This window comes from Peromyscus maniculatus, chromosome 13 (genome assembly GCF_049852395.1).
Source record: "Peromyscus maniculatus bairdii isolate BWxNUB_F1_BW_parent chromosome 13, HU_Pman_BW_mat_3.1, whole genome shotgun sequence".
Classification (NCBI taxonomy): Eukaryota; Metazoa; Chordata; class Mammalia; order Rodentia; family Cricetidae; genus Peromyscus; species Peromyscus maniculatus.
In genome coordinates this window covers 27139503-27412157 of record NC_134864.1, presented here as the reverse complement: position 1 = coordinate 27412157, position 272655 = coordinate 27139503, and the positions used below count along the sequence as shown (strand labels likewise).

The 272655-nt window shown below is 42.6% G+C and overlaps 1 protein-coding gene and 2 long non-coding RNA genes across 52 annotated transcripts; 2 read left to right on the top strand and 1 right to left on the bottom strand.

Annotated features, from left to right (window-relative positions):
• Window positions 1-30377: 30377 nt before the first annotated feature.
• Epb41l3 (erythrocyte membrane protein band 4.1 like 3) lies at window positions 30378-261840 on the bottom strand. Of its 50 annotated transcripts, none has more exons than XM_076549840.1 (25): window positions 261525-261799; window positions 118751-118920; window positions 114498-114695; window positions 82191-82295; window positions 81278-81320; window positions 77278-77353; window positions 74623-74841; window positions 73876-73963; window positions 69060-69212; window positions 64469-64566; window positions 63092-63267; window positions 59403-59623; window positions 55631-56182; window positions 50895-50948; window positions 47376-47411; window positions 47126-47191; window positions 46457-46648; window positions 40042-40116; window positions 37207-37329; window positions 36202-36576; window positions 35106-35237; window positions 33754-33852; window positions 33243-33323; window positions 32853-32969; window positions 30378-31497 (listed from the first exon to the last, which is right to left on the bottom strand). In XM_076549840.1, exons 3-24 carry the CDS (start codon window positions 114549-114551, stop codon window positions 32859-32861), a joined length of 3129 nt encoding a protein of 1042 aa, XP_076405955.1. In that variant the 5' UTR covers window positions 114552-114695; window positions 118751-118920; window positions 261525-261799; the 3' UTR covers window positions 30378-31497; window positions 32853-32858. The 50 variants fall into 50 exon arrangements, with proteins under 50 accessions (XP_076405955.1, XP_076405951.1, XP_076405949.1 ...); XM_076549836.1 differs by lacking the exon at window positions 261525-261799 and adding an exon at window positions 241331-241470 and having other exon boundaries at window positions 118751-118953; XM_076549834.1 differs by lacking the exon at window positions 261525-261799 and adding an exon at window positions 173384-173605 and having other exon boundaries at window positions 118751-118953.
• On the top strand, window positions 170836-206080 carry LOC121822013 (uncharacterized). The gene is made up of 5 exons (XR_006062927.2): window positions 170836-171150; window positions 197416-197581; window positions 201634-201848; window positions 202997-203129; window positions 205814-206080. It is a non-coding gene; the product is annotated as an uncharacterized LOC121822013 (long non-coding RNA).
• On the top strand, window positions 235769-248695 carry LOC143268292 (uncharacterized). The gene is made up of 3 exons (XR_013044033.1): window positions 235769-235895; window positions 241881-241974; window positions 248559-248695. It is a non-coding gene; the product is annotated as an uncharacterized LOC143268292 (long non-coding RNA).
• Window positions 261841-272655: the final 10815 nt, after the last annotated feature.

Here is a 272655-nt window from a genome sequence, read left to right as displayed (position 1 = left end):
AACAGAGTGGGAGCTATGGTTCCCTGACTCAGCTCAACATCATTAAAAAAATCTGACTGAAAAACCACTAATCTAGAAAAATGTCAAAATTCAAAATTTCAAGTATGGTTTCTATTGATTACACATTATTTTGTGCCACAATAATGTTTAAAATGAATGACTGTTAACTGTCATAAATGAAGGCTGACCACACTAGACACTGGATACAGGTATCTCTCAGTAGGCTAAGATGGGAAAGATATGACCGCTAGTCCAAAAATGTATTTGCTTATTTAATTTTTTGGTACAGGGCCTTACTATATAGTTCTACTTGGCCTGGACTTACTCTGTCAATACAGTTAGGCTCAAACCCACAAAATCACCTGTGACCATATCCCAAGCTCCAGTATTAACAGCATGCGGCACCACAATGGGCCTAAGGAGTTTTTCATCTCAGGAGACAAGGTAAAATGGGCATGAAGAAGGGATTTGCAATGCCTGATGTGTGGAGATGGAGGTGGATGATAACCCCTAAAGACTTCACAGTGAACAAAAACATGAAGATAGAAATGGTGGGAAAATGTAAATCAGACACTGAAATAGAAAATGCAGTGTTGAAAGGGGATTTAGAATTTACTTATTCTGTCTCTTTGCTATAAATACATAAGTTGGTGCCTTTACAATTTGCTACTGGTCCAGCATCTCAGAATTCATGGTGGAGCCAGGACCAGTGCCAAGGGGATGGAAAGCCATGGTGTACCATGCTCCACACAGAGGCTTCCTCTGTTCTTCTTACTTACCCTTCAACACAGCCCCCATTCACAGGTAAGGAAGCTCAAGTTCTAGGTCCAGGAAGGAAGAGCGATTTGTTGAGGTAAAGTAGATTGTCTACTGTGGTGATATTTTGTTTGTGCTCTAACAAATAAAGCTTGCCTGAAGATCACAGGGTGGAGCTAGCCATTAGCTAACCTAGAGGTCTGGAAGTCTGTATAGAGAGACAAGAAGTGATATGGCTGGGTGGAGATAGCAGCTTGGCCCTTTTCGGTCTGAGCAGTTGTGGAGGTAAGAGGTGACTTTGGATGTTCTTTACTTCTCTGATCTTTCAGCATTTACCCCATATCTGACTCCGGGTTTTTATTAAGACCAATTAGAGTTTGTGCTACAGTTTTTTTTTTTTTTTTTTTTTTTTTTTTTTTTTTTTTTTTTTTTGGTTTTTCGAGACAGGGTTTCTCTGTGTAGCTTTGCGCCTTTCCTGGAGCTCACTTGGTAGCCCAGGCTGGCCTCGAACTCACAGAGATCCGCCTGGCTCTGCCTCCCGAGTGCTGGGATTAAAGGCGTGCGCCACCGACGCCCGGCTTGTGCTACAGTTTTTATTAAGACCAATTAGAATTTGCGCTACAGTCTATGAAATGAGAGTGGATCAAAGTCAGGCAGAGCTCCAAAGCTTAGCGCTTTGCATTATGCAACAAGCTACGGATTTCAACAATTCCTGATCTGGTTTTTTTTTCCATTCAAACACCTTGCCTTACAACAATTTATAAAATACTAGATGAAAACAAGACAGTATTTTGCAATGTAAATGTAAAACTCCTTGGAGGAAAACAGAATTAAAATTGTAATTGTGCCTTTAGGCCTTACATTCTTTCAACAGAATGTACTATTCATAGATCATCTGAATAACACAAGAATATTCATAGAAATATTGAAATTAAATTACCATTTCTATTGTTAAAATAATCATCACAGATATGGATATGGTTTATTTGTCTTTCAAATTTTAGAGGAAGAAAAATGAAAAGAAAATTATTGTCTTACATTTGGAGTAGCTTTGATACTGAGATCATTCACATACTTATTTTACATGCTTATCGATGGACTTAACTTTCAGAATAGTTGAGTATCTCAAGTTAAAGAGTAAGGTATTGCAAATGGTTAAAGAGTTATATAATCGCATTGCCACAAACTTCAGCATGGGAAGACCTTACATTTTATATAGATCAAGAAATCTAAATTGTTCACCAAATACTGTCACTATAGTGTATGATGATATCTCTTGAAACATGAAGAATTACATAAGACAGATAAAATATTCAAACTTAATTTGAACAGTAAGTTTATGGATCATTGTCCTAAGAGGAAAAGATTATAGAAATTAAAATTACAAATAGCTTAACTAAAGAGATAAGTTAAACACCCACAGACACACAACCAATTAGTGGGACTTTTCACAGGGATAAATTCCTAGGCTCTAGGTTGCTTTTGCAATCTCTCATAAGGAAATTGTCACCTCCTTTCACAGTATTAAAGCAAAGAGCATCTATATTTGGCATTGGTGGTAGATGCTCATACGATGACACAAATATTTGCTGAGATCAGTGAAGTAAGCACCTAATAGGGCAATTAATGATTTTAATAACACGAAGATGTCCAAGAAGCAAAGAAAGTACTTGAGAACAACTGTCTTAAGACACATTTAATTTTTTGAAAGAATCACATTATTTCTCTCTCTCTCTCTCTCTCTCTCTCTCTCTCTCTCTCTCTCTCTCTCTCTCTTTCTCTCTCTCTCTCTCTCTGTATTCACATGCCCGCACATGGACAATGTTAAGCATGTGGAGGTCAGAAGACAACTTGCACAAACCAGTTCTCACCTTACCCCCACGGGTATTCTGGGGATTGAACTCAGATTGTCAGGCAACAATCTCCTTTGTGTGCTGAGCCATCTCACCCACCCAGTGCATGCTTTAGGACAGAGCAGCCTGAAGAGCTCCAGTGGCTATTGAACAGGACTAGATGTATCCAGGTTGCTGTTACTGAAACAAATGATAGAGAAAATCAACCTAAATGGACGAAAGGTTTATTTTAGCTCACAGCTTTGGAGGTTTCACTCCGTGACTAACTGATACACACTGCCTCGGGGCTGGGGCACAACACACTAAGTACATCAGGCGGGAGTGGAGAGCAGAGGCGGCACATTTGCCTTACGTCTGAGTACAGAAGTGTAAGAGATTATAGTGTCCCATAACCCTCCTAGGTGTGCTTGCCATGACCTGAACCTCCCCCTAGACCCTAGTTATCAAACATAGGCCCCCACCTTCTGGTATTGCCAAACTAAGCTTCTAAATGTTGGCTTCTAATGAGGGTGGTCAGCATCCAAGTTCCAAACTAAGCTCCATCACTGAGATCTCATGCAGCACTTGGAGAACCCATGTCTTCACTCTTCAGGTATAAACCATGGCAGGCTATAAAACATATGCCAGAGGGTTTTAGAAAACTATTGAAAAATAATTAAATATAAGGAATATCTGTTGCTGTTGTTCTGTTCCTTGAGTATATTTGAAGATTTTTTCAATTCATTCAAGTGTCTCATTTAAGCAGCTTAAAATAGGTTGCCTGGATGACGCATCCTGTATTGTTCAGAAGTGATGAATAAAAATACAAGAACAGCTTACTTTAAAATAGTCTCTTTTAAGACAATTTCATGAAAATCCATTAGGATTGTGTAGGTAGATGTACTAATTGCCCATTAAATGCCATAAAAGTATTTTTTGGCTAAATTTTCTCATTGTATGGATACCTGTAGTCTAGTCTACTACTTGTTATTTTAAAACTTTAAAGTTCCTGTCACTTTGTAAGAATGTGAAGTGAAACACGTACAATAACTTGACAGGCAAGTCATTAAATATAATGTCAGACACAACAATAAGAGCCTCTAAAAATAACTGCTTGTTCAAACTTTGCAGGCTGCTGAGAATTTGCAGTTAGCTCTAGAGTGGAAAATGTTTTATGATCATTTTTTTTTGGATTTAGTTTTCAAAAAGCAACCATGTTCTGGAATAACAAGATGTATTAAATAACAAGCTTTAAGCCCTTCTCTCCTATCATTATGTGTGTGTTACAAACAGAATATTTGCATCTCCTCCAAAACATCTTGAAATGTTTGAAATCTTTAGCTCCACGCTGATGGTCTAAAGAGTCCTTAAAAACAATTGTGTGTGTGTGTGTGTGTGTGTGTGTGTGTGTGTGTGTGTGTGTGTAGGCACACTCATGCCACAGTGTGCAGATAGAGATCAAAGCACAACTTCCAGGGGTCTCTTCTCTCCTGCCATTGTGCAATCTGTGGACGGACTCAGGTCATCAGGTTCCTGGGGAGATTTTGCCCAGCTGAGCCATCTCAGCATGACAAGGGAGCCTCATGACCATGATCTTGGCTCTAGAGCTGACTGCCCTTCATTCCTTCTACTAACTGATGTCACAAGAAAAGAATAAGAAAAGACAAAAATCATCTACAAAGCCAGGAAATTGGCTCTTACTGAAAACTGGATCTACCTATACCTTAACCTTGGATTTCCTAGGCTCCAAAACTTCTCTTGTTTATTAGCCACCAAGTCAGTGGTGTTTGCTTTCAGCAACTTGAATGAGCTAAGCCATGAACATGTATAATTCACAACTTTTTTTAAACAAAAACACCTGAACAATTATGCCCACTTTTTTTCTTTTAATTACCAAATAAGCTGATCTATATGCCTCAGGGAGAGTAAAAAATGAAATATAGATCATATTTTATTGTATGTTTTTATAATGTTTTCATATACTGACATAATTATTAACTTTAGAGAACAGCAATATCCATCAAGTTATATTTACTTTACAATTCATGAGAATATTAATGTGGAATATGCAAATATCTAAATATTGGTTTTTATAATTCCAACATCAATGTATCAAGAATCCACAACTTTTGGAAAAGTATGGGCAAACATGCTGCTTTTGCTACTTATTAGATTTACCCAATGGTATCTTTATAGACTTCTCTCCAGTGATTGGAAAGAACCTGAATCAAATATTGAAATAAAGTCACAAGTTTTAGCCTCATTTTTTTTTCATTGTAGGATGTCAATGTAATCTTGGATATCAATGAACAGTGTTCATAGTCACTGCAGCAGAACTGCTAGTCGACTTTTCACATCTCTTAGAATGAAAACCAGGGTCAATAAAGCATCTGTGGTTTGCACTTACAGTATGGGCTTATTGTACTCCATATAGATCCAGTTCCCTGTACTGAATCACACACATCGTTCCTACATTTAGGTCTAATTGAATAACAGACGGAAAACCCATAGAAGTAAATAATTGGAGAAAACTTATATTCCAAGTCCCTTGGTTCTGGCTAGATTTCATGCAAGGAAGAAACCAATTTGAGCCATCTGTGTAAACTTTCCACAGCAGGGGAGCCTGAATTCTGCAAATATTTTTTTTTTTGAGCTAAGAGTAGTAGAGCTCAGGAAGTTAGAAACAGATCTACGATCATCTCGGATAGTAAAGAGAATATACGGATGCTTTGAATGTACTGTTGCACATCTGACACTAGCAGCATGCCAAGGGGAACTTGGTTTGAGGGTTCACTATGAGCACTTGGCCCTGGAGTCTGGGCTAAACCTCAAAGAAAGACAAATCTCACCTGTTGAGGAAAATAGGACAGAAACTTCAGGCCATGGAGTTGTTGCATGGCACCCAGTATTTAGAGATCAACAAATTACTTAACTACACCATCACACATAGGCAAAGCATTGGATCAAGGCCAAGCCTTGCTATTCAGAATCATGGACATAGGCATAGGGTTAGGGTTAGTAGAAATTTCATGTCAACCTGGAGATCAGCACATGCCCAGGGACAAGGCCACAGCAGTGCCTGTGTGTCTTATGTACTTGAAGGGTCACTGATGTAGGATCCAAGAAACTCTTCTAATTTCAACCCCACTGAGGTTCAGGTCAAGGATTTTTGACCACTTTGACTCAGATCCCCTGAGAAACAAACCACAAGCTAGAAATGAGGCTCTGGTGGGCCCATGCACACCCACCATTATGTCTGGGGAAGCTGTGGAACAGAGTGTTGCTGTGGGATGGTCTGTATGTCAAATTGCTCTGATTGGTCAATAAATAAAACACTGGTTGGCCAGTGGCCAGGCAGGAAGTAGGTGGAACAAGGAGAGAGGAGAATTCTGGGAAGCAGAAGGCTGAGGCAGAGAGACACTGCAGCCGCCGCCATGACCAGCAGCATGTGAAGATGCCGGTAAGCCACCAGCCACGTGGCAAGGTATAGATTTATGGAAATGGATTAATTTAAGCTATAAGAACAGTTAGCAAGAAGCCTGCCACGGCCATACAGTTTGTATGCAATATAAGTCTCTGTGTTTACTTGGTTGGGTCTGAGCGGCTGTGGGACTGGCGGGTGGCAAAGATTTGTGCTGACTGTGGGCAAGGCAGGAAAACTCTAGCTACAAATGGCGCCCAACGTGTTGGCAAGAGTTTCCACCTAAAACCTGAGAAAAGATTCTAAAATGGAACTAAAAACAGCTTCCTAATTGTCTCTCTCAAATGAGCAGCAGCTGCCGGTTTGAGCTACTGGCGGGTTCCTGGCGTGTGCGCTCGATCTGCAGTATGGCGGGAATGAGGCCTCTGCAAGTGGCACATTAAGCTGCATGGTGGATTTAGCCTTTGCTAGTACAAAAAAAGAGGTTTCTGGGCTACACGCTGCTTGGATAAAAGCATAGACCCACGATGGCTCCCAGAGCTGGCGGAAAACGTACCACTGCCATGTTGGGAAGCTGAAGTGGGAGGAGCCAGCAGCCACAGCGCTGTTTCAGGCTTAGAAGGCTGCAGTTTAAAGCAATAGGCTCAAGGTAATATAAAACATAAGCCACATAAAGATGGCTACCACACAGAGAATCTGGATTATGTTCTCTTTGATATTTGTAACTGAAGAGAAACATTTGATTGCAAAAGCTGTTTAGTTATGCCAAAATGTGTATTTTAAAGGTACCTTAACTTCAAAATTTGGATGTAAGGATATGTTGCTTTGGAAAGGAGGCTCTGCTTTTGTTTCCACAGAAAGCCAGAGGCTATGGATTTGTTCGAGATTAAGATACATCAGGTTTGACCAGCCAAGACCACCTGAAAGGTCTCCGATGACACCATGGCCCAGATGATCCAACATCCAGAATCGTTTCAAGGCAACTGGCTCAGACGATATGGTCTCACGGACTACTCCATGATCCTAAAATTTTCTTTGTGTCCCCATAAGATACAGCGCCCCCCTCCAGCAGGAAGTAGTTGAGAGAAGCTACGCCCAAATTCCCAAATATACCAAGTTGGCTTTGGAGATATGCAAAAGTTAAAACCTTCCTTTTTAAAAAAAGAAAAGGGGAAGTGCTGTGGGATGGTCTGTATGTCAAATTGCTCTGATTGGTCAATAAATAAAACACTGGTTGGCCAGTGGCCAGGCAGGAAGTAGGTGGAACAAGGAGAGAGGAGAATTCTGGGAAGCAGAAGGCTGAGGCAGAGAGACACTGCAGCCGCCGCCATGACCAGCAGCATGTGAAGATGCCGGTAAGCCACCAGCCACGTGGCAAGGTATAGATTTATGGAAATGGATTAATTTAAGCTATAAGAACAGTTAGCAAGAAGCCTGCCACGGCCATACAGTTTGTATGCAATATAAGTCTCTGTGTTTACTTGGTTGGGTCTGAGCGGCTGTGGGACTGGCGGGTGACAAAGATTTGTGCTGACTGTGGGCAAGGCAGGAAAACTCTAGCTACAGAGTGTCCTAACTCCCTCTGGTGGGCTCCAGAGGATGATGCTTAGTTTATCATTTCCAGCCCAAATTCTAGCAGAGCCCTCCCAGTCTTCTTACCATTTCAGGGCAGAGAGAGTCAGCCTCTAAAACACAAAGCTTACAGTTGTCCATTGCTCCTCTGCGACCAGCCATGCGTTGACCCCCAGTCTCACTAAGAAGCCCTTCAGTGGCCTGCAAAGCTTTGCCTCAGCCTCTTCCCTCACTTCTCCAATCTCATATTGCACCGTCACTCACTGTGGTGATTCTGTTGAACGCGTGATTTTTTTTGCACAGACTGTTCGGTCACACTACTACCTTGGATTATGGACAGGTTTTTTTTACTTCTGCCTGAAATGATCTTCCACACAGCCATCCAACTTATCTCTCCATCTTTTCCAGGTCTTTCTTGGTGAGGTTTTTGTTAATAAGACTAATCAAAACTGGCCAGCATTGCTTACTGGTTTTAACTGGTGCTATGTTTTTATAAAGGTCACTTGATATGATACACTAAATATCTTACTTATATTTACTATTTGTCTGTCCTGAGTGGGATGCAAATTACATATGGACAGAGATTCTTCACTGTTCCCCTGTTAGGGGTGCATTCACTAGGAAGTAGGATAGAACTTAAAAATTAATAAACAACAATCTAAAAATAAATAATAAAACATTATGAACAACTTAGTGAATATATCTTGAAGGAGTTGCTATACATAGTTCAAGTGAATTAAAAAATGAACATCATCTAAAGCATCTAAGAAATATAGTTACCATATGAGTTATTAACGGATTGAAACATATGAGCTTCCTACAAATCTTGAATGACTTTAGAATCATTGGTCTGTAAGTTTTATTAGGTAGCTGCTTAAAGTGGAAGCTTTTCATTAGTGGCAATGATCCGAATTTGAAGAAGTCTTCATTGAAAGTTCTCACTTACAAGAACTTTGGAACCTTTTCAGGTACAAACAGCAGGTATTTAAAATATGTGTGTACAGAAAGAATATGGTCAGTATTATCACCAACATTTGAAAAGATACTTTTAAAATATTCACTTTGATTATAGGTTCATATGTGTCTACTTTGGGGCATGTGTACATGAGTGAGTACAGGTGGTCCTGGAGGCTAGAAGAGGGCATTGGATTCCTTGGAGCTGGAGTTACAGGTAGTGTGAGCTGCCTGATATGGGTGCTGGACACTGAACTCGTGTCTCTTCAAGAACAGTGTGGGCTTTTAACCACTGATTCATTTCTCCAGGCCCTATTCGGAAATACTTGATTTCAAAATATTATTTAAAGTTAGAATTATCTCCCTGACATAACATCTTTATATTTTATCATCATCATTATATAAAAAAGGAATAATTTTATTTAAAAAGCCAGCATTATCTTAATATGTTCTATTCTACTCCCCTTTGCCATGCAAAATACTAGTATATTATGTGTACTATTAAGTAAAAAACATTAGAAAGTGGTATAACAGAGTATTTGTGCTAAGTAAATATCTCAAAGTATGAATATGGGCAATTCATGGAGGGGCAGCGTGGTGAGTGGTTTTTAACTGTCAACTAGACACAATCTAGAAACACCTGACAATGGGGTTTCTCAATGAAGGCTTGCCTAGATTTGGTTCTTTTGTGGGGCATTTCTGAGAGGGATTATCTGGAAATGTAGTCACCTGGGTTGCACAGACTCACCTTTTGTGAGCAGCATCACTCCCTGGGCAGGAGGTCCTGTATGGTACAAGAGCAGATATTGCAAGCTGAGCATCTACATACATGTATCAATCCATTTCAAGTTGCTGCCTTCCTGACTTCCCTGCAATGAAGGACTTAACCTAGGACCATCAGCCAATGAAACCCATTCTCTCTAAAGTTGCCCTTTGCTGGGGATTTTTTCACAGTGGCAGGAAATAAAACTGACCAGTTGGGTCTGCAGTCTAGGTTATGGGGTGAATGGAGAGTCTGTGAGTGGCTTTGAGCTCACAGTGAAGAAGTTGGACTTGGTAGCGATACAGTAAGCTGTAGAAAATGTGATTTGCAAAACAACAAACCACAGTTAAGGCTTTTCCAAAGCCAAGAGATAGGTCCACATCATTGTTACAGCAATTATTTGCATAAAATGTGACTTTCTATATATTACCTCTTCAGATTTTAGTTTCTAACCTGCCTATACCATTTTCTTTGAAAAAAAAAAAAACCAAAAACCAATGTGGCGATATATTGTGTACCCTAATAAACTTTGCCTGAAGATCAGAGAACAGAACAAGCCACTAGATTAAACATAGAGGCCAGACAGTGGTGGCATGCACCTTTAATCCCACTACTTGGGAGTCCCACGCCTTTAATCCCAGCACTTGAGATCTCATGCTTTTGCTAGAGAAGCATACGTGCCTTTAATCCCAGGAAGTGATGGCTGGGTGGAGGAAGGTATATAAGGTGTGAGGAGACAGGGACAAGAGGCTTTTCAGCAGAAGCATCCCTTTCAGCTAGAGGAGCTTTCGGCAGGAGCTCTTTCAGGCTGAGGAGTTGGTGAGGGAAGAGGTGGTGGCTGTGGCTTGCTCTGCTTCTCTGATCTTCCAGCTTTCACCCCAATATCTGGTTCCCTTTTTTTTAAATTTTTTATTAAATGACCATTTAGCAATTCGTGTTACAAACCAACTTGATAGAGGCATCCAAGACATGGATCTGATGTTTCAACGGGATAGAGCAGCCATGTGGCTTTGTACACTGTACAGGCACAGGACAAGTGTAAAGTCCAGTGGTTAGAACCTTGAAGCCCACCCGTGTCCTTCAAGCTATTGTCAGAGTTGGGGGGGGGCACAGGTGGTGTAGTGGTCCAGAACTACCTTTTAAAAATGGGCCAGTAGCTGAGGCTACTGTAAAAGCTACCTGAAAACCATAGGTAGCAATCTGGAAGTCTGGGCTGGTAGAGAGTCCAGACATGGTTGGAAGTGACGCAGTACCCTCACATTTAATAGGAGGCAGTTAACTTACCTGCCCCCGGTCCTCAAGTGCCACTTACTAGTTGGCTGAACAGTATTCAAGGGCAAGGCCTTTGAAATTCAAGCAGGTAACACAAACCAAAATAAATCCGAACCTTCCAACAAAACTGTCGAAAGCAGAGTCAAATGTTCCTTAGAATACCACAGTGTCTTAGAGCAGGGCTTCAAATACACTGAACTGTGATGTGTGATACAAATCTGGAAACATTTAAATTTAGAACAAGTGTGATCTGTGTGAGGGCTAAACCTGGGGTAGCAAGAAAAGAAACCTGCCTGGGGAGGAGGTAAATCCAGTCTAGCATTCCAAAATGGAATTTCACTATTGCTTGGATTCTTAACATATACAAGATCATAGATCCTTAAATACAATCATTTGTTAAGTTAGTACTTAGGATCTTGTTTGGACATGGGTATAAACTCCCAGTGTGTGAAAAAGAATCAAGATGATCAGTAGCTAATTATCCAGTTATGTGTTTGAAATGAAGATGGTAAAGGGACTATTAATCTTAATAAAACAAAATAATCAACCTCAAAAGTATCTTGAGTGGGCTATTCTATCACCCCCTATCTCATTTCCAGACCAGCCAGATAAGCCTTTTCCTCAGCCTGAATCTGCTGGCTGGCACCCTCTTCTTGCTCTTCAGGGTGGGTGGGTTTCATACCCCTAGGCAACAGTGTAGGAAAAAGTGTTTCCACTTTAAATTAATTTAATATGCAAATCCAGTGCTGCTTCCTTGGAGCTAATGTCCAGCGTATTTTGCCAGTATGACAGGAAGTCATTCATTTTATCACCACAGTAGGGGCTCCAGAAGATATTTGCTGCGTGCATGCCAAAGCCTGCCTGGTGTGCAAGACCAGAAGCTGTATTTCTGGCAACAGAATGGGCTGAAGTCTTGAAAAGTGAACGTCATTCTTATCATTTAATCGTTTAAAAAAAAAATGAGGCAAGTTGTGCCTGTTTCAACATTTCGTTTCAAAAGCCGGAGGGTTGTTTAGCCTTTGTTACCTTGCTGCTCTTCAAAGTTCCAGGTAAGCTCTGCCTTTTCGCCATTCCATTTTCATAAACACGTCCACAGTCTCGCCCAGCTGTGTGGGATCCTGGCACCCAGCTAGAACCTACGATGAAAGGGCAGGATCCAGGAGGCTTATGACAGAGTCCAGGTGGTGAAGAATGCCCTTTCGGAAGCAAGAGGCCATTTAGCGATGACAGCTTACATGATGAGTGCAGAGTTCTAACAACTGAACTGTGGTCCAGGCTGCCACTGGGGCGGGAACAGTGAGTTGCGTGGAGGCACACGGGCCTGCTTGAAGTTGTATGGGGAATACTTATCCATGGAAAATGTCCCTTCACATACATACATATCACACAAACAATTTCATCTATTCTTTAGCTCTGTGTAGGTCATGTTTAGATAACCAGGTTGTTCATCATTTTTTTCCCCCACAAGTCTTTAGTTCAAAGTTTAGAAAGTTTGAACTGCAGATATTTTTGTCCTGAGAAACCAAAATTACCTAAAGTTTCTTGGGTCACTAAGTGACCTAATAAACCCCTCTTAACCGATAGGAGAACACAGTGGTGCCAAGGACTAGCGGTGATATAAGCCCTTACCATCATATAGAACAAAAAACTTATATATGAAAAGCTTCGGTTGAGAAATCCCAGTACCCCTGTGTTCACACAGAAGGGCGGGAGTATCCTAATACACAAGCTGGATAAAGATCCTGGATCTTCACTGCAGGGCAAAGCCGGAAGACAAGGAATGGGGTCAGCACTCAGTGCCCCCAGGCTCCGAGACTAAGAGATTCCCAGTCAACGTGCGGTGTTGACTTAGGGATGCAAGAGGAAGAGGCAGCACAGATCCTGATGTTGCCGTCCCTGGGCAAAGGCAGAATTTACAGAGGGTGAATGTCACAATGAGAAATGAGTAATAGCTCGCATTGTGCCTGGCACTATTCAAATCACTCTACACTTAATTAGTTCTCCCAGCATATGAAATTGCTACTTGTGTAGCTCAGGACTGGTCACATGTTGTCATTCTGACATAGGTCAAACTATTACTTTATGAATTTTCTTAGCATAACAGACTTGAAAGAAGATATTAAACTACTCATTTGACATCACAAAGCTAATGAATGGCTTATGGTGCCAACTGTTCTTGTGGGAATCAATGGCACTCTCAAATGGGAGGGTTGAGGACACTGAATGAGAAACTGCTTAGGGGAAATCAACAAGTAGATCAATAATGATGTGGGAACTCCCCAGACAACCCAACCCAGAGACTGGTGCTGGAACCTGGGGACAGTAGGAGCTATGGGCTTGGGGGTGTTGAATGAAGTATAAACTTTAGAGATGCATGGGAGGGAAGGAGCTTACATGTCACCACTATGCATGGCTTTGGAAAAGACTCTAGCATTTTTCTTTTTCCATATCCCAAAGGGCTGAAGTCAGGTGCTCACTCTTTTTAATATATAGTGCTTGTCAAAAATTCTGCAGGAGTCATTCCGGGCACAGCAGGCATTTCACGGGCTAGTGTGGTAGAATGACAGCTAGGCATTAGTCACAAGTTCTTAAATAACAGCCATTTATATTGCCGATCCTTAATTACCCAGTACCCTGCAGACCAGGAGGCTCGACTAGGTTTCTGTCTTCCTTTCTTCTCTCATTGGCCACCAATTTATCCTTAACAAAAACAAAACGACAGCAAAACAAGCCCATACCAGGTTTCTCCTTTTTGATGAGTATTTATTCACAATAAAATAATGGGTTTCTTGATGGCATTGTACATGTATTTAGTCACAGTTGACCTCATGACCCTCTTTTGTCTCTCTCAAACTGTGTGTTCCTTTCTTCCCAAATGGTCCCTCTTTGGCCTTGACTCCCTTTTCTAAAAGAAAGTTTAGATTCTACATATGTGAGAAAACAAGCTATTTGTCCTTCTGGTCTGACGTTATCTTGCTTAAAGTGGTGCTCTCTGCCAGTTCCATCCATTTTCTGGAAGATGATGTCATTTGCTTCTTCTTTATGGCTAATGAACGTCCTTGTATATATAGGGTGCATTATCTTCTTTTATTCACCCACAGCAGGTGCTCATGCTGATTCCATCACTAGACTATTATGGAGAGTGTCACAGATAAAATGGGGGCACGTGTGTCTCTATTTACGCTGAATTTCTTTACTTCAAATACTTATTTGATTATTTTTAAATGCGTGTGTATCTGTGTAGCTATGTGTACATGAGTATGGGAGCCCTAAGAGGCCAGAGGTGTTGAGTCCCCTTGGAACAGAGTTGCAGGTGACTGTGGTACTCCTAGCCCGAGATGGGTGCTGGAAATCAAACTTGTGTTTTGTCAAAGAGCAGTATTTTCTTTAATCACTGAGCCGCCTCTCGAGGACCTATTGTCAGATTTTTACAAAGTCATCTACACTCAGCATTGCAGTTTCTTGGTGAATTTCTGGGCTTTTCTATTAGAGCTCAATTCTTCTACCAGTTCTCTGCCACATGCTTGTCTGGATGATTTTTGGTGCTGCTTTGATGTATGGCTTATCACGATTGCTTCCACAGCTTTCATCTGTCATGGACTTCACTCTTCCTGGGATTACTGCCAGGGAAGTCCAGGTATAAACCTGCCTGTGCTTTCTGGCCCCTTGTTGCCAATTGCTCCTAGATTCCAGCATACTCCTTCATTCACTGCCTACCAAGCCCTGAAACATATTCTCTCTCTCTCCCTCTCTCTCTCTCTCTCTCTCTCTCTCTCTCTCTCTCTCTCTCTCTCTCTCTCTCTCTCAATGATTAGAAGCAACATGAGGAATTACTTCTTTATGGAAGGGCAGGTTCCTCCTCTCTGCTTCTCAAACCTTGGATGTCCAAGGTCATTCAGACCTAAGGATAAGGTTTCATCTGCTTCAAAATGTGAGAAAATATCTGCAGCATCAGTGATGGCCAAGCTTGGTCATGACCCTAGATGTTCCTGAGTTTCTTGGGAGGCAGGGGAGATGAGGTCATAGTATAGGATCTGTTCATCAGGGAACATCCTTTCTATTACTAAGTTCTATGACTGCAGGTCAGATACTGGAAGGAATGTAAAAGTTCACATAGCTGATGTTTATAGATAGACTGCATTTCATATTACACCTTGATGAGAAAGTCACATGACCCACAGGCAGATCCCAGGATATAATCCCACACAGTCACTTCTAATACTGTGTGCTGGGGACAGTCTTCTCCATCCACAACACTGACCTGTGAGGGGAGAATTGATGTGAAGGCTCTGGCATTTGGAGAGCCTGGAAGGAGTTTTGAGTCATGACAGAATATGTTGCAGTACCAACATTCTATGTACCACTTAGCATTGGCATTCTTTAAACATAAAATATTCAAAATAAACTAATCAGATCATCCAAGCACTTCTGGTGATGGCCAGTTTTTGATTTAACTTCATTCTTACTTCTATTTTCCCAAAGAGCTTGCTTTTATAATCCTCTTACACTTAAGACATAGCTCTTCTGTGTTTAAACATTGTCATGGACATGATGTAAACCTAGAAAGGCAAACCTAGGAAAAGCTTATTGGTAAGAACCCTTGTCCATCTCCAAACCTTCTTGAAGGGTATCTTTTTTTATTTTATTTTACAATACCATTCAGTTCTGCATATCAGCCACGGGTTTCCCTATTCTCCCCCCTCCCACCCTTTCCCCTTACCCCCAGCCCACCCCCCATTCCACCTCCTCCAGGGCAAATCCTCACCCGAGGACTGCGATCAGCCTGGTAGACTCAGTCCAGGCAGGTCCAGTCCCTTCCTCCCAGATTGAGCCAAGTGTTCCTGCATAAGCTCCAGGTTTCAAACAGCCAACTCATGCAATGAGCACAGGACTTGGTCCCACTGCCTAGTTGCCTCCCAAACTGATCAAGCCAGTCAACTGTCTCACCTATTCAGAGGGCCTGATCCAGCTGGGGGCCCCTCAGCCTTTGATTCATAGTTCATGTGTTTCCATTCATTTGGCTATTTTTTTCAATAATTGAGTAAAACTGAAATTTATTATAAGCCACAGTTGTCCTAGGGACCTCCATGCTATATATATAGCCTCCATGGTTCTATGGGTTGTGGTCTGATTGTTCTTTATTTTATATCTAGAATCCACTTATGAGTGAGTACATACCATGACTGTCTTTCTGGGTCTGGGTTACCTCACTCAGGATGATTTTTTCTAGTTCCATCCATTTGCCTGCAAATTTCATGCTTCTTGAAGGGTATCTTAACTCATGCACCAAAGATGATGTTTGTTTTACATTTTGTTTTTGTTTTAAGATCACTAGAGAGGAGATTGCCAGTACCTCCATCACCTGTTCTGTAGAGGAACAGAACTGGTAGAATGAATATATAGAGAGGGGATTTAATAGAGTGGCTTACAGGCTGTGGCCTAGTCAACAATGGCTGTCTCCTGATGGGAAGTCCAAGAATCCAGTAGTTGTTCAGTCCATTAGGCTGGCTGTCTCAGCTGGTCTTCAGTATTCACCAGAATCCTGAAGAAGTAGGCTCTAATACCAGTGAGGGAATGACCTTGCCAGTGAGAGTGAGGGCAAACAGGCAAGCAGCAAAAGCTGCCTCTTTCCCTTTCCATTATATAAGCTGCCAGGAGAAGGTGTGGCCCAGATTTAAGGTGGGTCTTCCAACCTCAACAGATCCAATCAAGAAAGATCTCTCACAGGTGTAACCAGTCGCTTGGAATTTAGTTCATGTTAGATGTCAAGCTGACAAGCAAGAATGTTGGCCTTGCTGTAGGTGGGAGCTGTAAGCAGAAGTTGTAATCACCACCCCTGGGCATTATTTGGGCATTCACACTGGCGCTCCTACCCTTGAGGCATTTCCCACGCAGCTCCACTTGTCTTCACTTCGTGCTCATTTAGGTTACTGTTCTCAGTTACTGAGACAGACCCATAAGTAGCTCTTTGAAAATCTGAAGGAGCTAGACCCACACCCTACTCCCCCCCCCCATCACAGCCCCTGGAATCTAGTGAACAGTACATATCCTTTCAAGGTCATTGTCTACCACACTGTGTGGTTTGGACATCCCTGTTCTTGATGTTTTGGTTTTAAGCTTATCATTTAACAGCTGAGTTGTCTCTCCAGCATAAATGCCCCTTCTCAAACTCCTGAAGATGATGCTCACATGAGTAGACAATGCCATTATCACAGGAAAAGGGAGATGTCCTTTCTAGCATGTGCACTGTCTTGCCCTTCTCACATCCACCACGGGATGAGGCAGCATGTAGGTTCCTAGCAGATGCCCATTCCATGTTGGCGTAGTGGACTTCTCAGAATCTGGAATCACAAACAGGTGACCTTCAGTTGGTAGAGCTTAGCCAGCCTTGAGCGTTCTACTACAGCAACACAGAAACTATAAAATGGTCTTCCTCCTTTGAACTTTTAATATTCAAGGACTATGTCTGCTACTAAATTGTATTATATGTTGAGGTTTTTGTCTACTCACATACCTCTTCATTAACATATTTATGAGAGCCATAATTGGTTCTTGCGCACTGGCTCTTTGAAGAACCAGCACTGAAGGTCTGTTTCTGGTGATAACAATAAATGAGTAGTGAGAACGTCTTGGGTTTCATTATAGTGTTTTGAATACTTATTGGTGCGTCCTTGGAAACTCCTGCTTTCTGTCACTTTGGTTATTTTTGTAATGTTTACAAGATGATGCCTTCTCATCCCTGGGAGGTACAATTTCTTTTACAGAAACCATCACTTCTATTCCAACTGCTGGGGCTCCTGCTGCTGAGGTTCCACTACAGTGCCATCCACATCTCCTGTGGTGTTCTAGACGTCACCCCATTTAATCCCCAGGATTCCCAAGGCGTAGGGTGTCAACAAGCTTGTGCTTAACGCCATTCCTCACGGTGACTTCAGATCATTGTCTGCATACATCTCTACAGCAATGTAGATGTGGCGGATTTGATTCCCTTTTGCAGAAGATGAAGACCACAGCAAGTCAAGAGAGGCTGCCACTCAGATCTCAGTGTAAGTCAGTGATTTCCAGGATGTGAGAACTTGCTAGAAAGCCTCATTCTTGGAAGTGAAGCCCAGGATTGTAACAACCCCTCCCAGTGCTTCTGATACATGCTCAAGCCTGACAACCACTTCACTCAGATGACCTGTGGACTTAAAAATAAGAGTAAAACCCGATTCCTACCACAGACTGATTAGTTTAGACTCTCAGGATTGAAGATGCACTTTCAGAATTATTGAAAACATTTTTAGGTGATGCTCATGTGAAGCTAGGATTCAGACACATTTCTATGGATGGTTCAGTCTCTCTGCAGTCTTCTTCCTTCTCAGTGCTTTCAAGCATCTCCAGAAAAGGCAGCAGATGGGCACTAGCCAGGCACACAAAGACTCCACGGAAGTTTGGAACAGAGTTCAATGCTCATTTTCACATGAACTCTGTCAGTGAAAACATAAACCCCAATGTAGAAGAGCATAACCACAGACATGTGGATACCTGTCTAGAAACACTCTTCTCAACAGTGATGTAGTGGGCATGGGAACGTGCAGACTTAGGTTTTGGGATTCAATGCATACTTAACTGCATTCTCAATAGGCTCTGGGATATTCATGTCAGGCTCACTATTTCATTGACAAAATTAAATTATCACCATAGAAAGGCATAAATAAGAGCAACAGAACTGTGCTGTTTTCTGGGATATTTTTATTCTTTTTTAAAAAATAAAGTGTGCTGGATGTCTCTACAAATTTGTTCAAATGACTACAGATCCCAGAAAAGCTGTTGCTACTAAAAATTGCTGCAGAATATATTGCTATTTTTGGTATATTTATGTAATATATATTACATATATATATATATGTGTGTGTGTGTGTGTGTGTGTATAATTTTTTCAAAACAAACTATTTTGTCAGTTTTGGAGAAAAGAATCCTAATTTTCTGTGTTGAGTTGACATTACAGAAATTAACAGCCACATTGGTCTAGAAATATTGAACTTATTTTGTTTTCAATAGTACAAGGGTTATACACTATATTAAATATGTAAGGTCTTATTTACATGGTTCTGATTCCCAAAACTAATGAAGATGTTTCCTAAATGTACAAAAAGAAGAACAAAAAATATACATAAAAGTAATTATACATTTCTTACTTGTCCCTGTAAGAGATAAAAATTGACTTCCATACTGGGAGGGATCTTAGATATGATCACTCCGGTCACCCAAATTCTAGTACATGATGGCAATTTTCAGCTTCTGAATGGGATGTCTCCATTCACAGGGTTATTTTCTCAAATAAAGGTGACTGGCCAGTGCTGACATAAACTATCTTGAGTCCTCATTATGGATTAGCTAATGAGCAAGACTGAGAATAAAAATAATACCAGTGCATCAAACAGTCCTTATACACTTTACAAATAACTCCCTCATACATTCTTGTCTGGTCACCCACTTCCTCACACAGACAAAGGGCTCTCTGTTGTGGGATGTTTGTGCACTGTGTGAAGACGTAATGCTGTGATTGGTATAATAAAGAGCTGAATGGCCAATGGCTAGGAAGGAGAGAATAGGTAGGACTTCCATACACAGACAGACCATGGTCAAGAAGTCAGAGTTGCCAGCCAGAGGCAGAGAAAACAGGATGAGTGTGGTGGTATTGTGTTCCCCAAAATATTGTGTACCTTAATAAACTTATCTGGGGTCAGAGAACAGACAAGCCACTAGTTAGGCAGTGATAGCACACGCCTTTAATCCTAGCATTCCAGAGATAGAAATCCCTCTGGATCTCTGTGAGTTCAAGGCCACGTTGGAAATAGCCAAGCATGGTGACACACGCCTTTAATCCCAGAAAGCCAGCCTTTAATCCCAGGGAGTGGTGGTAGAAAGCAGAAAGATATATAAGGCGTGAGGACCAGAAACTAGAAGCATTTGGCTGGTTAAGCATTTGGCTGGTTAAGCATTTTGGCTTTTGAGCAGTAATTCAGCTGAGACCCATTCTGGATGAGGACTCAGAAGCCTCCAGTCTGAGGAGACAAGACCAGTTGAGGATCCGGCGAGGTGAGATAGCTGTGGCTTGTTCTGTCTCTCTGATCTACCAGCATTGACCCCGATAACTGGCCTCAGGTTTGATTTTATTATTAAGAACTTTTAAGATTCCTGCTACAGATGAGCTCTACAGAGATGAGCTAATGCCACGTGACAAAATGTAGTTTAATATAAATGGGTTAAGTTATAAGAGCTAGCTGAGAACAAGCCTAAGCTATGGCTGAGCTTTCATAATTACTTATAAGTCTCCATGTCAATATTTGGGAGCTGGAGGTACAGAGAAAGACTCATTACAGTTCTCATCACGACCCCTTTATGGCCCTGGTTCTCTAGTTAGCACCAAGTGAAGTGGTGAGGAACAGCTCAGCAGAGGTTATAAGGTGACTGGGCATAAGAGGTTAGACACACAGATGCTGACTTGGGGACTTTACATTGTAATTCTGGCCAAGCTTTCGTAAACAGAGATAGGGCAGGAGACAGACAGCTTTATGTAGGGGAAAATAACAGTTAAGCAGAACCCAGAGAGGCTTATCTTTCAATTATCAGGTGGTGATACTTAAAATTACTTTTATGGCACACTAAATAACATCACTATAAAGCAAATGTAGGCCTAAACTGCTAATGTACATCTAAGGAGGACATTATTCATCTGTAAAGACCCAGAATCTAGTGTTGCTGTAAATAACTTCATTATCTACAATAGGAGCTCATCTATCACCATTTTAATTAGAAGGTGACTAAGGCAGTCAGTGTTTAACAAAGGCATTTGTAACATTCAATGAAGGTAATATGGCCTTGGAGTTCAAGGAAAAACATTTTCCAAGTTTTTCCTCATTGACATATCCTTCATGCTTCATTATTATCAGTTTCGATATAAAATTACTGGCATTATTTCTTCAATTGCTTTTCTAAACAGTAAAATAACAGTGATGGGAATTTTGGAAAACTAGGAAGGGACAGAGAAGAAAAATTCAGTCGATGCTTCCCCGTTTTGATCTCCCAGACATTCTTTGCATAGACAAGCATTTTCATCTAATTAGCAATACAGGTTATTCAGGCTTGTTTCACATATTACATTAGGTTCATGTTCCTCACTTGGGTTGGTATTTTATAATTTTTGATGGTTATTTAGTGTTTTACCCATGTAAATATAACACAGACTTTCCTCTTTGCAGGGTATTTAGGCTGCTTAATATTTTTTTTTTTTTTAAAAAACTCATATTATAATGACTGCTGAGTCAGTCATCCATCCTTACACACCAGCTCCTGGCTACATCTTCTTTAAAGGACAATTCCCAGGGGTGGATGTGCTAGGTCTCAAGCTCTGATATTCACATCTACACGTCCAAGGGTGGATGTGCTAGGTCTCAAGCTCTGATATTCACATCTACACGTCTGCATCAGTACCAATCCAGACAACCTGCCAACTACACTCTCACCAGCAGTATACTTCAAGGGCTTCTACCTTGCTCCTTGCTAATGTTTAGAAAGCTGTTTCAGCCAGTTCAATTGTTGGAGGATCACACTGCACCCATGTGTGTATTTCTTGCTATGGCTCATCTTTAAGAATAGTTAAGAAGGAGAATGGGTGGATCTGGAGCTCAGTCAACAAGGATTCTGGCTGTTGTTCAATGTTTGGGGGTGTTTTAGAAATTCCTTAAGGTGACAATACAAGAAGCTGATCAGTCTCTTATGGGTTTCATTTATCTCAAAGAAACTTCAAAGGTTTCATAGTCTCTCTCTGTGGGGATTCATATGTGCAGATGTGTATACACTTATAAGCCCATTTCCATTCTATTTTCAGATTCTAAATTAATATTTCCATAGGATAAAGTTGATTTCAAAGAACCACCCTTGTGACCTGCTTGAACATGATCACCCTAGAAGGTCCGTTGAGTATGAAATTTCTCTGGTTTTTATTGTCATGAGAATGTTGCAGGCAGGGTCTCCTCCCTATGGTATTCTTTTCTATGAGTTTAGCGGCTATCATAGAAACTGCAGCTGTGATGGTTTGGATGAGAACCATCCCTCCATAGTCTCGGGCATTTGAAATGCTCCATCCCCATTTGGTGGTTTTGTTTGGGGAGGCTTAGGAGATGTTGGAGAAAGTATGTCACTGGAGACAGGTTTTGAGAGGTGAAAGGCCTGCACCATTTTAAGTTTACTCTCTCTGCCTTGTGCTTGCTGTTTGAGATGTGAGCACTCAGCTTGCTGCTCTGGCCACCATGCCTGCCTGCTGCCATGCTTCCCCACCTTGCAGGTGATCGGCCCCTGTCCCTCTGGAACCGTCAGCCCAAATAAACCCTCCTTTCTATGAGGAGCATAGGTCATGGTGTTTTATCACAGCATAGACAAGTAATGAATCCAGGAGCTCAAAGAAACTAGGGAGCCTTTCTTCTTCATTGTACAATGGGAAAGTTGAAACAGAAGTGAAGTCAGCTACTTGTTCAAAATGACAAATCTAATCAGTACTGCTTTTTGGCTTCTCCAGTATTTGCTTTCTAATCTGATGTCTTTTAATTTAGCCACTTATTTCTTCTCATCAAAGAAAAGATGGTGTTAAAATATGTGTCCTTGAAACTATACATAGGACAGTGTAAGATGTGTACATAGAGGTGAAAGCACAGTGGTATGGTTTGAATGTGGAAGTCTTCTCCCAGACTCTGCTGTTTAAAGTCTATTCCCTGAAGATGAGATTACTTTGCAAGATTGAAGAACATGGGGCCTAGCTGGCAGACAGAGCCACCAGGGTAGAGAGTGAGGGTGCTAGCTTGGCCGCATCTCATCCTCAAGCTCTCTGCTTCCTAGTCAGCTGCCAAGATGAGGGAGCTTTGTGAGCCACTTGTAACTCTCAGGTGGAAATGTCTGCTGCTTGTCAGATAAACCCATTGCCATGTAGACAGAAGGACCAGAATTCAGCTCTTCAAACCCCATATAATATCTGGGTGTGTATGGCAACCCACCTGTAATCCCAGCACACAGAAAGCAGAGACAGAATCCCTCGTGCATACTGGCTATTCCAGATGAGTGGAAATGACGAACTCTGGGTTCAGCCAGAGACCTTGCTTCAATAGATGGAGGAAGACATTTTGGGCCTCTACATGCATGTGCACATGCATGCACTTCCAACCTTACACACATATGCACCTACCCATGTAGTTCCACACACACATAAGCATACATGCATGCATGCATGCATGCACATACACACAGGTGAAAAGAAAAATAAGATGGCATTGTAGGAAGTAGGAGAATAAATAGAAACTTGAGAGATAATGTGATAGGGATGACTCAAATTCAAGAGTTTATAATTAAACCTCGAGGATGACTGAGAAGGTCCCATTAAAGATCTTTTGGTTGTCTCACAATGGTGCTTTTAAAATTGATTAATGATCACTCTAAATAACTGAGTTGGTGACATGGTGGTGGTGGATGCGAAGGCTCTAGAGACTTGTGAACATCTGATGCAATAGTCCAGGTGAGAGGAGATGTGGGTTGACAGTAGAGTAGGAAAGAACAATCAGATTCAGTGGACCTTAAACTAAATGGAATAGAGGCACCAAAAATAACTTCAAGGTTACCATCCTGTGTGTTCTCTCATCTCTACTGTCTCCAGACTGAAGGTCGGATGTGCTTTGAGAAGATATTTTGAGTTGTTCAGACTTCCACTGTTTACCAAAGGAACATCTTCTGAATCCTACAATTTAGCAGTCTCTCACGGGACAGTGCCAGTTCTGAGACCTCTTTCAAACACACATGAAGTTTTTAACACTGTGATTATCAGACTCAAGCATGAAGTCAACCAAAGTGAGGCTGGTCGCCAAATGTGTAATGATCCTCTGTTTGGTTAGGGAGCTAAAAGCAACATGTCACTCTTAATGGCAGATCTTCAGGAGGAAGCCATGCCTTGCTGAGGAGTGCCTCCATTTTAAGGAGTGGCCCATGGATGACGGATGCAGAGCTAAAGAAGGCTCTGCAGGAGGAGGTGTTACCATCAGGAACTTCTCCTCCAGGGGAAATACTTCCTGTTTCAAAACTGTTACCAGCCCCACAAACAATTTGGGCTTCAGAGAAAAATCCAGAAAAAAAACTGATGTTTCAAACTAGGCAAAGAAACAGTTAGCAATGTATTCAGTCATATGTACACAGATTGAACACCACTCTAATAGGAACTGTGATTGGTGGACTACTATCTGTGGCTCATGACATGCAGAAGATATTCTACCAAAGAATCTACAGATAAGCACAAATTATAACCATTGTATTTTTTTTATTTTACAGTGTTGGTTCCAGATGTGTAAAAGTCCATTTGTAAAAATTATACATCCAGATGTGATGTGAATTTATAATATCAGCACTTGGGAGGCCAAAGCAAGACAATGGGGAGATTGAGGTTGGACAGGCTATGCATTAAGTTCTTGTCTCAAGAAAATAAGAATGATGATGCTGTTTGGGGGACATGAAACAAGGAAAGCTGATAGGAAAGTTTGAGGGGAGATCTAAAGTGAAATCAAGGGCTAAGTGAACAGATGAAGATAGTTTCATTATTTAAATAGGGCTGCAGCAGGGATAGAGATCAGAGAGTGAGTGGTATAGTATTCGATATGTGAATAGAATAGCCTGTGTACAGCTTTAGGTCTGCTGGAAGGCACTATGCATGCTACCAGATGTGAAAAGTCACCATTAATCTTACTTAGTTGTGAACCCCCTGAGCTACAGTAATGATGGACCAGACTTGCTCACTGGTGAAAAAGTGGCATGAACATCATGGGAGTAAGCAGCTACTTCCTGATTAAAGTCTGTTCATCAAGATGAAAGCCATATTTGGCATCAATTTTGGGCAAAGAACCAACGGTTAGATAGGCCCTAGGGAGAAACAACTATTATTTTGTTAAATGGACTTTGTATTAAACTAGCTCCTAATGATTTATTGTTGTATCCATAGATTATGGCATCATTCAACCCTCATCAAATAAGCTTCTATTTGCAGTAGATGGTGATTACCCCAGAGACCCATGGATGGGAAAGGTGCAGAGAGTAAAAGACTTCAGAATGCTCATCCCTAAATGGACGTGTATACCTTCTCCTGTCCTTCCAAGGCCAGGGATAGTTGTGAAAGGCTCTAAGAGCCAGAGGCAGTAGATGACTACAGGAAAATGTTACCTTCTGGAGATAACAATGCAGCTGCCCATATGAAGTCATGGCAACTATGACGGCATACACAAGACCTGTGCAAGCCCAAACCATATGAAAGGCCAGCATGGAGAAGGGAGGTGGGCATGAAGTCCCATCCCTAGCCTAGGAGCTATTAGCAATTTATATCAGTTTTCACTAAGAGTGTAGCCACTACAGCACTTTTTGGTTTTGATAGATTTTTACAAAAGGTCACAAAGTTGGAAGAGGGGGTAGATCTGGGAAGAGCTGTGGGAGGGGATGGATATGATGAAAGCACATTGTATGAGAATTCCTAAGAAGCAATAAAAAAGGAATTCAGTGAAAAGCTGCATACACATTGCACAAGAGTGATAGATTTTTGCATCTTAAAAGATTGCAAGATGGAGTGTAGGGAGCTGGAGAACATGTGAGGCTTAATTATGGGAACACTAGGCCATGGGATACTAGAATAGTCAAGGTATGGAGCCATAGTTAGAGTTAATATGTCAAAGAAATGCCTTTGGCAAGCTAAGGAAATCACGTGAGATGGGTGAGAAAAGTCTCCTAAGCTCATAGCTTACACAATGGGATGAGTAAGACACCATACAAATGATCTGTGTTTGTTTATCTGCTTCTATGTTAGGCTTATTACACATTTGATCTCTTGTCATCAAATTAGATTCTCTGTAGTGTTTGTCATAATTTTGATATGAAATGTCCCCTAATGGTTCATGTATTCAAGACTTAGTCTTGAATTCAATCTTTACAGGTCAAGTTTTTTTTTTTTTTGGATTTTCGAGACAGGGTTTCTCTGCGTAGCTTTGCGCCTTTCCTGGAGCTCACTTGGTAGCCCAGGCTGGCCTCGAACTCACAGAGATCCGCCTGGCTCTGCCTCCCGAGTGCTGGGATTAAAGGCGTGCGCCACCACCGCCCGGCTTTTTATTTTTTATTTTTTTTTATTTTTATTTTTTACAGGTCAAGTTTTAAAAAGTGATTAGGGCTTTGACCTAATCAATGGATTAATCTGTTGATGGGTTTATAATTCACGAGACTTGGGGGTTATGGAAACTGTGGGATACTGAAAAACACAATCTGCTGGGGTCATGTCGCTCAAGGGTATGTCTTATCCTGGGCCTCTTGCCTCTTTTTGTTTTCTGTCTGTCATGAGGTAAGTGATACCATCTGTCAAATGCCCCTGCTGAGGTCATATCCTCTTTCACCACAGCTTCATGGCAATGTACTAGCTAAGACCAAAAGCCAAAATTTGTCTTCATTTCAACCGTTTATCTGAGGTCTTTTGTCACAGTGATGAAAGGTGACTAATGTCTGTGTGGTTAGTTTTGTGGCATTAAAGGATCCTCGAGGCAACAATGGCAGGATGGCTGAAAAAGGACAAGAAACCATGAGGGATAGATTTCTTCTGCTCTCATCCCCGTTTATGGGGCTGAGTGTGTGTGTACATAAATGCGTGTGCAATAACCACACTCATGGAGGATCATCGGCTCTTTCATCACTCCTGCTAAATCACAGAGCTCCTATAAGATATTGTCTGTCAAACCCAATGTCATTTCTGAGATCACAATTTTATGCACACCAATGACTTGTCATAAAAGTATATTTTAAAAAATGGAACAGTCCAGTTTTACTTTCCAAATAAATACCTACTAAAGTACAAGGTCATCTCTACACCAAACCAAGGTCAACACTTATATTGGTAAAGGTAGTGAGAAAGCATATAATTGAAGGTATATTATATATATATATATATATAACCCTGGTGAGTTAGAAATAATTTTGGATTTAAGTTCTAGACTCTCTTTTGTTACTCAAAAATACAGCTACATTTGACATTGACTTACCATAGCTATAGAAATGCTAGGGAGAAGTTGATATATAACAAAGGCAGTGGACTGCAATAATTATTTTAAAAAGGAGCCAAAGGGTGCATGATCTCAGTGACCCTCAGTACACGACATAGGGGCTCTGAAATTTGAAAGGCATGCAGATGAGAAAGGAAGAGTAAGTTCTTACGGGAACGTGAAAGGACCTGTGATGCCCAAAGCAGCTGTGGTGTCCCCATTCCTCTCCCTGTAGCAGGCTATCTCAGCATCTCTGGGGTCCTGTCTGTTCATCCCAGTGCAAGGAGGGATCAAGATTTCTCCACATAGCCAGGTACCCAGGATGAACCATGGATGGGAAGCAGTATTTTTTTTAAAGATTTACTTTTATTTTATATGTATTGTTTTTTTTTTTTGCCTGAGTGTATTCAAGTGTATCATGTGTGTGCAGTGTCCATGGGGGCCAGAAGAAGGTATTGGATCCTCTGGAACTGGAGTTAAAGACTGTTGTGAGCTTCCAGTGAACCCAGGTCCTTTAGAAGAGCAATTAGTGCTCTTAGACCCTGAGCCACTGTGGAAGCAGGAGTATTTTACTTGAAGGATTTTTCATTGCATCTAGCAATTCACTCAGTGTGTCTAGAGAAAATACATAGGGTTTTTAAGAGCTGTTAAGACAACAGCTAGGGTTTTTGTAGACATCTGTCACTGTAAAAACATGTGTCACCCTGCTACACATGCCACACTGTTCTTGTCTTTGCAAGATTTTCCCTGCTTATTCAAAAGAACTGTACATTCTGGTTTACTTGCCACCCTGGAGTTGAATCTGAGAGCACAGAGAAGCACACTCCTCAGTGAGGCAAACCACTCTCAGAAATGGAATTGTTTTAGTCTATGAAAGTGTGTCTGAGGTCATTTTCATAGCACTGTAGTGATATTAACCCCTTCAAGGTTACTTAAGTCTTTCATGTGGATAAGCCTGTTTTATACATTAGTGAAACCTAGCTTTGAAACTATTGGATCAGGGAATGCTTAGTAGTGGCTAATGAGTCACTGAATCAAAAATTAAAATTTGCAGAGACTGTGAGCAGGGGCCATGCCTTGTATCTTAATTAGAAGCTGCCATGACAGTGGGAAGCCACAGCCTTGGTTGGGCTGCATCGTGCAAGACAGTGCTGTAACAGACTCATCCCTAATGACACTGAATCACTAAAACACACCTGCTAGAGTTTCTTCCTGGTTCACAGCTTTGAGGAAGCAAAGAAGAGCCCTATACCATGAAAACAACCAAGAGTGAGTAGAAGAATTATAAGTATATCCTTCTTCAGAGAGTTTGGAAGTACAGAATTCCCCAAATGAATAAGACTCCAAGACACAGCAGACACCCTGGCTGCAGTGACATTAAATGAGACAAACAAAAACAACACACACACACACACACACACACACACACACACACACACACACACTCCTGACCCATAGAAACCACAGGGTGTTCTACCTCTAGCTGCTAATTTTATAGTAATTAGCATATAAAATAATTAAAAAGTATGGTTTTAGTGCTAACAAGGAAGTATTTCTATCACAAATACCTAAATATATAGGAGAGACTTTGGAACCTATTTATTACTGGTGGAAGCTGGGGGAAGTGTGAAGAGCATTGTGGAGAAGGAAAAACAACGCTGAAAATATGACTCTCTTGACAGTGCATGTCATTGCTAGGTGAGAAATATGGAGGTATTAGGAACACCTAGTTAAGAACACCCATCGTAAGCAGAACTTGGATTCCAACTAAGCAGGCTGTCTCAGGACACCATATACCATTTCTGTATGTTAAATAAGTATTAACTTTTGAATGTACCTTAGAAAGTTCTTTAGGTTTATGATATGAACATCTTGCCTGCATGTGTGTCTGTGCATCATGTGTGGGCCTAGTGCCCAGAGGTCAGAAGAGAGCACCACATCCCTTCACACTGGCATTACAGATGGCTGTGAGCTACCAGCTGGGTGCTGGGAACCAGACGTGGGTCCTCTACAAGAGCAACAAGTGCTTTGAATTGCTGAACCATCTCTTCATCCCTTGAACACATGTTTTATTACTCACAGACACAGTTAAAATGATGCTTAATGATGAGCTGATACTTTCAGAGACAAATGACAGGACTTAATTTTCTAAGCATTTCTAATGTTTTTGTTTGTTTGTTTGTTTGTTTTGGTGTCATGTGTGTGTCCTTCTGGGTGTGTTTGAGTTTATGTGTCCATATGTGCAATGTGGTGGCTACAAGGTAACCTCGGATGTTATTCCTCAGGAGCCCTCTGCCTTGACTTTTCAGACAGGGTCTCTCATTGGCATGGAGCTCATTGATTAGGCCAGTCTGGCTGGCCAGTAAACAACAATCCCAGTCTCCACCTCCCCAGCAATGGAATCACAAGCACACATTGCCACACTGGATTTTTAAAAAGAATTTATTTTTATGTGTATCAGAGTTTGCCTGTATGTATGTGTGTATACTATGTGCATGCCTGGTGCCTGCAGAGGCCAGAAGAGCATTTTGGGGTCCCTGGAACTACAGTGACAACTGGTTGTAAGCTGCCATGTGGGTGCTAGGAACCAAACCTGGGTCCTCTGCAAGAGCAGAAAGTGCTCTTAAACTTTGAGCCGTCTCTCCAGCCCTGCCCCCCACCCCGACTTTTTTAAGATGGGTTCTGGTGTCCGAATTCATTTCTTACACTTGTATGGCAGGCACTTTACCCATTTAGCTATAAATCTCCAGCTCCATTTTTTTTTTTAAGTCAGAAAGCTAGGTAAATCATGACATGGAAGATGTCAATAAAAGCAGGCATTACTTTGGATTTTAGCTTTCTTCCCACCATGTGAGGAATGTGATATGACTGAGCAGCTGGAAGAGGTCACATTCTCTCTTGTAACACCCACTTTCTCATTTATGTGGAGCTGATATATTAAAAGAATAGTGTTTTCTACTTTTTTCCATGTAACATTTTTATTGATTCTTTGGGAATTTCACATCATACACCCCAATCACACTCATTCCCCAGCCTTTCCATGTCTGCCCCTGGCCTTGTGACCATCCCCAACAAAAGAAGAAACAACAACAAAACAACAAAGAACCCAAGTCCAATTTGTGTATCTACATACTCACTGGAACATGGCCAAACTCTCGGGGGCCTGCCCTTAAAGTAGAACTGAGTCCCTCCTCTTCCGCACCCACCCCAGAAGCCATCAATTGTGGAGAGCTACACGTCAGCATCCTTTTTAAGAGTTCTCTTCTATGGCTTCCTGTCTAGATGGTTACTTTCTTTTTTTTTTTTTTTTTTTGGGTGGGATGTAGGGGTAGGGGTTGTCACAGAAGTTTTCCATGTCCCTCTTTCTCAACTGCGTGCCTGCCATTATTGATATAACAGCCAAAGTAGCTTTCTTAAGAGCAATGATTCTTGGCTACACTAAAAGTACTCAGAAACATAAAGTCCCATTCCTCATAAAACGGAAAACGAGAGTCTTTAATGCCCTTTTGAAACCACGGTCAGTAGCTGAATATTTACATAAATGTATTTGCTGTCGCCCTCAACCCCTCCTAGGCCTGTGTATTCTAGGCTGAATATGTGGATCTCTAACCTTGCCTAGAAAGACTGTCTCTCTCTATTCCAGCTAGATGAAGCCTTTGGTGCAATGCGAATGGGAACTCTGGGCTAAACCACACAAGACTGAAATCATGCCACATGGAAGATTAGAGCTTTCAATGCATTTGCCATTTTTATTTCGCGAGGCGGTGACATCATTCACGACGGGCTGTGATGCAGTTGACAGTGTAATGGAGAATATATCTTTCTGGAGGCTCTTTATAACTACACACTAAACAGTTTAATTACAGTGGAAATTCTGTACAATTTAAGGCTTGGCTCTGAACTAGATTGTAAATATGGACCAGATTGGTAAATAAAACACCTTTTCGTTCAAGTAAAAGAAGAAAAAAAATAATCCATGAACAAAATACAAGGAAAAGAAAAACAACAAAGCAAAAGTAACCCAACAGGTATTCCTGGAGTGAATTCTTATAATATTGTAAACTAACAAAAATACAGGTTTTCTTCCCCAAACAATGATAATTTACATATTGAGGGTTTGCTTAGGTAATTCTGGGAATCTTTCTGGATTGAACGCAGACCAGAGCGAATGACTAGGAAGAAATTACATCAATGTGCTAAAATCAGTTCTACCTTATAACAAATTAGAGACACAAAGCAAGATTGTAAGCATTAAATATTTCTAGAGGGTCAGAGAGTCATTACTGCTTATGGGTGAGAATAATAAAGCCAGATTAGACAAGGACAAGATTCAAGTTGTTCACTGAATAAAATTGGTTATTGGCACATCTAATCTGGGGTAAATCTGACACACCGGACCTAGACGGCTGATAGCGTTTTAGGGTCATTATTTGTAAACAGAGAATTTGTCACCTATGAAACTGCGATTTTGTTGAGACTTTAATAATAAACTATGAAAGGCATGAGTTGTTGATGTGTTACATGAGATCACGGTTTACACTGTTGGTTATGAACGTGCAGGTAGAGTTGAAAACAGATATTTTGGTGAAAATTAAAAGTGCGGTTCTTTTGTGATTTTTATCATTGCTTCATGCAGTATCATCAGTTTAGTGATGCTGACTCAGATTGCTTTATGATGGGAAGATCTCTCTGCCAGTGTCTTTCATTAATGGTCAAGGTCAGTTCTCCTGGAATTTTCCACGGACAGATGCAAGTCAGTTGGGTTAGAAGAGGGAACTCCACATAGGCTCCGGTTTTCCTAACGGTTTATATGACTGGGTTCATGTGCAAGCTAAGTTATTCCTGTGGGAGAAAAGATTGTGTTAGTTTCTCATTTGAAAACATCCGAGTCATTACAGAAAGTCCCGTGGAAGTGAAAATGCTCAGTCCGACAGGAAGCTGTTATATTACAGCATAAAATTATGTCACCCAAGTGGCCAAAGCCCATTGGAGAAAAAAAAAAAAAAAAACTTTTCTCGTTTTCACTTTTTTCCCCATCTTTCAAGAATCCTATTAATTTGAATCTGAGTGAGTTTAGCATTTTCTTTTCTTATTTTATTTATTTATTTATTTATTTATTTATTTATTTATTTATTTATTTATTTATTTTGTTTGGTTTTTCGAGACAGGGTTTCTCTGTGTAGTTTTGGTGCCTGTCCTGGATCTCGCTCTGTAGACCAGGCTGGCCTTGAACTCACAGAGATCCATCTGCCTCTGCCTCCCAAGTGCTGGGATCAAAGGCGTGTGCCACCACTGCCGGCTCTTTTCTTATTAAAAAAAAAAAGAGGTATTATTCATTAACCTAAATGCTTCAGAAACAGATCTAGACAACCTCTTTTCAATGTCTCATTCTAGAAGTACATGCATCAGTAGCTGCGAGGGCACTCAGCATTTACAGTCCACCTAGGGATGCGCACGGCCACCTGAGTTCTCACATGGCAGGTCAGTATACATGACAAGGCTGTGCACACACAGAGGGCAGAGTCTGCTCATGATGCTAGTCACACAGATCGGCAAGGCATGCACTTTCAGGAGGAAAACAGGACCACAAATCTGCATTTCTGCCTCCACTGGGGGTAAAATAGTATACGATGGGGCAAGCCACTCACAGAATACAGGAAATGTAAGGCATTCAAAAGGAAAGTTAGTGCTCAGTTTCAAACTAGATCAGTCTGAAGCATAGACATTTGTCTTGGAAGAGTGCACTTCCAAGGATGATGCTGTCACCCAAAGCGTGAAGGGGTACGGCTAGTTTTTCTATGAGTGGGAACACAAATTCAGCTTCTCAGGAGAACCTGCTGCTTCAGTTTTTAATTAGGCCACCCGGCAACTGAAATCAAATTTGGTAATTCAAATTTGGGTAATGAGAAGAATGCAAAGCCAAGGCGAAAAGAGCAGCAGTGAGACCCGGCAAGCAAGGACCTTGCTTTCCCTTCCCCTCTAGCTGGCGTGGGTGCGAACACAGCTCTGAAGATGGAATCTCCACAGCAGAGGCACCCTGGTACCCACACACAGTTCTCCATCTCCTCGCTAGCCAGCCCCACAAACGCCAGCGAGAGAACAAAGGAGGGGGGGGGGATGGGGCGAAGGATGGGAGGGAGGTGCCCCATGCCACATGCCAGCCGAGGCAAGCCTAGAGAATCAGCGTCACCTCTTACCTCTGGTCAATCCTCTCCATCTTCTGGTGTGATTTCTGTCTCTTTATGGACCACTACTTTGGTCACTGACATGTCGGGGTGCTGCTCTTTGGCCTCTTTAATTGCCTGAGCCAGCGCCTATCCCCAGGAAACCACAGAAGGGTAAAAACAAAAAGGAGGTGGGACATGCATGAGCAGTAGCAAGGTGTAGACTTATGAGCTAAATCTATACTCACAATTAACAATGAGGTACAATGATTACAGAAGGATTCAAAAATCATATACTGGAAAGTTAACTCAGACACTATTTTAGAATACACGCTGAACTAGAAGATCAGCACTGGGAACCGAAAGGCCACTGTGTTCACATTTACTTCTCCGTCAGAGCATTTACTATCTCAAGCATACTACCTGGTCATGGTCAATGTCAGCATCTCCTGTGATGACTATTCGCTTCTCAATTCTTGTCTCCGAAATGCCTCCTTTCACAGTCTAAAAGGAAACGGAAAGGCCTCTGTGAGTTACTCACTGGGGTAATGGCAGAAGGTGGTGGAAGTGTGAGGTGCCACTGTTGTTCACTCTCGCGGGACTGAACTAGCAGTCTGCCACAGGCATTCAACATGTTGACTTTCAAAAGTAGAGTTCTTTGGGTTTAGTAGGCCCAGTTTCTATGAGATCTACTCTATGCCCACCATGGGGTGAGCATCAAGGATACCAGAAGGAATCCTCTGTAGAAACTGGCATAGGATGATAAGTTCATGGTAGAGACAGACGTTTCAAAGCTGACTTTTAATACAGCTAGCTCGACATCTGATAGGCAAGTAATGGATTCCTTGTGCAGCCCAATCTGTCAGAGGTTTTGACGGCCAATGCCTTTCTCCATCTATCCAGAATAATGCCTGTCGGTGTTTGCTCCACTTACTTTGGTGATGTGTGTGGTGGTGGTGGTACTTGTGGTTTCAGATGTGATCGTCTGTGCACTCATTAGCACACCTGGCTCCAGATCTGCCCCAGGATCAACCTAAGCAGGGACAGGGACACACACAGTACATGGTGTGGTTACACTTACTCTTCATAGGACTGTTTCATTCTTCAATGCAGTACAGTGACCGAGTGAACACAGCTCTCCCCATATGAAGATCCAATCAACCCCAGGCAGAAAATAATCAGAAACCATTTGCAACCAGATGGAATGTGTCCAGATATTGGCTAAACATCAGAATATAATAACCACCAACATAGTCTTTACCTTGCTCAAGGTAGCGTAAGTCATCTAGAGATTACCTAAACTATACCTGAGGATGTCCAAATGTGTTGCTAGAGTTATCTCCAGTCCTTCCTGGGCTAGCAGCCACTCAAACTCAAATAAACACAGACGCTTATATTATTTAAAATGTTTGGCCTAATGGCTCAGGCTTCTTGCTATCTAGTTCTTATATCTTAACCCATTTCTATAAATCTATACCTTGCCACGTGGCTTGTGGCTTACCAGTACTTTATATCCTGCTCCTCATGGTGGTGGCTGGCTGCGTCTCCTCACTCAGCTTTCCATTTCCCCGCCTTCTCCTCTCTCTTTGTCCAGCCTATACTTCCTGCCTGGCTACTGGCCAATCAGCACTTTATTTATTAATCAATCAGAGCAACACATTCAGAGCATACAGGTCATCCCACAGCACATATGTTATGAGGGAATGTTATACTATTCTAACCAAGGGATTGGAGCATCTGCAGATGTATGCATCCATGGGAAACCCAGAACCCACTTCCTCAGAAGGAAGGAACAATCGCTTCCCACAATCATAGCCCCATTCAGGTAGAACGTGGGAGCTCTAGGAGTGAACTCTAGGCAAAGCTGCAGGCAAGGAATGTTAACAAACTGAGATCTTAGAAATGTGACTGGTGGGTGGCCCACTCATCTTTCTTGTCCATAGCTGCACACCCAGGGTTCTGAGACTTTTCTATGCCAAGGTTATCTAAAGCCTTGGTTAAGTCACTGTGGTGCACACCTTTAATCCCAGCACTCGGGAGGCAGAGCCAGGTGGATCTCTGTGAGTTCGAGACCAGCCTGGTCTACAGAGCGAGATCCAGGACAGGCACCAAAACTACACAGAGAAACCCTGTCTCAAAAAAACAAACAAACAAAAAGCCACAGTACTGCACTGTTCTCTGTCAAGAGACGGTTTAGATGCAGGGACCTCTCAGCCTCTTGGACTGGTACCGTGAAGTTACATGTGAAGGCATGACCCTGTAGAGTTGCCAGGCCTCCGGTCTTACCTGTGATGACTCGTATGTGATGGTTTTTGTTTCTGTGTGTACTACTGGCACTTCCTTGGTAGAGATTTCTAGCTTTACTCCTCCTGGAGAAACACTGCCCACACTCATGCTTTCCATCTTCACCGTGGAGGACTGTGCCAGTGGAAAGCAAGGGGGAAGGGGTTATTCTCGAGGTGTGCACACAGTTTGAACTCCTCTCTCTTCCTGGTGTCTTTGGTGCTTTTGTTCATGGCCAAAGTTTCCGTATTAAATGAGGAGGTAAGACAGGGATCACAGCACACCATAAATTCTCATCAGCCTCCCCAAATCACACCGTGTTGTTGGCATAGGATGTTCGAGGCAACAGAAACATTTTAGGAGAAATTAAAAGCAATCTGCTCCTCCTTCTCAATCTCATATGCAAATTCTGATAGAGTTAAGCCTCTAAACAAGCTTTTAAATTAGTAATGAGGGAAGATGAGGCCAAGTACCAAGTCCTCAGTCACCACCCACCAATGTGTGGAGGATCTCAGTAAAAGGTGATAAAGAAGAAAGTTTTGCAAGTTGGAGGAAAGCTTTCTGGTCCTTCTGGAAAAGTCCATGGATCAGAAATAAACATCAAGTTTTCTTTTAAAAATCTTCACTTCATTGTTATTGGTGGTGTTGGTGTGGTGTGGTGTGTGTGTGTGTGTGTGTGTGTGTGTGTGTGTGTGTGTGTGTATGTAGGTCAGAGGACAGCTTTTAGAACTTGGTTCTCCCCTTCCACTGTGGGTTCCCGGGATTGAACTCAGGTCACCAGGCTTGGGTGACAAGCACTTGTTAGCCACCGAGCCATCTTTGTGGCCTTCAGATTTTCTAATATCTAATCATTGGTTCCCCATGTTTCCTGTCAGTTTTAATTTCAATGACAGAAACCACTACTTGGAACAATACAGCATCAATACTTATGAGTTTTTATGCTTCTATGTGACCCCACATCTGGATAAAAGCATGGAGGCCCTTCACTGCCGTGCAAAGTCAAGGAGCAGAGAGGAAAACCAAAGGCCCTTGCACGCTGAGGTATCAAACCAAGTGTAGCTCTAGTTTCCACCTGAGAGTTACAGTAACTGCTGTTTACCTCAAAATGAGATTTCTGTTCCAAAGCCTCAGAAGGGTGCATGGCCACCACCTGCTCTTCCCCCTGGGAGACAGGGGCTGGCTGTTCCTGCTCGGGGACAGACTTGTCCGCCTGCTCTCCTCTTTCTTCCTTCGCTGCTTCGGTCACAGAAGAGGCCTCCTTCCCTTTCACGCTGTGAGGATCTGCAGGTGTGGACTCCGCTGCGTCCACACCATCCCCCTCCGTGTGAGAAGCGTCCCCACTCCCACACACACTCATGACACGCCTCTCCTCCACCAACACCGTCTCCTGCAGCACCTTCTCAGTGCCGAGGGGCTGCGAGGGGAGGGTCGATTCCACCTCGGTTTCGATGGACTCCGTCTTCGTTTCCAGTTTCTGTTAGGGGAAGAGCACAGTGTCGGTGGCGTGACCCTCCATAAAACAAAACCGACAAAACCCCCAAAGCTGCTGCTCACTAGGATGTCCAAAGCCGGCATCAAGAGCTCATATGCACAAACACTGATGGAAATAAAAGTTAGCTTTCATTTCTCCTACCAGCTCTGAGGTGTGCCTTTCAACACCACACACACACACACACACACACACACACACACACACACACACACACACACGGACCTGCACAGCTTTCTCAGAGCATTGGCAAAAGAAACAGAAAGCAATAAAATACTCAAGCGGAGGAAAGGAGAATGGAAGTTTCACAGTCACACTGGCTCTTAGACCCAACGGATGAGACAAAATGTATCTAAAGGTTAAATGCTATTAAAATTTCCTAACACAACTGCTCTTGAGTACAGGATGCACATTCCTGAAGTGGGATGGGAGGTATACGACAGACGCATGCAGCAACAGTAGCACAAAGGACCATCACTGGGGACATCTTTTGAGATGCAGGAAGGCAAGGTCACTGGGATGCAACACACAGACACACACCTGCCACTGATTCACAAAGCAAAGCAAATGGGGCACATTCAGAAACACCAAGGAGGGGGAGGAGGAAACGGCCACCTGCACCCAGCTCTGGGTAGTAGATGAAACCCCTCCTATGAACTCGGTGGGTTTTCGTGCAGACTCTAACAGACTGAGGATCTCCGAGCCGTCCATGAGCTTCTCCCCAGAAGACTGTTTAGTCTGAGTGAACAGAGAAATGAGAGTCAAGAGCGAGAGAGAGCGAGACGCCTCTGACACACGGGTTTGCAGCTTGCTAGACAAAACTGGAGGCAGAGGGGGGAAAAAAGGAAGGAGGAATGGAGGAGTCCACGTACAGAGCTTGGAAACAGAAAAGAATGGGGCATAACATAGCAAACTAGGTGACGGTGAGCCCTCGTGTGCTAAAGCAGAGAGTTACTACGTTCAAGGTGGCGCCGATTTAAGCAGGTCATTTTTCCAACCACTGCCAACCCACCCCCTCCCGCTTAATTGCAAGCCACAGCAGCGTTATCACGGATCTTGGGAACAGGCAGCTAGAAATAAAAAAAAGGAAAAGTATTTTAATGCTGACGTTTTAGACTGCAGTATTGATTTAATCATGGAAAAATAAAAAAGCCGGGTTGGCTGCTCTCAACATAAAGTCAAGCGAAACGGGAAAAGGTTCAGGGTGGAAGGGCGCCGTTTGAAAAACTGGCATGCTGGAATCTTAAGCTGTGACCGAATGAGAGCCACTGGTTACCACCACTTGGGATGCGGATGACTCAGTGACGTAGTGAGCAGTGGCCACAGTAAAGGCTGGCTCCTGGGAGTAGCGCCACTCAGACAGGCTCTTCCTGCGTGGGCCAAAGGGCCCCACCTTCAACACCTCACATTCGGGCACCTGCTGCGGTTTGCTGAACCGGGGGTGAGCAGGCACATTCTCTCCCAGCTTTGGAGCCTTCTGGGCATCATCTTCCTCAGGGCTTTGCCGCCGAGATTCAGCTTCCTTGATGGGCGCCAGGGATTCTGACAACCTCCGCTTCGGGGTCTGGACCTCGGGTCCTCTTCTGGATTTCTCATCAGCCAGGGATTCCAGGACCTCGTATTCCACCAGCAGGGGACCGACCTTCAGGGCTTCGGCGGCAGCGGTGGCGCCTCTCTCCATCTTCTGCAGGGCTTCCAGTGAGGAGGGCTGGGCGGCTCTCTCGCCCTCTTTCGCTTTCCCAGTCATGGAAACAATTCTTCCAGAGACGGTGTCGTAGGATTTCCCTAGTGTGTACATCTTCTGCTTGTTCTCTTCTTGAAGCTGCATTTCTCTGGCCAAGTCATCGAAGCCATGCATGTCAATCATGCTAGATTTCAGTAAGTCGGCTGGGATCTCACCAGTTTTACTGCTCACGGTAACCACCTTGTAAGTCACAATCTTTTTTGAATCACCATCAACTACCTCAGTGGGTATTTTGTCTACAATAACCCAATCCTCTGTGCCCTATATTCAAAATATAAAAGCTAAATTAGAAAAGCTGATAGTGTCTTGTTTATAAAAGAATCCTTTACAAAAAAAAAAAAATATCAGGGCATAAGCTACACTCCAGCATGAGATAGGGCTCAAGCAAAGGGTGGCTGCCATCATTTAAGAATTATGGCTGGAGTCCCCTCTTACCTAAAGTCTATTAACTTCAACCCAGAATACATTCTGTGTGTGTGTATGGGGGGGGGGGGCGGTGGCGTTGCAATTTCACGTTTCTTTAAATAGGAACATATCTTGGCAATGAATTTTATAAGGAATCTATTTGACCTTATGGTCGGCAGCTGGTTGTTTTTTAACTTAAGATTTGGATGGTATAACTGAACTATTCAGCTTTATACATGTAGGCACAAAAGACAGTTTTCCCTGTTTGCTGTTACAGAGTGCTTCCCATAGCGGCATTTCCACAAGGAAGTGGAAGGTGTTCTCCAAGTTTCTGTAAATACCATTTCCCATGTGTGCAAATTTATTTCCTTATCTAGGGACGTCCATTCATGACTATACTTAGTATCAATGCATACTGGGTGCACCTGTAGCCAAGGTGCTGTGATGGAATTTCCCCTGATGGGACACTACTGATTGGATCCTTTTATAAATAAGACTTAGTGGTCTGTAGAGTGTTCTCATCTTAACTAGGAACTGCAGTTTGATGTCTCAGTAATTTCTCTCCCACTTTCTTTAGTGTTAGTTCCAACAAGGCAAACAGATAGTAAGAAACCTTGGCCTACAGGAGAGCTAACAGGATGATATGGGTAACTGCTAACCAGCCTACCAGGTTACAGAAGGAGGCAAGGTCAAACCAAAGGTCAAACCAGAGCAGGCAAGCATTTTGTGCTAGGGTGCTGTTTTCTATTTATTGTAGCCTGAAAACCTGAATCTAGATACATGCTTGTGTGAAGCAAAATAATTGCAGGTTGATCTACATGCTGGCATCGGACTACAAGAAACAAATTGAAAAAAATAACCTCTAGGGTCGATGGGACAGTTTTCTGAAAAATTATTTGATGAGAAGTGGCCACAGAATCAGCAGAGACGCCTTCCCGCATTTTCTTAATCACACTTGGCTAGTAAGAAAACCAAGATAAGTTCAGAGCATTCAGAAACCAGTCAAAGTCATTTAATATAGTAGCAGTGTATAGATAAAAACAGATGGGGGGGGGCAGTTTCAGAAGATTATCACAAGTAGAAACAAAGCTTCAATGGTAATTTTTATCATGTAGAAGTCCTGAGGAATATGTAATTGATCACGAACATACTAAGAAAATTCCTTTTCCCAAAGTCTAAGCCAATTAACATACCCACCTTAGCTTTAAACAAGAAAAACTAAAGAGGTAACAACCAGACACCTCAGTGACACTGAAGAAGACTGATTCCTTTACGCAAGTACGTTGTGTTTGCTTTTTTACCTGAGACTCAAGGAATGGTGGACTTCCTTGCTGTAAAAATACAACTTTCTCAGAAATCTCTCTCTCTTCTTTGGTCTGTTTGAATAAAGGGGGTTGGAGAAGAGGGAGCAGACATTTTCCAGAAAGATGAGTTAGGAAGCCAGCACTGCATCGTATATGTATTCATAGTCATTCATGTTTCTCTTGAAGAATTACTCATCTGGAAAGTGATCTAGAACCATTTCCAGTTTTAATAGTCATCTCCAAATGGACAACATTATTTCCTGAAATGGATGCTCACACAACTCAGATATTTTACATTTCCACAAACACAGAGCACATGGCGGGGCAGCGGGGCGGGGGGGGGGGGGGTAGGGAGGGTTGTTCGGTATTTCACTGGGTTTCTCTCATGGCCCTAATAGTAAGGACTAAAACAAAAAATGTGAAGAAAATAGTTTTAAACGTAACAGGAGAGACACTTGCTTCTGCTTCTAACAAATATCCCACCATATCCTCATGTACGTGATAGGAGGTAGCGAAGAAATGTGCACATGGCTGGTGCATTAGTCACCTGTCCTGGTTATACCTTTAATGTCCCCTTGATACAACCTGGAGTCACTTGAGAAGGAAAACCTCAGTGGCCGAATTCCCCAGACCAGACTGGCCTGTGGGCATCTCTGTGGGGGTTCATTTTGATTGTTCTTTGTGTAGGTGGTATCATGCCCAAGGAAGATGATGCTGGGCTGCACAAGCAAGCTGCCTAAGCAGGAGCCTGCCGGTGAGTCAGCAGCAGGCAACATTATCCAAGGGATTCTACTTCAGGTTCCTGCCTGAATTCCTTCCTTCAAGGATGGACTGTGAACTGGAACTGTAAGCCCATTTGCTTCCCTAAATTGCTTTTGGTCAGATTGTTTTTTAAATCACCGTAGAGAAAGCAAAATGGAACACCATTCACTTGCACAAACCCAGCCATTTCTGAATAGATGTCTTTGTTGGCCTCTAAGCAAACAAAAGTCAAACTTTAGTTGAACTTTTATAATACGGTGAATAATTTTTTTAAAGTTAATTTCAAATGGTCTGAGTGGAAACTTTAGATCAAACTGTAATTTTCTTTAATGTATAGAATCAAGCAACATTGATTTCATCCTTTGAGGTGGGAAGCAGCTCTTGAGTTTTAAAGCATCCCTTTGTTATTTCCTTTAGTATTAAATAGACCTAATTCAAATGGTAAGCCCACTGTTACCTAGGCCTGTCTCTGCATAGTGTACAACTCCATACAGTAAGGATAGAAAGAATAGTTTTGAAATTAATCCAAAAACGACCAAGCTCTGTTTGAGGGACCCCTGGCAGTGGGATCAGGATCCATCCCTGGTGCATGAGCTGGCTTTTTGGAGCGCACTACTTATGGCGGGACACCTTGCACAGCCTTGATGCAGGGGGGAGGGGCTTGGACCTGCCTCAACTGAATGTACCAGGCTCTGCTGACTCCCCATGGGAGCCCTTATTCTTTTAGAGGAGGGGATGAGGGGTGGGGCAGAGGAGGGGAGACTGGGGGGTGGAAGGGGGAGTGGGAGGAAGGATGAGAGGGGGATCTGTGGTTGGTATATAAAATGAATAAAAAGATAAAAAATAAATAAAATGACCAAGCAAAATTCAAAGCTTCTGGAAGAATGGAATTCTTTAAGTGAATCGTATTATTATAAACAATATACTTTTATGAAAACTCCTTAGAGTTTAGGCCACATTCAGAACCATGTGTCAATAACAGAAACAGCTAACAGAGTGGGATACGGTCTACTCCCAACCTAACAGTGCCTCTACTAATGAAGTAACTATTTGCCTACTAGTCATTTAGTAAGAACTGCATTGAAATGACTGTAGGGGAACATCTGGAACATTTTGTGGGACCTATTGTAAATTGTGACAATACTATTCTCAGATGATTCTTTCAAACGAGAGGTAAGTAACCCGTTTATATAGGAGAAACACAATTCTTATCCTGTTGCAACTCTGGAGGAGGACACTGCAAAAGGTAAAATTTACTATGAGCAATTATTAAATGCAGATTAAAAACAAATACTTTCAGTAACAACTTCTTTTTCAAACAGAAGTGAGGAACAGGAAGGGAAGTTCACAATCAGAGGTGCTCTTCCAGAATAAGGCTGTCAGACCTCTAATTATGACCATCGAGATAAACGTTATTCCAAAGATAAGAGCTAGGGAAAAAGCCAGGCATTGAAACAGTGGGTTTCAGGAAACTTCCTGGCCTAAAAAAACTTTAATTTTTAAAACAAGTGCCTGTTAATGGAAACACCAACAGGCCACATTTAGAACTGTGTTCCAGCAACAGAAACAGCTAACATAGAGGGATAGGTATAAAGTTAAAGTATATTCATGGTCTACCTCCCAACCCAACCAGTGCCTCTACTAAGGAAGTGATAAATTGATAAGGAAGCGATAAGCTACCGATAAACTGAAGCCTCTACACCAGTTCCTCTATTACAGCTAAGAATACAGTCAAGTGTATATGTCAACCATTTTATTTAGTTATTAAACATTACTCTGCAATATACTTGGGATGCAGAATCCTATTCAGGGATACAAAATTCCTAATACTAATTCTCTCTTGGATTATTAAGGCTTTCTAATAATAAATGTTAGAGAACAGGTAAATTTGAAGACAAATATAAATATAAAAAGTCATAAATAATGGGAATCAACTATAGTCAGTGTCTATCTCAAAGTTCTACTATATTAGATGCACTATACCTATTAGGCTCACTATATTATATAGTGAATATACCTGTGAATTTACAGCTCACTTGCAAAAGAGGATAATATTGGTATCACACAGGCATTAATACTGCTTTTTGATTGGGATTTGGAAAATTTTGGTATCCAAGTAACCACTAAAGAACACAGCTCTAAAATGTGCTGGCCTATGTGCCATGTGCAAGGCCATTTTGGGAACTGTTTGTGCTCATTGTCTCAGAGAACATGTCTCTTCCACATGAACTGATCTGTTTGTTAATGTGAACAAGGACTTGAGTTTATCCACTGCTTTGAGGGTGCCTCTGCTATTTACTCAAACATTTGAAACTTGAAGTCACTGGCAATCAAAGTCTAACTTTATGTACAGTGAACACATGAAATTCTCAGAATATAATCATTATTAGTTCACTATACATTTTTTCAGCTTTAGCATTTTTTTTAAATTGGTCATTAATGGTAGTATTTTACAGAAGTAACACAGTATTCAACCATTATAGATAAAAAGATGATAAAATTAAAAATCTGAAGTCATTAGATTTTTTTTTCAAAATATTTTCTCACTGAAATTCATTAAAAAAAAAAAAAAAGAAACCAACTAAGTTGGGGTCATAAGTGTGAGGTCATTGAATCTAAGTATCTTCCTGATTCTGACACAGAATAGTATTATTTTATTTGTGATGTGAATTTGAAAAATAAGTTAAATATTTCTATGTAGACACAGCTGGGATTCTTTCTACACTGGATAATTAAAGTGGCCATATCAAATAACAGATACCAAGCAACTGATATTCTTTGAAAAATGTCTCCTATCTAAAATAAAACTGATTGTTTATGGGTCTGTAAACCAATATGCTTTGTACATTCCTAGCCTGGAGGCTAAAGAGATTGTCTGCTTTTCATAAAGCCGGAAAGAAAAGCCAAGGTCTAAATGTAGAGACTGGAGTTGATTTAGACAATAAGAATGTTTTCTTTGGTCTTCTGGCTATCTATAGGGCTGCCAGCTGGACTATAAACTTGGATGTCACTGACAACTGTCTCATTCTGAAGAACACAAGGGAATGTGGAGTTCGCTCTGCTTGGCCCAGCTATCGAGAGAAGCACAGGGCTTGAAGCATGTGAGAACAGCTCTCATCCTTCAGGACCTGAATTACCTAGCTTTTCTAGAACTCCTCTGCTGTCCAGCATCCATCATTCTCGACTTCACTATACCCAGACAAGGGCCTCCTGGGATTTCATGTGTGGACGATAGTGATGGGAACATGGTGTTCCTGCGGAGATGTGACAGCAGCCACCACGCCAGCTTTGCACTTCCTTTTCAAGTCTGTGGACCCAAGTGGCACTGCCCTTTAGCTACAAAGGCATGTTTCTATTTGGGTATGTTGAAAAGGGCCTTTCTTGGCTGTCTCCACTGCTTGCACTGACACAGAGAAGGCACAACCATCCAGGGAACACTCAGGGTTAGTCAAAGTACCAAGTCCTTCAATTATTAAGTCAACATCATTCCCTAAGATTGAGGAGTACAATGTTTCAATCAGTCATTTATGGCTTTGACTTTCAAAGTCTTCATGTTTATTAATATCTCTTATTACCCAAATTCTGATTCAGAAAGGCTATCATCTACCATTTCCTTCAGTATCAGCATGGAGAGAGATGCTGGGATTCTTTTTGTTTGTTTACCTTATTTTGTTTTTACTTTGTTTTGCTTTGGTGGCTATTTGTTCTGTGTATTTATAACGTAAGCCAGTATCTAACATCTTTAGAGCCAGAACATTGTTTCCAAATGAGATAACAGAAATAAAACAATCCAGATTCGAAAACTGCAATAAAATCTCTGACATCATAATGAGCAAGTGACATTTTAAAAAAAGTGTGTGTGTGTGTGTATGCATATGTTCATGTGTGTGTGCACATGTGTATAGATGTGTGAGTGAGGGCATACATGTGCCACAGCATGCATGTGGAGGTCGGAGGACAAGCTTGGGTTTTAGTTCTCATGTTCTGCCATGTTTGAGGCAAGGTTTCTTGCTGTTCACTGCTGCACATGCCAGCTTGGGTGGCCCAGGAGCTCCGGGGGACTCCCTTGTCTCTGCCTCTTTTTGCTGCAGGCATGCTGGGACAGCAGAGGTCCACGGCCACATCTGGCTTTAGGGTGTGCTGGGGGGACTCTTCAAACTTCTGTCCTCATATTACAACATCAAATGCTTGATTCACCATTTCCTCCATCTACAGGTATTAGTCTTAATCATGCAAAGACTACAATGACGACACCAGGCTGAACATTAAATTTTGTCCCCTGATACTTAAGCAATTTGAGTGGAACTGGTTTTTAACAGTCCAGAGAGACTTTGGTAACAATACTTCTAATTTATTCTGCCTAAAAAGAACTTTTTCAAAGTAGCTCAGATGGGTATCCAGCTCTCCCCTTTTCAGTTGGGATGGAGTTTAGTTTGTTGGGAATGAAGTGATAATGAGATACTGGCACTTCTGATAAACAGCTTTCAAAGGAGTATGAACAATGGGTGTAATTTGATTCTTATTTTCTCTGCAAGTGCTTCAGCATTGTGTATATACTACTGTTTAAAGGCTTTCTCTCCCACCACAGTTGGAGATTTCATGTTCTATTCTGTCCCAGCTTCTTGGGCAAATATCTCACAATAAAAGGATCTTGATAAGGGGGCTAATCAATACAGGGCTCTACAGACGCAATTTCCCAAAACGATTTATTTTGAAAGAGAGAGATAGCAGGATGCTCTCTAATGGATGATCAAATGGCCATTACAGCCACAAAGTGAGAGCCCTGGAGTGACAGAGCTGAGCCCCCACTGTCACGTAAAAGTCAGTTTCCTTATATGGAAAAGTCTTACTGAAAAAAGGACTTCTGTCATTTGCTTTTCCCATGTTAAAACAACAGCAGCAACAAAAACCAAGAAAACCCACTGATTCAGAATTATATAAAATAACCAGTTCTAATTAAAATAAAAAACATTAAATTAAATAAAAGCCCAGTATTATATGCCAGAGTAATTATCTGTTCTGAAATGCTATCAACTTCTAACACCCTGTTAAGCAGCAGACAATGTTATCAGGCCTCATTTTCCAATTAGTGAGAAGAATAAACCAGTTTTTAAGGGTATTTCTCAATGCAGGAGAATAAAGTGTGTTTACAGAAAGCATCAGTTCACTAAGAGATCATCAACTTCTCCCAGGTATACAACTGACATTAAAGGTAAGACTCAGGCAATGGGCACTGGAGTCTCCCTGTTCTTGCCTGGTCATGGTCATTCTTGTCTGGTCATGGTCATTCTTGCCTGGTCATGGTCAGTCTTGCCTGGTCATGGTCAGTCTTGCCTGGTCATGGTCATTCTTGCCTAGTCATGGTCATTCTTGCCTAGTCATGGTCATTCTTGCCTGGCCATGGTCAGTCTTGCCTGGCCATGGTTATTCTTGCCTGGTCATGGTCATTCTTGCCTGGTCATGGTCATTCTTAGCACAATCTGATGCTGAGACTCATTCTTCATCCACCTGCTCTGTTTACCTAGCAGATATCTTGGGAGCACTTAGTACCTCATTCCAGGTCTGACTACATCCCTTTTCCAGTCCCAGACCCTGTGGAGAAGTGATACCATCTGGGCAGAAGACAATTAGCCCATGCCCAAATACTGACCTCCTCAGGTACAAGTGGCTCAATCATGGGAGCATCCTCCTGCCTGGCAGCCAGTCGCACAGGGGACGTGGAAAGCCTCTTTTCCCACTCGTTTGTTAAGGCAGTTTCCGTAGAGGTTTCTAAGAAGGTTCTCTTTAGCTCGCTAATGTTGGTTTGGTGTTTCATCAGTTCATCTTGAGTTTTCTCTAGCTCCTATGGCCAGAGCAAGAAGATTCCAACAGTCAAACTTTTGCAATGACTTTCTACACTCCCCCTCTCCTTTTAAAAATATACCAAACACATTTGTAGTCAAAAGGAAACTGAATTTGGGTCAGGGTTCAAGACACTACCACAAACGCTCTAATGAAAATGTAGGATTTCCAGGAAAAGGGAGAGAAAAATAATTTAGTTTCACACAGCATACAAATAATAATAATAAAAAAAAGGTTAAAGGTAAATTCTAAGGAGTGAAGTTTACATGTAACCAGAGGATTAAAACAAATACACACACAGGAAAAGGGATCTATGTCTAGGAGAGAATACGGAATCAGAGTTAAGTCGAGACATCATCCGCAGTCACTAACAGTTGAGCTGTACACAGTTCATGCATCATGGTTCAAGTCCACAGGTATGCCATGGAAGGATCAAACACATACACACAAGCATGCACTGGTGCATACCAATACCAACCTCTAACATAAGATTACTATGTTTGACATACACATTTTCACCCTTTATTCGCTTAATCAGACTAGTCTGAAAAAAGTGGAGAAGAGAGGGAACGGTAAGGGACACGGTAGTCAAGGGGACAAATGCCAGTCTACACGCCGTTGGCATGGTAACCGAGAGGGAACATGCAGAAAAACGTCTGAACATGGCAGACACACAATGACGTCTCACACGCTGGTCTGGGGGTTTTGTTGTATCTTTAATTTTCTACCTGTGCCTTCAGCTCTGCATCTTCCTCCTGGTCCGACTGCCAGCATCAAGAAAGAGTAGGAGATAAAGACGACTTACCAAGCAATTTACTCTAAGAATGAAGAAGACCTGTGGTCTACGCATACTCGCTGGTGGTGAGCACCATGGTGCTCTCGCATTCGGATGCAATGCCTTCTTAGACACAAAGCACCACTCTCTCACACAAAGGATGAAGCTTCGTAAGAACAAAGCAGCCATGGATTCTTTGCGCAGCGGTTCTCTGGCATCTTAACAGGCAGATGCACGTGCTTTGAGAAGGGGGCAGCGGGGGGGTTGGCAGATTGTCCTCACTGAACATTAGCAGAGGTTTTAGAGTCTGGAAGTTGGGGAATCAGTTCACAGCTCCTAAGAACGGCTATCATTATGGGAAAATGACAGCCCCTCTATATGCCAGACCTCACAATGATTATATGTCAGCTCTTGTAACTTACAGTTTGTAGACCACAGAACTGCAGCTCAGAGAGCTTAATATGTAGCCTCCTGCATTTTAAAACCATGTGGAGCCTTGAATTCCTTGTACTTAACACTTTGTTTTATAATTACTATTTTTTAAAATTTTTGTGTATGAGTGTTTGGCCTGCATGGATGTCTGTGCTGCTCTTGTGGGCCTCATGCCTGTAGAGGCTAGAGGAGGTGTTGGATCCTCTAGAACTGCAGTCTCAGATGGTCATGAGCTGTCCTGTGGGTGCTGGGAATCAACACTGAGTCTTCTGGAAGAGCAGCCAGCACTCTTAACCAGTGAGCCCTCTCTCTGGCCTCCACTTTGTTGTTGAGATAAGGGCACCCACTTCAGTTTCTACAGCGCTGGGATTACAGGTATGAACCACCACACCCAGCTGAACCTCCATGGTTAGAACAAGTTTTAGAGGAGAACAGACTGATGCACAGGAAAAGGAAGGAAGTATAAATAAGATCAATTACCATCAACAAAACTACTATATCTTTCTTTAAAACAAAACAGGGTAACTTTTTTTTTTTAATTAAAAAGATACCCATTAAAAATATCTCACTGGCAATTCATTGTTCTTTCTTTTCCAGTTTGAAGGGCCTAGCTTATTCTTGGCCTACCATCGAGTATCAGTAACTGCGCAAGTGGGTCACGGCCCATGGGCCAGCACGGTAAGGTGTTTCTCACCACAGCTCTCTGACCAAGCAGAACCTGGTCTTCAGGTCCTTGTGAGACCCAGAGTCAAATGACAGCTGAGAACAAGGTCATGCTCAAGCAAGTAGCTAAGCAGAGCATTCACACACACACACACACACACACACACACACACACACACACACACACATTCTCAGCTTTCCAAGTATTGGGATTACAGGTATGGACAGTCATGTCTTAGCTAGTTTCAGATTTCTTATCAGTCTGTGGGGACCAAGGTGCTTTCCCTGCATATCCCTGAAGTGCAGTAATGCCGGGGACATGAAGGGAAGGGAATGTGTACACAAGGGCAACAGGACACCCACCCACTGGTGACATGCTGGTTCTTATGTACGTGATGGGTCACAGCTCTTTAGTTCATTTTTAGTTTTCACAGTGTACAAGATTATATAGGGGTACTCGCTTGCTTTAATGCTATGTAACAAATTTAAAAAGTGCTAGAGAGATTTAAGGCATTATTATTGAAATACTGCTCATGTTTACTAGAGATCAGGTTTGGGTATGATCTACTGAATGCACTAGCCTGTGGCTACTTACAACTGCATGCTATCTACTGAATGTACTGGTCTGTGGCTACTTACAACTGCATGCTATCTACTGAATGTACTAGTCTGTGGCTACTTAAAACTATCTCTTACAATTCAAGGTGCAGTTTTGTTTGGCAAAGAAAATGATTAACCTGTTCACTTAGCCATGGCAGCTGAAGAAAATCTGGAAGATGCCGTCATGCTATTATCTTCTACTTTAAAATGCCATGATTTCCAAGCCACAGCACTAGAAAGGGAGAACTCTTATAAAATACCAAAGACATCTTTCAGTTAAGTGATATATGGATATTACTTACAGCATTTTTAGTTCTTCCCAAAAACTCAACTACAAAATATGGTTACTATTCAATTACGTAAAAAACAACACATGACCTAAAGTAAACTTGGTCACAAAGCAAAACTTAAATTCTAGCATTGTGAGAAATGAGCATCTTGATTTCCATCACTATATAACTACTGCTACTACAGTGTTTAAAAAAAACATTGAAATATCTTTTAAACCACATGTCTGTGTGTGTGAGGGTATGCACACATGAGCACAGGTGCCTGTAGAGGCCACAAGCGTCGGATTCCACCAGAGCTGCCTGATGTGGGTGCTAGGATACAGTCTTAACTGCTGGACCATCACTCCAGTCCCACCTCTATAGTATTTTAATTGCTACTAATAGGGCAGGTTTTAAGAAAGACAAGACACAGACACACAGACACACACAGACACACACAGACACACATTTAATATATCTTAAAGACTTAATTCAGGAGAAGGAATAGGGCACTGTTTGATTGCATTTTTTTTTTTTTAAATTTGTCAATTTCTTTAGAGAATTCATTTCCTGAGAGTGACTTGTATTATAGCCTGGGGCTCAGAAAAAAAGTGTTAAGAAGTATTACTTTAATAAGTATTAGTTTGTCATGGGGGGGTGGTTTACAAATATATCTGTATCTAGCCAATAAGCTAATTCAATTATCCACGAGCCGTCTTCCTCCCTTGTCATGGCTAGCATATATAATCAGCCTCCATCCCAAACAGACGAATCACCCCCCTCCTCCACCTCCCCTGGCTGTTGGAGTGGTTGCACTTTACCCTGAAGCATCGCCCCTAATGAGGCAGCAGGTAACTACTAGGGACCTGCCCCACCCTCTCCTGGGTATGGCCCAGACCCGGACCCCTTAAGATCTGGGAAGAGTACCTGCTTGCTCCTTTTTTGCTACCTCAGTCTTGGATGCTGGTGCTGTGGATCAAGGCAGAACTCTTCTGAGCACTGCCTTGGACTGCGCCCCACCCTTCCTGGATTCCCTGACCAACTCAATTATTCTTGTTGTGAGTTCAATCCTGAATAAATTCCTTTGACCTTCGATAGACTCCATGGAATTATCCCATTGCCTGGCCCTCTTTCGTCCTTAAGGTACTGTCAGTTAGGTAACTGTTTCTCAAAATGCAATCCTCAGATCAAGAGCCCAGTCATTTGGGAACTGGTTAGAACTATCCATCCCGTTTCCTCAGCCCTTCAGAACCAGAAACACGAGGGGGAGACTATTCGGCTCCCTCTGACCTAAGTCGGAGTTTGAGAATCACTGGCTTAGGCAAAAACAGAAGAATCAATCAATTAGTCAATCAATCAATCAATCAATCAATCAATCAATCAATCAGTTTTGGTTGAAAGTTGGCAATTCCTTCCAGTTCAGAATCAAATACAGAGAAACCTTGCACTCAGAGTCACCCACAATGCACCGCTGCTCGCAAACTCCCACGCTCGGTCTCCATCCTTACCTCGGTGGCGCTGGTCTCCCCATCAGCAGCCGTGTCTGTCCGTTCACTGTCAGTCTGTGGATCACAGAGGTAATCAGATCCCAGGAGGAAGCAGAGACAGAAAACAAACCCATCTGGTCAAACAGGGCACACACCGGTGGAACCATTCACTTTCCCCGCCCCACTCTGGGGTCTATGGCATCCGACCTTCCCATCCTTCCCATGGGAGTATGGGTATGAGCAAAGCAAAGAGGAGGCAGAGCTTGGGGTCTTCAGGAGAGCCCCTCCGAGGTCAAGACCCGAGGCACACACACACTCAGTGGGCCGCCCTGACCGGTCTGCGTTTACAGTTCAGAACATCAATTTGTCACCCCCTCCCCCTCTCCACTGATGCCCCTAAAAGCCCTCCTAAAAATGCTGAACACACATCAAATGGAGGTTAATTTGTACGTATTTTACTCTAGTAATGCCACATTAGAAAAGCAAATGAATTTAGATGTATGCTAATAGCTACCATAACAGTCACTGGACTTTCAGCCCCTCATTTATACCATCGGATCATTTCCACCCACTATGACCACCAGGCTGTCTGCATTACCAGTTAATGATTAGAGCACACACTGGTGATTCACAGGCATCTATTTTATATATATATATATATAAAAACCCATCATTTTCAAATAGCATTGCTAATGGGTAACAGCTCTGTTTTTCACTTTGCCCCACTCTCCAATATAAAGTCAAGTATGCATTTAGACATCTCATTGCAAAAGTCCCATTCAAATGATGCAGATGATAGTAATAGTAATCGAAAAAATAGAGAGAGAAAGAGACATCTACTTTGAGACAAATCAAACAAAGCACAGCATTTGGCAGAACTAGGATTTTTTTTGGGGGGGGGTGGGAGAATGATAAGAGCCCATTTCAGGGTTCACTTTTAATGTCTATGTGTTTTAATGTGTTGGGAGGGTTTATGGTTTAAGACAAAAACTATGTATTGATGAGGAGCCATCAATACAAACTGACTTTTCACCCATAAATTCCAACCAATTATTAGTACATCGCCCTCAGCCAGAGCCTTGTGAGTATTATTTTGGAAGCGAGCATCTGAGGGAGAAGCTGTAGAGCTGTGGCTCTAAGCACAACTACGATGCATTCGGGATGTTAGAAATGGCGGCCAGGACGGTGTTTTGACACTATCCCAAAACTTTGACCTATTCCTAAAATAAAAGCAGTTGAATTGCACACGTGGCAGATATGCTTGAGAATGGAGGAAAAAAGTTCAATAGATTTTTTTCATGACCTGAAAAATCACTTCACTTTAAAAAGTGGGGCAGGGGTGTCTACGAGTTCTCTTTTAGGAGTAAGGCATGGCTATCATAATTGTATGGCCTCAACAACTGACAGCGGGGGGGGGGGGGGGGGGGGGGGGGAGGGGAGGGAACGGGGGAGGAGGGTGGTTAGGATGAGTACAAAAGACAGAGTAACTTGAAGATGTTTTAGGCCTTCAAGAAAATAAGAGCCACACATTTGGGTATCTTAATTAGCTGTGTCAAAACACATCTAATGTTGCTGAGGAAATTCTCTTCTGACTTTAGGAAGTCACCTTACAATTCTAAAATTTACTTCATGAACTTTCCAACATCTTAGAGTTCAGCTGTAGGTAAGAGTAAGGGGTCCCGATGTCAGATTAAATATGTTCAAGTCTTTGCTTTTCAAATCCTTGCTTTTCAAAACATTACACCTATTTCAGAGTTTAACCCATTTTCTTCTTGGAAAATGGAGATAACAGCCATATCTCTATTGTCTAAGGGATGGCCAACACGTTATGGAATTCCTGCCACACAGAACTACAAGCTGCCAATGATAACTGAGATGTTGTTGGTCGTATCTAAACTCCCTCAGAACCTGAGTGCAGAACAAGTGCCTGTAATGAGGCATGAGGACCAAAAAAAAAAAAAAAGGTAGAATGGTCAATGTGATCAGATCCTATATTTAAAACACTCATCTATGGACTCCTAGGAAATTGCTGCTTTACAGTCTAATCTACCAACAAAAAATTAATAATGGAATAAAGCAGTCTTGGTAGCAGCTGTTGCTTATACTGTATATTATTAGGAATATATAATATAATATATAATATGTACCTGCGACTATAGAAAACAGTGAAAGGCCAGCATATCATGAATTATTATATAATACTATCTTTCTACACTTTAAAGAAATGAAGCAGTTGACAGATGCATTTGTCTTACATATTTGAATAAATCTCTTTTCTTTGTGTTATAAAAAAATTACTCAGGAATTCACATGTAATGACATCCTATGCCATGGTAAACTAAATTTCTCTTAGTGCTTTGTGGAAGGTGGTCCGATAGTCTGCCTCTTGCCTGGCCATTCTGAAAGCACAAGAGAGAGGCTGCTGGGCCAAGTGCTTTAGGGGTTGAAATGATGAAGTGTTTGTATGCTGGGTTTCGATTTTGAGAAAGGCAGTAACGGATGGACTCTCTACAACACAAGGACAATGCAAAAAGGGTCACTGTCAGTGATTTTGCCAAACAAAAGTGGCAGAGACAAACTGCCTTTTAAGAAGTCACCCAGTTTAGCTGCCAGGGCACTTGAGGCCTATAGAATAAAATAAGCCTTGTAAGTAAATGAGATTTTAAGAAACGTGATGACCCAAATATATGAGTTTTTTAGCCTAAGCTGAAGTAGAGCGTGCGGCTCTTAACACCTGGGGTTAGGAGCCAACATTGAACAGATGGCCAAATCCAAAGCCTGGTGGCAGGAGCGTTATGATGGGCCAGGGGAGGCTGGACCAGAGGGACCTCTGCAGTGGCCAGTGCTGACTCACTGTCCAAGTCTGCAATACATAAGACAGCGAGGTCCGGGATGCTCCCATTCCGGCATCCACTATCTTAACACAGGGGCTGCTGTGATTTGCTTTGCTGATGTAATGCAGACATGCCCGAGTTTAACATTAGTTCTCATGCACCGACTCCAACAAGATGTAAACCCTGGATTAGGCACAATATCTGTGTGGTTAGCACTAGAATCGTTCAAACGGTAATTCAGAATTTAGAGAAGAGGAAACCAGGAATCTTTTTTTTTTTGGGGGGGGGGGAGGGCGGTGGGAATTCATGTGAGCATGAGGACGGATTCCTCTGCTGAAGGAAGAGTGAGTTTCTCTAGAAACCTACCAATGGTCTCTCAATAATGCTCTATTCCTGACTGCAGCACGCTCGAGCCCTGCCCCACCTGATAATGTCACAAACTGAGAAAGTTATACCAAAACCCCGAGATCTAAAGTGGTTCCCAAAGTCTGTTGCGGCAGAAACATCATTATCTCTTAATGCGGACACAGCAAGAACCCGGAAAAGGACACTTAGGCAGTACTGAATGGAAAACCCTGGGCTCCCCTTTAAAGCACCTTGGAGACCATTCACATTTCCCCCATCGCTGCTCAGGAACAGCCAGAGTGCCACTAAATATAGGCACTGGCACATTTTAGCAGCGCCATACACTAATGGGGGCAGGTCAAATTATGACTTTCCAACTAGGCGTGGAACCGAACAGACATTCTTTTCTTTTTTCTTTCTTTCTTTTTTGAACAGTGCTGCTTTGACTGTGTTTTCTTCTAATGCGAGGAGTCCTGGGTTTATCTGCTGTCACGTAAAGTGCTTGCTTTGTGGGAAGAGGCAAGCTTGGGGCTCCTAGGGAGAGGTGCAGGAGAGTGAAGACATGACAGCCGGCGCCCCTGGGGGTCAGCCTTTCTTCTCTTCCTTGCGCTCTGACTGAAGTCCTTAAAAAAGGGGAGCTGCTGTGCTGTTCCCGCAGCCATGGGGCCCGCAGGGAGGAGAGCGATTCAGAGGGAAAGCTGCTAATTACATCACTCACCTAGTGGCTGGGGTGAGGGAGATGGACAGGCTAGAAGGTCAGGTTCTCTCACTTTACAAGAATACCTGCCCAAGGGCAAGAGAGGTTAAGCCAATTCCCCGGCTGTACCACACTGCAGAATGTGGACACTGGGGTCTTAGGCTGCTGTATGATACATACACAAGTATGGCCAGCGTAAGAGAGGGGAAAAAAAATCTCAAATAAATGTTGTCCTGACATTTTTTGGATGCCACAGCGCTACGTATTTGGTTCTTTCTGGTCCTACTTCTGGCTGTACCCATGAGTGGTGTCACGTGAGGACTATAAACTGTTGCAGGTATTCCTTCTGTCAACAATGAGAACTTACATCTAACAGGGGCGTGGAAGCATCTTGCATCCTAGGGGGATGAGAAACGGGAAATTTGGGAAAGCTACTTGGACACGATGTTATTTAACCTTTAGCACGCTCACTTGGTCACTCCAACTGTATCTGTATTTTATTTAAGTTGCAAGCTACTTATTTGTGTTATATGAGATATAACTTACTAGGTGATAACTGAGCAGAATCTGTAAGTAAGACAACGGCCTTTCCATAGCTAATGAGTTGCTTGAAATTGAGTTCTGGCTGAGTCCTTAGCCCGTGCAGAACTCAGTGGGTAGCAGAATGATGACGGTTGGCTATAGACTGCTACATCCACATGGTGTTGTGCCTAACCCTGGGGCCTGGCTTGGACTCCCCAACACAAAAACCCTCAACAGAGTGGCACAGACAATAAATGAGGCTCTGAAAGTAGGACCACTATCGCGGCAGCCAGCTAACACTGGATCGGACTGAAGCACGGAACACGCAGGGAAAGTGTGTTCTATGCTGAGGTACACACCTCTTCCTCTGAACTGTCACTCGGGTCATTGTCTAGGGAGGCGCTCAAGGAGGCCGCCTTGGGCTCCAGGTAGCAGAGGCACAGAGCCAGAGGGAAGGAGAGAGTGAGGGCGTATGGCACTGAGAAGGAGGCAGACAGCAGGAAGAAGAAGATGAAGAGGAAGCAGGGGAGGAGGGAGGGTGAACGGATGGGCAGGAAGTGCTGCCAGCTCTGGGGCAGGAGGTTGGTTTCAGACAGGTTGGGGAAGGAGAGGTACCCGTCATCGTCGAGGAGGGAGGGGAATGACTCAGGGAGCTGTAAGGAGAAGGAGAACAGTGTGGCTCCTTTTCGAGTCTGCTGCCTATAACTAAATGCCACATCTTGGTCCCCCAAGTAAGCCATCCCCTGGCCATCAGACTCCAAGGCTGGCTCAGCTTTAGGCAGCACAGAACCTGTCAAGGGGTTTTCATTCTCCTTACACCTCCTGCGGAGCTCTGGGGGAGATGGAGGGTCAAGATGGGCTGATGGGGGTGACGACGACGAGGGGCATGAGTCAGTGCCATGCCCAGGTGACTGGATGTGAAAGAGACAGAGGAAGACAGGAAGCGGTAAACATGGATGCAAAAGGACAAAAAGAAAAAGCTCAATTAGTCAACTTTCTCATGGGCATCAACATGAAATTCGCAAAACAAGAGTTTTAAAGTAGTCATGCCGCATGGCAGCGACGCTGAGGAGGACTCTGGCTGTCCCCATAGACCTCCATACACAGGCTGAGATGTTGTCAAAAGTCAGAACAGCCGTCGCTGTGAAGAATCCCACAGAAACGCGTCCAAGAGCAAACAACTCTAATAAATGAAAACCAAGACTTTCAACGCCACCCTCTTGGTCTCCAGGTAACAGCACATCTGCTCCACAGCCCAGCTGGACTCAACATGGAAATGAAATACAATTCGAATTCTGATTGGGTTCAAAAAAATTTCCAGTCACCTTCCTTTGCTTGGTGAGCCAATTATATCCCAAACTGGTGGGTATCCTAATCAGGAAGTTTCTGGCCCCGCTCTGTCTAAGGGGAGCGGCAGTGAGCATTTCAGGATCTCTGGTTCCCACAGAGAAGAGAAGTTCCTCTGATTCATCTATGTGCATTTTTTGGCTTCTTTATCTAGGTGGCTAAACAGGACTTCAGCTCTTACCAGTGGTTTAAGGAAGCAAACAAGCAATACAAATAAATAAATAAAATAAAATAAAGAGGTTTTCCTGGAACATGGTTTCTATGTGTTTGGTTTCTGCTACATATGGTCCACAAATAATGGAAAGATGCAATTTCTCAGCCTCCTGATTTCTCCAAACATAAAGGGTATGTTTACAACTGAGGTCTGAACCTTTCATACAGTTGATAAAGCATGCATTCCCACCGAAGTCCTCCCTATGAGCTCTTGCTTTTGTGAGATTTGGAGAATCGACTCCATTTTCTGGGATGCTGGCAGTCTCAATGGCCAAAGCCAGAAGCAAGAAATCCCTGAACAGGCTGGGGCAAAGCACTGGGGCTCATATACCATGATAAGTTCAAGGCCAGGGCATGTGGAGTTTGAGATAGCCTTCTTCAGCGGCTCCCCCTGCTCTCTCTGTGTGTGTGTGTGTGTGTGTGTGTGTGTGTGTGTGTGTGTGTGTGTCTGTGTGTGTGTGTCTGTGCGTGCGCGCTTGTGTGTTACCTAGCAGCTTGAGAGCATGAAAATTACTCAGCCTACTTGGTGGTGGTTATCCAATCTTAGAGAGAAGTGATAAAAATAGCAACCAAGGGGAAGAAAATGCACAGATAAAATCACATTTGAGGCATGAGGGATGGATAGAGACAATGTCCAGGTAAAAGTTTATCTGGATAGGTCAGCCTTTGAAATGTCCCTCTGATACTCACGTTCGACATTATACATTGTATTCTAAACAGGGATCTGCACACATCTCATTCAGCCAAGGATAATGCACACATGACAAGCGGCCCACTCTCCCTAGGCAGTGAGACATTGTCACAGCAACATGACCCTCCCCAGGCAGCCTGGGAAACAGTCTTTAAACATTATTTCCAGCAGTGCGTTTTCATTTGGGTTCAAAATCAAGCATCCTCTAATGTAGCTTTTTGAAGATGGGAAAGAATAAGATTATGGTTTTATCTTCTGTGCCGTGTATTAAAGTGCTTTCAGAAAGACAGCTTTGTGGTGGAGAAATAAAGACAGCCAGTACCCGTCAGTCCTAGATCTCAGCTATAGCCTTCTGGAAGACTCTGCTGAAAGGTCGTCTTCCGGGGGACTGGGGTTATGAAGGTATCCCCAGGACAACAATGGCACAGAGCGAGATGGATGGGTGCTGCTTCTTTCTACATGTAAAGGTCACAGGATGGCTTTTCAAAAAACAAAATAAAAAAAGGAAACCTGGACCTACTTTGGAAGCAAACAAACCCCCCCCCCCTTTCTTTTTGTCTGCCGTCTAAGCACACTTCACAGCCATGAGCATCATTGGTAGGCATTGGTCATCTCAGGAAAACCTGGAACAACCAGGGGTAAGAAGCATCCATGTTTGCATTCCAGGTGGATTATCTCCTCTCCTCCCCACCATGTCCCAGTTATGAGATCTGACATGGGTTTAAGTGATGAGAAGAATGTAAAAGCCAAATTTAGAACCAAGCACATTTGGACAGAGGAAGTGATCCGAAGGCCCTGGCCATCATTTCTGACTCTGTGCTGATTTTTGTGTTTGGAAAACAAAGAAACCATCCCTAAAAGGAAGAGCAGAATGACAGACTGGGTAATCTGAAATATTTCATCTAATATAGAAAGTGTTTATTTACTCTGTTTAGGTTTTTGAGGTGCTGGGTATTAAACTAAGGGTCTACACACGCTAAGCCTTGTTCTCAGAAGTAGAAGCAGACATCACTTCTCTGATGAGCTACCTGCTTACGAGGCTGTCGAACTTTTATGGGAAGAAGCCCCGTGCGGTCCCACACCCTGTTTTTTTCAAGAACATTTCTATGCAACAGTGCACCAGGGAACGAAACGCACTTGCAGTTCAGGGTAACCCAGAGGCTGTAAGATGGCTCATTCCCCATGCCCCCTCTCTGTGCGCCCTGTCCATTACAGGGGGCTCTCAGTTCCCATCATTGCTATGCACGAGCCTCCCAGATATGCTCAGTTTTAAACTGCTTTGCTGGGAAGTTGCTATAATATTGGACCACTGGAAATCAATCTGAAACTGAAAACTAAAATTTGGGGGAAGTGACGTCATAACGTGCAATGAATGAAAATTGCTATTGTGTCAAATTCGCTTTTCTCTTTCATTGTGACAGGTCACTTCTGGGCAGATCAGATTGTAGTTAGAAGACTAAGAGGTCAGACGTAAACACTGGTTATGGTCACTCAGTGCACATGTCTAAGAAAAACTACCTACCATTATAGGTAAGAGAACAGGGCCAGAAACGGACAATAGTTTTAGCAATAGTAGTAAAATGTGAGTCCAAACAGAATAAAAGTACTGCACCATCCAAAATACTTTTAAAGAGATCCATCCAGAACAGCTGTTGAAAGTCTTGTAAAACACACTCCTTGTTAAAATTTCCCAAAAGGTTAAGAAAACAACTTTAAGAGAATATGCTGAAATAATAATAACAACGTAAAACCCGACATGACTCTGACCAGTGCTGGAGCCTGAATGCTCCTCCACCTTGAGCCCCCCTGTCTACCATCCCAGAACCATGGAGCTATGAGAAAAGGCCGGGGCAGCTCTAGGAGGCAGCCGGGAGCTGTACCTTTCCCTCATGCCGGAGGGCTGTGACGGGGGTGGCTTCCTCGGCCTTCCTCCTCCTGTCCTCCTCCTCACCATGCTCCTCTTCAGCCTTTTTCTCTGGAGTCACAGTGGTGATCAAGTTGGTCTGAGAGATGCCCTTTGTTGTGGCGTACTGGCCTGTGCCAACCTCTGCAGCGGACATAGAATCCTTCATGTATATTTCATGGTTTTCATTCACTGATGCTAAAAGCAAATGCAATCGGGGGAAAATAAAATCCCAAAGAGTTAAGTCAGAAGACGGAACGACAAATGCCACACTGTGCCTTTACTAGGAGAAAAAACACCAGTATCAAATATTGGGCTGGTTTGCGCAAGGCAAAGGAGAGCTGAGGGAATTGCATCCAAGCACTACCTTTCTGCATCACCTGGACCAGTGCTTTAAAAATGATTTAAATGTCCATGTCTTGAACCCTAGAATAAGGCTTAGCATTCTCATACTCTCTGGTGAGGGTAGGGAGGAGCTAGAGGAGAGGAGAGTGGTTTTACCCCCAAGAGCACTGGCTGGGCACTCAAACCAGATTCATCCTAAGTTCAACAATTTGCAGCAGTATTTCCAGCAAATACTCTAACCACTTGACTTTGAGCATATCCACGGGAGAGTCACTCATCAAAGGAGCAATGGATTATTTCTATTATTTTCCATTGTTGAAAAGTTCACCCCCCCCTTACAATACAAAAGCCTAAAGCACAGGAATAAAATGTAATAATTTTGGAAGAGATTATAAAATTTAGAAGGGCATTCCTCTCAGTTGACATAAGGAAATGTTTTAATTTCCATTGCATTTGAAAGAGACTGTCACAAGGATATGTAAACACATTCATTCTCATCTCTGCTGTTTGGGGAAAACAAGACAAATGTTTCTAGCAAGCAAAACCCATGCAGAGGCCGAACATGTGAGCACAGGGATGTGAGCATCAGGCCCTCATCCCAGCTAAACCCATGCAGAGGCGGAACATGTGAGCACAGGGATGTGAGCATCAGGCCCTCATCCCAGCTAAACCCATGCAGAGGCGGAACATGTGAGCACAGGGATGTGAGGTTCACCTCCTCATCCCAGCTATTGTCTTAGTAAAAGATGCTTCATTCAGTTTTAGTGCTTAATTCAGATCAATTTTAAATTTTGCTAGCCAATTTTTTCGGGCTTAGATATTATAAAAACACACTGAAATTTATACACACTTCTTTTCAAATACCCCACAGTTGATCACAGACAAAGATATGGCCTGAATTCATATTTTAGGTCCTTTAAAACACCAACGAAAATAAAACAAAAAAAAGATTCTAAATGAAATCCTTCACTAAGATATTCTCTGCCTCTTTATGCTGATGAAAAGCTCACATGAGACACAGTTTATTATTATTATTATTATTATTTTTAGCAGCCGGTGATGCTGTTATTTACAGGCTGCTGTCTTGTGAAAAAGCAGTTTAATGTTCCAACATGCAGACATGGCACCCGGCTCCGCAGCAGAAAACACACTAGAATTGGCAGGGCAACAAAGAGCGAGACAACACATACTAACATCACTTTCGGCCAGAAAGGAAGAGACAGCGTGGTATTAGTACATTGATCTCACAATTGTCTTCTGTTTGTTCAACAGTCATTTTCACACAAAGACCACGAGGAAAGCAACCTGACAACAACTGTATTCTCTCGGGTGCATGTCACTGAACAAAGTAGGTGGTATTTAGCAGAAAGAAAGGCAGGATTCTACAGAAGTTCCTCAAATATTGACTTAGAGAACACACAAATTGTTAGCACAGTCTCTAAAGAGCAGAAAGAAAAGCTCTGGCTGTAACACAGAGATCTTCATGTCTTAATCCAACTGCAAATGGTCTTGGGTCTAGAAATATCGGAAGATTCAGAACAGCAGCATTCTCTCTCGACATCTATTATGGATGGTTCCAGCACATCTCTGAATACTTAATCTGTAGATGCTCAAGTCCCTTACAGAGAATGACACTCTTTTTACATACAATCTGTGCACACTTGGATCTAGTGTTTAAACTATCTCTACTGTTTTTAATACCCACCACTATGTGAATAATATGTAAGTAGCTATCACATTGTATTAGAGAATGATAAAAGAAAACAGTTTTTGTGCAATCAGTATAGATGTGATTGTTTTTTAAGGGGAAGAAATACTGGGGGTGTTGCTGTTATCTATCAGCTGTCTGTCTGTCTATCATCATCTATCAGCTGGGGACAGAACTGAACCTAGGGTCCTGGGCCTACTTAGCAAGTTAAATCCCCACCCACCCTGGAGTCTCTCATATTTTCAACCCACATGGTCAATTTACGTTTGGTTGACCATAGAGTCAGAACCTTCGAATATGAAGGCTGATTGTAATTAATGTTCTGGCCAGCCTACAAAGCCTCTAAGAATGATTATCAGCATAGTTATAGTGGCAATTTTATCAACACCAAGAATGCTTCCCATACATCATCTTTACTCTCCATAACAACCCTGTTGAAGGAGGTCTTATGTCCATTTTCACATGACTAAAACCGAGGGCCACACAGCCTGGGCATTAGTGTGCATTTTCCCATGTGTCTTGAGGAGTATTGTTTCTATACCTGTAGCAATATATACAGCACAGCACCCACAGTACAAGCATGGCTGCTTCTTAATCAGGGGATGTGGGGAATGGATTGAGGGGAGCTGAGACCCAATAAGGAGTGGTTGAAAAAAACAGGTGGGTAAAGAGGGCTCCAGGCAATCTAATTTTTCCCTTTTCATTTAGGTTTACCTATTAAAATTGTGCACACCTTTCAGAATTGTCTCATTCTTTATTCATTCAGGATGAGTCTTCCATGCATCAGCCAATCCAGGGCCAGGTGCTGAATTAGATGCCCACAACCAGGTCCTAAGTGCCATTATTGCTGGCATGATCTGGAGCAAAAAGCATAGCTCTCTGCTGTGAAGGATAATGTCACAAACTGTAGACAACACCACCCCTCCTGAAAACTCAAGGTTAAGCTCACCCTTAGGTGAGCTGATGGGTCATCTGGGGCTACACCTGTTTGGCCAGATAGTAGACAGGGGCAGTCACTACAGCCATGCTTTCTCCCACTTATCACAAGCTGACTAATAATTTTCATTCTCTCTAATTTTTTTTTTTTTTTTTTTTTTGGTTTTTCGAGACAGGGTTTCTCTGTGTAGCTTTGCACCTTTCCTGGGACTCACTTGGTAGCCCAGGCTGGCCTTGAACTCACAGAGATCCGCCTGGCTCTGCCTCCCGAGTGCTGGGATTAAAGGCGTGCGCCACCACCGCCCGGCTAATTCTCTCTAATTTTTAAAAAGAGATGTATTTTTAACTTATAGTTTTCTTCCTGTTAATCCTTAAAAACCTGCCTGGAAGAAAACTAAACCCTAGGGTGTGTAAGTTCTGTATTTAGAATGAAGACATCTTCCCCAAAGTCCAGACTGCTAAAGACAAGATCCTTATCCCCCAAGTACTGACATACCCCAACATGAACTCACAGTAAAACAGACTGACACAGATAGTTTTTGGAGATGAGAATGTTCAAAACCTGCCATTCAGCTGCTCAGATCCACATGACGTCACTTCTCAGAGTTTACCCAAAGCTCACGGTCATTTCACATGCCCTGCCGTCGAGTTATGGAGAGCCAGTTAGCAATGCCTACCTCCGTCCAAGCTGCGAGACATGGTGTAACGTTTGCTGGATGAGCGTTCGAAGTAAGGCGCCGGGCGGTCTATCAACGCACTGGCTCTTCTCGTTTGTGCCTGAGTTCTGCCGCTGTAACGGAACTTGGAGCCCAAGGTCAGGAATTTCTTTGGAGGTGCTTCTGGTAGCAATAGTCTAAAGGCATTAAGAAAACACCAAAAAAAGCTAAGTCACACCCAGGTGGTGTTTAAAGCCGATTGCTTTGCTTTCTGTGCTAAAAGTTCAATACACGTGTGAGTAAATGAATCTGAGTTTCATTTTTCAATTTTAGGAAACACAATGTGTATTAAGTAGGGATGTTATACAGAAGTTGAAGAAAAATGGAGGGTTGGGCAGAAGAGAGAGAGAGGAATACTCAGGGCATATAGCTTGATGGTAGAATGCTTGCCTAGCATGCCAAGGCCTTGGGTTCTATCATTAGCACTACAAAAAAAAAAAAAAAAAAAAAAGATACAAGAAATATTAAGTTGGGTATGTAGGTACATGCCAGCAATCTTAGCATTTGTGATCAGAAGTTCAAGGTCATCCTTAGCTACATAGTGAGTTAAAGGTCAACTGGGACTATAAGAGATCTTGTTTCCAAAACACACACACACACACACACACACACACACACACACACACGAACACACAGACACAAGGAACAGATAGGATACTTGAAAACTATGAAATAAAATGATGAAAACACATGATAATAAAAACAGGTCAAGAGTGGATAATACAAGATACATTAAAGAAAATTCTTGAGATTTAGTCAGATGTCCTTTGAGGGTTTCTATCAAGGAGCGTGGCGTGAGCTGGATATGGGAGCATAGGCCTAGGATCCCAGCTCTCAGGAGAGTGAGGGAGGTGGATTGGGAGCCTCAGGACAGCTTGCACTGTATAGTGAGGCTGTGTCTTAAAACAGAAACGAAGGGGGATGCCACACAAGCATGAGAACCTGAGTTCGGGTCCCCAGCACCCACTTAAACCTGGGCAGGGTAGATCCTGTAACACAAGCATGTCTATAGGGACATGGGCGTGCAGACAGGGGGTCCAGCCTGGTGTAGGCAGCAGTGAACCACAGACCCTGTCTTAAACACAGTGGGAGGCGAGGACGGACACCCAAGGATGTCCTTTGACCTCTATGTGTACGGTGACATGCATGCACCTGTGTTGTAGACCCCACCCCCACAGAGGAAAGACAGAGGGACAAAGAGGAGAAAGAGTGATCATTGTGATTACAGGAACAGAAAGGGTCCACGATGTTTTCCTCTACAACTTTTTCCTCCCTAGTACAAGTGGCCCCAACTGTTCAAAATTTTGTTAGGAAGAAACCCAAATATTCACTCCCTACCTGAAAAATGTGTGGTGCTCCACACACACTTTCCAGAGGCGCTTGGCAGCTCGGTGGTTCGGCAATTTGAACCCAATGGTGCTTTCGAACTGTTCGAACTAAGAGTTTAAAAAACACAGGAATGATTAAAGTTCGGTTCGGTATTTTATAAATAAAATCTCTGCCGATAATTTACAGACTTACAGCCCATCCTAATTCTTTTTGTTACTTACTGAGTCGGCTGCTATGTGCAGAATTCACACCAGGAATCCACCCACTTTTAAACAATCTTTTCATCTATCACCTTAAAACGCCTGAAGTGTGGTTGACTGTCAACATTCTGTGCAAACATCCATTTTACAAAATCTAGACTCAAATCAGGAAGACACACGGATTCCCTCCAGAGATCGATTCATCTTGATCTCACTAAGTTTTGTTTGCAGGTTTTGTCAGTGGTGGGACGGCTTGAATTAAAATGCTCAGAAATTAACACAGATGTAAAAATAATCTACTGCAGACATAGGAATAACATTTCCTCCTAGTACCTACTTGGAAATATGTATCCTTTCTCCAGAGTCGATGATTTGATATTGCTGCGGTTCCCCGTCTGTTTTATAGTACTGACTGCTAACATCTCTCTATATCATACACCACAGACTGGCAGAGCACATGTTCATATTTCCCAACTTGTTGAGAATCTTCAGATGATCCTCTGTCGGTCCTTTAAATATCTGTCCTGCTGTATCATGCTTTACCCATCATTACAGCTCCACAGCCAGCTTCCGGTGTATGCAGGCATCGTACCTCAGGCCAGCAGAGGGCCCCCTTACACATAAAGGCTTAATCCAAAGAGCATAGAACTGGACTGTTGATATCAACAGCCAACGTAATTCATGTGGCAAAGCGCCAAGGTGAGGGAATCCCATAAGCATGCACGTGAGATATGATTCCCACCGACCTCTTTTTCCTGTTTGCCGAAGCAATTGGGGGAACTGGGAAAAAAGTCAGAAGTTGCCTTCCTGGGTTTCATACTTGCTTCGGCCATTCCTGCAGCAGTAGTTGGAAAAACTGCTGTGGTCCGAAGGTCCCAGTAAGTACTGTGGCTGTTGACTAAATACTTTTAGTCCTGAATCTAACATCTCAGAGCAGGACACCTGTGCCCAGGCCAGGGGCTGTCGAGTCAGCTCATTCTCTGTACAAGATGCAGGGAGGAATTTCTCTCCTCTTGCTTAAAAATTTCCAATTTTTTACGGTCATATAATAATTGCACCTATTTCTGGAGTGTATCATGGAATTTCAAAGAACACACAAGGTGATGACCAGATCAGGGACGTTGGGCCTATGTGCCACCTCAAAGGTGTGCATGACTTAATGCTGGGAATATTCCAAATCATCCCTACTAAGTGTTTTAAAGATTCATTGTCAACTCTATTCACCAACCGAGCTGCAGAGCACTGGACACTCCTCCTCCTACCAAGGGCAGCCTTACCCGGTAGCCATCTTCTTTCCAATCCAGTTCCCCCTTCCAGCCTCTGAAAAGCCTCACTCCTCTCTCCACTTCTAGCTGCTCATTAGTGGGGACAGATCAGCTTTCTGCTGCCCTTAGCACAGGATGAGAGGCCCCCCAGTCTACCAATGTTCTCCCTGCTCTGGTTAGTACCTGCAGAGCTTACCTGCCACCGACAACTTTTAACTCAAATATGAGTATGAGGGATACAAGTTCCTTTGCACCTGTTTCTGCCAGGACCAAACCCTTACGCGCCCCTCTTCTGAACTTTACAACAAGGAACTGTCCTCTGCCACCTCTGATAGCTCACTAGCACTCACCTTAATGCACCATGGCAGGTGCTCTGTGGGAGCCCACAAAAGCTTCCTAGTGAGATCTGAGCTTGCTTTATACAGCAGGGCTGCAGCAGGGGAGGGCTTGACCATGTTGGTTACCAGGTGTTTGGAAGGGTCTGCACTTGGCTGTGCTAAGGGGAGGTCTTTTGTGCCACCCCTTGGCATTTCTATAAATGGCCCTTTAGAAGAGACAGAAGGGGCTGGTGGGTTTTGACCCAGGCCCTCCTGAGGCTACCCTGTGTTTCTAATGGTCTCTCTCCTCTATAGTTCTATCTACATATTTCTCACTTCTCCCCACTCAAGGGTACCCTGGGGGAAAAAGTAGGGGCTGCCCCCCTCCACAGTGCTCCCCATGCTTCCCGTCTCTTACATGTTCACAACACACTTTTCCTTGGTCCATATTCTGCATGCCCTCTGTGTAGCCCACAACACAGTTAGTGGATCACTTTCTGGAGAGACTCGTGTCACGTGGCACTTAGTCCCTAATGTCCGTGGCTGTCTGTCTGCTTCCCCTTACATTGCTCTTTTGCCTGCCCCTCTCTTGAACTGATGTTATTAGGGCCTCCTTTTGAACCCTTTCTGGTCTTTGGGAAATCTATGCCATGCCTAAGGCCTTTAATAGGTTGTATACAGCTGGTGACTATTTATTGTCTACTGTGCAAAAACTAATCCTTAAAGTCTGACTTTTACCCCAACAAGCCTACCAAGTGATTGAGTCATTTTGATACTTTTTAAAAGACCTTTATTTCATGATGTCTCTGACTTTATTTCCCCTTTATGATTCTTAAAGTTTAATGCTAAAAAATGTCAAACTCTTAATAATTTTAACCAAGAGAAACTGAAGAGCAGGGAGTGGATCTGTGTTAAAAACAATTTCAATCTTGATTATTTTCTGAAAATTTCCCCTAACCTTCCCCTCACATTCAAAATCAGTTTCACTCATGGGAACAGAAACTTCTCTTTGGGAAGTAAGAGGAAACGTCTCCCTTTTCTCCATCCCTACTCTGCTCCAAAACTTACCAGTTCTGCCCAGAACCTTCCCACAAACGTGTTCCCTCCATTCTCTTCTCACAGCCCCTGAGCCACTTGGGTCCTATCACACTGCCACACTGTGTAGCTGGATTTCATTATGAAATTTATGAATGCAAAGTATTTATCCTGTGTGTTATGTCTTTATTTAAACCTTTCACGGACCACAGCGGTCTGTTAGTTCACGTCACCAGCTCTCCCTTCTGACATCTCCCAGCACTGCTCACACCACATCTACAGGAGACCATCTCGTGTGTAACACACTGCTCACACCACATCTACAGGAGACCATCTCGTGTGTAACACACTGCTCACACCACATCTACAGGACACCATCTCGTGGGTAACACACTGCTCACACCACATCTACAGGACACCATCTCGTGTGTAACACGCTGTTCACACCACATCTATAGGACACCATCTTGTGTGTAACACGGTATTACAGCTTCAGGTGCTCACTGTTTCTCTGCTTAATGGAAAACAAATGGAAATTGCCTGAAGAGAAAGAGCAGGTAATATTTATCTACTTCTAATGCTCAACCTACTGTCTGAGAAGAAACACATTCACTGAAGTTTTCATTGCATTTAAATGAATGTACGTGTTGTGTTTACTGTGTAATCTTTAAGAACAATATTTTAAAATACTACAATTTCAGGTATAATCATGTGAAATACTTATTATGTCATTATAGATAATTATGGTTTTATATTTACATTAAATGCAATTATTGCCCTATATTTTTATTTTTTAAACTTTTTAAAAATTTATTTCCTATGAATGAGTGTTTTGTCTGCATGTGTGTATGTGCACCATTTTCATGACTGGCACCTGGGGAGACTTCTGGAAGATGGTATCATATTCTCTGGAACTGGAGTTACAGATGTTTGTGAGCCACCATATGGGTGCTGGTAATCGAATCTGGGTCCTCTACACAAGCAACAAGTGCGCTTGACCACACAACCATTTCTCCAGCCTTATATTTTAATTTTTCTAAATGATTTTCCGCCCAGAAACTCCAGTGGAGAGGTAAAATCTTAAGAGAGACAACTCTTGTATTATGCCAGGAACTTTAGAAACATAAATGAACAGGGATCTTTGGGTTCTGACAGCCTTTAATATACTAACCACACCCATTAGAAATTTTAGGTATTTATTAATTTTCTCCTAAGTGAGTGTCAGGGGGCAGGCATTTATAGCTTACTATGTACAAATCAACAAGGAGGATGTAAGTCCACTGTGTAGACTGTTGCTTAAAGAGTATTAACAATTCTTATCATTAGTTTCTCTAATTTAAAGGAAAACTACATTCAGAACTCTGCTCCAATGTTTCTTGTACCTTAAAGCATGTTATCTTGAAGGTACTGACTTGAGGGAGCAGCCAGATTTATAGGAGAACAAAATGAGGAGTGGGGTTGTGAAAGGACACAGGAAAACAGGTCCTCACCACAACTTGGAGTATTAAAAAAGGAGGCAGAAATCTTGATGTTACATTAAAATATGATTTTAAAAGTTCTTTCAGTTAATGTATGCAGTTGGTTAAAAAAATCTGAATAACCTAAGAAGAAGGTAACATTTTGTTACTAATTACTGGAGGAACCTACAACAAATTCTCAGAGGCATTTAGACATAATTTGCCACATCCCATGATTCTTGGAACTCACAAACACATCATTTATATTTCTGCTTGCACTAGGGACCTTTCTTCTCAAAGCCTATGAAAATAAGGGGTGTACTTACCTCTCCTGGCCGGATTTTAATGTAAAAGTTGTTCCGTTTATACGAAATTTTTAGGACCTTGGGCCAAGCAAATCTGTTTATTCGAAGCCGGTCACGGTATATCAACAGACCACTTGCACAGACTCCTAACATAATTTCTACTCCTTCTGAATCCTGGAAGAAACAATGGAGCAGTATTTCACTTATTTCCATTTTCTGCAGGTACAAGATTTAGGACTCCGTGACAGAAGTTATAATTGACTAATTTAAATATGAAAAATACTGCTGTGATTTTTTTTTAAACACCACTACTACATAATAGCATTTTAATGATGGTATTTTTCACTATGGAGGGCTGCTGAAGTTAAATCAGTTCTCCCGAGTATATGAGACTTATAACACTAATACTGCACACAGAGTTTAACACACACACACACACACACACACACACACACACACACACGGGTGTGCACACACATGTACAGTCTTCACCATGAAATTCTGAGGCATGGAGTCACCCAGCACCCAGGTTTAAGAGGTGTCATTGTGATGTCCGTCTGTCCCCTTTGAATGTTTTATTCACCGAAATCTGTACGATGGACATCTGTGGTGGCTTTGAAGGAAAAGAGACTGGACGGCATCAGAATGTATGTGAGGTGCACAGGAACATCACAAGCAGGTCCCGCCCAGGAAGTGACGAGTAGGACTCTGTCTGGTAGGTGGCTTGGGCCTGCCAGCTTGGAGTCACTGTGTAGCACCAGAGAAGTGGAGAGGGGACAATAAAATAACCACACAGGGGAACCTCATTCTCTTGTGTGGAGGGAGCTCTCTATGACCTCACCACGAGCAAATGAGCTGGATGTTTCCAGAGTAAAAAACCTTTGACTTGAAAACATTAAATTTTGAAAAAGACAAACAATAGTTTAAAGTAAAATATTTTTACTTCCAAACATACTCTATTCGATACGAAGTTATTGCATGAGGTGAAATGATTTGAAGTCGGGATTTTATATTATAATAAAATGAGGGAAAAACCCCTACTGGTGGGGACTTTAGTTTGAAGGGACAACTTAAGAACTTATAATCTGATGCCCCCAAAGTCACTGGTATTGATCTTTGAGAACCAGCCAGTGTGTTCCTATGGCCACTCGGCGGGGACTGCCTTGGAGCATACATAGATAGGCCAGCAGGAGGCTGCTTCAACAGCTGCTCGTTGAGTCACTTTCTTTGGATATAAACAATTTTACAGCTTTGTCCAAAGAAGAAAAGGATATTAAAACCATTTTCACTATTACCTGCTGTGGGATGTTCTGTATGCTCTAAATGTGTTGCTCTGATTGGTTGATAAATAAAGTGCTGATTGGCCAGTAGCCAGGTAGGAAGAAGAGGCAGGACAAAGAGGGAGGAGAATTCTGGGAGGTGAAAGGTGGAGGCAGGGAGATGCTGCCAGCTGCCGTGATGAGAAGCAACATGTTAAGACACCGGTAAGCCACGAGCCACGTGGCAACTTATAGATTGATAGAAATGGGTTAATTTAAGATATAAGAACAGCTAGCAAGAAGCCTGAGCCATTAGGCCATACAGTTTGTAAATAATATAAGTCTCTGTGTGTTTACTTGGGCCTGAGGGCTGCAGCAGCTGGGCAGAAACAGGATAACTTTAGCAACAATTATCTATATTCTCAATACCTATTATGTCATTGAATATAAAGAAAAAAGTGCCCTTCACAGAGAAGGGAAGGCCCATCCCTCCTCTTCCTGCGCATTGACTACATGTGGCTCCCTAACCCACCCTCATCACCTCCACATCTGTTAGCCAGGCGGTGTTGAGACTAAGTCTCCCTTCAGCTCCCTTTCCCTGGAGACCTAGCTGGCTAGAACTGCACCGAGTTTCGCCTCTGTAAATGGCCCAGCACAGGGTCTGTCCAGCAAGTAATCAAAGTCAGTATGTGTGTTGAAAGCAAAGGTCAGTGAAAAATGAAAAAGTATGTAGCTCACTAACTACAACAACAAAAGATATTCCTGTATCAAAATTTCTGCCACAGCCACAGATCGAGATAATCTCAAGGACCCTTGATATTAAAGCTTCCATTGTCCTCCTTAGGGTATTTCTCTATGACGGCCTTCACATGCCTCCTCTTCTGGCATGGTAGACAGACCTGGGGTGCGTTCGCCTGTCCTGATGAGGGCCAAGAGTTCTGTTATTGCTTTAATTCCTTTTAATTCATGTATTTATGCTTTCTTGCAGCATCGAGGATTTAACCTGGGGCTTCGCTCTACCATCAAACTACAGGCTCCTGAGATCTTGTTATGGAGCTCTGGTGGCCTCAAACTCTCAATCTTCCTGCCTTTGATGCTGGACTGACTGCTCAGGTGACATATATCACCACACATAGCCCTTCTCTCCATTCAGGGTCACTATTAAACTATACTGTCCTTCAATGTTTTGTACATAGGACATCTGATAGGAATACACACACACACACACACACACACACACACACACACACACACACACCTTATAATCTTACATCCAATAAAGAACTTTGACAAAACCTAGTAAGATGGACATTGACAAACAACTACATACAGATTTCCTAAGGGAAAACAAATTATTCAGGATAGGTTTCCCAAACATAAGATCACCATCAAATACGGGTATTTATTCTTTATGATGAGCTCTGGAGTCCAAGATTGCAATCTAGGATATTTAAGGGGATTTTAAGCTCAAAGACACTCAGGCCATCCACACAAGAGAAGCATGTCATTGATGACCAGAAATTAGCACTAATTTAATTCAGTCAATTTCCTTCTTGAAATGATGGAGCACGTCTTCATGGGAAGATGAAGTCTATAACCGAGTCATTTGTTATACTTAATATCCAGATAAAATCCTATAACAGGCTGCATTCTACTTCCGTAATTCATTATTTTTAATTGGCGTAATTTCAAATCATATTATTAAATAAAAAGCAGCCATCTATTTAAGTTCAGTAGTCACCGTGCGAGAGTTAAGCAGCTTGGTTTTTCCGGGTAGCAACGATACATCCTGAGTCGCACTTCCCCAAAGGATGCACTAATCTTTATTTCTGGGTAGCAAATGAATCACAGTGGGTGACATTACACAAAAGTCAGGCCACATTCACTCAGATTATCTTTTCATGTTCATTTCTTCACCTTTTAGCCAAATAGAGAAAACCTGAAGAGGATTTACAATACAATCTCACTGTAAGTCCTTAGTTTTATTTTGAAACCATTACACAAAGGTTTATCTGGCATAACATTGAAAAAGATGAGTGAAACAGGAACCTACTGCTGTGACCACACACAAATGTCAAGGAGGTTGGCTTTTAATATATTGGCATACCCCTGGCGGGAGTCCCGCCCATACTCATAGACATCTTACTAGTACATGTGACTTAGAAGGGCTTGTCCTCTGTAATGCTCAGGGTGATCCAAAGACACCACCAATCAAACCACATAGACATCACCCATCCAATCCAGATGTCTGCCAGTTTCCTGTTCAATCTCACTATAGATTTGCCTTGCTCCCCCAAAGTCAACTCAAATGCTCCCCCACTTATCAACAGGCCTTAAACAGAGAGCCCAGACTTCCTTCTTTTTGTTTATCAGGGTGTTGAGATGTTTCCTTGAACTTGGCCAGCTGGAATCCCATTATCTCTAGGCCTCAGAATGGGCTTTGAAAGAGACTTTCTTCCTTGGAAGCCTGCAATCACACATTCTTTGGAATTCCAGACTATGAAATTGGGGATATCTATCAGAGGTCGAATCCTTGTTCCTATACGGGACTGATATTATCTTGTCAGCATCAGCCACAAGAAATGACTCATGATCTTTAAGGACTGACCTTTTGAACAAGGCTCAAATACAAGATTCCATCGCTAGAGTCCCAACAGATTTCCCATATTTTGTTGATAAATGTTTCAAGTGCTTCCCTGTATTTTAACAGTATGTTTGCTCACAGCTGTCTAAATAGTAGACATGTAGTCATGGACTCATCGTCTCAATGCTGAGAAGGAAATTCTAGAAATAGCATGACATGGAGTCAAAACTACTCTATCTCCTATCACCATCAAAACCCTCCTGTTTAATCTCAACTTCTTCCTTCCTAAGATGCATCTCAAACACTGCGTCCATTACGAGTCAGTAAGGCAATCCTTGCCCTGAATGGTTGCTCTTAGCTGCTGTATTTTTAATGAAATCTTATTTCAAAGCACTGGTTATATATGTCAGAGATTAAACCTTAGATAAAGGATTCTTTACATTTAACACAAACTCACTGATGCTCAGTGGGGCTTTAAAGTGAGCTAAAACAGTACGTGACATATAGCAGATGTAACACTTGGTGTCGGACAATTGGCCAAGTTCAGATAGACAAACAGAAAAAGACAAGAGCAGGACTGTCCAGAGGAAGAGAGGAGGTTATGTTCAGGGAAAGGGCAGAAGCAGGGTACTAGGGGCACAAGGGGCTTGTGTCAGTACCGAGTGGGAGATACATTTGTGTCAAGGAAGGCAGGGTGAGCTAGGGCTCCTAGGTCAGGGTTGAGTTTACTGTGGAATCAACAGGCAACAGAAAGCAGGAATGCAAGTCTGAGCCATGAAGGGTACCTACCTCCCTGCAAAGACGAGTACTATTTGTTTTTAATATGGAACAGGGTTTCAAAGGCACACTGGTTTGAAGCATAGAAGTACTCATTTACATGAAATGAAGTACAAATTCCAGCTTGTGGCAATAACAAAGCAAAGTAGTCAAGGGTTTGAAGATGCACACCTTGGCATGATGTACATCAAGTAGACGAGGGTGTGAAAACGCATACCTTGGCATGATGTAAATCTACCCCGTACATGGAGAGTTTTTTGGCATTTTCCAAGAAATGCATCTCTGCTTCCGCTGGCGTCATTCCTCTGATTAGAGAAAAGCAAGTGTTAAACTTTTCCAATCAATTAGAATTGAAAATGGAAAGCAGCTAGCCAGGTCTGCTCCTGCATGCCGGTCAGCTGCTTTCTTTCCCCTTATCTCGTAGGGTTTCATTCCTTCCCATTGTGTAAGAAAGTCTTCACTGGGAAACGAGCAGATACAGGTTTGAGCATCCCTAATTCAAAAATTCCAGAGCTGAAATGCCCCAAAAACCGCATCTTTTAAAGCATCGATACAATGCTCAAGGCATTCTAAAAATATTGTATAACGTCACCTGGAAGTCATGCACATCAGGGGGTTTATGAAACATAAATGAAATTTCCTATTTAGATTCTCAGCTTCATCCCAAACAGATGTTGCTACATTATATAACTATCCAATAGTCTGAAAACCTCTGACACCTGAAACACGTCTGCTCCCAAGCACGGCGGGTAAGAGTGTCTTAGTATCTCCACAGGAAAACAATCATGAGGCAGACAGCTTTGTAGGGACACCCACAAAAGGGTGTCTGAATGCTCTGAGAGGAAATTTACCTAAACCACCATTTTAACCATGTACGGCCTCTGCCCCACCCTCAGCCCCCCTGGCACCAGAGCTGGGCTGGAGACCCTGACGGAATGCATGCACACCGGCTTTCCACACCAACCTGTGGCTCTTGTGCAGCTCGACCACTTTATCCTCCAGTTCTTTTGTGTGGTTTGGTGCAAAGCGGAACTCACTGATGTAGTCATTCCCACACTCGTCCGGATCGTAGTCCCCGAGTTCTGACTGCACCGTGTAGGAGCCCAGCAGGGCAAGAGTTACGAAGGAACAGGGCAGCCTTCCGGAGACGATGTCATCTCGCAGCTGTAAGCAGAGGTAGTACCTTCCAGGGGCCGAAAGGACAAAGAGAAAGCTGGCATTAGCATGCAGTAACAGGAGATGGAAGGGGGCAGGACAGCGTGAACATGGTCTAAAAACATTACATTCATGCATGAGATTCTGAGGAATTAAAAAAAAGAGAGAGAGAGCATTTAGTATTCATAAACAATTTCTCCCAGGCCAGTAACCTCTCTAAGGACACATTTGCATACTGTTATAAGGACCTCAACTATAATCAGTCTATAGAAGAAGAAATTACAGGGCGACAAATAGTATTTAGGGAACCTAGAAGAAGGAACTGTTCACAGTAAAACAAGGCCCTATCAATCAAGCGCAGAGCGAGACATTGAAAGAGGTGTTTTCCTAGTATTTCATACCCTCACAATCAGCTGGGGTGACCTGTCACATACAAGGATGTTCTTATGTAAAACTGCCAGACCCCACACAGTCTTCAGGGAGGGCTCAATCTAAGATCTAGATGTTAGGTCTTGCCATATGACCAAGCTGACCTCAGATAACCCAAAAGCTGTCCTTTCTCTAGGCTCCGTGGCTGCGTTTCTAAGGACAAATAATTTCTACTCTTTTAACTCGTGTGTGTGTGTGTGTGTGTGTGTGTGTGTGTGTGTGTGTGTGTGTGATATCTTCCTGGAATTTAGCTGATACAAATTCTATAAAAATCTCCTACTTTAAAATATGGGACTCCTGTCATTATAGGTGAATAGTTTTAAATGGGAGATATATAAAAATATTTTTCACATAATTCTGCCATGACATCATAAAATAGTTACATTAGCAATTGCTCTATCTTCTGTTTGAGATTCATAGATTAAAAATAAAATAAAATAAAAAAGAATTAAATAAGGATTAACAGATAAACCCCTGAGGGTAAGTGCTGACACCCACAGGTTTTGATGGATGTAGTCAACTACTCTCCCTGTGAGAGAGGAGTCTGCAGGCCTCCGGGAAATAAGCCTGGCCACAGACAGATGAGAAGTCTATGTAATTCACACATTAGAGTTCTTACATACCCCACCGGTTCTACAGACACTACACAGTAGACAGGAACTGTGCATGGATTTATGAGTCCAAGCACATTTAGGGTCTATAACCACAAAATTAGTTGTAACTAATTACTTAGTCCTGAGCATAAGTGTCTTTTATATAGACAAAGTATAATTTTTCCCTGACTTATTGCAAATATTAAAAAAAAATTCTCTGGAACTAATCATTAACTCTTCTCAAAGATTTTGGTAAAAGTATTTTTCAATGCAGTAAAGTGGAGGACACTGTTTTAAGTAACTTATTTTCTTTGAAAAAAATCCTTCAAAAAAAAAAAAAAGGTACAAGGCTTACATAGAAAACTCACACACAGGACTAAGTCACTTTGGACATAACCTCACTACCAAACACAGTGAGGGATGGGGCTTCCAAAGCACAAGGCGGGAACATCTACACAGGTATGCGAATGGAGAATGGTGGTCCTGGTTGTTTGTGTCCCAGCTTCTAGCCCTGAATCCAAAAGTGGAAATGCTAGCCCCGCCCAGTGTGATGGGTTGGGAGGCGGGGTCTTTGAGAGAGAGGATCAGATCATGAGTGTAGAGCCTTCATAAATGCAATTAGTGGTTTTAAACAGGCTACAGGGCAACTCTCTGTAATAAGCTGGTAATCTGCAACTCTGAAAGAGACCCTCATCGGAATGCCCACACCAGCGTCCTTGTCTTGAACACCCAGTCTCCACAATGCCTCAAGTGAATTTCTATTTGTAAACCACAGTCTTAGGTATTTGGGGACAGGAGCAAGAACAGACTAAATTACATTGTGTAGTTTTGTCAAGGGAATCCCTTTTTGTGCTCTAAGCTCAACCACCAAACTGGAATATTTGTATGTTAGATCTTTTGCGTAGTATCCTCTTTCCAGAAAACAAATCCATCATTTCCCTTTTTTATGTACACATGAAAGAAAGTAAACTCTTAAATTTATCCATGCTTCCCTCTCTCTCCTCTCTCTCTCTCTCTCTCTCTCTCTCTCTCTCTCTCTCTCTCTCATTATTAAACAGCTATGAAGTATCAGGTTGGCTACATACAGAGCATAAGCATATAAAGATATTTGTTATTAAGTTTTAAAGCAGGATCACTCAGTGTTGCTCTATCATTTATGGCTGAATCCCATCCAGTTTGGCTGTGGTGGATGGGTGACTGTGTCTCAGCTCTGAATGTTTTCCCAGGAGGGTCAGCCTATCACTGAGGATTCAACTGTGTCGAGGTAGCATCTGGCAACTCCTGGCATCTTATGTTTGCACTCATTTAGCTGCCTCTTGCTTGCCATTGGAGAGACGATGACTGTAAGGCGACCAGATGTAGGCATGCTCTTCCCTGGGGCACTCAAGAGATGTGTGGCCCTCCCAATGCGCCTACTGTTCCCATAGCCAACTTTAAAATACCTGGTGATGTCTTCTGATAGCTGGGCAGGGTCTGGTGGGTAAAACTTCACATTAAATGAAAAATGCCAAGCACCACCTGTAGGGATAGGACACATCAGAACAAATCCTTAGGAATCAACTTAGGATCGACTCCAGTCATTAACACCAGACACCTTTGATCACTGTTAACTGGACCCTATAGATAATTTCAAGTCTTGTCCTCAATCAAGTTATTTACTAGCACTTTTTAAAAGCAAGGACATTAACCAAATTTTCTCCTTTTCTAATAATGATCAAGAATAAGCATCTGGCAAAGGGGGAGGGCAGCAAATGACGCGGGGGGGGGGGGGGGTGGCGGCGGCGGCTGTGGTGGTGGTGGTAATCCTGCATCTGATAACTGGAACTGGCTAGATTTACTGCTGCGACTTTCTTGATGGTTCACATGCCAACAGTACAGACAGAACTGCTGTCTCCTAGGTCCTCTCTGCTCTGTTATCGCAGGTTAATTCCCATTATAATAAATGTCAAGGGACTAGTGAACATGTATTTACCTTATGAGAAAGGTTTGAACACTGCTTTCAATATTCTGGTGGCTGCTGAAGATTCCTTTCTTGCTCAGAAAAAGTTCTAGTGCATTGAACAGAGGCCACTCAGTCCCCACCCAGGGTTCACAGGGGTCTTTTTTTCTCTTATATTGTATCATGTTTTGCCCATGTCATCTTTTAAGTTCTCTCCAGCATCGAAAGTGTCAGGCAGATGTTAGCTACTCCATTCTCTGCACTGTCTGTACATGTCTAGCCTTAGAGCATTACCCAGGTTTCCTAAGTGCTATGGTCTGGATTTACTATGTTCCCTAAAAACTCATGTGGAAGGCTTGGTCCTCACCAAGGCTGTGCTCGAGTGGGACCTTTGGGATGTGACTGGATACCGACAGCTCTAATTTCATGAATGGATTAATCCATGTACAGACTCATAGCTTTGTGGGAGTTGAAAGAGGGACACTGTTATAAAGTGAGTACCCCCTCAGTCCTGGCAGCTTTCCAGTGTCACCCTCGCCCTGCCGCAAGGTGCTGCCCAGTCACAGGCCCAAAAAGCATATGAGCCAAGTGACCACAGAACTGTGGGCTAACATAAACCATTTCTCCTTTACATCGACTCTCTTGGGTTATCTTATTACAGTGTGAGATGGTACCTGGCACATCAATCTCCATATTTCAGTAACCGAATGACTGCATCAACACACTTATTTTCTTCTGTACTTTATTATTTTTTTTAAAGACATAGTCTTCTTTTTTCCTATTTACCTTGTTTATTTCTCTTGGCTTGGAAATACAGTGACTTATCAAGTCCTGGGCATTCCTTCTCCTGTGACGCTGTATCGTTTCCTCCTACACTAGAGATTCTTTATTATCACCTCCAAAGCTCCTGGAAAATTCCTCAGATGTTTCCTTCCATTTGTGCCACAGGTCACAAATGTTTCTGTGACCCCCTGAACAGCTCTTATTTGCCCGTCCTCGGCACATCTTCCTCCTCCTCTGACGCCCCCTTTGCCCGTGAAATGACTTTTGGGAACTCCATGTGCTCCACAAGCAAACACTCTGGACAAAGGAGCACCACTGGACACATTCCCAGCTCTGCTCTGGCACAGGTGGCAGTACTGGGCTTTGTTATTTCTACATTTCTATCACCAACGTCACAGCACCACTTACACCTCCTAGTTTATTCTCCAAAACTGCCATCTACCTCACACTGAAGATTCTCCATGCCAAAGAATTAGCACCTAGGCAGCTATCACTAGGTACTTAATGCCATTTTCAAGACATTCAAGATATGAAGGCAATACACGCTTTAAGAATTATAAGCCAGAAATTATCTGTCATTCAAATATATTTTAGTGATCATTTTCCTACTGTTTCAAAAAATGTCTTTTTGTCATTCTACAGTCTTATTTTTTTCTAATGTCCCTATTGATTCTTGTTCAGTTCTTATTACAACAGACCCCTTTCAGTGTCTGCCAATAGTGAGCTGATAACGGGAGCGAGCTTTATAGAAAGCAGTGGAACCCAGACTAATGGATTGCTTAAGGGAAGAAGACTCGATGCACTTTCCTAACTTTCATCTATTCCAGGTGAGCCTTTCAGTGATTTCAATGATGAGTCCTGCAGTAGAAGTAAACCATTTTATAATAAACTCAGAGTGAGAAGTCAAAGTCAGAAACTAACCAGTAGAAAGAATAAGAAATGCATTTCTGTACAAAACCCTCATCCTACAAATCAATTTTGCAAATGACAGTGAGCCTAAATGTACTAGAGCTGTTTTGAAAAACGAAACGTTTCTAAGCTTTATTCCCAGAGATTCGAGTTCCGGAGACTTGGAATATTGTGTTGGACCTTTGGTTTTGGTAAGCACCCTTGTGTTCCTACTATGGGAGGTGTGTGTGTATGTGTATGTGTGTGTGTGTGTGTGTGTGTGTGTGTGTGTGTGTGTGTGTGTGTGTGTATGTGTGTGTGTTGTGTAGTATCATCATGATACTACACCCTTGTGGTCCTACTATGGGAGGTGAATGTGCAGTATCCCCATGATGACCGCCATTACAAAGGGGTCACATTCTTAACTTTTCCTGGAAACACTACCAAGTCTTTCATGGCATTTTCAAACAAGCAGAAATTTTAAGGAGACAATAATAAAATCTACACACCAATCAAGGTCCAAAAGAAAAAGCCAGTGAAATGTGACCTTTTAATGAGACAGTGAAATTTAGAGAGAGGGAGAGCCGGAGGGGGGTTTGGGGGGAAGAAGCAACAAAGAGTCTGGGAAAAGGGGTTTATGCATAAGAGCAGCCAGCCCTGACTCTGCTCAGAGGATGGCCTAGCGGGAAACAGGAAGTCAAACAGCTCCAACACGCTGATGGAAATATTCCTGTACACCCTGCAGTAGTTCAAATTAGAAACTTTTGATGAACAAAAAACTGACTTATGAAAAGTTTCCCATCTTAATCTTCAATGCCTGACAAGTCTTAAAATTCCACAGTGTTTTTATATCATAAATTACTCTATATCATATTCTTCTTATGTATCATAAATTACATTATGAATATACTATTCACATTATGTAATAGAGTGTGAGGTTTTTATGATCTGGGCGGATGTATAAAACACGTGAATAGGGACGCTCTCCTAAGAACAAAACCTCCAGTGTCGGGATTTACATAAATCTGTGACTGTGCTCATCAGCTTGATCCTCATTCTAGAAGGATCTCACTCTACCAGTATGGCATGTACTTGCCTGTAAAGATTATTTAAAAAGTCATTAAACTTAGGAAATTTTCAATAATGCAAATAAGGGAAAAGCGATGTCTCATTTTAATTTGCATCTAATCACTAGATTTAGCAACTTGTTTAATATTATTAGCTAATTATACTCCAGCTTTGTGATATGCTCATGGAATCTTCTTGTCATTCAGGAAACACACACTTTTTTTGTTGTTGATCACGTTCTATCTCTTTGAACTTGTGATCCTCCTGCCTCCGCCTCAAGGCTGGGATTTACAAACGTGCCACCAAGCCTAGTAGACACGGACATCCCATCTTTAGGAAATAAGGAAAAGTTGGCAACCACAGCAAGCAACTGATTTGTTATTCACTTTCAAAACCATCAAATGGTTAACTTTAGTGTGGCCTTTGAACACTGGAAACAATTTTAAATGAATAATTAAGTCTGGAACTTTAAATGATTAAGTGGTGAGTGCAACAAAACTTGATTACATTGCATTTCACATCTGTGTACAGGCAAGGAACAGGTCACCTGTCAAAGTCATTTTAATTTCTGAGCTGTGATGACAAAAACAGGCCTACTGGAGCCAGAGTGATGTGTCAGATCAAATTTCAGCTTACAATCTATCTTCCAGGCATTTCTTCTTCATAGGAGCCACTTCAGTGTGGGTCACCAGTTCACGCAACATCCCGCCCCCCACCCCCCAACACTGTCACCACGCCACATCAGAGAATTCAAAGGAACTTACTTCGAATCTGTTTTTTAATTTCCTTAGCAGGGTCCAACCAATTCTGAAAAAGAAACGACAGTATGAATTTGAATAAAAGAAGAGTAAAATCTAATCTGATGATTGGACACAGACAAGTCCTCTATGTACCAGGAAGGAACAGTCATGGGATGGGCCCTCTCCACTATGGCTCTTCCCACACATCTGGTGGCCTCCTGTCAAGCTTTGTGAGGGCACAAATACTAAATAAGAAGACACATGCATTTACAATTAATGCCTGCTAAAATTCTTCTCCGGGGAAAAGTCAGATGTTTAATGATGAAGTCTGACATTGCCTATCACTTCAGTAGGAATATTCTTGACTTGTGTACAATAAAAATAAGTGGTCTATATGAACATACTTTCACACCTTACGTTTTAGCATCTGCAAATGGAAACAATTCCCTTCTTTTGTGCTTAGCTGTGGGATAAAGCCCTGAACAGGTGCCGTTAGCCTGGTGCAAACATCTAGTAATGTTGACTTAAGCATTGACATTGACTAGCATACTGGACAGCAGATGTTATCCTCATACCTAATTGTTTATGCCCCAGCTGTAATTTCTTCACAGAATTTGGGGGTATGAGTAAGTTTTCCATATAGGAATTGAAATATTTGGTTCTCATGGGCTCAAGAAATTGGTTTAACTATGAGAAAAAGCCCTGTATCAAATGTTTCCTTGGCACTAAATCTCAAGGATGAAAACTGAGACTGACCTACTGTCTCAAAAACATTCAATGATATAGGAAGCTGCCAAGGTTTTCTTCATGAGGGGGAAGGGAGATTAACCACATTTAGGGGCCCAAAGGTGTGTAAGCATGGGGCACGGGGTATACAGAGAGAACGCAATGTGTCTGTTTATTTTCTGGTCACTTCTGTACAGTAATACACAATCACCTTCTGATTCTCAGCGTCTCGGTACGTCAGACCAAAGTAATCTTTTTCGAGCAGGTTCAGATGCTCACACACTTTGTCAAACAGCACTTGTCCTCGGGAGCGCTTCTGTGCAAGACAGGACAGGAAAGCAAGTCAGCAAACCCAGGAGACCGAAATGAAACAGGGCAAAGTGTAGAATGTGGATGGCTGAAACTGGTCACTGAGTGATGGACACAGCGGGGCATGTCTGTAACCCCAGTTGGGGGTCAGATGGAGACAAGGGGATTCCTTGAGCTCTCCATCTGGCAAGCCTAGCCAATCAATGACTTTCAGGTTCTGGGGGAGATGCTGTACAATGGCTCATACTAATCACCATGCAGATAGGATTGAGATCCACCTAGGGCACGAGCTTCTGGTCATTCCCGTGAGGATTTACTGAGATCAAATGGGCCTCTGAGCACACCTGTGAAGGACTGCATGCATTGCAGTCATTGAGGCTGGGGGTTCTAACCTCGGAGTGAAAAGGAAAAGGAAAAGTGACTTTGGCATGAGCATTTGCCACTCTCGGCTTTCCAAGTGTGGATACAAAGCAACCAGCTTCTTTGAGCTCTGGATGCCATGATTTCTCCACCACAATAACCTGTACCCTCAAACTGGGAGCCAAAATGAGTCTCTCTTCCCTTTAAGCTGTCTTTGTCACACAAATGAGACAAATAACTAATATTCCCTGTACCAGAACATAATAAGGTACAAAGCTATGAAGATAGTTGAGGTAGATTTCTGGCCTTGACACCCAGAGCCATGCCTATGTACCTCCACATATGAATGAACACACACACACACACACACACACACACACACACACACACACAAAGTGATTCTCATCCTATAAAAGCCATCACTACAAATGAATGAATATATATATATATATATATATATATATATATATATATATATATATATATATATATATATATATACCAAAATGTCAATAGTGTCACCAGGGAAGGACTGGTGACTGGGGGAATAATTCTTATGTAGAAGAAGCTGGAGAAAGAATGTGATCTTAGTGTCAAACACTCTGTGAGATATAAAGAGCCCAAGGATGGAAGAGAGTATACTGTGGTGATATTTTGTTTGTGCTCTAACAAATAAAGCCTACCTGGAGATCAGAGTGTGGAGCTAGTAGCTAGAGGCCAGGCAGTGGTGGCACACATCTTTAATCTCAGCACTTAGGATCTCATGCCTTTGACCTCACTACTTGGGAGGCACATGCCTTTAATCCTAGCACTTGGGAGGGGGAAACAAGAAGTGATATGGCTGGGTGGAGAGAGGAATATAAAGCAGGAGGAGACAGGAGCTCGGCCCTTTCAGTCTGAGGATTCATAGAGGTAAGAAGTGGCTGTGGCTTGTGCCTTTACTTCTCTGATCTTTCAACGTTTACCCAGATATCTGACTCTGGGATTTTATAAAGACCACTTAAAATTTATGCTGCAGTACACAGCACTTACCATACCATGTTTAGAACATCTGGACTAAGCTCTCTGAATTTTAAGACTCCAAGCCTGTGAAAGACTCAGTAGCCACTAACCCATGTCTTAACACTTCAAACTCTATTCCAATCTTTACTCAAGTCCCATAGGTTATTTTCCTCAGTATTCAAAATCCTCTTAACTACTTTGAGAAGAAATACCCATGAACACAGCAAGACAAATATAACAAAATGTTCATTAAGTTATAAGACTACGGTTAGGTCATAGAAATGTATGGTGTAGATGTACCAGCTGTTTTGAATCCTCAAGCCATCATCTGGAGAAAGGGGAAGAAGTTAATCAACTGGGGAAAATATGCATCAGGTGGATTCACTGTGATAACTTCCCATCAATTTTCATCTAATGCTTCAAAGGCCTTTAAACTCAGCCTTGGAGTCTGCAATGTATTAACTGCCAACAATTAAGCTAAATTACTTCCCTGTTCTGTGGCATTGATATTTCATATGCAATATGTTAAGCACATTTATCTTTGGGATTTAACATATTGACAGTGAGATAAAAATGAAATTGATAAACTACATCCATGACAAAGTAATAAGCATGCAAAGACCTGTGAGTGGAGCATGTTACTATGCCTTTGTAATTATCCTGAAAGGTATTTACTCAGTCCCTCAAAGGCATGAATGTTTGAGGAAAAGGATAAACGTATAATGGGGAAGTACAGTGGATATAATGGCAAGCTACGTAAGCAATGGTGTGTTCCATGAAGTAAGAAAATAAATGACTTTTTACCAAACTGCAACACACGGCTCAGAAAATGTGAGAGAGGGAATGTTGCTTGGTGATTTAAATCTTTTATTTATAAGTCATAGTATTTCTGAATCACGATTGAAACGCCGTGAAGTTTGCACATTAAGATTGGTTCTTCCAATGCCTATGTCCTGCTTAGAGTATAGAACAGAGGTGCAGAGAAGTCGGACGAAAGAATCAGCATTATGATAACTCCTGGCAGCACTTCAGAATCAGAAGAAAAAAAAAAACAAACAAAAAAACTGGGCTGAATCTTCCATATGTTCCTTGCAGCTATGAGCCTTCGCATTGTCTTTGGTAAAATGAGTATGGTATTGCCTACTTCTTTGGGATGACTGACATTAAAATAAATAATTCAAACTTCGCTGAGAAGTCGCACACATGACACATTCCATGAATGTAACCATCATTACAGGGCAGTGCCTGACAATAATGATAAAACATACATGATATAACATATAACCTCTTACTGTGCATGTTTTCTACAGGAGTATATAACACCTGGTAGTTCCAATAAGCAGCATTATTAACATGCCTTGATAGTAAACAGTTATGTGTTTACTATCTAATATACATTGTTTATGTGTACACACAATACCCATAAACGTACATCAGTGACTGTCAAAATTCTTCCTTGGTGAGTAAATAGCAAAACAAAATAAATATAAAATCTTCTGTGTAGGCATAAGTTTCTGTGTCCAGCCAGCAACTCCCAATACCCAGCAGTTGCTTCCCAAATAATTGACTAGGAGACTTAATGTTTCTTGTAAATGCTTGGCTGGTAGCTCAGGCTTATTACTAACTAGCTCTTATGCTTAAATTAACCCATAATTCTTATCTATGTTTAGCCATGTGGCTTGGTACCTTTTCTCAGTGCAACATTCACATGTTTCTCCAAGTCTGGCTGGTGACTCCTGACTCTGCCCTTTCTCTCCCAGCATTCTTAGTTTGGTCACCCCGCCTATACTTCCTGCCTGGCTACTGGCCTATCAGTGTTTTATTAAACCAATTAAAGCAACAAATCTTTACATTGTAGAAGAGCATTATCCCACAGCACTTCTGTTTGGGGTTTTTGATGATTCTGCCTTTTATAAGGCCTGGCCCAACAGACTACAGCCACCCTGCAAATGAGGGGTCCTTTCTGAGTATATCACCCACCAGGGCAATCTCGGCAGTAACCTGGCTTCTAGGGTGTTCTTGCTTTGACCTAACAGGTAACACAGATTAGCTCAAGTGCAGATGGCCTGATTGCCTTCTTCCTTCCCTGGCTGTCATAACTGATTTATATTAATGACTCATAGCTCTCTCCAGAATGCTCTGCCTCTTATTTTAAACATATTTTGCTAATAGTGGTCCTTCCCTCACAGTGATATTTTGTTTCCTGGCCTTAAAAATCTTAAAACCAGGTGCTGAGCATCTGCTATAGACTCTATGGCCTGGAAACAATGACATGCTTCTCTACTAAGTGTCGTCATGGATACTTGATGGTTCTAGATGGTTCAGATACTTGAGTGGTTCTGGAATGTTTGTTATTTCTCCATTTTCTTGTCCTTGGGCAAAAGACTTCATGGCATAAGATGATGATGGGATTCAGGCTGTACCTCACCTCCTGTGGCTGATGGCTAACTACTGGATTTAAAACATTTGGGTCATGGGGCTCTGGCACCTCCACATGTTGATGACAAAGAAGCTGCTAATGAGGAGAGCTGGGGCCTGACTTCAAGCTCGTTTTCTAGGCCAGGACCGCAGCTTCTCTGGAACTCTTCCTGATCTGAAGAACTCTTGATCTTGTTAACTCAAGTTTTTCTGTCTAGCAGATTATTCAACCCGGAGTCAACTCCTTCTACTTATTGACATCTGGGTGGACTTACACACTAGTTACATTTCTGTTGCTGTGATAGACTATCATAATCAATGGTAACTTAAGGAAGTGTTTGTTTTGGCCTATAGATTCAGGGGTGTAGGTGTCCTTAATGTCTGGAGAGGCATAGTGGCGTAAGCAGGAAACTGAGAGATCACATCTCATCTGTACACAGGAAACAGAGAGAGACTAGCGGTGTGGTAAGGCTATACCTTCTCAAAGCCTGCCCCAGTCATATACCTCCTCCAGCAAGGCTTCACAGCCTAAAATTTCCACAATGTCCTCTAAAGCACCAGTAGTTGGGAACAAAGGACCCAAGACTATGCGGGGGTTGGGGTGGGGTGGATTTCTTCTCATTTGAACCATGACTTTTAAATATATAGCTAAAGCTCAATACATGAGGATTTTTAGAGAAGTTACGTTCTATGTTCTAGCTCTCAAAGATATGCTTATCATTAAGTAATTAAATGCAGGTGTTTTGTCATGAGACTGGGGGGTGTGATGCCTAATGTCAACTCGATGGGACTTAGAATCACGTTGGAGACAAATATTGGGACATGTATGTGAGAGCATTTATAGAGAGATTTATAAGAGGAAAGAGAGTTCAGTTTGAACATGGGGGGCATCATTCCATGTCCTAGGGTCCTGGACGGAATAAAATGGAGAAAGAGAGTTGAGTACTAGCATCCATTTCTGCGTGTTGGCTGCAGACTCAGTGTGGCCACTCGGCTTATGTTCTTGCTACCATGCCTCCTTCGGCTCAAACTGTGAACCAAGACACATCCTCCCTTTCCAAGTCCACCTGTTCTCACTTGAGCTGTCACAGCAATGAGAAAACAAATGGATACAGGGTACAAGTAGCTATTTTGGGTCAAATGAGTAAAATTTAAAGAACAATATCTTACAGACAAATGGACGAGTTACCTAACTGGCTAGGATGAAGTTTTGATGCTCATGGTTCCTTGTGAGTTAAGTCAGTTGTGACTCACTCAAGGCATTCCTTGTCCACACACAGAACTCCCCATGATGTCATCAGGGGAAGCAGATGTTGTGTTCTTAGAGGAACATCCTAGTGACCGTGCCTCCCCACAGGACAATTAAATTAAAAATTTAAAGATTCCTAGATGAAAGGTGCATGGTAAGTTAAATCAGATTCCTAATTTAGAAATTCTCAAACATGAGGATTCTAAAGCAATTTTAATTTTCATGAAAAAAAAAAGCACATTGTTTTTTGTTTTTGTTTTTTCAAATTAAGTGTTAGGATTCTGGCCACTCCTCCAGCTATATGACCACACACTCACAGTTCAGTAGTCAAGCAAGGAGCCTTACATCCTATGAAATCCATGCGCACTGTGTGGCTGCAATGCGCGCTGTGTGGTCACGCAATCTGCGCATGCGTGATGTAGCTCCCTAAGCCCACACGCACAGGAGCAGGGGAATCCTTAAAAAGCCGGTCACAGACTCCTCCCCTCTCTTCTGCTCTCTCTTCCTCCCCCATCTCTCTCTCTCCCTCACCTGCCTTTCCAATAGGCCTGGCCACGCTCTCTTCTGCTCTCTTCTGTCCCTCCCCTCTCCCTTCTCATAAAACTCGGCTCTGATAATGGGTTTTGTTGTGCCTTGTGACCTTCCTTCCTCGCACAGTAACGGCACCGCTTATCAAAACCAACACAATATATGTCTGATCGGTTCCTTTAGAGGCTCTTCTATCACTACTCACTGCTACGTTATGAGAAAAACTGACTCACTTCTGCATTTACACTTAAAATGCAACAACATCCCTTCCCAACAAATTTCCTCAAAAAAAAAAAAAAAAAAAAAAAAGAATGTTCTCAAGAAATGATGGATAAAGTAGCTGGATGCTATAGTACAGTGGTACAATTGGTAGCCCTCAAACCCTGGCAAAAGCCCATAAAACACTTGCATTTAAAGCTATTCTTGAAATGTGTGCATGACAGTTACAAATGCTTTACAAATTTTCTGAGTTCTGCTATGTAAGGAGACATTTTTCCTTCCCATACCTAAAATGCAGACTGATTTTACCGGAGTGCTGGAGATGAAACCCAGGGCCCCGTGCATGCTGGGTAACCAGGCCAGTGTTCTATCACTGAGTTACAAGCCCAGCACTTACAAAAAGGCTTCCACCGCAGACCCTGATATTTGACTGACGAATGAGTGCGGGCAGGATAATCAGTGTGATGATCTCTTTTCTAATTGTCCAGGGGCATAAACGTTGTTCCTAGCAGGTGACCGAAATGATTGACAGAACAACCCCACTCCACAGCGAACAAAGAGCAAAGGAGGAGACAGCTCCCCTCGGTGGGCGGTGCCTTCTCGGAAAAGATGATTTCTCTACCTTGGAGCCCCTGGAAATAATTCCTCAATTTGGGCTTGAGATGAAGGGCGCAAAAGTAGTAACACAAAGTTGCGCTTAGGCTCAAAGAGCGAAGGAATCAGTGTGAGTGGGGCTCTTTCCCCAAAAGGCCAAGCGGGAAATTAGAGAAGTCTGTCAAGTCAGATGGCATCATCTGCTTTAGGAGCCGGGCTGCAGTTATACACTGGAAAGTGGCCCAATCCAAGCAGAAAAGAGGAGAACAGTTTCGGCGTGAGAGCATGGGCTGACCAGCAACGCCTAATTCTCAGTGCTGGGACCGGGAGTCGCATTAGGTGTGCATGTCCTCAGAGAGTGTGTTTTTACACTTCTGCACACAACCACACTGAAAGTGAAACACCACCCACCCACCCCCAAATAAAAAACACAGACAAAAACCAAACCAACCACACCTAGAGTGGCTCAGGCACAAGCCACATGTTAATATAAAAGTATTTGGAGCAACAACACTGAAGACATTCAGGGAAATTGATGCTTTTGTGCCCTTTCGTCTACTTGGGAACCAGAAGAAACCTCCGCACCACAGGGCCTCACTCATTCCTCCTCCTTGAACAGATCACCAGTTTCCCTTCTTTGGTGACTGCAGTGCTCATTTTGTGCACTTGTATTTCTGCTGCCCGAGAACGAGAAATAACTCACTCTTCCTACGGCCCCAGCCAGCAAGTTAGCCGCCACTGTGCCCGAGAAGCCTGATGGCTGAATTCGAAGGAAGGATTCCTGCTTGTACTATCTTTGGCTAATCTTATGGCAAAATGTCACCTTTAAAAAAAAACCCCTCCCTCGGTGCTTCCTTTCCTAACTGCATTTTCCTCACTGGGTGCGTCTGTATTTCCCTCATTTGTAAGGGTCAATTGAAACTCCATTTCTAAGGGATTGCATTACTACTTCCCTTGGGCCTAGGAGCTCATGAAGAACTCAATAAACGCCCTGTGCCAGGGCATCAGCTTCTGCCAGACCATCAGCTCTGTTCAGCGCTCTCCCCAGACCTTCCTTTTCTAGCTCTCATCAGAAAGGCATCCTATCAGCGTCTGTTCTGAGAGTGGGGTTGTTTTTCAACTCGTACACGGAAAATATGTAACAAGAGGCTGCAGTCAACGCAGGAACAAACGATGGAGGTATGCGGACAACAGAATCCATCAGGTCTCTAAAAAGAGCTGGAGCCAGAAACCCCGGGAAGCAAGATGTGTCACCAGCTGCCCTAAATGCATCTATGTCACTTTCTGCCTTCTGCCTCATGTGTACATTCAAAGCCACATTCAATCAGCACGGTAGGAAGTCCATTACCCACACCACACTTGCCACAGTCCATTCCCACGAGAGCAGGGCATAATGGGCTTTTCTAGCCTATGCACCAGGCCCCCATGGAATACAGGCTGCATATTCACAGAGGACTGGCATGAGAGGCAGGGATAAAATTTGGGGAGGACACATATGTCCACCTCTAGCCCCTTTCTTTAATTGTATGGGCCATTAGCTTCCCCCACCACCACCACAATATTTCTTTCAATCATGAAGCAATCAATTAATCAATAACCATCTCAACATTTTCTTGCTAGGTGAAGTTAGCTATAACTACCTAGAGTGTTCTGTTAAAATAGAAATATGAAACTATTTCCTGGTCCTGATAAGTTCTTAGGAAAAATAGTTTATATTTGACTTATTTCCATGTCTAAATGAACTGCAATTTAGATTTCACTCAGTATTACTTAAATACCTTCAAGATAGGTGTTTCAAGTTTATTTTTATATTTTACTGTAACATATTCGACAGTCCAAGTCTAGCCTTTGGTTGCAGTTACCTAGCTGTGTGCTATGAAAGAAGTTACCCAATCTCTTCGGGTTTTGCTCTCTCCATTATAAAATGGAAATGTGAGTGGTACTCAACTTGCATGAAATAAGGAAATACATTGAAAAGCATACTGCCTAAATCATGGGAAGCAGAAGGCAGTAAGTATTGGTAAACATTATTAGGTTCCCTTAGATAAGGAGATCAACACAGTTTCTAATCTTAAAAGTCATAGAAACTAAAGTACTATTAAATGTCTTTTTCTTCTGTAACAAATTCACAAAACATTATTCCACTTTTATGAATCACACAGTCATAATCACTGTAGAGGTAAAACGATTAAATTCTTTGTAAAAAACCAGCATTATCATCGGCGACACAAGTTCACATTCAGTTTTTTACCAACACACACAGAATGGTTCTGAATATGCATTGGGTAGACTGGCACATTTTGTTATCTCCTAGGCCAAAACATAAGATGGGCATATATTGTCATGGATACGGCATGCAGCACTGTCAAAATAGGAATGAATGATGCAAACGCATTAGCATCCTCCCTGTGTTTTTGACAAGATTCAAGGCACAGACACTCCAGCACATACATCATCCAAGCCCCCTCTTGCAATTAAGGCCCCCCGGACCTATTTTCTTCTTTGTAAGGTTTTCTTTTTCTTTCATCCATAATTGGTTTCTGCCCTCATTTGTTGCAGCAATTGGAGCCTGTGTTTGAAATCAGACTTTTGTGTTTAGAGTTGAGCACTGTGGTAGATAATAGCTTTTGAGTGGGGCATGCTTCTTCTTGGCCAGCAAGAGCACTTGGCTTTTTTTTTTTTTTTTTTTTTTTTTTTTTACAAAGTCTTTCACAGCACACATGAGATGCAGGGAGGAGACTGCCAGACGATATTTCCTGTTGTTAATCTGCTATGGATTCAGGTCACTATGCCAATGTGTGCAAAATGAATGCAGTAGGGGCAGCCTATGAAAGAGAAATTTGTGAGAGAGATAGAACTGAAACTTGAATCATGTCTGAGGCCCCTAGCAGCTCATTCTGCATAAGGAACTTTGAGGATTTTTGCTTTAAGGTGTAGTTTTCTGATAACCCAAACCGACCAACAAACAGACAAAACCCACACTTACATCCAGATTATAATTTCTAATTCATTAATTTACGTGGCCAAATAAAGAGCCATAAGGAATGGAAATACAGAGAATGAAACATGATTTCTAAGAGTTTAAAGAGTCTATACTTGCCACACGGCCACTCTGATAAGGCACAGAGGACCAAAACAATATGGCAGTGGCATTGATATTGCTTTAAAATTAAATATTAAGTCAACTTGTTTCATGTATTTCCATGAAATCTTTTGACCTATTAACTGGGCAAGGCTGTGAGTCATCAGGAAGAGGAAAAAAATGTCAGGGTCACTATAGAAACTACCCACATACAAGTATCATTACAACATTTATCAGGTGAGTGTCAAATCTGATGTGTAAGATCTGTAATAAAGATGAATAAGCATGACAAATTGGACAGATGAGCACAAATGGAAGAGATGTGACTCAGAGCACTCTGTATTTCATTTAAACATATTTAAAGTGAAAGACGTCATCATTATGAGTACTGTTAGTAGTATACTTAATTCACCCCAAGGTGCCAAGAGCCCTGCACAATCATACCCCCTTGCTCAGGAAACCTAGTTTTTTGATGAATGCTGAATGCAGGTTTTGAAATTTTTACATCAAATCACTGTATAATTAACAGGTCTCCTCTTCTACATCTAACTACAGAGACATTAGAACAGGAACAGCCTGTGTTCACTAGAGCACTACCAGCACGCATCTGGTCCACCATGGAGGTCTCACACCAAGGCCAATGTATCTGCAGCAGGCACATATTTAAATGGACTTCAGCCTAATAGTTCTATATGGAAAATGATCTTATTTGCATCTCTCAGTATACTGTTTGCTTTGAGGTTATCTTGAGCAGTAGAAGAAAAAGATATTATTTCAGCTTCAGTGCCCTCTGAGTGCTTTAGAGATTTAGTGGGATGGAACTACTGAAACCATACCCTATGAACTGCAGTTTGGAGGTCTCGAGCCTCCTTAGGTCTCTCTACAATGGCTTCAACTCAAACTCCTAAGGTGAATTTAAATTCAGGCTCAGGTACTCGAATGGCCCACGTCCTTGCATAGGGAGGGATGATGTTAATGTGTTCTTGTCAAGCCCCCACCTCCCAGGAGAAGATGCCAAAAACATCTGTTAGTTCAATGACACCATTGGGACACACTGCCCAGACACTGTCACTATCTGAATCCTTCTCACCAGTTTCAAGTAGGAGGAACACAGCCTAATGTCACTCTTTTACTATCATAAGGTCAGGACAGACCTACAGACATTGCCGCTCACTTGTGTGCCTCAGGAGGGCAGCTAGGAAAGTGAGCCCAGAACATGTTTTCTGATAATCCTATCAACTTGAACTTGGGGGCGTGTGAGAGGCAGGAAGTTCACATTGGTCTCTGAACCATGCTGCTGTATCTTGTTTTATCCATAATAAAATTCTTATGATTAGTAAATTGTGTGTGTGTGTGTGTGTGTGTGTGTGTGTGTGAGAGAGAGAGAGAGAGAGAGAGAGAGAGAGAGAGAGAGAAAGAGACAGAGATAGAGACAGAGAGGAGAGAGAGACCCTCTAATATCCCAAGAAGCCGTATCTTGGGTATTTCTTGCATATTTCTCTTGTAGAAAAACACACAGGAAGCTTATGATCAGAAGGCTGACCAACACAACTCCCCGATGGAAAGGGAAGCTTCTTGCGTGGCTGTACTCTCAAACTGACACGTCAGTACCAAGTGCTTTTCTGGTTTGACTGGGGAAATATCAATCAGTGCTGATGGCTACTCACAATCCACTCCTAGGTAAGTCCTGGAGGGCTGCCGCAGAAAGTCTGCAATAACTAGCCATGGCATACATGTGCTTCTTCTGAACAACTGAGATGCTCTGTGGCTGGGACACTGAGTGGCAGCTTTCTCACCTGAGCCTGCCGGAGAGAGGGAATTCTGTGAGCTGATCTCCCTTCCAGCTTTACATTCATTCTCTCATTGATGTTGTTTTCTACCTATTTATAACTTTCTCACTATATTTCGTGCACCTATGTGAAATGAAACCTTGAAAAGCCCCATGAGAATAAGGGCGGGAACAGACAAGGCTTCCAAGGTAAACTGTGCCTTTGAACCTGCTCACACCTCCAGCTGTGAGGGTGGGCTTGCTAGGCTCATCTTCCCCATCATGACAAAACCTTACCACTGCACCATTTAGGAAAGCTCTGTAGGCCATGATGATCTGGGCAATATTTCATCTAAAGGGGTAACTGGAGACATTATGGCATTTTTCTTTTGGGGGGTAATTATCTTAAACCACTCAAGCTCTGGCTAATGGCATTTCCCCGAAGAATGTGGTGCCTCTTTGGTGACTGTATTTGCTGTCACCATGGCATTCCATAAGAAATAACAAGTCTCTGCCTGCCTTTCAGGTTTCCAAACATCGTGACAAGAAGACTTTTCTTGTGTGGCTGTACATTTCCTCACCATCACTCATCCCTGAGGAACAGTGAGGGAGCATCAGTCTTTCTGACCAGAAAATGTGACGTCAAGAAAGAATTTCCTTTTGCCCTTACCAAAGAATCTCAAATATGCATACATACCAGTGAGACAGAGTCGCCTGTCACACTGGAAAGATACACCCTCATACGACAAAGGCATTGTGCTTACTGGGAAGAATTCTCCACCCCACCAAATAGAGCAGGCCATGAACTAACACCGACTCTGGCCATTTAGACTTAAATTTGCCATCTGTGGAGGTCGCTCTGTCCTGGGTTACTAAAGATCACAGGCCACACCCACAAAATAGGTCAGTCTTGTAAGAGAAGAAACACAAGGATCATAAATTCAATTTAGCTCAAAGCACAGTATCCATTAATATTTGTCTGACAAGAAAAATCATCAGGTTTCAGGAAGCTAACTTTATTGGCAGAAACGCTTTGTGTTTCAATAAAAATTTCCCACACCAGGAAGTCTGTGATGCCTTGTTAAAAAAACAAAGCAAAACATGGAAGCAGCTTATGATGTGAAGGCTGACCAACATAACTAGCTGAACAGTTGCCTTTCTGCTATGTGAGGAGGAGTGAGACTAGATGCCTGCGTGGGGACCAGAGGATCTCAAAGGAGAGGTGAGGAGGCAAGGGAGACATAAACAACCAACAGAGTATGGTCAGTTTCAATCTGGGGAGACAGGAGAGGCGACACTTATGGAGATTTATTATTTCTAATTTGAAAAAACTCTAGAAGTAGTACCGGAATCGTACCACTTCCCTTATAGCATAATAATGAAACATTAACACAACAACAACAACACAATACTACAGAACACAAGCAGACCTACTAATGCTCTAAGGTGATCAAGGAAATATCTGGACCAGCCACATCCCTAAGCCACAGAATACCATAGTTCTTATCAGCTGATATAACTGAGATGGTCACAAGCAAAAGACAACACAAATCCAAACTGAAGAAATAAAAGAGACTTGGCAATGGATTCAAGGGAGGGCCAAGACCAGCCTGAGAGTATGACAACCCTCCGTTATTTTTCTACAGGCGGCAACTTATCCCATTTCTTGCACCTGACAGAATAAGGCCTTTGGTGGGATTTTTGAAGATGAAACAGGAATGTTTTCCTATGCAGAGTCCATGAAAATTGTTTGAAGGGACCTAATTCCATCAGGGTCACCATGGTAACCTTCCTAGGAAACAGCACACCCGGCTGGTGTGTCAGACCATGGCTAAAAGGAGAAATGGGTTCTGTGTAGAGTGGCGGCCTGAAGAAGAGTGGACTTGCCTGATTGGATGAGTGGGAAGATATGGGTAAGGATCTCCCCACTTCCTTACTTTGAAGGTCAGTATTTCCCAGGCTTAGCTAGCAATGCCCTTTTCTTTCCTTCACTCATGTTTAAATTAATTACAATATAATGGTCCCCAAAACCTTCCTGTCTGGCCTCTTTCCAGACACCCAAGAAAACATCCGTGTGTAGTAAGTTGCTGCTTCTTAGTTGAGATGACTTAAATCTACTAGGTTTGATGTGAGTTCATTTTCTTGCCCCATAGAAAGTTGAAGTGGTTTATATATGCATCTCCACCAAGTCCACATGACGGACACTTACTTCGTAAACTCACGTGTTAATGGCCTGTGGATGTGAGACCCTTGGCAGACAGCTGGGGTCAGATGAGATCAAGTGTGAGGCCTTTATGAGGGGAGGAAGAATGGTGGGAACCGGAATGCCTGCTCTGTCTCATGGCTTTGGCCATGTTAAATGCACTAAGAATGCTTGTGACAGATGCTGACTGTGCTCTCTGGTGTCTCTGCCTCCAGAGTCATAAGTTAAACATCTTTTAACTTAGTCACATAATTACAGAACAGAATACAGACTGAAACAGAAGTTACTATATCCCACCGCCTTATGACTGCCCCACCTGCACAAATCCAGTCACTTTAACTCACTGACTTCCAAGACCACCCTTTGAAATCGATTTTCCCTTCTATACCGGGTGCCCGCTCCCTCCCCTGCCTTGGTTGGCTCCTCAGCCAGCCACGTTCATCTCTTGCCAGGTTCACCGCACTAGAACTAACCAGTCTCCAGGCTTCTCGTCTCTTTCCTTCCAATAACTACTTCGTAAAAGTAAACCTAAAGAGCACAGATGGGTCCACAAACTGCATTCTGTAAAAGCCCTCAAAAGCATGTTTCCCTACTGTGACTGGCAGAATTCTACATGCCCCCTCCCACTCCCTGCCCTCTCTTGGGTACACACCCCCACAATCCCTGAGACTGTCAGTAAAACAAATCCCACTGTGATTCAGTGTGATCTAAGCCGCCGTGGGTACACTCTATGCAATAGGAAAGCAATATACCCATGGCCACAACATGGAACCCCGCTGGCGTACCTACTGCACCTTTCCTTAGGGTCCTCTGGTCTTCCTCTCTGGCTCTTCTCCTCACCCCTAATGATTCACGTGCTTCTCCCTCACATCACCTTATCTGCCCAAGGGACGAAAGCTCTGAGCTGTGTTAAGTAAATATTACGTGCGCAATATGAATTCCATAAACTGGAGGGAAAAGGGCGAAGTGTTGTAATTATATCATAATCTGGAGAAAAAAAAACCCAATATAAAACACACAAATGCTATTTGCCTTGACGCTGCCTCCATCACCGCTGCAGGGGCCGCCAGCACTTTCTGATAATTAATTCCTACCTGCCAAGAGTGACTGGAGACCCATTTGTCATGCTCAACAATCTGAACCACTTCTGAGGAGTCTTTACTCCCATGGAAGTATTTATAGCCAGCTAAAGCCCGTCAGCCCTTTATCGGCACCTAAGCCCAAAACGACACAGAAGAATCCAGGGGGGGCCTCAAAGAGCCTCACCCGCCAAGTTCTCGGACAGCAAAGGACCTGTCCCAACACGAAGCAGAAAGAGACAGGCCGTTTCCATCTTCCTTGTTCCCAGGGGCTTCTATTGTGTTTCTAGTCATTTTATGAAAACCCAGCTTAGCACAGAACTCACGGGACAAGGGGAAGAAAGGGAAGTCTTCGCCTATGCTTGGCATGGACGGGCAGGTAGAGGATGACCTACAATTTCAAAGATACTTGAAATCCCACTGAATAGTGAAGAAGCCTCCCTCAACGCAGTGTTGCTAGGCAAGACACCACATCATACAGCACACTGAAAAGAAAGTCCACTCTACGCCACCTTCAGAGGGTACTAAAGATGAAGGAAAAGCAGGGTGACCCCCTCGCGTCCCTTTTTTAATTGACCACCCTACGTCCTCCGAGGAGTTTCATTAGTGAGACTGAAGAACTGTGGCTCCTCGTTTGCCATAAAATGTGAATCAGCACAGGGAGAGGCGAGCACCATTAGCTGGGACAGAGGATGCGTCATCACGTGCGGAATATATTCAGGCTTGTTCAGCACCCCCTGGTTTCTGATGCAGGGTCCCCTGGAGCCCAGCTTCGTCCTCTGGTCACAGCAGGTTCACCAGGGCATTGTAAGCGGGAGGAGAGTGACCAGTGCTTTCCAGTCAGCTGCTCCATCCTGCCAGCATCTGGTGAGAGGGCACAACATTTTCCTGCACTTCCAGGAAATTGTTGAGCATTCTGAAAGTGCCAAATGAATGATTAGCTGACTGAAAAAAAAAACTGATATTATTAATAGCCAGTTACAAAAATCCTGGAAATGGAAAGTCACATAAAAATTCCTTTTTCTCAAAGGTAAAACACACTGTCCAGTATCTGATACATTATAGTGATAAAAGCAAAGTTTTAGTCAATACGAGGGCAATGACTAGAGTTCTATTTAAAAAAAAAAATCCCACCACATATAAAGAATATTTTATATTCCTCTTCATTCTTAACTAATTTCTAGAGGGATATGCTTTATGCTGTATGGGATGGCAATGTTACAAAGTTCTGGAAGCTTTTGAATATGCAAAGCACTGCAGACATAAAGGCTCTCTGGCATCTGCAGAGCTCTCATTTCTCTGTTTCTTAATATGATCCTGAGTCTCCGTTTTACAGATGGAAGAACTGAGGACTTTGAGGGTTAAGAAACATACAAGTGGTGAAGCCAACACCATGCCACCCTGGTGAATAAGGACAGACAGACTTCTGAAGTCCCTGAGCTCAGCACTGTGTTGGTCTACAGAAAACTTATCCTAGACTGTATAGTGACACACCAGTCTGATTTTACACATCATTCTCTCTACAAAAATTCAGCCCTCCAATTTCTAGGGTATTTATATACTATGAGCTTTAAAAAATGTGTATTTTTAAAAGCCTGGGTATGTGTAACCCTGTTAAGCAAATCCATGGGAGTCTGTTAAAGGGTATCAAGGATATAAAATGGGGACAAATACTCTTGTGGATACAGAACAAAGTAAACAGCTAGTGTCGTCCTCTGTTCTGCCCGGGGATGAATGGAACCAGCCATGTGGTCTCCAACCACCGAGAGAGAGAGAGAGAGAGAGAGAGAGAGAGAGAGAGAGAGAGAGAGAGAGAGAGAGAGAAAGAGAGAACAGCCCCTTCCTCAGTTTTAAGCAGTCTGTACCCAGAAAAAAAACATGCCTCTATTGGGCCAGATACTCCAAGGTCACTGATGGAGTGAATTCCCACAGCACTTCCCCTTTCTGAATAAATAAGGAGGTTCTAAACCTAATATAAAGTTATAAGAACAATTATCAAGTACTGTCTAGAAGAAAGAAGAGGTAATAATATAAAAAAGGAATCCTTATAAAGGGATATATATATATATATATATATATATATATATATATATATATATATAAAGATAGAAAATACACAGAGTCTGAATACTGTATATTATTATGTTGTCTTTGAGATTTTTACCTGCAGAGAGACATTTGAATATGGGAGCTGCTAAGCTAAACTAACATATATATCTTAAAGGCAAATTGACTTTAAAATTTGGGTCTAAGGATATGTTTCTGTGGAAAAGAGGTTCTGTTTTTGTTTCCACAGAAGATGAGAAGCTGTGGATTCCTTTTAGGTTAATATGGTTCCATCAAGAAAGACCCCCTGAGAGGTATCCGGTGGGAACAATGGCCCAGATGATCTAACATCCAGAACAGCTTCAAGGCTACTGGCTGAAATGATGCAGCCTCACAGACTACTACAGCCAAGATTTAACCATAATTCTAAATCTTCTCAGGATCCCCATAAGACTGCCAATGCCCCCAGTCAGCAGAAAATAATATAGTAAGCTATGTCCAAATTCCCAAAATATTGTTTATGAAAAAAGAAAGATTATTAAATCTACTCTAATCCAAAAAACAACTGTTAATCTCAAAATACTTTACATTGGTATGGATTTTGGTTTATTAATAGAAATTTAAGGTCAATTTTGTTACAATGTATATATATTCCTACTCTAAGGTATCATGTTTATGCAATTCATTTAAAATTGTAATATATCATTAAGAAATACAGACTAACAGCCATCTATGGTAGTCAGTCTCATAATCATGTTACTTAGGTTTTCTAGGTATACAGAATTATATTTCAGATAAATAGGTAATCTTCACAAATTCAAAGACCTATATAATATCACATTTAAAATATTTTAAGAACTTAGACTTTTCTGGACAGTGAGACATGTCTGCTCCTGGCAGTGCCAATTACTTCAAAGAGAATGATGGGCATCAAAGAAATCCCATTTGGAGTTTACTTTCTTTATGGCGAAAGTTAGCCACTGGATGGGGGGAAGCCCTTGACTCGACTGCTTGACAGTATGCTGTATAAACTGGACATGCAGGACCCATAAAAAATGACTACCAAATGTTGCCAAAAAAAAAAAAAAAAGGCAAAATGGTCCCTCAAGTTCCTGCTTTACAGAAGAAACTGCCAGACATTCTACAGGACACAGAGGAAAGTGGCTGAAGAACTCTGCCAAAATAGGCAGGACAGTTCTTCAAATTTCCTGCTTTACTGAAAAGTCTGCCAGATACTCTAGGCCTGTAGGCTGAAGATAGATCCCCAAACATCACAGTGGAACTTTGGATGACTGTCCAGGCAGCCAGATGTCTCTGTCATTTCTAGAATTTTGTAAGTTGCTTAAAATGCACTTTCTGTTTACTCAGGTAATATTTTATCCTTCTGGAGTCTTTAATGGAGTTGAAGACTAGATAATTATAATCAAAATTTTCCTTACTTATGATAAAAGATAAGTTAGATATAAAACTTTAGAGTCACAAAAATAGAAGATAGAATATTTTCTTTAATTTTGCTAAATACAAATAGACTAGATATTGTAACTATGATTCTTGCTTGATAACTGTTTTGTTATATATAATTTTACTATGTTAAAATGAAAACCGTCCTTTTTGATTAGACAGAAAAGAGGACGTGTTGTGGGATGGTCTTTCTGTATGCTGTGAATATGCGTTGCTACCACTGTTAATAAAGAACTGCCTTGACCTTTGGCAAGACAGGTTATAGCCAGGTAGGAAATCCAAGCAAAGACACGGGGAGAAAAAAGGAGGAGTTGAAGGAGACAAGGTGAGCCGCGGGGGATGGGAGGGCTGGGGGGTGGGGTGGGGATCAAGATGTAATAGAACACAGGAAAAGCCACAATACACGTGGCAATACATAGATTAGTAGAAATGGGTCAATTTAAGATGTAATATCTAGCTAGCAATAAGTCTGAGCCATAGACCAAACAGTTTGTAATAAATAGTAAGACTCTGAGTGATTATTTTTTATAAAAACGGCTGCTGCCTGGGTGGGACTGGGCGAGACTGAGAAACTTCAGTCAACATAACCCCTTTCAATGAAATGCTAAATTATACCCATTTACTACTGCTGAACAAAGTGAAAGGAAAATTAGAGTTTCATATCCTATCTTAGTGAACTCTAGATGCCTCCAAGCGTGCATCATAAAACAGACAGCAAGTTCCTCTGAATGAGCCTTTAAGAAAACATGAGTTGAAATCAAAGATACCTCCACTGTAGACTACTGGCAATGGTCGAGTGCCTGAGCTGACCCGCTCTGGTGATCACATGGCCGAACACCCTGGCTGTCATGATAGAACTCTCATCTAGTGTCTGATGGAAGTGGATGCAGAGATCCACAGCCGAGCCCCAGGTGGAGCTCCAGGAGTCCAATTGGCGAGAGAGGGGAGGGATTGATTGTATGAGCGAGAGATATTGGGACCATGATGGGAAAAAGCACAGGGACAAATAGCCAAACTAGTAGTAACGCATGAACTGTGAACCAATGGCAGAGAAGGCCCCATGGAACTGTATCAGGCCCTCTGGATAAGTCAGACAGTTGATTAGGTTGAAGTGTATGGGAGGCCTCCAGACAGTGGAGGGACCTGTCCTTGGTGCATGGGCTGGCTTTTTGGAGCCTGGGGCTTATGCTGGGACACTTTGCTCACCCTTGGTGTAGGGAGGAGGGGACTGGACCTGCCTCGGCTGAGTCTACCAGGCTGGGCTGACTCCCCAGGGAAGACCTTGCCTTGGAGGTGGTGGGAATGGGGGGTGGGAAGAGGGAGAACAGGGGAATCTGTGGCTGATATGTGAAATTAAGTTAGTTATAAAATAAAAATATTAAAAAAAAGAAAACACGAGTTTGTTAAGTCAGTTTCACAATTTCAGATGGTTCTCTGTTGGAAAGACCAGCTGCTGTCAGCAGGTCTGGCACAGAAACCTGAGAGGTGACAAGACAGAGATGGGAGACAAAGAAAACCCCTTGTAAGGGACAGGGGAGACAGCCAAGTCAGTCAAGTGTTGGCTTTCAAGTGTGAGGAATACCCACGATCCACTTAGGAAGCTGGGCCTGGTGTTCGATCCAGCAATAAGAAAAAGAGACCTGGGTAGATTCCTGGAAGCTCATGGGTCGGGTGGCCTGGTGCATATGGAGAACTGCCGGGCCAAACAAGACTGACACCTAAACTGCCCTCTGACTTCTGTGTAGGCATACTGAAAACACCCTCCCCTCAACATGAACCCACCCACACCTTCCAAATCAACCCATAAAACAGGAACAGAAGTCCTTGGCAAGAACAATTAGCAGTATTTTTTCTTATGCACCTATCGCCTCAAATCCAAAGGAAGGTTGTCTTCATAGTAAATACACCCTTAGCCTGAAATAGGAGCCCAAACCAAGCAGCTGCTGTAATTTATGATCTGCCAGTAAATACTAGCTAGAGAATATGCATTTACTAACATTAACAAATGAAGATGGAAAAATCTATTAAATTTCCCCGTATAACATTAAACAGGGCCCTTTCCTCTATTTCATTTGTATTTTTTTCCGTTTCCCACTGAATTATTTAATCGAGAACAAACACTGGACTGAGATGTTACCATGGCAGATTTTTCCTTTGTCTCTGCTGTAAACATTAACAAGATCACAGGAATAGTGCAGCCACAAGGTACTCATAAACACCTTTTAACGTCTCCCTTGAATTGGAAAATGTTTCCAAACCAAGAGCCCCATATTCCTTTTGTGATAAAAGCTAAAAGAAAGCATTACCTCTCTCGATCTGCCAGTCAGATGCTGGACTCGAATACAGGCAAGTGAGCCAGATTCAGAAACTAATTACTGCCAATGTGTGCTCCTCATTGAGGCAGAATCATCCAGAGCCTAACATGCCAGGAGCTGGGGGAATCATTCTTTGTAAATATTTTACTAACCGTACAAATGATTCTTCAGTGGTAAACCTACCTGGTCTTCCCTGGATCTACATCTGTATTTTGCTAGATATAAACACACACACACACACACACACACACACACACACACACACACACACACACACACACACACACACAGAGTCTCCTCTCTGTCTCTCTGTCTGTCTCACTGAACCAAATAAAAATAAAAATTTAGAGGCTGAGCTCTGGACCATGTTTTTCTGTGTTTCTAAGAACTTGTGACTCTCCCAGAACTAAGCTATGGTCAAAGAGATCATAGATGCTATATATAAAGTGCATGATTTTGGGACAAGGTTAAAATAATTCTTCTCTGAAGTGGGCTGAAATAATGGAGCGGTGTGAAGCTGAAGCGGCCAACATCCCTCCCAGGTGAGTTCCCATCAGTGCAAAGATTTATCTTCATCTTGTAGCCAATGCCAGGAGGCCCACTTCCTACATTTCCTGAAAGGCCAAGAGCATGTCCACGAAAAGCAAGGCATTGATTTAAATGCTCAGAGGAGATGAGGTATAATTTTCAAAAACTGTAACCTGTCTTCCATGGGGAAATGCCTTAATTATGAAATGAACTGGCAATTGATCAGGAAAATTGAACAGGAAATCACCCTGTGGAGAAATGTTTCTCTCAGGAAGGTCTGATGGGAAATTCTGCCCAAAGACAAAGGCTGAGTGGAGCCCATGCACCAGCTGGAGGGGTTTACCCATTTTATCTCTCAACCATCTTCCTCTTCTCAATCAAAACAGAAGGCACAGTTTCCAAGCTCTGCCCATCACATTCTCAGAGCTCAGAGAGTGGTCTACATTGGAACCAGGCAGTCATTTCAGAAGTGAGCTTTAAGAAATAAAGGGACACTATTCTGTGATGTTACACTCTCGAATGGTTTCAGCTCAGAAATCTCTGAGGTCCTGTACTCCAAGGGGGCTTCAAAGGAATCCTGTCAGCTTCTGGCTCACTCAGAGGAGGGACTTGCCACACATCACATTACATTGTCCATCCACAAGGAGACAAAGAGGAGACAATAAAAAGCAGGAAGGATTTTAGCGGCCTTTCTTCCTTCTTTCAAGCTATGTTTACGATACTTAGAAAAATTGATCAGTTTTGAAGTCACAGAATTTAAATAGAATAAGTGACCAGAAATTGATTTCTTCGTTTATGTGTTATATGTGTGTTCATGTGTATGCAAGTGTGCTTGCATGTGGAGGCCAGACGTTGATGTCCGGTGTCTCCCTTGTCTCCCTCACCTGCTCATCACCTGATTTTCTTGAGACAAGGCCTCTCACTGAACCCAAAGCTCACTGATGCACTAAACTGCCTGGCCAGTGAGCCCCTGGGTGCTTCCATCTTCATGCCCCGCCCCCTGCCCTGAGAGCTAGGGTACACTGCCACATCCAGCTTTTGACATGTGTTCTCGTGATTGAACTCATGCCCTCCTGCTTGCGTGGCAAGTGTTTTACCGACAGAACCATCACCTCGGCCCCGTCCAAATCTGTTTCTTCTTGAGAGACCAGCGGTAAACCATGTAGAAAACACCCCCCTTTCTTTCAAGTACTACTTCCCACGTCTAAGCTGAAGGCAAATTCTACCTTTTGGTTGATTCCTTTTCCTGGTGCAGGGTTTTGGTTGTATTTTTTTGGTGAGGACAAGCCTTTGGGTCAAAGGAGAGGCATGTGGATTCCTGTTCTCTCTACTTTCCAGACCAGGTTTTCTCAAGCACAATATTAACTTTTCTGAGCCAGTTTTCCCAGCAGAGAAACAAGGCAAGGCCAAATGTCCAATGTTCCTTGTAGATAGGATGGTTTGCCTCTACGGTGAAGACAAACTCCATTTCATGCTTGAAACACTGACTCTGCTGTTTTGTAGTGATCAGACCATAACGGGCCCCTAAGAAATGCTTCATATTAAAGCCCTTGTAAAATTAGCGTAACCTTTTAGCATTCATGCACACAATGTGATGGCATATTGACTGCAGGCATTAATACTATTAGAAAAATATATAGTCAGACAAATAGGAAAAACTGCAATATTTGAGTATTTAGAAGATACCAGCATCCACTTTGCACAAATGCATCACTGTGTCCAAGAATAGATGACAATTTAAAAGCGGTGCCTGGAGAGTCACTGAAGAAGACTTTGGAGCTGTAAGTATAGATCTGGTGCTAGGAAGGAGTCCAGGACAGCTGATGGCAGCAGTTGTACTTGTCCTGGGGTCATGGAGCAGATGAACCTCCATGGACGAGAGGCTGTGGCCATCATACAGGGCCTAGCTGCAGCCTACCATATTGGGAAGTCTTTCCTAAACAAAGCAGTGAGCGATGCCTTGGACTAAAGCCCTCCCTGGGACTCAAGCAGGGTTGGGCCTGGATTCATCTTGGAGCTGTGGAATGGGGACAGTAGCTAGCAGTTTCCATGTGGGAGCACTGTGAGTTCTGATCAGGAAGACATGATGAGGCTCTGACTCCTGGGAGTGGGAGGGGGTAGCAGGTATGGTCTCCACTACAGTCTGCCTTGTGATGTGCTGGCCTTATATCTGAAGCTGGAGTCAAGAGTGAGGAGCCCTCTTCTGCACACATGGGTCCAAGGTCACCACGTGTGGCCAAGTCATCATCTCATGGGGACTGTGGTGGTTATGTTACCACTGAAAATGTCTACCAGGCCACACGTGACAGCTCTCAGCTACAAAGGTGGGAAAGACACTGAAGGAAGCAGATTCTGAGCAAGCAAGCTGGATACACAACTCGGAGGAACACCTGACCTTTGGGATCTTCTGTCAAGAATGAAGCCATGCATATGACTCCTGGGGGCGGCCCCAAGAACAACACACCGGACACAGTGCTGTGGGAGGCACAGGGTGGGTCAAGGGTTCTAGGTGGGACCAGGAAAAGCAAACCCAGTGACTGAGAAACACAACGTTAGAGAATTAACATTTGAAAATGAAGGCTGGTGATGCGGGTCAGTCAGGAAAAAGCTGCTGGGAAAGCCAAGAACCAGACTCAGACCCCAAAACTGACGTACAAAAGCTGGGTACAGTGTCGTGCTCCTACAGCACTGTGGATGTGGGGACAGGAAGGTCCCTGGGGCTTGCTGAATGGACAGGTTCGTCAAATTGTCACCCTCCGGGTTCCATGAAAGACCCTGTCTCAAAAACCAAGGTATAGGATAACTAAAGAAGACACCAACTTCTGGCCTACACACATATGCATGTACATGTACAGACGTGTACACATACTCATCTACACATGCACACATATACACATACTCATGCACACATACTCACATGTCCACACACACTCATGTACACATACCTGTACACATACACATGTATACACACATGTATACAAACACACATGTACACGTAGACATGTATACATACTCATGCAAGCAAACCCACACATACACAAACATGCACATACACATGTTAATACCACTTGAGAGCTGGGGTAAATACACAAAGAATTCTTCAGTGAGCTTTCCTTAGCAGTATTTAATGTATTACCCACCACCTAATGACTTAAGCACTCAAGCTCTCAAAACCTACTTGCCTTTCCAAACACAACCTACAGTAGACGACACACCCAGACGGTTTTACAGTTCCCATTCCTCGACATATACCCTCGCCTTTTCAACATTAATATTCTTTAGAGGATTTAACAGGCCATGACTACATTCATGATGGACTATTAAAGTTTATTACTTTTTAAAAGTGAATACCAGAATAGGCTTAACTATTTTAGTAAGAAAGTCTGCCATCACCAAACTTTAATGAGGACAAATCTCAGTGCTGTGGGAAGATCCCCCAGCATCTCTGTCTGGTAGAAAAGACATTGCAAGCTAACCATCCTCATGCACAGTGTTCCTATGGCTGCACAAAGAGCCATCCCACGAGGAAAGAAAGGTCAACTAATGTCCCCCCATTCTCCAGAGTCTGGGAGGGTGACACTCTTCAAGCAGGACAATGCTGCTGCTGGATGGGGACAGTAGGTTAGAGCACGAGAGGGATGTTTGATATGACAAGCCATTCAACTGACAAAAGCAGCATGTTACAGGAGAAGTCAAAATTTACAGTCATACAGAATGAGAATCTCTGATTTATAGGTTTTCTTGAATGAACAATATTTGTGCAGGCTGTGAAAATGTCATATTTCATATTTTATATTTATCTGTTTCTGGTAATTCAAGAAAGGTGAATTGGATCAAGTGATAGATCAAGTTCCGGAATTAGGGTAATTCTGTCATCCTGCCTAGACTTTCAAACTGGTCGAGAAAGTGTTTCTTCACGTAAACCATGGAAGTAGAAAGGTTCAGATATGGAATCATTCCTTCCAACCACATCTCAGAGGTAAATAACATGAAATAGGAGTGGGACTCAGGCAACATGAAATAACCACACAGACCAGTGGGCAACTGCTGAAAGTCCCTTCCTGACCACAGTTAGAAGAGGAGCGAGGAGCACTTGGGACACAGCTTGACAATCTCCCTGGCCCCTGCTTGGCTCCAGATGAGCATCTCCAGATGGTTGAAAGGGACATTGTTGCTCCTACTCAAATGTGGATCCATCATGGAGGGACCTGCATAGACCTGAGTCTGGACAAGTTCTAACTAAACAAGGACTAAGGCTTTTATGATGTTACTGCATCTTTCAAAAGCTACATTTGGTGTATCTCAGTTTGGATCCAATTCTTTGCCCAGTGTGACTAGCCCAAAGATATCTGTTCTTCTGGCATATGAATCTATATATGGATATACCTGAGTTTCATTCTCACTGCCTTCCTCACAATGACTGACAGGATATTTAGGGACTAAGTAAACTGGGAATTCACATGGAGAGAGGAAGCCAGCAGGACCCTTTTAAAAAACCCTTGCAACAGAAACCCTCCAATACAACCTTTCTAATAATGCTTCTAAGCACGTCCATCTGCTGCCCACGAGCTGGATATGTCCCAGGAGAGCTGTAAACGCACCACAAGCCATTTGTATACTACAATATCCTGCCAAAATGTCAGAAGGCTGGACACCTGTGTTAGTCCACCTGCAGGGACCTTAGTGGAATGCAAACTAAACTGCACTATAGAATACTTCAAATATTGCATATTGATCAGCAAGAGACAAAGCTGTCTGCCCCACATAGATGCATCAGGATAGAAATAAGTGAGATGAGCACTGTGTCCTGTGCTGTATGGGAAGGCAGAATTCTGTTTCTCTCTTTCAACAAACGATAACAAACTGGCAATTGGAAGTCATTTGTTTTCTCTAGTAGTCATGAGTATGAGATGAATCATGTTAATAATTTTGTTGGCATATATGGAAATTTGGAGGCATATAAATAAACATTCCCTAAGCATATATCCAGCAATGTTGCCTATATGACCTTTTTTTTATATATATATATTGCAAGTGGTCAAGAAAGAAGTTTGAAAAAAATGACAGAAGCAAAGTCCTCTCCAATGGAAACCACTGCATGCTACAATGATGTAAATCTACTATTAAAAGAAGTTTGAAAGAATATGCCACGTGAGCATGAAAGCATGGGGTATGCTCTGGACATGAGTGTTCAGTCATGGTGTCAGAGAAATGCTTTTTATACTTGCCTTTTCTGGATCTCTGGGTCTCTTCCCAATGCAGTACTGCTGAGCAAGGGAAAATACAACTTCATGGTTTCCAAAGAAAAGAGGTCCAAGCTATTCAAGGCTGTGTGTGTGTGTGTGTGTGTGTGTGTGTGTGTGTGTGTGTGCGCGCGCGTGCGCGCGCATTCATGCTCATATATACACACTTGTCTGTATTGACAGGAGCCTTTTCTAGGTGAGTGAAAAGCCTCATGATTAAGTTGTAGCACAGCTGAGCATTGTGTGAGCCTTAATGACGAATGATGGCATTAAGTTAGCGATGGGAAGAAATGTAATTTTATTAAAGTAAAACCATACTTACTAAGTGCACAAAGGACTTCTGCTCCCTTCTGTCTTCTGCATTCTGCTCTAAATTCTCCTGCAACTACACACACGTGGGGTAATAAGCAGAGAGGGGCACAGCTTCTTCCACTGAGGCTTGTGTGCCTCCCACACCAGCAGGATGGGGTATGGGAGCTGTCTGAGGGAAACGCAGCCTCTCCAGATTCATCTAATTTCTCCCAAGCTCTTTTCAGTTTTAGGGCAGGGTACGGACTACCTACCCCAAGGTTAACATTTAAAACTTTCTCTGTGCTTACTGAAGATGAACTTCCTGTGTCTCTGACCTTAGCTCAGCTTTCTGCACGGAAGTTTCTGAGAACCTTTCAATAGCAACTTCTCTAAGTCCTTGAGAATTTACCTGGTTCCTCTGAATACTCACACTCAATGCATACACATTTATGCAAATTTCTCATTTAATCTCATGAGTAGGGTTTCAGACCACCCTCTGTTCTAAAGTTCTCTGATATATAAGCTCATATCAAAATTCATTTCTCTTAGTATCACTATAAAAGAGTTGCCATAACTTCCATTTCCTAAGGGTAGGATACCTCCCCAAAGTATTTTAAATTATTTGATTTAATATTTCAATATATTTTCCTTTCCTTTCTTTGTGTGTGTTATGCGTAGGAAATAGGAGTACACATGCCACGGGTGTGAGTGTGAAGGTCAGAGGACAATTGGCAATCAATTCTCTACCACATGGGTTCAGGGGACTGAACTCAGGTCATCAGGCTTGGTGGCAGCTGCCAATCCTGCTTAACTATCTCACTGGCCCTCAATAATACACCTTTAGGGCAAATGTTTTCACTCAAATTCAAATATAGGGTAAACTTCCTTAATCTCTTCTGTTTCTATGACAAAATACCCTAGGCTGCATAATTTGCCAAGAACAGAAGTTTATTGGCTGACAGTCCCAGGCACCTGGTGAGACTCTTCTTGCAGCCTTGTAACATGCCAGAGGCCACTATGGTGAGACAGAACATGTGTGCTACTGAGGATCTTGCTCACGCCTCACACAGAAATATTAATGCCATGTGGGCCTTGTCCCCCGTGACTCCATCTAATCTTAATTATTTCCCCAGAGTCCTCACTCCAAATGCTGTTAACACACAAATTTCAGTCCCAAGTTTCCAACACACAAACTTTAGAAAAAACACATTCAAACCATAGAACAATCAACATTTAGAAAGTTTGAGGAAATTTCTTCGGATCACATTTTTGCCAGATAATAGACCCATTGGCCCATCCCAGTCTGGTAACTTCAGAGCACTTCTTACACATGAGCAAGATGGTCCTGGAGACACCATCTGTCCAGGTCTATCTAATAGTTCAATGTCATACTCTAAGATCTTCCACAGCAGTTGCCTGTGATTCCACAAGCAGGCCTGACCGCAACGCTTTCTTTTCAGTTCATCTGAGTTTGTAATCAACTTAAACCCAAACACACTTGTACCCAAATGGTTACCAAGACTGGTGCACCAACCAAGACACTTCTTTTACAGAGTCAGGTTTCATCTCCTTTTGTGCTAACTGTTAAAGTGAGAACACGAGATTCTGACACACGGAACTGCAGTCTGTAAAACTTGTTCTGACTTAAGAAGCTGTGCTTTTGTGACATGATCCAAAACTCTAATGAAATTCAGTTCTGAGGAGACCAGAGCCTTCTGCATCCCTTCCCAGTCTGTTTCCTGGGATGCCCATGGGACCATCCGGCTCCACCCTCCACCCCACAGTTTAGGTCAGACACAGCCAGGACTGTCAAGCAGAGTCTCTCTGAACCCAGAGAGACACCATGCTGATTTACCATCCTTTTTGACTCAATCAAGCAGCAATGAATGAATCTCATGAACTTGACAACATCCTCTCTCCATCTTCCCCAGAAAGAGGTGGGTGGTGGACACATCCTTTCTTATTTATTACCTGTTAGGAAACAAGCAACCACTTTGCTGGTGATAATTTTAGATGAAAAAGGTGTTTAGCAGATGGCTGCATGGAGAACAGATCCACACCAACAGTCCACACAGACTCATCTCCAAACAAATCAACAACCTAAACGTAAGCTCATTCACACTGAATCGGATAGAAGACAAAGTGGAGAACAGCCTTGAACTCCTTGGCACAAGAAAAGACTTTCTGAATGACACCTTCTTAGTGCACAGGCACTAAGAACAACAATTAATAAATGGGACCTCATGAAGCTGAAAAGTTGTATGGCAAAGGACACCATCATTTGGACAAAGTGGCAGCCTACAGAGTGGGAAAAGATCTTCAATGATACATGCGATACAAATTATGTATCTGATGTATCTGAAAGAGGGTTAGTATTGAAACTATATAAAGAGTTAAAACAAATTTAAACATCAAGAAAACAAATATTCCATAGAAATCCCCCAAATATCAAAGGCTATTACCGACACTATTGGTTACTTTCCCCAACTTGACAATAAGGCCCTAGTGCTGAAGATGATGTCATATATCTCACAGAACATGGAGAAGGGAAGCTGGTGCCTAATTAGAGGCATCACTACTACTCACTAGTGTTCATGGTACTGGAAGGTACTCTGCACGCTACCCGAGGAGAAAGGTAATCATCAACCCAGCTACAAACCTCACACAGAACCATATTCCGGGGTAACAGTGGCAGAGGTGTTGGAGGGTTAACCAACCACTTTCAAGTTGGATTTAAGGCTCGTTCCATGAGATAAAACCCATACCTGACACTGCTAAAGTAACCACGACCTGAGACTAGATAGGCCACGGGCCTAGGGGAAAACCTAAAACTATTGTTCTGTTAAAAGAACATTTAAAAATGACTCCTAATGATATACTGCTTATACCGACAGACTGGTGTCTCACTAAGCTGTCATCAGAGAAGCTTCCTGCAGTAGATGGGAACTAATCCCGGGACCTACAATTGGACAATGTGTAGAGTGTGAGAGACTTTGGAGCACTCGATCTCAAATGGCATCAAATCCTTTTCCTCAGAGCTCGGGAATCTATGGGGAGAGGAGGTGAGAACTTCTAAGAGGCGGAGGTGATGAATGATTCCAAGAGAACAGTGTCTTCCAGACACAATAGGATGGAGGTTCAAGCTAGATGTGGTCCCAGCACTGAGAAGGGGAAGCAGGCACAGGGTCCCACCTTTAGCCAAGCAATCATCTGCAATTCATATCTGCTGCCAATGGAAAAAAAGATCAATTTTCTCCAGTGGAGTCTCACTGGGTATAAAAATGACCCTTCAGGGAAGGCCCCATGCCCAGGAGTTATTGCTCAACATAAAACAAACTCAATGGTATTGTTATGGTATTTTTGTAGACTTTTTGTTTGGGCATTTTTCTTTTATCTTATTGATCTTTTGCTTTTTCATTTTTATTTTTGTGGGTAAAGTATTTTGTTGTTTATTTACTTGAGAGAGAGAGAGAGAGAGAGAGAGAGAGAGAGAGAGAGAGAGAGAGAGAGAACGAGAACATATACAAAGTTGGGTAGGTAGAAAGGTGGGGAGGATCTGGGAGGAATTGACAGAAAGTAAAACATGATCAAAATAAAATATATTGTGAGAATTTTTTTTCAATAAAAAGTTTTTAAAATGTATGCTTAAAAATCTTTCCAATTTATAATGTCACGAATGAAAGACCAACATGGAAATGTCACTCAAAATTATCACAGTGATACTAAAGGTAACAATAAATTATCAAGTTAGTTATCAAATAAGGATTCTATACTTAAAATCACAGTGATTATCTATAAGGAACACAAGGCATTAGGCATCAATTAAATTGGCAGAATGATAAATGTTATCTGTCATCCTCAAGGCATTAGGTCTAAACATGAAATTTTTTCCATCTAGAATCTTCCATAGAAAACTGACTGCCATAACTAAAGGATGATAAAGCAACCCATTTATTCCATTATATAAATGCAATTAAAGCTAAGGGCAAAGCTTCTCTTCACACAGCAAATTTTTCCATAAAGTGGATCGTCATAGGAAAAAATATAATCTCTCATGAGACTGTTGAGGCCCTCTAAGCTACATGGCAAAACCCAGCTACAGGCACCCATAATTAACATCTAAATCAGCTACTGCAGGCATTGATTGAAAAAAAACTATTAAAAATCAGAGCTAGCAAAATATAAGAAATAGACCTGTGCTCAGCAGACTCGTAGGGTACCTAATATGTACTGCACCAACCCATCAACTTTTATATAACTAAATTTTATCTCCATCAGCACATGACAGATTAAGTAACTTTATTTAATGTAAGAATTCAATTTCCTATGTTCCTACAATCTGAAATAATTAAGCAATCCATCCCTTACTCCCATCAAGATGACACTAACTCTGAAATGAATTTGAATGTTCTGTTGCAAACAAACAAAAAAAACAAACAAACAAACAAAAAACATTGTGTACAGAAGTGCATTACGTTGTGCAATATTTGTTTAACCATGCAAAGATATGACACATCCATCCATTTAACTATGTAAAGACATGTTGCATTTGTTTATGTTGCAGAATACTTGTTTAACTATGTACGTATATGTTGCATTTGTTTAGTTATATAAAGGTGTGTTGCTGTTTCACCTTGCCTGCCTAAGGTACCTGATTGGTCTAATAAGAAGCTGAATGGCCAGTAGCAAGGGAGGAGGTATAGATGGGACTTCTGGGCATGGAGAGTAAGTAGGAAGAGGAATTTAGACTAAAATTTAGACTGAAAAAAAAAAAAGAGATGCCAGGGGCCAGACAGACAGACACAAGAGGAAGCAGGAAAGTAAGATATACAGAATGTAAGAAAGGTAAAAAGCCCTGAGGCAAAATGTAGATGAATAGGAACAGGATAAATTAAGTTAAAAGAGCTACTGGGACAAGCCTAAGGTAGGACAGAGCATTCATAATTGAGAATAAGTCTCTGTGTCTTTATTTGGAAGCTGGATGGTAGTCCAAAGAAAATGCCAACCACAGCATTATGCAAAATATAACTGGAAGGATAAATGGGTTCCAAGCAGAAGAAAAAGTGATGGGAGCCAGAGAGATGGCTCAGTGGTTAACAATTCTTCCAGGGGATCTGAGTTCAGTTTCCAACACTCACTCCTGCAGCTCACAAGTACTCATACTCCCTGCTCCATGGGATCTGACACCCTCTTCTGGTCTCTTCGGGTACTGCACTCATGTATACATACACTCACACAGATAAACACAAGCATATATAATTTTAAAAATAAAAATCTTTTTAAAAAGAAGAGAGGAAGAGGGGATGGGGCAGACAAATGTGTAATGTGAGAACTACACACACAGCAAAGAGAAGTATAATATTATAATACATGGAGACTCAGAGTCTACCACATATGATTTTTGTCTTTTTAAATAATTACTCAGAAATAAAAGGACATGATCATTTTAAAGTTATCTAACTACTATTATGTAAAGAATTTACACTGGGTGTCTGGACCATAAATTATGCCAACAGAAAAAGTAAAACTGAAGTGTTGTTCATAGCCAGAACATAAACGCAAAGTGCATTTTTAAGTTTATAATGTCTTTGTTTCTGACATGGAAAAACGCTAAGAGAGCCCATCTGTTTTTGTTTTTATATATACTATCACATTTTACTTTTGACTGTAACATTTTTGGACACTGAAAACTTGTAGTAATTTAATCTCCTGTTAGAGTTGAATAACTGCATTTTGAGTCTAGACGAGTAAGTTTCCCGAGTTCCGGGAAATGGCATCTTGTTCCATTTTGTAGCAGTTTCCTGCTTTTAAGTGCACACTTACGTCCACGTCGCAGCTGTATTCTGATCCATCCAGAAGTGTCACTTTGCACTGCATGCTTTTAGGCCTTTTCACGATCTTTAATGGGGACCGTGAGAGTTTGCTGCTGGATGATTTCTGAGAGAGTTTATCGTCTTCAAACTGCTGATACTCAAGTTGTTTTGCAGCTGCGGCAGCGAAGTCCCGGTCCTTGTCGCTGACCTGTGGACACCAACAATGAGCACCTTTCATAACAGACAGGAAATGGAGACTGAGTTGCAGAGATACCGCACAGCTCCAGGGAGACAGGCTGCGGTCCCGTTTCCTAGAGGATGTGAGCTGTCTCAACTAGGATGCTAGGAGTAGATACACAGATTTAAATATTTCTGAAGGCCAGTTACACCTAAATAATCCCACCCACTTACAGGTACCACTAGGGCCCGTTCTCAGCTGACCCAAGACTTAATAGAGAAGAGAATATAATTCAAAGGCATTGGATGGCGAAGGTCTCAAAAACACTAGTTTTCATAACTCATTGGATTCTTCTGCATTAATGGATCTGTTAGATCCATCCCTCCCCCATACACTTACAAGATATAAATGTTAAGGCTTAGAGAGCTGTGTTAATCTTGTCAGTAATTTTACAAGTGCTAAAACACTTGATTCTGCTCTGAATCAGTTCTCTGAAGTCAGCAGTGCTGAAGTTCAACACAATGTAATCCCCTGGGTCTGTTCTCTTCCCGGTAATGAGCTGGTGTGAGGACAGATCAAAAGTGTGTGAAGCTTTAATCTGCTGAATCTCTATAGTCTGTTCTAGGACAGTCTCACAACTGCAGAGAAACATTCTATGGACCATGAACTTCTTCCCTAGCCAGCTCCCCAGCATCTCTGAATACTGCTCCCCAGATGTTTCTCCACCCTTCTTCTATCTGATCACCACAATGGTGGCATGCAAACCTGATTCATGGCTGGATGGTTTGTAACACCAACAATGCACAGAAAAAGACACCAATGTTCAGGGCTGACTCTCAGAATAAACACAGCATTTCTCACACAGATGACCGTCAGCCAGGTACTCAAAGTGCCTGGGATCTTGAGTAGATACAGAATTGATGGTTTATTATTTCAACTTTTACTGCTTTCTACTATTTTATGAGCAGAGTCATTTTAGTGTATTAGTTTTAGACCTTTGGTATAGATTTCTGTTTTCCCTACATTTTCTACCTTGATTTTCATAGACAAGATTAAGAATACAGTCCTTTCTTTTACCAAAACTGTCCATGAATTATAAGCAGTTCTTAACATAAGACAATTTTGACAAATTTCTAAAAAAAAAAAAAACCCAAAACCTAAAGTGGTGAATGTCTGTTTTTCTATGTATGTATTCTAAATCACTGATGCAGGAGGATGACAAGTTGGAGGCCTACCTTAAAACAACTAAATAAACAATGACTGAATGGCCAACTTGAAAAGCCAAGGTAATTGAGAAAGTAAACTTCAACAAGTCAATAAACTAAAAACAAGACAAAACAAAAACCCATTTTGACAACTCACTCCAACAATTTTGACTGTATGAAAGCATCAAAATGATCAATGCAAGAAAGCTATGAAATGTCATTATCTGTCTTTGACATAGTTTAGGGAGAAGTACAGTAATCCTGGAATTATCAACCATGATACATCTTATCATGTGTATAATTTATATACAATCTCAACATACTTAAATTGTTGTCTCCTTACAGGCAAAGCCAATTGATGCTACTTTGAAGTTAAATTTTGCTGGAATCACCATTTTCTATATACCACACAAGATAAGACTTTGTTTTCCCACCACTAAAAGTATCTGTATGAAAATAAACTCTCTAGCTGAGTTAAGCATTGCTCACTTGTCTTGTGCAGATGTTAAGTGACTATCACTCAAGGACAGATCTTTCTGGAACACATAAAAGAGGAATCTACCACTGAGGCTTTTACAAGCCAAGTCTGGAAAAGCAGACCAAGTTTCTCAAATGAACTGCCAATTATAATCATGTGACGCATGGCTGTCAATCATTTTAGCATACCCTCCTCTCCACTCAGTCTTTCCCGTTGCTCTGATGTGTAGGTACTGCAAACTCAGGTATAAATAAATGAGGAGCCACAGGACCAGGAAGGCTTGGAAATTCAAATCCAGCCACATTTAAATAATCATTCTATGACCAAATATACTGAACTTTATTTCTAACATTGTTTCTAGGTGTAAAGCAAAGATCTTGGTACCTTAAGAATGATTCCTTGTTAACATTTTGTGAAGGTGCAATGTGAGGACCAGAGGCCCCTGAAGCAAAGCAATGGTGGCATGAGACAGGATTTACTCAGGTCTCTGCCCTGTGCATCCAGGCACATTTCCCTCTGCAGGTTCAGTATCACATCCCTTGTTGGTTTCAAATATACGACTATGAGAGATAAAGTACAGTCATGGCCCATGTAACACCACAAAAAGCTCATATATGACAGTGGTCGCTTAAGACATAAGCGCTGAATTGGTTGAAAGGGCTCTGAGGGGAGTTGTGCAGGGGAAATAGGGGGCAGTAGTGGATGTTTCTTTGTGCACGTGTATGAAATTCTCAAGAATAAAGAAAAATTAATGTAAACATATAATTCCTGTCGCTTTGTGATACAGTTGCTGTTGTAAATCCAAAACAATAACCCAGCTCATGTGTCTGTAATGATCTGTATTATCAGATACATGAAAGTCCAGCTGGGACACTAATGTACAGCAAATAATACTTAATGATAAGTTATCATATTATTGGTTCACGGATTTACTGTAATACACTTTTAAACAATATTACAGTGTGGCGTTCCTACTCATAAAAATGTTTACTATGGAACACATTACGCTGTTATGACAGAGCCAGTACACACCTCAGGTTTGCCAAGCCTCTTGACCACATCCTTTCCTTCATTTTTTTTTTTTTTTTTTTTTTTTTTTGGTTTTTCGAGACAGGGTTTCTCTATGTAGCTTTGCGCCTTTCCTGGAACTCACTTGGTAGCCCAGGCTGGCCTCGAACTCACAGAGATCCGCCTGCCTCTGCCTCCCAAGTGCTGGGATTAAAGGCGTGCGCCACCACCGCCCGGCCTTTCCTTCATTTTTTAAAGATTTATTTATTTTGTTTTATGTGTGTGAGTGCTTTGCCTGCATGTATGTATGTGCACTACCTGGTACCTGCAGGTCAGAAAAGAAATTATAATCTCCTGGAACTTAAGTTCTGGAGGTTGTGAGCAATGGTACATATTCTGGGAACTGAACCCAGACCTTCTGCAAGAGCAGCCAGTGCTCTTAATTGCCGGGCCATCTGTCCAGTCCCATTCATGCTAGCTAAAAAACAGAACTTGCAAATGCCATGTGACCACAGTAAAATACTCTGCCTCATAAACAAGAGTTCACAATGTCATAGCAACATGTTGTAATGCTGTGGGTTCTGGAGTCTTTCACTCACAGGCTAACTTTATGACCATTCACTAAACATCTTCTAAAATTTCTAACTACGCAAACCCTTCAGAACATGAAGAAGTCAGTCACTTGATTCCTTTACCATGCACAATTTAGCACTCTAAAATATGCAGGGTTTTTTGAAGTTTCAAGACTATACTGATTCATCCTAGTCACCATCATACTTTATTCTTTTGATTTTATTTACATAGTTATACTGACTTATTGATGTTTCTTCATTTTGATCGTAGTGGGGATGGAACCAAACTTCCACAGGCTAGGTGTGCACCCCACCACTGAGCTCCATCTCACAAAGGGCAGAGGTAATTGCTCCTGACATCGCCAACATGCTTAAGGAACAGCAATGAACTTACAAATGTATCTGACGGAGAGAGAGTCCTATCCAAATAAACAGTCACTAAAAGTAGATGGCAATGTTTGGGTCAGAGCAAGAGCTGGGAAAATTAATTCTGCCTTCACGTGTTACAGCTTGAAATAAAAAGAGTTAGAGGCATAACTACAGCTGCCAGCTTACTACCTGCCCATCCCGGTAAACTCAGATCTAGGGAGAATTTCCAGTCTGGAGTTCAGCTGAGTGTTAACCGTTTTAATCAAAGGCAGGATGTACCACTCCAGGCTGAGGAATGTCACTCACTGAAAGCCTTCAACAGCAACACCATTAACCCCTGGGGTGAGAGGGCAAAAGCAGGTGACCTTGATAGTTGCCCTTCGGGCTGAGATGAAGCAGCACTGCTCAGCCAGGTCCCCCGACTGACCCTCCCCAGAGATGCTCCAGGCTCACCTCCCTCTTCACCGGGGTGCTGTGTGCAGCAGCTGCAGGAAACTGCTCAAGTGCTGGCGGCTCCTCGCTGCTTCCACTGGGAGGCTCAGGTCCGGGCTGTGCCCCTGCCTGTCCCTGAGGCCCTGCTGCCTCCTGAGGCTCAGCCTCCTGGTCTGGCTTGGATTCTGAGTCTGATCCCGATTCGGTCGTCATGGTTGATTGTTCTGCAAGCAGAAAGAGAGGCAAGGGCCTGTCACTAGGGTGCGATGATGTTCCAGGAGATCCAGGATGAAAGGGAGGATAGGGGGAGAGCTGTGCCACAGCCAGGCACAGTCCTACACTGCACCCCAGAGAGGCACCGCGTAGAGGTACCACAAAGAGTGGTATTCACAGTGGCTCAAAATGGACACGTAAAACACTGTGAAGCCATTGAGAAAATGTCTTCATAACACTGGGCTGTCGGTAAGTCTGTAGCATATATTCTGAATTAGTGATTGACAGAAGAGGGTGCAGCCCATTGTGGGTGACGCCAACCCTGGGCTGGTGGTCCTGGGTTCTGTAAGAAAGCAGACTGAGCAAGCCATGGTGAGCAAACCAGTAAACAACACCCCTCCTTGGCCTCTGCTTTAGCTCCTGCCTCCAGGTTCCTGCCCTGCTTGGGTTCCTGTCCTGACTTCCTGCAATAATGAACAGTGACTTGGACAGGTAAGCCAAATAAACCCTTTTACCCCCAACTTGCTTTTGGTCATGGTGTTTCATCATAGCAACAGAAACCCTAACTGGGATAAACACAAACTAAAAATTAATCTGTTATGATCAACAGGGTCTCTTCATAATAGATTGCTGTGGATATCACTCTGTGTAAATAAACACTGATTGGCCAGTAGCCAGACAGGAAGTATAGGAGGGACTAACAGAGAGGAGAATTGAGGGAACAGGAAGGCAGGGGGAGAGATTGCTGGAGCCGCCACCAGGACAAGGAAGATGTAAGGTACCAATAAGCCACGAGCCACGTGGCAAAGTATAAATTAATAGAAATGGGCTAAATATAAGAGTAAGAGCTACACAATGATAGGCCTGAGCTAATGGCCAAGCAGTTTAAATAATGTAAGAGTCTGTGTGTTTATTTTATAAGTGGGCTCTGGGACTGGCGAGAATTGGCGGGAGCTGGAGAGAAACTCTCCAGCTACAATAGATCGTGGCTGCAGACGAAATTTCAAAATCATCACACTAATTAGGGTAGCAGATGAGGAGTATGTGCTTGCTGAATCTGTATATTCTAATACCTGTGAAGGACGAGCTGTAAGATTAGATATTCCACTGTCTTCTCAACCTCTAAATGGAGGACTCTCCCACCCCCAAATCTATAGATTCTTCTAGAAACAGTAAATGCCTTTCTTATTTGTTTTCACCTAATTCTGCTATTTCTTTTTGAATTAAAATATGCAAATACACAGAATAATATGCTTCACACCAGCAGCATATTATTATGTGGCTTCAGGGCATCATATGTCCCTGTCTCTGCCTCCCTCCCATGTCTTTCCTGGCTCCTTCCTACTGCCTGTGAACACTGAAAGATGATGCTGTCTCACACCTCACAAAAACTTCAAAAAAAAAAAATCTTCATGAGTAATACGCTGCTATATCCTAAAAACATCTAGGGTCACAAAACCACCACCTAACACAGTGCTAGGCCAGGCTAGCATTTCATGCCTCAGTTTCCACATGTGCCAAATGAGAAGCCCAAACATGTTCAAACCCAAATAATAGACTTCCTCTTGCTCACAGAAATGCCCTATGTCATAAAGCCCATTCTTTCTGTGTCTAGGAGAGATGTTATGCCAAGCAGATTTGACATTTAAGTAATTTGCATAGGAACAGTAAATAGTCTAGAGATAATATGTCTTTTACAATTTCCTTTCACAATTCTAATCATCTGGTTTAAAAAAAAATATTCAGAGCAAAGGGCTAGTGTAATATCTTAAGTGAAGGACGTATGCCCTGGTATGATATGGGATTATGCAACTATGACCAGTGACTCTACAGGAAACCCATCATTTAGTAATTAAACTATTGCCATAAAGGAACATTACAAACACAAATCAGCGCTTTATCCATACTCTTCATGTAGGGTTCCTGCTCTCAGTCACCGGCTAGTTCTTCTGTTGAATAAAAGACATATCAACTTGGCATGTGCTGAGCCACCCTAAGCAATGTAAATTTCAAACCCTGAACAAGACTGTGCGCTACACTGTTATTACACATTAGCTTTTTAAACACATCTTGAAAGCAAACACTGCCTTTCCTTGGCCTGCTTATTCTGGAAGCTGGTATGAGTATGAAGGAATCGTGTGTGTGTGTGTGTGTGTGTGTGTGTGTGTGTGTGTGTGTGTGTGTTGGGGGAGGGTTAGCATTGTGAAATTCAGATTCTGTGATGAATTTCAGGAAAGTGAAAGATAGTTCTAGCAGTGAATTCATCTGAGGACCAAAGGCAAGCCAGTTAATATGGTTTACCAGCAATTACAACACAGGACCACCACCCCCACACACATACCCTGCCTTCTAGCCCCAAGGACTACAACATCTAAGGCAGTGCATCTCAACCTTCCTAATGCTGTGACCCTTTAATACAGCTCCTCATGTTGTAGTGATGCCAAACCATAAAATTATTTCATTGCTACCTTATAATTGTAATTGTCCTACTATTATGAATTGTAATATAAATATCTGATGTGACCCCTCTGGGAGTCACAACCCACAGGTTGAGAACCACCATTCTAAGGTAAACCCCATTTCCTCCTGTCTTCTTTTAGTTCAACTATCATTCTTCCTAGCTTGAGGATGTGAAGAGATGTGAGGACAGGATCAAGTCCGGACAATAAGACAACTGAAAATACATACTAGGCACCATTACTGGGTCCAGGATCTATGGTTGGATAGGTCATGGGCTGTAAAGGAGAACCTAATATTACCATCCTGTTAAGTGGACATAGTAATAAACAGACGGCTAATAACTTATCTTTACACCCGTAGATACTGCATCTACAAGACATCATCCATGAAGTTTCTTTTTGCAGTAGATGGTGATTAACACAGAGACCCACGATTGGCCAAGGGGCAAAAAGTGAGAGAGTTCAGAATGCTCAGCCCTAACTGGGGCATCTACATCACACCTCCTCCTCCCAAGGCTCAGGAACCATTGAGGAAGAGGAGGCAAAAAGACCCTAAGAGCCAGAAGTGGCGAACACTAGAGCAGCTGTACACATGAGCTTACAGCAATTATGACAGCACACACAGAACCTGTGCAAACTCAAGACGGATGGACAAAACCCCCACATGGAGTCAAGAGGTGGGCAGGAAGTCCCACCCATAAATGAGGAGCTTTTGGCCACTGAAAGCTGCTGGAAGAGGAAAACTAGGTGTTCTTGGAGAGTGTGGTCCCTGATAGGTGGTCCATGCTCTGGGGGATGGTCCTGCGCCCAAGTATACGGGTAGCACAAGTTGGATTCAGTAATTTAAATCTTCTTTAAAAAGAGACAATGCTTGGTAGGTAGGGAAGAGACAAGTAGATCTGGGAGGAGCTTGGGTAAAGATGATTGGATATATTGTGTTGAGTTCTCAAAGAACTCATAAAAACATTTTTAAAATGTTATTCGATGCCTAGGCCATCTTTATAAAGACAAGCCAGTTGTCCTAGGCTTCCACCTTGGCTGGAAAATGATAACTAATTACAGTTTCCTTAGACACACGAGGACATCAGAGCTGCCACCTGTTTCTGATTGTTCTATGAGACAGTAATGTCTTCTTAAGCACACACACCTACAGCCAGTGTACTACACAAAAGGCAGATCCAGCTCGCCCCTTCAGCTACTAGCTTGTTTCTCTCTCACTCTCTCTCTTGTCTCCTCTTTTCTCCACTACCACCCCATTCCAGCTGGTGATTCCACCATGGCACTGGTGTGGCTCTTACAGCCAATATAACAGACCATCAGGACATGCCTGTTCCTCATCTGATGACCTGGCAGCCCTGACTCTGAAAGTAGGCATCCTTGTCAACACAACTGTTGGTTTGGGGCTTGGGACACACCATTCATTCTGGCTCTCTTCCTGCCTGGGGCCCCTCCTCTTCTGAGCTGCAAGCTGCTTTTCTAGGCTAGCCCTACATTCAGTCCAATCAGGGAACTCTATTCTGGACCTTCTTCTCCAAGTTTTCTCCATAGTAGGGTTCCCTAGGCTGTAAATATTTCCTGTGTTCTATGTCCCTATCCCCAGCTCAGATCTCTGTTCTGTGCTCAGAGCGGGGATCAAAACCACCCACTTGCCAACATCCTGAAGCCTTTCTTGCTCTCTCTCCCAAAGCTGTTTCTCCATATCCTCCTCTCCCTTGCCTCAGAAATGGCAATGTTGTTTTCTTCAAGTCACGTTTCCAGAAACCTGATATTTCCCTTACCTTATTTATCTAACTTAAAAAATGATAATTCTATTTCCCAAATCCACTTGGAACTGGCTCCCTGCCACTATGTGAGCCCCATGATTTCTCTACTAATTCATTTTTACCCCCAATTCTCTTCCCAGTTCCACTGCTGCTCACCTCTGTCTAATCTTCATAAAACCTAAGTCCAATCTATGACTCACTGGTGGGAACCATTTAATAGCTTCCCAGTGCACACGAGTAAAATCTAAAAAGTTATGACTAGGACCCAACACCCTGCTTGGTGGTCACTGTCAATTCCCTCAAAACACAAAATGGGCTCTCTTTACATATCTAAATCATACCAGTCTTCTAGAAGCCCCAAGGTTTTGGAGACATGGAAGACTTTTTTTTCCTTGCTCTTAAATTGTCAGTTTTCCATTCTTCAAGTGTTGGCAGAAAAGCCCTCCTTGGTCACACAGCTGTTTTATTTGTGTCTTAAGAGTTTCCTCTCTACAATCACCCAATATCGTAGTCATTCTCTGCTCTCTTGAAATTTTATCTATATATCTCACAGTGAGATTCATGTGTAATTATGCTCCAATATCCTCAGCATCAAAATATAGCCAAGCACATGGTACTATAATAATTATTTGCAGAAACTAACTTCTTTTATTCTTATGTATATATACTTAAAGACATAAAACTCTTCCTCTTAAGCAGGTCAAGGTACACAACTGTCTCGCTCATGAAGAGGGCCTAGTCCAGTCCCATGGAGGCTCCACAGCTATTGGTCCACAGTTCATGAGTTCCACCAGTTTGGTTTGGTGGGGGCCCCTGGCAGTGAGATCACGATCTATCCCTGGTGTATGAGCAGGCTTTTTGCAGCCCAGTGCCTATGGTGGGATACCTTACATAGCCTTGGAGCAGGGGGAGGGCTTGGACCTGCCTCAACTGAATGTACCAGGCTTTGCTGACTCCCCATGGAAGTCTTTGCCTTGGAGGAGGTAGGAATGGGGGTTGAGTTGGGGGGAGAACACTGGGGGTAGGAGAACGGAGGAGAGGGGGATCTGTGATTGACATGTAAAATGAATAGAAAATTTCTTAATAATAAAAAAATTAAAAAAAACTCTTCCTCATATTTTTAACCTTTGGGGAAAGTATCTCTAATAATTAGAGATTTTTGTTTTGTTAAGTAAAGAGAACTCAGCTAAGTTTCTGAACTGAAAACCCTGCAAAGTAAAGATTTACACAAAGAATACAAATTACATAAATATGTCTGGGAAATGTGAAAAAAGAAACATTTGTGTTTCCTGTTACCCAGTGAGAAACAAGAGGCTACAGTGAGCACTAAGGCAGCAGCCTACTGGGATGCTATTGATCTCCTCACTATGCTTTTGTCAGTAGAATGAAAAGCTTCCTATAGAATCAAAGGCAAAGGTTTAGCTACTTCACAAGATCTCTATACACAACAAACAAAACATCAGTCACTAAGTCATAAGAATAGAAAAACACAAATGACTATGAGAAGAGGCGTATTTTAACTAAAGCTCTACTTTTTCTATATCAAGGGAGTCCTTACATATAAATCATGTTCATGTTATCAAAATAATTTTGAGTATCACAAAGGCCTTTTTATTATGTTTTATGAATGAATATTATATTCAGGATTCTTTGTTGTGTTATTATGAGTAGCTTAGCAAATGGCAGCTATAACTTAATAATTGGATGTCAACATTGTTACAAAGGACAGGCGAGACGACCCAGCAGGTAAGGGCACTTGCCAACAAGCCAGGGGACCTGAGTTCAACCTTCAAAACCCACAGGGCAGAAGGAAAGGACTGACTCCTTGAAATTGTCTTCTGACCTCTACTTGTGTGCCATCCCGCATGAACACACACTTGCACACATATACATGTACACACACACACACACACACACACACAGAGACACACACACTAAATGTAATAGAAAATTTAAAACAAATAAACTATGAACAATTAAAAATATAGAATATCACTGGGTGGTGATGGTGCATACTTTTAATCCTAGCACTTGGGATCTCTGAGTTTGAGGCCATCCTGGTCTCCAGAGAGAGTTCCAGGACAGCCAGACACACACACACACACACACACACACACACACACAAAAAAAAAAAAAAAAAAAAAAAAAGACACTGTCTGGAAAAACAAAACAAAAACAAAAAGTCTAGAATCTCATTTCAAGCTGTAAACGTTTCAATCTGTTTCTTTTTATAATCTTTATGGATGTAATACATGGAAATAAGTGTCAGCAAATAAGTGTATTATAAGTGTCATGTATGATGTTGCATGGATAACTTATGTGTTTTAGTTGTCTGAGAAGCACAGACTAGAAATAAGTTTCTTCCCTGATGCATGAGGTGAGACAGGTGCAGTGATTGGGGCTCAAGCATGGAAGAGAAGGCAGAGACACAGATCTTCCCACTGGACTCAGCAAATCCGTTCCTTTCATGGATTTCTGTGATCCTTTATGTGATTTCTCCTTGCTCTTTACTGTTTAGTCAACACATTTAAAAAAGTGAACCTGTACCACAGATATCACACATCAATGTAGGATAAACTTGTAGTTAAAAAGTTATCAACTATGGAGACTGAAGCCACAGTGTGAGAAAGTGCTCACTGTGTGAGGAAGCACAATACTTGATCTAGGATCCCAGCATCCACACACACAGTCAGATGTGGTGGGGTGTGTATTATCCCAGTGCTGGGTGGGCAGAGACAGGCAGATCCAGAGCTCACTGGCCAGCCAGTCTAGCAGGTTAAGTGAGAGATCCCATCTTGGAAAATATGGTGGAAAATGAGAGAGAAAGACCCCGAAAGTTGACCTCTGATCCCTAAATGTGTGCACTGTAGCTGTATGTGTGCACAAACACATGTGTGCATGTGCGCACATACAACGTACAAAAACAGAAACTCTTAACTATGCATCAAAACTGGTATCTCTCTAAACATAACATCACTCTCCAGGGTCACTCAACCTGAATTGTAAGAGGAAATGTAAAGAAATATTCCAGGGTTGATGTCAATGTTCTAATTCTAGTTATGAATCTAGTTCTTGCTTTGTCTTTAATTCTAAGACTTGTCTCCAGGGGGCGAGTTTTTATGTCCACTTGACACTGGCTAGAGTCATTTGGGAAGAGGGAACCTCAAATGAGAAGAAGCCCCCATCAGCTTAGCCGGTGCGCAGGCCTTCATTTTCTTGATTAATGATGGATGTGGGGGGAACATGTTCACCATAGGTGGTGCCACCTTGGACTGGTGGGATTGAGGTGTACAAGTAAGCAAGCCGAGCAAGCCACGAAGAGCAAGTCAGTGAGCAGCACCTCTCGTGGCCTCTGCATCAGCTCCTGCCTCCATGCTCCTGCCCTGTGGGAGTCCTTGCCCTGACTTCCTCTGATGATGGATTGTGATGAATGTGGAAGTGTATGTAAAATAAACGCTTTCCGCTTCAAGTTGCTTTCTCACAGCAACAGAAACCCTAAGACAGCCGGCCACGGGCAAGTGAAAGGAAAGTACAAAATGTGTGGATTCTAACAGCCACCCATAAGCTATTTAAATAAAAAATAACTTAGCATAATTTTTTACCTATGAATATCCCATATAACACCTTGTCTATCACCTACTATATGAATGACAGAACTTCATACCTCAAAATAAACGTGCATGCCACCATCCAATCTTTCTTAGGCATGTTACTGTTTCCAGCCCCACACAGGTAATAGAGTGAGTGAAAAACACTGCTGTAATTTGATGACCTTTTATAAAATTGAACTTTCAAGGCTATGAGAGACAGCAAAGCAACAAACCTTTAAAATGTAATGCTCTTAATGCTGGACTCTCACTAGAATCAATATCCAATTTCACCTACATAAAAGGACATAAGTTCATATTACACACACACACACACACACACACACACACACACACACACACACACACACACACAATGAACCCACCCTGTTGGCCTCGATGATTAAATTCAATTCCCTTCCCTACCTATATGCCAATATAACCAAGAAACAAATGTTTTAAATAGCAACCAGAATGAATCAACTAAGGAGAGTTCTTCTACCTCGGTTATTTCACTAAGTTCATACTATTCCTTCACTACTGCACCTCAATATCAAAACATTTCTTTAAATTAGATTTTCATGTTTACCGCTGGTCTGGGTCTTCTTTCTCTTCATCACACCTTGCTTTCTTGGCAGTAACTTACATCACCTTCCCCTTGCAGTAAAGGACTGTGACCACGGAGCTCTATTCACCCAGGCTGAAAAGCCTCAACTGTGGTGTATGAGAAGACAGCAGGACCCTCTCACCTTCCCACTAAACACTTCCTATTTGCTTTTGAACAAATGCTCCAGTGTCAACCAAACAAACCATCAGTACCAAAGAAAAAAATCAACTTGCAACAACTCACAGGAAACCGAAACAATATGCTCTTAGCCTCACAACCCACCCTTCTAAGTAACGCCCACCTCCACTTCCCAGGATGGCCCTGCTACAATTGTTCCTAGGGTCCGAATTCTCTGCTTTTTCTTAGAGCTGAGCTTCTGGGAAGACTCTAGTACTGCACCATATCCTTCTCTTTGCTCAATCTTTACACACTCCCCATTATCCTAGAAAGCTTGCAAAGGTTCCCAGTGACCTTTCAGGAGCCAATAAATCCTAGGTGATACCTAATCTTACAGTGTCCGTGTATGACACTGATGTTTTTCTGTCTTTCTTTTCTGGTTAGTCTGCTTTCAGTTGCCTCTTCCCATCCTCATTTCCATGCCAAGCAGAAATCCGTCTCGCACTTCCCTGTCTTGGAAAGCTTATCCACTTCGATTTCAGATACAAAGACAATTTCAAAATATATGTCCATCCACATGTGTCTTCTCTCTGGATTTCAGATACATCCAGACAGCCGCCATTCTTCCAGCTCTACCTAGATCTCTCATGGGAACCCAAGACCCACCTCTAAGAGGTGACTGCCACCATTCAATCCCCAGTCTGCCCCATGTCAGCCTCACCCACGTCAGCAAGAGGCCTCCACAGGTCTAGCTGTTCACACAGGGTTCACAACACCCCCTTTCTCCTTACCCAGCACTTTAACACAGGCCACACATTGCCTATTGAGTTTGTTTAAAGAAATAGTGGAAGGCAGATAAGGAGTCAAAGGCAGAGACTACCCATCAGGTAAAAGCAGACCAACAATAAAGATCACACATACTTGTGCAAGATCACCAGGTCTGCTGTCCATGGGACAGGAGACGTGTGGGGGGAGGGGTGACTGTTAAGCAAGGAGGGGGAGGTAAGTGAAGAAGGTTTTCTGTTCTCATCCTAAGCCTTCACTTGTTACATGACAAACATGGTGGCATTCATAAGGATCATTAGGATCAAAGGGGCCAGCTGGACTCTGTCACCATTCAGTTCAAAAGCAGACCAAAGAATGATGGCCAGCAGTGGCCTAGTTACTCTTCAAAATGCCCAACAGCCACGTGCAGGGCTGCTCATCAACTATCTTAGAAAATGTTGACAGCACAGAGTTGAAATACTGCTTATTGCTAATAGCAGGTACAATCTACACACACACACACACACACACACACACACACACACACACACACACACACGTACACATATATATGTAAACACAGACACACACACATATGTCCATACTAAGTTTAAATCATATAAGCCAACATCTCAACTCTGATAGCATTGACTAAGGTGTAAAGACAACACAAGAAGAAGAAAGTTGGAATTTTTTTTTTTTTTTTTTTTTTTTTTTTTTTTTTTTGGTTTTTCGAGACAGGGTTTCTCTGTGTAGCTTTGCGCCTTTCCTGGAGCTCACTTGGTAGCCCAGGCTGGCCTCGAACTCACAGAGATCCGCCTGGCTCTGCCTCCCGAGTGCTGGGATTAAAGGCATGCGCCACCAACGCCCGGCGAAAGTTGGAATTTTTATGAAGGAGTTCTAAGTCAAAACTGTGGCCATTGCAAACTTGGGAAGACAGGATCCACCAACAGGGGGATGACTTTTACTACCATGTCACACCTGCAATTCAGTGTTGTGACTTGGAAAGTTAACAAGACCAAATACGTAAGTAAGTAAATAGATACAACAGTCCTCTACTTCAAGAAGACTCACTCTGAGTGGTGACCCCGAGAGGCAAACCAATCCCTGTGTTAGGCTAGAACTCAGCCCAGGAAGGGGGCGATCAGCAGATCTGCGGAGGCAGAAAGCATTTCCACAAGAAACAATACACATTTGATAGAAACACACTCACCTTCAGTCCCTAATTAAGTTACTAATTTTAAGCTTCAGATGTCATTAAAGCCTAAGTCAACTTCAGAAAAATTAAAGAGAAACTGGAGATAAAAATATCAAGGAAGTACTGTAACAGACTGGCACAGTGGTAGAGGAAGAGAGTGCAAAGTAGTCCGGAGACCTGGGTTCTTGACCCACCCATGCCATGAGATCTGTGATCTCTGACAGAATTTGGTTTGACTTGCCGAAACTCCAAAACTCTAGGTTTACTAAGGAACACTGTGGTGGTAACAGCATGAAGTTGGAGGAAGATTTGTTCTGGAAGGGAGGCCAGAAGACATCAACTGACCCTTCTGACTAGGTCTGAGGCACAGTGCTTTCTGGGATAGGTAATCATTAGCACCCTAGCTGCTAAGAAAGCCAGCCTCATTCTACTGCCCAGGTCAGCTGAAGCTTCATTAACTACTGGAGCCCAGTAAGGTTTTATTCAGCTCACTGAAAAAAAAAATGCACTTACTCAGACAACAGGAGAACACTAAAAAACACTTGCACCTAGTAGATTTGAAAACTGGCTCGATTTCTGTATGCTGTTAGCTTTTCAGATTAAAAAGGTTTTAGATCTATGGGTGAGCAGAAAAATTTCCAAATACAGCTTAGAACTCACATTTGGTATACATCTGCATATTTAAAAATATATTGATATGATAATTATATAAGAATAATGTACATCATATCTATCTAGTATTTTTATTTCTAAATAAAATAAATAAAGTGATGCCAGACACTAAAGGGTACAATTCCCTGTCTCTAAAATACTATGGATCTTTCCCTGCTTGTCTTCATAAGTTCCCCAAATACATGTCAATAAAAGATAGTTGGCTTTCCCTCTTGTGAAAGGAAGATTTGAGCCACAAGGGACCTTTAACAGACCTTAGCAACCCTACTGATAGAAGAGACAGGCTCCTGGGGGGGTAGAACTCTCTGGAATCAAGCCTATAGGGGGAATGGCCAGGAAAATGTTGTTCTAGGAGCTTTGCATCCGTGTATTCCATCAAAAGCATGAAGGTCTCCAAGCAGGGACTTTGGACTTGAAAGCTCAGGGAAGGGAAGCTGAGCATCCTTGAGTGTGGCTTGCTATTTCAAAGGAGAATACACATGGCTACACTGACCAATACACTTGCTTTGGGCTGGAGGTGGATCAGTTAAGGTTACAAATACTCGCCTCATCCCTGCTTCACGTATGAATCTATGCCTTCCACGAACATTCCCAGAGCAGCTGTTCTGACTCCTGGGGATGCATCAGATAAAGCTGTATGAGTTCTCTACTCTGACAGAAGCTACCTTCTGTTTGAAGGAGAAAGAGAAAGTGTGTTTAGTCTGCAAGAGGTAGATGTTTGCAAGTCAACCAATTAAAGCAAATGATGGCTACTTTAGGTTGAGTGATTAGAAATGGCTCTATCCAGGAGGGGCACTTAAGCAACATTCAGATATCAAGAAGAATCTGCTACATGTTGACGGGGTGGGGTTCAGATGATGCACACTGGGGCTCGGGCCTTGTAAAAGAGATGAGCTCACTGTGGTCCAGTTACAGAACAAGTGCAGAGTAGCTGGGAAAGGTATGGGAAAGGAGGAAGCAGCAGAGATGACGAGGCAGAGGCCAGGACCTGCAGGCCAGTGCACAAGGCTGGGTTCTTTCCTAAAAGCCAAGAAGCATTTGAAGTGAGGGAAGAGAACCTTCTGGACACTTTCACAAGGTCTCTTGAAAGGCTTCTTGAAAGGAAGAACAAGTGTTATCAATGAGAAACGTGCTTCCAGGCAATGGTAACAGTTCAAGTAGCAGGAAACACCCAGGGCCAGGGAGCACAGGAGAGAGAGAGAGAGAGAGAGAGAGAGAGAGAGAGAGAGAGAGAGAGAGAGAGAGAGAGAGAGAGAGAGAGAGAGAGAGAGAGAGAGAGAGAGAGAGTTGAAGCGGTATCTATCCAAGGCCAGGCAAGATTCTCGCTACAGCTTTGCAAGGGGGAAATGGGCTAAACCAATGTCTTCCAAACATTGTGTCTCATCAACAAAAGGGTCCCTAGGCGTGAAAGATCCCACTCTCCAACAGATAGTAAGGCCGTGGTCCCACCAACAAGCAGGTATCCCACGTCAACCACATTTCTACTACAGTGGGTCCTCCATCACTCTCGATGCTGGAAGTCAGTAGTTAACCTGGTGAGTAATCCTTACAGTCTTCACGAGCAAAGCCTGGTCTTGTCTCTAACAGATGCCTTTCTGTGGCTTTGGTGATAACTATAGCCTCCCAGATCAGTAAAACATTCACATGTAGGTCTGCGGGGTACTGCCAGATTTCATCTGAGAATTCACTAGAAGATAACATTCTAACATTTACCCCTAATCTGACAGAGTCCTCGTCTCCATGGAATTAACATGAGTCTGCTTAATACTGCCACTAGGAACCTGAACAGACACCATTTAAAGTTTCTATGAGGTCCACACAAGAATCCCTCTGGTACTATTCATGGCTTTAATTTTCTAAATTGTGTATATGCCAGTTCTGTCTTGCTTTGAACTAGACTTAGAACAAACTCCCCACATTCCTCACAGGGCACAGTTTATCTATAGTTCTTTTATGTTTTTCATTTTAATGAAGTGTTCAGCATACAAAAGAAATACTTAGGTTGTTGTTCCTGGGATTAGAAACTGCCAAAATAAAATCCGTATTTTTAGAAGTTAGCACTAATACTTGGGTTCTGTTTCCTGATGGCTATGCTTATAGCAAATCATTAGCATTCCCTAGCACTGAAATGGAGTTCAGAATTGACAATGACTTCATTTCCTTTACCCAAAGGCAACCCGTTAACAGTATTCTGGAGATTTTATGAGGAATACATTAAATCAAAATAGAAATTTCAGAACATGATGAGATGCATAATAGCAAAGTCTCCAATCTTTATGGTGGATTAAATCCTAGAAAGAATGGGTGAAAAACTAAGGATGGCAACTGTAAATCACTCTGTAAGAACAGAACTATCATTATGCCCCCAATGTATACAGTATAATTTAAACACTGCGGATTCACTTCTCAACTAGTCTTTAAACAAAAACTGCCTCTCAACCAAAAACATCTTCCTGGTTCCCAAAAGGAAAGACTAGAGGACACTGGATCTTCAGAGTTGGCTGTTGCTATAGTTTCTTAAAGCCTTTTGTGACATTATTGCTACTTACCAGTGGGTTAGGCCCATGATAGGTAGGGCAGTTGCTCTCAGGGGAGATACACACTCTTCCAAGCTTATTGGAACAGCTATGTAATGGACATGTCCCTTTAATATAGCTAGGTCTGTGTATAATTCACACGTGCCACATGAGAGTGTTTAAATGACACTATATGATGAGAATACTCCATAGTCAAAGCTATTTCTCTGCCTCCAATGTTGTGGAAATTACTTTAACTATGTAAAACTGTGTTACATTTGTTTATGCTGCAGAATATTACTTTGACTGTGTAAAGAAGTGCTACATTTGTTTCTGCTGCATTTGTTTAATGATGTAAGGATGTGTGTTTAATTATGTAAAGATGTGTTGCATTTGTTTCATCTTGCGTGCCTAACGCACCTGATTGGTTTAATAAAGAGCTGAACAGCCAATACCTGGGCAGAGAAAAGATAGGTGGGGCTGGCAGTCAGAGAGAATAAGTAAGAGAGAGAAGAGGAGAGGAGAAAACAAGAGAGACACCCAGGGCCAGAAGCCAGGCTACTGCTAGCCAGCCAGCCATAGAGACAGCAGGTAAGTAAGGTATACAGAAATAAAAGGTAAAAAGCTCCAAGGCAAAGCACGGATAAAAATAAACAGATTAATTTGTAAGAGCTAGCAAGAAATGAGCATATGATAAGGCCATGCATTCATAACTAACAAGATGTCTCCGTGTCATGATTTGGGAGCTGGTTGGTGGCCTAAAAGAAAAACCCTGGTACAATCCAACAGCATAGCTTTCTCTCTCTCTCTCTCTCCTGTTCAGGGTGTACACACCGGTAAATCATCAATTCTCCATTTGACCTATTTTTATTGTAGAACCGGACAATTTACCTACCTTACTAGATTATGTGATCATCTGGAATTCATCTAGCCAATGGCCTGCCTGATCCATTTTATTTAACATAACCCTGACATTAGTAAATTCCACTTTTAGTAAACTTTATTTTATCTTAAAGATTATTTTCCCTACTATTCTTTAAATATAGTTGTGAAGCCACAAAGCCCTACCTTCTCCCTTCATAAAGAGAGGTCTCTAGCTGAGGGTGAACCTTCAGGATTCCATCATCAATCACCCTTTAAAAAAATGTAATATCATAGTTGCTTCTATAGAAAATAGAAATAGCAATACCTATTTCCAGACCCTCAACAGCCTTGAATTCATATGGTGGGCCTAAGCTTCTAAGCAGGCAAGGCTAAATTTTACTCAGTTACAAATTTGAGAATTAACAGGCCATTGGTCAGGGGCAAGAATCTATGCCCAATCCCCATCAAAACTCCCTGGTGTTCCCTTTAAGAGGTAAGAGACAGAGACAGCACATTTCCCTACACTCTTGGCCAACTCTATCTGGGAAGAACTTATCAGCACAAAGATAAGTTTGGCACCTTAATTCAGGAGCATGTTTTTCTACTACCCAACATCTGACTTTGCGTCTGTGAGAAATATGGTGTGAAGCACAGAGAAGGAATAAATTACAACAGACACCATACAGTCATCGCCGCCACTGCCGCTGCCACCACCAAGAACTCTTCCGGTCTCATATGGCTTACACTCCTAATTACCAGGTATAAAGGCAGGGAGAAGGTTATGAGTAAGAAGCCTAGCTCATGCACCTTAGTGAGGCATCCACTAAGGGGATGATATATCCCCTTCTATCTAACTACCTGTGGCCATGATATTGGTGATCGGATAGTGCCTTATTCCCCAGGGCTAAGGGCAAACAGAACAACAAAGATGGCCGCCTCCCATAACCTGGGCATCTAATTCCCTATCCATCGTGGAGAGTTTTCAAGCAAATAGACCCTGAACAATACGAGTGCATAAATGAGCAGTCTGTGTTTCTGTTATCTCGTTAACAGGACACCAGCACAGAAGGCCTCACACAATGTTGGAGCCTTGTTAATTCAAGCAAGAGGCGGGGCGAGGAGCCAGCCTGCATGCTTTCTGCAGCCTCTGTGAGTCCGAAGGCTTTGATCTCTGCAGTTATCTCCTAAGAGTAAGCTTCGTGCACACCCCAAAACTGGTCTCTGTAAAGACATGTGGTGATAATTAGAAACAAAAGAGAGAAAGCAAGTGAAGCCAAGGGCTTTTCAGGAGCTCGGAGAGACAAGCTGTCCACAAATGTCATGTCTCCAGGCAATAAGTCCTGATGACCTGTGTGTGTAGCATGCCTAACATTACGTCAAATCAATAAAGAAATATGAAAAAGCTACCCCTGTTGTGAAGAACTAAATGGACATGAAAATTCCAGACATCTACCACTGTTTTTATTCAATTCTTATGAAAATCATACAGAGTGAGGGTAATTAAGGATTCAAATGAGTTAACGTTTGGATACAGTGCTTCCATTAACTTAAAGTGACGCATCTAAAGACGTCTTGGAAAAATCAAGATCCAGGTCAGGCTGACCCCAAGCCCTTGGCTGTCCTGTGGCCTACTGAGCTGAGCCATAATGAATACAGATTACTATTGCTCAGCTCCCTTCCCGCACAATATGCTCTATTGGATCAGTTACCCTTCAGCCTGAACATTTCCAGGCCACTTACTGCATCCCAAAGGCAAATGAATAGGATTTAGTCTTCCCCAACATTCTACAGTATGGCGCCTCTGATGCCTAACAACTAATTAATTCACAATTACATCTATCACAGCTCTTAGAGAGAGAGAGGAAACGGGGAATTCTTCCGACATGTTAGACTGTTCTATACTCTGAAGGTCAAACAGACAATTGAGTTTTTCAATCTTCAAGACAAAGCTGAGGCCAACTATTTAATTATTCTGTTTTTACTGTATGCATCATCCTATCATCTGGCTAGCTAGCATGGATGCAGACTATACAGAGTGTTCCTAATAAAGACCCCACTGGCATACAAATGAGTTGCTGGCAAACAGCATCTCAGCAAGTTCTCCTGGAGGTTCCAATGAGAGGATTCTTTCTTCCAGGACTGTGTTTCAGGTCTACACCCCTGATCAGGCTCCCAATTTGCACCTGAAATAGGTAGTCAGGAACGCTTTCGGGAAGGGGACCAGCTGCTCCCTTCTTTCCTGATTTGGAGGGAACTCAGCAGGCAAACCAGTGGTTTGTGATTGAAGCTACACGCTGCTACACTGATTATAGGGGCCAGTTTTCTCACACAATATACTGAAGAATGATTGAACAGCTACAAGGTGTGATGTTTTCTTCACATTATTTTTCTCCAATGGGCAACTAAGCCAGTAAATAGCTCTTTCAATTTTCAAGTCCAAATACCTCTAAATCAATGAGAACTCAAAGCCTTACAGCTAAAAATACATTTGAAGACAAATTGAAAGGCGTCAGCTCATCTCAAAAATTCTTATGGGTTCTTTCATTTTTGGTTTTTTTTTTTGTTTAATGTCTTATCTCAGCAAAATGTGTTCTCCTTCACGTGTTGATAACCATTTAATTACCATGTTTTTCAGAGGAAAATCAGTTTAAATCTTTCAGCTTGACTATTTGAAATGTTAACATAAAAGAAAGTTTGTCTAAGGAAAAGCTTTATGTGCAGCAATGGGACTCAGTCCTCCCACCCCACCATCCTGAGGGCTCTGCACACAGTAGGGCAGGAGTGCACTGATCTCTTCCACCCTGTCATCCTGAGGGGTCTGCACACAGTAGGGCAGGAGTACATTGATCCCTTCCACCCTGTCATCCTGAGGGGTCTGCACACAGTAGGGCAGGAGTACATTGATCCCTTCCACCCTGTCATCCTGAGGGGTCTGCACACAGTAGGGCAGGAGTGCACTGATCTCTCCCACCCCACCCTCCTGAGGAGTCTGCACACAGTAGGGGAGGGAGTGCTTGCTTTTGGCAGTGTCCAGTGCAAGAGGACAAACTGCCTAGGGAGGACAAACCGGGACAGGAGTGGCTATTGCGGGTTCTGAGGACCATGACATGGGGGTCTTCAGTCATCTGCCAAAAATGCTGACGAGTGATCCTCCCCCCCCCCCCCCCCCCCCCCCCCCCCCCCGTCGGGCTTAATCATCATCCTTCAGATTTTCTGTAAAACACTACTTTTATACTCAGAAGAAATTATGAACGGAAAGTGTCCCAGAGAGCCACATCTTACATTTCATATTCTCAAGGGTTCATTGATAGAACTCCACACTATGAGAGGGTGGAACGCGTCAGGTCCAACACCTAATTACAAATATTATCTTGAACTTTCTCTAGCCTCTTTAACAGCTACTGACTGCCCACCTGTGACTGACTGACGTCTTTGTGACTATCACTTGAATCACGTTCATATTAGTTTGACAGACCACCAGCTTTTTGATTTATGACTTTGTTTTTACCATAAAAACTTCACAAAACTATTAAATCACTGGAACATGGAATTTGGGGTAACCTAAAGCACTGTTCACAGGCCATGGCCACTCATATTTGGCTCCAGAATAAACTATTTTCTTATCTCTTTCAAGGCAAGGGCTGTGTTTTTTGATACTATCAAAAACAAATCAGCAAAATATTTCTTATTAAATATGAATAGTAGTGAAAATTATACTTATCACTGTGGGTCTACATGTGTACATATGCATTATGATGTGATATATATGTATATATATATGTGTGTGTGTGTGTGTGTGTATGAGAGAAGACAGACAGAATCTGACTCTGTGCTTACCCAGAGGTTGCCATCAAGATGTCTTCCTCAGCTGCTTTCACCTTATTTCCTAAGACAAAGTCTCTCACTGAACCTGTAGCTTGCCATCTCAGCTGGGCTTGGCCAGCCTATAATCCTCCGGGACCCACCCATCTCTGCCCCTGAGCTCTGTGGTAATGAGCATGGGCTGCCATGTCCATCTTTTACACATAGGCACATCCCTGGCCCCTCTCCACTTCTTTCACAAACTTCTAGCTAATAATGTATTTTACCCCCAAGTTACTTCATATGGAGATAATTACAATTTGTGAGAACGATTCTGAAATCAATCCTCTTTATCATCCTTGGTTAACAAGCTTGGCAGAGCCATGCAGCCAACAGGACAAAGCCGAAGTTTAACACTTGCAAAGGGTGATGCTCTGGTCATCTACTCAGAGCCGTCTAGAGCTCTCTTAGAATTGTAGGTTATTCAGGCCTAAACACGGTTGTACAGAACCTCTGTATGAAGAATTTTTATTACATGCCCACTAATATCTCAAACTAAATCTTTCCCCAAGTCCCTCCACCACAGCCTCCAGGCCCCTGGGGTCTTAAAGTACAAATCAACAAATCCCTTCAACTTCACGTCCTCCTGTTAAAAGCTGGGGCACCCTTCAAACACCTGAAGAGTGACCATCTTACCACCTTATGATGGCACACTGCACCTTTAGCACCACCACAGACTCCGTGCCTCTACTTTCCACTTCCTCTTCCTCAAACTGGACTTCCTCGCTTGGCCATTTACTCCAGTAATTGCCCACAATTCTGAACCCAACACCCCTCTGTATTAAATGTTTGGTCTCCACAGCAGCACAACTGGGAAAGCCTTTCTACGGTGGAGACTATGGAGAAGCTAGGTATGGGGTGCATGCCCTGAAGAGTCACTGGAACCTAATCTTTCCCTTTCTCTTTTTTGTTCCTGAAGGCCCTGGGGCAACAGCTCCCCTAGGTCCTGCCATGCTGTCCTGTGCTGCGCACACATCTAAGCGATCACAGACTGAAGCCAAAGCCATGGGCCCAAACAAGCCTTTCTCAGGGATCAAGGGAGGCTGTCACAGTTACATGTCACCAAGAGTAAAACTGAAAGGTGAAGAACTGTTGTTGGCCCTCTGTGGATGATGGCATCTTCAGTCCTTGATCAGGAACCCACTCTCTGGTACCGGTATCATGGAATGAGATTAGAGCCACATCCTCCTGACCGTTCTCAACAGTGACAGATTCTTTCAAGACTTTCTAAAGCAGGCTTTAGGAACTGCCATGATTTGCCTCCCCAAAGCCTACCTCTAAGGTTGGGGTGCAAACAGAGGTGACCTTCAGGAGAAGGTTTGTATAATGGGGCTGAATGAAACCAGACTCACAGGACACCCTCAGCTAGCTGGCATTAGAAAGACCTGTGCACTAGTAAAAAATCCCAAATGCATGGAGACTTTGAGTGTTCCAGAGACAACTGCAGAGGAGCACTCACTCTCCAGAGACAATTCAAAGGGAGCACTTCACTCTCCAGAGACAACTCAAAGGGAGCACTCACTCTCCAGAGACAACTCAAAGGGAGCATTTCACTCTCTAGAGATAACTACAAAGGAGCACTTCACTCTCCAGAGACAACTCAAAGGGAGCACTTCACTCTCCAGAGACAACTACAGAGGAGCACTCACTCTCCACAGACAACTCAAAGGGAGCACTTTACTCTCCAGAGACAACTACAGAGGGGCACTCACTCTCCAGAGACAACTGCAGAGGAGCACTCACTCTCCAGAGACAACTGCAGAGGAGCACTTTACTCTCCAGAGACAACTCAAAGAGAGCACTTCACTCTCCAGAGACAACTCAAAGGGAGCACTTCACTCTCCAGAGACAACTACAGAGGAACACACACTCTCCAGAAACAAGTACAGAGGAGCACTCACTCTCTGGAGACAACTCAAAGGGAGCACTTCACTCTCCACAGACAACTCAAAGGGAGCATTTCACTCTCCAGAGACAACTTAAGAGGAACACTTTTAAACTTTGAGAGAGCATGTTGACAAAGAAACAAAAAGCCCAGAGCAACCACAGCAGCACACTAGGACTTGCTTAGATGATGTGTGACTTGAAGCAGTTTGGGATGAGCCCTGTCTTTTACAAGGATAAACAATACAAATCAAAGATAACCCTGAGCAGTCACTGTGCAGATTCATACCAGCCACCCTTCTCTTACACAGTGACTCCCGTTCACAGACTATGTTCAAAGTCCAGCTCTGTCCCTTGCCAGCTATGGAGAGTTTAAAGGACACTAGCTCTCTGAACATCAATTTTTGTCAATTGTAAAATAGAGACAAAACATATCTTAAACTGATAGTAAGTGTGTGCATACTGGATGATATCTGATGTGGTGCAGTGTGCACAGGAAGCGCCAGGGGATGGCTGTCACTGTTTTAGGTCAGGAGAATGTCTCTTGTGGCCACCTCCTGGCTAGAATTTATGCCAGTATTAATGAGAAAAAAATGGACGTCTTGTAATACTCAAATAATAAGTGGGGCCAGGTTCTTTAAAACCAATGAAATACTACCCATTCCTTCAGAGCTCTCCAGGCTGTAAGGATCACATGTGCCCACATGATCATAATTAATATGAACCAAATTATGAGACAGGTTGAGCTCTCAGGGTCACTCTATCAGAACAGTAACAGCAGTGTCTACCAGTTTTAAGCACTCATCATTGCCAATGCCCTGCTAATATGGCACCCCTGAAAGTCTAGGCTTGGGAGATAATTATCCTACCCCAGGAGCATCTTAAAAGGGGGATGAGGGCAAAGTATCCAGTCAAGGCTGGCCTGGGGACGAGGATCCCCTGATGAGCTAGGGAGATGATAGAAAGAAATCTGCTAACAATCAAGGATACAACTACAAAAATCCCAATTTCCAGGACCTACTTGTCTACACAGTAGATAAAATGTTGTCTTCTCCATTTAGCTTCCCAGAGGCATCAGCAAACAACAAAAAATATCTGTGCTACTTACTTCACAAGCGGGGCTCTCTTCCCGGTGATAGGAAGAAATACAACAATTTACTACAGCTCATTTTTACATTAATAGGGTCGGAATACCTGCAGAAGGTATTCAGTCCACTGAAGTATCCTATTTGTTCCAAAGCTTTTGCCTTCTGTTTTCCGGACACCCTCACACTCTGCACTCCTGTGGATCTGCTTTGACATAAGGCATGCCTAGGGAGAATCAGAGCTATCGATGACCCCCACACAAGGATGCTCACAGCACCCAGAGCAGCTAAGCAGAGGGCAAACACTAAGTAAGCAGGATTATGAGAACAAACACGATTCTGCGGGATGGCAGGCTGAGACCATCTGCCTCTCAGGGAAGGTTATAAGGTCAACCGGGGCATCAAGGTTCAGCGTCAAGGTCTCATCGGCAAGATGCCGTGGAAAGTAATTAAAGTCATGATTGTGGGCTGGGGCGGAGCTCAGTGGTAGAACATGTGTTGAGCAGGCACAAGGCTCCGAGTTCCAGAACCAGTACCACACACACACACAGTTATATATACACACACAAATATACACACAAAGGCACTCGCACACAGACATAGACACACAGGTACACACAGGCACACACACACACATATATATATATATATATATAAGCACACACAGAGACACACAGACACAAGCACAAACACAGATACACACACATAGGCATGCACCCACAGACACACACATAGGCACACACAGAGATATACACACAAAGGCACACACACACAGACATAGACACACACAGATACACATAGGCACACACATACACAGGCACACACACAGACACATACACAGGTACACACATTAGCACATATACACAGACAACAGACACACAGGCACACACGCATACGCATACACACACACACACACACACACACACACACACAGATACACACAAAAGTACACTTTCATATTAGACACTGGTATAATGTTAATACCTCTTGAATTATCGTAAATGGCTTTGCATTTGCCTGAAAGAATAGATACTTCATGATTTCCTTGCAGATTTCTGAAAATTGAGTTGGCCAGAGCCCTGGAGAAGAAGAACTCGGGCTCTCCCCTGACCTCAAGCAGCCCCTCATGACCTTCAGGGTGAGAATTCATTGCCTTGCAATGGAGGGTCCTATGCTGAGTCGTTCCTCACAGGAGTCCGGGTTAGTGTCTCAGAGGTGGGGCAGGCTGGGGAAGCTGTCTCTATGGTACATGAAAGTGGAATGGACAGAAGTAAATGTGGAGGGAAGAAAGATGGGGAGTTTTTAAAATGGGACTGGAGACATTAATCTTCCTATTTCACGGTTTGGTGCTCTGCCATCACGCTAATTTCAAAGGAATCCTAAGAGATCAGAAAGTTAGTCGCCTGGCCATGACCTGCATGCATGTATACACCCGAACTACTGCTATGGCAAAGCAGCTGTGGGGAAAAGACATTCTGTCCACCTTCTCTTCAGAGTATTTTACGTCAGTGTCTGCCGAGTGGAGATTGCTATCATTCGCCATTGTTTTGATGTGTGAAGTTGCTGGTTTAATCATCTCACTCTTCACCCATATTCACTCAGTTAACCCAGCCTTCAGTAATATGCACAGCCGATCGTCACTACTCACAGGTACTAAACCTGCAGACTCAGCTCACCACTGATAAAACATACCATGAGCAAAAACTCGATCGGTACAGCATATATGCAGGTTCTTCTGTATTATTATCCCCTACAACAATTTACGCATTTACACTCTATCAGGCATTATATGCAATCTATAGGTGATTTAACAGAATCTGGAGAATGTGCACAGGTTAATTAAAAAAAAAAAGCATAACAGCTTACCATTTCATGTAAGGGAGCTGCACATTGGTGGATTTTGGAGTTCTCTCCATGGATCCTGAGGGATCTGTATACTCTTCATTTTAATTTGCCCTGTTTTTTATTTTATCACTGAATATATTCTATACTATAATTATTAAAATAAATACATGCAAACAAGTAACCTCCAACCCAGACTCTGACCACAAGCTGCCTGTACTACTAGAACACACAAAGTTTCTAATGGAAACTGCAATGCTATGCGATGCAATATAATACAACACAACACAACAGATGTTTCTAATAGGGAAATCAGAGAAAGTTGGTATTATGGCCTCACTTTTAAAGTAATGGTTAAGAGTTGACCAAAACAAAACAAAACAAAGCAAAACAAACCCAAAACCTCTTTTTTACTTATCTCAGCCAAGGCATTACTATTAACACATGGTAAATATGTCCTACTTCTTTATAAAAATCAGTTCTGGGAACCCTAAAGGACTTCTGGTCTACCAACAGGTCTGTGCCCAGATTCCAGGGAAGGACATGATTGGAATACTCTTGGTAACGGGAGTTCTGCATGAGTAGAGGCTCCATAGGGCCCCCTTCCTTCTTCAAGGAGCCAAGTGAAACATCATCCCTTCATAAAACCAAGCCCAGCCTCCACACAGAGGAGCCCCGAATCAGTGTCTGTGTCTGTGAGCAGTACCTACACTCTTGGAGCACCAGCTCTGCTCTACATCCCTTGCCACAGTGCCCAGCTTGAGCCTGGCCCTTCCTCAGCAGGGAGCAAGCAGGTTTTACCTTCCTGTTTCAGTGCCCACACTAGTGTGTGTTTCCCCATGAATGTACAGTGGACAAGCTAATGTAGGAGTTGTTCTAAAGGATACTCCATTCACCTCAAATTGGACTTGATAAAATTACTAAACTGCGTCAACTTTCTTTTTCCTTTTCACGCTAGATCTACTTGACTACTCATTTACAATAAACAATGATTTTAAATTCACTGTCAGCATCAATGTGCTAAAAAAATACCAAAGAGAGGGGAGCATTTGAAATAACTTTGTGTCATGTTCCTTTTCCAAGCAGAAAATCATTTAGATATGTAAGGAGCCAATATTCTAGAAGGACTAGGATGCTTATCACAAAACAAAAGCATGAGGAGAGAGACAATTCTTTGGACCAAAGGCTTCCACTCTCCACTAGTGAGAGGCATCCAACAGATGACTGTCCATAAGCCTCATGCATCTTCCTGTCCTCGGTGAACCTCTCTGTGAGTTTGATCCAAATATTAGCACCTTCCTTCATAAAAGAGGTAAAAAAAACAAACAACAACAAAAACATGTCAATTTCAAGTAAGTTCCCCTGACTTCTCTCCAGTACAGTCTTTAAAAACCTAACAAAAAGAGGCAGGCAGAGAAGGTTGAAAGTATTTAGTCTCACTCTTTACTAGTATTTTTCTAGGTTTGAATACCCAACTCCCTCTGATTTACAGAAAGGAAAAACCTGGATTCCCTCTTCTGTGAAGAAAACAAACATGGCTTGGATCAGGTTTATGTTTTCACAGTGAGTCTAACAATATGAAAATGAGTTCTGGAGACTCAGCCATGGTGGTGCTTCTCTGTACTGACAATATTTAGGAGGAGAAGACAGGAGGGTCAGGAGTTCAAGGCTATTCTCATAGTGAGTTCAAAACTCAGCCTGGGCTACATGGGATCCTGTTTTAAACAAGTTTATTTAGTCCAGTATCAACTGAATCCCCTTTTCACGATACTCCACTGAAGCTTTCTAGGGTCTATTTTTTTTCTGCATTCACCTCCTGAAATATCAATATTTTTATATGACCCCCTAGCACCTGGTACAAGTTCACATCCTTCCCTTCCAGGTCCACAAAGAGCATTCCTCACCTAGAAATGAGTGTTACAGATGGACCACAAAAACCATGAAGAGCCACCCTGCTTGACACTGAGACTGCATGAAAGTTTAGCTGCCCCTAAGTAGTTTTCAAAATAATGCCTGACTAAAGTGCCATTTGACAAAAGCCCCTACCAAGACAAGGAGACTTGGTAGCATTCGAATTTTTCTATCTGGTCAAACTCAGCAATGTAAGAAAAATAAACATGGAGGGAAACTAAACTAGATTTTTCTGCCTGGCAGATTTTCCTTCACTTGGTGAACAGCGTGGTAGGTTAGTCTGGGACAACACAGGAAAAAATCAGGGTTTACACCCCCACTCTCAAAGACATTGTAACAAAGCCTGCAAGCAAACAGTAAGGAGAGGGCTGAGGAATGCAATGGGATGGGTAAGTCTCAGATGATACAAGACCCTGAGAAAGATCATTTTATCTCAACCAGAAAGATAAATTGACATCTGCGACCCAAAGGAAGAATGAATGCCTCTGTTAGGAGGATGGTTGGGGTTGGAGGCTCAGAAAGAGGTTAGAGAAGTCCCCAGGAATCCAGGCACAGAAAGACTCCACTATGTGAGCTAACAGCACATCCTTGATGTGACATGGCTCGGCTGGTGTTTAAGACACAGCACGCTGGTAAACAGAGAACGGGTTAGGGAGTGGACCTGGGGGAAGTCATGGAAGGAAGACTAGTGAGGAATAGGTTTCGGTGGCTCAGGAGAAGGGAGATCAGGGCCTGAATGCCTGCACATGTGTGAAAATGAAGAGGAGCTTTGCAAAGCGACAAGAACGGGGTCGTCATCATCACCATCAATGTTTAAAATGATGGCCTCCACAGACACAGATGAAAGATAAACCCTTTCATTTTCCATTTCCACATAATTTTTCCAGCTAGGGCCCACTCATATGAAAGACTTTTAAATCCACTATCCAGACACCAATAAAGAGATTCTAGAAAGAATCCACAGACTGTTGTGGGATAAGATACAGCATCAGGGTATTTGGCTCTCCAGCGGGCAGTGCACTCCACCTCCCTGTTAGGAAAACGATGAGAACCGCAGTGCAGCCTCCCAGGCATTTGTTTCTCTTCTTTGCATGCAGGACCACATAGTCCTCCTGACTCCTAACACCGCACCCCCCCCCCCATTATTATAATAACTAAAAGCCCTTTATAATCTCTGATGCCTATAGAGCTCAAGTGAAAACTGAATCTCTGGTTTTTAAGCACCTTTAATAAAGAGATGTGGCGGTCACCACAGCGGATAGATGTCTGCTCTACGGAGCTGAATTGGGGAAGAAGACCACGCGTCTGACAAACAGGAGATAAAACTGGTTGCATTGGTGTACAATGGTTGCATTGCATTGAAGTACCTGGAGAAGAGGAAAATGCAGGACAGTAAGGTGGAAAGAAGGTAGTAGGTAGGAAAATGAACGGCTTTTACCCCCTGCTTAAATGTCTCCTCTGTGATGCCAGGAGACTATTATTGTGCTCCTGGTGCCTTGGCAGGGCAGGGCAGAAGTCTGAACCCTGTAGTCAGAGTGCTGGAAATGAACCGTCTCCGAAATTAGCCGTGCAACTTAAGGCCAGTAACAATTCCCAAGGCCTTCAGTTGATCAATGGGGATATCAGTCATCTTCATAGAATCAGACAAGAATCAACAGCTTTGGAGGATACAGAGACAATACATAATCTTTAAAAACTGATAGCATGTATTATTCAGGTATAGATATTATTATTTATGTCTCATGTTGCTAAACCCAATACTTACAAAACCAATATGATAATCTGACAATAAAATAGGATGCAGAAAAGCTGAAGTTTCATTTTCCCCCATTTTTGAAATTGATTGTTAGAGGATGTCACACAATGTATTTTGATCATATCTACCCCTAAGTCCTCCCAGATCCCTATGCTCCCAACTTTGTGTTCATTTTTTTTAAAAATAAATAACTCATCAACTCAAATTTGTGTTGCCTATATGCTTCTGGGTGGAGCATCCGCTGGATGGGGTTGATCTCCCAGGAGCCACACCTTTCAAAGAGCTCCCCCGCCAGATCCAACAACTGTTCACTGCGCCTCAGTTAGGAGGTAGAGACTCATGAAGCCCTTCCCACCCTCATTGAAGTTGCATTTTTAAACTTTAAGTTCATATCCACTAGAGAAGTAGGAAGCACTTCCTTCATGTCAGCCCAGAGGCAGAAGCATAATTATAAGGTTTGCAAAAGTGGGAGAGGTTGAACATTTCTCCCAGCATGTCGTGTGTATTAAATTACAACCCTTAGTGGCAGCAGAGATGACATCAACCCTGACGCGGTGATTATTTCAGCATGGAACACTTCTTCCAATTCCCAGCCCCATCGGAACTGAAACAGAATGCCCAAACATCTGGCAATACTTGCTCAACAGTGCAAGGTTCCTCTTCCCTGGACACTAGGCTAGTACATTGTATGGGATGCGGATAACAGACGATGTGGAATGTGCTCGCACTGTTTCCCAGCAATTTCAAACTGTGGCCAAACTCAAAGTCTCATCACACAAATGGTCGAGGCACAGGCTTGGTATCAGGACTGTTCTTGACACTTTCTTCCTCCATTTATCCCTAAGTATGATTGCTCATTTGCACAATTATTGCTTTTATATCCAAAATGATGTTCTCTTCTTAAAAACAGAAGCCTGAAAACCTAGTCTTAGTCGCATGGCATACTACTAATATACTGATCTGTTTTGCATTTATCAAAAGGCCTAAGCACTAATGAAAACTGAGAAAAAAATATAGTTCTAAATGAATTTCTTATGAAAACTGCTCAAGGATGTGTTCCCTCATAGGAATCATTATCACTTTGTTGATAGCCTCTGTGCTTGAGTTTTTATTAAAAAAAAAAAAAGACAATACTTCTCAGGCCATATGTCAGGAGGTGGGATTTCCTTCATGCTAGAATTCATTAGCACAGGCACAGAACAGCTGCACCCATAATATTCTGACATTCCAAATAACATGTGTGTGATATTTATTTCCTCTGCTACCCTTAAGTCAGCAAGTCATGGGTAAGCCAACGCCTCCACTGCACTATTCAGAACCAGAAAAGATAAGCGTGTGTTCCCTTGCTCCCAGACCTCTGGAGCCAACACTTTGAGTAATTGGCCATCAATCTATTATTACCAGCCCTAAAGTAGAGCAATTTTGCAAGTGTCTAAGGCCAGCAAATGCTGGACAGGCCACGTTATTTTTATTCTACATAGACTTTGGCTCCCTGGTGTCCAAGGCAAACAGCTGTCATTGACTTCAGGCCTTTCGCTAACACTTTGTGTAATTCCTAAGGGGCTTCCCACACTATAATTAGACTTCCCAGCTGCCGCCATGGACACTGCAGGGTGGCATGGAGAGGTCTCTGCTTTGCAGCATTCCCTGTAAAAACATCTTCCACTGCTAGAATCACACTGCTTGGGATTCCGCTGGGATAGAAAAATGTGAATTCCTCAGCCATTTGCTATGACCGAGTCTGTGGAATAAGAGAGGTCTGCTCTGATATGAACTCTTGTGTCAGCCACACGTGAAAGGAACCGAGACGAAGCACATAAAAAAAAAAAAAAAAGGAAGTAAATGCAATGCCAGAAACTTCCTAATGTGAACCTGCAAACAGTCTGAGGACTGTACAGGTCACCACAGCTCTCTTGGTGATTTATGCAAACGCCGCCCCCAGACATCATCATCAGCATGGACTGAAATGACACAACAAGAAGGGACAGGGACAGGCCAACCCCTCGCCCTATGTCCAAGTCCTTTGGGTTCACACTACTAGAAAGGCATAGGATGGTTTAAAGATAGCTGTAAGCCAAAAAAGCAAGAGGGAGAAGCAAGATTTAGCTTAGAGGAAGTCTTTCAACTAAAACGAAATGAAAATATTTTTAAAACATAGCTTAGCCACCCACTCCGATGGACATTCAGACTGAGTTTACTAGGAAACAAATGCTCAAGTCAGATCTACCCGACTCCTCCCACGTCATAGAGAAGGACTCACAGACCCCGTGCAACTACAGAAAGCAGCCTGGGATGGGTACCATCTTCTGCCTCAGAAGGCTCTGTGGCCCTGACTCTGAACCCTGCTAGAGATCGGTCAATCTCCAACACCGAGAAAAGAAACAAAGCAAAATAAAACAAATAAACAAAACGCCTGCCAGTATTACCGAAAACCCAAAGCCTTATGAGCCAACAACTCATATTGGACCGTAAGATACTGTTGCATCATCCCAAGTTCTTGGCGCTTCCCATGTTTGTGGCCTGAGGATCATGCTGAAGCCACAAATCCAGGAAGGCTACTCCTGAAACCTTCTCTTCTTGTCCAGCTCAGCCATGTTCCTCCAGGCAGGTGACACCGGTCCACACCGGAAACTCCCTAAGCTGTTAGGTTCTTAACTCTTTATAAAGAACAAGACAAGTATAACTGTGGTTCCATTTATTTTATGGGAAATGTCAAACCTTAACAAAGAGGAGAGGGTATTTTTGTTAACCTTCTGTGACTACATCAAATGCCCGAGGAGAAGATCATCTATGGAGAGAAAAGGTTAATTTTGGTTTGGTTTTGGAGGTTCCCATCTTTATCAGGTAGATCAGCTTTGAGGGCTCTTGGAGTGCCAAGCACTTTGCAGAAGAGGTGAGTGGTGGACAAAAACTTCTCTAGGAAACAGAAAGTGAGAAGGGGCTGGGGAACCACTGTTCCTTAGGTCACACCTCCCAAGACATGAAGAACTCAGATGAAGCTGGACCTCCTATAGCAGTGGTCCTCAGCCTTCCCAATGCTGTGACCCTTTAACACCGTTTCTCACATCGTGGTGCCCCCAGCCCTGAAATTATTTTCATTTCTACCTCATCACTGCAATTTTGCTACTGTTATGAATTGCGATGTAAATATCTGATGTGAGACCCTGTAGGGTCGTGACTGACATGTTGAGAATCACTGTTGTAAGTTTCCATCACCTCCCTACAGCACCAAGCTGGGTACCAAGCCTTTAGAGCAGACCTCGGTGGGACATTCAGGAGCATGCCAGTTACAGGAAGGATGCCCTCGGGGTTCTCGTTCTCACCCTGCTCACAGGCAGAGGACTTCTCAGGCAGGGTGCCACATGATAAAGGAGAGAACGGCACACGAGTGCCAGCCCTGCCATTAGCAGTTGAGCCTAAGTGAATTTTCCCCTGAACGAACGATTATTCTTTCCGACACCGAAAATGAGCTTTAAAAACATCTGCATCGGGCATCGGAAAGATGGAAGATATTTCCAGTTGCTCGTTTGCCTTTCGACCAAGAACATTCAACGTTGAGTTCCCAGCATTCCTTTCTCTCACAGCAATGACTAGATTCTGTGGTTCCAAATGCTGGCTGGGAGGGACGGGGAGATGTAAGTTCATTTAGGGATTAGCTAATGCAGAACAATAACAAGGAAAAAAATTTGTGTTGTACTTAGCAAAGTAGAGACGTTTACCCTGCTACACATTTCTATTAGCAGAGATAACTGACAGTTGCTAGTTACACACAAAATATGCTGATAGAGACAATTAAAACCAGAGCATGGGAAGTCCCCAGGTTGCCAGTTAATTATTCCAAAGTGAGTTTTGTAAAATGCTTGCCAAGAGCCCAAATTCCATTTTTGATGGGAAGAGCAAAATTAGTCTAGGGAAATGTTTCATGGCCCTCAGTCAATGCTTGAAATCTCAGGTAATATAGAACAATATTGTATCCTATGATTTACATATACAGTAAATGTTATTTCTGTTTTCATGTATGCATACACATACACACACATACATCCACACATCCATACACACACATACATACATACATACACACACATACATACACACATACATATACACATACACATACATGCGCACACACACATACACACACACACACACATGCACATATACATACGCACATATACACACATGGGGGGAGGGGCTGAGACTCTCAAAGCCTCTCCCATATTTATCAGGCAGTTATGCCTGTCAGATCTTATGAGTTTGTAACAAAAGTCCCAACAGAACCATTTAAAACACGAAAAAAGATTTAGTTTGGCTCAGTGTCAACAGAATTCAGCCCATAGTCCTTACATTCACTGGCCCAGACCCATGGTAAGGCCATGGCAGTGGGATCATGTGGCCCAGCATCATGGCAGTGGGATCATGTGGCCCAGCATCATGGCAGTGGGATCATACCAGAGGTGATTAAGGACTGTGGCTTTATCTTTGCAGTATTAGCAGGGATTTCTCTTTCTGTACAATAACAGGTCTTAGCAACTTTAGCATCACAACAATTTTCTTTCCTAAGTACAAACTGTTCACATTTTTACTAGAATGACATTTTGCAGCTTCACTTTGGTATATATGAAATATTAGTGTTAGTATACTTTGGGGTTATTCTTGAGTAAAATAGAATTATTTGAATAGGAAAGCTGTAATATCATGAGTGTCAGCCTGATGACTGAAATGTCTGTCTACTGACTGACTCATGGAAGGGAAGTGTTCACATCATGAATTCAATGGACACATGGATGGTGGACACCTCAGGTAGGGCCAGATGATGAAATTTTTCATTACATAACTCAGAACAGTACACAGTTCAAAACTCACAGTTGTTTCTGGAAAATTAACATTCTTGGATCACTGTTGTCTGTGAGTAACAAATTTCAGAAAGTGAAGTCTCAGATGTGTAAGGACTATTATATGGTGTTGGTGTGGGAAGTGGAGTTTGGGGCCCTTGACAATCATTTTACAAGTTAATCTTCAAAGGCTTCCTATTGAAGTCCTAAGCCAGAACAAATGTGAACAGCGTTTATCAGAATCTTGCAGACCTGTGTGAATGTACCCCTGAAACTCTGTGGGAGTCAGCTGTGGGAGAGGACAGCTTGATGCCGTGCTAACGGCAGAGCGATGCCATTTTGTCTATTCCACCCATTTCTGTCACCACATGTTTCAAACGATTCCTGGAACATCCGAGGCACTCAATATGGGTAAGAAACTATCCCAATTGAAGTTCTGCAAGTCTGATTAAAGTCAGAGGTAGGCTTCTGCAGTCAGAAAAACGTGAAGCAGTTACAAGGAAATAAAAAGGCAGGAATCAAGGTCACTGTCAACGAAGGGCTTTTCTGTAAATGCCCTACATATGCACTGAAGACTGGCCATGATATTTACATGGAAATGCCCCTTCTTGTCCTGCTGGAGTCTCAGTTTCATATCATAGAAGACACACTGTCAAGTTTTGAGGGTATTCCTAGAAATGTATTAGTCATAGTTAAGCACACATGTGTATACAACACACACTCATTTTGAAGCAGACAACAAAGAGGAGGAGAAGAGAAAGGATGAGAAATCAGAGGAGCAGGAAGAGGAGGAGGAAGAGAAGGGATCAGAGGAAGAGGGTCAGGAGGAGGAGGAAGAGTGGGGGGAGGAGGAGCAGGAGAAGGAAGAGTGGGAGGAGGAGGAAGAGAAGGAAGAGGAGGGGGAGGAGGAGGAGGAGGAGGAGGAGGAAGAGCAGGAGGACCCAACACACACACAGCTCCTTGCCATGCTCTTCTGTAGGTTAGCCCTTCCTTCCCCACTGATCAGTTCCTTCCTTGAGAACCTGGGTGCTGGGCTTCTGGTTTTCCTTGTGCCTCACTGATGGGCCCCAGCCCTGTGATGGGCTCCCATCTTCTCTGGGTACCTCTTCCTTACCCACTTTCTCCACAGAGTACCCTACTGGCTTATTAGAGGTTTCTGAAAATGTAAGGTAGGGTGAGAGGGTCCCGGTGGTCAGAGCTTCCAACACCTTCCCATTGTTCTCAGGGAGGCCTTGGCCTTCCGTTGGCAAACATGACCCTCGTGTGTGTGTGTGTGTGTGTGTGTGTGTGTGTGTGTGTGTGTGTGTGTGTGTGTGTGTGTTTACTATGGCACCTTTTCTCAGAGCGTCACTCATGGGGTCCCCCATGGTATTCCATAACTGCTCTATCCAGAATCCCAACAATGGTTCCTGGTCCTTCCTCTGCTTTACCCACTTCACACTTACCAGACCTCACGTGGTGCTGCATTTAGTTTTTATTTATTTTCTGTGTCCCACCTCTACAGTATAACAAGACAACGAGGATTGCTTCTTCTTTTTTAAAATCACCTTTGTCCTTTGGCTATTCACTTACTAAAATAGTACCCAGAACTCAGGAAGGATAGGATGAACATCCATATTATAAACATCCCAAATCCAAAATGTTCCAAAATCTAAAACTTTGTGAGCCCTGACACATGCTTCAAGTTGAAAACTGTACAGCACGTCTCTCATGATGGCCCACATCCAACACGTTAAGTACATCATGCAAATTACCTTCAGGATCTGTGTATCAGATACTCGAAAAGCTTACATGAAAATTGAATCTCACATTTAAGTAGCCTCATTGCCAAGGTATCTCATTACATATTAACATTCTGAGGTCTGGAAGACATCTATGATGCAAAACCCCTCTGGTCCCAAGTATTGCAAACAAAGGCCTTTCAGTCTGTCTTCTTTAAACAAGCAGATAAGGAACACATATTAAATGCCATTTCTGATCAATTTCTCTATCAATTGGCTGAAATGGCCTCCACACAGTTATCACAGGACGAGCTGCCCCTCCACCCCCAAGATGTATCTGTGCTTCTCCTTCTGGGCATCTGAGGTTCCCTACTCCGCTCACTGCTCAGGAACATCTTATCCGCACAACCTTTCACCTGAATAAGACATTTGCAAAGAAGGAATACTAAAATGCAAAACATCAGATTCCTCTTCTGATTATACATATCTTAAAATTTAGTAAGAAGAGGCAGAATCTCATTTAAAAGTGGGTAAACATGTCTGTCGGGCCACACGCAAGCAATCTGTTTGCTGGGCCAAGATGGATCTTAGATTGTGGAAAGTGACATGCCACAGTGGATTATTATGTTAAATTATAGGTTTGATAAGGGAGAAAAATTACAGGGACAATGACTCGTGTTAAGCTTTGAAGAGAGGAAAACAATTCACGAAAACAGCAAACCCCCAACAGTTGTTTTTGGTAAAAGCGAGGATCACATTTCTAGGGGGGAAAAGCCCACAAAACAAACAAACAAACAAAAAACTGCCCTTGTTTTCTGGCAATGTGTTTGGCCCTCTTCAGGGGAACCTGGCAGAAAGGCCCAAATGCAGGGAGAATTGAAACACTCAGGTCTGACTGTCAGGCTCAGGGACATCTGTCAGGACCCACCTGTCCCCGAGTCAGTGCTATTCAAGCTGGCCCACTTTGAAGCTACTGCCTGGCAGGGCCACACGGCTTCCTATTTTTCTCTTACAAAACTCCTTAAGGAAGAGTCACTTGGTTATCTGCTACCACAAACAGCAGCAGACATCCACCAAGCAAGCGGCAACTGTGCTTGTAGAACAGAAGTTGGTTCCCTGGAAGCGGTCCACACTCTTTTTTTTCCAGGAGGCAAAGGCATAATCTGTACCCCACACACCGAGGTGCTCCCCCACCTGCAGGCTCCGCAGAGCCACGTGCAGCCAGGGAGGACAGGGGCTTGTCCTACTTTCCAGGCAATCTCCATCTCTCCCAGCCCCTCCCTGCATCTGAAGTAGCTGCAGCTGAGTAATCACAGATGCATCTTCCTCCACTTGCCCTTATTCCACGGACTGGTACTGTTCCACTTCCAAGGCAATCACACAAATTGGGACTGGCACCGTAAGTACTACACTAAAGCTGGTGAGCACAAGACGAACCTAAGGAGTCCGTGTGGCTCACAGGGGCAAATGATTCTCAGTCCTGAAACAGTTTTGCTTTCTGATGTGAAGTCCAGAGCTTGTCCATGATATACAGTGCTCAACTTCCCAATTCTGTTGCTGGGCCCAGGACACTAACAACTATGCGAATTAACCTACAACTTCCACTTTCAAAGAGATGTCACATTAGGAATCAGCCCCAAAAGAAATGCACCTCCACTCAAGGGGAACATAATCAAGGCCAAGAAAACTAGGTCGCTGGATTACTTCTGAGTTCAGTGAGTTGGACATGTGTCTGAGTATTAATCTGCAAGAGCAATCATACTGCCTGCCTTATTTTATAGAGAAAAGAGCCAAGAATGAGGCACGGGTGATTAAATGCTTCCTGGTAAACTACACTGCTCTCTCTAGAAAATGCCATAGTACAAAAATTTATTTTCAATATGATTTTTGTTGTTAAGCACATTAATAATCAAACAGCAAAGCTTCAAAGCCAATATTTCACTAACTGTTATACAAATCAACACTTTGAAAAGAGACAACACTCTAACTGACTTTGTGGTGATTTGCATGAAAATGCCCTCATAGGCTCATAGGTTTGAATACTTGGTGCCCAGTTGGTGGAACTGTTTGGGAAGGATTAGGAGGTGTGGTCTTGTTGGAGGAGGTGTGTTCCTGGCGTGGGCTTTGAGATTTCAAAAGACCCAATGCTCATTCTTTCTTTGCTTCATGTTGTGGGTCAAGATGTGATCTCTCAGCTATTCCTTCACTCTGCTAATCATGGACTCTAGCCCTCTGAAATCATATGGCAAATAAAAACTGTCTTTAAAAGTTGCCTTGGTCGAGCTGGAGAGATGGCTTAGTGGTTAAGAGCACTGACTGCTCTTCCAGAGAACCTGGATTCAATTCCCAGTATGCACATGGCAGTTCACAACTGTTCAAAACTGTTAACTCCAGTTTCAGGGAACCTGACACCCATGGCGAAACACCAATGCACACTAAATAAAAATAAATAGTATTTTTTAAAAAGTTGCCATGGTCATGTTTTTTTGTCACATCAATAAACTAATGGAGACAAATGTCTATCTTTTGGTAACAGAAATAAAAATAGCACCTAATTAACAGCATCTTCCTCCTTCCAAATCCTACCATCCTTGAGCCATGCACCTACATCTCAGGGTAGAGAAAACCAGTAGAGCCCCTGTCACAGCTTACAGATAACTGACACAACAGAGAAAAGAAAAACCACTAAAAAATTAAAACTCTGAGTAATCCAACCCCCACTCACTGACTGAACTATAAAATCACCCAAAACAAATGTGCTGTAGGAGAGCTCCCAGTCCAGCAAGGCTGTTAGCCTTCAGCAGGTCTATGCCCCCTGAACTCCCGTCATACGACTCATCATTGGAAGCCCTCCGTAAGATAACCTCCCAAGGGCCTCTCAGCTTTAATAATAATAAAAGACTAACTATATACAGTATATTTTGAGAGAAAGTAGTTGCCAAAATGGGAACTCATTAAATGGAAGCAAGAAAACCAAAACAAAACACAAAGGTATGTACTCCACAACCTACACGTCACTCAATCTTAAAATTAAAATGTCATGAGCAATTACCAATATTACCAGAAACCTTCGGCTGTGATCAGAACTAAATAAAACAACCCCAAAATGCTGCATTTAGCAGAGACCCATTCATAAATGGGAACTCCATTTTGTTATTCAAGCCTAAATATGTTCAATAAATGGCTGATATAGAATGCACCAGGCAATGATTTTCTTTTAAGCATTTTTATCTACATTACTGACCAACATTACAAATGCCTCATCAAGGCACTCACCCTAGAACATAAAAACAGCACACTGCCTAGGATTTCCTGTCAGATTTCTTGGGCATGTGATGAGTGTCTATTGGTGCCCATTGGAAGGCTCTTGGTTGAGTCTATATTTAGCTAACATCTAGCTCACCCAATTAATCTCAAAATACCACCGGGTTTAATACCAAACAGAAAGAGCCTGTCAGAAATATGTGTGTTACTGATATCTAGTCATTTAATAAGTAAGTACCTATCATGACGACGGTGAATATGACTGAAGAAAGGGCAATTATCAAAAGTGGAAATGTCTGAAATTTAGAATGATCACAAAATTTGTCAGCCACACCAACAGATCACCCCAAAGAAATACATTTTTAATCAAGGGGAAAAATAATCAACACCAAAAATTGTCTTGAAGTTTGATCATCTCAACTTCAAATTCTAAATCTGCATTTGCTCTACACACGTTGCTGGGCAGGTCATTGCACTCCTCCAAGCTCAGTTTCCAACAGTTAACAGAATCCTGTGGGCTCAGAGCTGTCCAGATCTCACTAGAAGGTAAACTCAAGAGAGGCAGACATGCTTGCTTTTGGCTTATTGCTGCGCACAAAAACATTCTGGCACATAAAGGGTGTTCAAGAAATGTTTGGGGGGAATTGGTGAATAATATAAAATTATCCCAGGATACCAGAGAGAGGTTCAACAGGCCAATGCCCCTACCTCTAATTAAGCCTGATTTTAGTCCCTGGGACCATATAGTAGAAAAGAGCCAACTTCTCCATGTTGTCCTCTGGCTGCCACACACGTGTGTGAAAATATGAAACACACACACACACAGTAAATAAGGCTAAAAAATTTAAATGACCATCTCATCTGGCACTCAAAATACCACCAGATTAAAACATTCATAGAATATTAGAGTGCTAGTAACCAGTCTCAACATGAACATAAGAACCTTAAATGGGGCAGGGGGGCACGAGGGATGTCTTAGCATATAAGAGGACATGTTGCTCTGTGAGGAGGAGCTGCATTTGGCTCCCTGCAACCACAGCCCAAAGTTCACAACTGTCTGCAACTCTGGTTCCAAGGGCTCTGAGGCCCCTTCTCATTTTCATAGTGCATACATGAACGCGCACGCACACACACTCACACACACACACACACACACACACACACACACACACACACACACAGATACACAACCATACTACACATACATAAAAATAAAACTTCAAAAATAATCTTAATTAAAATAATATCTGCCTTTTAAAATCTACAGCAAGGATGCAACCAAACACTGTCATCAGCAAAACTCCGGGGGGTTATTTACAAGCAAAAGTATCTTTGTCCAACAAAATCATCTCTCTTTGAAATGCCAAATACACTTTAGTTGAATAATACAATTAGTCTGCAAATCATGATCCAGATGGAAGAAAACATTTGTCATTTCCCCACCTAGAGGCTTCTGTTTTTCCTCCCTCAGACGGAGTCTAACGTGCACAGGTGCAGTCCACAGATGCTATACTACAAAATATCAGAGTAGGAACCCAGTCATTAGGTTTTTGTTTTGGGTTTTTCTTTTCTTTTCTTTTTTTTTTCAGCCAAAATGGGGGAGGGGAATGAGTAGAATTGCTTTTAAATACCACCATAGTGGGGGTGGGAGAATCTTACACAATGAAAAAAAAAATCAAAGAAGCAGATGCAAAACAATAGATATGCTTTCAATTTTGCTACAACTACCACAGTCAAATTATTTAAATAGTGAAAGAGGAATAAGACAAGGATCCAGCTAGTATCAGCAACATACTAGGCTTTAGCAAACAGACATGTAGCAAATGAGCAACTCGGATGGAAAAACAAATTTCTACTTATTTCTTGTGGGTTGGGGTGGTGAGCGCATGAGACAACTCTCCTGTGGAGATCAAAGGAGGACTTGTAGGAATTGGTTCTTTTTCTACCCCAGGGATCAAACTCAGGACCAGGAGGGCAGCAAGACCTATTGCCAGCTGGGTCATCTTACCAGCCCCCATTAAGAGCTTTCCCAAGGACAGACCAGTGTCCTGACATTTCCAGTTCTCACTTGTAGGCTTCTTGGATGGATGATGCAACATTCTGTGACATCAGTGGCATTAGAAATGGGTGCTGGAACCACATGTATCTACACAGGCTCTGAATAAAGGCTTTGCAAGTGCCGGTCTCTTTATTCTTCCATTTTCTCAGATCTTCCTTTGACTCTGAGCCACTACATGATCAACCTCATCTCAACATTTGGAACTTAAATGTATAACACAAGGCTCCACCCTGATTATACTGCACATATTTATTATACACAGAAACATATAACATATATGATTACTATCTATTATCTGTCATATATAACAGCATAAAACCTATATAGATTTCAAATATCTTTTTAGAGTTCAGAAACTGGAAGAGAATGATTTCATGTGGAGCAGGCCTCCTGCATCTTTGGTTGCTAAAGAATGTCTCAATCGAAGTCTCTTAGCTACTCAAACACCTCCATCACGATGACTGCAGAGGCCCTACTATGGCAGTTCCATCCAGAAGGATGCCTGTGATGCATTGAACACTCACAAGGACGGTGATGACAGCACATATCTAAGGAACCTTTTCCATCTTACCTTCCTCTCAAAAAGGACAGTTCTACCAGGAAGTTCAATTTTGCAAAAAGCCATGAAATGATTATATACTCACTGGAGACCCCAAGAGCTTCTGTTATCAAACTTACTGGCCCGGGCTTAAGACCAAATCCCAACTACCTACTTCCAAGTACAGTAACGTAACTTCCAGTCCAGTTGTAATTCTGAGACATCCTAAATTCAGTGAGGCCAGTTTCAGATGGAGTCAGAGTGTGAGCACCTGTGGTTCCCCTTCAGACCGTCTTGTGTGGCTCAACCCTGGCATAGTTCACAGGAAAGACTGAGCAGAGTCTGTGTCTCCCATGCCTCCAGTTAGGAGAGAATAGTCAGGCTGCTAGCAGTCTTCACTACTCCACTTCCCTTTACAAGCCAGCTATACAGAAACCAACCACTGCATTAACCCTAGACCCTCATTCAGGGGTCATTACCATGGAACCAAGCCTGAGAATGAGCCAGAGCATTCAATTTCAAAAACATGCATTGAACACCAGAATCTACAGAGAAATTCCACGTATGTACTCTCCTGAGTCTAGACATGATGGGAGGCTTAAGGAAAAAAAATTTAAGTTGTCAGAAAATGAAAATAAGGTAGTAGTACAAGTTTTCTTTCAGATGAGAAGTTCTTCAAAACTAAATTTAAAATTCCTTGGTCAAGAAGAAAGCACAAATGTATCTTTATACTTAAGAACTATGCTCTACAGGGTTCAAATAAAAATGCACTCACTTTTCCTTAATTAGAACTCACATCCAATCAAACTCTTGTTACCTATGAAACGCTTAACTCTAAAACTCAGTAGTGAGAACTGACTGCATTTTGATTTTCCCATCACTGAATACAGAAGTGAAACAGAGGCACATAGTTTATTTTCCAAATTATAAAATGATAGAATATTCATTGGTAAGGAAAATCATTTTATCTGGGACTGTTATGAAACTGGAAGGATGTGAAATGGGCAGGCCAGACAGTATGGCAGAGAAAGTACTAGCTCAGGAATGCTCGTTCTCAGGGAGGTGGGATTTCTCTAACAAGCACTGAGAGTCCCAAGTCTTGATTAAGGGAAAGTGATAACGCATGGCCCCTCTCACTGCTCTGTGGGGCAAAGTCCTAGACTCATGTCCCTAACAAGCTTCTGGGAACATCACAGATAAGCAAGATTCACACTTCGAGGTCATATTTACAATTTAAAGTCAAATTGTTTCCAATGAGGCCATTATCTTTCAAATGAAAACATCCAGGATTGGTCAAGAATTTTCCTTCGTAAGTTTATCAGGCAGTTTCACCTTATGAACTCCTTTCTTTAAATATTTATTGAGGTCTGGAGATGCAGCGTTCAGTGGTGCTTAGGATAAACGAGGCCCTACATAATTCTCTATCTCTCCTCATGCTATCTCCAAACCCCCAAAAACATATGCCAAATTGTATTAAAATAAAGTTGTTATGATTTTTTTTTAAAGAGCAAGAGATTGAGAGAGCAAGAGAGAGTGTGCCTGTGGAAGTAAACAAACGCATAATTCTGGACACAAAAATAAGTGAAATACGCATTAGCAGGGTGAAGAGCAAGATGAAGAGGGGGGTAGGTTGGGTTGGGTGGAGAGCAGGATGGAGAAATGAAGCACAGGCCTATTAGAGATGGGAGAGCAGGTTCTGTGAATACACTGGGAGAAGAGGTCCCAGGCTAGGGACCAGCAAGTCCAGTCCTCCTGAGGCAGATGCACATCACAGCGCCTTGGTTTAACACAGTTTACTAATGCAAAATATAGGAGTCCTGCAGACAGCAGCAACCTATGCAAATCCTGATCATACTGTCCAACAAAAGAACCTCCTGTGGGAAACACGCATACTAAGGATTTTACGGCACTGAAAATAACAGCTAACCCAGTGATCCAGTAGTGAAAAGGAAATCTATGGGTTGTGACAAACACACTCAGAAGACAACTTCCTGGGAAGTCGGGGGGGGGGGGGGGGGGGGGGGGGAATGCATGGAGGAGGGGAATGTCAGAGATGGAAGCCATTTGGGGAGTGTTCACTTAAGCTGGGTGTTAAGTACAGCGGCAGTCGTTAAATTCTCATCCAGTCTCCTGGTGTATTAGAAGTATTCATACTGCTTTTCAAAGAGAATTCACAGCCCATTTCAGCATCCTCTGACTCCTCCTCATCCTTGACTGACACTTACCTCTAAGACATGGGGCAAGGCAATCAATCGTCCTGATCGGCTATGATCAAGAATAGTCTGCCACTGTTAGGAGAGCTTTTGTTATGCAGAGAAAGGGAGAAAAGGAAGGGGATGAAAAGGCATCTTGGCTTCTCCAGGTCTCTGTAACTGCACACAGAGTAGGAAAGGGCTTCCGGAAAGAAAATACAGCCAGTGTGAAGGGCAACACTCTTGGCTGAGCTGCCCTTCAGATGGTAAATGCAAACCCTGGTCTACACGGGAGGCATGGCCTTTCAGCAAAGTCACTTTGCTTCTCAGCAAACTCCTTAAAAAAGCAAGGCAACCTAGTGAATTAAAATGGCATCTTTTTTTCTAATATAAACACATTTCTAATCTTCTCTTTGGGTTTCCTGGAGTTTCCAGGTGTCCCTGCTGTGTGCCCTGACGTTTTCCCTTCTTGAATCCCTATCACTCAACGACCATAGCTTGGCACGCACCCTAAGACTAAGAGGTTGAGGGTGAAAAGAAGACAGAGAGGTGGAAGGATGGGTGGACATGTCCTGCCCAGCGGTGCCTCCCTTCTGGTTTCTCACCATCAGCATGTTGGACCGGGAATGATGCGCTCATGGCACCGTCTGAATCCCCGGAAGCTGAGCCTACTCCATCTGTAACCAGGTTCCCCAGGCCTTCCTTCACTGTACCTCTTCTGCGATCCCTCCCAAACAGGTTCTTTCCTCTCTACCCTGTCTCTGCTGAGCTCGTTTTCCATGATCACGGTTTCCATCCTATTTCAATGATTTTGAGTTTCCGTCCTTAGCTGGACTGACTGACAAGGCTGCTAGGCATCACTTCACACAATCCCCACGAACTCCAAGAATTCTTGACCTCCCCTCACCCATTCTATCCCACCCTAGTAACTCTCTTGACGGATGCAAGCTCGGGTCACCCCACCCCTCACCTGCTATACTTAACATGGCACTAAAGCATTAAAATTACCCTTCTAAACAAACTTAGAATCCGGTCACTCAATTTTCATCACCCCTAGATCTTCCCTGAAGAGTAGCATTGCCACCACTGACTGAGCACTTACTAGGGACAAAGCATTTACACATAGGCTTCAACAGGGATTGATGCATGGTGCCATTAAGTCTGACCATTTTGACTGTACAAAAAAAAAAAGAAAATAAAAAAGAACATGAAGCTTTTAAAATTAAGCATCTTGCATAAAGTTATACTGTACTGGACCAGGATGTGTTCATTGGTTTATTAATTGCTGGGTGACACTATCAAACATGCATTCTCAGAACACTAACATGACTCCTCTAGTAGGGAATAATAATAATTACTATTATTATTATTAAGCAATGACAATATAAAATTGTTCAAATGGCCACTTTGTATTGGTACTTGAATGACCAAACAAACAAACAAAAACAAAGCTTTGCAAAAGCTCATAGTGGTCCTACTTCTGCATACATTGCAGTATTTTTTTTGTGTGTGAATGCATGTTTTAGCATACTTGGGTGAATATTTAAATTTTTCTCTATGTGTGATATATGCACCTGCTAACGTGTGTGTGCACAAGTGTGCAGGTGTCCATGTATATGTGTGTGTATGCTTGGGAAGACCCGAGGTCAACCTCTGGTGTCTTTCTCAATCTCCATCTTACTCTTTTTTTTTTTTTTTTTGGTTTTTCGAGACAGGGTTTCTCTGCGTAGCTTTGCGCCTTTCCTGGAGCTCACTTGGTAGCCCAGGCTGGCCTCGAACTCACAGAGATCCGCCTGCCTCTGCCTCCCGAGTGCTGGGATTAAAGGCGTGCGCCACCACCGCCCGGCTCATCTTACTCTTTTAAATAGTCTCTCTCACTGAATTTGGAGTTCACCAAGTAGTCAGACTGTCCCACCTGCCCCCAGCAACTGAGTTACAGACATACACCACCAGTCCAGCTTTTTATGTGGGTGACAGAGATCTGAACTCAGGTCCTCGTTGCTTGAGGTGGCAGGTACTTTAACAATTGTGCTATTTCCTTAGCCTCTTGTGAGTCTTTTGTTTTGTGACCAAATGATCACCCTGCGCGGTCATACTCTGAAAATGTCTGGTACACAGGTAATTGCTGAGAAGAGACAGTGCTGAGCTTTGGGGAAGCCGAATCAAAGATGGGTTAATTTATTTTGTGTTGCCGCTTCTTTAGGTAGGTTCTTCAGGATGACCTGAACTAGTCATCTGGAGACAAGATAATTCTGGTCCTGATTCTTCTTGGGGGACAGGAAAAAAAATCCACTCAGATAAGGAGCCTAGGGGGCTGTCTCTGATCAGACCAGCAATACAGGGGCATGACTACACTAATGTGACCAAATAAGACGTTTTACAATTCTAGCCAGGAAAAGCCCCAGGCAAGAAAAACACCAAATTGAAATCCAAATCCTAAATGGGAGCCTGCAGAAATAACAGGGCTGATGGTAAGCCAATGCAACTAGAATTTTTTTTCACAGAATATTATACTTAAAATTGAGTGGAAAGGGGATTATGCAGTTTAATTTACTACTATATGTACATATTTCTTGACTACAGGTCCTTTCAAGTAACTTGTCCTTAATAAGGCATTCATAGAGGCAGTTTCCATTTCGGAAGCATGATGAGGCCTGGAGAAAGGGGAAAAAAGGAAGAGGCCAGTGCCTGACAGTGGGCTACAGCTCGTGGGTGTGGCAGTCCAGCAGCAAGCAGGGCCAGATTCTCAGAAAAAGTTAAGCTCCGGTGGCCAGGTTACAACTGCAGCTCCAAAGACCGATGTTCTCCTGTGGATTCTACTTTGGATTCTAAGGACCAATGAGTGCAACTCGAAGTGTATATGGCGACTTTAAGGGTCCCAGTGTGTGACTCATATTAGTACGTGTCTTTTCCGGATATGGATACAAGGGAAAATACTAACCACAACATAGCCTGTCCACTTCACTGCTGGCACTCGTTATACCCACTACAGCATCTGCAATGAAAAGTTCTGACCCCATTGAGTTCCATATATACAAGAGCTTTGTAAGACCTGAGAATATCCTCCAGACTCAAGTAGCTCAGCATGAGGTCCCCAGCATAGGGCCTGGGGTAATGCTTTATCACTGAGTTATATCCCAGCCACAATTTTGATCAAGTGATCCTATCTACTCAGACAGGCACCCCATTTTCAGGGTCATTTCACTACTTTATCAATCATACAAAACTAACCTCAACTGCAGGCATATTAAGAGCGTTGTACTGGCTGGTTTTATGTCAACTTGACACCAGCAAGAGTCATCAGAGAGGAAGGATTCTCAACTGGGAAAATCGTTCCATGCGATCCTGCTGTAAGGTATTTTCTTAATAAGTGGTCTATGAGGGAGGGCCCAGCCCATGGTGGGTGGGGCCATCCCTGGGCTGGGTGGTCCTGGGTTCTATAAGAAAGCAGGCTGGGCAAATCATGGGGAGCAAGCCAGTAAACAGCACCCATCCATGGCCTCTACATCAGCTCCTCCTGCCTCCAAGTTCCTGCTCTGCTTGAGTTCCTGTCCTGATTTCCTCTGGTTATAAACAGCAATGTGGAAGTATAAGCAAAAACAAAACAAAACAAACAACAACAAAAAACAACAACAACAAAAAAAACCCAAAACCCTTTCCTTCCTAACTTGCTTTATGGTCATGGTGTTTCATTGCAGGAACAGAAACCCTAAGACAAGCATATACTTTCCTTTCAATTTTTATTTAATCCCTCTGAACATTTGGCTACAAAATTGTTATCATTTCTATTTAATAGATAACAAAATCAAACCTTTATTCTACTTCGTTAAACTTAAATTTTACACAATATCCCAGGGCAGTAAGAGTTACAAGTGGTAGACCAGTAGACCTTCCATAATGAAACCCAGACATTCTCAAAGGCCAGGGCTCTTTGCTCAATATTATACTCTTTCTTAAATATTGGTACTATTAATTGATAGTGTACTGTCTTCCTGAAGTAAATGTTTACTTAATCGCAGCCAGTAAGTTGTAGAGTCATTGAGTCAAGGGTTTGTAAGATGATATCACTCAAATGTGTTCCAGATCCAGCTCTGTCAGAGGCCATTGAAGACTCTTGGATAATGGCTGCCTAGACCCAACTCTATGAAGTCACACCAAAGGAGAATCGACAAATGGCCCCTAGAATTCCCTTTTTCATTAACTCCCCCAGGTAATTCTGGTGCATTTGAAATCCACTGTGTCTTATTCTTTGCAAACCTGTATCGTCATCTGGAATCTTCTACTAGACAAAATCCTATGTTCTACTGGAGAATCATCTTTTTGGATTCTGGGAATTTCACACAGAGTATCACAAAATCCTACATTCTCTTTGAGAGACATCTCTGGATCAAAATTCCTAATATTTACCACTATCACAAAATAGGAAAACGATACATATTACCAAAAATGGTAACGCATGCACAATGCCTACTCTCATCGCCCACCCACCCAGGTGTCTTGTCAACAGATCTCATTTCAGCCTCAGGCAGCACCATCACCACTTCAGAGCTGGACAACCTTTTTTGCAGAGATGCAGCAAACTTCAGTGAGTTAGAGAAGACACACATGGAAACATCTGCTGACCTGAGTAGGGTCTTCTCTAACTCACTGCATTTTCTTTATTCAACCAGACAGCTGCTCCCCATGGGCTACTGCTATTTATGTCTCAAGAATTTCAAACGTCTTAAGCTAAACAAGTAAGTCCACTCCATTTTCTAAGCCCTATATTTATAATTTATAATTTAAAATATAATATAAAGTTATGGCTGGGGTGTTAAACGTCCTCTAAAGGGCCGTATGTTGAAGTCATGGTTAGCAGCCTGCACCACTACTGGGAGGGGGTGGGGCATTTAGGAAGTGGGGTCTATTGATAGGAAGTTAGGTTGTGGGGAGAGGACATAACATCAAAAGGCATGAGCTCTTTTCCATATCCCAGCCTCCACAAAGTGAACAACTTGCCTTCACCACACATTCCTGCCACAATGGATTGCCCTACCACAGGCCCAAGGCAATACGTCCAAGCAACTCTGGACTGACATCTGAAGTCATGAGTTGGAATAAACCTCTCCAGATAGGCTGGTCAATTCAGGTAGTCTGTAACAGTAACAGGAAGGTGACTAGGGTGGGAGGAATAATTCTTTTTAATTTAATTGTCCCCAACCCCTCTATCATTGTGATGTAACTAACTCTGGGTACAAGCAATCTCAAGGCAGACAATCCTTAAGTGCGCCTGTGAATTTACAGACTCTCTCATGTGGTTTAGCAGAAATCTATGCCAACATGCCTATTAGCACCACTTCCTTAACCAGGAACACAAGGGCCTGTGTAAGCTTGAAGACCGTGAACCCATGATGAGTAACGGAGTGGCCTGTCTCTCTGCAGGACTTGTATGAGATCTACGCACTGGGGCTGACATCTGTTATTAGTATATTGTTGAGGACAAAGGCGGGGAGAATTCAGAACTCAGACAGCAACAACAAAAAGCCACAAGGAAGCTTGGTCACCCTCTACACACAGGGTCCTCTCCACACACAGGGTCCCCTGTACACACTGGGTCCCCTCTACACACACATCCTAAACTACCCCAGATGTGAATGACTTGACTCTGAGAAGTCTAGTTCCAGGGTAAGCTTTCAGGTCTGCTGGCCCTTGGGCATGCCAGGGAGGTTCAGGGTCAGAGGGTAAGCAGTGCAGGACAGTGAGCTCCTAGGAATTCAGGGTTAGAGTAAGCAGGAGATCAGCCCTCTATGCAGAGATGACATTAAAACTGAAGGAAGAAATCAGGGAAATGCACAGTGGAAGTCAGGTTGTTTCCACGTATTAAAACTCAGTGTTCACACACAGCAAAGAGGTTTATATAAACATCCACAGAGGCTTTAATTGTGCACACTGTCATGTTGCAGGGAAACTCGGTGAATGATGAAAAGTGTAGACAGCAAGAAGAGAGAGAGGCGGGGCTGGACATTCTGGCTTCAAATAACCATCATCATTAAGGTAATGATCCTTCACCGGCGTTGTGCAGGACCACAAGAAAATATTTATTTGTCATTAAAGACAACAATGTGTGTAACAATTTGTATACATGAAAAAATCTCCTCCAGAAATACTGCTGCATAAAGAAGAGAATTGTTGTGTTGTGACATTTAAGGTAGAAGTCTGTTGACATAAAATTTATGTTATTATTCACCTATGTGAATCTACATGTACGAAAAATAATATTACAGCTATTTTTCAAGCACTTGTGATACACCATGCATCATGTATGTGCAGTGTCTGCATGTGTTGTGATATTTAGCCCTCACATCTTGCAGGGTAAGCACCATGGACATTTTATAAATGAGTAAAGAGACGAGGACGGGAAGGGAATTGGCCAATATTGTGTAGTTATAAAACAGAAAGATGGAGAACTAACATCAGGCATGCCTGGTTTCTAGACAGGCTATAATTGATTCAGGAAGATGCGTAGATTTGGGGAGATGCTTGTTCAGGACATCTCTCCAGAGGACAAGATCTCTGTTTTCAGTACTGTCAGAGCACATTTCAAAGTCAGTGTTCATTATTTTTAATACATGAAGATGTTTCAATCAGAAGGATAAACAAAAGGGGGGATTTTCTCATCCTCTGTCTATCTCATTTCCATCTCTAATGATACAGAAGTAATGTTTAATCTCCAACTACATATGCCCACTCTATCTATGGAGCTAATTGCCAAAATGTCAATCACTGAGAAGAAAAATTGTTACTCTCAATATCTAAAAAAAAAAAAAAAAAAAAAAGGATTAATTAGATCAGTAAGAAAAACCATCTGTTTCCAGCTCCCAAGTTTTCCAATTCATCCTCCGGGTATCACCCGATGACGTCTTCTTCCCTACTCAGACACTTTCAATGGCTCCTCACCACGTAGCAAATCCAGAGCCTTCCCAATCGGGCCATACTCTCCACCCTTGGTGTCATCTCTCACTACTACTTCCTGGTACGAAGGGTAAATGTTACTCAGCTCAGGCTCCTGACCTCTGAAATGTCTTCACAATGCCCAATCTTAATCAAAAATCAAACTGTCTACCAGGGTCCAAATGCAAAAAGTCAAAAACAGGGAATGAAGGGCACACTCAGCACAATCTCCCCGCAAGATGGTGCATCCAGGAAGCTCAGTCACCTGGCACACACGCACAAAGCCACAAGTGTTAAGCACTCAATACTATAGGATATTAAAAACACACCGGCTGGGGTTGGAAAGATGGTTCTGCATTTCAAGCCCTGGTGAGAACCAGAGTTGGATTCCCAGCACACATGCGGAGGCTCACCACCATCCATGACTCCATTTCCAGAGGATCCAACGCCCCCTGCTGGCCTCCTTGGGCATCAAGCATACATGCGGTACACAGACACATATATGCAGGCAAAAACACCCATACACATGAAAATAAATAACATTTTTATAAGTGGGCTATGGTTCAGATCTGGAATGTTCCTCAAAGGCCCATGGTTGCAGCACCAGTCCCCAGCCTGTGACATAATTGGAACCTCGAAGGACTCGGGGCCTAACTTGAGGGAGTCAGGCTGAGGGGAGGGTCCTTTGGAAGGTGATATTAGGATCACTTCCTACGGCCACGAGGTGAGCAGTTTACTCCATCAATCTTCCTGCTATGATGTGCCACCTCACCACAGGCCCAACAATGGCAGGGATCGCATCCTCTAAAACCGGGGGTCAAAATAAATATTTTCCTCTGTTTAAGCCAATTGTCTCAGGTACGGGTTACCATGAGAGGACACTCTCACAGTTCACGAAAGTGGCAAAACATATTTTTGTAAGTCATGCACTCATCCATTCTGAGATATCATTAAGTTGCATAGCACTCAGTCAAGGAAGCCATGAGTCACACATTTTTAAAAGCCAGGATTTTTAATTTCCCACTGGTTTAAAGATCTTTGGGGCTTTGTATTGAATGCACAAAGAAAATATAAGCAAAACAGAATAATCTAAGTGTTTATAAAATCACCACACACACACACACACACACACACACACACACACACACACACACACAGAGGTTCCACATCTCACGTCCCCTCAGTCATCACGGCTTATGCTTTTCCAACATGGTATATACCACCCATATGTCACCAGGACCACGGGATGCATTCTCCAGTATTTTCATAAAGTAGCTGGTACCCAATTGCCAATTTTTAATAGGCAATCCTAATCTATGAATGAGAGTGTTAGCAAGATCTCGGCCACACAACTGACACTGTAAAACATAACCCAACGTTTGAGACTTTAAATGTGGGGAAACTGGCTTGAAAAATGATGAAATTTGGGGCTTGAATTAGAGAACCGCCCTACTTGAGAATATAAACCATGCATATATGTATACAAATAATGTATCTGTTATATCTTGTGTACATATATATGCATATACATAATATATACGTACATGGTACATACATACATACAAATGTGTGTATGTTTTGCATGTACACATTAGTTACATATATGTATATATAAAGAGTTTTTCCCTTTTGTGTCACCAACAGAAGCGATACCATCTCCCAGCAGTGACCCACTTCAGCCTTGTCCCTCTTCCAACTGTTTCCTCTCTTCTGAGTGAGCATCCCTCTACAGCGGTTCTCCCAGGCACCAATTAGAGTTGGTGGGAGAGGAAGCAGAATGCCCACAGTCCTCCCCACAAAGACACCATTCTCCTCTTCCCTCAGTACCTTGCAGCATGCTCTTCTCCGATGCAGCAAACCTGTGGGAACCTCCATAGTTGGAGCTACAGATGGCGGGTAAGGTGGATGCAAAGAGGATCTTTCTATTAAAAAGAACAGCTGCACGAAAGACCTGGTGTTTCAAATTTCTGAACACAGTGGTGGTGCTTCTCGAGCCTCTCTTTTTAAGTAATATGTCAAGAACGGCCTTATTTCTTATTCAGTTCCATGAATACTTACTAAAGGTTTTAGGGGTTACAACTGTTAGGTTCAGGGATAAAGAAGAGTATAAGTCATTAGCTATACCATGCGCTCAACCCAGGATGATTGGAGAGAAAGCAATAAACACAGGCAAAACGTTAACAATGCATTTGTTTTCTAGGCCTAACACAAGGCTACCTCCGTGTGTGTGTATGTGTGTGTGTGTGTGTGTGTGTGTGTGTGGTGTGCGAGCATGTTTATGTGAATGCACATGTGTGGTTTGTAAGAAAGTCTATAAGAACAATGTATCAAAATGTCAGCAATCTAAAAATTAAGTTGTCAGCCTTTCTTCCGTACTGCAAATTACAAAAGAATTAGGGGTTTGGAGCTAATAGAAGCTTCCAGTCCTACAGTGTGCAATTTAACCAATCATTGCAAGGTCTAAAACCACAGCCCCAAAGACATTTCACCAGCGATCTGCAGTCCCAGCACCTAATTTAGACCCCTCTACCTCCACTGCTCTCCTGTCTTGTCTTCCCCTTTGCTTCAGAAGCGTGTCCTGGAATAGCTTTACCACTTCGTAAGAACCACCCAGACTTCCTACAGCCTGAACACATCAAGGTGAAAACATGGCAGTCCTCTTCGCAAAGACCTATACAAAAGACATCTGCGGCTCATGTGAAGAGGCGCTTCCCTCTTCCTGCTGAGATCACATTAAATTCATAATCAAATAATAACAAATGTACTTAGAGGCGCTGAACCTGTGTGTCCTCTTACCGCTTATCAGATACTAATTTGGATGAAATGTGTCTCCACACTAGAATGCTACAAGGATTAAAATGTCAAATTAAGAAATAATATTAGCAGATAAAGCAAAGTTATCATAGAAACTAATTACCCCCAAATCATGACAAATATTTCCTATGACTGTGAAATATCTAGCTTTTCTATTTTTTCCCAGCTGCCAACAGCAAGTGCATCATGTTAAAAATACATAACATTCTTTACAGAGAGAGTAAGAGACACTATATACTTTTAAAGACAACCCCTAATAATCTTACCCAAAAATTTAAGTAGAATGTTATTAATATAAATGAACTATTGACTTAATAAATTAAAATACTGATTCACTGGTTCTTTAATTGTTAAATGACCCTTTTTAAAAAATCACAGCATTTTCTTATGGAACAGGAATATTCAATGGCTTTGACTACTTCACCCCAAATCTCTGCTCCTCGAGACACACGTCTTCCTACATCCACACAGTACCTTGTCGTGCGGTTCAATGCGAGAGTCTCATTCATTCACCAGGCAAAGTAAAAGGCAGCAAGATGGTTCTGCCTGCCCCACCCTTCCTTCCTCTGAGCTATAGTGATGTCACAGCCCTGCCAGAGCAATGACTTCACTGCCCCAGTCCCTGCTTCTGAGGACATGATCCAGGACAAATGAGATGCAGCCCAGCCCTCCCAGGGCCCTGAGTGTCTGCTGGATTTCCAACAGATTAGCAACCAGCAAGCCTTCTGAAAGCGATGGCACTGCTGAGGACCTCTCTAAGGGAAGCGGTGCTGGAGATAAACTTGCTTCCTGGGTTTCAGTGGGGCATCCACCTTCCATCATAAAGCTGACATTCCAAGAGGAAAACGAGAATAGAATTGAAGAGGACCAGGGGTAGTCTACTTAAGAAACTTCTCTTCTCTATAGTTGAAGTCTCGCCCAAAGAAAACATCTCCCAGGCTGCTCTTGGAGTCCATTTTCACTGGCAGGTAAGGCATAGATTCTCAAGTATCAACTGTAGAACTTTTAGAGCACTAACTTAGAAAGATGAATGCATATCCTACAAGAAAACGCCGCTACGCTAATCCCTCCATGCTCACATCAACACAGAAAACGATAGCATCTATGTCTCTCCCAGGATACAGGTGGCCACCTCTCTTCTACTTCAGGGCTTCCCTGCTGTGCTCTGCCATTGGATTTTTTTTTTTAAACAGCAATATGTACATATATAAAATCACACCTGATCCAGAAAAAAAAATAAAAAAACAAAAACAAAAAACCCCAAAACCCTCATCTTGTATTTCTGCACGAATCAAAGTTGGCCTTGGTCCAAACACCCAACAAGAACTGGCAAATGTACCTTCTAACCAAACCATGCTCACACATTAAAAAAAAAAAAATCTTAAAAATTAAATGTAAATATGTTATTGGGACACTGACCTTTGACCTTCAGCTCCACAATCCCTGGCCTAAAGGGGTTTACAAATGACTGTGGCTACTCTTCTGGTTTCTGATAAACCACTTAGAACCCATGCTCTGTTTTGCAAGAACTTGCTGTGTGCGAGCCCCGTTCATGCAGTGGCTTGTGCTTCTTCTAATTACCTAAGCTTTTCTAAACCATCGGAAAAATCATAATGTAAATAATTCAGTACTTCAGCATTCAGCTTATTTCGCCTGTGTTTTTTGGAGATTAACAAAGGAAAGGCATGCCTCTTCAATGCAGAATGTATTTCCTCTCACAATAACTTTGTTACTGCAATTAAAGTTTTGAGAAGTTGATGCCTCCATAAGCATGCCACTAAAAGACAACAGTAAGCCAGCCTTGCTGAGTCAAGATGCGGATCATCAAATCACTTCCTCCCCGGGGCTCTCTCAAGTTTGATGCCCCACTTTCCTGTAGGGGTGCTGAATTCATGGCTTCCAGATAGAGGTGGAGTTTCACCACTTTTCTTCATCGAGGCTTTAAAATGCAGTGTAAGATGCAAAAAGAATTTTCCTTTTAGCACTGGATACGATGACTCCTTTACTTGGGTAGTTATGCTACCAAGAGTAACCCCAGAACATCCGACCGCCCCCACAGACCCGCCCCCCAAATGGGCCCCTGAAAACCACAGCCAAGGACGTCTGCAAAAGCAATACCACAAAAAGTAATGTAAAAAAGCTGAAACACCAACTTAAACACGTAATGGAAGCGTTGCGTTATTAGCAGGACTGCCTGGCCCTCTCAGGACAGCCCAGCCTCCTCCATGCTTAATTAATACCACATGTTCCCTTTATCATTCGATTTTGTTCTGCAGGACTCTTCTCAACTTGAACCCTGGTCTGTAAAGATAGGAGGTTAAATCGCCCCCCTACACACCCCACCCAGAAAACTTCAGATCAGTAAATCTAAAAAGAGAAAGGGCAAGAATGCTCCCCACCGCAAGGACCACACTTACAATCTGCGAGGTAACCACACCCACCGCATTGCAGAAGCTGTGAACTTGGCGCCGGGTGCAGGGGGAAGAGGGGGGGAAGGGGAAGAAGTAGGGTGCGTTTACAGGGGAACCCGAGAAAGCAAGCCCCTCTGGTACAGGAGCCGAGGCGCACCAGCCTAGCAAGGACCCCACTCTAGCGGCCCCCAGCCTCCCTGCCCCCACCCCTCTCCTCGGGCTCGCAGCCCCGGAGGGCACCAGGTGAGCCGCGCCCGCCCGGGTGCAGCGGTCTTGCAGGCCGGAGCGCGTTGCCGCCCGGCGCAGGGAACCGTCCCAGGAGGGGCGCGCGGCCCGCAGGTGCCCAGGCCCGGAGCAACCTGGCTGGCCCGCTGCCGGCCTGGGGACGCTGCCCACTCGGGGGAAAGGAGGCAAGTTACGTAAAAGCGGCCGGCCCCAGCTGCAGAGCCGGGGATGCTCCGAGCCCCGCCGCGCCCGCACCCCGCACGAACGCAACGACAAGCCGCAGCCTCGGGGCGCACGGCCCCTCCCGCGCACAGCCCCCGGCCTGGCGCCGCAGTGTCGCCCCGAGCCCTGCACGCTCAGAACATGGCGCCCCGACCCTGAAATCGGCGCTGATGGCCGGAGAGGGGAGCGGGGCCCGGTCGCCCCTGGGGGCCAGGGCTCAGAGGGAGGCCCCCAGGCCGGAGGCCGAGCGCCGTGGGTGCAGCGCACCGGGACCCCGAGACCCGCGCGTCTCGGAAACGAGCCCCCCTCGGAGCCCCTCAACCACCAAGGGCAGAAAAGTTACCTGTGGGCGGCGGGGAGGCCGGGAGCGCAGCGGCGTGGGGACCCGGCTGGCACTGGCGTCCTGCTCGGCGGTGCGCAGGAGACTCCGCACGGGAGGAAGCCGCAGCTCTGGGCTCCCCCGCCCCCCTTTGCAGGAGACACGGAGGCTCCGCGGAGCTGCGGCGGGGCCCACGCCCAGACACCGAGCGACGAGGGCCAACCTCGTCCCGACTTCCCTCCGCGCGCGCGCGGGGGAGGGGGGCGCCGCAGTTCTTTAGGACACCTAGGTTGAGCAGCCCTCTTGATCCTGGCTCTGGGAACCGCGACTGAGACAGCTGCCACTAGCCCTAGCCCTTTGGATTTACACTTGGATTATTGCTGGGCCTCTGGGTCCCCTCCTCTCCCTTCACAGGCACCCGCGGTGGCGAGAGTGGAGGGAGGGTTTGGGTTTTTTTTTTTTTTTCTTTTTGACCTTCCGGTGAGTTCTCTATTGGCTTAGGGATTGCAGTAATTTTTTTTCCCCCTCCGTTTGAAATTGGAAGTGTCTTACACAGGTTCAGGTTCGGTACTCCAGAAATTTAAGTTCATAGAGAGGACCTAAGTTAATTAGAATGATAACTAGGTTTTGCGTCCGTCCTCAGCTCCCTCCTTCCTGGCATCTATAAGAGCTGAAGCTGAAATGGAGAGAGGCAGACGCACATCCTGACTTGTAGGTTAAAGAAACCACTCTGCTCGCTGGTCATCTCATGCTCTCTGGGCTCAAGCCACACTGGCGTATTTCTTTAAGGCTTTTAAGGCCTCTCTCAAATCACCTAGTCACTGGCCTGAAGCTAAAACTCATTAAGGGAGGAAAAGAGATTCACAAACTATTGAATTTACTAATGGATGGGAGAGAGACAATGCAAAATACATGTCTCTGCCACAGATGGGTGACTGGCTCTGTCCCCAGACCTGAGGAGGTGGGGAGATTTGGCCTGGGTATCTAGAATAGGGGCAACTCTAAGAGGAAAGGGAGGTGACATGGATTGTCTTGGCTGGAGAGGAGGGGACTTTGTTACCTCTTTGGGGAGAGAATGTTAGAAAATATGCTACTGATCTGCTGTGGAGTTTAGGGGACTGTGTTTGGTAGGACATGTGCAGCTCTGGGAATTAAAAATCTGAGTAGGACAGTCTGACTTAAGTCATGCTTGGGAAGAAAAAAAAAAAAACCTAGTGACACTGCATAGACCATAAAGTAGGTGGCGGATTCCAGGCTGCAGAGAGGAGGAGCCAATGGCCCTGACCCAAGAGCCAGAGGTAATAAGGACTCAGAGCCCCTTACAAATAACATGGAAAGGTTCAAATATTGACTATGTTTGGAGGCCACCTATATTGGTTTTGAGACATGCATCCATGTCACATGTGCACATCTGTGGCTGGGTTGCATAGCATGCATGAAAGCAGGGATCGCCTGTGTATGCATGTGCACAGTGAAGGCTCCTTCTTTGAAAGTGGACAGGAACAAAATCGTATTATTTACAACAAACACAAACTTAGCATTATCATTTGAGACACAGATGGGTTCCTGCTTTCATTCATTTTGTTGCAGCATTTTTGTGATTAAAAAAAAAAAGTGAATGTAAACTGTTCTCTCCATGGCTCATGAATCTGAATCCTTACAGATGAAATCCATGATGGTGTGTGAATGACTACTTTCTAGCAGAAAAATGGTAGCATACTAAGTATTCTACCTGAAAAGTTAGAAATAGCTAGCTAATGATCCTAATAATCCATAGATTCAAGGACTGGATTAAGAGCCAGGGAGGTAGTTCAGTTGGTAGAGTACTGTCTATGGCCGAGAAAGCCCCAGGATTGAACCCCTCCCCAGCACCTCATAGACCGGGCAGCATGGCAGTACATGGTGGTAATCAGCATTCCAGCTGGGGTCAGAGCAGGAAGCTTAGAAGCTCAGCTTCTTCCTTTGCTACACAGCATATTTTAGGCTAGTTTGGCCTACATGAGACACCATCCCAATCCCTCCCAATCCCCACCCCCTCCAAAGCTGAATCCTTGCCTAGGTGAATAGTAGTGGATCTGGGAAGCAATTGTTCTAATTCCCTTTGGGCACAACCAAGACTATCAGCTATTTCTTTTGCTTATCTAACACAGACACAGGAAGGAAATAAATGCCCAACAGACAACTCACAAGCAGGGCATTGCTCCCTCAGTAATTTCCTTACATGCGCTTAGCTGAACACTGTTCATCCTGCTCTGTTACTGTCTCTCAGGGGCCCCATAGTCATTTCTTTCTCCCCACAGTGCCTCACAGGGGACACTGCAAGGCAGAACTTAGTTTTTGCTAAATGAATGAATAGCTAGATGTTGAGTAAGGGACTATGCTGCCTCTTTACATCGAGGGTTCTGTCTTTTTATGCAGAAAACAACAGGCTATTTTCAAAATTCCTTAGGCTTCCATAATTCTAGGGTTCTATAGAATGTAAAAGACATCACAGATTTTTGAGAAGGTGGCTCAGTTCTTGCCTTGTAAGCATGAGGACCTGAGTTTGGTCACTCAGAACCCCATAAAAGAGCCAGCTGTGGCACCCCATGCTTGTAATATCAGCACTCTGAAGGTGGAGACAGGTGGATCTCTTGGGTTTGCTAGACAGACAGTCTAGAATCATGGTGAGTCCCAGGACTATGAAAGACCCTATCTCAAAAATCAAGATAGATGGCAGCACCTAGCCCCCCAAAGTTGGCCTCCGGTCTCCACAAGACATACAAATATACAAGTCCATGTACACACACACACACACACACACACACACACACACACACACACACACCATATCTCAATACCTATTGAGTAAAAGTAATTTATAAAAGCCAATCAAACTCTCAATGAGAAATAAAATACCAAACTCTTTCATATAGAAAGGAGAGGCGTGTGTGTGTGTGGGGGGGATAGCACAAAATAAAGTTTAAGTAAAGTGAATATAACAATCACAACTGGATTTGCTTGCTTAAGTTCAACCTCTTCACGCATCCCTTTCACTATGACAAAGTGACTTAGCCCTCAGAGAAGTCCTTACTTTGCTAATGCAAAACTCATTGCAACAAGTTACAAAAAAGTAGTTTTGTGGTCTGTTTCTGAGATGCATAACCAGATAAAAGCCTTTCATACTGTCCCAAAGTGAATGGCCAGTTTACCGGAGAATTCAGGTTTATATAGATGGCATCATTACATGGAACATTATGCAAATGCAAAACCCTACAAAATGTGGGGAAACATTCCAACTTTCTAGCTTAGATCTTAGGATATCCACTCTGCTCTCCTCCTACGCACTCAAGGTTACCCTACAGCACTAATGTTATTTCTACGCTTCCGATAATTGCTTCACTGCACATAATATGTATCACTGAAGGCCAGCAACCATGCAGAATTCTATCCATGGTATGACATTAGGAATGCAGCTTATCTCAGATACACTATGAAGAGGCAGGAATCCCCATGAAGCTCCTCCACATACAAGCAGCAGCATAAGGCCCATTGCTTGGCACTCACAGCCCTCTGCCACCTGAACAAGTGATTGCTCCAGCCTGAGAACCAAGGCAGGGCAAATAGAGTTTTCAGGTTGCCTTGACAGCAATGTGTGTTAGCTTCATGAACAAGATACCAGGAATAATGATGGGAATCTGAGCAGTGGCCCTATCTGAAAATATTTCAAACATGCAGATTAAAGGAATACGGAAGTTGGACCAACCCCTGGACGTGCTATTCTATTAGGCAGACACCTCATTTGTTCAATCTAAGCTGCAGGTTTAGGAACATGTTAACAGCTTTCTCAGTAACCAGTTGAGGCCTGTTTTATGCTCAGAGAAATGTCAGGCACCTGACTTGCATATCAGATCCTTGAAATCAGGACACGTCTTTAGCCACAGCATTACTGAAGACCGTAAATAAGAAATGTGAGGATGAATGCATAATTCAAAAGCAACAAGCGTCTCCTTCTGAAATAAGAATTCATTTTGGAGTTTCTAGGTTCTCAGAATAGCGTTAAGCTTATAGTTCATTAAGGCTTCCAGCTGCTGTGCCCATTCTGGGTGTGTATTCATCATTTTAGGGGCTGAAGAGATGCATGGCACAGATGTAAGATATGGTTTAAAAACCACCAGTAACTGCAAATGCCAAACAAAGTGTACGAGAAATGTGAGCATTTGCAAAGGAATGAGTTTTGACATACTAACACATCATTAAGGGGAATCATTCCTGTTCAGTAAAATTCCTTATTTGTCTCCTTTTCCTTCCACACTCTTACAAAAGCCAAATATCAGGCCAAGTTTGCATTATGTTTCACTTTATTGAAACATACCATTTCCAAACTTTATTTCTACTAAATTTTAGAACCAGGTCTCAGTGCTTCTAAATAGAATAATTTCTAACAATACAATTGTAAGAGTTATTCTAACACTCAGTTCTTTGTAGAGTTGAAATACTCTTATAATAATTTTATTCTTCTCGTCAATAAAAATAGGAATCCATTGTGAATTGTTTTCTGTTTGGGAGTTTTGTATATAATATAAAAATGGAATTGTAAAATACAAATAATGGGAGTCAGAAATGTGAAATTTCATTCGATTTCCAAATAAAATAAATGTACACAAAATTGTTTTATTCTTAGGAATTCTCTACTCAAGGTAGAAATATTAAGACTGGAAGTTGTTAATACGTAATATTACTAAATTCAACTCCCAAACAGATGACTTCCATTAAGCTGTTCTGAGATGCTTAACGTTTTTATCATTTTCTACCCTACCTCCAAAGACACACAATAAGTACCGGCAAGCCTCTCCATCTCTCATGAGGTTGTCAATGATCCTAATTACCAAATATATTTCCTTCCAGTGCCTTTCAAGAATACACCAAGGAGTGAGGAGTGAGAGGCATTCCGAAGCTGGCTGGCTGACTTGCCATCTCCAGGTTTATATTGCCCTCTTTAGGCAAGCCTGAGACGGTGGTTCAAAGAATTCGAGGTCGGCTTTGATTTTTAATTGATTCCTGGAGTCCAGTACTTTTTTTCTCTTGCCCCTTCTCACTGACCTGTTCTAGTCTAGTGTGGGCCCACTCTGAAAATGGGATTTCATCATAGTCCACAGCTGCGAGAGCCCTCCAAGAAGAAATGAAAATGTGCAGAATGCCCGTGTCACTTGAAATCAATCTATATAATGGGCCGAAGGCATTTAAAGACAGTCATAGCCATTGCCTTTGTCCTGGTCAAGATGTGTACTAGGCATGTGCCTGAATAGTCAGGGCTGACTCCTTTGTACATGGTACAAACTGGAGAGTTTTGAAGTTTCCCAAACTAGACTGTGTACAAACAACTTCCTAAGCTGTTTCTGTCTCAGAAACAAACATATTTACACCATTTATGTCAAAATCACCTCAAGTGCTCATTAATAATGAATTTTTTCTGGATGGAAGCCCAGACTAAGAATTTCAGAAGTAACAACTGAGGCGACAATTTCCCAATTGATTATAACCCACTTAATCTTGACAGCCATTGATCTAGGTGACCAGTTGATGTCCACGGTCCATGGGTGACATGTTTCACAAAAACATAAAAGAACACAAAGTGTAAGAAGAGCTTTGCGGCCGGGCGGTGGTGGCGCACGCCTTTAATCCCAGCACTCGGGAGGCAGAGGCAGGCGAATCTCTGTGAGTTCGAGGCCAGCCTGGGCTACCAAGTGAGTCCCAGGAAAGGCGCAAAACTACACAGAGAAACCCTGTCTCGAAAAACCAAAAAAAAAAAAAAAGAAGAGCTTTGCACACACACACAGAGAGAGAGAGAGAGAGAGAGAGAGAGAGAGAGAGAGAGAGAGAGAGAGAGAGAGAGAGAGAGAGAGAGAGAGACTAGACTGGAGCAGCCTCAGTAAGACCCAGAGGTGAGCTATTCCCACAGCACACACCACACCAGTCAGTTCACATTTTGCAGAAGAGCTATTGCTCGGATCTTGTCCTTGGATGCATCAGCCTGCAACAGCAGTTCATTAGCAGTAAGTACAGCAATAAATAACAATGAAAGATTGCTCTGTTCCCAGCTCCAGCAATGATTGCATTAGAAGGCCATTTATTGAAGATTGCAATAATGGTACATCCCTGACCTTAATTTCCAATCACACAAAACAGCTTTACAAAATTGCCAAGGGGTGTCACATTGAGATGGGAAATAGAGGACTAATTTCTGGCAGTTTGGGTGAAGTCTGACATCTGACCAATTTAAACCCAAAAGATAGGTTTACCCAAATTAATACATTTTGGATTAACATACCCAAAGAGGCACTTCTCACACTAACCAGTAACCAAATTAAGTAAGCTTACCAGATGTTACAGCTTTCTCTCTACAAAAGCGTAGCACACAGAATTTTCACAAAACATTACTAATGCTTTTACATCAACATGCTGTTAATTTTTCTGTATGAATCTTGTATTTGTACATCTATGTAGAGCACTATTTTGGTTTTATGAAAGGAATTGAGGTCTAAGTTTATATCTTTATGTATTAAGACAACATGACAGACATCTGGTATCAGTAATATTTTTCTCATTCAGGTAGTATCAAGAATTAGGATTCAGCTCAGTAAATGAGGACCACTATTGTGATGTAACCAGGCTGTCTTGAGAGCCCTGCATCCTGTGGTTATGCCATTCAAGAGGAAACCAGACAATACCTGTTAATGCTCCAAGGGACTCTGTCTACAGGGTATTTGGACAAGATCATGCATACAGTGCTATACAATTCAGAGAGGAAATTGCTCTTCCAGTCTGTCACCCAGGAATGGGGTATGCCTGTATTCATACACCATTTGTGGTAATAACTTGGATTCTGAGTTCACACATTGTTTTGGTGAAAACCCTGTAAACTATCTAGTCTAGATTGTGATCCATTGCCAACTACGGCTGTACTTTCCTCTATGAGGCTAATGATAGCTTCCACCTCCTCTTCCCTGGAAAGGACCTCTCAGTTCCTCCAACCAATCTGCTCTAATCCACTCACCCTACTGTCCCTCAGAAGACCTGTTTATCTCTAAGCCAGGCTTTACCAAGTTAACTTAGGTGGCTTAAGATACTGATTTTGAAGTCAAGTCATAAATACTCAGAATGGAAAACCGGGAAGTTTTTTTTTTAACTGAATTCTTCTAAATCATCACAATGTTTGTCCCTAAATTGTATATTTGTCAAAATCCAACAAGCATACACATATACCATATTACATTCTCATGAGTATCATTATGGCTGATGATTAGAATATTAGATCATGTTTAGGATCTGTGGGCTTCAGATTTCGACTTTTCTTGATATCGTTATCCCCTGAACCATTCCTTACGCTTTCTGTTTAATAAGAACAGAATGTGCTTCTTAACTGCGACTCCACAGTAGAGCCATGTGAGGAGTCTCCCACAGCAGCTCAAGTTGGTTATTGTGGCTAGAGGATGGGTGTGTGTGGTGTATGGAAACATTCTCCCTATGTGGTACACACTTGAAGTATTTCACAAAAGTTTCAATTAGGAGAAATTTAATACAATATGGAATTGTGATGACCAATCTTAAGCATCATTTAGACTGACCATGGAAACACACATACACCTCTGTCTATGACTCTGAGACTGTTCCCAAAAAAGGCTTAACTGAAAAGAGATGACCCCACTGAATGTGAGTGCCACCATCCAATGAGGTGGACTCCCAGACTCAAGAGAAAGGACAGAGCTTAGCAAAGCATTCATCTCTCCGTTTCATAACTGCAGATGTGGTGCATCCAGCTGTGTCTTGTTCCTGTCCCCATGCTATGCCTTCCCCGCCAAGATGACCCCAAGTGGCCCTTCCTCCCTTGAGTTGCTTTTGTTAGATATTTTGTCTCCCAAATGATAAAGGGAGCTGAGGGGAGACTTTTTTTGACAGGGTCTTACTATGTAGCTCAGGCTGTCCTGAAACTCACTCTGTAGACCAGGCTGGCCTTGAACTCACAGAGATCCATCTTGTGCTTCCTCCCAAGTTCTGGGATTAAAGGCCTGTGCAACATGCCTGGCTGACATAGGAAACTTGATGCATGCCAACTATACTGGGTGAAAGCCTCCAAGTAAAGGTGCCCAGGCATTTCTCATTCCTCAGTGTCACATGTAATATTTTATAACTAATTTGTATGTGTAGACAGAGTTAAGAAGCAAGAGAAAAAGAATACTAAAACACAATGTTAAGAATCCTAAAATACCATTATATCAAATAGGTGCATGTACCCTTCCCAGGAGCTGAGATATAGACCCAATCAAGACTGAATGTCATGAGCAGATAAAGTGTGTGTGTGTGTGTGTGTGTGTGTGTGTGTGTGTGTGTATGTGTGTGTATGTGTGCATGCTTGCACACACATGAGTGCATGCTTGCACACACATGAGTGCATGTGTGTGTGAATATATATGTGTGTATACACCATACACACACATGCACACGCATACACTATGGGATCCTATGCAGCCATAAAAAAGAATGAGATCCGGTTATAACAAAATGGTTAAAATGGAAGAGATTATGTAAGCCAGACACAGACAAGCAAGTACCACCTGCTATAGATGGGAGCTAAAACAAAGTTTAGCTTACAAAAGAAAAGCATAGACTGAGGGGAGCTCATAACTAGAAGCTCAAAGGTAGAGGAGGAAAAGATTAGCTAAGAGGGATCAAAATACAGTCAGGTGGCAACTGGCTCTGTTATTCTATATATAGTACAGTAGGGTGACTGGTCTATAGTTATTTGTTGTTTCCAAATGACTAGAAGCATCTAAAGTTGCCAATGCAGAGATGATACAGAGCTGAAGAGAGGCAGATGCTAACTAATGATGTTATTGAGCTCTGCCTTATGAATGTGAACAGATCATCTATGTCAGCCACAAACACTGATGAACAAAAAGAGTTCCTCAAAAGAGGAATTTTGTAAAAGTAAATAATAATAGGAAATATCAATTTACATGCTTAAGAGATTTTTCTGAGTACTTGAAAGAAGCCACAGGATTGAACACATAGGTGGCCTTTCTCCTCAATGAAAATTACAAGACAGTTTGTTACACTGTGGTCTCTTGGTGGTACTTTCTTTCTAATCTGTTGGTATTCACACTTGGGAAAACCTATACTGTTGCCGGTTGCCCATTTCATAATAATGTGTCCATAAAATGCTGTCCTATTTTACCACAGGCATAAAGAACTCCGAACACATGAAATACCATAACCAGAATTTCACAACACTTCAAACACCCCAAAGGAAAATATAACATTTATGGTTTTACTCCAAGTTCCTGTGGGATGGCAGAAGACATTTAGGAGGACCTCAGATGATTTTAGGTGGTGAGTGCTAGAAAGTTGGAGCATGGATATTGTGTCAAAACAGATAAAAATATTTGAAGCTGGGAGTTTGTAGGACATTGAATAAATCTCCCGGATTCTTATGAACCAGCTTTGGAGAGTTTCCCCATTGGCATTCAGGCAATACTACATAATGGTATTCAGCTTGTTAATCTCTGCTTCTGTCCTGGGACTCCAAGTGCAAGGTATTGTAAGCCTTATGAAACATAAAACAAAATCCAGACCATGTCATTCATTTGTTCCAAGTCCTTCAAAATATCCAGGACATGCATTATGTGTCTTCAACGCATCCAATGCTACTCTGGACCAAATCCATCAACCGTACTTCCCTGTCTCACCCTAGCAACTTCCACTTCCTTTCAGTTCCTGAGAAGCCAGGCCTATGATTTATATATCAACTGTTCTCTCTGATAGTCCAGTGCCTCACCTACTTCCAGTCTTTCAACAAAAAACATGCAACAAGACACTAAGTTTGCACCGTAAGAGTCACAAAGGTCCGTGTGGCAAAGATAATGTCTTCAGATTGGTAGAGACTTTAAGAAGTAAGGCCTAATGGATATCTTTGGTTCACTGGGGTATTGTCTTTAAAGTGATGTTAAGTATTTCTCTTCTTTTCATGCTGGATTTGCTACGGGCTCCTTCCATGATGCCTTGCTTTACCGTAGGTATAAGAGCTACAGAGTAACTATGAGCCTCTTTATACCTTATTGCCTCAGCTGTAGTGACAGAACAGGCTTCCACACTGCTCCTAATTCACTACCCCATTCATCATCTCTTTCTTCAATCACCTAAGGTTTCTTATATGTCATGTTTACTCTCTCTCCCCATCCCAGGTTTAGGTGTCAGTCTCACAAAGATGAAGGCCTCTTATTTCCAGGTGGCCCTGACACCTAAAGAATGAGAGAACATCTATAGTTTGATTTGTGTCCCTAAAGGCTCATGGTCACTAGCTTGGAAGTGGTGGAAGCTTTGATGTGGGCCCAGTGGAGAGAAGGTCGGTCATTGGGGACATGCCTTTGAAGGATATATTGAAGCCCTGGCCATTCCTTTTCTCTTGTTGCTTTCTGACCACTGTGAATGAAGCAGCTTGTTCTACTATCCCTCCTACTCCACAACACACACACACACACACACACACACATACACACACACACACACACACACACACACACACGATTCTCATGGGCCTGATGCAATAAGGCTAACTGACCACAAACCAGAACCCAACACACAAGTGTTCAGTACATTTGTTGACTGGATGGATGGATGGATGGATGGATGGATGGATGGATGGATGGATGGATGAATGAAGATTACACAGGATTATAAACTATGGGACTCTTTGAGGGAAGTGATGATAGGAATGGAAAATACATAATTGAGGAGGTGTGATGCCCAGGATTGAGATGAGACACAAGATTTGAAAGGAAGAAATTAAATACAATGGTAATAGATGATATATGATTCAAATGTGTACAGAGCTATATGGGACATATAGCATCTATTTAGCTGTGAAAGGTACATATGATACACATTGGAACCAGAGCTCATACTGAGCCCAATATATGCTATTTTTTCCCTGTAGATATAACTATGGTAAAATTTAATATCCACATTAGACATAGTATAAGATCAATAATAATAAAATTAAAGCATAAGAATATACTGTAGTAAAAGTGTGAATGTGGTCTGTTCACCTCTCTCTCTCTCTCTCATTCTCTCTCTCTCTCTCTCTCTCTCTCTCTCTCTCTCTCTCTCTGTGTGTGTGTGTGTGTGTGTGTGTGTGTGTGTGTGTGCTCTACTCATCCTTTATATATTAACCAGAGGTAACCCAAACCTTACAAGTGAAGCTGAGGATAAAGGGGGACTACTCTACATTGCTTCCATTCAATCATCCCGAGAAGCATCCCATCTCTATTCCAAAGCCAACTCAGGTGATCCTAGCAAGGTCCTTCACTGTGCACCCAGAGATGAGCAGATCTGATGTAATGAATGTATAGCCACCCTGAGCATATGCCACTGAGCCATTCTGCAACCACAGGGGCATTTGACAAGCACTTATCTCCTCAGGATGAAAGACAGTATGACAGGATCTGAGAGGACCCTTCTTGCTCATGTGCACAAACCATGGCAATGACCAGAGCAGTGGAAAAATATCAGATCATCTGAGGCAGAAGTGTCCAGGCTAATATTAGTTTTCATATCAATGGTTGCCATGGTGATACCTATAAAGATTTAGCAATGATCGAGCAGCTCACACTTTTAAAAGAGGCTGCTGAAGTAAAAGAAATGGCTACCCACCCTTTGTCCTCACAAATCACCCATCCCATGGGCTCCCATAAAACAGCTCACTTCCTTTCATTGTTCTGGGCATGCCCACAAAAGATCCATGGTAGATCCCGTCATGTCAGGCTTATGCTCTCTTTCCATGTGATTCTGAGAGTTCTTCCAAACACCGCCAGGCCATTCCTGCATTCATGTCCTGATCCCCATGGGGTCTTTTCTTCTAAAAGGACACTCGAGTTTTCGGGCTTCTCACTGTCTCACCACCTTCTAGGGGAGCACACATGTGCAGTGACTTTCTACCATTTACAACCACCATCCTTCAAACCCAGTGGAAGACGGCGGCTTGGCATCATACATTTTAACCCCTTACTCCCCACCGACAGACGACAAACTCTGTGAGGGCTTGCTCATACTAGTGTTTTCTAGTATAATAAGCATAGTACCTTGATGATAAAAGAGACAGTTCTCAGGCTGGGTGCTTGAAAGGGTGAGAGCTACCAGGTAAAGTCACTGACCCTGGGTCGTGCAAGTTTGAAACTTGGTGTTGTGCTGGCTAGCTTGTCGCCTTGGCACACACTCGAGTCATGTGGAAAGAAGAACTCTCAGCTGAGAAAATGCCTCCATAAGATCCGGCTGTAAGCAAGCCTATAGGGCGTTTTTTAAAAATTAGTGATTGATGTGAGAGTACCCAGCCCATGGTGGGTGGAGCCACTTCTGGCCTGGTGGTCCTGGGTTCTATAAGACAGCAGGCTGAGCAAAACGTGAGAAGCAAGCCAGTGAGCAGCACCCCTCCATGGCCTCTGCATCAGCTCCTGCCTCCAGGTGCCTGCCCTGCTTGATTTCTCACCCTGACGGTTTTCAGTGATGGACCGTTAGCTGGGATCACAAGATGAAACAAACCTTTTCCTCCTCAAGTTGATCTTGGTCATGGTGTTTTATCACAGAGCAACAGTAACCCCAACTAAGACAAGTGCCTTCCTATGACTTTATCCTCCTCAACCCTCTTAGCATATCCAGTACCAAGTCCTTCATACTTTACCCAGAATACTCTGGGTCTGTCCATACCCTGGCCTAACCCCTATCCCACACGGCTGTCCTAGCTAGTCTCACTAGTCTCCCATGCAGCTTCCCCTCACATGAGTAAGTTCTCTGCTTTCAAAGGTGATGCTCTCACCCAGGCGTCCGGCCTCCACATCCATCCTCCTTAGGGCAAGGACAAACATCCTCCGCTGCTGAGTGCTTCCTTCCTTCACCCCAGTCAGCAGAACCACCTAGCCATCCCACTTTTTCAAGGTCGTGAAGGTCACACCTCCTCATGGAGGGCCAGTTCCGTCTGCTCTTCCAAGGCCACTCAAGCACTTGTGCATTTGGGGACTCTTTGATTGCTCACAGTCTCCCTTCATCAACTGCAAGTTCTCCTTAGGACCTTGGGCCACTTCTGTTCAGGTCCCCAACCTGCACACTTCCTGATGTGTGTGAGATGCTCAGGGGTCGCTGTGGATAGACACTGACGGGTCGCCATCCTTGGAACTACTGCAGTACACACAGTGAGGGCTCAGTCTGCAGAGCTGCTGGCTAGGGACTCTCCACTTCTGCTGGATACACGGGGAAAAGCAATCCCGCAGACAGAAGTCAATGGGGCCCTGTAGATTTTGCTCACAAAAGTACGACCCACATCAGACGCTCCAAGACCCCAATATTTGTCTTTATCATTTGCAACATGCACAGGGCACCTGTTCTAGGGACAGGGCAGGACAGAAATGCTGACGGTGCTCTATCTTCAAGAACCCAAGCCTTAACACTTTCCCTAGTCATGTAGCTGGATAGGGGCAGTATTGAAACACTGCTTCTCAAGTGCAGGACGGCAATTGTTCACCTTGGCCTTTGAGGTCTGGTACTGGTCCTCACTTCACGTTTGCTCCCGGCGTACCAGTGAATAATTACGACTGGAAAGCCCAAGGCTGAAAATGAAGAGACTTTGGTATGACAGTCCTTGGTAGACTGAAGAAGCCTGAAACAGACAAATTTCTCTGTCTGTCAATGGACCTTGAGACATTCTGAGCAGGAAGCATTGAGTCCATAGACACATCTTCTTTTCACCCTTGCGCTGACCTTAGCTGGATGCCCCTGTGCTGACCTGAGCTGGCAGGCATAGCCTGGGCTTCCTTTATCTGCATTCTTGTTGTCCACCTCATTGACTAGACCTGCTTCAAGATCATAGAGAGGGGTCACTAATAATTCACATAGCAAGCATTAGGCTGTAAATGCCACATCACGCTGTGCCCTCCAGCTCACATTAATAAGCCTCAGCCCTTCCCTCTGTGGCCGCATAGTAGGTCTCCCTTTCATGTTTTACCTCTATGGACACAGAGTACAGGACATCGAACAGGAACCCTGTCTTTGACAATGCGAAGGGGGTGGTCTCTCAGCCTCCCCGAGGTATGCTGCACTGAGAACTCTACAGGGGAAAATGCTGAGAAGATACCGCCGGGACTCAGGGCAGCTCGTCTGCTGTGGCTGCTGACTTGGTTAATTTTATTTTGCTTGAGCAAAAGAGGCAAAGTGCAGGGAAAGGCATCTGCTCAGGGACACTGGGATTGACAAGGAACCAGCTTGTGAAAACAGACGGCAATGTGTGCTTGCCTGACCCTTTTCAACAGCCCTGCAGCCACATTTTACTCCATTCTTTTATTTGATGTCAAGATCTTGTGTAGTTTAGGCTACCCTAGAATTTGCTTTGTAGTCCAGGACGGCCCCAAACTTGTGATTCTTCCTGCCTCAGTTTCCTGAGTACGGGATGCACCACAATGACTGGCTGCCAAAAGAACGTTTAAAGTGTTTATTTATTTGTAGATTTTTCTAGAGACTACATACTGCAAATATACCAAATATACAAATATGCAATCTGTATTGATGATAGATTTTTTTTTTTTTTTTTTTTTTTTTTGGAGAAAGAACCACATGGTCCAGCACCAGGAAAAAGAAATAGAATGTTAGGCATGGTCAGAGCTCTTTGGCATTCATCAAAAGAAAAACCTGAAGCAACAACAAACAAACACACCATCTCCCCCTCAGCATAACCACTGTTCTTCCTTAAGCACTTCCATAGGTGACAGGCTGAAGTATGCAGTAGGTGACAGGTGCTCTGGGGGCACCTTACATCCTTTCTATTGTGTAAAAGTCAGATAACCCCTTACCTTTGCCCTTACCTCACAAGTTAACTAAATGGTCTGAGGTGGCAACTAGGGAAAGGTATTCACTTGCACGGGTGAACTTCCTTCCCTGCTGTGATGGGCTGGCCCCTCTGAAACTGTGAGAGGAAAGAAGACCCTCCTCTCTGAAGGGGCCTTTGTTAGCTCTTTGGTCACAGTAATAAGGAAAGTGACTAATATCGCCATGTCTGTGTTTTCCACCCCTGCATTCACCAATCATGATCCAAAAAGCACTCACAAAAACAGAAGCTGCTGTACTGAACGTGTATACAATTTCCCCTTATCATTCCTAAACTACACAGTAAGGCAACTATTTACATAGGAATCGCATTGAATTAGCATTATAAGTAGTCTAGAGATGGCTCAAAATATACAGGAGGATGTATGTTGGTTGTGTGAAAATTCTGTGCCATTTTATAGATTGTGGGAGCCCACAGAGGCTCCCTAGTAAGACCTTACTCAAGGTCAGAAAGTCTGAGCTTGCTTTACCCAGCAGGGCTTCATAAAAGGATGATTTGGCCAAGGACATAGCTACCAGGTATTTTGAAGGGTCTACATTTATACCTTGACCTTGAAAGGGGGAAGTCTTTTGCTCCTCTCCTGGCTGATATATAAAAGGCCCATCTTGAATAAACAGAGTGAGTGGCAACTGGCTATTGACCCAGGGCCCTCCAGAAGCTATCTCTGTCTTTCTCATCATCTCCATCAGTATTTCTGTCCAATACTTCTTCATTCCTCTCTCTTCCCTCCAAGAACCCTTTGACAGGTTGGAGCTGGACTCTGACAATAATAGATGAAGCTTTAGTACATGTCATCGTGATGCTCATGGAATGGCCTTAGAACTGTCCTCCATGGAAACCAAGATAAACAAGTGTACTTAAATATTGTTCTTCCTCTCCAGGGAGACAGCATCCCTTTGAATGAAAACAACTTGCTTTGTTTTGTTTTTTAAAAGCCTTTTATTATTTGCTAACTGGGCTTCTCTGAGTCAGCACAAAACCCTACTGTGGAAGATATGCAGGGTTCTTTGAGTCTGTGAGAACAGAGCTTTGGATATGTATAGGAATTCCTAACAGAGGAACAGTAATGAGACCTTTCCAAACAGGAGGCAGAAATGAGCCTAATAAAAACATTGGTATCCAGAAGGCATTGGTATCCAGCCATCATCGTGACTTTGTGGAAAGATTAAGCCCATCATATTTATAAACATGAATTGTGTATTTGATTATTCAGTTACATAGTAGTTATACAATACTCAGCTGCACAGTCTGGATATTAAGTGCTGAGATTAATAATATAGTGAGATTAGGTCTCCCTAAGTATCAAGGCCTAAGTTTACACTTGGCTCAGGGAGTTGCTGGTTGTAGAGAGGTACTGAAGCCTTAAAACCTCAATGTCTTCATTGTACAGTGAGGATGACCAAGTGTCCTCTTTATGGGATTGCCTGAGAATCAAGTTCGTGGAGTTTATCCAGCTGTGCTTAATCTATAGTGGAAAATACATCGTGGTAGATTGAATGAGAATGGCCCCCATAGGCTCATATATTTGAACGCTTGGTCCCTAACTGGTAAAACTATTGGGTAAGGATTAGGAGGTGTGGCCTTGTTGGAGGAGGTGTGTCACTAGAGGTGGACTTTGTGGTTTTAAAAGCACATGCCAGGACCAGTCCCACTTTTGCTATAGGATAATCCTTTGTACACTGTAAAGTTTTGTCACTCAAATTGCTTTAATAAAAGCTGATTGGCCAGTAGCCAGGCAGGAAATGTAGCCAAGGTGAACAAACTAAGGATAATGGGAAGGAGAAGGGCAGAGTCAGGATCCACCAGCTAACCACCAAGCAAGAAGGATATGTAGAAAATAGGGTATCAAGCCATGAGCCACGTGGCAAAGTATAAATAGAAATATGGGTTAATTTAAGTGTAAGAGTTAACTAGTACAAGCCTGAGCTATTGACTAAGCATTTATGTTTATATTCAGCCTCTGAATCAGTTATTTGGGAACTAGCGAGTGGGAGAGAAATGTCTGCCTACACACTTTCTGCCTCCGACTTAAAGATCAGGATACAAGCTCTCAATTACTCCTCCAGTGCCATGCCTCCCTGTCTGCTGCCATGTTCCTTGCCATAATAACCATGGACTCATCCTCTGAAACATAAGTAAACCCCCAATTAAATGCTTCCTTTTATAAATTGACTTGGTCATGATGCCTCTTCACAACAACAGAAAAGTAACTAAGGCACAAATATAAGTTAGCTATTATTATTAAAATCTATGTAAATATGTTAACTTTTGTTCAAGGCCATTATCTGTAGGAGGTCATAACGGGACATTCGTATTTCACAAAGGAACTATGTCTTTGACATTGGTAGGGTAAATTAATTTAACTGGACTATATTAAGTATGAGGATTTTTTGTTTGTTTAAGATTAAGAGTGCCTTCTTTGCCAATACTACTGTGTCTGAGATTAATGAAAAGATCCTAGGACCATTCCTGCAAACCCTGGAAAAGGAATCATCTTGTATGTGCTCTTCAGAACATGAATAAACATCTTCACTTTCCCATGGAAGACTTTGTCATCTCCAGAATGCATGGCCACAGTTTCATAACATTTTACAAGTTTCAGGCCATGAAAATAGAGAAAATATTTTCTTGTATCATTAAACTTGTATTGGAAGCCCCACCTAAAATTGGGTAGAGAATGAAATTTCCCTCCTCAAGAACATTCATGTTATGGAAATAAAGAAGCATGGACTCTGAAGTGTCTTCTGTAAGTACAAGAGCTACTAGAGAGACCTTGCGTTTGGGCTCTGAGACAGCTAACTCAACAGCCACTAGATAGAACAGAGAAGGCAGAACTCCCACCCACAGAAAGAAGGGGACTTGGTATGATTGATGTCATTCAGTTTGCCCATATTTCAAGCGTGTCATGGATTTAAAAGGCTTTTTTCCAGTTATCTGGGATGCTAACCACTAAAATAGCCTTTTTAAGGAAAAATGTCTTCTGAGTTACAGATGAGCACTCTGTGAACGAACTTGCAGAAATGAACGTTTAGAAAGTCACAACCATTTGGTGTAAGGAAATCTCCTTTCAGCTGACATCAATTACACAGGATTTTCTTTCTACTTCCTGAAAGACACCTACAAAGGTTTGACAAACATTTTTGAAGGTTTAATTGCTGTCTCAGATTCTTTGTACAGGATCCAAATAAAGTATTTTTTCAGGTTTTGTCATGTTTCGTTTCTTTACACATTTTTCCTTTTTGAGATTGGGCATTGCTGTGTAACCCTTGCTAACCTGGCACTCAGTATGCCGCCTCAAACTCAGGGCAATCCTCCTGCCTAAGCCTCCCCCACCACCCAGCTGCTAACACTACAGACATACACGCCAAACCAAATAAAATACTCTCTCTTACAGAAGCAGTAATAAGACCACAGAAAATGTCTATCTACCTACCTATCTCTCTATCTCTCTATCTATCTATCTATCTATCTATCTATCTATCTATCTATCTATCTATCTATCTATCTATCTATCCATCTACCTACCTACCTTTTCATCTATCATCTATGTACCTATCTATCCATTTATCATCTATCTCCTATCTATCAATCTATCATCTCTTTACCTCTTTCTTTACCTATCTGACATCTATGTTATGATCTCAGTTATTATATTTAGTACTTTGATTTATGCACTCTACAGAAATAGTATATTACTTAGCATAGCATCATGTGATTTTTCTTTTCATCTTATTTTGATCTCCAGCTCAAATATGGATGCTCTGCAGATATGAAAACACATGAACCTCCATTGATCTTGTCCAAAATGAACTTTCCTAGTTACATCTCTATTTCCATGAGTTCTCCTTGAATTCTTTTGCTGGACGGGAATTTTCTGTAACTTTGAGTTACAAAAATGTGGAGAGCAATTTAAGGTGTTTCTATAGAAAGATGTTATACAAAAGGAAATAGCACAAGAGGAGATTAAAGTGAACCTAATATTAGATGGGTTCCCTTGACTGATAGCATAGCAACAGCCTGAAGAGTGATGGATGGAGAACAGCCATCATTGACTCCTCTACACAGCACTGCTCTACCCTCAGGAAGGAAGAGCTTGGGCCTCACTTTCAAGTTCCTTTCAAAGAAGAATCTCCCTCCCAAGACACAGATTTGTCCCAAGGCACAGATACTGCCTAAACATTTTTGGCAGCACTATCAACTTGATAGCTGTTTTAACTTTACAAACTTAATTCACTTTGAAGGAAGAGACAACTGACTATTGAGCTCAGTCAAAGCCTCAGGTGAAGAACAAAGTTCATCTAAGCAGGGGCATTAGGCTCACAGACCCTAAAAGTTGTAAAGAACTCAGCAGGCACCAGCTATACCCTTCTGTACCACTCCGAAAAATCTGCAATTGTTCAGGTACATTGATCAGGAACACCTGCACCGTTATTGAAAGGAAATTAAATGGCAGGCATTGAGACTTGATTGGAATATGCTATACTCCACACTTTACAAGGTAACTACCAAGATTTTACGTTGGGGGCAGAGCAGGGAGGGTAACAAAGAGCTTGCTATTTTCTATGGTCATGTGAGACAAATTCTTCAACAGAGATTCAAACTGCTAAAAGGGCAATAACAGATCACACGGGCTACTTTTGAGACAAGGCTTTGTGCTGTGTGTGTGTGTGTGTGTGTGTGTGTGTGTGTGTGTGTGTGTGTGTATCTTGGGGTGGCTTCAAACTTGTAGCAATCTTCCTGCCTCAGCCTCCAAAATTCCAGTATTACAGGGACTCACAATTGTGCCTGGCTTCTTGATAAGAAATTTTAATGTCTAGGGGTGATATGAAATTGCAATTAGATTTTTAAACTTTTATTTGCTGAGCATCATTAAGTGCCAAAAGTAAAAAAGTGTTTTTAAAAAGGACAAAAAGAGGGTCTTATAGAAAGGACTCCAGAGATACCCTGAAGTTACTTTGAGGGGTTCCTAATAGTGGAGGTCAGGCCATCTGAACAAAAATGTGATCTGAAAATAACATAGGATTACAACTTGGGCGACAAAGGAATACTCATGAGTTGATACAGCTATAAGTAGGTGATTGTGTGAATAAAGAAGGAGAAGGAACATGTTTTGCTACGGAAGATTTCATTTACAATCTGTAGGAGGAATGGTAGAACTAGAAACCTCAGAAGATCACACTAGTAATCGCTACAAGGAACAGTGATGGGTGTTAAAGCTGATGCTCATTCATCAGCTTCAGTTGTCTTGTTCCTGTGTTCCCTCCACTCAGATGTTGCTTAATTGTAAGGGGAAGTATGTTGACAGTATGGTCGGCACAATCATCATCCAACACCCTATCCTATGATCAAAGGTTTAACGCTCTCAGTAATCAGAAGTGTGGACCCACATATCCTGGATGAGAGGCATGGGGTGAGAGACGTCATCTCTGTAGATCCTTTCTAAATGCATGTGACCTCAATCGATCACTCAGCAACACAGGAGAAATCCAAACTGAAGGACAGGCTATAAAATGCCTTAGGTAGTTGCTGTGGGATGATCCTTTTATACGCTGTGAATATGTGTTGCTCTCATTAGTTAATAATAAAGCTGGTTGGCCAATAGTGAGGCAGGATAAGGTTAGGCAGGACAACCAAACTGAAGACTGGGAGAAGAAGGGCAGAGTCTGGAGACGTGAGCAAGCCACCCAAGAAGCAAGATGCCAGAGGACTAGCAAAGCCACAGCCATGAGGCAATACATAGATTAATAGAAATGGGTTAATTTAAATGTAAGAGCTAGTCAATAATAAGCATGAGCCATTGGCCAAACATTTATAATTAATATAAGCCTCTATATGGTAATTTGGGAAGTGGCTGCCAGGTATTTGGAAACAGGCAGACGGGACAAAACAATCCACCTCTGTTTACAGTGAGTTGTGAGTCAGACTTAAACACAAGGAGAGACTGAGAACTGCCTTTGAGTGGAGGGGAACAGGAGGTCTCATAATCAAGGTACGATCCTAGGTGAAATATAAAATTACATCACAAGGAAAAAATGTGAAATATGGATAAAATCTGTTTTTAGTTACAAGTACTGTGCAAATGTCAATTTCTTAGTTTGAATCTGTATTGTATTTCCAAAAAATTGTAAACATTAAAAATGTGAAGTGTTCACATTAAGGTGGGTGGTGTGAGTTTTGTAACAATTCTTGGTGCTGCTTTCATTATTCCTCTTACATTATTTCAAAATAAATAGATTAATATGCCTGGCATATCACTGGATCCCAGTCAGTGTTAAACATGCCAGTAGCAGTGATACAGAAATGCGAACCCCCAGCATATGATTGGATACTGACGCAGATCTTCTCCTCTGAAGCTCCTAAGATAACCCATCCACCCTGACAGTGGTGATTTGATCAGAGCTATCTTCCCAGCTGGTTTTACTCAAACACCACTGAGCACCTACTGTGTGATGGAATATTGTATTAAAGTAACGGGAGCACAGAGATAAGAGAGACTGTATCTAAGGCTGTATTCTGTTGCTATAACAAAATACCAGAGACTGGGTAATTTAGAAAGGGAAGACTTATTGTGGCTCATACCATTTTGCAGGCTTGGAAGTCTAAAAGCATAGTGAAAGCAGCTCATGACCAAAATAATAATAATAATGATAATGATAATAATAATAATAATAATAATAATAATAAAGGGTCCAGAGACAGAAAGAACAAAACAAAAGGAGTATTCCTTGCTTCATGACAACATTCTTCTGGGGTAATTAATGTAACCCTGAAAGAATAAGAACTTGCTTCCAGAAGACAGGTATTAATACCCCTTAACATGCTAATGGTCTCTTGAACCCAACCCCTTTCAATGACATTATACCAAAAATCAAATTTCAAAATGTGTTGGTTGAGGGACAGGCACGGTGATGAGTCTCTGTGCTGGAGACAAGCCCTAGCCCAGCTTAGCTGAGTCTTGTTGGAGAAGAGAAACTTGGACAGCAAAAAGGGATGGGAGGACAGCAGGTAAAGATTCTAGGAGAAGAAAATCCCCAGGGTCCCTGAACTCTTCAGTAATGTGGAGAAACCTGTAAGAGAGAGGGTGGAGTGTTTGCGCCAGAGCACAGGAGGCCCAGGGGATTGACAACAGACTCTCAATTGCACCCGTAGGTGGTGAGCTGTCTACAAAGCAACACTGTGTATTTATATCTATCTCAGAAGCACCGTCTGAGTGCATTTAGGAGAAACAGCAAATGAGTTTGCAGCAAGGAGACAAAAGGAACATTTTGCTGTTATTTAAGCCATAAGTAATACCAATGTTAATATTTAAAGGCAGTTATGACTATTTTCCTGTCACCAAGCTATTATTCAGGCACTAAGAGCAGAGACAGAAGGACACAAGATAGAATCAGAAGCACACCAGAGGAAAAAGACTCTTCAGGATTCGATGTGCCATTTATATTCTTTCTTTGGTCAATCAGCAGCTCAAATTTTTGAGTGACACATGTAGCTGTGCTCACACACACACATTACACACACACATACACACACACACTATACAATATGGTTTGATCAGGGAATTACCCTTTCTATCTCCTTGAACATTTATTTGTCATTTCTTTGTATTGAAAACCTACAAATCTCCTCTTCGTTGCAAAATAAACAAGCTGTTGTAACCTGTAGTCACACCGTGTGCCACAGAGCACTAGACCCCATGTCCCTTTTTTGCCTCTGATTGCATTTGGGGACTCATTGTCTGGCTCTCTCTAGCTTCCTTCCTTTTGATGTCAGGACCTTTGCATGGTCTTGATTGTGTTAACCGCTAACTCCGCAGAAGGGGTCTGCATTGAGTCTACCAGGTTTCTAGCCAGGGTATTGGCTAACTTTACCAATGAAAGAGGGGGAGTAGATTAAGAAATGTGTTTGGAAGGAGAGTAGAAAGAGATCCAGATATGCTAATAAAATCTATGGGGTACATATTAAGTCTAAGTTATCCATGTGATACTTAATTCATATTTTGAATAATCAATAAAATATTCACCTGCAGCTCAGAGGAGACTGAGATCAGGTAAAAATTAAGCCCTGGAGCATGGAAGATGTTGCTGAGAGGCAGCATGGAAAAAACTCAGCTGAAGATGGATTCCTCAGGCAAATTACTAGTTCAGGACTGGTTGGGGAGAAAGAGATCAAGAAATAGCCAAGTCATTCAAAAATTAGCTAAAGGGACATTCACTGGATTTAGAACATAAAAGTTACAAGTGACTACATCTGAGAAATTTCAGTTGAGGTAGAGGGTAAGTAACTCAATGGATTGAGTGGTGAATGTGAGTTAAAGAATTTGAGGCCCTAGAACTGGTGAAATATGTTTGTAATCCTAGCTGTTAAGAAGGCTGAGGCAGGAGGATTCTAAGTTCGAGGCTATCGTAGGCTACAGCATGAGTTCAAATCCAGCTCAGGTACCTCATTGAGTCCCTATCTCTAAATTAAACCTCCAAGCCTGCCCTTGGTGACATATTTCCTCTAACAAGGCCACAATTCCTAAACCCACAAAAACAGGGCCAGTAGCTAGGGACCAAGCTAACAAATGCCCAAGGATCTAGAGGATACCTCATTCAGACAGCCACAGGAAAGTAGGGGGGAAAGAGGAACTCACTCATGAATTATAAAGAATAGAGAAAAGGCCTACTTTTCATCTTAGTTCCCGAAGAAATCAAACTGCCCACTTCATTTCCCCCACATTCTTCCTTCCGGACTCCAAAGCACCCACAGCTGCCATGAGGGGCTTGTTTGTCATGGGGCTGATCAGGGGAGCCACTGACCAGCTTGGGGAGGGGTATGTGTTACATAGACCTCTTCCCAAAAGGACAACTACATTCATAATCACAGACTTTTAGCCCAGAACAAGCAGCCACGAGAGTGCCGCCTACCATCTACAGGTAGAGTCCATTCACCTGGGAGCACACAGATCGCTTGTATGGGCTTTTGTTTCCTCTTATATCGCTTTGCTCTGCTTGGCTTTATAGGCAGTGCTGGGAATTGAACCCGTGACCTTGTTCATATTAAGCAAGTGCTTGTCTCATTTTAAGAGACTAACTTTCCCCTCTGGAGAAGTGCTGTTGGGTGCCTTCCTTTCTTATCTCCTAGTCACACCCTTCCTCTTCACACTGGACAGGACCGAGGCAAGCTAGCCTCTGCCGCATCTCCACAGCGCACTATCTGAGGAAGGAACCTCTGATGGACTGGACGGGAACTGTCTATAACACCAGCTTGGAGAAAATGCCTTTCTTCAATTATCTAAATTACTTTCATCACTAATGAACAAACCCTCCGCACCTCAGGTAATGGGCTTCTTTTCTCTTTCTACAAAATTGAAAGGGAAAATGAAGTGGGTCAGAGACTTGGAGGGTAGATGGGCAGCGCGGTTCTTCAACTACAGCGGGTTGCATACCGCAACTGTTTTATTTGTGCTTATCTTTAAAAATGAAAGAGGGAGAGAGGCAGAGAAGGAAGGAAGTGGGAGCAGGGGGACAGAAGGAAGGAAGCTTTTTAAACTCTGGCTCATTTTCGCAGCGTGTCAGTGAGGCATAAACACATGAAATATAGGAGAAAACACTATGCTTGTATTAATACTGTTTACCACTTTGCTTTTTGTATATAATAAGTATCATTTTGTAATATATTTTGTGTAGTTCGTGTCTAAGTATACATCGCTAGTAATTATAATTATTATGTAATTCAGAAATTATTTTTAAACCCTAGTTATGTTTATTCACATACAATAACAAAGTTTCAATACTCACTTTATTGCATTAAGCTATAAGATAACTCGCAAGACGTTTCCCAGCCTAAAACTATTAAGTTAGGGTAACATTCTGTAGAGGAAATAGAATGCAGATAAAAGTTTGTGGAGGGAAAATCATATGCAGAATATCTTTTTTAAATGCCCTCCCGTGCTTGTAAAGTATATGATGGTAGATGATGAATTGCCATGGCATTTCAGAGTCACATAAAATTTGGTTATAAAAAGTAAAATATGTACATGATATCTGAAGCTACATGCTGTGTGACTTCTTAAAAATAAAAAATTTAGATGTGAATTTTTAAATGTGTAAGGAGTATATAGCTTCATCCAAGTGGTACTAAATAGTTCACAAGAACAAAAGGGGAGATGAGTGGAAGCAGTCTCTCCACTGACACCCACATACTTCCCTTCTCACCTGCAATGTGACTCCTACCACCTCCCCAGGATGGTCTAAAAAAGGGGGGGAGGTAGGAGAAAAAGCCAAGGCTTTGTTGATGTATCAGAAAATGTTTTGGAACACTAAATGTAAAGCATGGCTCTGGCTTTCCCCGAGGGATACCCACATTTGCCAGGGGCCCCACAGGGCACAGGCAAGTCCTGATTAGATGGAAAACATCTGTGAGTGGTGCTGATTATTTGTCAACAGAAGGAGAGGCTAAGGGTTGCAGAGCACTCCCCAAGGCATCTCCCTTGCCGTGTCTATTCAAAAACATTCAAGGCTCTCTAGTGGAAGGAGCATGTTAAATATTTTGTTCTTAGACTGCATAGTTTTGGATCCCTGATTTTTCCAAATTAAGAAGTTGTTATGTATAAGTTGTGCTGACCGTTTTTGCACCAGAATCTTTTAAAAACCTTGGCAGGGTGCTTACATGCTTCTGGACTCCTGTAAGAAACTTAGGTGGAAGCCAGGTATGGTAGACAGGAAGGTTATGAGTTTGGGGCCACCTAAGGCTACAGGACAAAAGCCAGTCTCAAACAAAATAAAACACAAATGAAATACACAACGACAACAAAAGAAACTTATGTTGATTGAACACCTAGGAAAGAAAACTCAAAATATATAGTCATAAAAGAAACCTGCAGAAGTTGACTGTGGATGGAGTTCAGTGGGTAGGGCACTTGCCTAGTATGCAGGGAGTCCTGGGTTCAATGCCCAGAACTGAATAACCTGATACAGTAGTTCATAACTATAATCCCAGCATGCAGAGGTAGAACCAAGAGGGTAGAAACTCAGCTACATAGTGTAGCTTGGGCCAGGCTGGGATAGATGAGACTTTCAATCAGAACTAAGCAAAGCATTGTAGAGTCCAAGAACCATGTGAAGCTTGATTTGGTAATGTTTACAGGGTCTCCCAGGGAAGACGTGCTAAGTCCACGTTTATAAAACATATCTTGAATATAGTCTGTTGATGTGGTTGTGCAGTATTCCCTTCAACAGGACAATGTAGCACTCTGAAATAATTTGTACATCTGGAAGACAGTCAGGTCCTTCTGATATGGGAGCAATCTACAGAAATAAATGAAATAAAACAGTGACAGCAGCCTGGCTCTAGTTGAACAGTGTTCTCAGTCAGCTGTTTGCAGCCTAAGGAGGTGTGGACTGATGAACTTATTTTTAGTTAGTATCAGTACATACCATATAGAGTTAATCAAATGCTTAGTACCAATCATTCACCTTTTAATTTGGAATTACTTTTACTGCTGTGTGCATGACAAAAACAGTAATTATGAGTCTGCAGGGTTCATGAACAATTAGATTAAAGTGTTGCTGAGGCATAATATATAAAGTATTCTCCCTAATTGGAGATATCCCTTGTGAATGAGTGGCCATGTGAACAGGCACTTGAGGGACAAGAGGGAAGGAAAAAAGGGATAGGTACAGTCTTGACTTTCTTGGTGACAAATGGCCTTACAACAGATTTTAACACCTTAAAGACTCATCCAGAGGCAGGAATTTCTCTTCTGTAGAGGTGAAAACATCTCTCTGCACTTCCTAAGAACAGGCAGTTTTCTGTGGTTAGTATTCAATATCTGTAAGTGGGGGATGAATATGTGACATCTCTAACCCCAGTTCATAATAGATTTCTCTGACAATGCTTAAATTACAAGTATAATTAAATACAATTTAATTTCTATAGAAAACCAACTGATTGTGCATTTTAAATTATTTTTTAGGTTCGTATACAAAATAATTAGTGCCATTATGTTTTTTCCATACCTAGATGATATGGACTATCTGGGACTGGGGTAAGGAAGACAGCCCAGAAGTGAGCAGAAGGCATGGGGGAGGACAAGAGGGAAGAGAAACAAATAGACCCACAGTAGAGTGAGAGTCACCTCTGCAAACTCTCGGGTTTTGTCATCCGTCTAGCAGAGCTTGAAACCAATGCTATTTTCAATGTTAACTATAAATAATGCAAGCTTTCCAAAGTACACAACTGTGAATCTTGAAATGGAACATAATTTTATTTTATTGATTATGATTGTTCTTTTTTTTTAAAAAAAGCATCTTATAAGACAGCCCAGGGTGACCTCCAATTCACTATGTAGCTCAGGCTAGCCTAAAACATCTAGTCCTCCTGCTTTAGTCTTCTGAGCATTGGGATTACAGGCCTGTACCACGACTTCTGTCTGGTTACGGTAGTTTGTGTGTGTGTGTACACATTTGGGTATGCACATGGGCATGAAATCCACCACATATGTGTACAGATTGGAGGACAACTTATAAACTCAGTTATCTCTGTCTATCGTGTGGGTCCTTGGAGATGGATCTCGGGTTTCAGCTTTGGTGACAGCTACCTTAACCCACTGAGTCACAGGTATGATTATTCTTGTATGTAGGGACAACCCATGAAGCTTTCAGGAGTTCAGGAGGTGGGACTTTGGTTCTTAAGGGCATTCTGTGCCCACTCTTGCCTCATCTGTTCAGGATTACTTCCTAATTTTGTCTGTCTGGTCCCTTTTGTCACTATCTCCATACCTTTTAAATTAAATAGCAATACTTTAAAAGAAATGTATTAAGTAAGAATGCATGGGCTTTGACTTAATCTAGCTTTCCCATAACTGGGAGGGTATGCTCTATACTTAGGCTCTTATAACAGCTCTTGGTTGTTCAGTGCTATTTCTCACTTCCTAGAATTTGGTATTTGGAATAAGATAATCACCAATTTCTTTTCTAGTTAGTAAAGGTATTTCTTTTCAGTGCTTTAAGAGATTTATGAATTGTATAGGCTTATAATGAATAGATTAGGTATATGAGGAAAAATGCTTTTAAATTTTTAAAATCCAGCCTGCCAGTTCTTATGTTTGGAACTTCTGTTACCCAGGTTTTCTTTCTCTGCTGTTGCCTGGCAACAAGATGTGGCCAGAGATGTCAGAGGTTAAGGAGCAAACCAATGTCATGGAAAGTAACTCTATCAGCATTTCCCATCAAACTTTGTAATCTTTGAAATAAAATAGATTTCATTGTATTAAATGCCTGTATTTTTTCTTATCCAATGCCAAGTTTTTAAGAGACATTTTTTCCCTTTCTGAATATGAGTCCATTACACATGGGGAATTATAATTATGTGCATTGCTTTGTTACAGGCTCTTCTATTACACCAGACTACTTTGAAGGTTAAAGTGAACAGCGTGTGGCATTATGAAGCCTTGGCTATAAGAGAAGTGGTTGTGGACATTTTTAAAAAAAATATTCTAAGCATTGGAAACAATCATTGGCTCTAAAGGCCCTCACTACGAAGCATCAGTTAACACCATGCTAAATTCTATTTTTATGTGTACGTGTCTGCTTACTAGAAAAGGTAATGTAAAACATTCTAGAGCCTTCCTTGCCTCTATTTCAAAATGGGAAAATTGGAAATAATTTAAATATTATCCCTAGTTAATTTTTTTTAATCTCTTCTGTAAGAAACTCCTAAGGATTCATTGCTCAGAGCAGTAAATGACATTTTGGTATGATGCAATTTAAGGGTTATTTTTCAGTCTGGATAACACATTAGATTTTAGTGACAAATCCTTCTAGAGAATGTTCATAAGCTCCAGCCCAAATGTTTATCTTTTCCAAATTAACTTCAATAAAATAAGACATCTTGAGTTAGAATCACATTCCTTAGAGGTTTGAAAAAGATCTCTGACAGTTGGTCCTCCATCTCTAGGTAAAGCAAGAGCTACCAGCCACTTTAAGGATGTGCCCCTAAATTTTGTCAGTGAAAAATAACCATGCCCTTCCTCCTCACTCAAATGCTCTGCAAACACTGACCCTCAAATTGCAACTAAGTTAGTTCTAAACTAAGGCCATACGTTGAGTAATTCTTACCAGTTATAAATAATTCCTATTTATAGGAAAGTATGCTCATGGATAGGAATTATCCAAAGCGAGCTGTGTATTCTTCTCAAATTTCATTGTTTTACTATTGCTGTTTTTTTTTTTTTTTTTAGCTCTTTTGGCTCTTTGGGGGGGGCAACACTCAGCTCCTAAGTAAATCACATGGAGGGCTATTATTACTTATAAATGCCCAGCCTTAGCTTGGCTTGTTTCTTGCTAGCTTTTCTAAACTTAAATTATCCTGTCTATCTTTTGCCTCTGGGCTTTTGTCTATTTCCATATATCTTTCTTCACTTCTTTCTCTGTGGTTTGCTGTGTAGCTGAGTGGCTGTCGTCTGGAGTCCTCCTCTTCCTCCTCTTGCTCCTAGAACTTCGTTTCTCCTATTTATTTTCTCTCCCTGCCAGCCCTGCCTATCCTTTCTCCTGCCTCGCTATTGGCCATTCAACTCTTTATTAGACCATGCAGGTGTTTCAGACAGGCAAAGTAACACAGCTTCACAGAGTTAAACAAACACACCATAAAAGAATGCAATGCATTTCTGCATCATTAAACCAATGGTCCACAACATAAACAAATGTAACACCTCTTAAAATAATATTCTATGACATTTTACTCTTGTATAGACCAGTGTCCTTGGAGTCCTTGGCCTAGTCAGTCAGACTCCTGAAGAAATAAGCAGACACCATGATGCCAACTGTCTACTTATTGCTACTGCAAGTTCCTGCATTAGAGGACATGGGACTTTCTAGTATACAGGTATGTTTTGAAGGTTAGAGTTAATGTGTAACATTATGAAGTCATGTAGTATGTAGAAAGTAATAGTAGTTCTCTAAGAAGTAATAAAAGTAGTTAGGAGCTGTATCAGGGAAGAACAGGAAAATCTCAGGCAGTGACAGCAAAGAATGTTAATGAATGACTACAGGGTCACCTCCAAGGAAAGGCAAGAAAATGCAAGTCTAGAACTTCTTGCATTAAATTCCAAAGTGACTTTTAATATTCTGACACATGCAATTTGAATGATGCGGCACAAGAGAATGTCATGTGTGCAATCCATATGTATGATGTAGTTATGTTGAAAACAATGCAAAACTGCTATTATCACTTCAATCTTGAATTACAGCCCTGAGGAAAAAAGGTTCATTCCCCCACCCCTGTAACTTCTAGTTTGAAAAGATTTTAAATAATTCCACAAAAAAGAATGTTTGGATTCATTTAGAAGTTATCAGAAAATACTTCATAGTTAGACATGTAAAGGAAAATGGGACGTGTTACAAATGTAGGAGGACTTAAAATATTATACCTGTTAAGTGAATCCACGAGAGTCTGCCAAAGGGTATCAATGATTTATTAAGATATAAAATAATGTTTTGCATTTTGACCAACCACCAAACTGTTTTGCCAAAGTGGCACACCATTTTACAATCTCACCAAATCCTTGTTTTTAAGGCTCTGATTTTTGTACAAAAGCATTCAATCATTCTGTCAGACCAAACCAGGAAAAGTAAGCTATAGTTCAGAGCTGTTCTATTCCGTTTACTATGCAAAGCCATTCTTGGCATTTGCAACTCTCAGCCCTTTTGACTATTCTTACAGTGTTCACCTTTTCGTCCACCACTTTTTTCTTCTTCTTTTTTTTTCTGGTTTATTTGCATTTATTTTCTTATTTATTTACATTGTTACTCTGTTACTCAACAATTCTACCCTTAGGAATATATCCTCAAACTACTGAAAATGTGCATCTATGAAACATGTACATGAAGGTTTACAGCAGTGTGTTGCTAATAGTAAAAAAGTTAAAACAACTCAAATAGCTATCAAATACTGGAGAGAAATAAAATGTGGCTTATTCATACAATAGAATATTATTAAGACATAAAAATGAATGAGAAACTGACAGATTAAGTGACTTTGGTGAACCTTCATAATTTCATTTGTAGATCTTTCCATTTTTAATTTATAAATATATTTGGGGTTATAAATTATAAAAGTACTGCCTCCTGTCAACATTGTATACTTCTATTTGATGATTTCTGTGTCAAACATTATATGGAAATGTTTCCAAGTATTTTCTGTATTAACTGTGAATGAATAGAACAAAATAAATTGCCTGTGATGGAAAAAAAAAAAAAGATATAAAATAGGGAGAAGCACCCTCACAGATACAGGACAAAGTAAACAGACATTGTTGTTCATTCTGCCCCAGGGGTGAATGGAACCAGCCATGCAGTCTCCAACCACCCTAAGAGAGAGAGAGCAAGTGCACACCCCCTTTCCTCAGTTTTAAGCAGTCACATATCCAGGGGAAAAAAAACACACCTCTATCAGGCCAGATACCCCAAGGTCATTGGTGGAGCAAATTGCCATAACACATACCCTGTGAGACTTTCTCAGAGTATAAGCTTTGTTTCTGAAAGTCATAGTCAGCAGAGGGTCGAGGGGAGTGGACACACAATCAAGTAGTTGATGGGGAAGGGGTTGGGTTCCTATGCATCCACTGTCCTATGCCCCTCAGGATGCGGCATGGAAAGCAGATGGGAAATATCACTTCTGAGACATTAAGAACCCTTGTGAAACAGATGGAAAGATGAAAAAGGTTTCACCAAGAGAAGTTCCTGAGTTGCCTGAGTTTCTGCTGCTTCTCTGTAAAACTGTTCAGAAGTCACTTCTGATCCCAGTCACTGTTGGCATCCACTATTCTGAGGACCACACAAAGACCAACACACCCCCTAAGAGAGCTAGGCACAAGGCTCTCTCTCCTGAAACAGCCAAGTTGGGTTTAAAGGCAGCCCTGTCCTTTGATGCTTAGAGAATTAACCTCCATGCATCAATGAAATTGGGTTACCCATTGTTTCTGCAATTTCATACAAAGTAAACTTAGATTCCATGGCACTAGTCTTGTGTTTAGTTCTTGGCACAGAATAAAATGAGTCACAACTTGTAAGCTGCAAAGGCAAAGCCCAAGTAGACAACACTTGTCTTTGGAGACCGTTCAAACTTCTCTCTTAAGGACTTCCTAAACTGTAAGTTGCCATCACAACTAAAAGCTGTTTCCAGACTGTTCAAACATGTTTCCCCAGAGCAGAGAATTCCTAGCCAAATGGGTCAGACTGTTGTGTACAAAAGAGGACAAAAAACAAAACAAAACAACACACACACACACACACACACACACACACACACACACACACACACACAAGGTGAGACAACATTGTGGCTAAGTTCCACGTCCTTTCATCCCCAAATTTCCCTACTCACTGCTGACGAGTCCAAGGACAGTTAACAGAGCAAAGTCATAAGTGAACAAACATTTTAAGACGATTATGCCTTAGGAATAATTTCCATATTTCCCTTGTAGAATTCATGTGTCAATTTGCTTAACTGTTTGTCACATTCAGATTCTAAGGACAATGATGATTCCTAACCACCATCGCTCTGTGCAGGTCCACCTTCCTCTCGGCAATAGGAAAAACTCACCTCCAAATCCTAGGAGCGACTTTGAGCACAGATAGAGACAGATGAAGGAAGGCATGGTGCACTGCAGTAATGCCAGTGTTCCTGAGGCTTCCACACTGCGCTCCCCCTCCTCCAGGAATACTCCCGGGGAAGCACAGAAAGCTCCCGGCGGTAAAAGCAAGGTTTTCACACTGTGCTTTCTAAATTCTTCCCTTGAATGCAACTCTCAAAAATCAAGCCAGGCGCTGGAAACAGTCACTGTGTAGCATTTGGGGATGTCCTTGGGATTCTGCTTCTAGTATTTTCCTGGGTTCCCGGTGTAGCAGCTCTGCATGACTGTGCAGTGCTCTCCAAAAATGCTGTAGAAGGAGATTCTAGGAGGAAGGACACGGAAAACCTGAAGCATCTAGGTCTCCCCGTGACCCTGGCTTCTAGGCATCAACATGGAATCTGCCGTTTGGGATCACTTTTTCAGTTTTCTTGGGTCTACTTTCAAAGTCCTTATATTTTCCAATTGTCTTATTAATACACATATCAAAAATCTACAGGCAGGCTGTTAAAATAAGCAGAATAATTACGTCAATGTTTGCCCTTTATTTTATCTTTTCCTTTCAATGTGTTTCCTCATATACTCTCCAAGTAGGTCTGAGTGTATCTAACGTGCCTTAGTCCTAAAGTGTAATACTAGCAGAAATGCGCTGGTCACACCAAACAGCTGAGTCTCTCCACTAAGTAGATGGGGCAGATTTCCAACAGAATCAATCCACTAATGGATGGTTCCTGTGGGAGGGGGCAGAGCCCACTCAACAAGGAAGAAGAAACGGTTCCAGTGATCTAGAATGCTATATGGAAGAGGGTAAAGTACCACCAATTGCAAACACTAATTTAATTTTAAGTCAACCCTATGAACAATATATTATCATTCCATCTTTAATGGATGAAGAGAATATCTTAAAACAGTCAAGTGATATGGTTCATATTAAAAAAAAAAAAACAGCAAGAAAAGCTCAACCCAGCTGCAAAATAATGAAAAGCAGGAACCGACACTTCATGACTGCGGAATGATATAACCACATGTGTGACAAGAGGTGATCAGTCCCATCGATCATGAGAGAAATATAAATTCAAACTCCAACAAGGGGGTGATGGTGTCAAATGGTATATATTAAAACTCCAATTTACATATATCAATTAACAAACACTAAAGAACTGTAACAGTTCCAAGTCTTGGGAGAAACATAGACCCATACTCTAATGATGATTTATTTAAGGCGGCAAAACAAAGCTGAACATTTAGATACTCTGTGGTCTGGCAATTCTACTTGATCCAAGACAACTTCTCAGACCTGTGCATCAGGAACCACAGTTGCAACCAAGAATGCCAAAACAACTTCCTCCTCACAGCATGATTCTCAAAACACCCACCGAAAATTGAGGCTGTTTCATGCACAGCAGTATTAAACATGTAAGAGCAAACACATTTACTACACATACCACAATACAGGTAAAATTTCATACCAGAAAGTATTGAAGTGTTATAAACCACAGGATGTGTATTTTAAAAGTTTAAAACAGTGAAACTTAAAATTCCATTTTCAGAATAGTCATGAATGTCATTAGAGTATAAAAATAAAATATAGGTTAGACAAATAGGTTGGACCTAAGGATTTTGTCAGGTGGAGACAGAGAATGGGATGAGGTCTTAGCAAAATGTTAGGCAAAGGTTATTGTCAAAATTCTAGGTTTTGAGCCAGGCAGTGGTGGTGCACGCCTTTAATCCCAGCACTCAGGAGGCAGAGCCAGGAGGATATCTGTGAGTTCGAGGCCAGCCTGGTCTACAGAGAAAGATCTAGGACAGGCAATAAAACTACACAGAGAAACTGTCTCAAAAAATCAAACAAAAAAAAATTTAGGTTTTGTTTTGGGAAGTGTTTTCAATGCTTACTATATTGTTTAAATTATCTAATAATGAAATAAAACACAGGGGAAATACCAACGAGATTGTTACAATGACCAAAGGTCATGAGAACTTCAATACTGTATATCTGAGGTCCTGAAAACAGCCAAAGAACCATTATAAAAACATAAATAAGCAAAAACTGGCAGTCATCATACAATGATGCTGATGTTGTCAGAGCTCAAGTTCCATCCAGTCTACAGACCCCAAGCCCTGGACTACCTCCAGGGTGGGGCCAGACTCTCTTTCTCAATATGATACACAAGAGCAGCACACACTATTTCATCGTCTTGTGATGGTGAGTACCTGTCCGTGAGGCATAGTTTGAACTGATGACAAGTCTAAACAGATATTGCTGGGCAACAGAAAGACCAGGCTAGACCAGAACCCTTGGACTAACTCGCACCAACAGCACTCAAGGGGACATTGCAGCTACCTGATCTCAGTTTCTTCAGGATGTGAGGGGTTGATAGGTTGATAAAATGATTATATAGTGACCAACACTTTCAGTTGCTTATACACTGAAGATTTACCAACAGTGTTGGTGTGACCTTCACTAGAAGAGTCTACAGGGCATGAGTTATTCATACTTTCAACTGAAAAATGATTGAAACGAAGTCAGTTAAAAATTTCCCCAGAGTCATACAGTTATGAAAGATGGGAGAGTTTTCATCCTGCCTTTCTTCCTGCTCCATTGTTCACGCTCTTAATATCTCATATGTGTAGATATGCAACCCACACATGGGCTGACACATATATACATATGCAAAAATGCTCACAAGTACAGATACACAAATGTGCACATACAAGCACTAAATATACAAATATATATATATATATATATATATATATATATATATATATAGAGAGAGAGAGAGAGAGAGAGAGAGAGAGAGAGAGAGAGGGACTCCTGAGTATAGATGCATATATTGCCGATATATATTCACACATATACGTAAAGTAGTTATTTTATCCTTGTGAAGAAATGCCTGGAACGACCAACTTAAATAAGGGAAGGCTTGTTTACTTATTTTGTGTGTGTGTGTGTGTGTGTGTGTGTGTGTGTGTGTGTGTGTGTGTGTGTGTATGTGTGTGTGTATATGTGTTCATGTGCTTGAGTGTGGGGAGGTCAGAGGACAGCTTTTGGGAGTCAGCTCTCTCTTGCCACCATGCTATTTCCAGGGACCATCAGGCTTGGTGGTAAACGTCTTTTCTAGCTAAGCATCTCACCAGTCCTAGAAAGATCTATTTTGTCTCATGGTTTCAGAGACCTTTGGCTCCACTGGTTCTGAGCCCATGTGGAGGCAGAACAGCACAGAGAGGGCAGCATGTGGTGGAGTAAGCTGTTCACCTTTTCCTAGACAAGAAGCAGAGAGTGAAGGAGGGACTGTGATCTGATTCTAGTGAGCTGCTCCCTCCAGGCACAGCACCAGGATGTTGTAGAATATTATTTTAAGGTGTGTTACTTTTGTTTATGTTGCATTTGTTTGACTCTGTGAAGCTGTGTTACTGTGCCTGTGTCTAATATTAGACCACCTGATGGTCTAATAAAGAGCTGAACAGCCAACAGCAAGGCAGGAGAAAGGATAGGCAGGACTGACAGGCAGAGAGAATATAGAGAAAAAAAAAAGAGATGGAGGAGAAAAGAAGTACCCAGAGAAAGAGGAGGCCAGCCACCTAGCTACCCAGCAAGCCATGGAGTAAGACTAACATTTACAGAAGTAAGAGAATGGGAAAATCCCAGAGGCAAAAGGTAGACAGGATAATTTAAGGAAAGCTGGCAAGAAACAAGCCAAGCTAAAGCCAGGCATTTATAAGTAAGAATAAGTCTCTGTGTGTGATTTATTTGGGAGCTGGGTGGCAGTCCCCCCCCCCCAAGTAAACACCACCACAACAACAACAGCAGCAGCAGCAGCTAGTGGCAAAATGTTCATAAATTATTCCATGGGTAATATACTTTCACACACACATACACAATCATGGAACTATCTGAAGAACACATCTGTGGCAGTTTGAATGTAGCTGGCCCCCACAATCTCATATAGAGTAGCACTCTTAGGAGGTACGGCTTTGTTGAAGTGGGTATGGCCTTGTTGGAGGAAGTGTGTCACTGTGGGGGCAGGCTTTGACTATCCTATGCTCATGATACCACCCAGTGAGTCAGTTGACTTCCTGTTGCTTTCAAGTTGTAGGACTCTCAGATCCAGCACCATGTCTTCCTGCAGGCCACCATGTTCCCTGTCATAATGATAATGGACTTAACCTCTGAAACTGTAAGCTGCCACCCTAATTAAATGTTTTCTTTATAAGAGTCCCATGGTCATGGTGTCTCTTCACAGCAATAAAAACCCTGAGACAGTATCTATAAACATATGTATAAATGCACAGGTATATTTGTACACAGGAATGTAGATGCTTTGCAAACACACTGATACACACTCATACATACAGGTGTATGTACATTCATATGCGCACATACAAACATTTGTATAGAAACTTTTAGATGACAGAAATGGAAGAATAGCTTGGAAGTTAAGAGAACTTGCTGCTCTTTCAGAGAACTGGAGTTTGGTTCAAAGCCCCCACTCTGGGTGGCTCATAACTGCCTGTAACTCCAGCTCTAGGGGATCTGACATCCTCTTCTGGTCTCTGTGAGCACCCACACACATACATGCACACAGATATATGCATATGCATATAAAGAATAAAACAAATCATAAGAAACACTCACATGTTCATTTACACATTCATGAACAAGCATAAAGGTCTATATACTTCTATAAGTATTCATATGTGTGTAGATGCATACACATATAACTATATAACTAAACATATGTAAATGTACATAGGTGCATATATTCATGCACAAATATATAGAGAGATGTGTTCAGATATACAGAGGTAGATACACACACACACACACACACACACACACACACACACACATTTGTCTGTTGTTTTTTTTCAGCATTACCCAAGAGATTCAGTAACTTCTGTTAAGATTTTCTATCCATCTTCCTCCAGCACATATTTCACGAAGTTAGACTTGAGAAAAGCAAAACCAGTGTGACTCCATGGAACACTCACCCCCACAACTTCCATTTGAGGACTCCTATTTAAAATCACTGTCCATTTGTAGGTGCAGGCCTTAGTATGGCTTGTCCCTTCACATCAGGGGCCACAGGAGCCTCTGGTTGTATCCCAATGTCAATTCTCTGGTGAATAAGTGCCAAATCCACAAGTGGCTATATAAGATAAACTTAGAAGAAGCCAATATTTGAAATTATACATATTTTTTTTATATAATTATTATACTTTGGGGAAAAGGTATGAAATGTTATTTATATTTTTCATTTATAAAATGTATTCATATTCTCATGTGGTAAACAAAGATTAGATTAAAATAAAAATGAATAGTGACAATTTTCATAATGAAAATAATAAAAACACTATTATTATTATTATTATTATTATTGTATTATTACATATATAGAAAACTAGTTTAAGTTTGGCTTGTGTTATCTCTCTCTGTTTTTTTTTTTTTAGCTTAATTCTGGTGGCTTTACCCTTAGAGTATCTAAATTTGAAGTTTTTCCAATGGGTTTAAGAACCGTGTTACAATTTCTATCTTAAATGTCCCTCAAAGGTCCATACATTGAAAGACAACCCTGCTGATGGTGCTCCCGGGGCATGGTGGATCCTTTGGGAGCTAGAGCTAGTTTGGTCGTTGGAGATGTAGCCACAGGGGTAATGGATCCCAGGCTGCCCTTCATGGCTTTGCTTTCCTGAGTAAGGTGAGAAGTTCTTCCCATCCTGCACTTCCATCAGGAGGCCCTTCTTCCCATCATGCTCTCCCATCAAGAGTCCCTTCTTCCCATCATGCACTTCCATTAGGAGGCCCTTCTCCAGGGGCCCCAAAGCCAATCACCATGAACTGAGGCCTCTGGTGTTGGCACCCAGCCAAACCTTTCCAACCTAGCTGAGTGTCTCACATATTGTCACACTGATGGAAAGCCAAGGAGGAAGAAGGGGCAAAAGAGGAAAAGAAGAAAGAAACACGATTCCCTGTAAACATCCATGCTGACATAACTAGTGAGATGGGGAGAGTCGGAAATGGAATGAGAGGTACAAGTGACTCAAAAGGGCTCCTCAAATGCCAAATATGAAAAGAAGCAAGAACCCACGTAGTTAGTACAGGGAGGAAAGTCAACAGACAATGCGTGCACACACACACATACACACGTGTGCACACACACACACACACACACTGTATTTTATCACAACTTGTCAAATATCTAGGTCTCCTGTATAGAAATCTAATCTCCTAAAGATGCTGCCTTTCCATTGGACGTTTAACATAAAACCGCAGGAAAGGAAAAATGAAAGAAAATACAGATGCGAAGTTTTATCTCAAACTAGAAATTTTGGTTTTCTGATGTTTTGGTAGAAAACCCCTGGAGATTTCAAATAGAAAGACCAAAGAGTTTTCTCTCCAGTGGAATCTCAAGGTGAAGGACCCCGTGGTCCCTGAGCTGGCTTTTATTATGAAAAAAAAAAAAATCAAGTGCTATATGATAGCTGCTGGGCTGGCTGGCAGCAGAGGGAGGGAGAGGCACACAAAGCTGGATGTTCCACGTGACTCTTCATCTCAGACGCAGGAAGGTAGGGAAAGATCCTGGTGGAGGACTCAAAACTTGGCAGCTGCCTCCAGGCTCGTTGGAAAGCTGTGATTTAAATATATATTGCCACAGAGACTCCAACTACATCTGGAGTCTACAATTTAATTTCTCCCGGCATTAAACAGATGTTTACTTTTAAAATGTTAAACAGTATATGTTTAAGAATATTTTAAAGCTAATGTTTGCCAAATACTGTAGCTAAAAACTTGCTATTTTTATGCAGCTTAAATGGTTTTAGCATAGAACAATGGTCCTACAAAAGTCCAAGGCAATAAGCTATCAAACCCCTGGTTCTGAGTGGGAGAGGAAGAGCCTCTGAGGTTTAAGTACCCAGAGTCTGTATGAATGGTCTGTGTCTGACCTACAAGTGCAATCCAAGGGGACAATCTTCACCTTAAATGTTTAAAATCTCCAAGAAATTTGAATGCCTGGTAGGATTTAAAAGGACACATCATAAATGTGTAAATATAAAGTAAGACTACCTCCCAGAGATCCGGGAGGTACCATAAGACTCAGCAGCACCCAGCACAAAGCAGGAGTCTCCACAGGGGTAAGAAAGGGTGGCTGAGAGAAGTAGCCGCCACTGCAGACATCGTGGCAGGGATCCACGAAGCAGCAATGAAGCTGGCTGAGGGAAGACAAAGGTCCAGGCGGTGAGACAGCCCCGTTGGACTGTGTGGGAAAAGCTGCTGCATACAGATAGGAGAAAGCTGAACAGATTCTAGAGTCATTTCGCACAGACAGGTGACTCAGGCAAACATTCATTGTCCACTGTTTTTAGCACACTAGTCTAACTCCCAGGCAAGGTGGCGGTGACCTACAGGCCACAGAATCAGTGCCGATTATTGTAACAGTCCCTACCAGTGTATGTTAACCCCCCTAAACAAAAACCCAGCAGAGGTCCTCCGTGCTGAGCTGCTGGATGATTTCTCCATCAATTTAATAACAGCTTTTTATTTGCAGGGGGTAGGGGGGGGGAAACAGGCAATCACTTTCCCACTGTGAAAATGAAGCCTTGGAGACGCTGAAAGACTGAGCGTGGCTAAGTCATGATTTTGCACACTGTCTACCTAACTGGGGGCTTCCTCCCACCTACTCACCCCACTAATACCTCACTGCCATTCTCTGGGGTTCCGTGTAAATCCTGAGAGAGCCACATAGTTCTAAACCAACAGGCTTTGCTCCGTCCCTGTTTTCAGATTATGATCTGGGGCAGCTGACCACAAGTAGAGAAATTTACCTCCCAAAATATGTGGCAGAGGCAATTCTTTATTTTCTCATTTTTTTCAACATTTCCTTTTCTTCAGAGAGGTCAGCATATCTGCAATCAGGATGTAAAACCAACAGAGTCCACTGCAGCAGTGATCCCACCAAAGCCGTCACTAATCGTAAGACATCTTAGAACAGAAGAATCATGTTGTCTTTTGCCAGACAATAAATACCTGTGAAACTCACAGGCTGAACATTTTAAGAGACATGGCTCTAAAAAACAGTTCTTACGAGCTTACCCAGCATGTATCTGATCTTGATCAAATCTTTTGTGTGCAGGTTCTTTACCTATAATTCCACTGGAAATGGAGGCACAGAAGAAACTGGCCAATGGCCAAACTGTATTTCCATTGTATGCACTGTGAGGAATATGTGGATCTGTTGTTAGGCAGATCCAAAATTCTTTGAATAGATTTGCCACAATGGATCAGATTTTTTTTAATGGAATAATCATATCCCCACAGCACTCGCCAGATTATGACACATTTCATTGTTTTGTTAGCAAATGATCTATTTTTTATTAGCTTTCATTCAAATGCTTGGGTCCTAATACAGCTTCACAGAGTTAGTCTCTGGCCCTTCTCTTCATCCACAAAGAGGAATGGATATGTCTTCCAGTGTTGTAAGGGTTAAAATGTATTAACAAAAATTCATTTCAGGATTCTTTCTAGAACAAAATGAGATACTGGGAAAGACTAAAGGGACAGTTGAGGAGTCTGTGGCAGGTGTTCCGTATCCAGCAAGTGCTCTGTCAGTGTTTGATACAAAAGGATAGTTCTTAGTAGAGCAATTAATAAACATCTGAAAACAACTTAGAACCATGATGGTGAGACATCCCAACGTGTCAAATTATTCCATCTGATTCAAAGTGAGAATCTGCAGTAAATTAAAACCAAAGGCAAAGTGCTTCAAAGAGGAGAGTGACTTGAATAAAAAACGAACTCTGTGCTAAGTGCCGAGACGATGACTCAGAGAAGTGGATTGCAGCGCTGCGCGGCACTTACTGTATCTGTCAATGGCCGCCTTGTTTCCAGGGGCAAGCCATTTCCCCCCCACCCAATTAATATAAAGATCTTTTTATCCCTTCAGCGTTTATCTGATCCTGTTCTAAAAAGAAGATTCAGAAACTGAAATCTAGAACAAAAAGGGAAATGAACAAGCCTGGCTGCTTTGGTTACATTTTACCTTTTGTTGTTGTTTTTAGAGCTTCCAATTGGCTGGACTGGAGTCCCTGGTTGTAAAGTGGGCGTTGGAGCCTAGCTGTTGGGGAGACTATCACCCATGTGTCCCGTTGTCTGCTGGCTTCATATAGCATCCTTACATCACTGAGTAGAAAGACTTATTCGTTTATCTTTGAAACAAGGTGTGCAAAGGCAGGTCTGTTTAAAAGGAAACGGTCTCTTGCACTTCATTCTAAATGAACTCACTTCTTAGGCTTCCCCAAAGGGGAGCTCAAAAGCATGCCAGATGTCTCACTCTTGGTTAGGGCCACCTTCCACTGCTCTGCCCTGTTGTGGGGAAGTTGGGGAAGGTTCCCCTGCACTCTGTCACTCAGGTTTTGCAGACACTCCTACTTGTGTTGACTTGGGTTCAAAGTAGGAGACACCATCAGTAATGAAAAGTGAAGATGTTAAGACCACGGCGTTCCCCAAATAAGACACATTGGTGTATTGATTATTTCAGGCTGAAATCATTGATGACCCGTGGCTTCAGGAAGGGTCATTTGGGCTGTCTTATGTACAGAAATCTATAAAGATCCCCCTGAGAAGGATGTCCTTCAATCTACCATGCCTGGAAAATTAGCCCTGATCATCAAAACTTGGTTATTAGGGCTCTGATAAACCTGAACACACACACAGTGAGATACCCCAAACATTTTACAACCTCTTACACCCCTCCAATTTATCTCTGTTAGGATTTGGCCAAGGTATTGGTGGTCCTCAACTGGTAGCTCTGTTTTGGGAGAGGGTAGAAACTTTAGGATGTGGGGCCTCACTGAAAGAAGTGGTTTTCTGAGGGGTGGGTCTTGAGGTTTGTCTTGACTCACTTCCTGTCCTCTCTCTGCTTCTTGTTCAATGGTGTGACTGTGAAGAGGTAGGGAAGCCCCGGGTACACACAGGCTGTAGCCGCCATGCCGACCTTATCAACATGGCTTCTCTGCTGTGATGGGCTGTGTCTCTGTAAACTGAGGGCCAATGTAACTCTTTCTTCCGACATGGCTTTCTCCAGGTATTTTATCACAGCAATGAGAAATGTAATTAATGTAATTCTCGGTAGCATCCTGGAACTTATTACTCTAGCCTAGAGATCCATTTGCTATGTCATTCTCTCACATATTTATTGTGTTTTGCCCAGAGAAGATAAACACATCATGTTTTATTCCTCTCAGGAAGATCCTTGTGTGCATGCAAAACATAAAATTTTTATGCATTTCTTTCTTTTCCTTTGTTAATCAACATTAGATTCTGGATCCAGCCCAGAAGTCCAAGTAAGAATTAAAGGAGGGAGCTGGAACTACCTGGTAGCATACACACACCACACACACACACACACACACGTATAATCCCAGCATTCAGGAGACTGGAACAGGGGGATCATGGTGAGTTGGAGCTCAGACTGGGCTACAGATATGAGTTCCAGGCCATCTTCACAGGGAGAGTGAGTTCCTGTCTCAGACAAGCTAAATCAAAACAACCAAGGACTCTACTTTCCCCTACAACTGTTAAAGGACTTCCTCCATGCTCGGGTGCACAGTTTCTGCCTGGGCCACATCCCTCTAAAAATGGCAGCTCTGGTAAGATGACCACTTTTTTTTTTTTTTTTGCCTCTTCAGCTCTCAATGGGTCCTGCTTACACTACATATTTCACGTTCTTACAATTCAGACCTATGGGGTGGTAACCGCTTCTCCTAGTGTTCATCTCATGGTGCTGGAACTGCCCCCATATGTTTCATTTTTTTTTACACCCTTCCATGTGACTACTTTACATTCTCAACCCCTCAGAGCTGAATGAGTGCCCCACTCAGTCCTTGGCATGGTGTGCTCAGAAATCAAACTAACTGAAAGAAAGGGTTGGTCCTTAAATAATTTTGTTAGAGCACAATTACAGATTTTGGCACTCAGAGTGCGTGTATTTTTATGTATGCAGGTTTACATATTCATGTGTGTATACCTGTATGTCTCTCACTGACTCTGACACCTTCCAATTCGGCTAGTCTGGCTGGCCAGGGAGCCCCAGTGTTCTATCTCTGCCTCCCCAGGGATTACAAGTGCATACAACCACACTCAGTTTTTCTCATGGGTTTCTGGGGCTCAAACAGCTGTTCATGCATGTCTATCAAGGGCTTCATTGACTAATCCATCTCCAATCCCATATGCATATTTTTAAAGGCATTTATTTGTCAAGGCTGCACGAGACAGGGGAGCGCGGAACTCACTCATAATGTTATGAGCAAGTAGTCTAAAAGAGTTTAAAGAGCTAATGAATTTTATTATGTTGTGATTGTGTGCGGTGTTATCTGAAGTAAATGGGATTTCATGTATGGTAATTTAAGCTCTTCCTAAAGATAATTATTTGGCAGCTTGGTTATTCAGCCTGCTCTATGAGGCCTGACAACTCGGCACATTTACAGGCAGGTGTTGGAAACACAAACTCCGTCTTTGAATCCTTAGTGTCCCAGGTAATTAGAGCTATCAGGTTTCAATCTGTTCGGGAAAACTCACAGTTCATTAGCTGTGTACGCATGTAACTAGGTAGTACGACTTTAATAGATTAAAGTAGCCTGAGAAATTGGAATAAGTTATGTGTTTTGGTTTATAGCATTTATAAAAACCCCTAAAATAGCTGTGAATGTGCAGCTCGAACACGGAAATTCATATTCATGTAAGTTACCATCTCTGTCAGTTTGTAAGGATTATAATCACACAGCTGTGTGAAGATTGAAGTCATCAAGGTAAGATGGGACAAGGTGGAGGTTAGTCCAGTGATTGTGGGTCTTAAACTGGCACAAGGTGGGGCCCCGAAAGACATGATCCAGGGGAAGGCATGTGCCAGTGTGGAACAGAAGCAGCCCCAAAATCTCTTCCCCTCCCTGCTTCTGCCCCCACAGCAGCATTTGTAGGAATTTCCAAATAACATAAAAAGAACTAGCAGAAGTTAATTTTCTAAAAGACTTATTTGTTTTTATGTGTATGTGTGTGCATCTGCATAAGTTCATGGGCACTCTGTGCATGAGGGTGTCTGCAGAGGCCAGATGCATTGGACCTCCTGGAACTGGAGTAATGCAGATGGTTCTGAGTTGCTGTATAGGTACTGGAAACTGAACCTGGGTCCTCTATTAGAACAGCAAGTGCTCTTAACTGCCGAGCCACTTCTCCAGCCCAAATTCTGGGGGGGTTGACTGTTTCTTAATGTGACCCATTACAAGCCTTTAATGAAATGACATCATCCTGTATGATGGGAAAATGAGAACTAATGAGAGAAGAGAAACAAGTGCAACTGTCGCAATGCTTCCCACATTCCAGATGTAAACCTATGAGAAGTAAGGACGTGAGTCCCTCAGGCAACACCTAAACTCCACTTACCAGGAGTACAGTTTAGTTCACACAAAAGTACACTGGAAGAGCCTTATGGAAAGCCACATTCAGTAGCACAGATAACGACGACACTATAGAATGAAGTAAGTATTAGGTGCCATCGCACAACCACTGAGCTAGGAAATGCAAATTAAATAATAATTCTCATGTTGGTAGGAGTTTCAAGGACTAACATTAAACCCCTGTGAGTGAGTGCAGTGAACTTGGAGACAACCATACAATAGGTTATACGAATAGTAAGGTCCCATTCCAAGACCTGATGATTCCAGTATTAGAATTAGCATCCTCCAAGATGAAAAGAGGTTTAATGAACAAAAATATTTCTTTAAATACTTTCAATAATTCAAAAGTCGCCTTTTCCCAACTACAAATGAGGAAGCTAAGTCCATCTTTTTAAATAGTATCTTCAATATTTAAGTATGAAATATATATACTATATAGATATTATAAAATTGTAAGTGTAGATATGCACTCTCACACACACACACACACACACATCTGCATCACAAAGTAAGAATACTATAGTGGATCCATTTCTCTATTCAGTAAATACCTATTCAGTGCCTCTACTCCTATTTCTGAGGTTTAAGTACTATTCTCACATGCTTCAAATCAGAGAAACAAGACACAATGAAGTCACATACATGGCCCAAGGTGACAGAATGCTCATTGTCAGTAAACTCCAGGAGTCTGTGTCTCCAAGAACTAAAGATCATCTCTCCACTATGACTAAGCTATCATAACTCTCTCTAAGTTTGGTAAAATGAAAAAACAAACAAACAAACCAAAAAGACACCCATCTAAGTAAAATCTTGAGGCCTACAAGGTAGGATTCATTAGTAAATATTGTAGTGGGTAGCCATTCCAGCTTTGATCTGGAAGTTCCAACCCCCATTGAGGCTTCAGTAACTGTCATGACTACAAGGCAGGGCCAAGAGAGAGCCCTGAAGACCGGAGATCCTGAAGATCCGAGATCTCTTGGTTCCTGGACCCTGGATGCTAGACACAGACCGAGCAGAGAACTTCAGGGAACGCTGCCAGACTGCGCTACGTCTTCCCCAGACCCTGCAACCTACCTATCCCTTCATTTTTAAGTTACGCCACTAAAAAAATCTCCCTTTTAACTATGTGGAGTGGCCTTAATAATTTCACCAATAAAATATGATTTTAATTTTAAAAGAAAAAGAAAATAACAGGCAATGCCAATGGTCCCAAGATGTATTTCTAGGAACCTGAGTATTTATCATTTCTTAGTTTAATAAAATAAATAAATAAATGGTTGTAGTGCAGATGGGAAAATGTTATTTGGGAGGTGGATGTTTAAATTTTTGCTAAGTTTTGTATATAGCAGGATGCAGCATACTGTGTTCCCAAAAATATGTAAGTGAGTAGGCAAATGTCACTAGAGATTTATAATAGATAAGTTCATCAAAATACAGTAACAGTCAAACAAACAAAAAAAATCTCCTCTTTTCATTGAGGAGAATTCAATGTTAATTTTAATGTCAGCTAATTACACAGTGTACCCTTAGCAATGCTAATAGTTACAGGAAGCCATGAAAGTGTTCAGCAAACCATAGCAGACTTCTTTCTCTCCCTGTCAACTTCCCCTGCCAAAAAGCATTCGTGAACTGACTTGAACCTCTTCAAGAAGATGAATAAGGATGGCGATTATAAGGAGTTACTTCTTAACTCATGATTGGACAGTATAAAATGGACTGCCAAGAGCAGATCACTTAGTCTATCATTTTTTTTAATCACACGACTGTGACACAAGGCAAGGTATGGGGCTCCATTAGGTACATTCAATGTATGATTATGTATTATTATTCCTATTATGTTTAGGGGATCGGATCTGTGACATCTCTCCCACTCAAACTTGTGTGACAGCAGACAGACAAACAGATGAGCAGCCTTGCTGTAATGTATGTGCCCCCAGACAGACACATCACCCCTGTGCATCAGTGGTCATGCTCTACATTCTACCATTTGCCGATATTGTGTTCTATGATTAAAAAAGAAAGTGTATCACTCTTCAGAATGCTATCCCCTGCGGGGGCGTTGCTATTGCTGTGCTAATGAGGACTCCTGCCAGGACAGTGACTTCCTGGTGTCTCAAGGACATTAATCAAATTCTCAGCTGGTGACACCACTGTGATCCACACAAAAACAGGATTCTTTGATTATTCCAGCTATTGTTATTCTAGAACTTTTTTTTGTCCATTGCTGTTCAGAGGGGGTAAAGGAAGATTTGTGATCTTTAGAAAGCAGTTTAAAGCAAAAGAAACAACTTTTAATTTATAGTTAATAAAAAAGCATCATTCCATTTACTTTCTACTAGAAAGAAAGGAAGAAGGAGGAAGTGAAGGAGGAGGCAGGAATCTGGAAACCACTCCATCCTCTCCCAGCTGCCTCTGGTTAGATCCATCCTCTCCAAGGCATGTTCTCTTGGCCTTTCAAAGCTTGGGCAAGAGCGGATCAGTAGGGACTCCAAGTGCCCAAGTTGGCATTATGGAGGACGGAAGCTCCCGTAAACACCTGTTTGAAGTTCTAAGGTATCCCTGACTCTTTAGAATGAAGGCTGAACTAAAATTAGTTAGGAAGGGACTTTTCTTCCCTCACTTCAAACCCAAGTCCAGTGCTGGAAATAGAGCACATGTCAGGTCCTGAGTTCGATTTGTAGTGCTAAACCAACGTAAGGCACCTTAGCCCAGGTTACCTACACCCATGAGAATCGTTGTAGTAAAAGAGACTGACAACACCAAGTTCTGGTGAGGACACAGAACACCGGGGCACTGGAGAATGTGAACTAGGAGAACTACTCTAGAAGCTTGGCAGGTCCTTATGAGGGTTGTACCATATAATGGAGCAATCCTACATTCCTAGACATTGACCCTAGCAATGTAAACACTTTTACACACACACACACACACACACACACACACACACACACACACACACACACACACACCAAATTCCTGAATATTCATGATCATGGCAAGAATTCATAATTCCCCAAAGCTGGAAATAGCCTTCACCAAAAGGGTGAATAAACACACTGTGGTATGTATGTATAATGAAGCAATGATTGATACAGGTAACAATTTGCATGTCTCTCAAAGACACTGTAATGAGTGAAGAAGCCAGCCACACGAATTCAAACATAGCGTCATGCAAATGGCTCTGCTCCTGTAATTCCATCTAAAATATAAAAACATAATGATGGAGAAGAGATCAGAAGCCTCCATGGGCTAAAGTGTGGCTGTGTGTAACTACAGAGGAGTGGTATGGGGGAGGCGCGGCTAGTGAGGGGGTTGTTTTATACCCTTGGTGTTACAGGACTCTTTTGTGCCAAAAATCTGTACAAAAGATGAAATGTTCTGATTGATAATTTATAAAAGATAAAATAGAAAAATGTTTACAAAGAGAGACAAAACAAGCTTGAAATTAATGAACTCTCCAACATGGAAGCAGCATATCCATCCATCTTCCGTCTTTCATATTCTCTCTTCTTCTTTCAATTAAAAAACTTTAATGGACCCATACACTCATAATGTTTCTTTTTCAAGTTTATAAAGTATGTTTGGGCTATTAAAAATGCCATAAACTGGGTAACTGATAAATAATAGGAATTTATTTCTCATGGGCTCAGACCCTGAGAATTCCAAGATAAAGGTGTTATTTAGACTTAGTGTCTGGTCAGGACCCATTTCTGGTTCATAGATGTGGCCTTTTGTATGAACCTCACATGGTGGAAGAAGTGAGTGATCTCCCTTGGGCCTCTTTCTTGAGGATGCTAACATTGGCCACTGTGAGGACCTCACCTCCATGATCCAATCATTTCATCGTTTTGAAGGTCCTGCTACCTGACACCAAGGGGGTTGGGATTTCAGCACATGGATGTGGAGGAGGCTGAGGGTACACATAGCATTCAGACCATAACCAAGATGAGAAATAACACTCCACAGTGACAATCTATGGGATTTGGGAGATGTCATTTTTCTTTTGTAAAATTTAATTCATCTGTCTCTCTACTCTGACCCCTAAGTAAAGGGTAAAAAGAAATGTCGAGAGGAAGGGAAAAATGAAATAAACACTCAAATTATTTTAATCCATCATTTTTTTCAAAAAGGAACAATACCACATTAAAGATGTATGATGTCATCCTTTATGACTATTCTGCATTCCAGAAAAATGAGGAAACTGCCAATCCATTGCCAAGACAATCGTTGTCTGAGGAACATCTTCAATTTGTCTACTCTGAAAGAATGTTAAGCTAAGTAAGGTTTTTATTTATGCAAAAATACTTTAAATAATGGAAAATTTTCTCAGTGTCTTACCTTTAAAAACAGGAAAGCGATGAGCTAATCAACAATAATTCAGCTGAAAGGTTATTTTACAAGTAAAATCTTATTAGACAAATCATCCCGTTTAAGGGTTTTTTTTTTCTTTTAAACAAAACTGTCCATTAGAGTACCCATCTTCCATGTTGCTAAAACTAAAAGTCGTAATTCATTTGACAATTAGATTTTGTTACAATTAGTATGAAAATTAAGTACAGTGTATTTAAGTACCAAAAGCAGTATACTGCCAAATTTGTAAAGTATACAAACTGTAGTGCAGGGTTGCAAAAGCAAATGACTGGGAAATAAGTACAATTATAACTGGGAAACAAAAAGAAAGTACAATCATTGAGTCTTTAAATGAAACCAGTGAACTGCTGAGTGTTGGTGGCAAGGGCAGGAATGGTCCTTAGGCAGCTGAGTCCTGGTGAGCTGGCCTAGAGATGCTGGCAGCATCCCTCCTGAGCCACACAGTACATGCAGGGATGCGATACAGGAGGGGAGGGGGTCATTTACCACTTGCCCCATGTTAGCAGCCAACCCGGAGCCTGCCTTTCCACAGCAGAGATGGAAAGGGTCAAATCGGGTGGTGAAATTCATGTCAGAGAGACAAGTGGGACTGTCTACACCTGGGAGGTCCTCAGGCCACAGTCGTATTGTGAACCACAGCTTTGCATTGCTACAGGGAACTATGGGAACCTGGACACTTCTGGGAATGTGCTGTGCTATCTCTGACTTTGCCTACTGTCTACTTCCAAATCAATTGCCATTAAAAACCACTCTGCGCTGCTCGGCCATGTCTTTGGCTTATTTCCACCAGCCGCATCACTATGCAGACCCGGCACCACGTGAGCATCAAACAGGCTCGTGTTTGATACTTAACATGGCTGCACTTGAGAACCACCCAGGTCCTTCAGAAAAACACACACTAGGTCCCAGTCTCAGAGGGGCGGACATTTACTCAGATAAGGCCTTGAGTCATGATGCGAATTGAGAGGATCAGAGCAGGAGACAAACCATGTGCCTTTTCTTTGGCTGTTTGACTGTTTTGTGACTGACTTCTTAATTGCATATAGTGCACAAGGCTGGGACTCAGTCATATAGTGACTCAGCATGAACAGGTGGATGGGAAATATTGCCCTGAAATAAAATACACAAAATGGTATAACACATTTTATTTTAAATAAAAGCTTAACTTTCAGTGATATTGGCCTACATTTTGATATCAGATTAGATGTCTTTTAGCTTCAGGATAGACAACAACCAGATTTTGCTTCCTGGTGATGCTAGGGATTGATCCCAGGGTCCCTGTGCACACCACGTAAGCACTCACCTCTGAGTGACACCCAGCTCTGTTTCTACTTCTTATTTTCATTTGGGCTCTCAGCAAGCTGCTCAGGCTGGCTTAGAACCCACTCTGTATCCCACACTGGCCTTGAACCTGTCATATTCTCACCTTGGCTTCCCAAGCTGCCAAGTCACAGACCCGTGCCACCAAGCCCAGCTCACCAAACTGTTTAGAAGGCCGCCATCAGAACCAGCTCTTTGAATGACTTGCTGCCTTCACACAGAGCTTAAGCAGACTCTCCCAGCATCGAAGCCCTGATGGAGTCTAGCAGTGAAAACTAAGGCCGAGCAATTAATCAAATCAGAGAAACGCATTCCCACTGCCCTTATTTCTTGCATTGAATTGAATAATCAAGAAACAATACTGGAGGACATGAGGTCATCAAGACAAAACTATCGTGTTATAATTGGAAAGGTCTAGGAATTAACGAGAAAATTATCTTACTTGTAAGAATTAATTAAAATCTTGTTAGAAGATTGTAAAGCAGCGCCTTATGAACACCTATTAAGTATGTAGAATTAATGAATTCACACCAGGCACCCTACTTGCCACTAAGCTCTCAGAAATGACTCCTCTGTTGCCTTCTCCAGGGCTGAAATAGAGCCACAGTTTCAAATGCTGGACAATATCTTCTGAGGACATAGTGATGACTTCCCCGGTAAGCAGGGCAGCCTAACTGTTGAGGATCCAAAACCTTTAGTTGGAAGGAATTCTCAGTTTCCAAGAGACTCCCTGGAGCTAAAGTAGGGACTTGGCTCAACTGCATCCCCTTTTAGAGATGTAGATGTCGGCTAAGGCAGCCATGTGTTCTCACTGAACACTCCATTGCATTCCAACCATAAACTCTCTGCTTAGGTCAACCCAGCTCCTAAATAGATTTCCACCTTCCATCCGTGTCTCTGGCCATCTTTGTAGTATGCAGAGGGTCTTCCCCTCTCCAGTCCACCTTGAGAGCCATCAGAAGGTCAATTCGTGGGCTTTACTTGTTAAGAATCCCCTCTCCTTAGAAGGAATCTGTTAATCATCTGATATCTGCCCTGTCCACCTTCACAACTATGATATAAAGTTTACAAAGAATAAGGAAAGAATCCTCCCCAGGGCCCCAAACTGTGCCTTCCTCATCAGTAAGAGCTTGATGTATATTCTATAAACAAATAGAAAGTGGAAAGGTATCTATAGAATGGGATTCTGCTTCCTAATTTCTGGACATGTGTTTGTTTTCCTTAAAGTTGTATTAGAACATTTTCTAAGTTGGTGCTACTCAATCATGACCTTGAGGACCATGACCTTTGGATAGCCAAAGGGAAGGCTGTAAAGCCTCCAAAATTATATACAGCTAGCTCTTGCTAGTTATAGATCCCACATCTAAGGGTTCAACCAACTGTGGCTGTAACATATTGAGAAAACCTTGTGTCTGTTATTGAACACACATAGACATGTTCGCCCTTCCCTATTCCCTAAACAATACAGCATAACAAATTCTTGCATGCTATGCGACATCTATGTGACTCAGTATGAAAAGGTAGATAGGAAAAATTTTTCTTGTAAGGTCTTGCACTGAAATAAAACACACACATGGAAATACACACACACACACACACACACACACACACACACACACACGCATACACACACATACACACATATATATGTATATATATAAGATCCCATCTCTATAGTCTGTATTTCAGTAGGCATCCATAAGAACCGGCTCTTTAAATGGCTTTCCACACTCACACAGAGCCACAGTCACGTGTAGATGCTGTTAAACATATGAGATGATGTGCATGGGATATGAGCAAAAGCTGTTTTATCTGAAGGATTAACAGCTGCAGATGTGGGGATCTAAAAGTTTCCTGGAACATATTGCCCATGGATATTGAGGAAATATATTTTATCCACTGGTAAACATGATATTCTTTCTAATATGTGATTCTCTGTCTCTGGAAAATTTTATAGTTCTCTTTAAGTTTTAAAGATACTATAATCCTAGAGCAATTTAGAAATCTCTGCTCTGATTGCATTTTTGACAGACATTTTCTTTCTTTCTTTCTTTCTTTCTTTCTTTCTTTCTTTCTTTCTTTCTTTCTTTCTTTCTTTCTTTCTTTCTTTCTTTCTTTTTTTCTTTCTTTCTTTCTTTCTTTCTCTTTCTTTCTTTCTTTCTTTCTTTCTTTCTTTCTTTCTTTCTTTCTTTCTCTTTCTTTCTTTCTTTCTTTCTTTCTTTCTTCTTTCTTTCTTTCTTTCTTTCTTTCTTTCTTTCTTTCTTTCTTTCTTTCTTTCTTTCCTTCCTTTTCCTTTTCCTTTTCCTTTTCCTTTTCCTTTCTTCTCAATACATGGTCTCACTATGTAGCCCTGGCTGTCCTGGAACTTGCTATGTAGACCAGGCTAGTCTTGAACTCAAGAGATCCACCTGCCTCTGCCTCCCAAGTGCTGGGACTAAAGGTGTGCACCATTATGGTTAACTGACAGCTATTGTATATATATATATATATATATATATATATATATATATATATATATATAGAGAGAGAGAGAGAGAGAGAGAGAGAGAGAGAGAGAGAGAGAGAGAGTTTCTCTGTGTAGCTTTGGTGCCTGTCCTGGATCTCGCTCTGTAGATCAGGCTGGCCTTGAACACACAAAGATCGGCCTGGCTCTGCCTCCCAAATGCTGGGATTAAAGGCGTGCACCACCACTACCCGGCTTATTATTATATTTTTAACTACATTGCTTTTCCCTTTTCTTTCCTAACTCTAGCCTCGCCCATGATCCCCTACTCTCAAGTTGATAGCATCTTTTTCCTCTGATGATTATTGTTACATACATATATGTGTATGCATTTGCACAAATATATAAGTATGACCTGCTGAGTCTGTTTGTGTCTAGCTGTATTTTTATATAAACAGTACCATCTGAGACCTTTATGAGATGACTGAGCAATGAGGGGCACCTCAGACATTCCCCCATCTTGATATTTCAAGAGGACAACTTTCTGTTCTGATTGGTCCTAATCCTTCCAAATAGCTCATCAACTGGGGGCTAAGCATGCAAATAGATAAGTCTATGGGTGGGTCAGGGAAGGGATTCTCGTTTAAACCAATATATTTCTTAAGGCCAGAAAAAAGCATGTGTCTGCTTAGAGTCTTAGGTTGGGAAAGTGACAGAGAACCATACAAAGCACCCAACCCAGTGGCTCACAGACTGTAGAAGGCACAAAATAACCTGTAAGCACATGAGAACATTGCTTACCACCTCCCACCTCTATAATCTATATTTCACTGGGTATGGGAAGGGCCCACGAATGAATTTCTAGCAAATTCTAGATGATACTGATGTGTGCACTGTGGAGGACCTTTTGAGAAATGTGGATCTAATCTTGTCTTGTATATTACCAATCAGCAAATGGAGACCTTCCATAGTGGGCTATGACCTACTCAAAGTAGCCTAGCCAAATATGAGACCAGGGGTCTCGTCACATTCTGATGAGTGTGGTCCTCTAACGCAGGTCAGTTCTTGAACTTGTGATACATGACAACAGGTATTAAAATGTGTCTCAACCAGAGACATTCAAACTTGTTGATAATATCAGTTCCACATGGTTCCACTGAGAGTGTGTAAAGGAATCCTTTAACCTATCAGAGTCTGTGAGAAGCCAGCCCCCCTCCTCTCTCTCTCTCTCTCTCTCTCTCTCTCTCTCTCTCTCTCTCTCTCTGTCTTCCTGCCCTCTTTATAATGATGAATTATTTGTGGTAATTTTATTGCCATGGCTAAAGTGTTCTTTCAAAATAAAAGCATTATGCCATTCTTCCAATAACGCAATAAGAAAACTTTTTCATAGGTCACTTGCATACGTCTTCAATAATTTAGTATTTTTCCATAAGCCTTTAGAATACATTTTAAAAATGACCTTTAAGGAATATAGTTCCCAGCATTTTGAAGACCTGGACACCATTCAACAAGACCATAGGACGCTCTACAAGATTTGGCTTAGACCAAATTCTTTCACATCCATGCCAACATCCCCAGGCCAGGTTGCTAGGGGTCCAGCTTCAGTCTGCTCTTTGTTTCTTCCCATCCTGTGAACCGTTCAATCCCCATTTGCTTTTTGTGCCCTGGTGCTTCACTGACCCGTACCCTGGACCCGTCTCATGACCTCGGGACTTTCCGACTCAGAGCTCACACTCTCGTCTTGTACTGGGACTTGGACTCAGTCCCTCCCTCAATTGTGACCTGCATTGGCCTGCTAAGTCCTGTGGGCATTAAAGATCACCTACCAGCCCCTCAGGGCTCCTACCTACAGAGGGAGCACCAGACAGAGGGAGCACCGAATCCATCTGTGTTACTCCATGTCTGCTGTATTACAACGTTGTCAAGGGCTTAGAAAGCCTTCCCAGCAGCTTTATTTCCCCTCCAATAGTGTTTGTTTTTCCATGGTTTATTTTAGGGGAAACTGCTCCTTATTCTGTCATTCGTTAATATTGCCTTCCACATTCAAAGTGACTATACAGCTTATATTGTATATTACCTATTTATATACAATATAAAAATCCATCCTTGCTATATTTTCTTTCAATAATAATGACTTAAGTTGGTTTTCCCAGGGTTTGGGAACATCACGCAAACCCTACAGGTCAACCTCATTCTGGAGGAAGGATAGAGGATTGACAGAAGAAGCCACGGACCCTAGAGAGGTGGCCCTGGCCCTGTCACTCGCAGGGCTCTCTTCCCAGCCCCTTCCCCAAACTGAGTGGGACTGTACTCTCTGGATACGGATACTGAGCACCCGAGGCCAGAGAAGCCACGTGCCCTAGTCAGTACCATACACCCACTGGGGTCACACTTTCACCGAGTGCCATTTCTGTGCTAGGTCCCCCGTAACAGTGCCATGGGAGTTCAGGAACTCCTGGGTGTCACAGCTGGTATGAAGAAGCTGAATTTGAAACTCGGCCTCATCTTGAGCAGATCAGTGGTTCTTAGGGTGAAGGCCTGGAATCCCTGAGCTCAAACTCCCCTCATGAAGCTACTAAGTCAAATCAGTTATCTGGGAAAAGTAATTAAGGTATTTTTTCATTTCCCAACTACATTCCAACAGGAAGCTGGATTTTCTTACTATACTTAAAGCAATATATTGTAGGGCTTGGTAGGTAAAACTGCTTGGTTCACAGGTAGGAAGACCCGAGTTCAGATCCCAGGACCCCAGTGAAAAGCCAAGCATGTCAGCATGTGTCTGTAATCCCAGAGCTGTGGAGGTTGCGGGGGTGGGGGGTGGGGAGCAGAGATGAGAGGAGCCCTGGTGGCTTGTGGCCAACAACTTAATTCCAGGCTCCGTAGGAGACCCTGTCTCAAAGGAATAAAGTGGGAAGTGATAGAGCAGGACATTGGTGTCTTCCTTCAGCCCCCACGTGAAGTCACAGGCTCACGTGCCAGCACACTTGTGCATAACACACACACACACACACACACACACACACACACACACACACACACACCATAACAGATTAAATGCCCAAACACATGAAAATACAATTGTCATGCACTGTCTTCTGTTAAGATAGATGAAAAGATGGCTAAGCAGTTAAGAGCACATATTTCTCTTGCAGAAGACCCAGAAGATAATGTGGTATTATCACACCCATAATACCACATTACCTAGGGGCACCAGAATTAAAGCCATCTCAGTGTGTGCTCTATAGTGTTCACTCAAAAACAAAATCATCTAGTGACAGATTTCTCAGAAGGTCTCTCCCCGTTAAATGATTGTATTTACGCTCTCTTCTTGGAACTCACTGCCTAAGTTGCTTTTCTATTGCTGGGAAGAGACATCATGACCAAAGAAACTTATAAATGAAAGCATTTAATTGAGAGGTCATGGTTCTAGAGGGTTAGAGTCCATAACTCTCATAGTGGGGGAACATGACAGACAGCAGGCAGGAAGCATGGAGCTGGAACAATTGCTCAGATCTTACATGATCCACAGCCCTCCACAGGAGAGAGAGAGAGAGAGAGAGAGAGAGAGAGAGAGAGAGAGAGAGAGAGAGAGAGAGAGAGAGAGAGAGAGAGAGTCAGAGACAGAGAGACAGACACAGAGACACAGAGAGAGACAGAGACAGAGAGAAACAGAGAAAGAGAGACAGAGAAAGAGAGACAGAGAGAACATTAACAGAGAACTGAGGGACTTTTGAAACCTCAGAACCATCCCCTCCGTAACATGCCTCCTCATTCTTCCCAAACAGTTCCACTAACTAAAGACCAAGAATCTGAATACAGGAGTCTCTGGGAGCCATTCTTGTGCAAACCTACACACCGAACAAGCCATATAAGCACTGGAAATTCCCCTCTGTGAGAGGAAAATAGGAAGGAATACGATCTATTTTCAACATTGAAGAAGGAACCTTGTCAACTGCAGGATAATCCCATTCAGTTATTAAGTAGACAAATCTGAATCATAAAGCTGGATATAACATAGAAGCCTTCCAAATATAATGTGATGATATTATTAAAATTTTAATTAAACTGTCCATCAAAACACAATCAAACAAACCAGGTGAAAAACTATAGCCATTTCAGAACTGTTTAATTTTAGGACACTTTTCATGTTTTATCACCAGAAAAATCACACCTAAATCCATTCACCACAGGCAAAGGTAACAATTACAGCCTAAAATCGAAATTAGACAAGTAATTGATGAAATTACTGCTTTTTAAAAAAGTATATGAAATAAGAATTTGTGGAGAAACAGGAGACTGATTAAGACCTTTTCTGTGGGCCAGCGAGTTGAGACTCAGGTGCTTGTCATCAAGCTTGGAGGCACATGATGGAGAGAACTGACTCCACGACCCCAAGCACGTACAAAATAAGTCTGTGCAACAATGCTTTTAAAAAATAATTCCTCTATAACCATAATCTCCCAAATTCTCAGAACCATTAAAGCACTTCATGAAATAACAATATCTTTTGTTTCACAATTTTGCAAAGGAGCACCTTCAGCTAATTTTTGTCCCTTTGAAAATTGACATTATTTTCTTAACCTGAAGTCTACACTAGGTGGCGCTCGTAGCACAAGGTTTGGATCAATTAAAAACACTCATTTTTTTTTTTTTTTAAACACTCATTCAACATATTCTTAAACTCTACAGTTCTACTAAAAGAAAGAGAAAGGAAGGAAGGGAGGGAGGGAGGGAGGGAGAGAAGGGAAAAGGAAGGAAGGAAGAAACTATCTTTTTAATCACTAGAAAGATTAAAATGAATATTCCTACCGTGTTTACTATGGAGAGGCACTGCAAAGACTGGGATTTGGGGACCAGGCACTGAGGGTGCACAGGATAAAGCCTTTGTGGGTGCCCAGACAACAGCTTAACCAGGTTACCTCTCTCCCACATATAAAATGACTTGAGTTCAGAAAATCATGGTATTCCTGTTGGAGCTACGTTACTGGAAAACAACAAACAAACAACAAAACGACACTCCCATCTCTCTGCTTTTTGTGATGTGGAAACATTGGAATCCATCACTCAGACCTTAGGTGTATGAGGAAGGAGAGGGTGCTGACGTCACCAAGTACAGGTTCAGTTAAGGGTAAGCAAGGCTTGCATTTAGAAATTGGCTCTAACAACAACTCCTGAGCCTGCAATGGGCTCCAGCTAGAGCGAGAGAGAGAACTTCAACTCAAGAACCCGCACAGCTCAAGAACCACTGTCTCTTCGGGATAGACAGAAGCAGGCCACAGCTCTCCAAGGCTGCCAAGCCAAGCCGGCTCCCTGAGATATCTCGGGCTATCTTTCCACCCCACCAACCTGCTGGGAAGGCAAAGTTCAGAACCGCAGCGTCAGTCTTGTGCGGTTCCCAGCTCATCTGCTGACATCCGCTGGATCCTGACAGTTTACCAGGCAGTAAAATGTTGCAGAGTCATTTTTTTTTCCCTACTTCCTTTAGATTTCTACAAAGTCGTGGGCCAGGCAAGATGTCCTGCTGACAGCTGAATTGTGTGGCAGGGTAACCTTTGAACAGGTATGAGTCATTCATTGCCCTCCCATGAATTCTTCCCCGAAGTCCAAGAAACAGGTTGGATCAGGGGCAGATAAGCACAAAGGCAGCGAGAGCTATCCCAGAAATCGGTTCTGTGTGTGACCACATTTTTATTCCGGCTACAGGTCATCGACTGCCTTGTTAGCCTCACAGTTTGCAGGTACAACCTGAATTTTTTCCTATGTAAAGTGTTGCTGAATTCAAGAATCTAACTCTGCTTCCATAAATGATTTACAAAAGCACCCTGACAGGAATACACCAGAATGACGCTTTGGAGTGTTTCACCTTCTTTGATAACAGAGATCGTTCTTTTTCCTTTACTGAATGTGGGGGCAGAGTGGCAGGCGCACAAACCTGTGCTCCTGTATGGAGGACAGAAGGGAACATCCAGTTCCTGACCTGTCATTTACTACCTTTTCCTTTTGAAATAAGGCTGCTCCCTAAACTTGGAGCTTGCTATCTTCACCTAGGCTGACTGATTAGCAAGCCCTGACTCTCCTCCTGCTGCCTCAGCCCCACACCTCCGTGCTTAAGACAAGTGCAGCTACACAGCTCTGAAAGTGGTTCCTGCCAGCCTGGAGGTGGTGGCACATGCCTTTAATCCCAGCTCTCTGGAGAAGCAGAGGTAGGTGAATCACTGTGAGTTTGAGGCTAGTCTGGTTGATAGAATGAGTTCCAGGACAGCTAGGGCTACATAGAGAGATCCTGTCTGGGGAAAAAAAGAGAGAGAGAAGAAGAAGAAGAAGAAGAAGAAGAAGAAGAAGAAGAAGAAGAAGAAGAAGAAGAAGAAGAAGAAGAAGAAAAAGAGAAAGATAAAGAAAAAGAGAAAGGAAAGAAAAGAAAAGAAAAAAGAAAAAGAAATAGGTCCTGTGGATCTGCAACTCACAGGCTCAAAATGCTGCAGCCAGTGCTCTTACCCACTAGTCCATCTTTCCAGCCACAAAGGTGATTTAAAATAAATAAATAGTAAAACATCCCCTATGAAGGGCCTGCAGCTTTGAACTCTCAAACGACTTATTGGCTAAAATAAAGATGAAACGAATCAGATAAATTATTTAAAATTGCCCTTTTCAATAGCTTTAAAACTGAGAGATGTGTTCACGTAAAACTGGGCAGTTGTAAGACTTGTCTATCTTTGCAGATCCCAAATGGACGGCAAGGCAATCTGATGTGTGATGCGATGGAATTTTCCAACTAGATTTCTAAATGGAGTGTGGGGGAGCCAGCAGCCTGTCCCACGGTGTGGAAAGCCCATACTTCCACGGTTTCCCCATAACATGGAACCTTGCCACACCTTCTGTCACTATCAAAGCTGGTGCCAATAACAGAGTAACAGGTCCTTACTGGAAGGTTGTAGGTGATCCTGGAACTATACAAAGAAGGTGACACTAAGTTAATATAGATGTATAAATTTACAGTCCTCTACCCTTTGTCTTTATCCCTTGAACAAAGGCTTTGGAGAAGGGTGATCAAGAGAAGAACAGCTTTTAAATATGGGATTTTAGGAATGATAGGAAACTGGCAGATAAAGAAAGCTACACACAGACTAAAACGGATTTTTAAAGTCCTGTGGCTAATAAGCCCATTCTGTCTCTAGTGGGGAGGAGGAACTTGATGAATCAATTGTTTCTCATTTTGCTGATGTTCACTATCGGCTCTGAGCACAATTACTTTCTAAGCAAAGTAATGTTTAACTACTTCCTTATCATCCGCACCGCCTCGTAAGCATAATTTAGAACTTTGCTTTTGTAATCCAGGATGCTGGAGGGTCCCCCACCCTTCTTCTAAACCTTTGAGAGACACACAATATCTTATCCATCAGTGCTGCCGTTAACTGAGCAATAATTAAAGACACAGGCAGAGAAACAAAGGACCAATATACCCACTGGAATCACAGACAGGAAAGGAGCGTTGGGTAAGGGAACAAAGGCAGTGTCTTCCAGAACATGGCAGGAAGGATCTGAGGCTCTTCCATTCTGTGCAGCTCTGAGTCACAGAAGGCCAGGGACACAGGGTGAGTGGGGACAGAGGACACAGGGACACAGGGGTTGGTGTGAGAAGGCACTGACTGTGTGCAGAGCCTGAAGACCCCAGCCTGGGTTAGAAAGGTGTTTTCAGACCTAGGAATCTTGTTCATTCACAGGAATCAAACCTGAGTGAACAGTCATTTCACAGGCATGCATGGCAAAGCGCTGATTCTGATGGCACTGTTAGCTCAGACCTGCCCTGTGCCTTTCCTTACCCCACACAGATGTGGGCAGTCCAGAAGCTCTAAATGCCCAAAATGAGCATTTTAGGGCGGGGGGTGGGGGGGCGGGAATGTGAAAACTAACATTTCCTGGAGAAGCCAAACTCAAAACTCCAGAGGCTCAAGGCTTAGCTCAGCCAACATCTCATTCCCAAGTGTCGAAGCACACATACATACAACACACAGCAGTGCATACGCACATATACCATGTACATAGGTGCATGCATGCAGACCACTCCAAAGGACCCCCACTCCCAGCTTTACTCTGTTAGTACTAGTGCGTTATTCTCTGGTTCGTCCTGTGTATACTAATATTAAAATTATCCTTTTATTTTCCTTATACTATGGTCATGTGTTCAATAATGTCCCTGTCAACCTGTTGTTTAAAATCCCCTCAACTCCCTGGTATTTGACTTTTATTTTTAATGAATTCATAAACCTGAAGTAATCAATAAATGCTTGTAGGATGAGTGAAAGGTTTACTTTGTGTTTATTTATTATTTATTTATTTTGTGGGGTAATGGTGTGTGTGTGTGTGTGTGTGTGTGTGTGTGTGTGTATGTGTTTGTGTGTTGCTGGTATTGAACCCAAGGCCTTTCATGTTAGGCAAATATTCTATCAATGAGCTATATCTTCAGCTCAGAAGTTTTAATATTAGGAGAGCTGAAAGGTATGAATTACTGCCTTTAGAGCTAGGATGCTTAATTAAACTTGTTTTCTTTGTGTATGTGTGTGTGTGTGTGTGTGTGTGTGTGTGTGTGTGTGCATTTCTGTGTGAATACATTTGTATATGTGAATATGCATAGTATGTATGTCGATGCATGTGCATGTGAATATGTAAGCCTTTGCACGTGTGTGTGTGTGTGTGTGTGTGTGTGTGTTGCTAAAGACAGAATTCAAGGGCTTCCACATGCAAAGCATGCCCTCTGCCACTGAGCTATAGTCCTAGCACTTAATTAAACCTCAAGGGACACTGAGAATCACATCTTCCTATTCAAAGAGAAATCTGTTTTACTAAAATCCTCTTCTATTAAAATCGAAATTGTCTAATTGTTTTATTTCCTCTTACTCCTCCATGCCCCAAATCCATAAGCATTTTCTCCTCTTTAGTTAATGTCATGAAAGGTTATATGTAATTTTAAGGAACTAGGATATACTTCCCAGGTCCCCTTGCAGGGAAGAAAGATTCATAATTCTTCAGCTGCTGGAAGTGCAACCAGCCAGTGGCCCTCAGCTATCAAGCTCCTTTCAGAAATACCCCCTACTGAAGACAGACAGCTCTAGATCATACCTCCTCCAGGGGCCGCCAACCTCTGAAATCGCCAGTTAATATAGGCATAGAAATACCCAGGGCTTCCTTGATTAGAAGTGACTGAGACTCAACACCATCAGACTGACTGAGGTTGGAGCCAAAATGAAGCCGGCTCCCGCTCTGCTCATGCCTCTGCTTTATTCTTTGATATTTCCAGCTACATGGGATAATAGGCATCCTAGTCCTCAATGTCCACTTCAAGGCCTACCTAGAAAGAAACACCAGATGGCAGGTGTTAGGCACAGAAGTCACTGAAGATGCAGCCTCAGTTCTGAATTTCAGTAACCAGCATGGGGTAAGGAAGGCAAATCCCTCCCTCGCACACAATACACAAAATTGGGTGAGAAAGACCCAGACCAGATGTAATAAGCAAGTGTCTAGAGAAGGTGGATCTGGGAAGAGTTGGGGAAGGGGCGGTGCATATGATCAAAGTTCTCAAAGAAATAAAAAGTCTGACAGAGTCTTAACCCAGGAGGAGAGGAGAAAGGAAGGTTACCAGACAGACCTCTGGCAGGAGCTATTAGGTAAAGAGAGAGAGAAGAAGGAAGACACAGAAGATCAGAGATACATGAGGCTCCCTAGGATGGTCAAGGGCAGACAGAGGAGTGGGTAGGTAAGAGAGGCAGGAACAGCAACCCGATGACAGAAGAATATGGTAGGCAGAATGAGATTGGAGAAAATGGGGGGAGGGGGTCACCTGAAAGGGCCTGAAACTTTTCTCCCTCCGAGATACATAACCAATGACTTTCCCATCAAGAATATACTTCTGGACTTTCTAACTTCCAACCACCACCCAAATTATTTGGGAAAAACAAAGCAGCATTGACATTGGCATCTTCATATTAAAAACACAGACATAGTGACATCTTCTATTCCTTCTCAGGGCAGATTATTATTATTTTTTCCTCAAAGAGTCTTGTTTTATTCTGGAAAAAAAAGAACCCTACACTTTTATTCCAGATGTCCGCTGAATGGTTAAACATGAAAAGGCAAGCAAACACATACCACAGATGAACACATTATCGTTACTGAAATGAAGGAAATGTACAGGTCTTTTCACCACAATGCTTACTTTCTCATCTGCCTGTTTTTACTTGTGTGTTCTCTCCTATACTGATTGGGAGATGACAATTATTGTCATCTGGGGTGAGAATGTTGACGCGTTACCACGCATGATATAAACGTTTGAGTTTCCTTCACCCCATGTAGTCTTTTTACCTACAGATCGTCCACAAATGAAATTGCAAAGATAATAAACATAGCATCATGAAACTCTTAGTGACCTGAATGATTGACTGTGGACCATGAACTTAGGCAATAGGGCAGATATCAGCTCTGATGACAGGACACAATCTCTCGTGCCTTGCTAGTCCTGGTATCATTCTCCTCCCCTCCCCTCCCCTCCCCTCCCCTCCCCTCCCCTCCCCTCCCCTCCCCTCCCCTCCCCTCCCCTCCCTCTCTTCCCCTCCCCTTTCTGTCTCTCTCTCTCACACCACACAGTAACACAAGGCTAAAAGTCAATGTTGACAATGTTGCTTTGGTAGTAAGCTCCATTTTAATTTAAAAGAAAATTCTTCATTGGGCTTGTAAGACAGTTGGTAAACAGCTTGCCACTGAGGCATGAGAACCTCAGTTGAAGCCCCAAAACCCATGTAAAAAGCCAGACAGGGAGCGGGAAAGATGGCTCAACAGTTAAGTGCACCCCAGTTCAAGTCCCACCACCTACCTGTTCGCCTACAACCATTTGTAAACTCCAATTTTAGGGGATAAGATGCCCTCTTCTGGCCTCTGAGGGTACTAGGCATGCATGTGATATATAGACATACCTTCAGACAAAAACCCATACACACAAAATAGATGGTAGCTAACTATAGAAAAAAAAAGCCTCATGGGAGCAACAAAATAGATGAATTAAGATGATGATGATGATGATGATGATGATGATGATGATGGAGCCTCGCAGTTATAAGGCTTTTGCCACCCAAGCATGAGGACCTTGGCTGAGCCTCCAGAACCCATGTAAAAAGGCAGCCAGGCTGGTGTCCACTTGTAATAAACTGCCGGGAAGGCAGACAAGAGGTTCCCCGGGATTTGCTGACCAGCCAGCCTAGCCTACTTGGTGGGCAGCAGGACAGCAAGAGACCTTGTCTCAAAAAACACTGTAGACATCATCTAAAGAATAACACCCGAAGTGGACCTCTGGATTCCACATGCATGCACACACATGCATACATGGGCACGCCCACACTAAAAATACACATACATTCATGCACACTTTTTTTTTTTAATTTAGCATTCAGTTTACTAGTGGCACTGGCTGTGACACCCCCACAAGGGTTTTCCCCTCTTCTGGGTTGCTGTAGTACCGTACTAGGAGAACACAAAAGTCAAAAGCAGTGTGTAGCCACTGGGATGTTTGAAATGGGAGAGTATTATGGTCTGGATATGTCTCTATGGAGTCAGAGGGAAGAGGTACTAAAGGTGAAATGAAGACCGTAGGGAGCTCTCAACCCAGAGGAGACGGTGACTGTCACACACCCAGAGTAGGAGTGCAGCAGGAGAGCGGGTGCTCTGGCCACGCCCTCCCCAGCTGGACTCAGCTCATTCTTGCACTCGTTGATGGAGATTCTTGAAAGGAACACGAGGGGCAATCGACCAAGATAACGTTACACTTATCATGTCTCTCTGGTTGTGAGAAGGGCCTTATTATCCTGCCTAATAAAGCAGAAAATTAGCCATTAGAGAAGGACTCATGATTAGTTTCAGAAGCCTTAACGCTCAATAACAAGAGTCAAAAATCCAAATGGAATTTGTAGGTGCAAGATTTTATTAGAACCTAGAAAAAGATGAGATCAGTTCCTGTTTGCTTCTTGCTCCTAACCTGTGTGTAGCTGCGTTAAAATATGGATGTACAGTCAGATGCCAAGATGTGTGTTTATCTAGAGACAGAAGCCTGTCACCATGCAGGCCATGTCAACTCCTAACATGCTTTATCATCTCCTCTGTGATCCATGCTCTAACCCCCAGGCATGGCAACATTTGTCTCATGGAAAAACTTTTAGCTAAATGCTAGCTATAAATCAGAATGAAATGAGCGTGACCTAGTGTCTCATATGATGCACCTGGAGCCTGCCTTTGTGAGTGCACAGGGTCAAGATGTATATGAGGCTGATTAACAGAAAGTGTGTAAGGCAAAAGTATCATTGTGTTGATATATTATGTACCCTAATAAACTTTGCCTGAAGATCAGAGAACAGAACAAGCCACTAGATTAGACATAGAGGCCAGGCAGTAGTGGTGCACACCTTTAATCCTAGCACTCAGGAGGCAGAGATCCACTTGGATCTTTGTGAGTTCAAAGCCACCCTGGACTAAATGAGATTGACCCAGTCTAGCAGAGAAAAAAGAGCCAGGCAGTGGTGGCACAAACCTTTAATCCCAACACTGGAAAGCACACAGGCCTTTAATCCCAGGAAGTGATGGCTGGACAGAGAAAGGTATATAAGATGTGAGGAGACAGGGACTAAAAGCTTTTTGACCAAGGAAGCCCTTTTGGCTAGAGGCCTTTTGGCCAGGCTCTTTCGGCTGAGAGGACCCCTTTTGGCTGAGAACTCAGAGACATTCAAACAGAGGATTTGTGGAATTGGCAAGGTAAGATGCGGCAGTGGTTTGTTCCTTTGCCTATCTGATCTTCAGACAAATCTTATTAGGGTATACAATACATCACCACATGTCTTAACGCTAAAATCCAACTGCCCGATTAAAGCCAAGCTCGTCAATTTGCTTCTTCATGGCCTTCAGCAAGCTGATCTCTGTAACTCAAACTGTCCCCCTACAAAGTAGGATGATGACAGTTCCAGTAACCAGGGTGAATGAACGTAAGACTCATATCACGTCTATAACCCGTGCCTAGGAGCCGGTAGGAAGGTGACCGTAAGTGTACTCATGTCCCTGTGACAAGTCCTTCTGCCATTTCTTAAAGAACAGGACCCCTTACTGCCCAGTCGGTGCTCACCTTTCTCTATGCATGGAAGAAGAATAAGCAAGAAACCCAGACATCCTCAAAATCTAAAGGGTCCCCGAGAGAAGTACAGAAAGAGTGGACCGTGAAGAATCATAGACACTCTAACAACGTCCTGGAGAAAATAACACAGAAAAACAACATTGCCTGTTCTTCGCAATTTTAGAATCTGAAATCTCTGAGGATTTCCTGAGCATCATACACGAAAAGTGTTATCCTCAGAGAGCACTCAAGTTCCTAGACAGATGGAGAATTCACAGACACAGCTCTTGATCAGTTCAAAGGAAGCAGGATCTGGCTACTGATTATTACTGGAAGGGAATAGACCTCTGCCTAGCTGCCTATGAAGAAAAAGGGAGAGGAAAAGGCCTGAGGGAGGTACAGGGTGAACCTCAAAACATTTTTGGATGTTGAACTGTCTAATCATCACATCACATAACAGGCAAATAGCTGATTAGGTGGTTATTGAGTCAAATTGGCTCCTCCCAGCTCCACAGATTAAACCTAAAGACATACACTCTTAAGGATATTCATGGGCAACCGAATGATCTAAGATAAAGATTCCCAAATTACTTATGCCAGCACAGAAAGTCTTACAAATGCCAGATCCCATGCTAACCTTCAGATAATTTTAGAAATTTCAAACATAACAGATTGCACTAGGAATGCCTTTGCTCCCAGCAAGTGCCACCCTGCATCTCACTCAGCTCAGGCTGGGACCTGGCAGTTGGAAGTGAATTGAGAGGGAGACTGAGAGGAGTGAAGGTCTGATGATCAAGACAATGAACTTCCTATGGCAGTCAGTTTTAACCAGATTGATTTTGCAGTTAGTTATTCTATATCTTTTAATTAAAGTCAAGAAGATACTGGACTAGTTTCTCCTCCAATATCATCCCAAACAAAGGCTTCCTCAGAATTCTCCTTCCACCATCCTCGGAAAATGTGTTTAAAGTATAGATGTTTATACCTATGTGCATACGTATACAGAGACCCACACATTATACAAACATATATTTCCCATTTTTTTCCTCCCTGGTCCTGAACATAGGACAGCAGCAGGTTTGCACTTCATTCCTACTCAGGTTTAGGAGGACCAAGTTACACTGCTATTCAACAGTTTTGCTCCTATGGAGTTTAGATCCAATCTCCTACATCTCCAATGGGATAACTGAGACTGACTGTCACAGTCAGGTACATATCATGTTTAATAAAAACACACCAGCAAGGTGCCATCCCTGAAATGGCACAATCCATCACCAAGTCATCACAAACAGACGTCATTTGAATTTATATCTGCCATCAATGACAAATATATTTTTAAAGGTCTGAGGCCTGTGACTTAGGGGCCTGACTCAACAAAAGCTTTAGAAGATAGCAGAACTGAACTTGGAAGGCAGTGGGACGTCAAAATGCTTTGTCGTGAGATGCTGTGAAGGATAGCATCAACCCAAAGAGAAAGAAGGGAAGAAAAAGAGTATCTGAACATCATCTTTGGTCAATGTGAATGGGTGATGTCTGTTGACTGGAGCTTGGGACTTACTACCAGACCTTTCCCTCTTTATTTCAGGAGGTTGAACTCTGACCCCAAGCACACGACCTCCAGACACAGAGAGAGCAAAGATGCTAAAGAAAATTTACCATCGAAGAATTTCACTTGGCATATTCATCTTCCACAAAGAGAGAAGTTAAATATTAACTTCAGGACTCACCACATTATCCGCATCCCCGCAACCAGTGACAGCATTTTTCCAGATGATGGGCCATCCGAGTTCCGTGTTCCCAGAGGCAGTGAGGCAGGAAGATGAGCAAAAAGGGAAAGAGAACAGGATTAGAAATGGTTCAAGAACTGTTGTTAACTCCCCACCCCAGGAAGTGTGGCAAACTGCCACTCCCCTTGAAGACCCCTTCCCACCTGGACATCTCCAGTGGAAAAGGAAGTGTCTGTGAAAACAAGGTAGATAATTCAGGAGAGATCCAAAGGGAACATTCATTAGCTTTTTAATTTAACAGGTGCAAATAGAGTGACCACAAGGCGTGTTTGAATGTGCAATAGATGTTTCCAGAAAGATAATAGGGAAGAATTACCTGAACATATAGGGACATAAAAGTAATTAAAGCAAGTCTGAACTAGAAATGGGGTCGGGGGGATTGCTGCAGAGCAGACTTAGACCACATCCACTCCCTAACCAGAAACCTAGTGAAATTTATCTGCAAGAGTTTTAATTTTATACCTGTTAAATAATATAAATTATATGTCAGTTCATAGGTGCTCCAAGCCAGGCCATAGTGTGATTTAAACCTCTCAAAGACAAGAGCAAGGGACTAAAATATTACTATTGTCTCTTTGATCCTGGTAAGTAAGCTTACTAATATCTATTAGTAAAAAGGAAAAAAAATGACATGTCATTAAATCTGGAAACATAATGCATAAAATTTAACTGGTTTTAATCTGATAAGCTATGATCACTGCTCTCCCAGGGCAGAGATTCACAGCCCATGAAATCACATAGACATTATCAGGTGGGTGGAACACCCTAGAGCAAGTCTTTGTGCCAAAGAGGTTTTTTGCCATAGATTCCAAGGTGAAAGACCTTGCCAAGGTCATGCTAGAGGAATTCTGTTTTGCCAGGGAGCACTTGGGCCTTACAGAGGTGTGCTACAAACTGTTAAACTGTTTCCTTAAATGAGTACTGCCAGCTTAGAGGAAAAAGAAAGTTTTTCTCTTTTATTTTAAGCCAACTATTATGTCAAGGCTTGTGCATTGCCGTTCCTTGAAGGCACCCACTTTTGAGGACTCACTTATTTTGAGAACAATCAGGCTGAAGGTAAACAACTCAAGAGCTCAGATTCAGCCTTGGGGACTCATCCCTCTCATCCTCCATTGGTCCTAAGAGCAGAAATCTCATGCCACCCACGAAGTTAAGGCCATTTTAAATGACCAGTTTCTGGGGCAGAGCCCCAGATGGAATTCCAGGAGAACCATCTGACCAAGGCCTGCACCTGAGGTCACACCTGCCGCTTCTCCTGTCTGTGCCCTAGGAGGCCCGGGCACTGAAGTTGGCAACCATGGGCTGTCCTCAGGACACATTGTCCCTAACTGGTCCCGGCAGCCGTTCTGGGTTTCATGTCAATGTGGTCTGAACACCTTCAACAGACAAAGGAAGTCTGGGTGGGACGGGAGCCAACAGGAACCGTAGCAAACTCTCTCTCCTCAGCCTAGGTGGCCTGTACCACAGCCCAGGGGCTTGAAGAGCATTTGCACACACACACATGTCTGTAGCAGCAGCATCACTGTAGACGAATGTGCAAAGTAGTGCAAGTATCTGTGAATGGGCGTACAAAATGTGCCGCTCACTTTATAAAGGAAGGGAATTCTGAATAATAATAAATAATAAATATACTTCACTACATAAAATAAACCAGACCCAAAAGGCTTACACGATATCCTCAGTTAACGTGAGGCCTCTCCAGGAGTCATTCTCAGAACGACAGAACATGCCTGGTGAGTTACCGGGTACCAGGAGGAAGAGGGGTTTGGGTAAGAGTGAACAACTTCAGTTCTGCAAGATGAGGAGTCTAGGATGTGAGATGACCAAGCCACACGAACGCACGTAACCCTCCTGCACTGCACCCTTAAAAATGACTGGCAGTGAATCTTAGGTCACATGCATTTTACCAAAATGAGTGAGGGGGGGGAATGAAAAGAAAGACAAAAGACAAAAAAAAACCCTACTGTTAAAATGGTTTTTGGAATTGTGTGGCTACCCCACAGAGGCTCAGTTTTCATTGTAAAGTGTTAAGAGATGTGATTTGTAATAGAACCCAAAGCAGCCTAGTTTTAATTAAAAAAAAAAAAACACCTCAGTTTTACTCCCAGCAGATGGCAGGGTGAGAGGAGCTATGTAGTGTTCACTGGAAGAAATCATGACAAGAATGTCTACAAAGCCACAGTCAGACCTGCTGTCAGCCCTCAGCCCAGGGCTCACAGAACACGGGAAGCTGCCGCCACCGCCAGTGCTGCTGTGACCCTGGGGGCATTGGAGCCCTCTCCAAACCCCGAACACCTTGAAAATTATTGCCAGTCAACATGAGGGCTTCTGCACATCTTTTGTGTATTAATAAAGTTCACTCAGTACTCTGGCTTGTGGGTAATATTTTGGTTTTTAATCCACTTTCCTTTGTTTAGGTAATGAATAGTGATTTTTTTTTTCATTTTTTTTTCTTCTTCTTCTTATGGAACTCAAACTTTACTGTACGAGCCCAAGAAATCACACAAAGGACACAGTCAATCCTCTCTTATACACTGAGTATTTTTATTTGAAAGGGGGAGCTGGGCATGGTGGTGCATTCAGGAGGCCGAGGCAGGAGGATCACGAGTTCAAGGTGAGCCTGGGCTACAAAGTAAAGCCAGATGAGCCTTAAAAAAACAAAACCCTGGAGCCAGGAAGGAAAACCCGTTGGTGCATGGCTGAACTGTCCCTACCAAAGAGATAAGCTCAGCTCTCTGCTGTGGACTCTCTGGCTTCTCTCACAGCAGGCTGACCTCAGAGAGAGGAGATAAGGTCCCCAGGGAAGGACTCAGAGTGAGAGATGTGTGCTCAGGGGTCCTTTTAGAAACCAGGTGACCCTGAGCCAACCACTGCCCACGCCAGACTTCCTTGAGTGAAAAAGGAGAAAAATATAGTCTGAGGTTTTCACAGAAAAGAGGCCACAGAAGACCTCCAACAGACACAGGGCGACAGAAATGCAGGGCAGACTTTGGAAGGTCCTTGTTGTCATCCGCCTCTCAGCAGTTCTTTCCCCCCTCAAAAGAGAGTCGCTGTGAGACAGAATGTGCTGTGCTTTCTACCTGGCTTTGGTGTGTTCCAAGATGTTTTCTCGGTGTTGAAGCTGAACCCCTATACTGAGGGTTTAAAGTAGAAAATATTCTCAGGCTCTGGTGTTTAGAGGGTTTTGGGGCTTGTGGCTGGGATTAGGGAAGGTCTTAGGGCACACCCCTATGACTGTATCCTAGTAGTTTTGGAAGGAAAAAGGGACCAGGGACCAGAACACACACAGCATGCTTCTGGTTTCTTCTCATGAGGTACTCTGTGCTACAGCAGGACACTAAGGACTCTGATTTGATATGGGCTCCTGGGGGGGCAGAGTTGGCAGGGGCCCGAGGAGATGGTTCAGCCAGTAAAGAACTTGCTGTGATGGCATGATGACCTGAGTTCAGTCCCCAACAGCCATTCTTCTAGAACTGAGGCCAGCCATTAGCTTAATCAGCAAGTCTAGGCCCTGGTGAGAGACCTTGTCCCAATAAACAAGGTAGATTGCTCTTGTGGAACAATCGCTGGCCTCTGCACACACATGTACACACACACACACACACACACCCACACACACACCCAAATACATACATATTCTCCACCACCACCATCCCAAACACCTGAAAAGGTCTTTGAAATTACAGAACTGTGTGCTGCATAAACATTTTAGAAATAGTTACTTAGCTTCTGGTATCTTATTATAGTAACTACAGGGAATGTAAAAGTAATGTATGATCTTTTCTATCAGTATCAAATAAGAGAAAACTTCACCTAAAAAAAATTGTAAAGAAGCCACTTGGCAGGAATTCAAATTCCTTCAGGGTCAGCAGTTCTTGAAATCAAACTGTGTGCTCAAGGTTGCACTCAGAATGGCATTCTGCTTATCCATTGCACCACTTTACAGCCAGCAAATCATGTAAGAATGTGAGGCCAAGCCCTGACCACTCAGAGTGAGACAGCCCCCCCCCCCTAGAATTAGGAATAAAACTCAGTGGGGCCCTGGGGTCTTGAGTGTGGGACACCCTAAAGGCTACGAATTCTTTTGCAACAGTAAAACTTTTATCTTGTTACACTTTTGGGACCCAGGCCCATTTACAACAGTGCCATCAAACAGAAACAGATGCAGACAAATTGCACTTTCCGCTATCCCTGTGTGTCAACCTTGTTAACCAGGGCTTTTTTTTTTTTTTAAGATTATAATATAATGACAACATTTCTTTCTTCCCTTTCCTCTCTCCAAACTCTCCCCCAAACCCTTCTCCCTACTTTCCTTCAAATCTGTGACTTCTTTGATTTTATTTATTTATTTAATTTGTATTCATCGTTACTGCATGCGTCTAAGTATCTATTCCTACATATAACCTGCTCAGTCTGTATAATGTTACCCATATACATGTTTTCAGGGCTGGCCGTTTGTCACTTGTTGACCACTTATTTTAATCAAATGAACTCCATGGGTAAGATAGCAGTGTTTAAAGTAGGGCCCAGTGTCTTGGATTCCCTCCCCCTAAAGTGTTTTGGGGAAGCCATGAGGCTGGAACTATTTTCCTGGTTATACTTATCCATTATTTGCTTTTTCACCTTTATTCTTTCATGAATAATGTGGCAATTTATAGAAGCTACAGGGCATGTGCTACCTTAACTTTCATTTTTAATGTAGAAATAGACATGAAATTATCTACAGTCAAGCCAAACATCAAACGGATTTACAATGCCACTCTTTTAAATTAAAAAAAAATTGATTACGTTTTTATTTATGTGCATGGGTGTTTGGGCTTCATGCATGTCTGTGTCCCATGGGTGTGCCTATTGTTTGGAGGCCAGAAGAGAGCATCAGATCCTCTGAGACTGAAGTTACAGATGGTTGTGAACCACAATGTAGGTGCTGGGAGTTGAACCTGTGTCCTCTGGAAGGGCAGCCAGTGCTCTTGACTGCTGAGCCATCTCTCCAACCTCTGCAATGCCACTCTTTACTCAAATTTATTTTTATTATGGAAAACACAGCCTTGAAAAATGTTTCTGTGAAGACGGAATGAATTTATGATTGGCGGTTTACAATTCATTCGAAGGAAATATTACTAACGTTCCCCTGAGTAGTCCCCAGTGTAGTTAGCAAATATAGCATGCATAAAGAAACGTTCTTTGCAACCTTTGAGGACCCAGTTACACTCCTTCCTCCATATATTAGAGTATATTAGAGGTGTTGGGATTATCGGCTGTTGATGGACTGTCACATCACTTAGACTAACAAATCTTTACTCCCCTGGAATGCACCTCAAGGATTCCAAAAAGAACAACCTCTATTCCATGATCAGATGGTAGGAGAACTGAAACTCCTCTAACGCTACCTCTGGCTAATCCATGGGAAATGTATCTGAATGAACTTCCTTCTCTTTCTTAGTACTTTCTTGCTCCAGCACAGCCAGAATCAAGGTCAAGCCTCCTGCTTGGTGAATCCTCCACAGAGCTGAAGGAAAATGGCCACTTCTGTGGTTCAGATCTCACTGTTGCTCACACCTCCCCTGTGCCCACCCTCCTGGTTCTTTTCTACTCTTCTCCTTAGACTTGTTGCCAACTTAATCTGTTCTCAAGGTCCTTTGTTGAAGGAAGAGAGAGAGAAAGTCCAATCTGATTCAGCTCTACTAAGAAGCCAGGGGCAAGAAAGTGTGGAGAAAATATCAGTGTACGGCGATGACAAAATGTTTGACTTGGGATCTTGGTGCTGGCAGGATAAAAATAGCTCTTTTAATATTCAGTCTGCAGGAATAAATCACACCTGAAACTGTGATGATGTTTTTAATAACAAATTGAGAGTTGTATGTTAGCAAAGGGAAACGGCTAGCCATGGCATGGTCAGTGCGTGAAGAGAGAATACTGACTGAGCCGGAGATAAGGCTAACTGTGGTAAAAATGTTCACTACCCTACATTCTCCAGAGATGGTTGCTGGAAACTCAGCTATCTGAAAGAACAGGGCATAGTCTAAGCAAAGAAACCGAGAATTGGTTAGAACCAGTTAGAATCAGTTGTCTTAACTGAGAGAGTATAATAGTTTCGATGTTAAGTGTCCCCCAAAGGCCTGCATGGTTGAGACCTGGGTCTTAGGATGGGGCATTTGAGAAGTAATGAGGCTTTTGAAAGGTAGGGCCTAGTGCGATGTCTTCGACCACACACCCAGCACTTTACACTACCACACACTTCCACCACAATGTTCCATCTCACCTTAGGCCAAAAAGCAATAGGTCTATGTAACCATGGACAGAAATTTTCAAAATTTTAGATTCAAAGAAACCTTTTCTTTTTGTATGTTAGTTATCTCAGGTATTTTGTTATAACGTCGGAAGCTGACTTTGCAGAATTCCTTTGTTGGAATATATGCTTATCTTTATAATACAATGGTTAATTGGTTTTCAATGTTATGACAATTTAATTATTTTCTTCAAGTTATATGTAAGATTTGATATTTTCATAAAAGCCTCTCTGGCAACTTACCCCAGTTTATATTGTGGTAATTTGTCTCTCTGTAACATGATGAATACCATTCCATTTTTATTCACACATATATCCCCATATCATGTGTCACTACCTTGCTTATAAAATATGATTAATAAATATCAAGTTAAAGGACATATTACAACCTCCACTTGATTTGAGTCTCAAAGTATTTCAAGTTTTTATACAAGGAGTGGAAGAATTCTGGGTTTATCAATCCTTTATGGAAATATAATGAACTCAGATTGTCTTCTACATATTGCTTAGACCAGCATAACTAAGGCAATGGCTGTTTTATTTAAGAAAAAAGAAGGTAATAAATCTTGTATAAGGAGTGTATCATGGAAGAGAGAATAGCCCAACTAGGGTAGAGTGTCCAAGCCTGGGGTAACGTGACCAGAAGACAGAGGACGCATTAGGAGGGGTGAAGCCTGTGGTAATGGGGATGGAAGATGGGGGAAGTGTTAAGGAGGGGTTGGTATGAAGCTACTCTCACGGGAGTTCCACCTTAGGCTGTCCATTTGGGGAGGACATTTAATTTCTGTCCCAGCTGACACCGATAGCTTCAAAACTAGTTCATAACAAAAACTGTACTAGCCTGAAACCTAACCATAATTTTTAACATTCCTTTTTAAGGCAAAGAATTCAAAATTGTGGACAACTACTGACAAGCACAATTTTGGAAAAAGTGAGTCATCTATACATGGGAGATGCCTATATTCAGAAAGTAGGTCTTTGCCTTTTATCACCCTAGGCTTTTCACCCCAAAGGCTAAAGAAGACAGAGGTCAAAAACAGGGGACATTTTTATGCTCTTGAAAACAAAGTTTGCAGCAAAGATTAGACTAAGCCCTGGTTGACCATGGTTTGTCTTCTGCTTTGAAAAATACTCAAAAGAGGGATGTCACTTTAGGGGCAGTGTCCAGTTTTAAAGAAGACAATGGGCTAGAGACAGGAATGACTATGTCAGCAACATTTCCAGCCTGTGTCAAAAGGTCACATGCCACTGGAACCAACTTTCTTCCCCTGCCCCCCATGAATGTGGTGGGAAAATAAAAGCCTTCTAAACATTTTGAAGTCACTGACCTTGTCCTTCTTGAATCTCTGAGGCTGGTTTGCTTATATCACGTGCAAACAGATACTTTAATAGGTCAATGTCAAAAACCAAATTCCTGACTCCAGTGTGTATCTTTGTGAAGAGAGACAAGTCAACAGAACATGGTTAAGAACTACACCATAAATCTCCCCAAAGCAACCTCATATGCACAAATTCAGCTTGTCTCTGTAACAAGACCATCCATCCAGCAGACAAACAAACAAACGAAACTGTGTTCAGAACAGTGTTAAGTTTAGTACTGGTAGGATGCTCGTATTCATAGATATCCTGTTTGGTATCAAAGGTGCAATCAAATAGATGATTTCGTACAGGTGGGTGTGGGGAGACAACAAATACAGATGTTTAAAATATGGCTGGTCAATTCAGTCACTAAATTGTCTTGAATAATACAAAATTATTTATGGGTTCCAATTTCAATTCTAAAGCACCACGGAAAATCAAGTTGCTAGAAAGCCCTGTATTTATGACATATTTGTTGTGTGTTCTACCTAAAAAAATTAATAAATAAAAATTAAAAAAAAACCCATCCCCACAATATCTGGTTCGAGGTTATTAAAAAAGACTTTGGAGTTGGGGATCAGAGCTAGGTTAATCTTTGGGGAGAGAGATGTTTAACTGACCCGTTAGTTTCCTGAAAGCACAGCGTGACGTGGTCTACTGAAGGCCTGCTGTACTTACTGACCCTGCTTTCCTCCAGATGCAGCCTAGCAAGGTCTAATGAGGAGAGCTGATCTCTTCCAGTTTATATATGTCCTCCCATTGTCAACTCTCATCCTTCTACTCTGTGATAAGATTATACTTCATTGAGGGTAGTAATTTTGTAGGTCAGCCCTTCTTCCTCACCTCAACTCTCTTCCAGGTATCAAGGCAAGAACATCCATACAGAGCCTGGCACTTCAGCTCAACTGTTCCCCTAAGCATTACATAAGGGGCGCACAGCACGAATGTGCCACTTGCTACCTCCCAGTGGGGCCAAGAGGGCTTTTATCTTCCTCTTGTTAACTGTCCGCTGTAACACACACCCCTTCTCTTACGCCAAATGGAGGTCAGCTCAAGGCAGTTTAAACGATCTGCCATTTATTTGTTATTTTAATTTATTCTAAATAATTGCTCTTGCTACACTTTGAAAAAAAAATACTATCCTGTATAAATAATACTGTATCTCTACGAATGCCTCCAAACCTAGGAAGAGAGGTATAGCAGAAATATTTACAGGAGGCCTTCAGATAACGCAGTAAGCATTGGCAGGCAGTTGAGTTCATTCAAAGTAATAATATATTAGCATCCATCAGCTAAGTCCATGGAGCAACTACGCAGAGAATTCAAACCTACAATTATCATTGCTGTTAAAGAATTTCTCGGTAGAATTTACACAGCCAAACGTGTGTGAAGCAGTGCTGTGCTTCCCTTATGTCCAAATCGTTTTTTCAGCAGCCCTGGATTGTAGAGAACAGCCAAGTTCAAGCTCTTGTCTGGTTTAGAAGACAAAGGTCTTTCATCTGTAGCTGTGCCTGAGGACTACAGGTCTGAAAGCTTAAGCAGCTATGACTCCACCATAAAAAAAGCACAAACTATTATCCAGGGAAATTAAGGGATGATGAGCCTGCAATCTGGTAAACAAAGTTGGGTTTATCTTTCCTGAAACACACCTAGTTATCTTCCAACTGTATGCCACAGAGACCAAAGCGGCGCTTAAATGTGGTGTGGAGTAACCTGCAGGGGGTAGCATTCACATATGAAAAGTAGAAAAGATAAAACATCATGATGCGTTTCACTTAGCGAGGAGCTTTGGCAGCTGGGTTACCCTGTACACTTGGTGGCATTACTCATGGCACCATTACCTAATTCATTTCAATTTTTGATCCTTTTTTTTTTTCTAAAAGGAAGCAAGCAACTAAGAATAGCACAAATTATTCATCCTTTATAAATACAATCTGGAAGATGTGACATGATAATATTCCCCAAGACTCACACGTTCTGTGAGAGAAATAAATCTCAGTCATCTGACCATTTAAAAATTACATCTGGGGCCTGTGAGAGGCCTCAGCGGGTATAGGCACTGGCCACCAAGACTAAGGGCTTGAGTTTGAACCTTAGGACCCATGTAGTGAAAGTTGTCCTCTGACTACCACAGGAGTATCCGGGCATGTGGACACTCCTCCCCATAACATATACAATATAAGTAAGTAAATGTAAAAAAAAAAAAAAATCTCTGTATTTTCAGTCTTGCTATTCCAAGATTTAAACATCCTAGAAAGAGCAGAAAAGAAGGCAGGTTAAGAGAAGAGACTCAACACACACACAGTGGTTCCAGGTGTCTGTGGGATGTGGCGCAGCACAGGGGCTTCTGGGCTGGCCCTCTCTGAATTCTGGTCCTCCAGAGTCATCTCACTGTTTCCCCTCCGCAAGGCTAATTTCCCCAGTTGCTCTTCTTCCTGGAATCATCTGCGGTTCCCCAGTCTACTTGATGAATTCCAAAGCATCTTGAGCTCACAAGCTTTTAGGTATCTTAGTGCAGGCATTTAGACGGACCACTGGACCTCAGAGTGTCACAGAGAACAGTGATCCTGGGCTCTCCACCACATCCAGGGAAGTCAGAAACATAGGGACGCCTAGTGATTCTGATGTCAGTGAACTGCCAGCCACATGAACTTACTGGTGTCCATTGATGCCTTTAGGCTCTTTGATGTAGGTGTTATTTTTGTGACTAGAATAGGAGCATATTAAAAAGACAAGGTGCATTTCACTCAGAAAGGTTCCAATGCCACAGTCAAGGGAAGAAATTCCTAAACCACGTTGGGAGAATCTATGGTTAGAATTGCCATCATTGCAGATGATAGAGTCCCACTAACACAGGTGTATTGCAGCTTAAAGTCTTTATTTAATTTTATTTAGTTAACATTTTTTCCATTTATTTTACATACTGATCATAGTCCCCCACCCCCACCCCACGCCAGTCTGCCTCCCTCCCCATCCACTCCTCCTCCATCTCCATTCAGAAAAAGGCAGGCCTCTCATGGGCTTGAACAAAGCATGGCATCAGGACCTATCCCTGGAGATTAGCTAACTTTCTGGAAACCTGTTCCCCATGCTGGATTACCTCATCCAGCCTTTATGTAGGGGGAGGAGCTCAGTCCTACATCAACTTGATGTGTTATGCTTTGTTCAGCTTAAACTCTTATAGCCTGGCAACATCAGTATCTAATATACAAAAAAAAAAAAAAAAGGTGTTTTTTCAAGAAACAGGACTAGGGTGGTGGTGGTGCATACCTTTAATCCCAGAACTCGGGAGGCAGAGGCAGGCAGATCTCTGAGTTCGAGGCCAGCCTAGTCTACAGAGCGTGTTCCAGGACAGCTGGGGTTATATTAGAGAAACAAAATAGGACTAGCTCCATCCACTCAAAAAAATTAAAGCACAAAATGTTTACCTAATTACTTGGCAATTAAACACTCAAGATCAGAGAGATCAAAGTTGCCGTAGCACAGAGAGAGTTAATCCTTAAGATTTTCACCCTTCCAAATGCAATGATGTGGACATTCAGGGATGAGTGAATCAATAAAATTAGTCACCTGCTTTTGACATGCAGAAATGTTTTACACTAGGATTATCAGATGTATCTGCCTAGGGCCAAAGTTTTTTTGTTTTTTGTTTTTTTCTGAATATGACTAAAAGTAAGTAGACATAGTTACCATCAAAAGAGTAAAATGTAAATATTGAAAGTGAAAGCCAATTTGTTATGATGAATTGTCATAGTGAATTAAATGTCAATGGAATATCTCACATGGCAGAAAGGGGTGGTGCTCCCATGAGTACTGAGTGTGCACTAAGTGTGCATGAGTACTTAGTGTATACTAAGTCATCTTATGGGTACTCCCATTTCTTACCGCAACTCTGCAGGTGGTTACCACCAAGGCAGCTTTACAGAAGAAAGAACAGCTCACAGGACTTGGGAAATGTGTCCCAGACAGGCATGAGTACCTGCAGTTTGGGAACACTGGCAGTTAATATGACCCCAATGTGTGCTTCACATACTAATAAGTGCACATTGCCTATTTTAATATTGCATCACCCTATTGGTTCTGCCTCTTAGAGTCTGTAGGCAAACTTAACTTAGACGTGTACCTTGATACTGAGGCCAAAGAGATATGGGGCCAGTGGGAACTAGAGTTTGAATTTTTATCTTTTTTTTTCAGGGCTAATGATGATGTGGCATGATCTTCTCCTAAGATACGAGGCAGGGTCAGGAGCCACCGATCTAGTCGGCTAAGCAGTGCTCCTCGGTTGCTGAGCTCTGATGCCCTCAGGCTAGACACATTAAAATCATTGCCAGCTTAGGATATTTTTAACCTACAGTGGTTGATCAGGATATGACCTCATAGTAAACTCCTGGGTGCTTACCCATTCTCATTTTGTGTATGAGATTATCTTATGCACAGTGCAGACTTAAAGGAGTGCCTGACATTCAAAGAAACAACTATGTTAGGTGGAAAGAAAATATATTTTATTCTATGGGAGCAGTTGTTTTTATTATATCAGGCATCCAGCTTATTAAAACCATCGCAGCCAAAACAGACTCCCAATCTTATTATTTAACTCTGCAGAATCTGGTGGCAGTTTATAGATAAATGTATGGTTGTTGTTGTTGCTTTGGGCTTTTATTTATTTATTTATTTATTTATTTATTTATTTATATTTAAAGGTAGTTATATGTCATGGATTCAGGCTGTACTTGAGCTCAGAGTCAGTTTCATAAATGTTTCCTATTGTCGTTTTATGAAGGGTTGTTTTATGAAGGGAGAGAGCTGTACAGTCTACTGCTGAACTTGCATCAAATGAGCGATCATAGTGCTGTGAGTGTCTCACTTCATCACCCATAAAACGCAACCACACATCAGATGTCATTTGGTTTTTGTGTCCTCTATGCGAATTGGGAAATTCAGCTATTTCCATTTCCCAGTGAGGAAGGTGAGTCCAGGAGACCCAGTGACCTTACAGAGGACTTTCTGGTGTGAGCCACACATATGTAACCAGATGTCTGTGTAGAGTGGACAGAGGGCATCATTTCCATTTCGCTGCAGTGATGTACACTTGACAGGTACTACACGTCAAGTGCAGATGCATAGATACAGCAGCTTGACTCACTCGGAGCCATGCAATGTCCTGTCTCAGGACAGGTTTAAGCACACAATTCTAACATTATAATATGTAAATATTATATTATTATTAATATTATTAATAATATTATTCCACAATATGTAAAGCCTCAATACTGGACCATGTCATTTCCCCCATTCTTCTTCAGGAGCAATGTACTGTTGTTGCCTTAGTCACTGTTCTACTCCGTGAAGAGACACGGTGACCAAGGCAGCTCTCACAAGAGAAAGCATTTAATTGGGGGCTGGCTTACAGTTTCAGAGGTTTAGTCTATTACCATCATGGCAGGGAGCATGGTGGTGGGCAGATATGGTGCTCGAAAAGTTGCTGAAAGCTATATCCTGATCTACAAAGAGAGAGAAGGAGAGGAGGGGAGGGGAGAGAGAGAGGAGGAGGAAGGAGAAGGGAGAGACTGGGCCAGGCTTATGAAACCTCAAAGCCCACCCCCAATGACACACTTCCTCCAAGACCAAGCCTCCTAATTCTTCTAAAGCTTTCAAACAATTCCACTCCTTGGTGACCAAGCCTTCAAATAGATGAGCCTGTGGGGGTCATTTTCATCCAAACCACCGTCAGCGTTAACAGGTATTTGATGACCATAGAATTATTCACTCAGGTTTGAAGGGCTGTGTATTTAAGACTGTGTGCACGCATTTTTGCTGCTAGAATATTGAAACTAGCAATCTTTTTATAATAAATTTCCCCACTTGACTTCAGACATTTAATATGCACATGAGAAATGGCTTCATATTTTCACTCTTTAAAAAAGGGCATGCAATCACAAGAAATCCTCATTTTCTAAAAACTGGAATAAAGAATTTCATCTAGACCTGAAGCATTTCAACATCCACACATGCCAGCAAACACAAGCATGATGCTCCTTTGTAAATCACAGGAATCAGATGAAAGGTTTCCTAAGAATGACTGGATATGAGACAAACCATAAGTCCCCAAGCTAAGAATCTTCTCCCATATTTCTGGGTGCATTCCACACTTCATGGGCATCATGCCCAGCATTTCCCATTTTTGTTTCAGACCAATCACTATCATCTTGGCTGTCCATATCTATTCTGCCTTTGAAAGCGCTGTGGAGCTCACATAACTATAGTTCCCTCTCTACAATGAAGAATGCTAATAGTTTGACAGATTCTTCCAGCTTCTGAAGCTTAAATTATCCCTGTAATTACACAGATGAGACAGAGGATAGTTTTTGAAGTTTCTAAATAATGGCCCATGCCTATCAGGGTTTACTCATGGATGGGCTGGCTCCTTCTTCATTCTGACTCAACATGGGTAGGGGACATCTTCCCGCTCTTTTGTCCTCACCTCTCCTAAAACATCTCTCGACAGTCACTTACTCCATGGGAACTTAGGAGAAACCCCTAGGGTGGGTACCGCTTGGAGGACAACAAGGTGAAGAACACGGACACAGAATCTCAGCTCTCCATCGGTAAAGTACAGTGAGGCACACAGGCATGTTAAGTGCCATAGCAGAGGAAAGAGAGGAAAAAGGTTTTCCAAGTAGATGGGAAACTTCAAAGGGGTGGTGATGCTCGAGTTTGATTTAGAGAACCAATAGGTGCTCAGAATGGACACGATGAGATGAAGGGGGGGGGGCGTATGACAATGATACAGAAATGAAACGAGGCATGCATGGGCATTGGAGAGTGTTGTTAGGGCTCTCCTATTGGAGCCACGGGACAGTGTGGACATGTTGCCACAGAAGATTAAATGCAGGACAAGGCTAAAAAGGAGGAGGAGTTTCGGAGTAGGGAGTAAGCTAGTCAAAACAGTACTGCCGAAGAGTCAATGGGATCTAGACTAATGTCACTGTGGTCTAAGCAGGAGTCACAGGTTGGACATACACCTGCCAGCATCATGATAGGAAGGGCCGGAGAGGCAGGCTTTGCCGCATGGCACTGATATCTCTGTGGTGTGTGTTTTATTGGGAGTAGTGCATGGAAGGAAGCTGTGGAAGATGAAGACTGGGTCTCTGTCTGGGCAGACTTGGGACCTGGAGATTGTGGAGTGGGGGCTAGAAAAGACGAGATGTAGAACACCTAGGTGAGATATTCCCGTGGAAGCTAGGAGAGCAAGCCAGGCTAGCTTGCTAATGGAGGCCACACCATTACAATCCAGATCCAGCAAGTGTGCACCCAGCTAGGATTCTCTTCCCATTCTAGAAGCCAGTGACTTATTTCTGGGGAGCTAACCTGAAGGTCAAGGCTGGAACTTGATGTTATAGCAGGCATGTGTGTTGCTGACTTCTCAGAAAGCCTCTTTCTACACGCTTTACAGGTTGGGACTCTGAGGTCTTTGATACATAGAATGAGCTCAAGGCAGCCAGGATTGAGGAATCCACGTTCTGGATCAGTCTGGTCTTTTTAATAAAGGCGGCCCTATTGACATACCTATCACTTCAGACATAGAGGAAACAGTCGTCCTCTCTCTCCCTATACCTCTCTCTCTCATTTCAGAACTCTCAGTGTGAAGAACTGGCATGCACCCTTTGCCTGTGTTCTCCCTGACTGACATCCCCCGAAGGGTCCCCAGAAACACTCATTTTCCTGGATCAGCACTGCTTTTCACCTAGTTAACTGTTCACTCCCTCGTGACACAGCATTCTAAGACAGGCCTCCTTCAGCCCGATGTCTCCAATTCTTTCCACAGGATACTGCCCCTTGCATTAGCCATAGGCTGTGACACATTTAACTTGTCAGAACACATTCTGGGCATACATCAATCTTGCTCTTTATGTAACACCATCAAAGCATTAAATCCTCCTGAAGGAAATGCTCATGTGCCTCACAACCAGCATTAAAGCCAAAACAAATTATTTTCCTCTCCTTGGTCATAAGTATGACCTATTGAGATGACAACTCATAAACGTTTCCTATTCACTATCTAGATTTTTCCATCTTAATTGTGAAGTTTAGGTTCAATGCCTTTCAAACTCTGCAGTTCATTAGCTAGCAGCTTTCATTCATGTATTTGTCTGTGTTTAAACTGACAGACCATGGTTGGTCATATTCACAGGGCAAAGTGTGATGTTTCAATGCATGTATACAATAAGCAATTAGATAGGGCACAGTAATAGACATTATTCACCACCTCAAAGATTAATCATTGCTTTGTGTTGGGAGCATTCATAATTCTCGCTAACTATTTTGGTGCATATGACCATTCATTTTTGTTTAAAACTGTGGTCACCCTACTCTGTCACAGAACTCTAGAAAGCAAGTCCCAATAGAACTGCATTTTTCCACCTGTTGACCAATCCTCCTCCTCCTCCTTTCCTGCCCACTCCATTACTTTCTACTTCTGTAAGATCAATTGTTTTACTTCCACGTCTGGATGAGAACATGTGGCATTTGCAGAAGTCCCATCTTTCCAATGGCAGTTCTTACTATGTTGGTAAAAATCCTTTGCTAGGTCTCACACTTCTAAGTGTCTCAGATAGCTCTAAAGTCGTAAATTAATTCTTACAGTCAGAGTTGTAGGGGGGGAATTATTATTCTCCTTGTGGATGAGGAAGTGGCTGTCTGGACTAGACTGTGACTCATCCTACTTTCTGGAGCTTTTTTAATGAACCATTCACAGCCAGCCTGCCCTCACTTTAAAAGTCCTACACAAATCACACCCGCTTTTAGCTGTTGATTTTCTTTTTTTTTTATTTAAAAAAAAAATGTGCCACCACGTAGCATATTGTGAAGACAATGATCTGTTTGGGGCTGGGACAATATGAAGAACCTATATGACTCTGGTTTAAAGAAACAGGAGCATGAAGATGTTGTATTATTTTTCTGTTTTTGTAGCAAAACACTATAACCAAGACAATTCATAAAAGAAAACATTTAATTAGGATGATGGCAGCAGGAATAGCCGAGAGCTCACATTTTAACCCACAAGCAGAAGGCAGAGAGAGGCACATTGGGGATGCCCCCCACCTCCCCTGAAGTCTTCTGAAACCACAAAGCCCACCCCAATGACACACCTCCTCCAACAGGCCACACCCCCTAATCCTTCTTGAACAGTTACAGTAACTGGGGACCATGTACTCAAACACATGAGCCTGTGGGAGGCATGCTCATCCAAAGCATCACAGATGGCACCAGCTTTTCCCAGAGGGCTGACCATGGCCTTTGGAATTGACATACAGGTCAACTTTAACACAAGCTGGAGTACATATTGCTTGTCAGTACATAGTCCTACAAGAGACCTTCTCCTCCTTAAGACATAAGCCACAAGACCTATCTTGCCTGGTGTCGCTTGGCTTTTGCTCACAGTGCTGAGAGCAGTTAATTTCCCCACCTATCTACGCGGCAGCGTCAAGATCATGTTTATTTTGTGGCTTATCATACAGAATAGCTTCCTGCGGACTGCTGTGTTCATCCTTCTCCAAACTCAGTGTCAACGAAGGAATACAATACACCTGAAAGTAGTGAGATACCCATTTCTAGAGGCATTCAACCAGGGACCATTATGGACAGATTTAAGCAACTCTGTCTTATTTTCCGCTTTATCTAACAGCCTATGGGCCTTCTCACTTGAAGCAATTTCACCACTCCCGGGTTTTTAACATATGTAACTAAAGAGCGCATGTTGGTCCTCAAAACAACCATTAACAATAGTTTAAAATTATTTTAATACTGACTAATCCTAGAAATTATTATATGTCTTTTTCCAGGTCAGTGTTTTTCATTATAAGCATCAGTTCTACGGTGTTTGTTAGACACCTACTGTGTGCAAAAGTGCCATGCCCTTAACAGTGTTCATACATCCTGGTGAAAGGGATAGCAACATTGTCTGGACCGAGAGGTCAAGGATTAAGTATAGTTTCTCTGCTTCTCAGCACAAAGAATGCTCCCGCTACGGGTGCAAGCTAGTTTACGAAATCCATTCAAAAATCCCAAGTGAAAGGATGGCTAAAGAGTGGTCTTTACTCTTCTGTGCCACTTAGGTTTGAACTGTGAAGGATCCAACTAGGAAATACTTATGTCCAGTACCGGAAGGTTGAGACCTAGACCCCCAGGGTCACTTCAGAACAAGCGTGGGCTGGAATCTTTCCTGTTCCAAATCTTTTTCACCCAGCTCCCCACCTTCCCGCTCCCACAGGCAGCATGGTTGCAGCCTGGCCTGTGCACATCTTAACTGCTCCTCCAGTAACTGTCACAAGAAATGCAGTGCAGGAGAGTGGGGGCCCACGCAGACCTGCTCTACTAGATTACAGAGTCTGTTTCTATTCAAATGGAATTTAGATTTAAACCACAATCAGATCAGGGATTTACAGTCCTTTCCACTTTCATTCATTTCGTGGATTTCAGCCCTCTTCCGGCCCAGTTTTAATCCAGTGCATTTTCACAGAGAATTACGTGGGTGGTCGACCAGCCTGGTGTGGGTGAGGCAGAGGGTATCCTTATACCAAGTCTGCTTAGGAGAAAGCCCAAGGGGGGGTGTGGGCAACCGCTCTGCTCCTCTGGGTTGAGTTGACCTTAATTCCCCTGAGGACCCCTTGGCACTCCACCCACCCTCTCGAGATTCAGCTACTTGTGGGATCGTGGATGCTCCGCGCCCTTGAGGGCTTTTTGGAGGCTGCCTTGCTTCTGGGAGGATTTTACTGTCTGAACCTACGCTTTCCTTGGAGAGAGGCTCAGGGCGAGGGAAAGCCCTGGCGGCTTCCCTTCTGTAGAAGGAAAGCGAAAGCCACTAGAGGCGGCTCCAGCCAAATGCGCTGTGTGGCTGCAGCTCCTAAACCCGCAGAGGTGGTCACTGAGCGCCACAGACCCGGTTCTCAACTTCGCGTGTGACTTGGGTACCTCCGAACCTGCCTCCGCCACCCGGACTCGTAGTTCTGCTCACAGATCCCAGCTCCAGGAGTGCCTGGTCGTCCTGTGCAGCTTTGCCTGGCCACCCCTTGCGGCGGGCGGACCGCGCTCGGCGCTAGCCCGCACAACCCTGGCTCTCCCTTCCGAATGGGGAGCGCCCTAGGGAGTTCCGAGCCTTCAACTTCTGCTTTCCCAGGGACTACACGCCCTCATATCCCCAGCTGAGGTCCTGACAGCTCGGTCCTGTGAAGATGAAACGTCCGGCGAGGGGCGCTCCCTGGTATTTTGAACAACAGCCCAATTTGCCTCATCACGCAGTCTCCAAACCAAAAGATTTCCAATCCCTGGATGAGCTTAGGTGGAGGGACCCGGAGTTTGAGAGCAAGGAGAGGAGCCAGAAGCCCCAAGTTGCAGAGCGCAGTTGGCTGCAAAGGGCTGAGGCGCCCTGTGGCGCTGCGGGGCAGGGGGAAGAGGACTCCTGCGTCTCTGCCTCCCAGAGAATAGAAGACAACACACACACACACACACACACACACACACACACACACACACACACACACACACACACACACACACACACACACGAAAGCAACCATACCCTCTCATTCTGTTTTCCGCGCCCTCCAGGCAGTGAGCGGGGAACCCGGAGGTCAAACCACTGACCACCCGCACCCACCGGGCTGAAGTGCTGAGATGGAGACAGAGGTTCTGACCTCAGCTCCAAGGCTGGTGTCCTCTTAGGAGGCTTCCCAATCCCGCCCAAGATGGGCAAGATCTGGGTTCCAAGATTCCGTCTTTGGGCAAAGGGTTTGGGCAGCATGGAAGAGGGGATAGAGAGAGCACTAGAAAGCGAGTCCTCGCAGAGAACTACCCAGCCTCTGGCTCACAACCAGGCGGCGGGGGTCAGGGAGTCGGACCCCCCAGGCGCCCGAAGTCCTGCAAGGGCGGGGAGCAGAGTGACAGCAGCCACCACTCCGCGCGTTGGCACTAGCACGGAATCTCCGAATCGGCAGGCTAAGCATCCAGTGCCGAGGGGTGGAGGCGAGAGGGCGGAGGAGGAGTTGCCAGAGCAGAGAGGGATGACGTCCTCCAGAGCCTCTGGCTCCTGGAGACAGATTCGCGAGCTCTCTGGGTCCAGCGCTCTGGGTCGGGGGAAGGCGATCACTGAGGAGCCGCGCCCCACTCTCGCTGCGTCTCCAACGCGGCGAACACAGGGCTAAGTCGGGCTAGCCCAAGCTAGAGTGCATGCCCTCAGGCTACCTCCAAAGCATCTTTCTGCCCGTCTCTGGACTCGGGCTGTCCGCTCAGGAGAACCTACATATTCCAGGAGGGCGCAGGCAGGTAACCTCCAGCCGGGCCAGCCTCGCCTCTTCCTCGCTTCTCAGCGATCGACCTCAGCCAAGGGCAGGCTCCTCTCCCCGGCCACTGCCCACGGGAGGAACCCGCGCTCTGCACTGGCCCCTACTATGGGGAAGGAGGGGAACACTAGGGTGGAAAGGCGCTCACCTGGATAGCAGAAGCTTTCCTCTCCGTCTTCTTTCCAAACCTGTTCCCAGCCCCCAGGCACAACCTTCCTCGGAGAAAACGAAGTAGTGCAAGGGCACAGGGATGGAGCGCTGCTCCCTAGTCCCTGCGCAGCGGCAGTTCCCTTTGGCTTTTTCCGGGTCTGAGCTCGGACTCAGCCGCGGGAAAGGGCTCCCGGAGGCTGCAAGGGGCCGCCAGACCCGGGCTTCTCCTGCCGCGGTGGCGGTAGCACCTCCAACTTGCCACCTGCAGCGCGCATTGGGCGCCTGTGACAGCCGGTGCTGCTCAGCCCGAACCGGCCCGCCCTCCGGGAGCGCCAGTTGGTTGCGCCTAGCGCCTAGGCGGACCCCATGCTTGGCCCCGCCCTATACCGGCCTCGGAACGGAGCGCGCTCGCAAAGTCTTTTTGCCAGGCCTTCCTGGGCTTGCTAGCCAGCAGCCTCTGCCAGCATGGAAGAATCTTTCCTACCCAGATCCAGACACACAAGTGCACACACAATTCTGTGTAGGTAAAGACTGGAGGAAGGAAAGAGGTTGTGAGTCATGTCCCTTCGTGTACTCAAGTGTTTGAACAAGGAAAGTGTTTTCATTTGGTGGCGTTACATTTTTTTTTTTTTTCAATCTCTGGAAAGAATTAACACTATTGCAGCAAAGAGTCAATGGATGTAGGCCAGAAATTGGCTTGGGGATGCCTTGGGGAAGTTTCACCCCCAAGCAGTATAGAGTTGTTGCTTTTCCTTTTCCAACCCCTGGGGTCCCAGAACCCACAAAACCACTCCCACATGTGCTCTGAACTCAGGCGACTATGTTGGTTTCTTGCTTTTGAGATTCTGCCTTGGGTTTACAGAGTCCCAGGCATGCAAACTCATGATCTATGCCCGTGCATTTATTTACACAGCCTGTACTTTGTATGGCTCCTGAGGCCTTTGATGGTAAACAAAGCATATGTTATCTGCGTTTTTTGATTCCACATCTACCCCTAGGGATGTAACTCCCAGTGAGCTTGCGCAATCTGCCTAGGCCATTTTAGGTGCATGCCTCATGCGCTCTGCATCTCAGCAGCTCCTGGAGCTATGCCTTTTCGGAAGCTAATTTGGTAAAGCTTTCCCATGGATGAAAGCTCTAAAAAAAAAAAAAAAAAAATGACAAGCACAAGAGCCATCCAATCAACCAGAAATGTCTGACTCTTGGGTGTCTCTATGTGCTATATTGCCAAGTGCCTATTAGTTTAGAAACATTTCAAAATTAACTGTCCAAATAGCACATTTAATGGTCCATTAGGGAAATATCTATGCCTGGGAGTGCAGGTGTGGCACTGTTAAATGTAACTACAGTGTGCACACACGTTTTGTGAAATTCTCTGTGGAGTGAAGTGGAGGAAAAGACTATAATGGGACGCCAGTAGTTAGGTCCTTATATAAGGGTGTGCATTAGGGGCAATTGGCACCGGTCAAGTTGACTTCCTGTCAAATATTGGTTAAGTAATCTGGGCTATATTGTAACAATGATTCCCTCAATTTACAGTAAACATTTTGTTTCATGAGGCCCCATGAGTCCACCTTGGGGATAGAGAACACCCCCTTGCTCCCTCCCCACAGAGAGTATTTATTGTCATCACTCTCAGAAGGGACTCTTAGGCTACAAAAATCTCAGGTAGCACAGGCAGGCAGGAAAGCATTCAAACCGAGATATTTCAGCAGTCTGGGCTAAGTGTTCCCTTAGAGACTTGTGCACTTTGACCTGAATTGGGTAAAACAATGAACAGAATGAAGGTGTGGCTTACAGGAGCTGGAGTCCAGGTTTACTTAATCACCAGGGGACTACCTGATTCAGTGGAGGTAGAAGCAGGCTCTAGATGGTTGTAATATTATGCATCTGGTACAGGGGAGGTGCTAGGACTCTGCAGGGGGAGTTTCTGCTAGGGGCTTCTCAACTATCCTGAAAGTTCTTGCTCAAGGAAACTTTTTTTTCCCCCTGCAACCATAGAAGAGTTAAAATGACATGTGAATAAGAATGTTTGGTGTAGAATAGAAAATCAGAAGAGAAAAATCAAAGTACCTGTTGATAGCGGGAGAGATTAGCAGGTGCTAGAATGCTGAGTGGTTACAGCTGGTGAAGGAGCCGACAACAGAAATTGCTGGAGCTTAGGGACGTCGATCACTGAAGCTGAGACTAGGAATGAAACTCCAGGAGCCAGCAGTCATGACTTTACATCTGGGCTACCACGCTGTGGGATGTGACCTGTAGGTGTGCATGGAGGACACATCATCAGGCTTCATTTTTCTGATTTATGGAAAGAAGATACAGGTGACCACAGGGTAGAGCCGGTGCAGGGATTAATTAAGATAATTCATCTGTGACGCTCTGCATGTGGTGGACATTCGACAAGTAGTAACATTACTGTGGAGTGTTTAAAGGGCTCAAAGGTCGCCTATAACTTGTGCTGCTGGTTGCCAACAGACTGTCTTTTATCTAGAGCCCATCCTGCCCATGTTCTCTTTATGACTGAGGATTTCACCACCCTTGAATACCCCCATAATTGAAGGCGATGTGTGTGTCAATAGCTTTTGTACTGGTTGGCTCTGTTTTTAATCCATGGTGGTTACCCAAATGGGTCAATGTCACTTGATGAGAGAGCCTTCCACATCGTTTAATACAAATAACAGCTGTGTTGGGCGAGTTCTTTTATGGTCACATCTGCTCCTATTCCTTCAGCCTCTCTTCTTTCATAATCTTTTACCTTCTCTTACCCTCCATGATGCCTCTGACCTTAAAGTGTGAACACCATATTCATCCTCACCCTCTCAGCAAAACACCTTTGGTTACACTCGTCATGGTGAAACCTGTGCCTTTGTACACAACCTCATTGGACCATTACACTCCCGATACCCACTGAGTTTCCTTCCATTTGAAACTCATCAAACCAGGCTTGGTGGCACAGTGTGGAGCTAAGGTAGGAGGTTCCTGAGCTGGAAACCAGTCAGGAATATGGAGAGACACCTGCTTAAAAAAACAAAAACAAAAACAAAAAAACAAGACAGAAGGAGAAGACACACCAAAAAATTCCTTTTCCATCTTTTTGTGTGGTACTAATTAATTCATCACTTCAGAGGAGTCCTAGTTTGCCCTTCAATGTTTTCTTCTCCTGTAAAAGGTAGAATTACACTAAAAAAACAATAAAGTTCCATTTTCACAGTTCATTTTAAATTTTAAAATAATTTCAAATGTAGAAAATGGGGGATCATGGGCCTTTCTCTTTCTTCAGTTTTATCAATTGTTATTACTTTAGATTTGATGTGTCCTTAAATAGATGATTTTTAGATATACAGGTGCACATGGTCAATATTCTTTTTCTAACCCACTAAAGAATAAGTGCAAACTTAAGATTCTACCACCCTCAAATTCTCCAGTGTGTACTCCCAAACAGGACACACTCTTACATAAATACCAACTAATGTTGGAATAACATCATCAACCATCTATAGAGTCCTTTCAAATTTTGCCAATTTTCTTTCACAGTGCCATTTTTCCCCTTTCTGGTCAAGAATCAAGTAGAGAATCATATTTAGTTGATGTGTTTCTTTACTCTCTCTTAATCTAAAGATTTTGCTGAGTCTTTCTTCATCTTTCCTGTTTTCGATTCCTAGAGGCTATTTTTCAACTTTGATCCATTTGGTGTTTCTTCACATTTCACCCAGTGCATTACTGAATAAAATACCAAAGCAATAAATAACCCCGTGCTTTTGAGTGTATCTGTTCAAATCACATGTTGTTTAACTATCCCACTGTTGGTTGTGGCAATGTGATCATCTAGATTGGTGAATACTGGGATTATCTATTATAAAGTAATCGTTTCTTCCTTTGCAATCTAGGCATTGTGTAGGGTGCATTCTGAGTATGCAAACACTCTGTTGTCCTTGAGTTCTAGTGGGATTCATGTCTATGTCTATCATCACCATGATTCTAGGCATTGTGTAGGACACATTCCGAGCACACAAACACGCTGCTGTCCTTGAGTTCTAGTGAAATTCACATCTATGTCTATCATTACCATGATTCTTACCAAGGGGCAATTTTCTATTTGCATCTCTTTTTGTGATTATTATTTTTCAGTCTTTTACAAATATTCTCCCACCTTTTATTAATTTATTCTAGCATAGGTTTAATAATTCCTATCCCATTTAATGGGTGGCATTCTATTACCCTCATTATGTTTTGATGCCCAGATTAACTCCGATTTTGATGCTGGATATCCCTTTAAGCCAGGACAATGATCTCTAAGCACTCAGTTACTGGCAGGAGCCACAAGATACCCCATCTTGTACCTTCACTGTTTCAGTCCTTGGAAGAGCTCTCTCTTTCCCAAGGAGCAATGGTTCCTTTTTGTTAAAGAATGTCATTCCAGAAATGAGGTTTGGCCCTGACTGTTCCCTCCAACTGGCTTTTTAATTGTAAACTCCAGGTCTTCTCAGAGAATGAAGCAGGGAATCAATGATACATATTCACACATAATAATACACAAATATCTCCATTCTTATATGTGTACATATATCTATTTAGTATTATCCTTCCTATCCATTAATAAACTAATATCTATATGGATCTCCCAAGTTTGTACCAATAGCTCCAGTTCTAAGCGAAAACATCAGGGTTCTTTCTAGCTTCCTCCTTTCTCTGTAAATGTCTTCTCTGTAGAGCAGTTCCTGACTCCTGTTCCCTACAGCATCTTGATTTATTGCTGCTACATATGTCTTTTCAGAAATCAGACCACTACAAACTCTACCCAACTCTTACCTCCGTGACCCCTTTGATTTCCCACCGGGCTTCTTTCCCACCAGAATCTCTCCACTTCATCTTCTTGGTCCATGTCTTACCACTACCTCCTTAGATACTGGCCACCCCTTTGGAGAATGGTTTTCCTGTACTTGAAGTTCTGGTTAAAATCCTGAAGTTATCATTGACCACATCCATATCTAATTTATAGCAAATTCTGTTGGCTCTACTTTCAAATAGGTCCAGCATTCAACTCTCTCTTATCACTTCCACAGGACTTAGGACTTGTCTTGTGTCCACATCATCCTCTCAACTTTGGTGACAGCCTCTAGCTGTTTTCCTGTGCTGGCCATTTCCCAATCTTCTGGAGACTTGTCAACCCATCAGTCTAAAGAATAATCGAAGAGGAGAAATATGGGAGGGAGTTCAGTTGGTAAAGTGCTTGCCTTGAAAGCACAAGGATCTGAGTTCATTTCCTAGATCCCATGTAAAAGATCTGGGCGTGGTGGCACATGCTTGAAATCCCAGCACTGGAGCAGCAAAGATAAGTAGATTTATGGGGCTAACCTAGTCAGCCCTTCTAGCCTACATGGCAAGCCCAAGACCAATGAAAGAGAGACACTGTTTCAATAAAAAAAAAAATAGTGTAAGGTACCCGAGGACCAACACCTGAGGTTATCCTTTGACATCCTCATGCACACATGTGCACAGACAAGGTACCTGCAAAGATGTGTGCATCCTCCTCCCCCTCACCCCACAGATATATCAGGTATCATTTCACTCCTTTGCTCAATCACATCCATGTCTTCCCAATTAAATAGGCTGATGCTAGCACCAGCCTCTGCCTTCCTGCCTCTGTCACCTCCTGTGCTCTGCCTTGTGTGCCCTCAGAACACACCAACGTCAATGCTTTGCCTTCCATCTGGGACTCAGTTTCCCTGAAATCCTGTGACTTGCTTCTTTACCACCTCAGATTCTTGCTCAGGTGTGTCTTTTTCTGGGACATCTTTCCTAGGCAAGTTGTCGAAAACTGCCTTCCCTTCTTCCAATCTGCCTTCTCTCGCACACTGGCACAGCTCTTTTCAATAGTACATTACAATCCAGCACCTCATACTGTCTTTATCTAGTTGCACTTACACCTTCTACCTTTATATGAAGACTTTTGAGAAAGGAGTGATTTTCATCCTATTGTATTTCCAGCTGAATCTCCAATGCTTGCAGCAGAGCCTGGTGAACAATAGACACCCAGGAAAAAAATGGCTGAAGAATGGCTGAAATTATAGAACTATGACACATCTAGAAGTAACTATAGACATAACTACATGCTAAGTGTTTTCCAGTGTACTTGAGAAATTACATCCAAATAGTATTAACTTGAAAGGTTTCATCCAGAAGAATCCTACACGTATTAGAGGTAGTAGTAGTTGTAGCAGTTGAGTAGTATTATATGTAGTCTAACCCTAACTACTATAACTACAACTACTACTGTGGTTGAATTCTGGCCCAAACATAAAGACAGGAAATAATAGATGACATATTTGATATATATGACCTAAAGTAGAAAATCTGGCACTTATCACTTACCAAACCAAAGACTAAATTATATACCACTAGATGTAGAATTGAAAAGTTCTGAAAATATTTCCCAACATAATCTTTAGAATCAGGTATTCTATTAAGAGGTTTTTAAATTTTATTTTTTTAAATTTGAAAACAGCAGTTTCTTACAGCACTGCACATATATTAAAGAGGCCCAAGAGATTTTAAATCTAGTACTTTCTTTGGTAAGGTGACCGCTCAGCCCACAAGGGAAATAAAGCTCTTTTTGTATTATTAAAGCTCCATGTATGACTTGGAACTTTAAAAGCCAAAAGCCTTTGGAAAATATTTCACAAGTGAAATGGAACCTCATAGACATTGAACAAATTTGCAGCATTGATTCATCATTGGGTTTTTAACATACCTTATTCTGCATCATTTAGAAGGCTCTGAGTATACATCTGAGAACTGATTAGCAAACATCACTGTGGCCAGACCGGAAGTTCTTTACAGGCTGTGCTCAGTAACCACATGAAAAATATAGCGGTTTCATTTGGAAATGCAAAATTCATTATTTCAATTTCCTGTAAGTCTCCACAAATATACATATGTACATACATACATACATACATACATACATACATATATATTTTTTCAACAAAACTTAGAGATTCAAAAGAGATCTATATTTCAGATAGAATTTTAGCTTTTCTGACTTTTAAAGACTTTTAGCTAACCCTAATTAGGATGAAGGGATGGTTGAGACAGGGGTTATTCCTCTTATGTTAGCCTGCAAACTTCAGAATGAAATTTGGTGTCTGGGAAAACAGCTATCTGGTCCATGCATTAAACATCTGTTGAAAGGAAGACCTTTGCACGTTTTCTCGAAGGAGCGATCATTGCTCACTCAGTGACTGGCTGGCTCATCACTGGTATCCTGTGCCTTCCCAGGCGTAACAAGGGGACCTGGCTGCATGGCATAAATCTCATCTCCTGATACTGCTGTTCCAAGGCTGAGTGCTTCCAAATGCTAAGCAAAAACACAAACAAGTCATGATTCAGGAAATGCCTCCTAAGTTCTTTTGCTAGCTGTGTGGTTTTGGTTCAGCCTGTCTCTTGATTTCCTTACATAAGTTGAGGATGGTATCATGTACCTCTGAAAATAAGCAGGACTAAGGGAAATTATTTGGCAAAGAGTTGAAAGCCAGGCAGCTCACTCGTCATCAAGCTAGCTGTACCGGGTAATTTGAGATGCTTCTGGTATGATTCTCCCTCTTCTTCCTCTCCCCCCTCAATATTCCTCTTCCCTCCCAGATTTAAAATTACTAAATCCTCAGTGATTCCTCTGACCTATAGAACCTTTTGTCATGGTCTGACAAAAGAATTCAGTGGGACCTGAAAAATAGATACCTGACTTTGCTTAGTCAGTTCTCAGTTGCGGAACATGTTCAGGAATTCCTTCCTGACAAAATAGCTCTAGGGAGGTTTTTTCGTTTGTTTGTTTTTATTCTCTGAATTAAAAATTTAAAATCAAGCTTAGTTTTTGGTCCTAGAAAGTTCCAGAGTAAGCCCCACCCTTTGCAGACAACTCTCACACAGCAGCTGCTGATCAATACACCTTTCCATAGCTGCAGATCATGAAGTCACTACAGAGATTTACACTTGACATTGCCTTGTTCTTTGCTCGATTCGTTCCTCCTGCCTGTGAGCAGAGCTCTCCCGGAGTGAGAGGTTGCCTGGGCTATTTTCTGATCTGGGGGCTGCATGCGAACTCAGCAGTAAGTTGGAGTTAATTATCTTGGAAGTGAAGCCTTTGCCAAGAAATAAGTTATCACGATACAAGATAAGACTGGTTGAAAGTTGGCAGCTGTTGACATCTGTATCAGCTTAAATCATGCTGGTAGTTAGGCCACAAATGTTAGGGTTGCTTTCTCTCCCTACAGTTCAAACAGTGCGCTTGAAGACCCTGGAGACTGTGTCTGGTTAGTGGCATTCAGATTTGGTTATTTATTTATTTATTTATTTATTTATTTATTTATTTATTTTTATGGGAAGAGATTTCCAACAATCTTTCTGAAGGCTGAAAGTGAGGGTCAGATGCTCTGTCCCTGGTTAATATGTGCTCTCTAAGCGCATGCCCCTTCTTTTCTGAAGCAAAAGGTGAAGGTTAATTGTGATTCTTGTGGGTTAAAGTGAAAGACCACTGTTGACCCAAAATACATGGAATTTGGGAAAGTTCCCCTTCCAGGAGAAGACATTGCTGAAGGTACATGACCATGGTGTCCTAGTCAAATCACTGGACGGAATGCAGCCCTCACTGGCCCTCGTTGTACTGGGAGCTTCAAAGTCAGGTATCTATTTTTCAGGTCCCACCGAATTCTAACAACAGCTGATTTTTGCTTAGTCAGTTCTCAGTTGCGGAACATGTTCAGGAATTCCTTCCTGGAAGGTGCCCTGAATTTATTTTCAGCATTAGAAAATTTCATTTCCTTCAACAGGGTTATATTTAGGGAAGGAAAAAGAAAAGTTGACCCAAAAAGATTTTTTTTTTTGCTTTTTTTTTCTGTTAAGTAGATGTTTCTAGATTTGAAATGAACTTATGAAGAATATAGCCAACCGGTGCATCTCAGAAGATGGTGTTGGGTAGTTCAAGGCCAACGAGTGGTCAGTGTGAACAGTGGCAGTATCCTACAGTCATGACAAGCAAGACCTTGCCAGTCTTGGTCTTGGCGTAGCCTTCCTTTTGTGAGCTGGTCCTGTTTGAGGTGGTGTAGCTGTTTATAGCTCATCGGATCATCCCATAGGATTGGGCTAATGTCCATCTGATGGACTAGGATGGTGCCAGAATGGACTCCATCTCTTTGTACCCAGGAATCACACTGGTGTCCTGGAAACACTTGGGAATTCTTTGAAACTAGGGAAGCTATATTATGAAGTCCTCTAAGTAGAGGTGGCAATTTGAAGGGACCGGCTTGCCCAGAGAATTGCTCAGGCCTCACATTTCAAGGAAACTTGTTAGTGTGTGTACATGTCTCCTATGAGTGATCCATAGAAAGGACAAGGCTTTGCCAAGAAGGTCCTGCCTTAAAAGTCTCTACGAAAGGACATTTCTTGCAGAGATTAAGCTTTTAGCCTTGTTGTTTATGTGCATATGACAAAAGTTCCTTGAGTTCAGCATTCCTTGGAACTTTGGAGTTTTGTTCTGATCTGAATCTAGGTGACACCTGTCTAAGCCACCTCTCCCTATCGTGGAACTTCCAAACCCCTTTCTTCTCTGGGCTGGGCTACCAGCAGCCTCCCAACTCTGCTCACACCCTGAATGACCCCTAGCTGATTCTTCACATTCCAGCCCTGGGTTGACCTTTTCTTGCTCAGGGCTTTGCAGTGGCTGTCCACTGAGTTAAGATATACTTTAAGAATCCCGAATGGAGCCACCTGCATACCCAGGAGCCCAGCTTCCCTCACTTGGCTTGGCCCCTTAGAGAGGATTCATGCTGAGGTCCAAGATTGCAAAGATCTCCTTGTAACTCTAGGGCTTCTCCCAGGCTGTTTAATTTAGGCCTTTCCCGGGCCCTACTGTTTTGTCCTTTAAATTGGCATACAAAGTAACACATTTCATTTTTAAACATACTTTTAAATTTTTAAAAAGTGTATGGGTGTCTTTCCTGCTTGTATGGCTGTGTGCCAACAGACATACAAGGCCCAGAGAGGCCTGAAGAGGGCATTGGATCCCCTAGGGCCTGAGTTATAAAGGGCTATGAGTGGCCATGTGGGTGCTAGCAATCAAAATTGGAACCTCTGGAAGAGAAGCCACCCTTAATCACTGAGGCATCTCTCAGGCTCCCAAATGAACTTGTTTTTTGTTGACCTTGTCCATGTCTACATTCCTTCTTTCTATTTATGTGTCACATGTATTCTATTGTGTTCTTTTATTTTTCTCTGCTATGGATATCGTTCTATATAAATAAAACACTGATGGCCAGTGACCAGGATGGAAGTAGGTGGCCAGGCAGGAAGTAGGTGGGACAAGGAGAGGGGAGAATTCTGGGAAGCGGAAGGCTGAGGAGAGAGACACTGCAGCTACCGCCAGGACAAGCAGCATGTGAAGACTCTGGTAAGCCACCAGCCACGTGGCAAGGTATAGATTTATAAAAATGGGTTAATTTAAGATAAAAGAACAGTTAGCAAGAAGCCTGCCACGGCCATACAGTTTATAAGTGATATAAGCGTCTGAGTGATTATTTTATATGTGGATTGTGGGACTGCGGGGCTTGGGGAACCTGGAGAGAAGCTCTCCAGCAACAAATGGCGCCCAACGGCTCGAGTTTCCACCTTAAACCTGAGAATATTTAATAACCAATTCTAAACAGAGCCAAAACCAGGTTCCTGCTTTTTGTCTCATACGGGCAGCTAGACAGCGCAAATCGCAGGTTTGAACACTGGCGGGTTCCTGGCGTGTGCGTTTGACTGGCAGTATGGCGAAAATGAGGCGTCTGCCAGCAGCACATTACACTGTGTGGTAGATTTAGTCTTTACTAGTATTAAAAAAAAAAAGAGGTTTCTGGACTACACGCTGCTTTGATAAAAGCTTAGACCCACTATTTCTGAGACTTGATGACTCCCAGAGCTGGCGGAAAACGTACCACTGCCATGCTGGGAAGCTGAAGTGGGCGGAGCCAGCAGCCACAGCGCTGTTTCAGGCTTAAAAGGCTACAGTTTAAAGCAATAGGCTCACAAAAAGACTGATTCAGATAAAATCGTTTACAATGTGTGTAAAATATACGTAGGCTTAAAAGAGACAA

Coding starts and splice junctions, on each gene's coding strand:
- Epb41l3 (XM_076549836.1), bottom strand. CDS start 118,942: ATGACGACCGAATCGGGATCAGACTCAGAATCCAAGCCAGACCAGGAG. Junction 50,949..55,630: donor GTGACAGTTCAGAGGAAGAG/GTGTGTACCTCA, acceptor TGTGATCCACAG/ACTGACAGTGAACGGACAGA. Junction 40,117..46,456: donor AGCCACTTGTACCTGAGGAG/GTCAGTATTTGG, acceptor TTATTCAAACAG/ACCAAAGAAGAGAGAGAGAT.